This window comes from Antechinus flavipes, chromosome 1 (assembly GCF_016432865.1).
Source record: "Antechinus flavipes isolate AdamAnt ecotype Samford, QLD, Australia chromosome 1, AdamAnt_v2, whole genome shotgun sequence".
Classification (NCBI taxonomy): Eukaryota; Metazoa; Chordata; class Mammalia; order Dasyuromorphia; family Dasyuridae; genus Antechinus; species Antechinus flavipes.
Window position 1 is genome coordinate 253,386,987 of NC_067398.1, and position 288,358 is coordinate 253,675,344.

At 39.6% G+C, this 288,358-nt stretch overlaps 1 protein-coding gene across 3 annotated transcripts; it reads right to left on the reverse strand.

The window, feature by feature from the left end:
- Window positions 1–7,877: 7,877 nt before the first annotated feature.
- Window positions 7,878–209,897, reverse strand: ELFN1 (extracellular leucine rich repeat and fibronectin type III domain containing 1). 3 transcript variants are annotated; one of them, XM_052000170.1, is made up of 6 exons: window positions 209,442–209,897; window positions 202,649–202,896; window positions 192,104–192,177; window positions 127,383–127,445; window positions 95,472–95,637; window positions 7,878–11,689 (listed from the first exon to the last, which is right to left on the reverse strand). In XM_052000170.1, exon 6 carries the CDS (start codon window positions 11,256–11,258, stop codon window positions 8,859–8,861), a length of 2,400 nt encoding a protein of 799 aa, XP_051856130.1. In that variant the 5' UTR covers window positions 11,259–11,689; window positions 95,472–95,637; window positions 127,383–127,445; window positions 192,104–192,177; window positions 202,649–202,896; window positions 209,442–209,897; the 3' UTR covers window positions 7,878–8,858. The 3 variants fall into 3 exon arrangements, with proteins under 3 accessions (XP_051856130.1, XP_051856138.1, XP_051856148.1); XM_052000178.1 differs by lacking the exon at window positions 209,442–209,897 and adding an exon at window positions 203,351–203,527; XM_052000188.1 differs by lacking the exon at window positions 127,383–127,445.
- Between the last annotated feature and the right edge of the window lie 78,461 nt (window positions 209,898–288,358).

Below are 288,358 nucleotides of genomic sequence, written 5' to 3' on the forward strand. Positions count from 1 at the left end.
TGGCCTGGACCAGCCCAGGGCTTGAAGCCAAGAATGCTGCTTTCTCTCTATTCTGTGTTGCGGAAGAAAGAAGAGGAGGGGTGGGAATGGGGAAATAATCTGGGCTGGGAGACTTGATCCTCTTGGCTGCTCTCCCCCAAGACTCACCCTGTTTACCCCCTCTAGATTAAGGGACTCCTACTCTGGGTAGGCAGTGGTAGAGAATAGAGAGTAGAGTCAGGAAGATTTGTGCTCCTGAGTCAAATCTAGTCCTGGACAAGTCACTTTATTCTGTTTGCCTCTGTTTCCTCATCTGTAAAATGAGCTGAAGAAAGAAATGATAAACTGCTCCAGTATCTCTGCCAATAAAACCTTAAATGAAAGTCTGATATAACTGAAAAATTACTTAGCACCCCTACCTCTGGATTTATTTACCCTTCAGGAGTGGGCAGGAGAATAATATAGGAAATGAAAACTAGTTCTGTCTTGTAAGGAGAATAACATCATTCCATTTCCTATTGAGAGAACTTCAACATTTCAATTTAAAAAAAAAATGCACCATCCAAGTAGAGTGCTTGGTTAGATATCATTTCTTTTGAAAAAGAATCTTTCCATCTTAGTCAATCACAAGTAAGATTGTCATGACTGGACAAATATGATCAGCATAATAGGATGATGCACCAGAAGAATCAGTCCAATCTCGGGCTACGTTAATAGTACTGTCTTAGTCAAAAGGAGGGATAGTCTACCATGCTGTTCTCAGTCCTTATCAGTTTTTATTCGGGGTATAATGTTCAGTTCAGTTTTAGGCAACACATTTTAAGAGAAACATCAATGGGCAGAGGAAGACAAATCTTAGTGAGGGATCTTGAAACTGTATCATATAAGAAATGAGTGAAAGAGTGAGCCTGGAAAAGGGAAGATTAGAGTGAAGGATATGAAACTTGTTTTCATCTATTTGAAGAACTGCTATGAGAAAGAAGGATTAGACTTAGCTGTTTTTGCCCCAGAGGACAAGATTAGGATCAATGGGGTATTACAGTTGCAAGGAATCAGATTTTGGATCAATAAAAGGAATTAAGCCCTAAAAATAAGAGCTAGGTAGCACATTGAGCCAGAAGTCAGAAAGATATGAGTTTGAATTTTACCTCAAATGCTTAACTAGGTGGGTCTCTGAGTAAGTCATTTAACCTTCTCTCCATCTCAGTTTCCTCTTCTGTAAATGTGGATAATAGTACACCCCCCGCCCCCCAAATTGCTGTGAGGGTCAAATGAAATAAATATTTGTACAGTACTGTAAAAGTATTAAAGCTCTTTAGGGATGCTATTATTATTAAGCTGTCAATGCTATCCTCAACTGTAAAATGGGGATAATGACGGCACCAACCCTCCCAGGTTGTGGTAAGGATAACATATTTGTAAGATGCTTTGCAAGCATCAAAGTGCTATATGTAAACTGGTTATTATTATCAGAGCTGTTGATATTGGGCTACTCAAGAAAGAGTGTTCCCTGTTACTAGGAAGGTCCAAAATCCAGATATGTGCCTCAGAGGACATAGCTCAGAGAATGGATTTTTGCACTTGGGGGGAAGATCAGATAATATGGTTTCTCACACCCCTTTAAAAAACACATAGCTAACATTATATGACATTTTAAGATTTACCACACAATTTATATCTCTTCCTTCACTTTAAGTCTAGAATGCTTTGAAGTAACATGAAACAAGGCTTAGACTAGTATTGGGAAGCTGGACATACATATTCCTCTCTCTATAAGAAAGTTCATTCCAAGGTGATCAGATTAAACTTCCTAAAACAATTCTTTCTCCATATCCTCTCCCTGTTCAAGAACTTACAAAAACAGCTACTTTTAGTATCATCCTGATTCCTCTACTTGTCATTCAAAACTCTAATAATGGAGACCCCACCTACCTATCTTAATTTTATCTCTTGTTACTCCCCAATACAAACTTCATTCAAAGTCAATAGGACTATATACATTTGTTTGAATCATTTTTTCCCCCATCTCCAGATTTTTGTTTATGTTATTCCCTCTGCTGGGAATGCCTTCCCTCACTTCTCCCACCTATTCAAAACTTCCCCATCCTTCAGATTTACTTCGTCCCATAATCTTTCTCTGGTTCCCTAGGCCTGTAAATCTATCATTTATCTGCTGTCTTAGAAACTGCTAAGGCATCATTTGTCTTGTACTTTGTGACTTGGTGGAGCCTGCCAGAGATTGCTGTGTCCTCCTGGCATGGCCTTCAATGATAGCTAACATTTATACACTGCCATTATTTATTTATATTTATATAGCTAACATTTATATGCCAGACACTGTGATAAGCCAATTATTAGCTCATTGATCCTCACAACAACCCTGGAAAGGTTTTAGAGATAAGGAAACAGAGGTAAACACAGGTTAAATGACTTATCCGGAATCACATGGTTAGGAAATATCTGAGACTGAATCTGAAGTTGGGTCTTTCTGATTCTGTGCACAGGATGCACCATCTAGAAGATCATCTCATTAGAGTAAAGCATCAGAGGAGGACTCCAGTGGAGGAATATGTATAATGAAGTTGGCTACTTGTCCAATGTGTTAATACAAGAGTTATTGCCTGCAACAGAGAACTTCTGAGTTCCCTCCCAATTCTGAGATTCTGCAGTGTTTTCTGTCTTGCTCCCTTGTCTTTCCAGCTGGACTGCAAACTCCCCAGGGGAAGCAACCATCCCTTGTGCTTCTCCTCCTGCCCACATTGCCTTTCCACAGAGTAAGTGTTTAGGATCATAAGAGAAAAACTTATAGGCACATAGGAATATAATGGGATCAGAGATTTCGAGTTGGAAGGGACCTTAGAGGCCATCCGGTCCAACTTTTCTTTTTTATCAATGATAAAACTGAGACCTGGAGGGCGATTGTCATCCAAGTTCACACAGGGACCTGACTGGTTGAACAGCTTTACAGGCAAGTGACAGGGCCAAAAGGGACACAGGGGAAAGGGCATTGGTTCTCAAGTCAGAGGATGTGACTATTTAATACCTGTGTGAAATGAATCGAGCTGGTTAACCTTCCTGGGTCAGACTAGTTCCAATTCTAATCTATGATTCTATGACCTGTGGTAGCTGGTACATGAAATGTCTTTCCCAGAGAAGGAGGGCTTTCATATCATCTTCCAAAATATTTCCCTGACTTTTCTCCTGGGAGGGGATTTATTCATTTTGCTGTGCCAGTGACTGATAATAAGGCTTGATGGAGAGAACAGGAGGGTGCAAAGCATCTTAGTGTTTCACTCCATGCTTCCCCTCACTTGGAGAGAGGGAGATAGAAACAGCCTCATCACTGTTAATTCTGGCTTTTCCTCCTTCTTATTCAAGCACTCCATAGCCCCTCCAACTTCTTTCCAAATCACTTTTTCTCTATAGAGAAAAAGTGTTCGATATTCTGGACATTCTAGTTCTAATTAATAATTTAGTTATCCACCGGATAGCATAAGGAGGTGTGGGCAGGGGTGGAAGGGTAGCGATGGGCATATATTTTGGGGAATCAATCTGGGAAATAAGTGCCACTCTAACCTTTTCCCATAAGAAGCTATTCATAAGCTAGCTGTTCATTTGCTGAACTTAGAGTCCATAAAACTTGGATTCAAATCTGACCTCAGAAACCACCATGTGATTCTGGGCAAGGCTCTTTCTTTACACCTCTGATTCCCAGAGGCATGGAAATTGGGGATTCTGAGGAAGGGCTTTCCCTGAAGTATTTCCTTTGGAGAAACTCTCTTGGGCTCCAAGCCATGGGGAGGTGCGAGGAGAGGGTTTACTTGGTGCTGATCTAAGTTATAATGTATTTAGATATTGATGTTGTTTGTCATGCCCAACTCTTCATGATTTCCATTTGGGGTTTTCTTGGCAAAGATAATGGAGCAGTTTGTCATTTCCTTCTTCAGGTCATTTGACAGATGAGGAAACTGAGGCATACAGGGTTATGTGACTTGCCCAGGATCATACAGCTAGTAAATGTCTGAGACCAGATTTGAACTCAGGTCCTGAATTAGTATAGAAAATATCATCCAGAGAGTTCTCCATATCAATGAAATCACAGGTCTAGTCTCTATCTGTATAATATGTATAATGTGTTTGTATACCAACACATAGCACATATAGACATGCAAGTATGCATCTATACATACATATGCATTCTTTTCTATCATCTATGTGTCTTTTTTAATACAATAAATTATCTAATTCTGATAAAATATTTCTTTCTTGTAGAATACTTCCCAGGTGGCACAGTAGGACAAAGAGTCTGGAAGACTGAGTTCAAATATGACCCAGATACCGGCTGGCTGTGTGACATGGGGTAAGTCATTTGATTTTTATTTACCTCAGTTTCTTAGTCTGGAAAATGGGGATACAAGTTCATACTTCCCAGGGTCGTGGTGAGGATGAATCGATATGATAAATGATTAGGTGTTTTGCAAATCTTAAAGTGCTAGGTATACAAATGCTAACTATTGTCTGTCTGTAGAGTGCTTTCCTCCACTGTCTTTTGCCTCTGCTACCTATTACCCGTAGCAAGTCATTGCTATTTTTGAGCAAATCATTTTCTCCTCCTCTGATCACATTTGATCTTCAGGGCTCTTTCCAGCTCTAAATTGTGTGATCCTTTCCCCTCTGCAACCACGTTGCTTGTTGCCGTTTTATGATTTGTGTTGTGTAGGAGGATTTCAGCTGGCTAGTTACTGTAGCGTGTGAAGGAGAGAAGCTACATTGTAGGAATTAGTTTGATATCCTGGGTCTAGAGTTAGCAGATCCAGGTCTAAAACATACCCCGATGCTTTCTATCCCGGAGATCTGGGGCAAAGCATAACTTCCCTGGGCTTCGTTTCCTCATCTGTAAAAGGAGGGAACTGGCCTTTCCAGCTCGAGATCTGGTAATCTATGACGAGCTTCAGACTCCAGCAGAGAGAGGATACACATAGGATAGATTTGAGGAAACTGTGGGGGAGGGGAAGGAAGGATGGATAGGGGTGGTAGTTACCAGCTGGAGCCTGCTCATACCTGCAGATTGACTCACTAAATTTTCAGTATGAGCATTTACACCTCTGTCAGCAAACACTACAAATCGGGGGTTGATTTATTATTTCATTGATTTTTTTAAACTTAAGAAAGTGATGGGAAAAGTGTTAATGATGTGAATTAAACTTAAAAGCTTGTCATAAATACTGTTGTCATCTGCCCTCTTATTCCCTCTGCCCAACCTGCTTGTTAAACAAAAGAGACCCTGGGAAGAAAGGTAACCAAGTTCCTGATCTTTAAGGAGATTTGAGGGTGAAAGACTGTGGCTAAATATTTCAGCAGCTCAACTTTCTCCAGCTTGAGGCCCCTTGATAAGGAGTGAGAAGAGAATTGGACTTCAAGTGGCTTCTTAGATCATCTGCACTAGTTGCCCAGGCAGCTGGGGGTCCCTGGGGATGCTAGCTGCTAGCATAGTGGTTGGGAAGATTGCAAGGAATGATTTTCCATTACTACTTCTACCTAAACCCTTATCTCCTGGAGTCCTGTCCTGAAATAAATCCATCTCTTTTACATAGATACATATGTGGATGTTGCCTCCCCTGGATGTAAACTTCTTGAAAGCAGAGACTGTTTCACTCATCTTTATATTCCCAGTCCTAGGTCTGGCAGGTATACAGGTGGTACTTAATACTTATTTATTGCATAGGACTCTCCCTTTCCTCTCCCCCACCATTTTCTCCATTCTCAATACCTTCTGCTAATTCACATCTTCCTACTGGCCATGGGGCCACCGGCAGAAGTTTGGCTTCTCAGTGTCTATATGTGGATGGATACTGAAGAGGGTCATGTTAATGCTAATTTGTAGATTGAGTCAGCTGGGAGATCTTTTTCCTTTTGGAGGCTAAGACCTGGTGGATCCCTTCCAAACCCCGAACACATCCTGTGTTTGTGCTTGCCTCCACTGGTTGGACTCAAAGTTCTGAATCCTGAAGGACCAGACACCCGAGTGTGTTTCTCCAAGGGATCTAGGTATTCTGCAGATCTTTTAGATGACATCTTCCAATGAGGATAATGCTACACTGAAGGGCCTGATACCTTCTACTAGTGAGGTGAGCCAAAGAGACTCAGAAGAGGAGCTTTTTTTATCTTTTCCTTTTCACCTCCTCTTCCTTTTGAGTTAGGCTGATGATTCTTTGTGTATTGTCATATAATAGTTTTGGACTTTGAAGGAGAAGACCAAGGTTTACATTCTTTCTCTGGAGTATGCAGACCTGGAAGACAAATATTCATCTTGTTGCCCACTTTTCCCTTTCTGCATAGTGTTGCCCCCGTTATAATTTCCTCCTTGAGAGCAGGGATGGTCTTTTGTGAGTGTATTTGTCTGAGTGCTTAGTATGGTGCATGGCTCACAACAAATATTTATCTGTCTCAAACAGACACACATGACCCTGCTTGACCTTGTACCCAGAGATATTCAGGGAAGCTCTTCAGGTCTATCCTTCTAAAATGCCTTCGGGGTAGTGTTACCTGGAGGTGGGAGAATGGATAGCTTAGATGATAGCTAACAGATCAAAACTAAGAGAGGAGTCTTGGTGAAAGTAATGCAAATTAAGCAAGGCTCCAGCTCCTTCTAGGGCTCCTTGCAATACCTTCCTTAGCAGAACAGATTCAGGTTCCAACAGGACTCAGAAATCTGGATTCAAATCTTATTTCCACCTCTGTGTGATTTTTGCAGCCCCAAAATAAATAAAATGGTGTTTTGGAAAATGGAGTTTTCTTATTGGTAATAGATTAGATAGACCAGGGCTTCTTAAAACTCTTCCCACTCATAACCCCTTTTCTCCCAAGAAATTTTTACATGACCCTGGGTGTACAGGTATATAAAGTTGATACACAAATCAAACATTTATTGATAATCATAACTTCACGGCCCCACATTCAGTTACAAGATGTACATGGGGTCACGAATCACAGTTTAAGAAGCTGACAGTAGATGACCTCTAATGTCTCTTGCAGTCCAAAGTGATCTTTAAAGTGCTATTGGAGCGAGTCAGGGTGGAGATGGGGATACAGTAAGCTGCCATCCCGCTCTCCCCTTCCTCTTCCCTGTCACCAGAGCTGTTATCAGCTTGGGGCATCTGGAGGTGCTGCCTCCTTGGGAAATGCCCAAACCTTACATGGGGCTTCCAATTGACCCCCTGCTCATTTCTAGGGCCTCATCAGAACAGAATTTTCTGCTGGTCACTCCCCTGATCTTTGCTATCATCATCCAAGTTAGGCAGGTTCTAGAGGTGAGGAGACTGTAGCCAGTGAGGGATTCCCAGGCATTTTTAGGGGTAGAGATGAAGGTAAGGCAGGGTTCTTAACTGATTAACACTCCTTCCCTCTGGCATTGGCCTAGCTTAGGCTCTTTCAGTCCAGAGGTAAAGAATTCTGGCAAGGGCCAGCATATCAGCCCCTCCTCCAATTGCCCATTCTCTGACACGCCCTCCCCCAACAGACTCCTTTCTCTCTGGCTTTCACACCCATTCCTTCTCACACCAGTCCTCGCCCACCACATTCACACTCATGCCTTCACTTACTTTCCATCTCACATCTCTAGACCTCACACTCACTCACATTCTGAAGTATATTCTCTCAAAAATCACACGGACATTCTCCTGCCTGATTTTCCCTGCTCTTACCCCACATCATACATTTCCTCACCCACACACAGATTCTCTCACGTTCCCTAAAACGAAAAGGAAGAAAACTCTGGCTCATTTCCATTTCCCATCACCAACCTCACCCCCAAATAATGAACCCCCACCCTTTCCCCAACAAATAGGAAAAAAAAGACCTTTTTCTAAAATCCATGATTAAAACCTGGTACAAACAGGTAGGTTTTCTGTGTGTTTTTTTTTTTTTTAAGTAGATGTACTTTTTCTCTTTCATGTTTTACAGCAAACATTGCAAATATAGAAATTTTTTTTCTCTGTACAATAGAACAACTACAGATTACAATGTGGGGTAGGGTTAGGCCAAACAGGAGCTAGGGCTGGCTTCTAGCCACAAGCTCTTGGCCCTGGCCATGCCCTCCTCCCTCCCCCAAAATGCCAACAGATGCTACTTCTCAGCTGACCTCAGAGTCCCACCTGAAAGATTCCCTACCCCCTTCACTTGAGGCCCTCCCCAAACATCTGCTGCTATGCCAGGCTTCCCATCCTCCTTTCCTATTTGTTTTTCCCATTTGGTTGACTCTGGGAGAGGGAGGAGGAGAACAATGGAGACAGACTGGACACAGAGAATCCACAAAAAAACCACAGACTGAGAAATCATGCGATGCAACAGCAGACTGGCCAGATCGTGAACCTCTCCCCCTCGCACTCACTATTTTTATATCTTTTTTAAAGTACTTTTTTTTTCTTTAAAAAAAAAGAGAAAATGAAAGCTTCCCACCCACCCCACCCCTGAGCCACAGTTTTCTGAAGTCCCTTGTGTATGTGTGTATGTATGTCATGTGTGTGCATGTTCAGGTTCGGTGCGATACTCCCAAGGTGAGATCATCTCTGGATATATTATGTTACCATCCATCATATTTTCTTTATTTTGTTGTTCTTGCTGTCTCAATCACCCCTCCCCTCCCTTCTCCTACCACCCGTTGGGGATCAGGGTGTTGGGGGAAATGAGGGGGCATGATCCTTTTTTTAAAATTGTGTGTATGTGTGTATGTGTTTTGTTTTTAAAGACAGTCTCTGGGTTAAAAATAGCTGCTGTGGATTTCGGTTCCTTTTGGTCCAATGAGCATCACGAGTTTTAGAAGGCAGAGGGGAGGCTAGAGGAAGGGGAAAGGGAGGAGTGTGGGGAGGACAGAGGAGGCCTCAGGACTTGTGCTGTGCGGACACACCCTTCCAGTAGTCTAAGATGTCATGGAGATCCTCATCTTTGGCAAACTGGACCTTTTTGCGCAGGGCGTGGCCGGCCGCCATGTATTCCTCCTCATCTTTATGGCGCTTACGGTTCAGTTTGAAGCGCTCCCAGATGCTCTGAGAGGGTTTGCAGGTGTACTCGGGGCTGGAGGAGTAACTCAGGTTGTGGTACTGGGGAGAGAGCTGGGAGTAGGCCAGGTCCCGGGGACGGGGTCTGGTCAGAGGTTCCAGGATGGAAGGCTTGCGGCCGCCCAGGCTGTCGTGGGGAGGCGCTTGCTCCCCCTGGTGAGAGCCCGGGTACGAGTGGCGATGCTCGCCGTACTGCCGGATCTTCTCGGCCTCGGCCCGGAGGATGGCGGCCGCCGGTGTCACAGTGAGGATGGTGTCGGCGGTGGGCGATGTCTTCTCGATGTACTTCGCCTCCGACTTGTGGGCGGCGGAGCCCTCGGAGCGGAAGGAGCGGGGGCTGCGGACGGAGCCGCTGGATGATGTGCTGGAGCGCTTGGGGGGGCCCTCCATGCTGTGGTGCCTCTGCAGGGGGTGGCTGTAGCTGTCCTTGTACACGGGGGACAGGAATCCATGCTTGCTGGGAATCTGTTCCGACAGGAGAACTAACTGGGGCTCAGCCGTGGACACCGCTCCAGACTTGACTCCCTGGAAGGAGGTAGACTCGGACTTGAGGGCATCGATGCAGTTGTTGATGATCTGGTTGACCTTGTCCACCTCCTTGGCGATGGTGGAGATCTCAGCCACCGAACTCTGACTGTCCGGCGCCAGGGCCAGCTCACAGTCTCGCCTCTCCTGCTGCTCTCCCGTCCGAACTTCCATGTAGTTGCCCTTAGTGGTCTTGGGGGTCTCGCTGCTTTCTATGAGCTTGTACTGCTCCACCTCTCCCGCAGAGGGAAGGTAGGGAATGCGTGTCACGGCCTCGCCCCCGAGCATGGGCCCCTGGGACAGCTGGGCAATGCCCGGCGTCTCCAGCTCGGGCCCATACTTGAGCTCGATGATGGTCTTCTTCATGCCCCCTGCTGTCTTCTTGTGCTTCTCCTCCTGCTGCCTCCGCTTCCGCAGGCAGTAGTAGACGGCTCCGAGAACGATCACCATGCCGAAGAGGCAGCCGAGGATGGTCATGATGTAGTGGGTGGCGGTGGAGGAGCTGGGCACGGGCCCCGGCGAGGGCGGGGGCTTCGTGGGGCAGATGGTGAGGCAGGTGTGGTTGTAGCGCAGCGGGTGCCCCAGGGAGACCACGCAGTAGGTGTAGTTGGTGTGGGTGATGAGGTTGGACAGCTCGATCTCCTCCCTCTCTTTGTGCAGGTTGGTGATGTCCGAGGAGAAGCCGTTTTCAAACTGCGCCAGGACGTACATCTTCCTGAAGGGGGAGGGCAGCTGCACGCCGAGCGTGGCCGAGTTGTGGGTCAGGTGCTTGACCCAGATGTTGGGCCGCATCTCGGACTTGGTGGCGGGGGTGTGGAAGGCCACCAGGGGCGTGGTGCCGTCGCCCGAGAAGCAGTCGTCCTCGGCGCAGGGGCCCTCCGGGGGCGGGGTCGTGGGCGGGTAGCGGGCGGGGACGAAGCGGGACCCCACGGTGTAGGAGCCGTCGGTGCAGAGGCTGGACAGCATGCTCAGCGCGTTCCGGTAGCTGGTCCGGCCTTGGCCCAGCAGGAAGTAGCCGGAGTAGTCGGGCGGCGACTCGCACTGCATCCGGTCGTAGGTGCGTGTCATGTTGGTGAAGTCCGCCAGCCATTTCAGGAAGCCCAGCAGCTCGCAGGAGCAGTAGAAGGGGTTGCTGTAGAGCTCGCAGATGGAGAGCTTGGTCAGCCCCGTGAAGGTGCCGCTGTCCAGTCGCTGGATGCGGTTCATGGACAAGTCAATGTTCATGATGTTAGGGCACTCCCAGAAGGCAGTGGGGGTGACCGTCTCGATGAGATTGGCCTGGAGGTAGAGGTACTCCAGCTTGCTCAGGCCACGCAGAATGCCCTCGGTGAGGTTCCGCAGGCGGTTGTAGCCCAGCTGTAGCACCTGCAGGTTGAACTGACCCGAGAAGGCCCCGTCCTCGATGTAGGTGATTTCATTCTTGGTCAAATTGAGGTACGTCAGGTTCCCAAATCGGCTGAGGGAGGCGTACTGAACGCTCTTGATCTTGTTCTCGTTGAGCCTCAGGTCCACTATGGTGTTGTTGATCTGCTGGGGGATGGATTCGTAAGGGGGCTGGTTCTGGCTACAGATGGCCAGCCACACGAAGCCCTTGTCGCCTTCGATGAGCCAGCAGTCGGCCTGCACCAGCCCACCGGCGTACAGGAGGGACGCGGCCGCCACACACACGCACAGCACCCCCCACCTGCAACCTGCCATCTGGAAGCGCCACCCCCAGGCCGATTCCCAGTGAGGCTGCTAGAAAGAGGGAAGAGCTGGGGAGGGGGGGTCCGCAGCTGGGAGGAGCTCTGAATTTAAATGGCCACGTCCTGCATGGTCCCAAGGCGGACAAGGCGTGGTAAGGGGCAAGAGAAGTGTGGCTCTCTGTCCAACCTGTGGGAACAGGGGGTGGGCAGAAGCCAGGGGAGGGGGGAGAGGTGGGAAGCTCAGGGATGTCCTGTCCCTTCGGGCATGGTCTCAGACTGGGCTGAGGACGGCAGGGCTCGGTGGGGAAGGAAGTCTTCAGTTATTTTGTACCACTTCTTGTCTTCCTGCTGATGCCCATGTTCAACTCAGCTTGAACTTCTTCCTCCATCTGCCTAGCTTCCTGGCTCTCCCCCCTCAGCTCTTCTTTGTGTCAGTTGCTTCTCCTGAAATAGAGAATAGGCAGAATTACACGTCTGTTAATCAGCCGTCCGATGAGTATTTTTTTTTTCTTTGAATGTCTACTGAGAACTCAGTTCTGTGTTAAGTGCTGGTAGGTAGACAGATAAACAATGGTCACATTCCCTACCCTCAAAAGGATCACAGAATTAAAAGTAGAAGAAATCTTAGAGGCCGCCAGATTTACAGAGGAGGAAACTGAGGCAGAGATTAAGAACTTTGCCCAGAGTCACACAGCTACTAAATATGTGAGGCAGAATTTGACTCACTTTGTATCCCCCAATTACAGATCCAATGCCTTACCCACTGGGGAGAAAAGTCATACATAAATAGAAAACACATCATAGTGTAAGTTGTTTTGTAATGTTAAATGAGTGTGGTATGGATAGAAAGTGTTGTAAAGTTAGAAGACAGAGGGATCATTTTGAGGTGAAGCAGTCAAGGAAGGGGACTTGAAAGAGGCAAAAGGCACAGAGAGGGATTGAGGTGGGTATCAGGGTGCAGAGATCTGTAGGAGCCTTTGGTCCTCGTCATGTTGGAGCAAAAGCTCCCCGGGAGGGTGAGGAAGGTGTGTTCCAACATGTAAGATGCAGAGAACTTGCCCCACAGATGACCACCACCAAGGGTCTGGAGTGGGGAGTATGGGGTTTTGTCACAAGCTTTGGGGCCTATGTGATCTTGGGCCAATCTCAGGGATTCAGTTTCTTGCTACATCCATGACCTTGTCTGCCATGATCATGAGGCTGAGTGAGGCAGATGCAGTTTGTGGTAGGATTGTTGAGGTCTCTGATCTATCCTTCAAGACAATCAAATGCAATCCAATTCAGCATGCATTTATTAAATGGCCACTGTATACAGACTACCAGAGAGACAAAGGTAAAATGTAAACCAGCCCCTACCCTCAAGGAATTTACATTCCATAGGGAGCTGTGACCCCAAAGCATGCTTCCCCCAAACCAAAACCCACTCTCTTCACTAGAGAATGCTTGTTGTCCCAATGGCCATCATCCTTCTACCATGATCCTAATATAGGTTACATGGCCCAAAGCAGAGATTTCAACCTATCTACAAGAGGAGCAGTGGAGCAGGTTGGTGGGCTCATAAATTTTACAACAGATTTATAGAACTGTAACAATATGCCCTTATGAGAAGGTGTGGGCCTTGTTTGATGAGTGCCTCATTATCCAAATGATTGCACACTTAGGAACCACCTTGAGACAGGTCCATCACCACAAGTAATATTCCTTAACAGTATCATTGCCTTCATATGATAAGATCGCTACCTTTGTCACTGACTACTTCAAGGTTTCCATTGTTTCCATCACTATCATCATTGCTACTGCTGCTACTACTGACAATAATAATAATAATAAATAGTACTTGCCAACCATCATCTTTACCAAAACCATTCCTATCACTACCTAATAGCAATACCTTCACTATTACTGGCACCATGATGGTCTTCACCATTGTCATTCCTATTGCCATCAGTCACTCATGAAATGAGCCATTTCAAAATGACCAAAAATGATGAAAGACTTTTTTGACTAGATAAAAATTTCTATGGGAAAGATCAGAGCAGGAACTCAATTTGTAAGCAAGTCATATCCTAGACTGTTAACAGATTTTCATATTATTAGTATTATCATGTTAACTTCATCAATAATAATAATATTGAGGCCACATTTATAAACAACTTTACTTTTACCATTTATTGATAAACTACAATGCAACCACAAGAGGGCGTGGTAAAAAGATTGGAGACCAGGCCACTGGAGGGCTGGTTAAAGGTTCTTAGAACTTAAGCTTAAAGAAAGAGAAGATTTAGAGGAAAGTCAGTGTTGTCTTCAAGTACTGTAGCAATGTCATGTAGAAGAAGGATTGGTTTTATTCAGCAATGGTCCATGAGGGCTGAACAAAGAAAACAATGGGTGAAAATTGTAGAGTGCTAAGAATAATAGCACATTTATATAGCTTTTTAATATTCGTGAAGTACTTTGTAAATATTTCCTCACTCGAGCTTTGATAATATATTATTTGCTCCATTTTACACTTGAGGAAGCTGAGGCAGACAGAGGTTAAGTGATTTGCCCAGGGTCACATAGCTAGGGAAGTTGGATTTAAATTTTAGTCTTCCTGAATCCAAATCCAGACATATTCACTGTATGATCCTAGCTCCTTGTACAAAAGAAGGGGCTTAATAAACATCTATTGAGCTGAACTACTCATGAAATACAGAACAAAAGGATCCAAGAGAAGGAAGGGATGATATCTGTTGTAAAGCATGTCACGAAGCCCAGAACAGTGAAAGGACCGATTGTAGAGTGCTGGGAGAGAATATAATAGGTGGTGGTGGGAAAAGGGTAGGAGGAGCCTCTTATTGCTTTATTCAACTGGACGGGCACAACAACTATCAATTCTTTACATCATTAGTTATCTTCTGATGCAGGGAAAACATCACTATTATACAGATGAGTAAGTATAGACCCTGAGAGGCTGAATGTACAAGTGTATCCATTGTATGGTAGATGGAATGTTGGACCTGAAATTAGAAAAAAGTCTTAAGTTCAAATCCCATTTCCAGCATTTACTACCTGTTTGACTTCAAATAATTAATTTTAAACTGGAAAAGGAAGAAAGACTATTGCTTATGTCTCCACTAAGCTTCTTGCCATAGAAGACAGCTACAATATAGAAAGAGAAAATAATAGAGACGCTCAGAAATTCATAGGATTCAAAACCTAGGAAAGGGGAAAGCATTTATTAATAGTCCACTCTTTGCCAGGCATTCTGCTAAGCATTTTGCAATAATTATTTCATTTAAATCTCACAGCAACCCTGGGAAGATAGATGCTATTGTTACCCTCATCTTACAGACAAGGAAACTGAAACAGACAGAGCTTACATGACTTTGCAGGTAACACAGCTAATAAATCCTGAAGCTGGATTTGAACTCAGGTCTTCTTTACTTCAGATAGAGCCTTCTATCTATTTCATCATCTAGTTACTTGAAAGGAACCATCAATAAAACAAATGGACTCAGATATCTATGAACAAAGCATGATTAATAAGCAAGAGAACCTAGAAATTCTAATGCAAGGTAAAAAAATCAGACTGAGTCTTCATCTTGGGGATTCAATAGCATAAAATCCAGACCTGGACTAGGACTCTGGTAGGGTAAACTCTGGATAAAAGAAACAGGATGGGTTGAGCAAAAGGGGGATGGAGATAGAGAAAAATATTGTATATTAAAAAGATAAGTTTGGGGAAATGCAGTAATAGGAGGAGAGGGTAAACATGGCAGGAAGCATTTGGGTGAAAATCAACAGAGGAACAAACAGAAGTAATATTGGGGGGGCGGAATTTATAAGTCTAATTTTTTTCATCTGTAAAATTGTTATAATCCTAATTGTAATCATTACAAGGTTATTATGAAGATCAAATAATATGCTGTATGGAAAATGCTTTTTAAATTTAAAATTTCTATATCAATATCTCATAATAATCCATAACAAAACTGGGATTAGACTTTAGTGTCTGTCTCCCCAACAGTTGTTGAATTTATTGGATCCTTGTATATAACCAATCAAGTGAGATATGTCATGTGATTTCTATCCTGAAGAAAATAATTATGGAAGGAATGCTACTTAGGAGGATGATTTCTTACACCATATACCCCAATTAGTTCCAAGTGAATAAATCACTTAAGTAAAAAAGATCATGTAATTTTTTTTTAATTTTGAAAAAAAGGAAATACCTCTCACTACTATAACTAAGGGCAGAACTTTTAAACAGAAGAGACCCTGATCAGAAAATAGACTATTTATATTAAATGGGAAAATTTTTGCATGAACAAAGTCAATGCAGCCAGCAGAAGAAAGAAGAATTTGATTGGAAAAATGTTTGTATCAGATAGTTTGAATAAGGATCTGATGTCCAAGATATATGAGGAATTCACATAAATAAGACTAAGAGTCAAATATACAAGATCAAGGGATAAATGATCAATTCTCAAAAGAATGAAAAAAACTATTATCAATTATATAACGATGTCTCCACATCACTAATAATAAAAAGAAATGCAATTTGAAACAACTTTGAGGTTTCACTTTATACATATAAAATTGACAAACATGATAAAACCAGAAATAATTCATATACAGAGGCTGTGTAAAAAGAAGTGTTCTGAGGAATGGTGGAGCTGTGAATTGATCCAGGCATTATTGAAAAGAATTTATACTTATGTGAAAAAAAAATTACTGAACTGCACATACCTTTAGGACATGTGCCTATCCCTATCACATTCCCCTATTAGGCATATTTTCCAAAGAACTGATGAATCAAAAAGCATTTTTAACCACTTACTATGGGTAGGAGATTAAAGAGATAAAAGTCCCCCATATGTCAAAATATTTATAGTAAAATTTTTTTCTTGTGGTAGCAAATAACTGGAAACAATGTAAATGTATGGCTCATCATCTGTAGGACATATCACTATGGTACATGAATATTATTGCACTATAAGAAACAATGAATGTAAGGAGTTCAGAGAAACATGGTAACATTTAAACAAACTGATATGGAGTGAAGTATGCAGGGAAGGGAGAGGGATAAATATTTATATTGCATCTACTATATGCCAGCTATGTGAAGTCAATAACAGGAAACAACATACAAATGCAGAAACAAACAAACAAACAAATAAAAAAAAAACCCTAACCTTAATTGTTGTATAATTATAAATGAGCAAGCTTGTCCTCTGAGAAGAAACAAGTAAATTGGTTTTTCCAGTTTTGTTGAAGAGGTTGGGTATTATGGAAACAGAATGCCAGATGGAATGATGCATTGGTTGGCTTTGTTGAGCTATTTTTTATTAAACAACATTGATAAGGAGAAACTTTGGGGGTAGATGAAAAATGTTATATCTAGAAATTTATGTAATGTAAAAGCATAAAGCATCAATAAGACTTAAAAATAGAAGCCCGAGGTTCATGAATGTGTGATAGGGTCCTTATATTCTTTAGTTTTATCAGAGTCTGAAACAGGCTTCAAGGTCATCTAACCCATCCTTCTGTTCTCAGGAATGAATTACATTAAGCCATCTCCTTAGAGATGAATTCAGGTGTACCTTGCCTAATGTCATTAATTGAATCTGTAAAAATAGGAAATTTGACAAAATAACATAGGGGAAAGTAAGATCTGTGGGAACAAGATCACAAATATCATAAATGTTAAGGTCACAATAAAGATACTGTAAAACAAAATATATCAATTTTTTAAAAAGCAAATATAAAGTGAGATTTGGCTAATATCACACAGTAACATTTGTCAGATAAATATTAGTATTTTAATTTTGTAAGAATGCTATAAATATGGATCTTGTTACTATGTTAATCTCCCTCAGTGCCTATCATGTACTAGCTGTTAAATATCTAATGATAGGGAAAAATAGGATAGGAAGGAACATTATGGGGATGCATGTACTCCTTCACTTAAGGATCTGAAGAGGAAAAGATCCTACACCCCTTTGACTTATTTGATATTTTTAGTTAATGACTTGGACAAAGACTCAAATCTTTCCCTTGATTTGAAAGTTCCCCTAGGTTATATAAATTGTGATCCATTCATACCTCTTTTGAATGACTCTTGTCCCTTTCGTCCCATAAATTTGCCACCTTCATGTCATCCTTAACTCTTCACTATCTCTTGCCCCTCCATATTCAAGCTGTTGCCAAGACTTGTTGATTTTACCTTTGCAACATCACCCCTTTTCTCTCCTGTGATATTGCCATTACTCTAGTGCCCAGCTTCTTAAATGGTGGTTTGTGACCCCATATGGATCTCATAACTGAAGGTGGGGGGTTGCAACACTGGGATTTATTATTACTATAGTAATAGTAATATTACTATTTATATAGTAAATGTTTGATTTCTATACTTATCTACCAATACACCTAGGTCATGTAAAAAATTCCTTGGTTGAAAAGGGGTAGCAAGTAGAAAAAGTTTAAGAAGCCCTGGTTTGGTCCAATTTGGACTCTGCATTGGGTCTTCCATCAATGGGGAACACACATCTATCTCCCTGTTTTATGTCTCACCTGATGTTCACAATCATAGGTTGTTTAATATGGTTATTTTTATTGTTATATCTTTCAAAGACTCTTGAATGATTTTGATGTATGCATGGGAGACATCTTGCTGAAAAAAAAGGGCTTTAAAGTAGTATTTTGATTTACTGAATCAAATGATCTTTTTGGTTGCAAACAAAAAATAAATACCAAGGAATCTTATATTCCTCATCCATTGTTCAGTGTCATTTCTATTAATCTCCCTAAATCAAGGATGCTTTAAATCGACCTATTGATAATATTCAAAGATTTGATATAGATGGAAAGTCAAATATCTTTCCCTCTGAAAGATATTACACACACACACACACACACACAACACACACACACACACACATCTTCTTTTAATGTCCTTACAATTGGTTACCTCCAACATGAATCTCCGCACATACATATCATTCAATATGGTTGATTTTCCCATTTTTGTACTGTTATTATCATTTTTACCTCAACTCTAAGTGCTGGGCAGTAGGGTCCAAGTGTGACCCTATCACACTTGGTGATAGTTTCATTATGGAGAAAAATTTATCATGTTTACAGATCTTTTCTGTTTTCTACTATTTGTTGGCCTCTTTCATCCTCTTTTCATTTTCATTCATTAAATGCCCTTTCTAATGACTGCTTAGTTGGATATCTTGCAAGTTTTCTTCAAATTTGTTTTTATCCCCTACTGCTTTTCTCTGCTTTAGGGGATAGTGATTCTTGAAATTATCTATCCCTCTTCTTTATAAGATTTTACAAATGAGTCTATATTATAGTTTGGTGATGTCTTTGGCAACAATCTTTTTTCCATTTGTCAAGCAAGTCAGATATTTGCTAACTAAAGTCCTTTTTAAAATTTCCTTATTATGGAAAATCATTTACATTAGGTAAACTCTGCATAAAATTGGTAATAATTGATGTCATTGTCATTTGTTTTTCAGTTCCCATTTTTGATGGTCAATTACTTAAATAGTTCAAGACTTAGTTGTTAACAGTTTTGTATAGTATCTTTTTGTTATTATTCTTGCTTTTTACTAATTCTGATGTTAGCTCTGACAAGTTGATGATCTGACTTTACACAGATAGCTGATCCAAGGATAATTCCCACATCAACAACAACACATTTTTCCTGTCTGTTAAAATATAGTTTACTTAGTTTTGTATACTATTATTTTGGTTCTTGTCATGCCTCTCAATTCCTTTTTCAAAGTGTTCCTAAAATACAGATTCTGTGTAATCTATAAACCTTTGGTCTCTCAGATGTGTATATTATGTAAAACTGGTAGAAATGGCTGGCATTTTGGAATGACAAGAGAAAGGATCCCAAAAGATCTCCATGGACTAGAATTATGGGTTTTGTCTAATAAGGTGAAATTGAATAGTGTAAATGTAAAGTGTTAAAGTTGGGGTCAAAAAATCAATTTCACAAGAAAAAGATAACAGAGGCATGTTCAAATAGCAGTTTTCTGAAAAAGATCTTAGGGTTTTTAATGGACTTGCAAGCCCAGTATTATCTAACAATGTGGTGTGATAATTAAAAAAGTTAATGTCATTTTAGACTGAATTAAAAGTGGCACAGTGTTCAGAACATTATCATTAAGAGAGGCATGGTGTCTGGAACTCATTATCTTTCTGCCTACTCTTCCTGATTTCCCTATATCTGTCCAGGGCACCATCATTTTTCCATTGACCTTAGTTTACAATCTCAGTGTTATGCTCAACATTTCATTCTTACTTACCTTTCTATATAAGTCTTGTTGATTCTATCTCCTCCCAATTTCTCACCTCTATCTCATTCTCTATAGCAACATCCCAAACACCTTATTTCAGGCCTTCATCCACTCTTGCTTAGACTACTGCAATAGCCTGCTAATTAGTCTCCCTGTTTCCAATATGTTACCCTTTCCAATCCATCTTCCACACAATTGAGACATTCATAGTTCCAATCTACAGTTCTGACCATTCTATTCTCCTATGAAAGAAGTTCCAAGTACCTTCTTATTGACTGTAAAATAAAAAATACAAACTCTTCCATTTGTCATTTAAAGACTTTTGCAATCTGGCTTCAGCCTGCCTTTCCTGATTACACATTACTCCCCCTCATTTCTACTATATTCCAACTGAACTAGCTTATTTGCAACTCCTGGTTTCACAAAATTACATAGTCTATCTCTAGACCTTTGCATAAACTGTCCCTCCTTACTTGGAATGGGATGCCCAAGACCCTCTGAAAATCAGCTCAAGTGTCACCTACTTTCTTCAAAACACCTTTCTTGAGTGACTTTGTATTTATTTTGTAAATATTTATTCGTAAAAATGCTAAATCTTCCCAGTAGAAATGTAAACTTCTTAAAGGAAGGGAATGTCTCATTTTGTGTGTAAAAGTCTAGTGCCTATTATGGTTCCTTGCACATAGGCACTTTAGAAATGTTTATTAGTTATGATTGATTATGATTGATTGAAAATGAGAAGTAAGAATACCATATTCTGTGATAGTAAGAAAACAAGTGAAATACAGTGTTGAATTCTACTCAATGCATTTTATAGGGGCATCACTAAGGTGGCTGAACATACTATGGCATATAAGTATGCTCTAAGAATGTATAAGAATAAGTACTGTCATGCTGTAAGAGATCTGGGAAAACTTGTATGATCTGATATAAAGTGAAATGAACAGAACCAGGGAAATAATGTATACAATGACAATATTATAAAAACAAACAACTTTGAAAGCTGTAGGTCAAAGCACTGAACAATCAGCATTCCAAAAGACCTGTGCTAGAGAATGCTACTCACTTCCTTACAGAGAGGAGGACATGGATTTTAGATGTAGAATGAGACACATTTTTGCATATAGGATAATGTGAGAATTTTTTTCAGTTGGCCATGAATATTTGTTACAAGGATTTTGGTTTTCTTTTTCAGTGCAGGAGAGGTGGGAGGGAGAAAAAAATAGATGCTTGTTAATTTGAAAAAAATTATTTTTTTATGATGAAGAGCATTCAAATGAGGATGACTCAGATGATGAAAGGCTAGGACATATCCCCTGTGTAAGACATAGAACATTATTTTCTATAGCACTTGGAGAGAAGAGAGTACCTCCCAGAGAACTCTGTGTGAGCTTACAAGGCAGTATAGATACAAGGCAGACTGTATAAGACAGCAAATTTAAACAGCAGTGTTGTGGGAGCTGAGGGGATGAGTGAATGGAAGTGTTAAGAAGTGGAACTGGAGCCAGATGTAGAGTTAGAGAAAACAAAACGTGGGATGACTCTCATTGTGTCTTGAACCTTGTTGACCCATCTCAGCCCTTACAATAACAACAGAACTGAAGCAAACACTTTAAACTGCTCTAAGGAAGTTGAAAGAAAGCTCTTAGTAGACCAGACCCACAATTTTATCAGCCTAGGGAATTCCCCCTCTTCCTTCCCCAATTGAGATCCATCCCTGCTCTCTAGCTTACACTCATTAAAAATTTGCCTTGATCAGTAATGTTAAAGTTAAGGGGCACTAAAACATACGTATGGATTGCTGCAGGCCACATATTGACTTAGAAAATCCATATATTTATTTTTTTATTAATTTATTTTGTTAAATATTTCCCAATTACATTTTAAACTGGTTAAGGCTACACTTGAAGTATTGTGGGCCTCATGTAGCCCATGGACTGTATAGCTGGCAACTTTGCCTACAGTACTGACAGGTTAAATTATTCTCCAGAGCCACACAGCTATAATAATAATGATGATGATAGCTAACATTTAGATAATGCTTCCTATGTGTCAGATATAGTGCTAAGGGTTTTACAATTATCATCTCATTTGATCCTCACTATAACTTTGGGAGATGGGTATTATTATTATGCCCATACGAGCATATTATACCCACAGATAAGGAAACTGAGGCAAATATGTAAAGAGATTTGTTCAAGGTGCCAAAGGCAGCATGTGTATGAGAGAGGACTTGTTCCCATGTCTTCCTTGCTTTAAGGCTGGTTCTCTATCCACGTCAACATTTTTTCTTAGTCACAATCATCATCACCATTACAAGCAGCTCCAAGTCTTGAATCAGGAAGACCCAAGTTCAAATCCTGTCTCTGACACTTACTAGCTGTGTGACCCTGGGCAAGTCACTTAATCCTGTTTACTTCAATTTTCTCATCTGTTATATGGAAATAACCACTCAGGAATATGGTGAGGATTCAATGAGATAATAATTATAAATTGTTTAGCACAGTATCTAGCACATAGTAAGTGCTATATAAATGTTGCCTATTCCTACTACTACTATTAGTAGTAGTAGTAGTAATATTAAAAATGGGACTAGAGGAAAAGGAGGAGGAAGGAAAAAGAGAAAGGAAAAGAAAAAGAGAAGGGAGGAAGAGGAATTGAACTGATGATTTCAAGTATAAGAAACTCCTGGAAGAGGGAACTTGCTCTGCCAATGAAGAAGTGCCCTTTCTCCACAACTCAGTTTTAGAGGCACCTAGTGCCTAAGAGGCACTTAGAGATACAACTTAGGACAGTGATGTCAAACTCTAATAGAAGGAGAGCCTGCTAACCTGTACATAAAGATCCCTGCAAGCCACATATTAACTTTATTTATTTTGTTAACTATTTCCCAATTATATTTTAATCTAGTTCTTGTCTCAGAGATGTTGCCAGTGGTTGTCTATTTGACTACCTCTAGCCTAGTTAGAATTGGGTCACATAACTACTATGTATCTAAAAGCAATATTTGAACCCAGGTCTTCTTGGACCCATTGCAGCTTTTCCCCTGATGATGATGATAAAAATAACAACAATTATGTTTATGGACAAGGAAGAACAAAGAATGGGCTTGTTGTATAGAATTAAACAAGTCTGCTGCTCCCTCCCTTTTCACATTCCATTTTCCTCCACTGCTACACATGCTGCATATGTTAGTTGATTTCTTTCCAGCAGGCAAAAGTTTAAAAAAAAATGCCTCTTATCAAGAGCCAGGTTTAATTCCAGCTCATTAAAGCCAGCAATTTGCCAGATATTTGCTTTTGTAAAATATGAAGCAGAAGTTTGTGTGAAGGGGACAGTAGAATCCAGGGCCAAGGGGCTCATGCTCCTTATAAGGATGGGAGAAGAAAGATCCTTCCAGGGTCTTGAATAAGGGGCAGGGGAGAGAGAGAGACAGAGGAACTAATCTCATGGATCTGGGAAGAATGGGGAGAGTGTGGAAGATAAAAAGAGTAGTTGGGAGTTGCTGTAACAGGACCAGTGTTGTGATGATAAGAGTAGAGAAGAGGGGAGAGACACAAGAGATCCTAAACAAATGAAAATTAAGTCCAAAGATAAAAGGGGGGGAAGGAAAGAGGAAAGGAGGGAGAGAGAGACAGAGAGAAACAGAGACAGATAGACACACAGACACATCCTTGATCTGGTTTCCCTCAAGCCCCAAATGTCTTCTAGTGATCAGAGGGACAAAGACTCTCAGGACAGGCAAATAAGACTGAATTTAATAGGAGGAAATGAATAATAAGCAGTCCTTCCCTGAAGCTGCTGGAAGTGGATTATAAATCAAGAACAGGACTAGAAAAGTGAGAATCCTCCCAGAGAATTGGTCTCTCACCAGTTTGGCTTCTCCCTGTCTCTCTTCTCTTGCCTCCTCTTCTTTCATTACTGCCCCTATCCTTAACAAGTGGTTCTCAAAGGGTCTGCTTTCTGCCCTTCCTTTTCCTTCTTTAAATGTCCTCTTATGGTGATCTCATCCACTCCCATGGCTTCAATTATCACCTTTATGCAGATGACTTCCAAATCTATAGATTGAGTGCAGTCTCTCTGCTGAGTTCTTGTCTTGAATTGACAACTGCCTGCTGGACAGCTCCCCCTAGATGTTCCACTCACACCTCAAATCCAACATGTCCTAAACTGAACTCATCAATTCCTCACTTCCTTATCTGTACTGATAGCATCATCATCCTTGAGTCACTTAGCTTATAACCTTGGACACATTTTTTACTCTTCTCTAACTCCTCACATCCAGTTGTCAAGACCTGTTGAGTCTACCATCATCATATTTTTCACATTCATTCTCTTCTCTCTATTCTAATAGTACAGTTGTAATTCAGACCTTCATCTTTCACCTGGACAGTGTGATAAGTTGGTCTTCTTGGTCTTGGCAAAGATACTGGAATGGTTTGCCATTTCCTTCTCCAGCTTATTTTACAGATGAGAAAACTGAGGCAAACAGTGTGATATGGCATGCCCAGGGTCACTCACTAGTAAACATCTGAGACTGTATTTGAACTCAGGTCTTCCTAACTCCAGGATCAGAGCCCTGTCTACTGCATCCCCAGCTAACTCTATCCTTACTAAAACTGAGGTTAGATTCAAGGATCTTACAGTTGTTCTTGTCTTCTTTATAACCCTCCCACCATCTCTACTACCCTGAGCATGGCACATAGCAGGGGTTCTTTATAGAGGTTCACTGGAGGAAGACACAATTGTGGTATAATGGAGACAATACTGACTGGGAAAGCAGGAAGACCTGCCATTGCTTGCTCTTTGAGCTTATGCCTCCATCTCTGGATCTCAATATTATCTTCCAAAATGGGGGTAGGGAGTGGGGGCTTAGACCAATTGATCTAAGGTCCTTCCCAATTCTAATATTTTATGCCAAAAAGTTTGGGTTCTACATCCACACAGGTGGAATTTTATTGAGAACAGACATTGGTCTCTGCTAGGAAGAATTCTTTGCAAATACATAGATGGCATTTCCATTGGACAGAAGGGAGTTGGATCATCATTTTTACCATCATTTCCAGCCCATCATTTTTACAGATGACAAAAACAAAGACCTACAAAAAGTTAAAAAAGAAAAAAAGTTCTTCAAAATCATATAGCTAGTTAATGGCAGAGCTGGGGCTTGAACCCAGGAACTTTTACTTTCCCAATAATAATAACTTTAGATAATAAGATTGTACCTTTTAACTATTCTTTAAATCAGGAGTTCTCACAAGAATGGATTTTAAAATCCATTGGGATGGGGGAGAAATGACATCTGTTTCAATAATTATGACTGCTATCCTTTGTAATCCTATGTATTTATACATAGTATAAACATTCTTCTGAGAAGGGGTCCCTGAGCTTCACTAAACTGCCAAAGGAGTCTATGACATTAAAAAACAAGCAAACCATGAAGAACTGCTTAAAGTATAATCTATGCCTATGAAGGGGGAATTTGTTTGAAAAATCAATTGAATAATGGGAAGGGAGATTATGGAAACACATCCATAAAATCATAGATTTGAAGGTGGCAGGGACCTTTGAGGCTAATCTAGTTCATTTTATAAATGAGGCAACTGAGGCTGAGGAAGCTGTGTTTTTTCCAGGGTTGCCTAGCTAATGAATGTCAGGTAGGATTTGAACTTGAGTGCCTGACACTGCTTCAAGTCAGAGGCAAGATTTGCTTTTTCTATTAGGTTCCAGTAATAAATGCCATACCATCATTTCTCCTGTCTTTTCCCCTTAAATTACAATGTCTTCCTTTTTTTTTTTTTTTTTTCTTATTAACTCATCCTTCTATATGCTGCCACTCAGGTTATTTCCTTCCCTCCCCCCCCTTCCCTTTTTATCTGTATCCATTTCTCCACAGAGTTCTGTCTCTCCCTCCTCCCCAAGTCTTCCCTGTTTTCCCCCATGAGGCACCTTAGTAAGTGATGGAATAACAAGGAGAGGTCAGTTATAAACCCTTACTTGGTGAGATAAGTTTAATCAGGCAGAGGAAGAAGTTGGGGAAGGGAGAGAAAAATGAGCTAAGAGGCACCCAGTGTGAAAATCCAGCTGGGCTATTTGTTTTCTGTAAATAATCTGAAAAGACAGCACCAAAATGGTCAGTAAATGCTTAGTAATGCTGAAGTCTTCCCTATGGCTTGGCAACTCATCTCTTTTACGGAGGCAGATCTGATAGATAGAGCCAGTCCTATTTGAAAGATAAGGAAACTGAGGTTCACCGATGCTAAGCTCACCCAAGGCACCTATTTTGGTTGGTAGTTTGAGACCTTCTAGTCCAGGCCCATAGTTTTCCTTATAAGGAAACTGAGGTACAAGCCTCAGTCCTCAGCTATAGTTTCTTCTTCCTGTATCTTTCCACTAGGTGGTGTAATGCTGGATATGGAGTGAATAATTTTGCCTCAGACCATTAATAGCTGGGTGACCCTGAGCAAATGATCTAACCTCTTTCAGCCTCAGTTTCCTAATCTATAAAACAGAGGTAATTATCACATGTACTTTTTTCAGAGCTGTTGTGAAATGCAGGCGAGAGATTGCATCAAATGATCTGCATATCTCAAAATGCTATACCAACTACTGTAAGCATTACTAGTCTGGACTGCCTGAAGGCTGGACTGACCTCCCAGGAGGTCATCTGGGGCTGTCACACCCACCCAGAAGGAGCCCTCCTTGTGACTCACTCCTAGGTGCCAGGGTCCCCCTCCCTTCGCTGGAGCTTCCCAGGAGGCTAGAAAAGATGTCCAGGCAGTAGGACTCAGGCAATGGGACATTAACACTAATGCTGATCACTAATTAGTTGGAGACAAGGTCAACTCAGATTGGGAAGGGGGTGGGTGGAATTCAGGATTGACAGAGGAAGCAAAGTCAAGGCTAAGAACCTTCCTCAGAAGAAGAAGACATGGTTATTAATAATCTTTCCCAGCAGTGCTGTTTTCCCTTTTATCTGAACACATTTTTTTTTTGTTGCTTCAATTTCCTTTATCTGGTCTGTATGTAAATAAGTCTGTGAAGAATCTCCAGGCTTCTGCTAGAATTCCTCAGAGGCCCTTCCCCTTCCTCCACCTTTCCCTTCAGGCTCAGAAATATGGCAATTCAATATTGATCTCTCAAGAGCAAAGCCTGCTGAAAAACCAAAATCCAGTATAAATAATAATAATCTTGGTGTAAATAATATCAATGCTAATAACCACTTAAATTTCTAAAGCAATTTAAGTTTGTCAAAAGCTTTCCTTAAAGAAACCCTGGGGAGAGCCAGAGTGTAACTATTATTAATATCATTTTATGGAAACGGAAACTGAGGCTTAGAAAATTATTTGCTAAAGTTCAAGAGCTAGTTATCTGATAGGGTGGGAACATCCTTCCATGAAAAACAATTGCAGTCCTAAAATGCCTCAAAAATCAGTTGCTGAGGTTCATGGAAGTAAATTGAGTCAGTGGTTTCTCAAAGGTTAGAGGTAGTTTCCAAACCCAAGGCTTCTTCAGAAACAAATCTAACACTCTAGCCATTATACCAAACTCTTTCCTAATGCTACTAGAAAGTGTCAGTATCAAGATTAGAATTCAGGACTTCTAAAACTAGAGCTCTTTGCATTTTGCCAAGGCGATAAATGGTCTCAATCACTTAAACCTTCTTTAGACTTTCTCCTGGTAAATTCTGGGTTAATAATTTACTAATGAATCATCTATGTACACACACACACACACACACACACACACCCCTATCCATTCCCACCTACCCCCCACTTCTTCCCTTCCTCCCTACATTTTCCTACCTACTTATCTATCCTCAAATTTTGGTACAGATCTGTGATTCCATTGATATATATATGGATAAACAAACTCTGTCCACAGAGCGGCAAATTTATTTGTAATTTTTAGTCTTTGAGACTTGCCTGAGATATCAAGGGGTGAAGATCAGGGTCACATAGCTAATAGGTAGCAGAGTCAGGACTTAAACCTAAGTTTTCCTGTTTCTGAGACTAGTTTGTTATATGCTAATCAATTGATATTATTCATCAATATAATTTTAGCATGGGCTTTGGTGACTAGGTGATACAGTGGACAGAGCATCAAACTAGAATCAGGAAGGATTGAGTTTAAGACTTAACCTCTGCCTGTTTCAGTCTCCTCAACTATAAAATGGGAATAATAATAATAGCATCTAGCTTCCATGGTTGTTATGAGGATAAAAGGAGTTAATATTTATAAGGCAGCACAATGACTGGAATATATTAAGTGCTTAATAAATTCTTGTTTCCTTCCTTCTCTCTCTTTTTCTCTCCTTCTTTCTTTCTTTCTTTCTTTTTTCCTTCCTTCCTTCCTTCCTCTCCCTATGGAATTACAGAATATTTCAAAATGATGGCAAGCATCTTCTTTGAAGGACAGATGAGTGAGAATGAAGGCAATGAGAAATAACTTTAGTGATGTTAAGGGATTTTTTCCAAGATCACACAACAAATTATTAGTAAAACAGAGGCATCTCAGCATCAAAAATGAAGTTAAACAGGTGTGCTTCTTCTGTATTTGAAAATGATACTCTCATAGAAAATGCCATCCACATCCAGGGAGAAAACTATAGAGATTGGATATGGGTCCAATTTTTTGGGGGGGAGGGTTGTTTTCTTTCTCATGGTTTTTCCCATTTGGTCTGATTTTTCTTGCACAATATGACAAATATGGAAAATTGTTTAAAAGAATTGCACATATTTAACTTATATCAGATTACTTGCTGTCTTGGGGAGGAAAGGGACAAAGATTTGGAACACAAAGTCTTCAAAAATGAATGTCGAAAACTAATTTTTACATGTATTTGGAGAAATAAACTACTATTGAAAAATTTTAAAAAGAAAATTTTTTTCATTGACCTTCATTAGAGGAAAAAAAAAGTGGTACCTTCTGTATGTACATGTGCTTTGAAGGCTTTGAGACCTTACCCCAACACATGGGACTTAACGAATCACACAATAATGTCATGGAGATCAAAATTTTCTGTCATTTAAAAAATCTGGCATTTAACGAAAATCAAAAGGCATTTCTTATTGTGTCTATCATATCTGGGTAGCAGCCACTCTGCTTAACCCCTAATAGCGGGCTTTGGTGAAGAGAATTGAATTAAAACACTTCACCTAATTTAAAATTTAGTAAACAACACCATTCAATCATTCATTTTCATTTAATTATTGTCCACATCTTCAGCTTTGTAATAACTTGGTATGATAACTAAGTGCAATAAGGGAAGCAAAGGTACAGAGTACCTGTTCCCTAGCCCGTCACAGTTTTTTAAGTGATAATACCATACACACACACAGATACACACACAGCATGCATAAACACTTATTATATATCAAGTAAGGTGCTGGTGCTAGGAACATAGATGTAAAAAACAAGACAGATCCTGCCCTCAAAGAGGTTCTATTCTAATAGGAATAGACAGTACAAGTAGGGAGGATGATACTTGGAGTCATTTGGCAATAAATTATTATGTCTTTTCAAGGAACAGCATTTTTTTTTTATTAAAGCTTTTTATTTACAAAGCATATGCATGGGTAAGTTTTCCAATATTGACCCTTGCAAAACCTTTTGTTCCAAACTTTCCCTTCCTTCCCCCTACCCTCTCCCCTAGCTGGCAGATAGTCTAATACATGTTAAATATGTTAAAATACATGTTGAATCCAATATATGTATACATATTTATACAGTTATCTTGCTGCACAAGAAAAATCAGATCAAGAAGGAAGGAAAAAAAAAACTGAGAAGGAAAACAAAATGCAAGCAAATAACAACAGAGAGAGTGAGAATTCTATGTTGTGTTCCACACTCAGTTCCCACAGTCCTCTCTCTGGTATAGATGGCTCTCTTCATCACTCAACAAGTGGAACTGGTTTGAATAATCTCATTGTTGAAGAGAGCCATGAAGGAATAGCATTGTTAATGTGATTATTCTTCTCTGAGGTAGGGAAGAGAAGGTGGAGAAGGATAGAGTGGAATGACATGAAGGTAGTCAGGGAACAGCAGAGTGGGTCTGGTTGTGGGCTCTATAAGGTGAATACCTATCAGTCAGAAGAGTCAAGGATAGACTACCCATTTGGAGATGGAGGCTAGAGCACATGCTTGGAGCATGTTGGCATGTTGCTAACTCCTAGTCCATAATTACCTCCTAATTTTATTTTTTCCAAGGTATCTGGGGAGCACAATGGCTGGAGAATTGGTTTTGGAGTCAGGAATGCCTAAGTTCAAATCCAGACTCAGATACTTAACTAGTGTTGTGATCCTGGGCAAGTCACTTGACTTTCAATTTCCTCATCTATAAAATGAGAATAACAACATTACCATCAATCTATCTCACAGGATTGTTGGGAGAATCAAATGAAATAAATTTGTAAAGCATTTTGCAAACTTTAAAGAGCTCTATAGGTGCTTATTAATTTTATAATGATAAATAATTATAGCAGAAGGGAAGTAAAATAATAGATGGAGTGGAAGTTGGAGTTAGGGAGACCTAGATTCAAATCCTGCCATTGACCCCATAGTAGTTGTGTGACCCCAAATAAGTCACTTAAATGTTCAATCCCCCAAGCAACAAATTTAGAAGTTGTAGAGAACATGGCCATCTGGGAAGAGTTCCTTATGCCAATGAAACTGTGAATCTGGATTTTAGAAGAAGAAAAAAATGGTCAATTTTTTTTTTCAACAAGATAGCACATGATTAAGTATAAAACAGAGGAGCACAGTGCCATGGGATTTACAAGGAGGGTGGGATCACTCCTGGATAAAAAGCAAGGATGGTTTTCCTGGATGAAGTGTCATTTGAGCTGTGTTTAAGGATTAGGTCAGATTTCAATAAGGAAAGATGAGGAGAGAACATTCCAGGCAGAGGGAGGGATGTGAACTCAGACAGAGAAGTAATGGATGATAAGAAACATAAAGAACAAATGAGGGGAGAGTGGTTTGGCTGAAGTGCTGGGCTCATCTTGAATGATATGGGTGATAGTTCTATTCCATCTGCCAAGTATCTTACAGAGGCAAGCTATATATTTGGTTCAGACCAAAGAGTGTGCATCTTTTCTCCCATATATTTCTTTCCCCAGGACCAACATAATGGATGTGTGTCTGCTTGTTAACATTTGGATTTACTGTTGGTGATTGTGGAGGTCCCAATAACACTCCCTGGTATGGCAGAAGGCCAGCTGAGTTTATATCAAGAATATTGACGTTTGCAACTCATTTGCCCTGAGATGGTTTAAATTAGGAGGAAAAAGAAATAATGATTTGGAATAGATTTTTTTCCCCTCTGGAAACTTCATAAAAAACAGTTTTGATCTGGGAGCTGGGTATGTCTGTCTCTGTTTTAAAGAGATAGGGCAGTTGAGGAAAATCAGAGGAAGATTGTATCCTATGCTGAGCATCTAGGGTCCAGGACCTCTTGAGGTTCCAGTCTGGGAATCCAGCCCTGATCCTGGTTCCAATTTGTTGTGTGACCTTGGCAAATTGCTTAACCTCATTTGGCCTCAGACACAAATAACAAAGAGTCACTGAGATGATAATCATGGATAGGACCAAGAAAGACCCTGCATATAATGCTTGGGGAAACCTACATGATGAGGGGCAGTGGGCTAGGGATTATTCCAATTTGATTAGAGTGCCCATAAATATAAACTCACAACTTGATTGTGATATTTAGAAAATGATTTGAGTAATTGTGCACGAATATTGAAACACCTGCTTTCAAATGACACTAGATACTCTCTAAGAAAACCTCAAAACTGAATAGTAGGAAGAGACCAAGAGGCACCATTATTGTTTTTCAGGCTGGCTTTTTTTTTTTTTTTCTCTTCCTGAATCTGCTTCTAACTTTCTGGACTTTATCATCATGTCTTTGCTGCAGTTTTCCCTTGGAACCTTCCTCAGCACCTGGGGTCTCCTCATTTTAAAATACCCATCTGTTAAATGAAATTCTCCCATTGGTGAGCTGGGCGGGAGCGGGTCATGTTGGCCAGGCCAGACAAGCTTCATTCCCCTCCCACTTGTGTTCCGACTTTTCAGATTTCAACACATACTTCAGACTTCTCAGCTTCCTTTTTAAAAAATTGTATATTGTCTTCCCCAAAAGAATAAAAAACACTCTGGGCAAGGCTTACTGTCTTTTTGCTTATATTTGTATACCTGACACACTCTATGTGCTAAATAAGTGCTCGTTTCCTTTCCCTACTCAATTCTTGATAGGAGTGCCCAAGCTAAAAATCCTAAAAAGGGGTTTGATTATGGCACTCCTCAGCTCATAAGTTTATGGTGGCTTCACTGGCCAATGCCTCAGATCCAAACTTCTCAGCTTCTTATTCAGGATCCCTCATTGCCCAACTCCCGTGCATCCATCTTGGTGCATCTTTCACCTACCTTGCTAATCCTTTCTTCCTCTGTGGGTGCTTGACTCTCACTCTTTGTTTCTTGGGTTCTCCTCAATCCATCTCCTGCCAAACCAGAACCCCCTCTTTCCTTCATTTCATCCTGAAGGACAGCCTCAGCCTTCAGGGATCTCTCCTTCTTCTGAAGTGCTACAACACTTAATTAACAATAATACTTTAGAAATGTTGGCTCCCTTATATTGCATCATAGTTTGTATCAGATTTAGGGTTGGAAAAGACCTTCAGGATCATATAGTTCAACCATCTCATGGTACAAATGAGGAAAGATGAAAAAGAGAGATTGAGTGACAGAGACAGGAATCTTTCTGTTCAGAATTGTCAGGATCTTTTGGGTGGGGATAATGCTTAATGTGTCTCTGAATCCTCTTGTCCCCTCCACTAGTAGCACAACAGAATATGGCCTGGAGTGAGGAAAACTGGAATTCAAATCCACCCTCTGACATGTACTAGCTGTGTGATTCTGGGCAAGTCATTTAACCCCTGTCTGCCTCAATTTCCTCAACTGAAAATCCCTTCTCTCCCAGAGTTGTTGTGAGGATTAAATGGTGTAATAATTGCAAAGTACTTAGCATGGTGTCTGGTACAAAGTAAGTGCTATGTAAATATTAACTGTTGTTATTACCTGGTATATAATAGGTACTTAATAAATGTTGTTTCCTTCCTTGATTCCCCTGTCCTCCTACATAATCCAGCACAGGGCTGGACACTCAGAAGGTAGTTCATGAACATGAATGAATGACCATAATAAACAAGGGTCATTGGATGATATCCCCATTTCTCCTTGGGACTCCCTAGACCTCCCTTTCTCTCTGTCTCTATGACTTGATAATAGCAATTGTGGACTTTGGTGGGTTACTGTCCTGAGCTGTAGAAGGAAAAAGTAGTAAGGAGGTAGGCTTTCTCCTGCATGAGCCCAGTTGACCCAGGCTTGGTTGGCTATTCTTGGGCACTCTCCTGAGACTGGCTGCCAGCAGGAGGTGCCAGAGAATTAATTTCGATCCACATTCTCTACTCCTTAAGGAATCAGGAACATCATACCACTAATTTACCAAGTGACGTTAGGAAAATTATTTCCTCTTTCTGGTCCTCAGTTTCCCCAGTCTGCAAAGTAAGGAGGGTATATTAGATGATGGTGGAAGGTTGCCATATTGGACAGAGTCTGGCCTACCTAATTATTCCCTGTGTGACCTTACGTATGTCAACTCACTTCCCTGGACCTCAGCTTCCCCATCTGTAAACTAAAGGATTTAGACTTAGCCTCTCAAGTTCCCTCCTCAGATCAGAAAGCCTGGGTTCAAAGCATGGCTCTGTCACTGAGTGGTAGCTGTGTTAATAACATTAGACAATCTCTTCCCTGAGCCTCAGTTTCCTCATCTGCAAAATGGAAGAGTTAGACTAAATGATTTTTGGAGTCAAAGTTGTAGTTCTCTACAATCTACAAATGTCCCTTCCCCTAGGAGGAAGGGTGGAATTGTCCTGGAAGTTTTTAAGTGGCCACATCTTTCCATAAAATTCAAGGTCAGATAGGCAGGTTCCCTGAACACCCACAAATCCTAAGAATGAGCACTGGCTATTTGGAAGTCTGGGGCTTGAGAGAGTCATTGAACCAAGAGGAAAGAAAAATAAATTTCTATTATTAATTGTACTATTGCTATGATTAGATGGAATAATACGTATGTCCTTTGCAAGACCTAAAATGACAGACAGCAACATCAGAACTATCCTAAATTTGGCTATTGGCAAATAAAACACAAGAATTGGGAAGGAAATAAAATAGGCTTTTGAGCAGCTTAACAGACTTCACAAAGCCCATAAATTAACAAGAAGCAGCTATGTAGTACAGAGGATAGAATGTTGGGCTTGAAATCATATGACTGGAGTTCAAATTTGGCCTCAAACATGTTCTACCATTTGTTCATCTCAGTTTCCTCAGTTTTTAAATGGAGACAATAATAGCACCTACCTCTCCTGGTTATGAGAATCAAATGTATTTGTATAATGCTTAGCACAGAACCTGGCACATAATAGGTGCTTAATAAATGCTTCTTTCAAGATATGCACTTTATTCACAAGAGTCTTAAAGGGCTTTAACTGATTCTGTTTACTCTTACTTTACGAATAGTTGTAAGAAGCTTGATTATTTATTTTTCTAGTTCATTTAAAAGTAGAAATAAAAGTTCTATAGGCAGATATGCTAATAGCACAGAGAAGTAACTGGTAAAAACCTGGCATCAAAAGAAGGCACAGGAAGACTATAAAAAGCAGATGAAGAAATAAAAAAGCCATTTAGGGCTCTTTAGTGTGAAGGCAAACAGCCCCCTCTCACCTCATTCACTGTGGATATAAAAGTACAGTCACTTGAGATTCTTAATGATCTCCCTAAGACACTTACTAAACTTCAGCATACTATTATTAGTATACTAATGATCATATGCCTTTACTATATGAATATTAACTATATTAATAATTTTGTTGTTCAGTCATTTCAGTTATTTGACTCTTCATGACCTTATTTGCAATTTTCTTGGCAAAGATACTAGAGTTATCCAACTTATTTTCAGATAAGGAAACTAAAGTAAACAAGGTTAAGTGACTTGTCCACAGTCACATAGTGACCTGAGTGAAATGTCTGAGGTCAGGTTTTCCTGACTCCAGATCTGGTGTCCTATCCACTGTGCCACTTCACTGTCCTAATTAATATTAATGATATATTATATTACATATTATGTTAATTGCACTCCTGATATCAATCTTTTGAGGGGAGCAATGTCGAATGGTGAGAAGAATTTTGGACTGGGAGGTCAAAAAACCTGGGTTTGAATAAAGTTCCTTTCCCAATCTGGGCCTTATTTAAAAAATATTTTAATAATATTTTATTTTTTAAATACATGCAAAGGTAGTTCAACATTTACCTTTGCAAAACCTTGTGTTCCAAATTTTTCTCTCTCTCTTCTTCTTCCTCCTCTCCAAGACAGCAAGCAATCCAATATAGATTAAACATGTGAAATCCTTCTAAACATATTTCCACATTTGTCATGATGGCACAAGAAAAATCAGATCAAAAGAGGAAAAAACACGAGAAAGAAAAAAAAACAAGCAAACAAACAATAACAACAAAAATGTGAAAATAATATGTTTTGATCCACATTCAGTCTCCATAGTTCTCTCATCCCAAGCCTATTGGAATCATCTGGGTCTTATTCTGAAAGATGGTGAGGTCATTCAGTGACACAGTATCCTGCTTAGGGGATTTTAAGTTTTGTCAGACACACTTAACTAAATGACTCTAGGAAATCACTTACATTTTCTTTACCTCAGTCAGGCTCTTCAAATGTAAAATGAGGGAGCTACACTCACTGGTCTCTAAACCTATGATCCTTTGAATAATCACTTATGTCTATATACTACTTCCTCCATTCTAACATGTTATTATTACAGGCATTATCTCATATGAGCTTCATAACAGCTCTGTTGAATGAATCAATCAAATCATTCTGACTAAGATCAAATGTTTCCATTTTACAGAAGAAGAAAAAGTCTTACAGTATTAAAGTGACAATATTATATATAACACAGGAACCAAAGGAGTGGAAGTCAGGAAACTTGAGTTCAAATCCTGCCATTGTGACTTACTTATCTGATTGCAGACAAGTTCATCTCTTTCTCTGGGGCTCAGTTTCTTTATTTGTAAAATAAAAAAGTTGGATTTGATCACCTCTAAATGTTATGAACTCTGGTCTTGCCCATAGCTATTTGGTTTGTCAGCGTAGGAAGAGAGCAAGAACCTAAGTATCCAGAATCCAGTCGAGCATGATTTCACTGCAGGGTCTCAGTAGGAAAACTGATACATTTCAGTTTATTTTTATAAGCTTTGAAAAACAGAATAACATGGAGTCAACACCCAGCTAGAAAGCCAGTCTCAAAATCAGTAAAAGCTCATTTCAAATGCTTCTTCTAATCCACAGTGGGCAAGTCACTTGAATCTGGAAGGCCTGAGTTCAAATCTTAGAAACTGTCCCTAAGACAAAAATTACAGGCAGAAATAGATCTGCATTGGTTGAGAGAGTTTTCCTGACATTCTCTTAGCAACAAAATCACAGGCCCTTTTCTTTTTCCCTCCCCCAAATTTTCTTGCTCCTTTTTGTCTTTACAACAGAATAATTCCTAAAATATATATTCTCCGTCGCCCATATAATCCAAAGCATACAACACAGAGATTGACTGGGTCTGACAATATGTACAATATTCTATCCAACTGTCCCTCACAGTTATAGTGAGAGGAGGGAAGTTAGGGTTTTTAAAAATTTATTTTTTCAAAGACCATAACTGGGTTTTAAATTTGTAATATATTTTACAATGGTACATCTTTTTTTTTTTTTTTAAGAGCTAGAGCTTAAAAGGGTAAGCCTTCTGAAAATCGTAATGGCTGATATTTGTGTTAAAATATTTGATGTGTATTATCTCATTTGATTCTTACAGCAATCCTGTGAAGTAGAAGGTTACTATTCTAATTTTCTAGATACTGAAGCTGAGGCTTAGACAGGTGATCTGCCCAGGGTCAACCAGCTAGCTAAATGCTTAAGGTGAGATTCTGACCCTATTCTTTCTGATTCCATGTCCTACACTCCACCCATGATATCACACAAACTTATCCTGGGTTTTATCATTTAAGAGAAGGGCAGCTTAGGGCATGCTAAGCAAAGACATCAGGAAAAAAAATAACTGAGAAGCAAAGGCAGTTAAAAAACCCAATTCATTTGCAGCTCTTTGCTGATGGTCTTGGTTGGTCACTTTTGATCAGCACTTTTCTGGAGACCAGAATGTAACCTCTACTAATCTATTTTATTTCATCTCTTAATACCCAAAGCCTATACTTTTCTCCCCAAAGTGATTTTATTTCCCTTTCACCTCATAGTATCAAAAACAGAAAAGTATTTCCAGTTTCCCATTCAACTTGACATATTAAGAAATTGAGGTCTGGAAAGGGGAAATTACTTTGGTCAAGGTCACACATGAGTTCCCAAACCCAATTCCAGTCATGAATGAACTGATCTAGAAGTTCTTCCAAGTTGGGGAAGCCCAGAAGATAAGTGATCAATAGAAGAGGCTCAATAACCTCATCTCTTCTTCCTCTGCTGCCCCTCACCTCAGGCCTAAGATTTAAGGAAACAGGGCTCCTTAGGAGTGAGTCTACTATTTGTGAGGAAAAATCCCTCAAAGTCTAAATAAACAAGAAAGAAGATAATCTTAATCTCTTGTTGAAATGCAAATTAAAGCAACTCTGAGGTACCACCTTACACCTATCAGATCGACAAATATGACAAAAAAGGAAAATGTTGGATGTTGGAGGGGATGTGGGACAATTGGGACAATGAGGCACTACTGATGGAGTTGTGAACTGATCCAATTATTCTGGAGAGCAATTTGAAATTATGTCCAAAGGGTAACCAAATTGTACAAATCCCTTGATCCAGTAATCCCATTGCTAAGTCTGTATCCCAAAGAGATTTTTTTTAAAGGAAAAGAAACTATTTGTACAAAAATATGGAGAGAAGCTCTTTTTGTGGTGGCAAAGAACAAGAAAATGAAGGGATGCTCATCAATTGAAGACTGACTAAACCCAAGCCATGGTATATGACTGAAATGGAATATTATTGTGATATAAGAAATGACAAGCAGGATGATTTCAGAAAAACTTGGAAACATTTACAACAATTGATGCATGGTGAAGTGAACAGAACAAGAAGAATATAATACACAGTAATAGCAACAATGTTTGATAAAGAACTATGAATGACTTAGCTATCTTGGGCATGATGATATCAAAAGACTAATAATGAAGCATACTATCCATCTCCAGAGAATGAACTGGTATTGTTTGAATATAGACTGAATCGTGATATTTTTTCACTTTCTTTTTATCTTTCATTTTTTTCTTTTACTCAAATATTCTTGTACAAAATGACTAAAATCGAAATGTTTTGCATAACTGTATATATATAATCTATTTCTGATTGCTCACCATTTCAGGGAGGGAGGAATAGAATTTGAAACTCAAAACTTTAAACAAAAATGTTAATAAAAAAATAAACTCTTGTCCACCTCCCCCCTGGAGGAGTTGAGTTTATTGTTAATAATCTGCTGCTAAAAGGGTAACATCTGCTTTGGACAAACAGTAATGAGATTGAAACCCCAGGTGGAGGGAGACTCTGCAGTAATAAATGACTCGCTGGATGTCTAAATAGTTTTAATTTTTTTGTTGGCAGAAACGGCGTGCTCCCACCTCGGGCAGCCCTTTGCTGGCTCTCTTTGTTTAATGACCGCTATTCATTTCCAGACTGGCAGATGGACTTGGGGCCAGCATAAGGAAGAGGCAATGAGCAGCCAATGAAGATGCTGGGGAGGTGGGGGAGGGCCCAGGACATAGACATAATAAGGTGAGGTTGCTGGTCTCTGAGGGAGCCCCTGGGCGAGCGATGGACTGTCCCAGGAGTGCCAGAACCCAGGAAAGAGGTACTGCCCAGGCTAGGAGCCACAGAAGCACTGGGATCCAATATGGGGATGATGAACACTAAGGAGGGAGAAAAATGGTTTGGGGAAGGGGGAGGCCTCTATAAGAATCCAGTATGTTCAGCTTATGCCTGTGGCACTCCCCTACTCAATAAAATCCAATGACACCTTATTGTTTCTAAGTTATAAAATATAGCTTGGTTGGGTCTTAAAGGCCCTCATAGGCTAGATAGTCCTTACAGGTTCCAAAAATATTGGTACATTAAAACTACACAAAGACTTTTGGGACACCTGTACATTGCTTTCCCTCTCACACTCTATAATAGTGATTGTCAAACTTAAGGAACTATCTAAAGAGTTTTTGTTTATATGGGTTATACTTAGAGATATTTGCCATATTAGAAATAAAAACTAATTTTGAATTAGTAGACCTTCAGAGACTCCTAGGATTTCTCTGGATGAACTTCACTTTTAAGAAACATTTTTCTACATTCAGTCAAACTGCTCATTTTTCTATTCTTCACACACACAGTACTGTATCACCTATCATCAACCATGGAAGGGGAAGCCAGCTAGTGCAAAAATAATGGTATCAAAATAACACCTTTGTAATAACAACAAATATGTATCCTTTGGTATCAAAGGAAGCTGGTTCAAATCAGCTTTACCACTTAATACTTGTTTGATCTTTAAAAAAATCTCTTAAGTCTTAGTTTCCTCATCTAAAAGATAAAAAGATTAATTTTTTCCTTAGAGAAGAGGAAAGGTACCTCTCCTTTTGGTTGGAAGGATGAATTATAGGCAAGTAGGGGTGAGGGACTGAATATTGTATTGTATACTATTAGATATAATCACTTAGGTGAATTGTTTTGCTGAACTGATTTTCTTTGTTATAAAGGAAAACACTTTTTTTGGGGGGAAACATGAATGAGATTGTGATGTCGAAACAAAAGGCTTCAATAAAACTTTAAAAAAAAAAAAGGAGGGAATGAGGATTTTGGACTAGATGCCAACTAAGGTTCAGCCTTAGAGTTATGAAACCATAAGATGTGACTTGGGTAGGAGAGGGGTATACAGATAGTATACTTAGGAAATCATTCTCCTTAATGAAGTTACTCAGTGCATTTCTGCACTAGACTCAGGGAGCTCTCATGAAGTAGAGAAATAGGCATATCTACAGCGAAGGGACTGATTGGTACCTTGTCTTCAGTTCCATACATTCCCCACCCACCAATGCTCTGTGTCCTCCTATACATATCTATGCATTTGGTTTAACTTTTCTTGTGGGTGGTGAATAAGAAGTCATTTAATGCCCCCAGAGCAGAAACTTAGGCCCAGGAACCTGGAACTCCCTCCTCTTCCTGCCAGAGACTCCATACCCAGCTCAAGTATAGTCATTATCTCCCATTGCTCCCATTTCTTTATCTGTAAGAGAGGCATATCATGCCAGTGCTGCCCTCTCTTCTTCAGGCAAGAAACTTTAAGAACATGATCTATAGTCAGAGGTCTTGGTATCTAAGGCAGATTTTATTACTATTTATGTGATCTTGTAGAAATCACACTTTTCAGGTACTTCTACATAAGAAGATATAGGAAGGGGTTAGACAGAGCATCTCTTAAAAGCCCTTTCAGTTTAGATTCTCCCCAGCCAAACAGGGAGGGGGAAAGTGCCTCTGCAGCTCATCAGCTCCTCTCCACTACCTCAACTTGGGTACAATATTTGGCTCATCCCAATGAGGGAGAATGGGCTTTTGGGGGAAGAGGAGAGAAGGCAGGAAATAACTAGAAAGTTGGAGTCTAGGGTGATACAGATAATAATCTCTTCTAATCTCTTGCTCAAAATAACCCAAAGTCAAGTAAAGAAGGGATTACAGGGCCTAAAGTACTGTTATCAGAGGCTGCTTCAGACTTGGGCTATTGGGGAGGGGGAGACATGAGAGCTCCTTGAGAATGCCTTGTCTCCAAGACTAGAGTACATCCTTTCTTCCTTCCTTTTCCTTCCCTGTCCCTTCCTATTCTTGGATGAGGCAGTGGCTAGCTCTCTTAGAGACCCCTTCTTTCCTCCTTGTACCAATATGGGAACAAGTATTATGAGTCTGTCTGGCACACAATCAGAGTATGGCACAGAATCTGGACAACAACATATTCAAGGTCTGATTTCATCAGTGTATGCTGGTGTGGAGATGTAAATGTGCTTGCTCATAAATGTAGGTGGATCTCAGCATATGTATACATGCTCATATATGCAAGTCTGCATGTGTAAGCATATAAAATAGCGAAAGTGCAAATATTAACATATATAGTCCATAATTATATGTTTGTAGATGCAAAGGATCCCATTTCCCCTTAACTTACTTGCTTGTTCTTTATTATGCTCCTTACCTTTCCCTTGTGGCAATCTAGGAATATATTCTTATGATGTCTGCAATCTTGTGCCAGGTAGGCTCACCAACCTGGTCCCTTCATTAGGATAGGCAGACGGAAGGGGAGGCAGCTCTAGGAACCGAAGGATGAGAAGACAGGAGCAGGGACAGGAATGGGAGCAGGATCATTCACTTTAATGGATTGGCCCCTAATTCTACTGCTGAGGGAGACCTTGCCAGTTTAATAAGCTCTGGCTCATGGGTTCTATCAAAGACCTGGCAGCCTCCCCATCCCCTAGATGAAGCTACTAAAGAGGATTCCAACTCTTCACCTTTGTTTTCCATCTATTTCCAATAACCCAAGGTGACTTAGTAATTGCATTGAGAAGAAGGATCCAAGAAACCACAGTAGGAGGAAAGGAAGAGGACATAATCCCCATTCTCCAGTGGGCCACCTTGCCCTCCCCAGAGGCGGGATCCAGAAGGGAAGGGGCAGCTCTCTAGTTTTTCCTGGAAGCAGACATTCTTCACTGGCTATTCATCTAGTACTCACTGTTAGAGGCCTAGAATGGCAGTTTCAGTCTTGTATATGGTTGAACCTGCTGAGAATCTGGGCATGTGGCCATAGCAATCACGAGTGCTGTCCTGATTCTGACACCCTAATGTGGACCTGTCTAGGAGAAGAACAGTATGTGCTTATGGTGAAAGGAAACAGTGCACATGCCCCTCATCCAGGTGAGTCCTCCTCCTTCTCCTCCTCCTCATAGAGCTATAACATGTTTGTGCTAGAAGGGATTCAGAGAAGAGAAATAATTGGCTCCAAGGTCACAGAGAGTTAGTAGCAGAACCAGGACTATAACTTAGACCTCTTGACTCACAGGCTGGTGACAATTCCGTGCTTGCCTTTAATACTTCTGGACCTGTGCAGGCTAACTTCAAAGATGGTATGAGTGAAAACACTGTGATTACCTGGAATGATTGAATTTTGAATTCCAGCTTCTTTGCTTCCAAGTCTATTAGAATTGGTTTCATCACTTGCCACAATAAAAGTTTTCAAAGCTCAGCTCAAACAGTACATCCTAAAGGAACCTTTCTCTGATCATTCCAGCTGGAGCTCATGTCTACCTCCTCTGAGCTTTCTGAGCACTATCTGGGGGATGGTGAGGAGAGAAAAACTAGTGGTGGTGGTACAACAGAAACAGAACTGGTTCTATAGCCAATGATCATGGGTTCCTATCTAATTTCTGATGCTTTCTAGCCCTGTTGACCTTGTCACCGAGACTGCCTGCACCCCATTTTCCTGATTTGTGAAATGAGAGATTGAACTAAATGAGAGATTTTTAACCTAATTAGGATTGAGTAGCTCCACATGGGTCAAACAAGTTACACAGAACTCTTATCTCACATGAATTTGACTTTGATGAGTAGAGAATTACATCTTTCCTTCGATATAGTTTCTATAATAATCTACATATTTTATTTTGTGCTTTTAAAAATACTATTCCTAGAAGAAGTCTGTATATTTATGACCCACACAACTACTAAAAGGGTTTGTGACACAAAAGGGTTGTCCCTTTGGATTGGATTGGATAATCCCTGACATCCTTTCTAGCTCAAGTTCTCTAAACATATGAATTAATGAATGACTGAGTGGAGTTCACTGAGTGGTGCTGAATGGACAGCTCCCCTACCCAGTAGGTATTCCTAAACCTCCTCACTATACAGTGGGGGAAATCATACTTTTACTATCTAAAGTATAGGGTTGCTGTGAGAAAAATGCTTCCTAAAACCTAAAGTAGTATACAAATGTCAGTTATCAATATTGTCCTCCAAGACACCTCAGTTTTAGGATGGGCCAAACATAATGTTCTGCGTGGAAGTATCACGTGCCAGTTTGTTCTGGGGTCTTACTTTATTCACTCTTTGTATAAGCATCTCATCACCACAGTAGACAGTTACAGAAGGGCCAAGATTTTATCTTACCTAAACTTTGTATCTCCTTCATTGCCAGTGCTCTGCATACAGCAAAAAATAAAGGCTTAAGAAACGCCTCTTTTATTAATGGAAAGATTTCTTTCTCCTGAGCCCAAAGGGCTATCAAACTATGTATTCACACAGTTCTGATTCAGCAGTGTCTCTACTGGATGTGTATCAAAGAGATCACTAAAAAGGAAAAAGAACATGTGCAAAAATATTTGTAGAAGGCCTTTTTGCAGTGGCAAGGAACTGGAAACTGAGCCCATCAGTTAGAGAATGGCTGAATAAATTATGATGTATGAATGTTATGGAATATTATTGTTCAATAAGAAATTATCAGTAGGATGATTTCGGAAAGGCCTGGAGACTTACATGAACTGATGCTAAGTGAGGAAAGTAGAACCAAGAGAACATTGTACACAGCAACAAGAAGATTATGTGATGATCAATTCTGATGGACGTGACTTTTTTCAACAATGAGGTGATTCAGGGCAATTCCAATAGCTTTGTGATGGAGAGAGCCATTTGCCTCCAGAAAGAGGACTGTGGACACTGAGTATAGATCACAACAGAGTATTTTCACCTTTTTGTTGTTTGCTTTTTTTGTTTTTCCTTTTTGATCTGAATTTCCTAGTTCAGCATGATAAATGTGGAAATATGTATAGAAGAATTACACATTTACCATATATTAGATTACTTGCTGTCTAAGGGATGGGTAGAGGGGAGGAGGAAGGAGAAGGGAGGGAGAAAAAATTTGGAAAACAAGGTTTGGCAAGGATGAATATTAAAAATTATCTTTACACATATATTGAAAATAAAAAGGTATAATTACAAATTTTTAAAGATCAATCCTTTTAAGTTTTTCATATTTATTCCCACCTCTACTTCTGGTCCTTTTGCATAAAATGCCCTCCCTACACTCAATCCCAACTTCTTAATCTTGCACATCCTTCAAGATCAAGATCCAGCCCCATATCCTTTAGGAAGTCTTCTTTATTGTCTTTAGAATACTGTATATTGAGTTTCTATAGCTTTGAACAATTGTAACATTCAAATCATCACATTATACTACTGCCTAGTATTTAAATTTAATGTTTTATGTCTGCTCATTTTCCCTCTCCAGTTGGATTGTAGTATTCTTCAGAGCATCATGAAGGAGGGGACATATTATACTATTTCTGTAATCCCTAAAGTATACTTCCTTCCTGAACTTGTAGAAGTAGGGGACTATGGATGTGTAAGATTGCTTATATGGTTAGGCTTGCTTGTTGGATTTGTTTTATTCTCTTAATTTTTTTAAAACAAGGAATCATTCTGTGGAGGAAATAGGGGAGGTGCATAATTTAAAATAAAGGTAATATAAAAAGAAAATATACCCATAAATTCCTTCTTACAATCCCTGACATGCAAGGCACAGAATTTGGCACATAGTAGATGCTCAGTACTTGATAAATTAAGAGGGTAGATCAGTAGGTGCTCCCAAGTGAAATGTATTGAATCTGAAAGTTTGCTGTCATTTCTTAGATTCTATATTCGCTTTCATTTAATCCTAGAATGTTAGACCTTGAAGGGACTTCAAAAATTATTTAGCCTACGGGTGCAGGTAGTATGAGTTAAAAGTGATTTTTACAATTTTAAAATATAATCAAAATTTATTTAAACATGCAAAAATCATTCTTAGCTCATGGGCTGAGGCTGATTTGACTCTTGAAACAGTTTGCCCTATAGCCCTATGGGCTATTGTTAGATCTAGTCCAATCCCTTACTTTATAGGTAAAGAAATTAAAGTTCAGAGAAGGTCATAGGATCATAGGTTTAGTATGGGAAGGGACCTTAGAGATTATATAGTGCAATTCTATCAGATGTTCATTTAACACTGAGGCCTTGAGATGTTAAGTGGTCCAATATCACATGAATAAGAAATAGGAAATCCAGTATGTGAGTATAGTTTCTTTGATTTCAAATCCAAGCTTCTTAAGGGTCAGAGGTTGGCCCAGGACCACATGGCTACTTAGTGGCAGATTTCTGTTCATTTTTAAAAATAATTTTTAACATCTAAACTCTAGCTCCAGTCCTTTCTTCTCTATAAACATCACTCTAGTTTGGCTCCTAGTCATTTTTTCACTTGAATTATTACAATTGTCTCTTAATGGGTCTTTAGGTTCCAGTCTCTTTCCTCTAATCCATTCTCCAAATAGCTATCAAAATAATCCTCAGTTTACTCAAACTGTAAGATAAGTGGATTGGATTTGATGGAATCTAAAGTTTGTTTTGGATAGCCAGGTGCCACAGTAGATGGAGGATTAGGGCCTGGAGTCAGGAAAACCTAAGTTCAAATCCAGTTTCAGACACTTATTAGCTATGTGACTCTGGGCAAATAACTTAACCCTGTTTGCTTCAGTTTCCTCTTCTGTGAAGTGAACTGAAAAAGGAAATAGCAATCACTCCAGTATTTTTGCCAAGAAAACCCCAAATTGGGCCATGAACAATCAGACCTGACTGAAAATGAACAACAAAAATTCCCTTCCAACTATGATTCTATGAAAAGAAGCTTTTTGCAAATTAATAATCCACTGTACCCTCACAAATCATCTTTTGAATAAATACATTTTCATAGATTTAATTTTCTTAGAGAAGGCTATATCTTTAATGGTAGGTAGATGCCAAAATAGTCTGCCTGTTGTTGGGAAGATCCTGGGCAGGAGTAGGGATTGGGGGGATGATAGGAACTGCAAAAGTATACTAGGAGGAAGAGGGGAATCAGGATTTCTGTCTCCAGAAAGGCAGCTGTATTATAAATACTGCTATTGTTATCAATATTTTAAGGTTTAGGGAATGGATGTTGGGATTTCATTGATACAGGGAACTCCTGGATAAGGTACCTGCTCTACAGTTTCTAGGTTTAGAGTTGCTAGATCACACAGGTAATATATATATCAAAGATGGGACTTGAATCTAGGTCTTTTGGGCTTCAAGGCTAACTGCCTATCATTCTCATGTGGCTTTTCATTGTGATTATTAAGAACAACATTTTTATCTGCTAAATATGCTTTAGCATGTTTCAGGTGGTAAAGGGATTATTGTGGCTTCTTTAAATCAAAGTCCTAGAATGAAAACTCTGTCAGGTACTACCTCACTGGAAAGGTTTTGAATAATGAATCAAAGTTGCCCCAGAACTGCCCCAGACAGTTGGAAAAGTTTATCTAATATAAGATCATAGATCTAACACTCTCATTTGACAGATAAGGAAACTGAGACTCACTGGGGTGGTTGCCCAAGCTGACATGGTTAGTAAGTGGAAAAACTGGTATTCAAACCAATATCCTCTAATACCAAATCCAATTCTCTTTCCACAATATCAAAGTGCCTCAACATCCATTTATTTAGTGTTCCTTTTGTGCAAGGCATTTGCTAGAAATACAAAATACAAAACAAAAAATAATATCTGGCCTCAGTGAGCATATATTGTGGGGAGATGGTGAATTAATTTTTTTTTTGGCAAGAGCAACTCTCAAAAGTTTGCCTATCTAATCACAAAGGGGTTGCAATCTATATCAGTAGTAATAAGACTCAAATTGATAACAAACACTGGATTTTGGATGTATTAAAGTCATAATAACATCTTACATTTACCCAATACTTTTAACTTTTCAAGATGTTCCTATGACTGTGATCTCATTTGATATTGTACAGACCCTTAAGAGAAATACACAGCCACTAGAGATTCTTCAGCCCAACAAGCTGCACAAGAAAAAAAAACCAAATAAATGGATGGAGAATGCCAGCTGTACAGAGTCTGATATTACACTTGGTTGGGCAGCCCATTGGGCTGGTCCATCAGTTCTTATATCTTGGACAGACACTATAAATGTGTAAGGAGTGGGTTCCAGAATTGAATGGGAGGAAAAGGATGAATTTCATTTGTGAAGTTATGCTGGGTTTTCAACCATACTGATCTCTCTGAAACAAAAGCTCATGCCTTTTAAAAAACAATCACCAATATTTTTCCAGCAACATTATATGATTATGAATCATGGAATACCACATCTACAGAGGAATAAAAGCAAATCACTCAAAGAGTAATGGAGAGATGCATGCTGAGTATAAATAGCTTGCAAGGTATTAATGCAACAATGATGAACTGCACATAAGAAATAGTGTAAAAATATATGCATGCATGTGTGTGGAGGGGAAGGAAGGGCAGGACAGGTAGCTGTGTATTAAGAGTAAGAAATCATAGATGGAAAGGTTGACCTTGTGCACAGGGGAACCCAGACATTATTTTCTGGGGCTTTTAAAAAAATTCATGTAATATTAAAAGACCTCAAGTGGGGGCTCTTAAGCTGGGGGCCATGAATTTAAATATACATCTATATCTACATATAAACAGACAGAGACAATTATATTTCACTGCAATTGATTTCCCTTACAACCTATGTATTTTATTTTATGTACTTGAACACATTCTTCTGAGAAGGGGTTTGTCCCTAAGTTTTACCAAAAGACTGCCAAGGTTTCTATGCTACAAAAAGATTAACTCTTGACATAGAAGAAAGCTACCAAGAGGCTGGCTGAAGCATGGATCCCCTCAGAAGGATTTATTGGAGTGCATGGACAAAAGGCATGCAAAAAGAGAAGTCCTGAGAGTTTTAGGGTTGCACCATTGCAAGAGGTACCCAAATCAATGTGTGCAAAGATTGGCTATCTTCTGTATTTGTATACCCAGAACCATCTCAATACCTGCCACCTGGTAGCTTTTTTGGTGACTGATTTTTTCATTGATGAAATCACTGATTCATTAAAATATTGAAATAAGATTTCATTTGATTCTCACAGCAGCACCACAATGTAGGCTGCGCAGGTACATGATCTCATTTTTCAGATGAGGAAGCTGAGGCTCCAGAGAAGTGACCTGATCAGAGTCTTAAAGTATTCTCTACCAGAACCCAGGTTATTTCAAACCTACTCTGAGGACTATTCTGATCCCCTTTCCATGTCTTTTCAGAGCCAGTTCTCATATTTCCTATTCCAGGCTTTCCTTATCTTTCTTCTCATAGCATTCTTCTGTGGGTTTTAATTACTTCAATGGTTAAATAAGGGGATTGGACTATATGACCTCGAAGGTCTTTTACAATTCTGGAAATTTGACAATACTATGACCTCCAGGATCTTGGCAGCCTGATTACTTTTTGAACAGCTGTCATTAATGTTCCCTCCATTTTGCCTCCCCACCCCAATGCCTGGATCACTGAGCTTCCCCAGGACAATGAAGGCATCAGTGTTTGTGTCCTGAAACTGGCTTCATTCTGTCACATTAACTTTCCAGCTTGCGTCGCTCTTAATGAAATAAAGAAATATGACGGTTCCAGACTTTTAAACTTCTTATGACCTAATTTGCATAATAGGCATTGCTGCTCTGAGGTGGAGGAGGATCTGTCTAAAAATATTGTTTCTCTCCTCAATCACTCAGCCCTAACGGGAGGCACCGATTGGCCCTGAGGCCAGGGGCCGGGCTGGGGTTTTTGCTGATGGAATGAACTTTACCAAGCATCATCACACAGCCAGAGGGAGAGAATTAGGCTGCAAGCCAATATTATTTGGATGGGGGAATTGGTTAAAAGTTATAGATCAATAACTTTTTTTTTTCTGTTTCAATGTTTTGCCAATAGATCATGTTTACTGCTAATGTTTCTGTGTTTTCTCCAGGGGCCTGCCTACACCCCTGTGGTGAATTCAGCAGTGGATCCTGAAATGGAGACATACTAGAAAGGGCCAGGAGCCATAAAAAACAAGTGGCAAGTGTAGCAAGGGAAGACAGAGAAGAGACCCACTGATTCTCAATAGCATCCCTCTGCGACAGAGCAGCAGAGAACAAAGCAGACAAGTGGGAGTGAAGTCCTGTGTTTGAGAACCTGTTTTATTAGGTACTCATTGAGACCTCTGGAGGTATCAGTTTACTCATTTGTCAAAAGAGTATAAGGAAGCAAAAGGACTATAAAATTCAGAGTTTGAAGAACCAGATTTGAATCTTGGCTAATGGCTATGAGACCTTAGATAAAATAATTGACCTCTCTGAGGTCCTTTTCTCATTTAGCTGGACTAAATTATTTCTAGGGTTCCTTCCAACCCAACATCTTGCATATCACATTCCTATGTGAGGGTCTTATGAGGATGAAATGTTGTGTAAAAAGCAGTATGTAAATGTCAAGTGAAATGCTACCCTCCCCATAAAGCCTTCTCGAAGCCTCCAAGTCAGAAATCAGCTCTCATTTCTTAAAATTCTCTCTACTTCTCTAAAGTATTTATCACATGCTATAGAGAGTATGGTATTGTGAGCAGAATGCTTGAGTTGACATCAGGAGATTTTTGTTTAAATCTTGATCCTCTCTGAGAAGAAGGGACAAACATCAGTCATTAGTACTTATAAGTAGTAGGGCCACAGGCAAGTTAACCTCAATGGGAACAGTGATGGATTTAGAGTAAGAGAGCCTCTCTTCAAATCCTGGCCATTTATTAGCTATATGATGTTAGGTAAGTCACCTAACCTTTTTGGATATGAGTTTTGTTCATCTGGAAAATGGAGCCAATATGAACTGAGATTTAAAAAAACATTTTGAGAATCTTAAAGCTCTATCTAGTATTATGATTATTATTTCTATAAATCATCTTGGAAAGTTATGATTAGAAAAGGAGGTGTGCCCCAGAGAGAGATGTGCACGAGAGGAACAATGCCAGAGGTAAAAGATCATAGCAAAACATGTTTAACCTATATCGGATTGCTTGCTATCATGGAGAGGGGGGAGAGAAAGAAAAAAATTTGGAACATAAAGTTTTTTTGTTTTTGCAAAGATGAATGCTGAAAACTATCTTTGCATGTATTTGGAAAAATAAAATACTATTTTTAAAAAGATCATGCAAGATAAGCAGAAGGTAGCCACTGGAATATTGGGTAGATATTCTGTGGAGTGAAGACAAGATCCTGGATCACTGAGCTTCCCCAGGACAATGAAGGCATCAGTGTTTGTGTCCTGAAACTGGCTTCATTCTGTCACATTAACTTTCCAGCTTGCGTCGCTCTTAATGAAATAAAGAAATATGACGGTTCCAGACTTTTAAACTTCTTATGACCTAATTTGCATAATAGGCATTGCTGCTCTGAGGTGGAGGAGGATCTGTCTAAAAATATTGTTTCTCTCCTCAATCACTCAGCCCTAACGGGAGGCACCGATTGGCCCTGAGGCCAGGGGGCCGGGCTGGGGTTTTTGCTGATGGAATGAACTTTACCAAGCATCATCACACAGCCAGAGGGAGAGAATTAGGCTGCAAGCCAATATTATTTGGATGGGGGAATTGGTTAAAAGTTATAGATCAATAACTTTTTTTTTTCTGTTTCAATGTTTTGCCAATAGATCATGTTTACTGCTAATGTTTCTGTGTTTTCTCCAGGGGCCTGCCTACACCCCTGTGGTGAATTCAGCAGTGGATCCTGAAATGGAGACATACTAGAAAGGGCCAGGAGTCATAAAAAACAAGTGGCAAGTGTAGCAAGGGAAGACAGAGAAGAGACCCACTGATTCTCAATAGCATCCCTCTGCGACAGAGCAGCAGAGAACAAAGCAGACAAGTGGGAGTGAAGTCCTGTGTTTGAGAATCTGTTTTATTAGGTACTCATTGAGACCTCTGGAGGTATCAGTTTACTCATTTGTCAAAAGAGTATAAGGAAGCAAAAGAACTATAAAATTCAGAGTTTGAAGAACCAGATTTGAATCTTGGCTAATGGCTATGAGACCTTAGATAAAATAATTGACCTCTCTGAGGTCCTTTTCTCATTTAGCTGGACTAAATTATTTCTAGGGTTCCTTCCAACCCAACATCTTGCGTATCACATTCCTATGTGAGGGTCTTATGAGGATGAAATGTTGTGTAAAAAGCAGTATGTAAATGTCAAGTGAAATGCTACCCTCCCCATAAAGCCTTCTCGAAGCCTCCAAGTCAGAAATCAGCTCTCATTTCTTAAAATTCTCTCTACTTCTCTAAAGTATTTATCACATGCTAGAGAGAGTATGGTATTGTGAGCAGAATGCTTGAGTTGACATCAGGAGATTTTTGTTTAAATCTTGATCCTCTCTGAGAAGGAGGGACAAACATCAGTCATTAGTACTTATAAGTAGTAGGGCCACAGGCAAGTTAACCTCAATGGGAACAGTGATGGATTTAGAGTAAGAGAGCCTCTCTTCAAATCCTGGCCATTTATTAGATATATAATGTTAGGTAAGTCACCTAACCTTTTTGGATATGAGTTTTGTTCATCTGGAAAATGGAGCCAATATGAACTGAGATTTAAAAAAACATTTTGAGAATCTTAAAGCTCTATCTAGTATTATGATTATTATTTCTATAAATCATCTTGGAAAGTTATGATTAGAAAAGGAGGTGTGCCCCAGAGAGAGATGTGCACGAGAGGAACAATGCCAGAGGTAAAAGATCATAGCAAAACATGTTTAACCTATATCGGATTGCTTGCTATCATGGAGAGGGGGGAGAGAAAGAAAAAAATTTGGAACATAAAGTTTTTTTGTTTTTGCAAAGATGAATGCTGAAAACTATCTTTGCATGTATTTGGAAAAATAAAATACTATTTTTAAAAAGATCATGCAAGATAAACAGAAGGTAGCCACTGGAATATTGGGTAGATATTCTGTGGAGTGAAGACAAGATCAAGAACTACAGGAAAGGAAGGATTGTAATCAGCACTGGTAGGGTGAGAACTTATTACCAATGACATCATACTATCTAAGTAAATCTCTCCATACAAGACTATAAACTTCTCGAGGGGAGCATGGGACTATATATTTTTTGTGTCCCTAGGTACAGAATCATTATAGGTACTAGATGGTAAATAAATGCTTAAGTAGAATCAGTAAGTGCTTTCTGAATGAACTATTCCCAGATTTTGGCTCTTGGATTCAAGACTTATTTGGATTTAGCCCAACTATAAAATGTAGCCTGAATACTGCTTCAATAGCCCTAACCCTCTGCCCTTCTTCTGGGCCTTAATAGGATGATGTTCTCCAGACAATTAGCACTGTTCTCAAAAGATGCAGGGGATGGAAGCATTTTGTGGCATGGTAGATAGAATGCTGAGCCTGGAGTCCAGGAAGTTCTGAGTTCAAACTCAGTCTGACACTCACTTAAATTAGAAATTGATAGCATCTCCCCCACAGAGTTGTTGTGAAGACAAAATGACCTATTTTGTAAAAGCTTCTATATAAATGTTTATTATTTCCCCTTTCCTTCCCCTGGACCAGAGTTGGAGTCTTGAATCTCAGCTCCAACACCTTGATTAAAAACAAGCCACTTAATCTATTTTTAGCCTCTTTTCCCTTATCTGGAAAGTGGGTATAATACTACTGATACTATCTACTTATAGGTTCATGAGGAACATTCTTTTTAAATTTTAAAACTGATAGCATTGTTATTATAGTAATCAGCATGGGCTGATATCAGCCAGACAACTGGGACTATCAGAGAATCTCCATCAGCTATTCTTTTCTCTTTGCCAAGTTCCAAGCCCCCAGAAACACTCCATCTCCCAGAGGGACTCTCTCTAAGGATGATGAGCAATCTTTAAAATGTTTGATCCCATATCCCCTGGGTTGGGAACTGAGACTCAGGGGAGATTGTCTCTCAGGCTCTGGGCACTGCTCTCGGCTGAAAGGAAGAAAGAGGTGGGAGGGGCTCAAAGCCCTGAGCTCCCTGCTGCCGGCTCCCAAAGCAATCCATCACCCCCCCTCCCCTAGCTGCCTCTCCCTCTTCATATTTATCCATAAAACCTTGGCTCGGTGCTCCCAGCAAGCCAGAGGGGTTGGCACACTGGGCAGTGCTGACTCGGCAGAAAGGGCCTAGAAGGGCTGCCTGGGTCCTTCTCTGTGATCCAGGCGCCAGGGGGCCGGGGAGGGCCACGAATACTGACCTCGGCTGGCACTGATCTTACCTTCTGGGACTGGCAGGAGAACAGGGGGGGCCGGGAGGTGGCCAGATGGAGAAGGGGTAGAGGAAAAGCTGGGCAGATGGAGGATCCCCAGGGAGGGGGGGGGATGACCTCACGGGGAGGACATGTTTCCACTGCCACCTCCCCCCACCAATCCCAAGTGATTAGAGGTTCCCCTACCTCTCAGTCAGGATCATGAGAGAAAGGGGAGGGACTTGTGGTCTGCTACCACTGCTACCCAGAGGGGGACTGTGTGTATAGTGGAAATCAAATGGGAATTAGTCATGGATTCCAACTCTGTTGGTCTGGCTGTTTGATCTTCCTCACAACCATTTTATGGAGGAAAACTAAAATTCTGTCCCAAATCACTAGTTTCCAAGCCCTCTTCTTTACTCTTGATATAGCTGGTCTTTCCAAATTTCCTTACCCCGACACCCCCTGTCCCATGCCCACTCCCTAACCAGAGTCTGGGAAGGATGTCCAGATAGTGGTCCTCAGGGGTTCCAGGGTTGGGAAGAAGGCCCTGTGATGCTATAAATCAATGGGGCAGAGATGGACCTCAGCTGGCTTCAGGATAACAATCTTGCCCCTTCCTCCCTTGTCTTTTCCTTTACAATCACTGGGTGAATGACCTGGGATCTATCCTTTCCATTGTGGCAACACACATAGACTGTGGACCTGTGGACTAGCACACTTGGGTTCTAGAACCAGCTCCTCCACCAATCTTGTATTGGGAGAATGGGGAAGCTACAGTTCAGAAACTATCTTCTGAGGGTTGCTGTTGGGTCCACTACAGTTTCTAAAATCTCCTTATTTTATTGGTGGATATTTATTGGAGGATTGAATTTTATTTATCAAAGAAGATAAGAAATCTTCCAGACCTAGGGCCAAAGTTCCTTCCATCCATAGAGCTCTGGGGCCCAGCTTTGCTGTTAATTATGGACCAAAATATTTAATAGCCTGTTCTACTTCCATGGGGCATCTTTTTTAAATTAAAAAATATGATCTATGTTTTCTGTTTCAGAGAGAAATCATTCTGCAATGGCTTCTGGCCCAGGCATTGGCAGGGGGATATGGCAGGGTCAGAGAAGAGTATAACTTTGTGTAGCTGGGGAAGTGGTTGTGGTGGTGCTGCTGGTGGACAGAATCAAAGAGGCTTTGGGAAGGCTTTGAGCTCATCTCATCCATCCCTAGTGCCTAGGCCGGAGAACATACTTTAAACATACCGGACCTTAAGGAGCGGGAGGGGACTAATAACAGGACATGGGAAAGAAGGGAGGTAGGAAGAGTTATGAGTTTGGGAAGTGTATTCTTTCCCCAAAATCTTTGTTTGTTTGTCTTTTCTGTTGGGGAAGCTCCCACTCTCCATTACAGTTTAATGGAAGGAGCCTTAGCTCCTTTAGAAAACCAAATTGAATTTTGGGTTGGCTCTGGTTCCTTTGTTATCTGGGCAGATTACATAACTTTTTGAGGTCTCAATTTCTCTATAAATATATAGATTTATATTGTTTAAATCACAGCAGATAATATCTAGGATAACTCCTACTTCTACTAGTACATGAGCCTAGGAAAGGGGTTTTTTAAACAGAGTCTGTGACTTTTTCTTTTTTAAAAATGTTAACTATTTCAATATAATTGGCTTTCTTTATAATTTTATGTATTTTATTTTGGAATTTCTAAATATTATTCTATTATTCTAGGTGTGAAGTTGACCCTTTCCTAGACAGTAATTAATCCCATACCTGGGGACTGAGCTCTAAATCTTGGCTGGCATTATAGTTTCTGTCAGCTAGGATGAACAGGGATTTACTTGGTGAATTGGATGCCCAGCCCTCCTGCACCTGGACTCTTCATCCAATGTTCTCTAACTGCCCATTTTTGGATTTAGGGTGATCATTATATACAATCTAGGGGTCCTTTGAAAGCTAAGAGTGTGTCATTTCCTTCTTTTCTACTCAATGCTTTTTGCCCTGGCCTGCATGGGATTAAACACCCATCATTAGCTCACAATGATGTTGATGATTTAAGGTCACGTTTGAATGGGTTGCATTGGGGGTTCTGGCCTCCAAGCCCCAATGATGAGTAATGGTCCTAACCTTTGCACAAGGTCTCTGAATCCCGGACATACACTCAGCCCAGATTTATCATGCTGACATTTACAGAGATCTTTTGACTGTGAGCTTTTTTGGAAGAGGACTCTGCTTTCTCCAGTGTTTGCCGAGCACCTGGGGCTTGAAGGAGAGAAAAGGCAATGTGTTTGGGGGCTAATGAATGAATATGGAGGGCAATTGAAAAGCGTGTTTCATGGCATACTGGTAAGAAAACCTGGATTCTAAAACTGGCTCTCCCACTAAACCTGCTGTGTGATGTTAGGTAAATCACGTTATTCTGGGATTCAATTTCATCATCTGTTCCATGATGGAAGTTTTCCTAGATGGTCTGTAAGGTTATTTCTTGCTCTAACATTTTAGGATTCTACAAGAACAGAGTTTCAAAGAACTTACACCATATAAAAATAACAGAGAGATAAGGACTGTGATATTGAAAGGGGCCTTTAAAGAAATAAAACTCCCTTTACCAATATAGACCTGCCCTAATTTTGTAACTTAGTTGTCTAGAACCCAACTTCTTAAACTGTGGTTGTAATGGGCTGAGGCTTGAGTTGATGCATTGAGGTCCCAAGCACATGAGGCTAAATAGTAATTGGACCATAATCTATTAATATATAAGCTTGGAGAAAGAATGGCCCCCGCCCACTCTTTGTGCAAGTCCTGATGTGTTGTATAGGAAAAGACGATTTTGGTGGGTGGAGGCAGGGGAGTGAAAAAGGAAGGGGAAGGAGAGACTTTTGGCATTGCTATTGCGACGGTTTGCTCAGGTCAGATCTCTCTCTGTTAGCTGGCTTCCTGTTGCAACTGCCCATATTGCTATCGCAATCTTTCTTACCTATATTTGCTATCACAATCCTTATTCATCTCTTCACTTCAATAAATATTGAAGATTTTTCCCTTAACCTGAATTCCTGACTCCAGCTGATTTTAAATACGCGGTCATTACAGTGGGTCATGAGGTTTCATGACTGAATGTGGGGGGTTATAAAATTATGATTTGTTATCAGTAAATGTTTGATTTATATACATATTTCATATACCTATATTTCTAAAGTCATGTAAAAATTTCATGGACAAAAATAGGTTGCAAGTGAAAAAAGTTAAAAAAAAAATATCAAAACCCTTGGTCAAAAGCACTGAAAAGTAATATGGATTGTACTGGCGAAAACAATTAACATGTGTCTCAGATGGAACTTGAACCCAGGTCTTCATGTCTTTAATACTAGTTCTCAATTCACTATGCCTTATTATCTCTCATAGGAATGACAAATATCATTATTATATTAGATGCTGTGCCATAGCTATGATGAATTATACTAATAGGAATAATTTTCTTGCTAAGATCACATATCAGAAATTAGCCTTCAAATTTAGATTCATAAACGAATTAACAGAACATTTTAAGCACACACCTAAGGCTAGTTTAGAAATTAGTCATAAGAGATGTACTGGGATAGAACCATAATAACTGACCAAATCCTGACCAACACACCAGTCATTTGCTAAAAACCAATACTAAAGTAGTAAAAACATCCCCCAAATCTACGCATATAAACCCACACATACATATGTGTGTGTCAGCAGGTGCTGGGAAGAAGGGAGAACATATATGTGGGTTATCATCTTAGCTATTGGGGTTTCCATTAAAACCCAACATATGAGAGAGATCTTGGAAAACTATCTGGTTTGGGTAACAATTACAAAGTGGGATTTTATATCACCAAAAGATAGATTCTCCTCATACCTCTCTGAGGTAGCATGGTACAGTGGGAAAGCACTAAATTTGGAATCAAGAGAACCTGTTATTGAATTCTGTCTTTGCCAATCATGAACTACCATATCATTGGAAACAATCCACACGTATTTATTAAATACTAATTATGTGTTAGGCATTGGGTTAGGTATTAATGGCATAATGACATGGCATAAAACAAAGCTCTTCTTGGCCTAACAAAGCAAACATTTATCAGATGAAGTAATAGGTACACAGAGAAAGAGAGGAGGAGGAGGAAGAGGGGAAAAAGAGAGGGAGAAGAAAGAGATGGGAGGAGAGAAAGAATGGGGAGAGAGATAGAAAAGAGAGGGATAAGGAGGAGAGAGAGAAAATTGGGAGACATTAGCAACTTGGCTCTCAGAAAAGTCCTTATGTTGGACTCTGAGTTTTGAAGGGAACTGAAGTCTACTAGAGGTCAAAGTGAGGAGAGCATACAGGTACAACTTATGAAAAGTCATGGAAATGGAAGATGGAATATTGTATAGGATGATTTAACTAGAATACAGAATTTAAGAAAGAAAATGTTGTACAAGTCTTCAAAGGTATAGTGGAGTCAGGCTGTGAAGGGTACCAAATGTTAAAGGAAAGTTTGTATATTATCTTAGAGATGATGGAGAACTATTGGAACTTTTTGAGCATGGGAGTGATGTGGTCAGATTTTCTGTGCTCTACTATGTATTCATCACTTTGGCAGCTATGTGGAAGATGGATTGGAGAGGGAAGAAAGTGGAGTTGGGAAAACCAGTTAGGAGGCTCACAATAACCCAGGTGAGAGGAAATGAGTGCTTGAGTAAGAGTACTGTTTTGTGAGGGGAGAGAGTGAGATGGAGCTTGGGATGATCCTAAGGAAGTAGAATCAATAAGACTTGGTAACTGATTGGATTTGAGTTTGAAAGAAAGTGAAGATGACTCTGAGGACATTGAGTCCAACAGTCTCATTTTATAGATGACCAAACTAAGGGACAGAATAATTAAGTAACTTATCTAAGGAACTATAACTAGTAAATATCTGAGGAAGGTTATGAACCCAAATCTAAAAACTCCTGATCCACCATGTTATCCACTAAGCTGCCTAAATTTTGGTTACACTACCAGGAGATTTCTAGTCCATTAAAATATTTCTTAATAGGTCCTAAATAGTAATGAATTTCTCTGGGATATGAAGATGAAACAATAATACCAATAAGGATTTTATAACTTCATAAGACAGTTTTTTCCTAGGACTCATAGAATTCAGAAGTTCTTCGTTTGTGTGAATCATTGTTTCTTCCTCCATCCTTATCTACCACCAAGGAAATTAGATTTATCCTGGCCATTTAAGAGGAGGAAAAAACATCTTGCAAAAGTCTATTACTCACAGTCAATGCTGCAGGCAAGTACAGAATTCAGATCTCCAGTCCTGAGCTCTCTTTGCTGGGGCAGTGATTCCCAACTTGGTGGGAAGCATCACGTCTGATAGTGATTTGTTTCCTTTTATGACAACCTTTACCCCTTAAAGTGCTATACAAGTATGAGTTATTATAATAATAAAAATTATTATTTTTGGGTTTTGTTGATGGTGTTTTTGTTATTATTATTCCTGCCCTCCACAGAAATACTGGTCAGGAAGTAGATTACCTTATTAGATGTGTTCAAGCTGTGTATAGATGGTTGTAGTGAATTGCTTCATAAAACAAAAGATGCTTTTGTAAATCCCAAGTTAACCTTTAAGTGAATCCAGATTTTCAACATATTGAGTCTTCTTTAAGTGGGTTGGGACTGCAACACACAGTTGGCAATAAAGAATCACTGAAGAAGATAGATTACAGCAAATTGGACAGTATTTTCTTTGGTGAATTCTAGGATGGCCTCTGTCATGAGCAGAGACATCAGAGATGGAGATGAGGATTGGGAAAGTATACAGGGGTCTCTGGCTTTGGTCCTCTGGAGAACATGGCTGCCATAAACGTCCAGATAGAATTGAATTATAATGGATTTAACAATGGTTGGGCTTACCCTTAAACTGGAGTCCCAAATATCCTTGATTTCCTACCTCAAACTAAACCTCTCCTCTTCTCCTGATACCTGGAATTCTCTTCCTCCTTACATCCATCTCTTAGCTTTCTTCCCACTTCAGCTTAAGTCCCACTTTCTGATGCTGTTCCCAATCTTCTTTCATATTATTGCCCTTTTCTGAGAGTACCTTCAAGTTATCCTGTTGATATCTCGCTTTATACACAGTTGTTTTCTGGTGTCTCCCCCAATAGACTGTGAACTTTTTGAAATTGGGGTTTGTCTTTTGCCTTTCTCTATATTCCCATCTCTTAGCACAGAGCCTGGTGCAGAGAGATGCTTAATAAATACTAGTTGCCTATCACACACACTGCCCTATTCAGTGTTGTTCTGATATCTACTTTTCAAATACCAATTAAATATTGGGACAGCTAGGTGACTTAGTAGATAGAGTACTAGGCCTGAAGTTGAAAAGATTTATCTTCCTGAGTTCAAGTCTGGCCTCAAACACTTATTAACTGTGTGACAAGTAATTTCACCTTATTTGCCTCCGTTTCCTCATTTGTAAAATGAGCTGGAGAAGGAAATGGTAAGAACAATATCTTTACCAAGAAAACCCCAAATGAGGTCATGAAGAGTCAGATACAACTGAAAACAACTGAATGACAGCACAAAATCCATGTCCTGCTGTTCTTTCCCTATTACACTACATGCTTTATGTAGAAGAGAGTCATTCTTGGGAGCTCTGTATGCAACTGAGGGATTGAGATATACACTCACAATTGCCATGGAATGAGGGATCTATGTGCCACCATAGGCAATCAATACTGTAGGAATTCAGAAGGAAGAGAGGGATCAGTATGAATGGGGCACTCAGAGAAGGCTTTGTGCAAGACGTGGCATTGGGGTTGGTCTTAAGAGATGAATAGGAGTTGGATTAAAAAGGGAAGGTACTCTGAGAACGGGTAATGGTGTAAGCAAAATAGTGATTAGGAGTTCATAGATTTAAAGCTGGAAAGGATCTTTAAGACCACTGAATCCAATTCCTTCATTTTACAGATGACAAAATTGAGGCAAAGAGGAGAAAAGTGATTCATTCATAGTCATACAGCTAGTAAGGAACTAGAATGAAATTTGAACCCATGCTTGAACATGGGAATATACAAAACATGTCGGTGGGATATAACCAACATAGCTTTGGTTGCAGTCATGGGTACCCTGAGGGGAATAGTGAGAGATGCAGTTGGAAAGGTAGGCTGAGGCCAAATTGTATGAGCCTTTGAATGTCAGGCTTTTCTGCATCTTACAGTCTCAGCAGCTGTGCCTGCCCTTCCCTACCCCCCTCCCAACTCTATAAATTCTCTTCATCTTTCAGAGTACATAAAAAAATCAATCTAATTACACAGCAAACATTAATTATAGCTGAAAGACCATTGAATGGGATTGATCTGGAAGAGAGTGCTACTCCCTAGTTAGTCACTGAGACTGGTTGAATACCATGGGGCCAGGGAGGGAAAAACAGCAGGGAAGGGAGGAAAGAGCTTTCTCAATTTGAATTGAAGGCCCGGGCACCTTAGCCTAGGAGCTGTGGGTGACTGCCTGAAGAGTATAGGAGGCAGGCCAAGAGGCAGATGGGGGTGAGGTGGGAGAGGGGTGGGAGGGAAGCTGAATGGGAGTGGGTGGAAGCAGAGGCTGCTTTTTTATTTTAAACCTAACTGATTTTTTCTGGAGTCAGAACCATTTTTTTGAGATAAAGCCTGTCCTTGGCAATACCAAGAAATCAGTGAAGAGTGTCTTTGATTGCACTGGTTCCTCCAATTTTAGAAGTCTTATCCCTTGCCTTGAAGCCCCTAAATTTTTAATGTTCCCTTAAAGAATGACTAGAGATGCCCCCTAATCAGACCTGGTTTTGTCCATGGCCAAGATTTTGTCTTCTGGATCTGTCATCCTATATCATTCAAATTTGGGGATCTTAACTTTGTGTGTGTGTGTGTGTGTAAAGAACCTCTTTGACAAACTGGTGCAGCCTATGAATCCTTTTGCAGAATGATTTTTCTAAAAATCACAACTGACCATCCCAAATGTTCATACAGACAATTTGTGTCCGACCAGTGGCAGAGCATTTCAAGCTCATATTGGTCTGATTGGCAATCATTACACACACTAACTTGACTCTAACAAAGTGGTATCATTTTGGCTCTCTTTGAGAACAAAGGAAGACAACAAAAACAAAACCTTATAAATAGAAGGGAAAGAGGTACATCTCAATTCCTCTTTGGGGCTCAGCTTGATCATATAGTAATATAGTTTTCAATTTCAATTTGTTGTTTTTTTCTATTTACATGTCATTGTCTACATTATTTTCTTTATTTTATTTACTTTTCTTTGTTTCAGTTCATATTAGCCCATGATTCGGTTTTCTTTATAGCTATCTTTTCATGTGGTGTGACGATATTCCATTGCATTAATGAGTTATGATTTATTTAGGTTTTACTTACTCTATTCTATTTCCAGTTCTTTACTACAGTGAAAAGTACTACTATCAATACCACTATATATGGCCTTCTGTTCTAAAAATAAATTAATTGCAGTTGAAGAGTTATAAAATTGTGAAGACTCTTTGATCCAGCAATATGACTATTAGATCTGTTTCCCAACAAGACCAGGGAAAAAGAAAAAGAACCTATGTGTTCTAAAATATTTATAGCAGCTCTATTTGTTTTGGCAAAGAACTAGAAGTTGAGAGGGTGCCCATTAATTGGGGAATGGCTAAACAAGTTGTGGTATATAATTGTGATGGAATACTGCTGTGCTATAAGAAATGATGAGCAGGTTGATTTTAGAAAAACATGGAAAGACTTGCATGAAATAGAGTAAAATGAGCAGAATCAAGAGAAAATTGCATATAGTAACAGCAATATTATATATAGAGTAACTGTGGATGGCTAAGCTATTCTAAGTTATATGAATATTTAGACCAACTACAAAGGACCTATAAAGGAAGATGTTATTCACCTCCAGAGAAAGAACAGATATATGGAAGTATGTATTGTATCTATATCTCTATTTATAGCTTTATCAAATGTTGCCCTTCTCTAGTGTGGGGTTAGGAAGGAGACCACTCAGAAATCAAAATGTAACTTCCAAAAACTAAAGTTTTTTAAAGTTTTAAAAAGCAGGTGCTGTCTCTGTCCCTCATACATAAATAGCTTTAAAAAGTCATAATTGAATCAAATGCTAAATCTGAATTACAGGTAAGTGAAAATAAAAAGGTAATTTTTCAAAATTCACGGACCTCCTGAAATTTTTCTATGGACATTCTTGATCAATGGACCTCAGATTAAGAATCTTTTTTTTAAACCGTTAGCAAAATGCTATAATGGAAAAGGCATTGAAGCTGTGTAACCTTTAGTAAATCACATTCACTTTCTCATTTGGAAAATAAGGAGTTCAGACAAGATGATTTCTAAGTTTCCCCCCAGCTCTAAATCGTATGAAAACTCATTTCCCAAGAAAGGAGCTGATGCTTTCAATTCACATTGAGGTGCTAACGACTGAGAACAGCTTCTGCCTCAGCCCTTCTTGGGTAAATTTCAGCAGAGAATGACTTTTTATTTGAAACGAATGAAGCTTTAATAGTAGGAATTTTAAGTATTAGTGACAGACTAATGGGGAGATATTTAGGGACTTACTAAGGCCTTTCAAGTTGTGTCTACTTTTCCAGGCTATAGGGACACTGTGATTCAATCCAGCCAGTTGTCTTAATGTATCTTCTCCTGCCAAAGCTATATATTTACCCTCTTCTCTGGATTCCATGTTCATAAGAAGGAATGATAGAGACTATGAAATCAAATCTAATTTTACTAATAAGAAAACTGAGATTCAGAGGAGTCAAGTGATTGGTCTAAAATTATTGAGGTAGTAATTATCAGAGGCTATGAAGAAGTCAATCTAGAGAGGCTAAGAGATGTGAGTGAGATTACACAGCAGAGTGACTGGGTATCAGTCATTCACACTTTAGTGTGAATTGGGCAGAACAGATACTTTCCAAGGGAACAAAGTTCTCCCAGACCCAGTTTCCTAAGACAGAAAGAGTAAGTGGGATATAAAATAAGATTCAAACAAGGAAACTAAAAGAAGTATTTATAAGATCATGGATTGAGTGCTAGAAGGGACCTCAAAGTACATCTAGTCCAACCCCCCTTACTTCAATGATGAGGAAACTGAGGCCAGAGAGATTAATTAATTTTGCCTGAAGCTCAATTATTAAATAGATTTTAATCCAGGTAGAGCTGATTCTTTTTTTACTGTACTATGCAGCTGTTTCCTGCCTTGTCAGACCACTTCCCCACCCCAATCCTTCTGGGGGTCAGGAGAAAAATCAAACTTAGTCCCTCAATTTCTCAACTCTGCCTCCAAAGGCTCTTCACAACTCAACTGTGCTGAGACAAGGGGGAGTTCAACCCCACTTGGCATGCACTTTTAAGTCAAAGGAGCTTGTGAATAAATAATAATTCCCTATTCCCAGAACTACAATCTATATTTAATTAAGGAAGGAATAAAAATAAGCAAGTTGGAGAGAAGAGAAATAGAGATATTAGAAGATAGGGCACAATACATGCTGAGAGTGCAGCCCCTGAAGCATGGCTCCACAGTGATACTAAGAACTTCAGGGTGGTAGCTAGGGAAAGGTAGGAAAGTCCATATGTACCCCAGGGCAAAGATTTTAAGGACTTGCATACTTTGACTTCATTCTGCCTCAAAGAGGTGAATAATTTAGGTAGCATTCACCCAGTTTTAGAAAAATGTCTGTCCTTGGAAGAATCTTACACTATATAATTATTCCATAAGAACAATAGTCCTTTTCCTTTTCAAGAAGTTGGACATTTTTAGGGTTCAGCTTGTGGCACTATCTTGACATCTTGGCAACCAAGTTATTCTGAGAGAAGGCAGAAACAGTTCTCTTCAATGGTGAAATTGATGAAATAGATTCTAAATCAGGACCCTGGAGAGTTCCACAGTAATCTACTGTACTTTATTCTTGCTCCCTCTAGACCAGTGGTTCTCAAACCTTTGTTCTCAGTATCTTCATGTTGTTAAAAAAAAACTATCAAGGATCTGTTCAAAGAGTTTTTGTTCACATGAGTTATATTTATAGCTATTTACTATATTAGAAATAAAAAATAATTTTGAATTTGTAGACCCTCTAAAAAGGTTTCAGAGACCCCCAACAATTCTTTGGACTACACTTTGAGGATCACTGCATCTAGATGCTCAGCATTTGCCCTTTTGTTCTCTATTTGGCTAGGCTAGCCTTCTAAAGCAATTGGGTGGTCCAGTGAGTGGAATAAAGCTTAAAGTCAGAAAGACTAATCTTCCTCTGCTTAAAATCAGCCTCAGACTTATATGAACTGATGCTAAGTGAAATGAGCAGAACCAAGAGATCATTATATACCTCAACAACAATACTGTTTGAGGATGTATTCTGATGGAAGTGGATCTTTTCAATAAAAAGAGCTAATTCAGTTTCAATTGATCAAGGATGGACAGAAGCAGCTACACCCAAAGAAAGAACACTGGGAAATGAATATAAACTGCTTGCATTTTTGTTTTTCTTCCCGGGTTATTTATACCTCCTGAATCCAATTCTCCCTGTGCAACAAGAGAACTGTTCAGTTCTGCACACATATATGGTATCTAGGATATACTGAAACCTATTTAACATGTAAAGGACTGCTTGCTATCTGGGGGAGGGGTTGGAGGGAGGGAGGGGAAAAATCGAAACAGAAGTGAGTGCAAGGGATAATGTAAAAAATTATCCTGGCATGGGTTCTGTCAATAAAAAGCTATTATTAAAAAATCAGCCTCAGTCATTTGCTAGTTATGTGACCCTGGGCAAATCTCTTAATTTTGCCTCAGTTTCCTCTTCTGTAAAATGAGCTACAGAAGGAAATGGCAAACCCCTCCAGTATCTTTGCCAAGAGAATCCCAAAATGTGGGTCTTATAAGGTTTGACAGAATTGAAAAATGAGTGAACAACAAGCCATCCAGCCTGTCTTCAACCAAGATCAGTTTTCCCCCTCTAAGTAAAATGGCTCAATTTCCCTTGGCTGATAGTTCTTTCTTTTGGGGAGACAGGCAAGAGGTAAAAGGGATGGGGAGAGTAACAAATGAGTTGTGAAAATGACATTTGTCAAACTTCTGTTCCAAGGGCCTGTTACCCCTCTATCCCAGAGAGAAAACCCAACAATTCTCCCTTCTCTTAAAGAGTGTGGGGTAGGGTAAGAAAGGCTCTGATTGTGGGATATAACTCTGGCTCCTGATGATTATTGCTTTCTTGGTTGCTTCATACATTGGCTCTGCATCCTAAGCAGACTCTGTAGATAATTCCCTATGGAGCCTGGAAGTTCCTTCTCTTTGGATGCCCAATGATTTGGGATAGGTTAGCCACCTTTCTGCTAGGAGGAGGATAGTAGAGTAGTCCTTTAGAGAACCTCTCCAATCTACAATCACTATTTCTCTTGGCTTGAAAGGCAGAAGACTGGGACTCTCAAGTACCAAAAAGGGAATCAGTGCCAAATGCTTTTGAAAAGGTTAAAGGGCTTATAAGGCTTGTGTAAACCTATTGATGTACTTGGGTTTGAGATCAGCTTCTTTTGCCATCCTGGGTGGGGCTCTATGAGTGCCTTATACTGAATGTTATCATGGTGCATTAGAAAGAATTCTGGACTAGCAGTCAGGAGACTAGGGGCCAAATTGTGTTTAGGATACCTGCTGACTGTGCTTTCTCATCTATAAAATTGGGATAATAATACCTCAGCTCTCTATTTTCCCAAGGTTGTTGTGCTTTGTAAATCTGAAATTGCTATATAAATGCAATTTATTATTTTTACATGTTACAGGTTTGAGAAAGAAAAAAATCCCTCAGTCCATATGCTATATGTTATAAATAGAACTTCTAGTTTTAGGCTTAAAAAGGCCAACTTGGGAGAAATGGCATGTGAGCTCAGCCACAGACTTATTTTGATGTTTGTCATGGCTTCAGAGGCCTGGCACTAATCAGCCCCATCTCTGCCCTATTTCCCCCTTCCCTTCCCTCCCCTCCCCATCCCTGAAACTTGGAGAAGAAGGCAGGTCCAAGGAGAGAAACAGAGATTATTAAGAAGCATGGAAAAAAGACCAGGACTGATTGCAAAGAGGTATGGAGAGTGAGATTTATTAAATCCCAACCCCCTCCCCATTTAAGGAGCTCTTGCTAACCTCTAATCACTAACAATACAAGCCATCTGTCCACCTATGCTCCCTCTCTAGCCTCAATTAACACACATGCACTCCTTCTCATTCAACCCAGAGCATACATACTGTATGTGTGTGTTTGATACAGTTAATATTTGGAACCAGGCTAATATCCAACAATAGACTGAGGGACTGGATTCTGTTCAATTGCCAATGTAAATTAAGACACCCAATTAGGGTGTGAAAACACTTTCTATTTCATGATTGTATCTTTTGTGATTGACTTAGTAAATTAAACTCTTCACATCTGAAGAGGGAGGATATTCTTGTGTTTTGGTTGACACTGATTGCACCAACCCCTACCAATTTCCCTCCTCTGAACTCCAAAAGCACTTAGGTCTATCCCACACAATTTAACACATACTGTTTAGGATGGTTAGCTGCTATTTTACGTGTATTTTGTCTCCCCAACTAGATTATGAGCTTCTTCAGAGTAAGGTCAGTGTCTATTGGATATACTTTGTATCTCCCACAATACTAAATATACATCAGATATGCAGGAAAAACTTGGTTTAAATAAAAAGAATTAACTGAATATTGAGCACATGTCCTGGCCATTGGGGATTACTGAATATTAGCCTGCTTTGAACATAAGGTACAGTAGAGAGAGTGGTAAGCTTGGGAGTCAGGAAGATCTGAGTTCAAATGTATTTATACATGTAGTAGCTGTGTGATCTTGAGCAAGTCATTTAACCTGTTTGCCCAAGTTTACTCATCTGTAAAATGGGAATAAGAGCATTTACCTCTTAAGGTTATTGTTAGGTTCAAAGAAGATAAAATTTGTAAAGTCCTTAGCACATAGCCTGGGTTATATAAATATTAGTTGTTGTTCTTGGGCATCTAAAAGGCATAGTGGGTTGAATGCCAATTCTATAGTCAGCAAGACCCAGCTTCAAGAGTTCAAATCCGGCTGTAAACATTTGCTGAATGTGTGACCCCTCCCCTCCCTAGCAAGTCACTTAACCCTGTTTGCCTTAGTTTCCTCATCTGTAAAATGAGCTGGAGAAAGAAATGGCACATCACTTCAGTATCTTTGCCAAGAAAACCTCAAATGGGATCATGCAGAGTCAGACCCTACTGAAAGACTCTCTTTTACAGTTCCACAGTTATAATCATCAACACTAACCCCCCTCAGGGGAAAAAAGATTGGCCAAGTGATATGAGGGAGTCCAGGAAGCCTCAATGTGTCCAAGAATGATGATATCCTGGTTACATAACATTTCATTTTAGGGTTCAGATTCAGGGCTGACTCAGTGGCTTGCACTGATTGGAAGTAACAGGGAAGAAGGATCTAGGGTGTAGTTCAGTAAGATATTGGTAGTCTTATTTACACAGACATAGAAAAGTTCTAGAAGGAAAGGGGATGAGTTTTGTTTTAAGTTAATTTCTTAATGTCATCTCATACCATATTCCTCAGGTGAATGCTTGATCCATTTCTATTGGTGGTAAGATGGTGGATCTAGATTTGTAGGATGCTATCTGCTCTCTTCTTTCTTTTTGGGAGCTTTATCTATTATTACTTATATCTATCAGCAACTATGAACCTAATAGCCTGTTTTCTTACCCTACCTATAACCATAACAGTCAACTTTCAAATATGCCTTCAATAGTTAATTTCTCCTATTTCAACTAATGGCACCATTGTTCTCCTATTTACCCAGACTTGAAATCTTAGTCAAATATGATTTTTTTCATTTCCTCCACATCTATTCAGATGCTAAGACATGGCCATTCTCCCCTACCTCTTTTTTATTTGGTGCTATAACTACTTTAGATGCTCATTCCTAGCCTACACTTCTCCCAGACTGGTCCCTGCCTTCTATTTCGGTACAGATTAGATTCAAAGCCATTTAATGCAACCTTCTTACTTTACAAAAAAATAAATATGTAGAAGATGAAGTAATCTCCTGAATTCATACATTATTGTTGTTCATCATTCTTGAAGAGAATCAGTGACATCATGGGGTGATATCTTGACTTGTGCATGAACTGGATTTAAGTGAGAGAGAATTGCACAAAATCATCAATCTCACTCTCTTTTAAGTCAACAAAGTCAAGTTACAAAACAAAAGTCAGGATGACTGGCAATGGCCCCGTATGCAGTGGAAGATCTTAACATCTTCAAGTGTGACCAAGCTCTAAGGACTTCCCAGTGCTTGCTTCAGCCACCTTCACGAACAAATTGTTCTTAACCACCGATTCCACTGAGGGAAATCTTCATCTGCTTGGGAAAGACATCCCCCAACTCACCAATGAGTTTGAGTCTTGTCAGTATCTGATTTAGCCCATTTTCTGAGATGGTTTTATGGGATATGGTTGTTGTGCGTGCTATAGCTTCTTGGAGCCACAGGTGAGAGTTGAGCGTCAAGTCGACCACAAAGGTGGATGAGGACTGGATAAGCCCTCTCACCTGAGGTGCTACTCTTCTTTAAACATTCTATACATCCCATATAAGTCACACATATAAGCACCAGAAGTGAGATTTGAACCTACATCCTCTGTCTCCAGGGTTAGTGGTATTTCCACAGATTAATCCAATTTACAAAACAGTAGTAAGAGTAGTAACTCTGGCCATGATTTCCCCTTCTGAAACTCTAATGGTTCCTGGTTACTTGTTGAATAAAGTCTTGGCTCTCTGGCTTGGCATTCAGAGTTGTTCCCAATCAGAGTTGAGTCTATCTTTCTAATCTTATCTTTCATTGTGCCCATTCACAAACTCTATGTTCCAGCTGAATAGGTCTGTCCACATAATGTACCCCTAACAGATTTTGGGTATTTATTCTCTAAATCTTTGTTCAAACCTTGAATGCCCTCATTCCCTAATTCTACCTGTCAAAATTCTTCCTATCTTCAAAGGCCTGGCTCAAGTACATATTCCATGAAGTTTTCTTTGATTTCTTCCCATACCAATAGGATGTGAATTCTTCATTCCTTTGAGTTTTCATAGCACTTTTGGGGTTCATCTTCAATGGCGTTTATGTTCTATCATTTATCTATTTGTCTTATCTTCTCTTTTAAATTATAAAAGTAGTTGAGAAAAAGGACCATTTCTTGCTTCTCTTTTACATCCACCATAGTACATAGATTGCCCAGAAAACAAATGCAATAAAAGTTTGTTGAGTGAATGAATAATTTCTCTCTTGCCAATCTTCAGTCTAATGGGGACATGTAGAAAGATTCAGGAAAACCATCCTTGGACAACAGGATGGTTGGAACAGCAGAGGAAAGAAAAGCAAGTCCTCCAAGGCTCTGGGAATGTAGCTTCTGTGCTACATCATCATCAAAATAATGAGATCACAAGGGATGGACCCCAGCCTTTTCCCTAGGTCACTGCTATATATGGTGATGAAGGCAGGGAGGGAAATAAGAGATCAGAGACATCATTCTCCTCCTCCCCACTTCCGTGTAATAATGAATACATTATGTAGGCCTGGCAGGGTTTCTGGGACCTGGCTTGAGTCCATTTCCATAAATCTTGGGAAAGAGATGGCTTCAGTGTTTGCAATGAGCAATATAAATTTCCCCTCTCCATTCCCATCCACTGGACAAATATCTCCAATACATATCCAGTACCTGAAAGTTCCTGGTCAGATGGCAAAGGCTCCCTGCCCCCTCTTAGGACTTAGAGAAACGGCTTGAGTGAGGATGGGGGTTAATTGAGAGAGTTATCTGGGAAGGGCTCCAGGTTGGCTGGTGGCTCACATGGGGAAATCTTCAGATATGTCAGCTGAGATTTATTTCTGTATGGAGATGGCCAAGTGGCAGAAGGAATCCAGGGACATCCAGGGAAAGGAGCAAAGGAATGGTGTTTGGGAATTGATGACCATCCATATGTCCCCTTTTAAGAGTTCAGAGGCTCCTCAATTTAAAACACTTCTATTGCTTATCATAGTGCTTGGAATTCCACCATTAGAGACTGGGTTTTAAAGAATTTAGGTTTCCCAGAGTTCCCTGCTCTCATTTTTATGCTTCAAATAGTTTATGTATTAACCTTTAAAAGGTTTACAACAGCCTTAAAAAGTAGGAAATCTGAATATCATGTCCATTTTACAGGTTAGAAAACTGAGACTTCATTGAAATGAAATGGACTGTCCCGGATCATACTTACTAGTAAGTAAGATAAGAGCTGGGATTCAAAGTCAGGTCTTCAGACTCTAAAATTAAGAAATGTCCCTTTCTTTCTCTAGTCTCAGTATTTCTCCTGGTAGACCAGTTGGGTAAGGTTTCCCTTGAGAGCTCATGTTCAGGTTCAAGACTAAATGGCTTGTACTGAGTGCTAATGAAGGGAGGCAGAGAGGGAGAAGGTATTTAACCTGGTGGAAATAGAAGATGGACTAGACACTGGGAGGACTAAAAGATCAAACCCCTCCCCCCGAGAAAACTGATCTTTTCTCCATGATTGGGTTACACTTTGTTGGAAATGCCCGCAGAGATATGAGCAGATAGTTTAGGGATTCCTGCCTAGAAGACTCATATCCATGCTTAGGGAGAAAAAGAGTTTATCCCATTTTCTTCCACTTGACAAGGCTCTCAGTGATCATACTATGAGAGAGAACTTTTTATACAAGATTGTATAGATTTAGAGCCTTAAGGCAACTTAGAGGACATCAAGTCCAACCCTCTCATTTGATAGTTAAGGAAACTGAGGCACAGACTTTAAATGATGTTTCTAGGGCCATATGACTGGTAGGTTTTGAAGCCAAGGCTTACTGATTCCAAGTCCATGCTCTATGCCATACTTGACTCTCCAGGAAAATGCATGAAGTTCTACAAAATGTGAATTATTATTGCTATCATAATCATAATCATCTTCCCACACTTATTTTTATCTCTGGGTCTTGGTTCATGCCATGCACAACCACCATGCCCCTTGTAATAACCTCCCCTACATTCCATTTCCCCACATTTGTCCTTCTAGGTCCAGCTCAACAAGAAATTCCAAAGACTTCAGCTTAAGGTGTACTCTGAAACCTCTTGCGTGAATTTCCAGCATTCATATAGATTTTATCTTCTATCATTATCTTTAGAATGTTATCATACTGTTGCTTCACTCAGCACCTAGACTATAAATTCTCCAAGGACAGGGTCAATATCTTTCTGGAAAATACTATCTACATAGTGCTTAGGATCTTAGAAGTTCCAACCTAAAAGAGATTTTTGAAATCATCTGGTCCAACCCATACCTGAAGGAGTGCTCTTCATAATATCCCAACACATGGCCCTCCATGTATTGTATTTCTATTTTTTCAGGTGAGAAAACAGATCCAGAGGAAGAAAGGGGCTTACCCCAAGGTCACATAATAAGTATGACCTCGATTCTCTTTCTTACTTTGAAGTTTGAAAACATCCAGTGAGGTGGGAAGGAAGTCTACTACACCAGGCAACCCATTCCACCTTTTATTTGCTTATTGAAGAAATGTTATTTACCTTTCTTGTACTCATTTCCAGGACCCCAAATCCAAAGTGTCAAACTGGTTAATCTGAGATGCTAATTCCCGCTAATGTGCTAATGACATTTTAACTGAGGCTCAGGGGGAAGGGCAGGAAGGCTAGGAAAGCTTTGCCATCTGACCGGAGGCTTTTCCCTGTGCATATTGGAGATGTTTGTTCAATGGGGAAGGGAAGAATAGGACATTTTTACTGCTCATAAAATTACATTCAGATATCTAGTTACCTACAAGAAATCTAAGAGACAGTGGATATGATAGAGTATGCGAAACAATAACATCAATAATAATAATTTATATTTCTACTGTACTTTTAAATATTTTCCTGGAGAAGCTATAGAATAAGGGACTAGACTTCAAAGTAAGAAAGAGAATCGAGGTCATACTTATTATGTGACCTTGGGGTAAGCCCCTTTCTTCCTCTGGATCTGTTTTCTCACCTGAGAAAATATAAATTTTCTGTATGTTACTGGATTCCATTAGCAGCAGGTGCAACCTATGAACCCCTTCTAACAATATGATTTTTAATCTTATTTCAGAATTAGATTTTTAAAATAATTAAATAAATAATGGAAGGAAATGTTAAATTTCAATTAAAATTGAGTGAAAATTAAAATGCAATTTTTCTCCATCCAAGTTCAAAGACCCCCTGAAATCTATTATAGACTTCCTCAGGTAAAGAATGTCTACATTAGATGAATTCTATAATATAGTGGGCAGTATATCTAAATTACCTTTCCATTAATTCATTCATGTAACAACCATTTGTTATTATTATTATTGTTGTTGTTAAGCTCCCACCATGCACTATAGACACAAAGGAGAAAAGAAATAGTTCCTTCTCTCAAAAAACTTAAATTCTACTGAAGGGAAGAATAATATGCACACAGATAAGTCAACATAAAAACCACTATTACACACACACACACACACCACACACACAATGCAGTGTGTCCTAAAAGTCTTAGAGTAGTTTTAAGCTTTTAACTTTAGAAGTATAAATGGCTACAAATTTCTAATAAAAAAATCATTTGCTAATTTAATTATTAACCTTTCTTTACTTTTTAAATTCTGTGAGTTTTCAAGAATAAATTTTCCATTTCTATTTGAACAACAAGGAGCACCCTGTCATTATGCATTGCCTGAGTGTCAGTTTTCTGGATGATGTTTTCTCAGATTGGTGGAGCCATACAGGCAGTTCTCAGTCTGCTGATCGCTCACTGTCAGATTTTTTCTTGTGGGATCATGTCAAAACTGGTGTGTTTGCATCAAACCCTTGTTCTTTAGATGATCTGAAGGATAGGATTACAAATGCAATCCTTTCTTTCAGGCACTGAGTAGCGGCTGATGAAAGTATTTATGAAGTTCAAAAATTGCCTAAACATATGAATATTTTAAAATTTTAAATAATTAACCTTTGAAATGATGGAGTTTGGTTTTGTTTTTTGGTAAGTTTGTAGCAGCTAAGTGCTACAGCGGATAAAAGCACTGAGCCTGACATCAGGACGTCCTGAATTCAAATCTGGTCACTTAGTAACTGTATAATTCTGGGCAAGACATTTAACCTCTATTTGTCTCAGTTCCTCATCTGTAAAATGGAGACACATTAGAGAAGAAAATGGCAAGTATGTTTGCCAAGAAAACCCCATGAACAAAAGTCCATGGAGTCTCATAGAATCGGGCATAACTAAACAACATACTTCTTAAGTTATTAAAGCTTAAAACTACCCTAAGCCTTTGGGAACTTTCTACACACACACACATACACACACACACACACACACAAACTATGCATGTGTGTGCACACACATGACACACCCACATATCTAACTATGCATGTATGCACATACGACACTGACATATATATATATATATATATATATATATATATATATATATATATATATATATATATATATATATATATATATATATATATATATATGTAGAGACACATGTAAAGCATGCAATACACACAGGAATCTGACTATATATATATATATATATAAAAACCCCCCATATATATGTATGTTCATATTTTATGTGTGTATATATAGTGTTCTTACATAAAAGTATGAGCAAGCAGGTGTATATGTACGTGAGTAAATGCACATATATGAAGGAGGAGGGAGAAAGAAGAAATATCCATTTGCATCAGATAATTTATTAACAATGGGGAGGGGGAGGGGGAGAAAGATATCAAGAAAATTTCTCTTTAGGTTTCATGTTTTTCCTGATTATACTGACTACAGCTGTGGAGGCCAAGCCTCAGGGAGGTTCAGTTCCCTGCTGCTCCTTCCTCTGTTTTCTAAAATTCATAAACTGTCCTCCCTTTGGCACAAAGTGGGCAGGCTCCTAATGGCTCTCTCAAGATGGGAGGGTGGGGTGGCAGTGGCGGTCTCTCTATTAATCACAGAATTTAAGAACTCAAAGGCACCTTGGGGCTTGTTTCCTTCAATTCCTTCGTTTTATAGAGGACACAGACCTGAGGAAGTAAAATGATTTCCCCCAAGTTTCACTACTAGTGAGGGGAAAGACTAGGACCAAAACCCAGGTCTTTTGGCCGCAGTCAGTTTCCCTATGTGGGAATGATTTCCAAGTTTCTACCCCTTGTCCTTCACCATTCAAGGTCTGCGCTGGGGCCCAGGGACAGGACCACCTTCTTGTCATGTATATTAGAAGACCAGGAACTTTATTGCATCTAAACAGAATCATCAGAAAGAAACCTAAGCTTTTAAATGTTCTTCCCAGAGGCTGTGTTTCTCCTCCCCAGCCCTTTCCCCCTTCTCTCCTTTCTTCTCTGTTCCTCTTCCCTGCCCTCCCTTAGGTCCCCCAATTCAGCTGCCAATCAATCTGTTTTTGGCTTCTTGCCTCCCCTTCCAGGGCCCTCTCCCTCCTTCCAGCCTCTCTGACCCACTTTAGTTTTAGAATTTATAGTGACAGCTATAGCTTACCCGGGTGGGGGTGGGGAGAAGGATCGGAGGAATGGACTCACCCAGGAACAGAACCACGTCAAAATGGGGAGGGGGCAAGAGGGTTGTGTAACTGTGAGACATGGAGATGTGAGGGGACAAACTTGTAAGTGGGATATCCAGGAAAGAAAAGAAAGAGGAATCCTATAAGGAAAGGGAAAGAGAAGGAAATCCTGGGCAATCAAGAAGAGCAAGAAGGCATCAAATATATTGATACTAAGATCAATGAGAGGGAGCAGACAACATGGCCAGAGAGGGGGAAACTAAGGGTGGGGGCATGGAACAGTTATTAATTAGTAGGCAAAGATAGGAAAGATAGCCATGCAATATTCATAGTACCACAGATTTAGAACTAGAAGAGATCATTAAATCGAACGACATTATTTTACAAAGGAAGAAACTAAAGTTTCGAGATAAAGAGATTTGTTCACCAATCACAGAGCCTTGAGGTATCAGAAGTAGAGTTGAAAATAAGGTTTTCTGATATTTCCCTTTCTACCAATTGTCATCCTGATCTCTCACAGAATAAGAGAATTCTGGAGTTGAAAGAAACTTCAGATAGATTTCTCATTTTACAAAGAAGGAAACTAAGGTTCAGAGAAAAAAAAATCACCTTCCTCAAGGCAATTCAGGTACTTACAGTTATAAAGGTTGAAAAGTGAGCTAGTTAGTGGGCTTGGGGAATAGGAGGAAGAAGATGTTGGGGGAGTACAGTTGATCTTCCTTCATTAAAGTTTTCTTAGCTCTTCTGAAAGAGGCTGAAAAATAGGTGGGACCTGGTCTGATTTATAGAGATATAACTCACAGTAGAATAAGGAGAAGAGACAAGAGGCTGAGGAAGGGAGAGGAGAAAGGGAAGGGAGAAAGAGAAGGAAAAAGCAAACAAACTTGAAGACCCAGGAAAAAAAGTTTCACTATCAAAGTCATCATTAAATAGTTTAAAATCAATTAACATGTATTAAGTGGCTACTATGTGCCAGGCGTCGTGCTAAGCATTGGGGGGGCACTATAAGAAATTGATATAATTTTAAAGGGAAATTACATTAAAGAAGGGACATTATCATCTACCTTGCTACTGCACTCTAAAAACCAGGGGACCTTTCCATCTGAATTGTAGCTGAAACTTTTCATTACCTGTTTTCTCTTCTATTAGAATGTGGGCTTCTTGAAAGTAGTAACTCACTTTACTCTTAAATTCCCAGAATTTACATGATAGGCACTTAATAAATGCTTTTTTCTTCTTCTCTTTGGTCTTTTACCATTTCTTCTTGTTTAAGTCCTTAGAGATGTGATGTTAAAATTCAGGACAAAATGACAACCCCAATTCATAGAATAATAGATGCAGAGAAAAAGAGATTTTAAAGGTCATTTAGTCTAGGTCCCTCATTTTACAGATGAACAAATGGAGATCCAATAGATTAAGTAACAGTCACAGCTCATCAAGGTCACTCAAGTAAGTAAACATCCAAAGTGAGGTTCAATCTCTAATTTTCTGGCTCTGGAGTCAGTGTTCTCTTCACTGGACCATAATACTTCCAGATTGTCAAATTCAGGAGGTGGAAAGAGATCACCAGCCATAGCCACTAGTCACAAGGACTAAGTCAGGGAAGACAAATACCTTTTAGGCAGGCTACAGTTCAGTCCAGGTCACCTGGGCCCTGCCAAGAATAGCACCTGACTTTTGTAGGGAAAACTTACTGAGACAGAACCGAACATGATAGTGATTGCTTGTCCTGATGGGGAAGGTTAGAAAGGTTATGGGAAAAAGAGGAATTATTGGCTCTCCATCATCACTTAGATTCTCTCACCCTAGGATCCAGTACTGGAAGACAGGAGCCGTGTCCTCTCCAGTTCAACCTATAGCTCTATTGTCTCTGGGCCCGGGAGATATGGAAGTCCTGAACCAATGCTAGCCTTTGCAAATACAAATAACTCACACCACTCACAACCTGAAGGAGGTTTGTCCTACCCCTGCCATCCAATCCTGCTCTTTGTAGCCTAGAGTGTGAAATCAATTTGCTATACCTCAAAGAGATAAAAGAAAAGGGGGGGAGAGACCAAAAATATTTATAGCAGCTCTTTCAGGGGAAGGCAAAGAAGTGAAAACTAAAAGGGTACCCCTCAATTGGAAAATGGCTGGACAAATTACGGTATATGAAAGTAATAGAACATTATTGAACCATAAGAAATGGCCAAAAGATTAGGTTTTAGAGAAACCTAGGAAAACTTGCCTGAATTGATGTTGAACAAAGTGAGCAGAACCAGGAAAAGAGTGTATATAAGAATAACAACACTGCAAAAACAAACAACTTGGAAAACCTTAAGAATTTGGACCAACATAATGACTATAACCATATTTTCATAGTACTAATGAGAACTTTCCTGACAGAAAGATGATGGACTTAAATGCAAAATAAGACCTACATTTCTGGACATAACCAATGTGGGAATTTGTTTTGCTGGACTATGCATATTTGTTACAAGAATTTTATTTTTCTTTTCTCAGTAGTGGAAAGAGATAGGAAGAAGAGAAAATTAAAAAAAAATTTAATTAAAAAAACCCTAATTCACACTGTAATATTGAAACATTTGCTATCCTTATTTAAAGTTATCAGCTGCACATTCCATAATGGAAACAGACTGCCCTGAGCCAGCCACACACTCTCTTTGACACAAACATTTATGAGTTGTTTGACATTAAGGTTGGATTTCGCTATGACCATGACACAATAACAAGAATCCAGGCCCATAAGAGAATCACATCCCTCACATCTATGACCCTTGCCTTCATTAGCACCAAGCTCTAACTCTTAAGCTAACCTTCCACTGATTATCACAATTAGCCAGGTTCATTCTCACCCGAGTGACAGACGCAAAATAAGACAAGAAGCATTGGACCTCAGTTAACATCTCTGCAAAATGAGGAAATTGAACTCAATAACCTCTAAGGTTCCCTCGGTTTCTGGTCCTATGACTGCCTAAATAGGTCCCAGAGGTTAGGAGGTAGGAGAATTGAAGCTAAGGAAGGTAACTGTGGTACCCTTCAATGTGAGGAGCTCGGGAGGAGGAGGGGGAGACTGTTGTACGGGGTTCTGCCTCCGACCTGTTGGGTCACTGCTCACTTTGAAGCCATTCTAGTAACTAAGACGCTAATTCAAAGCAGCCTGAGCCAGGCACACACATGCACACAGCCTGCTATGTGAAGGAAGACTTCAAAAGGTCTGGGGCTCCAGGAGCCCAGCAGTAACCTTTCGCTAATTAGCCAGGGCTGTTTTTTCCCTGTGCTGACAGCTTATTTTTGGATTGCTTGAAACGCTACCATGACTGAAATGTCACTGAGGACTAATAAATAACACATTTCCTCAAAAAGCATAGCTGTGTATAGGCACTGAGAAGGGTCTAATTTGGGGGTAAGATGGAGGGATGATGGGGGCAATGCGGTATGTTCTGGATACAGGGCTTTGGCAGGAAGGACAGGAGATCATTGTTACTAAACTGTATGCATCATGAGGGCAGGGAGACCTTGGATTTAGAAACCCTGGACAGGAGTCCCGGATCAATTCAATTAAACAAGCATTTATTAAGCACCTATCGTATGGCATGAACTAGGTGACAGAGATACAAAGAGGAGGTACAAAGATAACATTTAAAATTGCCTTCTCACCCTGCTTTTTGTCTGGAGAAATGCTCCCTAGTTTGGACCAATATTTCATGAGATGCCTTACTTTACCCAGATTTCATTGGCCAGGTATATATCTACAGCCATTGCTTTTCAGCTCCTGATCATGCTATCTCCCCCTATAAGAGTGTAAGGTCTTTTGAGGGAAGAAACTGTCTTTTGGGGAGCAAGGGGATGTTATTTTTATCTATACTGCTTGGCCCATATAGTAAGTACCTAATAAATGTCCCACCCATCCATCCGTACATTCCTGTCTCCTAGGAGCCAACATTTTATTGGCTTTTCTATTTATTAATTATATACTCTAGATATAATAAATTTCATCCTTCTGAATCTTAGTTTGCTCATTAATAAAATGGAGATGATAATATGCATTTTCACAGACTCACTGAGAGGAAAGTGTTTTATACCCAAATTGTTACTGCTATATTGAGCAGAATGATTAAGTACTTCCCTTTATCTCTATCCTGCTTGCCTCCCTTAAAACTTCCTCTTGTCTTGCTTAAGTCACTAGAAGTGATTGGGGTTCCCAATATGCTCACAGAGTAGAATCATATATCATCCCAGTCCTAGAAAGTGTCTTAGAGATCACCTTGTCCACTTCTCTCATTTTGCAGATGAGAAAACTGAGGCCCAGAAAAATGAAATATCTTGCCCAAGGTCATACTACTAATTTGGTGGCAGAGCCAAAGATGGCTGAGGTCTCTTGATTCCCAGCTCGGGGTTCCTTCAACTACATCTTCATGCTCTTTGAGAGAATAATCCCTTATGCTCTAATGCACTGCCCGTATCAAGGGGATATTGAGCCTCTAATTTTTTTCTCCCTATTCCAGTGGGTAGGATTGAAGATTTTGTTGTGGTTAAGTCATTTCAGTCTAATGTGATTCTTTGTGACCCCCTTTGGGTTTTCGTGGGGTTTACTGGAATGATTTGCTATTTTCTTCTCCAGCCCATTTTACAGATGGGGAAAAATGAGACAAACAGGGTGAAGTAACTTGTCCAGGCTCACTCAGCCAGACTTGAACTTAGGAAGATGAGTCTTCCTGGCTTCAGGCCCAATACGCTATTCAGTGCGACACTCTAGTGTACTTACTTCACAGAGAAAGCACTGAAACCAAAAAAAGCACATTTACTAGAGGAGGTAAAGGTGGAGAGAATAATAGAACATCCAATCTCAAGCTAAAGGAATTAATTTCTAAAGGTGAGAATTTCATGTCTCAATAGTACATTTAGAGGAATGAGGCAAAAAAAAAAAAAATTAAAAAAAATTTTTTTTACGGTAGAGGACTCCATTTCATGTTGGAGAAAGCTTACTCTTTTCCAAGGGCAGGAAAAATTCTACCTACATGTAAGGTGAATCCTGTCCTGAGCAAGCAAAACCCTGGGTAAACCACAGAATTAAATGATCCCAGGGAGGAAAAGACAAAAGCTAAAGGCCTGGAGAGAGAGGAGGAGATCAGGTTAAGAGAAAGGAAGAAGCTGAGGTGGCTGAAGTCTCAGGGCAGTGAAGGGTTAAGCCCTTTTCATTATCAGCAGCTTATAGGGGCTATTCTTAGAGAAGCTCCACTCCCAATATTAGCCCCTGTCTCAGGCTGGACGATTAAAAGACACATTATCTCTTAGGATTTGTTATATGAAGAGTCCAATTACTGCAGCAGGGCTGGGGCTAGGGCTGGGTTAGGCTGAGGGAATTGGAAGCTGACTGCAGAGTAAGTACCAGGAATGGATTAATGTTCCCTTCCCCTTCTTTATAAGGGAATAAAAGCAAGAGACAAAGAAAGGGAGGGTAGTATCTCGTCTCAAAGTCAGCCCGATACAATGGGAAGAGCTGGCCACTAATTTGTTGGCAAATCACTCCCCTTTCTGAAGCTCTAGTTTTCTCATCTATAAAACTGGAATAATGTCTGCTTCTAAGATCATTGTGAGAAATGTAATGATCTAGGTAGTGTAATGAGTGCTAGGACCTGCATTCAAATCTGGCCTCAGACACATACTAGCTGTGTGACCCTGGACAAGTCACTTAACGCTGTTTGCATCAGTTTTTTTTAGCTGTAAAATGAGCTGAAGAAGGAAAGAGTAAATCACTCTAGTATCTTTGCCAAAAACAGACTCCAAACTGGGGTGTTAAAGAATCTGATGTGAGCAATTAGCTAATCAACAACAATATAACAGAAACAACTTCACATATGTGAAGGTTATGTGAAAAATGAAAAGCATTCTACAAGTGTGAATTTTTGGTATTTTTTTTTTACATTAAAAACCTTCAACTGCCTTCAGCTGAAAAAAGTCCTAGTCCGGGTAGGAAGTCATCCAATAGGATGAAAAGGAGTCTCAACATGCTTCAGTTGCAGGAGGCAGTGGTAACACTAATTTGTGTGACCATGGGCAAATCACATTAATCTCGCTCAACCTCAGTTTCCTCATCTGTAAAATTGGGAAAATTACAAGTGCACTAGCCACTCCCCTATGGAGAAGCATGAGGAAAGCGCTTTATAAAAATGTTTTTTATATGTATATGTATTATTTTCACCTTTTTTTCTTTTGGATTGCTTTCCTTTCTCATAGTTTTTTCCTTTTGTTCTGATTTTTCTTTCACAACATGACTAATATAGGAATATGTTTAAAATGATTGTACATGTATAACCTATATCAGATTGCTTGCTGTCTTGGGGAGGGGGGAGGTAAGGGAGAGAAGGAGAAAAGCAATGTGGAACTCAAAATCTTACAAAAATGAATGTTGAAGACTCTTTATTTACATGTAATTAGAGAAATAAAATACTATTGGAATTTTTAAAAAATGCTATATAAATGTGAATTATTCTTATTATTATTAGTATTCCTATTTTAAACATTTTTATTATTTTTATATCAACTTCATTTCCCAACATATATAACCCTCCTTCCTTTATAACAAAGAATAAAAAAGAAACAGAGGGGAAAAGCTCATCTGTAAAGCTAACCAACATAACAAGCAAGTACAAGAGAGTATATAATTCATCAGTTAGTCCCCTAGCCTCAGAAAGAAAGAAAAAGGGAGGGAATGCATTTTTATATGTCCTCTGGAGGGCCAAGTTTGGTCATTACAATTATGACCGTATTAATAATAATGATGATGACAGTAAAATGAAGCCAGGGTCTGAATGATCTTATTCCTGCTGGGTGCATGGGGAAGAAGGAGCATTGTTTTTGAGTTAATTGGTTTTTTGGTACAAAAATTAATGCAACAACAACAACAAATTTCTACAGAGCTTTAAGCATTATCTTCACAACTATTGTTAAATAGATAAGACTATTAATACTGGTCAAAAAGGAGTCTAGAGTATCATTAGAGAAAAACTGATTGTGGGAATGTTTCATCATGAACAAGGTGTGAGATCTTCTAGGAGCCACATTCAGATTCCTTAGTGACTAAAGATAATATACAAACACCTTAACTTTTAAGACTCTCCAAAATCTGCCTCCAGATTGTCTTTCGAGTTGAGCACCTTTCATACAAACTGAGCTGTTGTTGAGCCCATCTTGCCTTTCCTTACTGTTGCATTCATGCAAGCTTCCCCCAAGGACTGGGACAGATTCCTTCCACATTTCCACTGATAAAATTCCTTTGTTCAAAGCCTGGCTTAAGAGTCACTGTACCCCGCCCCCGGGAAGCCTTCTTGGATCTAATCCACCTCATATCAACTGAAAGTGACTACATTTTCCTAGTCTTTTATCTGAATTGTTAATCTCAGTATACATTTTACTTAGATACATATGTCTATAATAGACATATAATGTATATATTATACATATATACATATTTAATAGGTAGAATACAACATACAAAATGAATAAATTTTATACACATGTACATACATACACACAAAACCATATATATGTTGTGCATGGTGTGTTGTATCCTACCTATTATAAATTGGGTGGCACAGTGGATAGAATACTGAGTCTGGAGTCAGGAAAACTCATCTTCCAGAGTTCAAATCTGGCTCAGACACTTACTAGCACTGTGATCCTAGGCAAGTTACTTAACTCTGCCTGCCTCAGTTTCCTGATCTGTAATGATCTGGAAAAGGAAAAGAAAATTCATTCTAGATCTTTGTCAACCCCCCCAAAAAACAAACAAACAAAAAAAAAAAAACCCCAACAACCCTAAATGGGATTACAAAAAGTCAGGCACAACAGCAATAAATACCTATTAGAAACCTGTAAGTTTCTTGAGGCTAGGAACTATATTGTATTGTCTTTCCTAGACCAAGGTGTGATACATTGAGTACTGAAAAAATGTTCCTTAATATGTATAGAAGAATTGCACATGTTTAACATATATTGGATTACTTCTAATGGAAGGAGAAAAAAAAAATGGAAAACTAAGGTTTTTCAAGAGTGAATGTTGAAAACTATCTATGCATATGCTTTGAAAATAAAAAGTTTTTTTAAAAAATAAATAAGTGTTCCTTGAATAAATGAATGACTCTTTAGATATTGCTTCCTCTTCACTTGGCCACTATGGAGAAGCTTCTGCCCTCATTCTTTCCAGATTGTAGGCTCCCTCCTTATTTCAGTAGGGAGTCCAGCCTTGCTCTACCTCAATCACACCTTGATTCTGTCCAGATCACCTCCGTCCTCCTAATGCTTTTCCTCCTTTTCCTCCTCTTAGCCTGCTGTGTTGGCTCGGGTATATTCCCTCTCTTTTCCACTTTCTAGCTCAACTGTAACTTCTCCCACTTAAATGCAGTAAACACCTTTATGTTAAAGACTCTCTTGTTTGCTTGTTCTTAATAAGTATTCAAATGAATACTCACTCCATTCATCTCATCTGTCTATTTATGTATTGAATCTGACTTTGTCCATCCATCCATCTATATATCTGCCTGTCCATCCATCCATCCATCCATCCATGAATGTATATGGTACTCCTGGTGAGCAGAGAAAGATCTACAGGGGAAAATCATGACTGCCAGGCTGCTGGGGAGAAAAAAATAGTCTCGTGCTCACAGAAGTGAGTTTCCAAAAGCTGTCTTCTCAAGTGGCTGCCCACTATCTGCCCTTTTGGTTGGGGCATGGGACAGGCTTGACATTTGCTGAGGGCCACAGATTCCGGGGCACACTTGGGAAGAGAGGTGGTCAGGGAAAAACTGCATTCTCTCAGAGGCAGCAGGAAGAAAGAAAGATAACTTGGCCCATTTGGCACAGGGCAGCTCTAGTGTTGGCCCCTAGGGAGTGTGTGTTCAAGGGATGCTAAGGGGAATCCAGGGCTGAGAATACCATCACTCCCTCACACAAGTCATACTACAAAACACGTCTGAGGAAGCTCTTAGTCTAGCTGGTCCAGAGACAAAGATGTGACAAATGCAAACATTCCTGGTTTTGTGATTCTAGAGAAGAAGTCAGGCTTGGAGTTAGGGAACAGGTTTGAGCCCTGATACTTAACAGGAGTGAATCAGTGGACCCTTACAAGTCTCAATTTCTTCACCTGTTTTTAAAACATTTCTCTACCCACCTTTGTGGACTATGCTTTCCAGCTCAGTCATTTTTCAGTCATGTCTGACTTTTCATGCCTCCTTTTGGGATTTTCTAGGCAGAGATATTGGAATGCTCTGCCATTTCCTTCTCCAGCTCATTTTACAGATGAGGAAACTGAGGCTAACATAGTTAAGTGACTTGCCCAGGATTACACAGCTAGTATGTAAGACAGCATTTGAACTCAGGTCTTCCTATCTCCAGGCTCAGCATTCTCTCCACTTTTCCACCTAAAGTATAATTGTGAATTTTCATTATATGTGCCAGGCTTTTGGGTTTACCTTGGATCCTGGTCAGAGAAGTAGTTCAGCATGATTCTAATGACTTGGGTTCAAATCTTGGCACTTCCAATTATTTTTTAAATATGGGTATATTTATATTTATTTTATATTATATATTTATATTTATTTTATATGGGTAATTTACCCATTAGAAAGGGATCTTTGGGAGAGTCTGAGACTCAATGGGAAAAGGATTGAAATTAGAGTCCCAAGTCCCAAGTTAAAATCCCCACCTACTTACCTGTGCAACTTTGAGAAAGCTACTTGACTCTCAGGGATTTAATCCCTTCATCTGTAAAATGAAAGACTAAAAGGTCTCTTCAGATGTCTTCTGTCTTTAGATCAATAATCATACTGCTAAATGAACCCAAGATTGATTACTGGTCAAAATATATCATTCTAAGTACAAGACCAAGAAAAGGGGTAGGGGCTGCTTTCTGAGCAGGGAACCAACCTGGACCTGAAGCCAGTGACACCGAGGTTAGTCTGTGTTCAGGCAGGTCAGACTTCCCCAATGGGCAAAAACTCTCCTATGCCATGTGGTCTTATTCCCAGGGCCTAGCTGCCTCCATTTCAGACCCTTTACTCTGTAAGCATCAGGACAGCAGAAGGCTCATATTTTTCCTTCTAAAAATTGTTTTTGCAACATATTTGGAGCTGTGTTTTTAAAATACAGAAAAGGAACTTCAAAAAGCCAAATGGTGTAGTGGTGATAGACCTGGAATTAGGAAAAATCATCTTCCTGAGTTCAAATCTGGATTCAAACACTTACTAGCTATATGACTCTGGGCAAGTCACTTCATCTTGTCTGCCTCAATTTCTTTATCTGTAAAGTGAATTGAAGAAATGGTAAACCACTCCAAAAAACTCCATATGAGATCATGGAGAGTTGGACATAACTGAAAACAACTAAAAAATAAAAATCTGAATTAAGGCATTCTCACTGCTTTTTCCCCATTTTATATACAGTTAGTTATTCTTTAAAAATTGATCACTTTCTAGAATTCAATCTTTTGTTGAGCCAAGAAAATAATAAAAAAAAAGGATGGGAAACAATATAGGTCCTTTTCACTTGACCTCAAAAAATATGTCCTATGATATTTAAAAAAATTTTTTTTCTTTCCAAATAAAGATGTTTTCTCTCTACTTTTTTCCCATCCCACATAGAGGAAACAAAAATCAAAAACCAAAAACCAAAATCCCCATTACCAATACATATTCCCACATTGGCCATATATAAAAATTTGTCTCAATTTGTACTTTGAGTCCATTACCTACCAAGAAATAGATACTGTGTTTCCTTATGAGTCCTCTGGAATCCTGCATGGATACTGACTCATATTATTCATCTCTATACACTACCTGGTATTGAGCATGAAGAATCCCTATCAAAGCCTGAGATAAGTGAGGGCTAGAGCCTCATGGGGATAGAAATAAGGGAAAGTGACTGAGAAGCATGATTGGACTTGGAAATCATGATTCCCAGAGCTAGGAGAAATTAAACACCTAGTAAACCTAGAGGGCAGGGATGGGAAGTAAAAACAGCCTGAAGCTGTTAGAACCCATTCAAGGAATAATGCTGCTACAGCCTTCTTTTTAGATGGACAGTATTAAAGTTGAAAGTAGTGGCAAAGCAGCATGACAAATATGGAAATATGTTTAGAAGAACTGCACATGTTTTAACCTATATTGGACTGCTTTCTGTCTTGGGGAAGGGGGAAGTAAGGAGGGAGGAAGAAAAATTTGGAACTCAAAATTTTGCAAAGGTGAATGTTGAAAACTATATATGTATTTGGAAAAATGATAATTTTTTTTAAAAAAAGAAAGTAGTGGCAAACATATTTAAGATATATCAGATTGCTTTTTTGGGAAGGGTGAAGATAAGGGAGGGAGGGAGAAAAATTTGGAACTCAGTTTTACAAAAATGAATGTTGAAAACTATATATGTATTTGTAAAAATAAAATCCTATTTAAAAAAAAGATGGCAAGTAGTGGCAGAAATGAAACACAATAAAACAAGTTAGGAGACTCTAAAATACTTAGACATAGGAACTCTTCCACCTCCACTCATCCCTTCCTAACAGAGCCTTTGGCTATCCTCAACTGCTCCTTCCTCACAGCCTCCTGAGAAATGCAAAAATGGAATAAGATTATCATTGATCTCTCTCCTTCCTGATTGCTCACTGTCTGAATCAGAGATTCCCCTGCTTAATTGCCCTTGCTGGAATAAGTAGTGTCATGTAGCAGGATCGATTTGATTCCTGTCTGATTGTTTCACTTATATATATAGGGAGCTATTAAGTGGCACCTTGGGAGTGCTAGACTGGGACTGGAGAAGTTCTGAATTCAAATCCTGCCTCAGATACTAGCTGTGTACTCCTAGGCAAATTACTAAATATCACTGAACCTCAATTTTTTAATCTGTAAAATGGCAATGATAATAATAATAAGAGCACCTACCTCACAGGATTACTGTAAGAACATAAGATAACATGTAGAATGTTTTGCAAATTATATAACTCTATATATATGTGCTATCACCCCCTCATTATCATTATGTCTTGCCACTATAAAATATTATTGCCTCTTGAAGGAAAGAAATACAATTTAGACTTATCTAAGCTACGCTAGGTTTTTGTTATTGTTATAGTATAAGTGTGTCCAATTCTTTATGACCCCATTGGGGTTTTCTGGTCAAAGATCCTATAATTGTTTGCCATTTCCTTTTTCAGCTCATTTTACAGATAAGGAAACTGAGGCAGACAGGATGAATTGATTTGCTTAGGTCAGACAGCTACAATGTGTCTGGGACTAATTTTGAACTCAGGTCTTCTTACCTCATGTCTTGGAACTACTTAGCACCCAATATTAGGAAAGAAATCTAATAATTATGCAAAGCAATAGATTAGAATGAAATGAAATAGATTAAAATATTCTAATATATTCAAAGAATCCTGGATTGTTATTGTTAGGAAGGGACCTTAAAAATCAGGGACTATATAGATTTAGACCTCAACCTTACAGGCTCAACCCCCTCATTTATCAAACCAAGAATGAGAGAGGCTAAGTTACATGGCTAACATGTATGTATAAAGCAGGATTTGAATTCTATTTACAAAGGTTGAGACTGAGGGACAGAGAGGAAAAATAACTTTATATGCTATTGTATATCTACCTACTTGTGACTTATAATTAATATTACTTTTTAGTTTATACTTAAGTTTTTTTTCCCTTTCCGCAAGACTTCATTTCTGGGAGTATTCTATATTCAGGAGATGGCCTACTTTTGGACAATTATGGTAGGGTTGGAGCAAAAACCCAGGTGGAACCATCTGTGAACTGAATGGCCAACATGTTTCATTCATATTCCTGGGATGCATTGCCAATGGAAGCACACATCTCTCATTAATGATAGGGTAATGTTCAAGGCTTATATTTATCTACGTGTTAGACTAGATTATAGTGGAATAGATTACTTGAGATTGAATAGAACAGAATGGTCCATTTTATCATTTTTATCCCCTAGCCACATGCTGTCAACCTGGTCCAAGGCCAAGAAGCCAATAATAGGCTTTCTCCTTTGCCTGTTATAAGAGGAGGTGGGGAAGGTTTGATGGTGGAAACATAAGAAATGAGGAAGTCCTACATCCATTCGTTCTTGCTATCCATCCATCCATCCATCCATCCATCCATCCATCCATCCTTCTTTCCTTCCTTTCTTGCTTCCTTCCATTTATCCATCCATGACCAAAATGGTACCTAGGTATTCCTCAGGCAGGACATTGTCTCATTTCCTCTTTACACTTTGATCCATTCACTTTCTGGGTTCAGAATCATTGTGAATGACTTGTTTATTGACCTCTCTGGAGTTCAGAGAAAAAACCCTTCTGACAACTTTAAGAGCTTCCAGGACAGGACTTTCCCCCCAAATCCTCCCACACTCTTCCCTGTGCTCAATCTGAGTGGTGACCGCACTGGCCGTGCCCCCAGAATGATCCTGTATGTGGAAGGGGCATTTTAAAAACCAGAAGACATTGCTTCTCAAAATTGGGAAATAGTTGCTTGGCCCTTTGAGGATGGGGTCCATGGAATTGGCCGTAAATGACCTGTTTCTAGGTGGCTGGAAGTGGGGATAACTGAACTGGGGTGCCAATCTTTCCCACTCAGCTTCCTTTGTCCTCTCACCAAGCTCATTAGGACTGCTGAAATGAGTGACTCTCGCCTACTGCTGAATCGGTTGCCGTAGATACCCAGTTGACACTGGAGAGCCCAGCAGTAAGGATGCAACAGCCCTTGTGGACAATGGAAGGCTAATTAGGCGTGTGCTGTCAGCCTGTAGCTGCTGCTACTAGGGGTTGAGAGGGGCATTACTGGTTGAGCTTGCCCTGCGTCCTGGTCCTCAGTGTTTGGAACCATCAGCTACCTTTTTGAGTTTTCCCCATCTCTTGTTATATTCTCCTTTTGTACCATGTCATGTGTCTGTGTATCTCTGTCTCCCTCCTTCTGGCCAGCTCAGCATCTTTCCTTGGATTGTTTGCTCTGCAGATTTCCATTGAAATGAAGACTATTCAGGGAGATTCCAGATAGAGCCACTGCCAGCTCCTTTGCCCTGTCCCATGCCCTGCTCCCTTGGCTTACCTGCCATTTTACCCACCTCTTAAGATTGGGGACACTCCCCTTCCTCATCCCCAGAGCTGACCTGAAACAGAACCACTTCATGCTATGAATTCTCACAGGGCTTGAGGTTTCTGGCATACCTGAAACCTTAGGGTTGCCCAGATATGAGCCAGTCTTCCTGAGGACCCTAGTCCAGATGGGCACTAAGGAGTGGGTTGGGCTTTCCCCAAATACACTCGTGGCACAAAATATATCAGGAGATGGGCAGAGGAGAAGGAAAGAAAGATAAGACAAGATTCCCCCGTTGGGATGGGAAGTGACAGACAGAAGGACATAAGAGTGGGCAGGGAATTGTAGCCAATGAGTCATAGAAGATGAGACCAACTCAAAACAGAATCCAAGACCCTAATTCCATTGGGGTAAAAGGCACACATGATGTATCATGCTCCAATGGAAAGAACTCTAAATGTACTTACTTGCAGAGATGGGGGACTATGACAATATATGCCATGTTTCTCACCCAATCTCAGTTAATGTGTTGGTTAGTTTCACTGAACTGCTTTCCCGTCTTTCTCTTTTTATTCTTTGTTAAAAGAAGTAGCTCCCTAGGGCAAGGGAGAGATGGACTGAAGGTAATATAAAAATGAAAAATAAAAACATTAATAAAAACTAAAATATTTTAAATAGTTTTTAAAGGAGGCTCCTGGTCTCAGCTAAACCATTAAAGTGCGATGTAACTTTAATTACGTCACTTTTTTCTGAGGCTATTTTCCTTCTTTGTCATATAAAAAGGTTGGACTATGATTGCTAAGATTTAATAGTTTATTTTTTCCCCACTTACATATAAAAATAATTTAGCTTCCCCTCCCAAAATTTTGAGTTCTAAGTCCTCTAAATTAACAGAAAAGGCAAGTGGATGAGAAGCAGAAGGGGCTAGCTGGAGAACTTCCAACTAGGAGGTTAATCAAGTACTAAGTAGACTTTGGGAAAAAAAGCCGACAATAAGGCAGCCCATGCGGAGCAAATTGCTCCCCTCCAGGGTCTCTTTGAGTGTGTGTGACCCAGATGGCAGCACTACTGTGTTTGGAAAGCTTTGACCACTCTCTGGGCTGGGAGGGAGGAGAGAGGGACTTGAGGCTGGCCAGGAATGGGGCCAAGAGGTTCTTGAGGGCCTCCTTAGGACTGAAAAGTACCAGGGAGGGAGGAGGGCATGAAGGCTCTCAGGCATCCTCCAGTTCTAAAGTGAAAAAGGGCAAATGGTTCAGGGAAAGAGTGTCCCTGAATCCTCACTGAGGTATCATTTTTGAGGGGTTGTAAGCATCAATCAGCTCTGGGCCCCAGAAATGCAGCTCTTCCCCAGGGTCAACTTGGTTTTCATGGCAAATTACCTTCCCAGATCTCTTTCTCTCTGGCTTTCTGGCAATTGCCCAGAAAGAAAGTGTAGTGCTGAAGTAATCGTACTTGAATCAGAGGTAAGAGATGTGGGCTCTGAGCTCAGTTTTTCCATTAGAAATACTCCTCTTTCCTGGGTTTCAGAATTTTTTTTTAATCTGCAAAAATGGGGGAGTAGTTTATACCTGTCCTCAGATCATAAAGTCATTGGGAGAATCAAATGACATAATATATGGGAAAGGCTTTTGGAAAATATGTATATGAAAATGTGTTTTGCATGACTACACATATATAACCAAATTGCTTGCCTTCTCAATGGGGAAGGAGAGAATTTAGAACTCAAAATTTGGGGGGAAAAAAGAGTTAAATTCTTTTTATATGTAATTAGGAAAAAATAAACTATTTAATTTAGAATAAAAAATAAAAATATGTTTAAAGTTCTATATAGATATAAGATGGTATGAGTTTTTATAAGGATCTTTGGGGCAGCTAGTGGATAAGGCACTCGGTCTGCAGTTAGGAAGACCTAAGTTCAAATTTAGCTTGGGACACATATTAGCCATATGCTCCTGAGCAAGTCACTTAACCCTGTTTGACTTAGTTTCTACATCTGTAAAATGAGCTAGAAAAGGTAATGGCGAACCACTCTGGTATTTCTGCCAGGAAAATTCCCAAAGGGGTCATGAAGAATTAGTCACAACTGAAATGATTCAACAACACAGAAAGGCTAGATTCTGGAGGCTGAACTACTGGATTAAATTTTGTTATTTCCCAAGTGACTTTGGCTAGCCAGTTCCATTCTCCTGACCTTAGCTTCCTATTAATTGATTCAATAGGACTATGTGATCCCCTAAGGCCTCTTCTATCCCTAAAGTGATGATCTTAGGATCCTTATCAAATATATAAAGGCAAGATGCTGTATTTTGAGTTGAATGAAAATAAGAGCTACCTGCCCTATGTCCACATGGCGGGAGAGGGAACTTCTGGTTGAGTAGATATAGGTCCCTACAGCAAAATGGGGAGCTTGGTCTGTCTTGATGCCAGGGGCCTCCCCCAGAGCTGGCAACCATTCTCTTTAACACAATGGACTTACCTTTCTTTGGGTTTTTTTTTAACTGGCCAATTCTCTTTTAACACTAAGGAGAGTGCTATATAGAGCCAGGTCACCTTGAAAACCTGAGCCCCGTGAGGTCTGGGCCTGTGTCCACCTGCCAGATCTCTCCTCTGGACCTTTCCCAACATTATTTGGAGGATGGGAAGCTCTGCCTCCTAGAGAAGGCTTCTCCAAGAAGAGAATCTCTATCTGTTGGGAGACAGACTGGAACTGGGCCACTGCAGTGGTGCAGGTAGCTCCAAACAGAAGATTCCTCTTTGACCTAGCACCCCTTCTCTTTGCTGTATATCTCACTCCTCCCCTATTATCACCTCAGCAGGCTATCAGAGACAGAACTAGAGTTTTGAGTAGCCAAGTTTGCCTTGTATTACAACAACAATCACCACCACTCTTATATTATGATTTATAAACTGCTTTTTCTCATCACAGTCCTATGAAGAAGATAGGGCAGGAATTGTATTGCACTCTTACTTTTACAAATGGATAAACTGAATCTCAAAGAAGTGAAATAACTTGCTCAGAATCACATAGCAAATTAATGAGAAAGAGCAAGGATTGGATCCCAGACCTTCTGAATTTTTTGCCTAATGCTCTTTCCTTGTCCTTGATCTTCTGGGAGCAGTACTACTAGCTTATCTAACAATCTAAGGGAGCCCTGGAAGAAGGGGCCATAATTGGCCCAGTGCACAAGATTAAGTTGAGGCACTCTCTCCATCTGATTCCTTGTGCTCTTAAAGGAGAAAACCAGCCCCTCCATGAAAGTTCTTTAGTAGTCCCTTGATCTAGTTTAGGACTGAATGGATTGAGGAAGGGCATGATATCAAATGGTGAATTTGAATTTTTTTCCTACTGTGCTCTTGGTGATAGATTCTTAGGATTGAGAGCTGGAAAATATCTTAAGCTTAGAGATATAGTCTCATCCCCTGGATTTTAACTCTGATTTTGCTGAAGAAGATACTGAGGTCAAAGATCCTTTTTGGTTTATAGATGAGTTGTTTTCAGTTGGGGTTTTCTTAACAAAATGGTTTGCCATTTCTTTTTCCAGCTCATTTTACAGATGAGGAAACTGAGACAAACAGGGTTAAGTGACTTGCCCAGGGTCATATAGTGACAGTAAGGTCTAAGGCCAGATAAGTGTCTGAGGTACCACCTCACTGGCTAAGATGGCAGAAAAAGATAATGATAAATGTTGGAGAGATTGTGAGAAAACTGGATTGTTGATGGAGTTGTGAACTGATCTAGCCATAGAAGACCAATTTGGAACTATGTCCAAAGGGCTAGGAAACTATGACCCAACAGTGTCTCTATTGGGTCTCTATCCCAAAGAGATCATAAAAGAGGGGAAAGGACCCATATGAGTAAAAATGTTTGCAGAAGTGGTGATAAGGGTTTGGAAATTGAATGAATGACTATCAACCGGTGAATGAGTTATGGTATATGAATGTAATGGAATATTATTGCTCTATAAGAAATGATCAGCAGGGCGATTTCAGAAATACCGGAGAGATTTATATGAACTGATGTTCATATAAATGATGATGAAATAAGCAGAATCAGAACACTGTACACAGCAACAACAAGATTATGTGATTATCAACTATGAGAGATGTACCTCTTCTCAGCAATGCAATAATTCAAGACAATTCCAAGATTCTTGGGATGAAAAATGTCATCTACATCCAGAGAGAAAACTATGGAGACTGAATGCAGATCAAAGCATACTACCTTCACCTTTATTTTGTTTATTTCCTTTTTTTTCTTGTGGTTTTCCCCTTTTGTTTCTGATTTTTCTTTTACAAAAGACTAATCTGGAAATATATTAAAAATGATTGTTCATGTAAAACCTATCTCAGGTTGCTTGCTCTTTGGGGTGGGAGGAGAAGTAAGAGAAGGAGGGAGAAAAATTTGGAACTCAGATCTTATAGATGTTAATGGTGAAAACTATCTTTACATGTAATTGGAAAATTAAAATACTACTGAGGAAGATGAGTATTCTTATCTCCAAACCTGGTGCTCTAGCCACTGTGCTACCTAGTTGCACAATACAATGTCTTTAACTTAAGGGATATTTGGAGTGAAGGGCATATGTTAGATAGTAGCAACTGTCAGCAGAGGTTGATGTAACAAACTAGTTATGGCAGATATTATAAATGATGCTAAGTGTAAACAATAATTACATAAGCTCTCAGAGGGCAAGGACTGTTTTGTTTTTTGTCCCTGCATACCAGTGCCTTGTACAGTGCCTGGCACAAAGTAAGTGCTTACTATTTTACTTGTTTGTTTCTTATTTATTTTTTAACATTCCTTTTTAACAAATGAGTTCTATAAATGCTTGTTGGTCAATGGATTGATTTATATAGCACTTTGTAGTACACCACGTGATCCACATATGTGAATGTATTGGAGTTTGGGAAAGTAGGTAGTACAAGAATTATCATCCCCATTTTACAGATTATAAAAACATTTTAAAAAGCAGAGGTTCGGGAACTTGTTCAAAGTTAAAGTGTCAAAGACAGGATTTGAACACAGATTTTCTAACTCTAAGATTTAGTTTTCATTCTGCTTTTTCACAGTTGTATTCTTTTTTCCTCCAAGTAAGAAGATTATCACAGCTAAATGCCAGGAGAGCCTTAGGTAGGGAGAAAGTTTGTGGGGTACACAACAGTTATCCTTAAGTTTTTTTGGTCTCAGGATCTTTTATACTCTTAAAAAAATGATCTCCACAAAAAAGCTTTTGTGTACGTGGCTTGTATCAATAAATATTTACCATATTACAAATGAAAATAACTTGGTATTTTTCTGATAACAGTTTTGACCTCAAGGATCCCCTGAAAGGATCTTCTGAATGTATTATTGAGGATTGTTGGTCTAGAAGAAACTCAAAGACAAATGACCCTTTCCATCTGAAGTGTTCCCTTATGATCTGTGGCAGTTCTTGGTAATAACTCTCAGATATATTGTGAATAAGGCCTGCATTGCCAGGGCCAGTTCATCAGCTGCCAGAAGACCAAGAGATATACCAGGGACCAAAAGAGCAAGGGAAAGGTCAACTAAGCTACCAATTCATAGGAAATAGTGTAGGAAATGGGCCCCCAAGGCATCCTAAGAGATAGAAAAGTAGGTAGAAGAATGGATGAATGATTGGATAGGTGAATGGATTGATGGATAGATGGGTGGACGGATGGCTGGCTGGGTGGATGGATGGCTGGCTGGGTGGATGGATGGCTGGCTGGGTGGATGGATGGATAAATGAATAAATGGGTGGGTGGATGAATGGGTAGATAAATGGTTGGCGAGGTAGATGAACAAATGGTTGAATGAATGGGTGAAAGAAGAGAGAGATGACTAGGTCTACATAATCCAAAGGCAACACAACCAAAAATAGAATTAAAAATTAGGGATGGAGAGTAATAAAGTTCAACTGCTGATTTCTTTCTGTCTGGGGACCTTTATTTTGCTGTATCTAAACAGCTGCAAAATGTACAGCTCCCACTAGGTACAATACTGCTGGTATAGAAGTGTCTGGAAGGCCATTAGGATGATACCTTTAAACTCCTTCTTTACCCCAGTTCTTAATTTAGTCACTTGGGAGGTATTATTCCCTTCATGGAAGCATTTAATTTTGTAACAGAACCCACCAGAATTATGATTCATTTTATATATACTTGCTTTAAAATGAGATCTGGAACATGCATGTTCCTTAAAAAAAATAAAAAGAAGAAGGGAAACAAGAATTTATTAAGCACCTACTATATGTCAGGCACTGTACTAAGCACTTTTAAAATATCATTTCATTTGCTCTTCACATCAACTATATGAGATACATGTTGCTATTAGCCCCATTTTACAGTTGAGGAAGCTGAGGTGCCCAGAGTCACACAGCCAATAAGATTTGAACTTAGCTCTTCCTGATTCCAGTCTCATTCATTATGTCACTCATTATACTGCCTCGCTGCCTAGAAGAGAGTTATTTTTCACCCAAATTAATCCGCCCCCCCCCCATGATCAGTTTCATTTTATGTCTTGACTTCCTGGGGGAGAGAAATGGGCTTAGACAACAGATTCTCTCTCTCTGAAACCTTTTCAAAGTCCCCCAATGCTTCTCCAGTCAGGATTTCAGGATGGAATCTTCACGTCCTCCTCCTTCTGCCTTTGTCCATTCCTACCTGTTTTCAGGGATTTCCCTTTAAAATGACCTCACTTTGGTCATGGGCATGAACCCCATCTGACCATTTATTCAACAAATGATAGGCTTTTTATCTGTCACTTGCCCCCAAATGCAAACTCCTTCAGCTCTAGTCGAGGTGTCTATCCTGTTTCCCTCTTGACTTGTTGCACATCTGTACCACATCAGCTTGTGGACTGACCACTTCTTTGAGAGGCAGCTTCTCCTCTTCCTTTCTGAGAGAAAACACAACTGATCAAATAAATTATCCCTTACCTTGAAGCCGGGGGCTGCCTGATGATTTGGAGCATCTGAAATGAGCAGTCTGGTGGATATTTTTCCTCTGACGTCATGAAGAGTGTCTACTCATCTCTCACTGTTGACAGACACAGTGGTTTCAGGATTTGTGGGGAAAGATGAGACACAGGGACCAATGCTCGATCTGCAGAGAAATTGAAATGATGTTCTGTAAGGAAGATGGGAAGAAAACAATGCAGATAACAGCTCAATCTTCCAAGAGGGACCCTGGTTATCAAAACAGACCATCCTTTGGGTTGATAGGGAGATCAGTTTTGAAAGGAAGAGACAGAAAACAGGACACAGCTCCCAAATAGATCCAATCACCTGCTGGAATTAATCAATTGAAAATCCCATCCATCAGTGGAGTAAGGTGGAATCAGAGAAAGACCCTGCAGGCAAGAAAAGCAGGAGATATGGCACTGGGAACGTTGGGATAGAGCTTTACTGATTTTTTCCTTTCTGCAAACTCCTTCAAAGCCATTCATTTTTTAATTACCATCTCTTGTCTATGACATTCATTCTTTTTTCATGGGTATAACAAACTAGATTGTAGATCCCTTGTTGTTGAGTTGTTTTAGTTGTATCCAACTCTTTATGACTCTACTTGTGGCTTTCTTGGCAAAAACACTAGTGTAATTTATTATTTCCTTCTTCAGCTCATTTTACAGATGAGGAAACTGAGGCAAACAGGGTTAAATGACTTGCTCAGTAAGTGTCTGGGGCCAGATTTGAACTTAGAATGATGAGTCTTTCCGACTCCAGGTCAGCTTTGTGCACTATAGTGCCACCTAGCTGCCCAGGAGCCTTTGGAGACAGGACTTTTTGTGCATTGTACTCTATCTTCCATAGCACAGAGCACATGAGGGCAATATGTTATAGTAGAAAGAATACAGACTTTTAGATGCAGATCTGGAAGCTACTACTTTCTGGGTAAATGAGGATCTCAGTTTCCTTTTCTATAAATTTGGGATGATAATACTCATGTGCTACTTACCTCAGAAGTGTTCTGAGGAGAATGCTTTATAAATCACAAAATATTATATAAATATGATCTATACTAATAATGACTAGAGTAAACGTTTGCTGATTTATTGATAAATGTCAATTACAAAGGCACATATGCTAAATGTTGCAGGTCAAGGAGAGATTGGTCTTGCTACTTAGAAGTTAATGACAGATGAGAAACAGGGGTATATGTGGAGAGAATCTGTCCCTCCTGCTCCTTCTCCCACAGAATCTTCTTTTTCAGCTTTCCAGACAGGGAAACTGACTGGGAGTTTCTAGAGACGCAGGAATAGTATTTTGGTCCTTGTTCAAGAAGAATGAACTATATGCAAAAGACTATGCTTATCCTTGGACATAGGATAGAAAAGCAAAACAGTCCTCCGGCTTCACAAAGAAATCATTTAATAGAAAGACAGCATCTCCAGATAAGATGGGATAAACAAGTCTCTCCTTCCTCCCATACCACTATGACACAGAAAGGGACACCCAAGGCTTCCTGGGCACAAGGAACAAACTTGGGTATAAAGGAAAAACATCTGTCTAGAACTAATAACAGATCCCAAAGATCAGCTAGAAAATCAGAAGCATCTATTCCCTTTGTAACAACAGGCCTGTCTAGGGAGAGCTTGCACCCAGCAGTGAGGAAGAGCGGGGAAGGCAGCGGCGTGCGGTAAAGTCTCTTCACCAGAATGATTGATGGGGTGCCAGGCCGGAGGCTGAGATGCACTTGCAGGGGTGGGGGGAACTGCAGCACACGGGGAACAACCCAGTCAGGCAGAAGAGATGGGGGCGATGCACAACGTGGGGACAGGAGTCAGACGGAGGGGCAGGCACAGAAGAGACACTCATGATTCTTCTTTCCAATCTGCTCTTGGTGAGGGATGTGTTTGGCGCTCAATAACGTATCACGGTTTTTAAGTGAACAATCGCACCCTTTGATTTATACGTGGGTCGGGTGCACATTTGGGGAAGGCAGACATCACTGTTAATGATGGGCTCCTCGACAAGATCCAGGAAAATCTCCTCCATCTCCCAGTGACTTATCACTGGGAAAAACAAACACAGATACAACCTACAGCTGGCAGAGGCCATACACACAGACACACACACATCCCTCCCTCTCTGTCTCTGTCTGTCTCTCTCTCTCATACACACAGACATATACACACACCCTTTTCCCTCCCTCCCTCCTCTCTCTCTCCCCCCCCTCTGTCTCTCACATACACAGACATATCACACACACCCTCTTCCCTCCCTCCCTCCTCTCTCTCTCCCTTCTCTGTCTCTCTCTTTCTCTCCTCCCTCTCTGTCTGTCTGTCTCTCTCCCCCATCTTTGTCTTTGTCTCTTTCTCTCCCCCCTCTGTCTCTGTCTCTCTCTTTCTCTCCCCCTTTCTGTTTCTCTCCCCCTCTCCTCCCCTTCTCTCTCTCTCTTCCCCCTCTCTGTCTCTCTCTCTCACACACACAGACATACACATACACACCCTTCCCTTTTTTCCTCTCCCTTCCTCCCCCCGCTGTGACTCTGTTTCTCTCTTTCTCTCTCTTTCTCTCACACGCACACACACTCAGATACATTCACATGGCAGGCAGTTGTGCACAGGCATATACACAAATGTAGTCATGCAGACACAAATCACATCAGATGCATATCTCAGTACTCAATATTCTGAGTTTATATAGATTAGGTTCTCCCAAATCATATCTCTTTGGCTTGTTTTGCCCTACCCAGAGCTTCCTACAGGGAACTCAAAATGGAATTTGTGTCTAATTTTCCACATATATGAGTAAAGGAGTCCCTATGCAAGCATTCAAAGTAACAATACATATCTGGTATAGGACAGTATTTATTTAACTCCATAGAAATTATAAAGCAACATAAAATACTCATGGCAACAAGATACAATTGATACTATCTTCTTATTTCTAATATTAGTTTTTATTATGAGAGTCACTTTTTCCCTCAATAACCTATAAAGAATCTTAGCTCTAGAGTATTACTCCAAATGCTTAGATTCTCCTCTTAATAGAAATGAGCTGGGGGGTTGCTAAAAGGGCCCCTTGGAATGATACTATGCAAATATACATATAATATCAGGGAGAATACAAAGCCCAATTTTTCTTTTTCTATACTGTAGCTTAATCACTTCTAGATTTTTCAGTTCAGAAACTTTTTGACAGTCCTACCAGATAGGTAGGGTTAAAGAAATCTTACCACCCAAACTCTGTTCCTTACTCCCCATGGCTGCAATCTCTTGGACTAAAAAGTCATAACACTGACTCTCCAAGGCTGAAACCAGAAGCTCTGCCATCTCCCTCTGGAAAAGAATGTTATGTCCTCTCCTGGGACCATATAATTGACAAAACCCACTGCTGCCTCTTGCTACCATTTCTCAAGCCAAGTAAGTGAGAACTTATATAAGTAGGAGCATAGATCTAGAACTGGAAGAGACCTCAGAAACCATTTAGTCCAAATCTTTCATTTTATAAATGAAGAAACTGGACAGCTAGATGGAACAGTGAATAGAGCATTAGCCCTGGAGTGAGGAGAACCTGAGTTCAAATCTGGGCTCAGATGCTTAACATTTCCTAGCAAGTCACTTAACCCCTACTGCCTTGCCAAAATAAATAAATGAAAATAAACCAAGATGGAGAAAAGTAAAGCAACATGACTATGATCACACAGATAATTAATGTCTCTTAGAAATAAATCTCTACCCAAAGCTACAAAAGATTAGAAAATGTGGAGAGTCTATGCATAAAAAAGACTTCTCCCCTCACAATACTCCATCTTACAACATTGGCTGACTCTTAAGTAAGAAGGAAATCAACATTTACTAAGCAACTACTATGTACCAAATTTTTAATTTGCTAAATTAAATAGCTAAATATTTTACAAATATTTACAAATTTTAATTTCACAGTTTTAATTAAATGATTACAAACCATTTGATCCTCTCTCTTTCTCCATCACTCCCCACTCCTCTCTAATGAGATAGATGAAAATCTATAAGATCCCCTTTAAAAACTCAGAACAAAAAGATGACTAATTCACAGAAGCCTGAACCAAATAAATCTTCCTTAGGGCAGCTAAATGGCACAATGGATAGAGCACCAGCCCTGAAGCCAGGAGGTCTTGAGTTCAAATCTGCCCTCAGATACTTAACACTTCCTGGCTGTGTGACCCTGAGCAAGTCACTTAACCCAAACTGCCTCAGCAAAAATATAAAATAAATAAATCTTCCTCAAACACTACGATTTTATCATTCATCCTCAATGAGATCTGAATAGATCAAAATTTCCCACAAGACATTCTCCATCTTCCCAGTGAGATAACCCATTTTCACACCTATATCCTTCACAGGAAAATATCATCAAAATCCCCCCCAAAAGGGTTTACCTCCCTACAAATTCATCAAGTTGATCTGGAAACACTGATAGATACACAAAGAGAGCTGTCCACAATGACACATAAACATAGATACAGACACAGACACATGCATTCACACAGAGTTAAAAATCACATGGAGAGAGATGCCTTGCCCCTTTAAAGGACAAGACCACTTTCTTCTAAGCAGCAACACTTGGGAACTCCAAATTACAGTGTATTTCTTTCCTTTCAACCCTCCCTTCCAAATCCTTGAGATTAACTGAGATAACGCCCTATGTCTCTGCAATTAGAAAACTGCCACAAAGAGTGACAATATCCCATGAGTTCTGACTTGTCGAGGCAAAAATGGGAAAGCCATTCCAAGTGTAAAGCTGAAACCTCATTCCTGCCCATGTTAATCTATTTAGAGAAAGGGAAGAGCAGTAGAGAGAATATTTGATAAGGAATCAAGAAGACCTGGGTTGATATAGAGAAGATTATGACAACTGAGTGTGGATCACAACATAATATTTTTACTCTTTTTGTTGCTATTTGCTTGCATCTTGTTTTCTTTCTCATTTTTCCCCTTTTTGATCTGATATTTCCTGTGCAGCATGATAACTGTGGAAATATGTATAGAAGAATTACAAATGTTTAACATATATTGGATTATTTGCCAACTAGAAGAGGGAGTGGTGAATGGGAGGGAAAAATTTGGAACTCAAAGTTTTGCAAGGATGAATGTTAAAAAGTATCCCCATATATGTTTTGAAAATAAAAGGCTTTAATTAAAAAGTTCTGTTAAAAAAAAAGGACTAAGTTGAAATCCCACCTTGAAAACTATGTTCTCTTGGCAATTGCCTTAACCACTCATGCCTCAGTTTCCTCATTTGTAAAATAAAAGGGTTGGGTTGGATTGGACAAGCTCAAAGTTTCATTTATGGTCTATATCTGTGTTCTATGATCCGTTCACTCAACACATCTGTGCTGATCATCTGTGCATCCAGTCCTGTGTGAAGAAGAAGAGAGGATACCTGCTCTCTGACTAGGGATGTGAGTCTTGAATGTACAAGGTCCTAATCCTACTTAGACTAAGGACCAGAATAGAAAGCACCAGAAAGATTCTGAGATGAATAAAGTCAACCAGGGCTGGAGTAGGCAAGGAGGGCTTCAAGAAGTCTGACATTCTATCTGCCATTGAAGGAAAGGTATCTTTGAGCCTTTACCATTGAATAGCTTAGTACAGCAGAGTGATGGACTTGGGACTGTGATGTCCTTAGTAGTAATCTGTCCTTGGGCAAATTGACTCAAAGTCTCAGCCCTCAGGAAGTGGTTGGATTTGATTTCATTCCAAATATGTTCTAAATCTAAATCCTGTGAGTACTGACATGGTTTCTTAGCTGCCTATTAAATGCCATGGAACCCCCTCAAGGGAGTAGATCAAACAGAGCTCAATTATATCAACAACTTTTTATGTTTGTATAGATAGTTAAGAGTATGTAAAAGCATTTTTACAATGCAAAGGCATCACTGGATTTAGAATCCTAGAATTTCAGAGTGGATAAGACCTCAGAAACCATGGAATCCAACCCAAACACCAAAAGTACCAAAGGACCAGAATTTAAATACCAACTCTGATCCTTAGTATCTAAGTGACCTGAGGCAGATCACTAGCTGCTCTGGGCTTCAATTTCCTTATTTTTAAACCAAGAGGACTGGAAAATACTTGAAATCTAATACTATGAAATTACAATGATCAAGATAGAAAAAGGCATCTCCTTCAATTCCTTGCAAAGATGGGGAACTATTGAATATGGCATATTACATTAGTGTTTTTTTTTTGTATCTGTATTACTCAGTTATAAGGAATGGCTCTCAGTATTGGAGAGGATGTGAGAAAATTAGGACACTAATACATTATTGGTGGAGTTGTGAACTGGACACTAATACATTGTTGGTGGAGTTGTGAACTGATCCAACCTTTCTGGAGAGCCATTTGAAACTTTGTCCGAAGGACACACATCCTTTGATCCAGCAACACTATTAAATTTACCAAAGAGATCATAAAAAAGGAAAAAAGAACCCATATGTGCAACAATATTTATAACAGCTCTTTTTGTGGTGGCAAAAAAATTGGAAATTGAAGGAGATGCCCATCAATTGGGGAATGTCTGAACAAGCTGTGGCATATGACTGTAATGTAATACATTGTGCAATAAGAAAGGATGTGCAGGCAGATTTCAGAAAAACTTGGAAAGATTTAAATGAACTGATGAAAAATTGAATGAGCAGAACCAGGAGAAAATTGTCCATAGTAACAGCAACATTATGTGATGATTTATTATGAATGACTTAGCTCTTCTCAGTAATATAATGATCTAAGACAATTCCAAAGGACTCATGATAGAAAATGCTATCCACATCCAAAGACAGAACTGATGGACTCAGCAGATCAAAGCATACTATTTTCACTTACTTTATTTTTTTCATAGTTTGTTCCTTTTGATCTGTTTCTTCTTTCACAACCATGACTAATATAGAAATATGTTTTACATGACTGCATATATATATAACCTATATCAAACTGCTCTCTACTTTAGAAAGAGAGGAGGGAAAGGAAGGAGAAAAATTTGGAACTTTTTTGGTAAAAATGAATGTTAAACATTGGAAAATAATAATTGGAATAATTGTTAATAATTGGAAAAAATAAAATACTATTAAAAGATGAATGGCTCTCTGTGAAGGAGGAGAGAAATATATTGGGAAATATAAGTGATAATTTTTTTAAATAAATGAGGTAGATTAGATTATCTTTGAAGTCCATTCTTAATCTAAGTCTTGACCATACAATCTTATAATCTCATTTGATCTTCGCAATGGTCTTGTGGAGTAGACAGATGAAGATTATGCCCTTTCTATACAGGAACTTTACAACTACAGAGTATAAGAACTAGGAAGGACCTTAGAAATCATTTAGCTATGATTGAGAACAAGAGAAGTGACTTCTCAAGTTTTATGCAGAGTTGAAACAAGAAATCAAGTCTCTGGACTTAATTCAGAATTCTTCCCAAAATACCATGCTACCATAGGATGTCAGTTTATCTGCTGTTAAGTACAGTGGGAGGCTAATGACGGTGGTGGGAGAAACGAATAAAAAGATTTAGAACCTTTTCTAGAAGGAAAAAGGGGTCAGTAAGGGATGGAAGGGTCTAATTCTGCTTACATACCATGAAACTAGGGGAGGTGACATTGGTTCTCTATGAATGAGCTTGGTTGGGGAGAAGTAAGACAGGATGCCCATTATTTATTTTTTCTTTTTAAGACTAGAAATATCCTCATCTCATCCAAGTTGGAAGTGAATGAACCTGACACTGACTGATACAGGAACTCTGATCTGCTCATTTTCCAATCTAGACTGGGTTGCCCCTTCTGGGTACCAGGTCCTCACTCATATTAATGCCCAACTTAGTGCAGATGGTTGATTGGCATATCTGTTGGAATTCCCAAGTGAAATTACACATATAAAATGGAAGTGATATAACTAGCCAACAGTTCACATGACAAAGTTCTGGCAGTTTTTGTGGGTTCAAAGTTATAAGTTCTATGTGACGTGATATTGCAGCACAAAAAATTAATGTTATTCCAAGGCAGCCTTAATAATAGTACAATATCCAAAACATGGGAAGTGATCATTCTGTTAAATTCTACTGTGATCAGATCATACCTGAGTCTTTTGTTGACTTCTGGGAACCATAGTTTGGAAAGAACAAAGATAAGCCAGAAAAAAATTCTGATAAGGATAATTAAGATGGTAAGAGAGCCAGAGACCAAGCCATAAGTTTAATGAAAGGAACTGGGGGAAAAGGACCTGGAGAAAAGATAATCTTCTGAGCACATAATGACTTCCTTCATTGTAAAAAACAAAACAAAAAAGATTCAGTGTTGTTCTGCTTGGCTCCAGAGACCAGAAATAGAAGTAAAGAGGTTGATGAGAGGCAAAGGTAAGAGTGATGTAAGGAAAAATTTACTAGTAATTATGGCTTTCTCAAAGTGAAATGTGATCCCTTGAGAGATAGTTGGCTCTCCTTAACAGTAGGTCTAGCAAAAGTTTGTTTGGTCATATGTAACTAAGGTATATTGTAGATGAGATCCTGATTCAGGTATTGATGACCTCTGAGGTCCCTGCCAAGTATGAGATTCTATGATTCTATGATCCTAACTTATCTTCTTCCCCAGGAAACTCTCATATAGGTACAGCCCAAGAGACTAGGATTTTCTAGCATTAAAATGTTTATTAACTAAAATTTACTAACTGATAATATTAATTATTAATGTTATTAAATTAAGATGTTATTAAAAATAACTGCAAACTTAGAGTCTAGAGACTATTTTTACCTTTCTTTATAGCAAGGCTTCTTAAATTTGTTCTAATCACAACCCTTTTTGCCTGAGAAATTTTTATGCCTCGGGGATATATATTAAAGAGTATACAGATCAAACATTTACAGTAAACAAATCATGATTTCATGACCCCCACATTCAGTTATGCGATTCCATATGGGGCATTTTGAACATCTCTGTGCCTCAGTTTCCCCAATGATAAAATGGGAATAATAACATCTCCCAATGGTGTTTTGAAGATTGAATATAATAATGAATATGAAGATATTTTGAAAAGTGGCATAGTGGATAGAGATAAAACACTCAGAATGAGGAAAATCTGGGTTTAAGTCTCAACTCTATCCCACCCTGAATGTGTGATATGGGAAATTGAATTTAGACCCAATCTCTAAACTTTAGACTCTAAAAGCTCAATTTAAATGCTACCTTTTCCAGACAGTCTTCTCTGATCTCATCTGCTTAGGATAACTTCCCCTCAGATCTCCCATATACTTCTTATCTCTTTCTCTTTTTGATTTTGAGAGTAGGGCTCCCTACCGTGCTTAGACTAGCAGTACAGCAGCCAATCATGGGTGAATCCCTCCCCCCCCAAAAAAAACAACTTTAATCTGCATCACTATACACCTCTTAGAGTGGCTAAGATGACAATAAAAGATAATGATGAATGTTGGAAGGGATGTGGGAAAACTGGGACACTAATACATTGTTGGTAGAGTTGTGAATGGATCCGGCCATTCTGGAGAGCAAAAACTATGTTCAAAAAATTATCAAATCATGCATACTCTTTGATCCAGCAGTGTTACTACTGAGCTTATATCCCAAAGAGATTTTAAAGGAAAGAAAGGGACCTGTATATGCAAGAATGTTTGTGGCAGCCCTTTTTGTAGTGGCCAGAAACTGGAAACTGAATGCATGCCCGTCAATTGGAGAATGGCTGAATAAATTATGGTATATGGATGTTATGGAATATTGTTCTATAAGAAACAATCAGCAGGATGATTTCAGAAAGGCCTGGCTTGCCATTTAGGGCAGGGGATGGAGGAAAGGAGGGGAAAATCTGAAACACAAGGCTACGCAAGGGTCAATGTTAAAAAAATTATCTGTGCACATTTTTTGAAAATAAAAAGCTTTAAAACAAAAACAAAAACTTCAATCTGCTTGGTTTTTTCCAATATGAGTTGGTTCAACCCTTTTTTGGGCATGTTGGTAGCCCCCAATTCCTGGATTCAATACACTAGTGTGGAACTTTTGGACAATCTGAAAATCCAGGGGTCTTGGATCCAAATCCATATATTTGGTACCTATTCATTGAAGTTTGGGGTTTATAAATATGGAAGCCAACAGATCTCTATGGTGGCTCTCTTCCTTGAATAATAGATTTGTCCTAAATTTCTATACACAAGTAAAGTAAATGAGGAATCCCCCTCTCCCTCTCATTGCATTGTTTATGTTGAAATAAAATTTGTGAATATTCTTAGCATATCCTAGATTTCCAAAGGAAAAAAATAAACTTATGTAATTTTGATACTATGAAATAATTTCGATAAGTATTTTTTTAAAGGTGCTTAATGTAGCTATTAAAAACAAATTTCTCTGTTCGGTATTGCTTTCCAGTGGGAATTCCAAACCAGCCCACTCTCTGGCTATTTCTTCTGTATGCCTGAGTTAGGGCAATTCTTTGAGTTTGCTTCCAATTTGTGAACATAGCTCAGATTTACATAGTTTAAAATTTTTAGTGTTTGACATATATTATTTTCTTTGATTCTCTCTCACACACACAATTCTGTGAGGTAAGTGTTATCTTCACTTTGTATACTGGGAAACTGAGGTTGAAAGATTATGGGGCTTGCCTAGAGCAACAAAGTTAGGAGATATCTGAGGTAGAATTCATATTCAGATCTCCTCTACTGCAAATCAAGTACTCAGTTCCTTGTGTTGTCTAATTGTCTTTCCACCCACTCCTGTCTCTCCCATCAACCTCCTTACATTAGTCATAACTTCCTGGAATTCCTCAGCTACCATGTATCTTCCTGCCTTTCTTTAGAAGCCCACCTCTTCCCAGCATGCTTCTTTGATTAAGGGAGAGGTGGATGATAGAAAAAAAAATTGTTAATGGTCTGTGTTCATTCATCTTATCTATTTTATCCGAAGATAATAATAATCCCTTATATTGGCATAGTGCTTTGTTCTTTTTCAAAGCATGTTCACATCTCTTATCTCACTTGATTCTCACAATAATCCAGGGAGACCTGACATTATTGTTGCTATTTGATAGATTTTTTTTTTAATGAAGAATATAAAGGTGAGGGGAGTTACTGAAGGTCACACAACAACTAATTAGTTTTGTAAAACTTGAACAAAAATCTTGATTTCCTGAGTCTCAGGGCTCTTTCTACAAGTCTGGTGGTCAGAAACATGTTGCATTAGTAGTTTTGATGAAGAGTACAGGGATCACTGCTGAAGTCCTAGAAGAGCCAGTAGTGAAGGTAAGGGAATAATCATTATTAAGCATCTACTATGTTGTAGGCACTTAATTTTTGGATAAATATTATCTCATTTAATGCTCACATCATCCCTGGGAATTATGTACTATAATAATAATTGTATAATACATATAGTATAGTAACATTATATTATTAATAATGTTATTAACATGTTATTATTAATATTGTTATATAGTATTATATACTACTGTTATTATTATACAGATAATAAAACTGAGACAGCCAGAAGTTGACTTGCCTAGGGACACACAGTTACTAAGTGTCAAAGACCAGATTTAAATTCAGATCTTCCTGACTCCATCACTAAGCAGAGATAAGGTAGGATCCTTGAACTTGATAGGGGTGGGGATTGGGAGACCATTATCCCAGCAAGAACTTGAGCAGCTGTAACACAGGTCCTACTCTCATGGATTTCCTCCCAGATTTGCCCTTGCTACTGTTCCTCAAATAAAAATAGCTGATATTTATATCAAACTTTACCAAGAAAGCATTTTAGATATGCTATTTAATTTGACCCTCACATGAGATGTCAGCCATGTGCATAATAATTAATTATCAGATCATAGATTTAGAGCTGGAAAGGAAATTTGAGGCCATTGAGTATAATGTACTTCATTTTATAGATGAGGCAATTTAGTTCTAGAGTAACTTGCATAGTGTCACCTGACAAGCACTTCAGAACAGGATTTGAATCCAGAACTTCGGATTCTAAGTTCAGTGTCCTATACTCTAGGTGACATTGCCTCTTGCATAATAAAGAAGAGAACATGTCTTCTCCACAACTACCCCCCAGAAACTAGGCAGTGTAGTTACATCCAGTACTCATAAGTTAAGAGAATTGCAGAGTATTCAGATGGTACTTGGACAGCTAGGTTATTCCGGGCTCCTTCCACAATGACACTGCTACTTCCATCCTGAAAAAAGAGACGCTGAAAGTAACGGTAGCAAACGAACCTGCCAGTGTGAACAAGTGTGTGCAAATAGACTAAATGAGTGACACATAATTATCTAAAATTGTTAGTTAGCAGTGGATGGTAAATAACCAAAAAATATGTAGAGAAGGGGGGAAGATGTTAATAAATTAGAGTTAATTACTTAACAGCTAATTGAAATAATAATGGGTCCAATTTGAATATGCTAATACCATTGAACCTGCGATGAAAAGGTAATTGAAATAAAAATAGGGCGAACTTAAATGGTGCCTTGAACCTGTCAAAGGCAAGTGAGGAGGCGGAGAGGCGGAGGAAGAGCTCCGTATTATCTTCCTGAATGGAAACCTCCTTTGCCTGGCTTCCATAGGCTGGAGGGCTGTAAGCCTCCGGGAAAGGCTGAGCGTCAAGCCAATCAAATGAGAGCACTTGGATCTGAAGCTGATTTGCAGACGGGAGAAGGGATGCTACGTGCCTAGCTTGGGAAATCTGCACCTTCTCAGGAAGGAATAGAGAAAGGCTCCCTGGGCGAAAGGGTTCGCTAGGAGATGGATTGCAACCTTTCCTTTTTCCAAGATCCTCCACTCCATTCTGGCCGGTCAGCTCAATGACCTCCTTTGCCTACCATGTTCATGTTCATTTCTTTAATAAATGAACATGTCTTTATTAAGTGCCTAATAATAATGGTAGCTAGGATTTATATAGCGTTTTAAGGTTTGCAAAATATTTTACATAAGCTATCTCCTTAGGCTCTGAGCTAGGCACTGGAGATACAAATAAAAGAAGGTAACAATTTCTAATCTCAAGGATGAATGAAAGAATGAAAAGTTTTTTTTAAAGACGATAGACATTAGGCTAAGCATTGGAAGTACAAATGAAAGAATGGAAAAATTCCTAGTCTCTAGGATGAATGAATGAATGAACAGAAAAGCACTTAAGGTGACAGTCACTAGGTTAGGCAGTAGAAGTATGAATAAAAGAATGAACAGAAAAGCACTTAAGATGACAATCACTGGGCTGGGCACCAGAAGTATAAATAATAGAATGGCACAATTCCTAGTCTCTAAGGCGAATGAACAGAAAAGCACTTAAGGTGATAGTCACTGGACTAAGCACTGGAAGTACAAATAAAAGAATGAACAGAAAAGCACTTAAGGTGACAGGTACTGGGCTAGATTCTGGAGGTATAGATAAAAGAATGAACAAATTGCTAGTCTCTAGGCTGAATGAATGAATGAATGAATGAACAGAAAGCTCTTTAGATGATTGGCAACAGACTAAGCACAAATAAAAAGATTAAATAGAAAAGCACTTAAGGCACTGGGCTAGGCACTGGAAGTACAAATTAAAAAGTGCAACAATTTCTAGTCTCTAGGATGAATAAATGAATGAACAGAAAAGCACTTAAGGTGACAGGGACAAGGCTAGGCACCAGAAATATAAATAAAAGAATGAAACAATCACTAGTCCCTAGGTTGAGCGAATGAATGAACAGAAAAGCATGTTAGATGACAGGTACTGGACTAAACACTGGAAGTACAAATAAAAAATTGGAACAATTCCTAGTCTGTAGGATGAATGAATGAATGAATAGAAAAACACTTGACAGTCACTGGGCTAGGCACTGGAAGTACAAATAAAAGAATGAACAGAAAAGCACTTAAGGTGACAGCCACTGTGCTAGGCACTGGAAGTACAAATAAAAGAATGAACAGAAAAGCACTTAAAGTGACAGCCACTGTGCTAGGCACTGGAAGTACAAATAAAAGAATGAAACAATTCTTAGTCTCAAGGATGAATGAATGAATGAAAAAACACTTAAGGTGACAAGTCATGGGCTAGGCACTAAAGTACAAATACAAAAGTAAAATAGTTCTTGCTCTCAAACAGCTTCCATTCTAATACAATCCTAATTCTTGTTGTTCAGTCATGTCTGACTCTTTATGACCCCATTTGGGGTTTTCTGAGCAGAGATTACTGAAGTAATTTGCCATTTCACAACTCATTTTTTTTAAAGAGATGCAAACACTGGGAAAAATGACTTGCCTGGGGTCATATAGCTAGTAAGTAGTGTCTGAGACCTTATTTGAAGAAGTCTTTCTGCCTTCAGGCCTGGAATAGCTTCTCTAATATAGTCCTAAGCTTTTCTGACTCTTGGTTCCCTTAGTGGGAAGATTTTCCCTGTCCTCCCCCTTCTTTTTTATTAAGGCAAGGGGTTTTAAAAAGAGGAAGGGTCAAGATTTGATTGTTGGGAACTGAAGAAATTTCAACTTGGGTCTCAAAGACATCTTTCTCCAACCCTCCTCCACCTCTGAGTCTCAATTTTCTCATCCATAAAATGGAATGAGTAATGGTTTTTCACAGTGACCTGACAAGATTCTCCAAAATATGCCTTGATTTGAGAGAGGAAGAAAGCAAAGAGTTCAAAGAATTAGAAGCCCCTAGGGAGAAATGAAAGACAGGAATCAGGTAAAGGGGTGGGGGTGGGGGTGTGTGTGCAAAAGAGAACAAATCAATGAAATGAAAAAGAGGAAGGGACAAAGAAAACAGGAAGGAAAAAAGAAGAGTACCAGAAAGCTGGAATGATGGTAGCAGAGAGGGGATAGATGGATGTGGCGCAGGAAGAAAAGAGAGAGAGGGAGAGCTTACAGGCTTGACAAACCCCCAGTGGTTGCAATTACATGAGTCTGCTGGGCTAGAAAATCTGCTTCAGGTCATCAGATTCATGTCGGTCCAATTAAGATAAGAGCCATCTCTCCCTTCCCACCCAGGGGCTGGATCCTATATAAGACAGGCAGGGGGTGATACAGCATCCTGGACTGGTGTCAGCCAGGGTTCAAAATGCCCCTTGTAGGAGAAGCTGGGAGTGGGAGGGAGAATCAAAGGCAGCTCTCCATCCCTGGAAGCCACGTCTGCTCTTAAGACCACTCTGGATTGGAGTGCCAGAAGGGGAGAGGTGAGGAAGGGTCAAAGAGCAAAGCAAGGGACCTTCCTTTCCCTCTGTGCCAGTGATGGTCCTGGGGCACAAAGCTGGCACGAGGGGCCTTTGTTCAGAGAATGCCTTCTCTCCCTCATTCCAACAAAGCTCACGGAGATGAGCCGCAGGGCTGGATGGAATACAGAAGCTCTTGGCTCCTCAGGCCCTGGCTTGCAATGTTGCTGCTCATATTTCATTTTCACCAACTACGTCTGTGATCCTCTTAGTCTTGCTGTACTGGGCACTATGTCCTTAACTGGATACCTGCCCTCCAGAACTTTCCAGTCCTGACGGCACCAGAGAAACAGAAAATCTGCCATCGTTAACATTACCCGCAGCCACTCCATGAACATATTTTTAAAGGAGCTAAATTTCTTTTGTTGTGATTCATAGAATCATAGATTTAGAGATGAAAACCATCCAATCCTACTCCCTCATTTTATTGTGCAGGAAGCTAAGGTCTAGAGAGGTTAAATGACCACCTAGAAAGCCCTAGAGTCTGGATTTGAACTCAGGGTCCCTGACTCCAAAGCCAACACTTTTTCCACCATGCCATGGTGTGACTATCTGGACAGGTTCACATTGGCCAAAACCAGTCCGGAGATAGGGGGAGAATAAATTCTGGGGTTTGAGGGAAGGTTAAGCCCTGGCCCTGGCCCTGGCCCACTGAGTAGGAGAAGACTCCTTGGAAGATGAGGGATTTCCTTATGCTGGAAAGCTCTTGAATCATCCCAATAATGCCCTCCCTGGAAAGTGGGGTCAAAGAGCCTGCCACTCTGACCTACTATGGAAATCCCTTTGATCTAAGCATGAGACACACAATGTACTATTCTGATTATACAAGCCAAGATGTTTCTTGACTTGCTCTGTAATTTTTTTTTTAAAGAATTTCTCATTTCTCACTAGAATAAGAGAGAAGGGATTTTCCTGGTTTTGCTGGAATTCCTTTGCAAGGCTTTGGATAGCTTAAGTTAGTCCCTCTGTGTTTACAGGGAGCTTTTTTTTTTTTTTTAATCAATTTAACCCTATCCATAAGAAAGTTCCTGATGATAAATACAGATATATATAGAGCTCATAAATCAAATACTCTTTGGGAGTTGGCTTAGGGGAATTCATGGGAGAGGGAATGAGACAGGGCCTCTTGATGCCTGATTTTCCATTTAATCAGTGAAAAAAGATATTGCTAAGAGGAAGTTCTGACCATAACTTTGTCCAACGTCCTGGAAGAGAGACAATAAGCATTTATAAAGCACCCACTCTGTGCCAGGAACCATGTTAAATGCTTTACAAATAGTATTCTATTTGATTCTTACAACATCCCTTCAAGGTAGATAGTTATCACACCCCCCCCCCCCCTTTACTGTTATTGAAACTGAGACTTCATTTAAACTCAGATTTTCCTGAGTCAGTTAGGTAACTCAGTAGATAGAGTGCTGGACCTGGAGTCATGAAGATTCATCTGGTCTCAGACACTGAGCAAGTCACTGTACTCTGCCTCAGTTTCCTCCTCTGTCAAAAGACTGGGAAAGAAAATGGCAAACCACACTAATGTCTTTATCAAGAAACCCCAAAATGGAGTCACTGAAAAATGACTGAACAACTTCCTGACTCCAGGTCCAGCACTTAATACACCATACCACCAGCTATCTCCTTTCCTAGGAAAAGACCCTGCTCTGTAGAAAAGATTCAGATTCTGCCAATTTACCAAGTGCAGTGACCTTGGAAAAGACCCACGATCCATATGAGCCTGCTTCTCCATTAACTAAATGCTGATCCTAATACCCACACTACCTACCCCACAGGGTGGATGGAATAATGGATGTGAAAACGCTTTGGAAAATATAAAGTGCTACCCACGTATGAGTTATTATTAGAGTTATGATCTCGCCTGTAAACTAATCCTCTGCAACACAGAAACCAGAAGACAGGCCCTATGTGATCTGAGCTATAGTCTAAGTGCAGAAGAGACAAAGAATAATCCCTGGGATGGGGAAGAAGTCTTTAGCCAATCAGTTGGGAAATATTTATAAAACACACCTACTATGTACCAGGCACTATATTAAGTGTGATCTGAGCTATAGTCTAAGTGCAGAGGAGACAAAGAATAAGCCCTGGGATGGGGAAGAAGTCTTTAGTCAATCAGTTGGGAAATATTTATAAAGCACCTACTATGCACCAGGCACTGTACTAAGTGTGAGCTATAGTCTAAGTGCAGAGGGGACAAAGAATAATCCCTGGGATAGGGAAGAAGTCTTTAGTCAGTCAGTTGGGAAATATTTATAAAGCACCTACTATGTACCAGGTACTATAGTAAGTGTGATTTGAGCTATAGTCTAAGTATAGAGGAGACAAAGAATAATCCCCGGGAATGGGAAAGAGGACTTTAATAAGTTAGTAGAGAAATATTTATAAAGCACCTACTATGCTCTACTTAGAACTGGGAATTCAAAAAGAAGCAAAAGGCAGTCTCGGGACCTTATAATCTAATTGGGGAGACAACAAATATAAACAAATAAGCAATATTCAGGATAAATAGGAAATAGTTAAGAGAGGAAAGACTGGAATTAAGAGGAATTGGGAAAAGCTTCCAACAGAAATGAGATTTAGCTGATACTAGAAGGCAGCCAGTAAGCAGACATGAGGAGGGAAAGCATTCTAGATATGGGGAACACTCAGAGAAAATGCATGGAATAGGGAGAAGGGATTAAAAAAAGAGGCAAATAGATTTACCCTGTAGTTTTACCCCCTCACCTTACAAAAGAATAAAACTGAGTCTCAGAATGGTGGAAGGATTTGCACATATGTAAATGGGCAGTCAGAACTCGGACCTAGACCTTTCAATCTAGTGCTCTTAAAGGGTTAGGGAAAAGAATAAGGAGATGTGATGGAGTAAAAAAATCTGAGTTCTAATTTGACCTAACTTCTTTCCTCAGTTTCCCCATCTATAGAATAAGAGTTAGGCTAGTTAACCTGAATGCCTTTCCAGCTTTAAAGCTGTGATTTTATGAAGGAAATTGTTGCATTAGTATAATGGAAAGAGTACCAGAACTAGAGTCAAAGGTGGTGATTATTCACTCATTTTAGTTGTGCCCAACTTTTCATGACCCCATTTGGGGTTTTCTTGGCAAAGATACTAGCATGGTTTGCCATTTCCTTCTCTAGCTCATTTTACAGATCAGGAACACAGGGTGAAGTGACTTGCCCAGGGACATACAGCTAACAAGTGTCTGAAGCTAGATTTGAACTCATGAAAATGAGTCTTTCTGACTCCAGACTTGGTGCTCTATGGTCTATAACGCCATCTAACCACCCTACAAAGTCAGAAGAGCTGAGTTCAAATCCCAGTTTTGCTAAATAGTAGTTGTGTGATTTCAGGCAAGTCAACCTTCCCTAACTCTCTAGTCCTGCATTCCCTCCCTAACTTGTGAAATGAGAGGGTTGTACTAGGTCTCCTCCAAATCCAAATCTATGATTTGTATGGGAGAAGTAACTAGGAAGCACTATAGTGTACAGAGTACTGGGCCTGCAGTCAGAAAGATTCATTTTCATGAGTTCAAATTTGGTCTCAGACACTTAGTGGCTGTGTGACCCTGGGCAAGTCACTTTACTCTATTTTCCTCAGTTTCCTGATCTGTAAAATAACCTAGAGAAGGAAATGGCAATCCACTCCAATATTTTTGCCAAGAAAAGCCCAAATGGAGTTATGAAGAATCATACAGGATTGAAAAGAATTAAACAACAAAAATGTATGAGAAAATTAAACTAGATGTCTCTAAGATCCCTTGTTCTTCACCTAGGATCCCCTGAAATTTCTTCTGTATCATGTTGCACTCCACCAAAGGTATTTTAAATACCTCCATTCTCTGATGTAGAAATAGGGTTTAAGAGTGAGGGGCAGCCTATGGACAATGGGAGAGGGCCAAGAATGCAGATGAAAAGGAAAATGCAAGTGTACAATTCTACCTTTAACTTGGTAAAACAAGACCTTGTCTCAGAAACAAGGCACTGATCAATAGGCACTTAGAAGATGCAGAGACCAGCCTAAATCTTGGTGGTTTTTTTTTTTTTTTTTAAGAGCTCTTAATCTAATCCTCTGAAATCCTAATCCTAGCATTTAGTAGTTTGGTGATCCTGGTTAAATTATTTAAGTCTTTAGAATCTCAGTTTCCTTATCTGTAAAATGAGAATAATAAAGCTTGCTTTACTTACTTTACAAGATCTTATGAGGAAACCAATATAAAAACTTGAAGAATCACATTTTTATCAGTTGGGTGGTGGTGGGGGCCGGTGGTATGTGTGTGTGTCACTGTGTATTACACTTCAACTGCCTTTCTTTGATATGAGAGGGCTCTATGGGGCTTCCCCCATAGTTTGATATTAGAAAATGACTAGAATACAAAACCAAAAAAATAACAAGACATTTAAAAACTCCTAAAATGTTACAGAAATATGGCTTCTTGATTAAAAAAAATATTATCAGGGCAGCTAGAAGACCAGGTGCTTAGAGCACTAGCCCTGGAGCCAGGAGAATCTGGTCTCGGATATTTAACACCCTCCTAGATGTATAAATCTGGACAAGTCACTATTATTGCCAGACCAATAATAGAAATATTGTTATTATTATTATCTCAAGAGACAATGAAGACTCACATACTGAGTGCCTCTTTCTGGCACCACCACCATCCCAAATCCCAGAGCCCACGAGTCAAAGAAAATGAAAAGGCTCGTGGATAAAAATCACAGGCTCAAGAACGATGAACATAGATTATCAGTTTGTTTTTTAACTTTCCAGAGTCCTTTAGCATCCATAATGTCACCTTGCAGAAGCTTCTTGGTTTAGAAAGTAAAGCAATAGGCTGAAAGTCCCAGAACTTAGGTTTCAATCCTAGTTCTAGTTATAAGATCCTGAACAAGTCATTTTCCTCTTTCTGATCTTCTGGTTTCTCTTTCTAAAAATAAAAGGGGCAGACTAAATAATATCTAGGATCTCTTCCAGCCCTAATACACTGTGATTCTAAGGAAGACTGATATGTTTTTGATGAGAAAACTGGGGGGTGGGGATGGGAATGAAAACCAGAGTTCAAATATCTCAGAAACTGGGAATAGGGAGCATTTTCTCAGACCTTTTTCCTCATAGTGAGACCATAGGAATCTCCTCTGAAAACCTTGTCGCAGAGATAATGGCAAGGGAGATTCAGGCTTGAAATGACCTACCCGGGTCACACAGCTAGGAGGGGGAGGGGGGCTGACCCCGTATCCCAGCTCAGCGCTTGGCCCCCAGCCTCAGCCACCCGTGACTTGTTTTGGGCTGAAGGAGACTCCCTCCCTCCCCCAGTGGCAGACACCTCCCCAGCAGGCGAGCCAGGGAGCGAGCCTGGCTTTTGTTTTCCAGCCGGGGAAGCAATTAGTCGTGCCTTCCCACTCAGGTTGGCCGCGGCGGGCGGCAGCGCTGAGTTACGGTGAGTAATCCTGCCCAGTCATCATTCAGCCCTGGCAGAGGAGGGGGCAGCTTGGGGAGGGGGAGGGCCGGGAGAGGGAGACAGAGAAGCATCCCCCTTCTCCCCCATCCCTCTCTTCTTCCCGGCCAGAGGAACTCATCGAATTGCAAATGCCCAGGCAAAAAGGGGGAAAGAGACCAAACTTGACATTTGCATTTCAAACACTTATATCAGCAAAACAAATAACAGTAATTATACCATTTGCATATTTTGTTAAATGATTGTTTAGCGAGGTGGGGAGAGGGTGTGCGAGCCCAAGGAAAGCGCTGATGCCAGCAACCCAGCTAGGCGGAACAGCTGTTCCCCGGCTCCCCAGGTCTGGCGGTGCTTTCGCAAAAAATGGTGTTGATTCTAAATTGTTGGGGGTGGAGTGGAGGGGAAAGTGAAATGGAAGAAGTAACATCGGCTGCCTCTCTGGGGCAAAGGAATGGAGTCTGACCACATATCTAGAGGTGGTGGGGGTCTTGGAGAGCCAACTCCCTCATTATTCTTTTTAAGAAATGAGTCAACTGAGTCCCGGTTTGGTGACTTGGCTAAGGTCACACAAGATGAAGGAGCTGGGATTCGATCTCAGGTCCTAAGGACTCCCACAATATCAGAGTTGGAAATGACCTTAGAGATCACCTAGTCCAATCTCATTTTTCCAGGAAAAAATTTTCCCCCAGAGGGAAATTGATTAGGCTAGGGTAAATTGTAGAAATAGGATTTGAATCCAGTTTCCCACTAGACCTTCCTCCACTCCCACCCTCAATGATGTTGATTTCCTTACCTGTGACAAAGAAAAACTAAAGCCAAGGCAAAAGGAGGCGCTTTATTGTGACAGAATATGCACCATTCTGTCCATCAAGATAATTGTATAAATGTTTACACATATTAGATTTAACATATATTTTAACATGTATAACATATATTGGAAAATATATTGTCATCTAGAGGAAGGAGTGAGAGGAAGAGGGGAAATTGAGAACACAAGGATTTTCAAGGGTCAATGTTGAAAAATTATCCATGCATATGTTTTGAAAACAAAAAGCTTTGTTAAAAAAAAAAAAAAAAAAGCATTTGCACCATTCTGTCGCATCTCCTCTCACCCCCCAACCACCCTGTTCTTTCCCATCAGAAAGAGGCCTTTGCATCTCTATCTACCAGCTGTCTCTACTTGGTTCTATTTCCAGAGGACGTTGTATTCAACTGGCAAATCTATGCCCCACTCCCCTGAAGATATTCCTCTCCAAAAAGGTTCAAAGTATTAGAAGAACTGGAACTTTAGTAGGGAGGAGACCCTGAATATTGCTTTGGACCAAGAGAAACTATAGAATTGATCCCTGAGGGAAGCAGGGAGAAGATCACTTTAGCTCCTGGGTCCCACCCTTTGGGGAAGTGGTCCAATCTGAAATCCAAGTTATGTCAAACTCCTACAGAGGTCTGGAACAGCCACAACTTGCCATGCCCTAACAAGAATCCTAGTCACGTCCCTGAGGTTACATTTTCCCTATAAAATACACTTATGGGCCATCCATGGCAGTTAGCCCACCACAGAACTCTGCCTCGAGTGTCTTTCTCCTTACCCTACCCCATGCCAAGTGATATCTCCCCTAACTCCATTATGCTTCTCAACCTCAACTGCTCCTTACAGCTAACTATCTCTTTTAGAGCGCTGGATCCCTTTCAGGATTTAGTCTGCCAGCCAAGGGCATGCTCCAACCTCATGGGGTACTCCCTTTCTACTAGGTTCCACTGAAGAACTTTCATATGCTCTCTCACTTTATTTCCTATTTACCATTCCCAGTATCTAATGTATCTCTTCATTTTGTCTGTAACCTATTCCCCTAAATAAACTTCCCTTTTGCCAAAGAGAATGGCCATGGTGAATTCTTCACGTGCTCAAACCCCAGTTTTGGGGGTCTGTCATCATTTGGTGACAAACCCCACATCACAGATCACATCAGTAGGAAACATTCCCTGCAAACAGGAATGGTTTCATTCTCTGTACTTTTATCTCAAGCACATACCTGGCTCACAGTAGGTGTTTAATAAATACTTGTTGATTGACATAAGAGAAAAAAAGCCATTAAGAGCCAAAGAATTGAATTTCTAATGGAAAAGTTTGTGACTCCCTGCAAAGGAGATCTGAATCAACATCCTGTGAATTATTTTCCTGAAGCCAGCAGCATCCAGTCTGCGTGTTGTATATGTCGAGGGCTCACTATAACACAGAAGCTACCCATTTTCTTTTTAAGAAAACTCAGATTATCAGGAAGTTTTAAAATTGAGCTGAAACCTTCCTAGAAAAATCTACCTATTGCTCCAACTTATGATTTATGGAGCCAAACAAAGCAAGTGTAATAATCCCTCTTCCATGAAATAGCTTTTCACTTAGGATTTGAAAGGTGGAAGGAACATGTCTCCTGGGGTAGCTAGAACCATTCTGGAATCAGGAAGACACATTTTGCCTAGTTCAAATCTAACTTCACACACTCACTAGCTGTGTGACACTGGAGAAGTCACTCAGCTCTGTTTGCCTCCATTTCCTCATCTTTATGAGCTGGAGAAGGAAATGGCAAACCACTCTAGCTTCTCTGCCCAAAAAACCCCCAAAGAATTGAGCATGACTGAAAATGACTAAACAACGACAAAAAATGTGGCCAAGACCAAAGACCAAAAAAAATTAATTCCTGTCATGAAGCGGCTTACATGGGAGGATGGGAAAGGTGGTATCCTGTAATCAACATTTTCAAAGATAAATACACACAAAATACAGAGTACATGCAAAGTAATTCTCTGTGTGGATATGTGTAAGTATTAATAATGGGGAGGAAGGGAAGGTTCAGGAAAGGCCTCCAGAAGAAGGTACCTGAGTTGTGCCACAGAGGAAGCTAAAGAGTCTAATGACAGAGAGGCAGCTCAATGGATAGAGTAATGAGCTAATAATGACTCAAGAAATCCTGAGTTCAATTCCAGCCTGGGTAAGTCACTTAACTGCTGTTTGTTTCAGTTTTCTCATCTGCAAAATGGGGATAATATAGTACCTACTTCTTCCAACATTGATTAAAGAGCTTTGCAAACCTTAAAACATTACGCAACTACTGTTATGCCACAGTTCTCTTTTATTGTCCTGACTCAGTTTCCTTCATTGTTCTGCTCAGTCCTGCAAAACCTCCCCTCCCTCTTAATCAGAATATTTGATAAGAATAAAAGATCTTATATTTTAGAATATCAGAATGCCTCTCCCCATCCCAAGCTATCAGAATATCAGATACTATCTTATCAAGATGTCTCTCCTCATCTCCAGGGTTCCTCCCTCCATTAGGTCATCCCTTCTCCGGAGGCTCACCTTACCCTGCCAGAATCCCGTTCTCTCTCAACTGCCTCAGTCTACCCCCTGAGTCTGATTGATATATATATATATATATGTATGTCATTGAGAACTCACATTGTGTACTGGATTCTTGGAGACGATAGTCTCCTGGGACCAAACCATGGATCCATTTAGTCCCAGTAAATCTCTCCCTTTTAATTATTAAATACTCTCTAATCTCTATCTTGCCTCAGTTTCTCTGGCATTACCCTACGAGCTATTATTATTATTGTTATTCTATTTCAGCTTCTCAAGTACCATTCCTACAGTGAAGTCACATATGGATTTTGTAAGACACCCTAGTAGCCAGGGGAAGATCCTCTTCCCACCCTCCAAATCCTAAGGTTACTTGGGTACACTAATGCCTAAGATGGCTCTGGAAGGTGAGTAATAGAAGGTAGAGAAGACCTGATCATGGGTTCTGTTGATGGATCTCTCTAACTTTTGGAAGAAAAGTCTGTCCAGGAAGATGAACAGGATGAGACTTTCCCAGAGCTCAGTTGAGGAGGAGAGCCTAGATGACACCTGTCTGGGAAGCTACAGAGGAAATGGCACCACTAAAGAGCATAGAATTTCAGAAATTTGTAGAATTCTGTTGCTTACCACTCATCTGCAAAGTGAGGAGATTTAAATGAAATGACCCCTGAAGTTCCTCCCAGTTCTCTATAGCCAGCATTTCTATAGCACTTACAGTGTTTTTAAGAATATCATTGATCCTCACAACAATCCTGTGAAGTAGATGCCATTATTATTTCCATTTTACAGATGAGGAAAGTGAGGCTTCAAGCCCTGAAAGAAAGAGAATGGTCAATAACTGGGGAAGCCTGCACTTCAATCCCATCCAGGACTTCCTTTTTCTGGAGATATGCCAGGGAATTTCTTTGTCCTAAATCTTCTCTCTAAATCTTCCAAGCCTGGAGCTCAGTGACAGGTCTGGGCAGCAGGTAGCCAGGGAAGAGGGGGTGTGAAAACCCAAGCCAGAAATGACTGGGAATCCCTGTCCCATCCCTGCCTCCGAGGGAAAAGACAACATTTCTCCACTTCCAGCGGAGGATCTGAACCAGTGCCAAGGGCAGACTTTTCTGTGATAATCAGAACAAAGGACCTGACTGAGTTTCTCCAGGACTTAACTCCCAAAGCCTCAGGCAGCACCTTTTCAGAGAACAGAGGAGATTTTTGCCTCTAGGTGACACACTGGGGAAATCAGGCAAGAAGAGCCAGCAGGGAAAAGGAGGGCCAGAAGACAGACCACTCAAGGAGGGGGCACCATGCCAGTTACATTACCTACAGGGCCAGAGAATCCTGGGACCTTGGACCAGTACAAGGGAAAGACCCACTCCCCTCCTGGTTGTTAAGAGTACTTTTGTATGAGACTAGTGTGCACAAGTATACGTTTATAGAGGGTATTAGCTTTAGCACCCCCTGCGACCTTTCTCCCTCTATTCTCTCTCCTAGAGACTTCCCCAGCTATCCCTCAAGTGCATTATAACAGGGGCCTTCTGAAGACCCGACATCTTAACACAAAGGAGTGACTCTCATGTTGGAATTATAGATATTGTGCTGGACCTAAAGGATCAAAAATGGGGTGGGGCACTTTTCAAATCCATGTAGAAAATAGCCAAGCAAAAACAATGAGTCAGTCAATAAACATTTATTAATTACCTATTGAGCCAGACACTGTTAGATGCTGGAACTACAAAGACAAAACAAAAAGAGTCACTGTTCCCAGGAAGCTTACTTTTAATTGGAGGTAAAATCCATAATAAGTTCAAATCTGGCCTCAGATATTTACTAGCTGTGTCATTCACTGGGTTTGCCTCAGTTTCCTTATCTATAAAATGAGTTGGAGAAGAAAATGGCAAACTACCCCAGTATCTTTCCCAAGAAAACTGCAAATGGGATCACAAAGTGTCAGAAATGATTGAAAAATGACTGAAAACACATGCACGTATCTGTGTAAGCTTGGGAAAATCACAGCCTCTCTGGGCCTCAATTTGCTCATCTGTAAAATGAATGGGTTAAATTAAGTGGAGTCTAAAGTTCCTTCCAGTTCTAGACTTACGATTCTGTGAAATAGATATTAAATATACACAAAATAAATAGAGACAGGAGTATTCATTTTTAAATTTAATCTGTACTATTAACATTTTCTTCATCAGTTTCTTAAGTCTAGACAATCAACAAAGCAATAAATCAAGCCCTGAATTGTAATATTTGCCAATTTCTGAGGTGTAAATGTAAGGTGGAATTTTGATAATACAAATTTGAGCTAAATTCAGCATACTCCTATATAGATATAGATATGCTAAATAGAATATAATTTGGGGGAGGGAGAGTGTTTTCAAGGAAAGCCTAGTAGAAGAGGCAATATGAGCTGGACTTTTGAATGGAACTAAAGATTCTAAAAGATGTGGGAAGGGAGTGAGTGCATTCCAGGCAAGAATGAAACCTATACAAAAAGATGATGAAGGGAAATGAATTAGGATATACAGGGAAAAACAAAATGACCAGTTCAGATGGAGGGTCAAATAAATGCATTTTGTTTCATTTTGTTTGTTCTTAAAGGACGTAGCAGAACCCGGCATGTTTGTAGATAGCAGAGGAGTTAGGAGATAAAAAGATTCAAGATTAGAGAAAGGGAGAAGGGGATGATTGACGGAACTGTCTGCCAAAGGTAATGATATCATGATCCAAGGAATAAGAAGAGTTCACCTTGGAAAGGAAGAAAATCACCTACATCATTATCAAAGATTGGAGTAAAAGTGAAGAAAATGGTGGATGGAGTGTGATAGCAAGGGCTTTTGAGATATTGAAGAAGGGAGAAGAGGAAGTCCTTGGTAATCACATTCTATTTTCTTAGTAAAGTATGAAGCAAAGTCACCTGCTGGGGGACCAATTTACAGAGCAATGGTTCTTAAGATGCTTTCAAAGGTCTATAAAGTCAAAATTATTTTCATAATATAACTAAGGCATTTTAATTTATAATCTGCTAAATATTAATAGAGATAATCCACATAAACAAAAGCTCTTTGGGAAGTCCTCAATAATTTTAAAGAACATAAAGGCATCCATATTGAGACCTTAAGAAAGTAGGGGGTTCAGGTCCTATCTCTGACACATAAGGACTGTGTGACTCTGGGCAAATTATTTTACCTCTCAGTACTTTAAGCAAATCTCTGAGACTAAGTTTCAGAGAAGGTGCTGACCTGGATAGGGACAGGGAATCTTGCCATTTCTGAAGTCTATCTATGAAATTAGACGTAAATCTTGTTCCTATCTCTCTCTGCTCAAAACATTCCAAGGGACTGATTTCGACTTCATAGGTAGTTGTACAACAGTGTGCTCTTGGCTTTAAGCAGAACTTGTGTCCATGATTAAAATATTAGATTCTTCTAGTCTCCTAGGGGCATGGAAAAGTCTGTGAGCATCCTGGCACCCACAAAGCTAGCAGGTGAGGTGACCTAACTCAGAGGGGCTTTCTAAAGTCCTGTATACCTGGGTGTCCTTTATCAAGGTTTCTATAGGAAATTGGGAATTTGGAAAGTGGGGAAATTGGGAGGACTCTTCCTTAGGAATGGACAGAAACTGGGGATGGTGAGGAGAGATTGGTATTATAGGATTACAACAGCACTCCTAATACCCTATGGCCTACACTTTAGCTTCTTTGCATCTTAAGAACTGTACTTTCTGGTCAGCCAATCCTTTCCTGAACAGAAAACAATTCAAGGCTACGGACAAGACTATGGAATAGAACAGAGGATGCTGCTGTTGTATATGTTTAAAGGGCTGTCACCAAGATAAGAAGTGAGCCCAGAAAATTTAGAGCATGAAGCAGACTTATATTCTTTTAAATGTTTATCTACAAAAGCTACCTCAAATAGTTTTCCTTCCCAACGAGGGGAAGAATTTGAAACCCCAAATTTAAAAATGAATGTTTACAATTGTTTTTATATGTAATTGAGAAAAAACAAAATACTAAATAAATAATTTAAATGCTTACTCACAAATGCTCAGCACTGGTCTCAATCCTCGGGGCTGCTAGCATTTAGAAACCTTACTGAGCCATGAAAACTCATAGGATCATAAAACAAGAAAAGACTTCAGAGTTCAGCTAGTGCCCATCTTCTAAAACTGTGGGTCATGACCCCATATGGCATCTCACAACTGAATGTGGGAGTTGCAAAATTATGATATCTTGTTAATTAATGTTTGATTTGCAGACCTATTTTACATCCCTATATGCCTGGGGGTCACATAAAAATTTCATGGGTGAAAAGGGGTCATGAATGGAAAAAGTTTAAGAAGTGCTGATCTAGTTCAACCCCAAAGATCTACAGATGAGAAATTTGAGCTCTAAGGAAATTGTGATTTGCTCAAGATCACACAGCTATTAAGTAGCAGAGTCAGAATTCAAATTCAGGTCACAAGATCGATCATGGACCTATACCTAGAAGAGAATTCAAAATCTATCTAGTTGAACTCAGGAAGTTCACAATTCAAGATCATATAGTTAGTAAGCATCACAGGGAAGATTTGAGCCCAAATCTTTTGACTCCTAATTCAGCTTTTTTTAATTGTCCTTAATTCTTAAAAAGGAACATGATATGGGGAAGTGATGCTATGACTTGCAAGCAAATTGGATTTAAGTGAGGGAGGGTTGTGCAAAGTCATCTGCCTCACTTTCCCCTCCAGAGCCTTTGGGTCCAGTGGCCAGATAGAGATCAAGACAAAAAAGAGATAGAGGGAGAGTTAAGAAAAAAATTACTTTTGTGTGAATATGAAAAGACCTTAGTTATAGGGACACCACCTAGCCACACCCTAGCTTAGTCTATTTGGGGTGGCCACACCTTCTAATCGACCTGTTCCAGGACTTTCTTGAGCTGGTTTTGGGGGACCTCACCTACCCACACCCCAGCTTACTTTATTGTGGTGGCCACACCTTCCTCAAGTCATTTCCCTGGAACTGGTTTGAAATTTCCAAGTTTCATGGTTTGGCTCTATTTCTGGCTCTTTGCCAGATCACAAGAGCCCATTCCTGCTTTTACAGAGAAGTCTCCTGCAGCCCTCATCTGCCTCTAAGATCATCAGTGATTCAGTGTTCCTGGGCTCCAGTGGCCAAAGTTAACCACCTCCTGTTACTACATGAGCTATGAATCATAAGAACATTGATCTCAAGCTGGAAAAGCACCTCAGAGGCCACCTAGTTCAACCCTCTCATTTCACAGATGAGGAAGCTGGGGATAAAATGACTTGCCCATGTTTATATGGGTAGGAAGCCTCACAAGGAGTCTTCTAATGCTCTTTCCACTGTTGTTCAGTCATGTCTGACTCTTCATGGCCCCATTTGGGGTCCTCTTAGAAAAGACTCTGGAGTGATTTGCCAGTTCCTTCGGTATATTTTAAAGATGAGGAAACTGAGGCAAAAATGACTTGTTCAGGGTCACACAGCTAGTAAGATTTGAGGCTGGACTCCAGGAGCAGTGCTCTATCCACTGGACCACCTAGTCACCTCCTTAACACTGTACCATGGGCCAAATAGCCTTTGCAGGCTGCCTCAGGGAAGAAGGAAAGTCAGCAAGGGAGGTGAATTACACCAAGGTGTAAGCTACCCAGTGAACAATTGGGATTTCAGAGGTATGTTATTTTTAATCATCACCCACCTAAAATCTTGCTGCTTTTCCCATCAACTTTTATCTATGTTATATAAATGATTAGGGGCCTTTTTTTCTGCAGGCAATAATTCAGTAGAACATAAGCTCCTCATGAGCAGGCATTATTACTTTTTAAAAAATCTCTAGTACCTAGCAAAATGTTGCATGTTAATATTTGTTGAATTGAAATCATGCCTCAATAGGCTTCTTGAAATTAGCATAATGGGTAAATGAATCTCATGTGTCTATTATGTCTTTCTGGTAAGTTCAGGAGCTTCCTGAAGATATTATTATTATTAACAATAACAACTAGTATTTATATAGCACCTAATATGTGCCAGGCACTGTGACAAGTACTTTGCAGATATTATCTCATTTGTTCCTCATAATAGCCCTTGGAGGCAGATGCTAATTATTATTATTATTATTACAGTTGAGGAAACTGAGGCATACAGAAGTTAAATGACTTGCCCACATGGCATGAAAGTGTCAGAAATTACATTTGCATTCAGATCTTCAGGACTCCAGACCCAACATTCTATCCATATCACCACTCAACTTCCTTTTGTTTCTGCTAATGGTACTATATTTATCATTGGTTTGAAATCTAAATATTGTCTTTCACTCTTCCTCATATTCCCCTTTCTATCCAGGTTGTTCCACAGTTCTGTCCATTCTACCTCTATAATCTCTCATATCTTGCCCTCTTTTCCAGTTTTACTATTATAGCTATAGATGAAGTTCTTAACATCTCTCATCTGAACAAGCTCAGTGGCTTCCTAAAAGGTCTTCCTATCTTTAGTCTGTCAATCTCTAATCCAATCCAAAAAACTACCAGATTAAACTCCCTAAATACCAGTGCTAACTATGTCATGGAACTGATTAAAAACACCACCACCACCCTGAATATTCTCCCACTTTCTTCTGCATTAAGCCCAAATTCTTTAGTGTGGCATTCCAGGTCTTTCACAACTTGGCTCCAACCTTCCTTTTAGTCACATCTCCCACTGCCTTTCTTCAATTCATTGTATATCCTGAACAAGTTAAACTATTCACTATTTCCTGAACTCAGCCTTCAAATTACGATCCTATTTCCTTGCTTTATTTTTCTCCCATTCATCTCTATCCTGTAGCTCTTCACTGTAATTTCCAAAATACAAGGTTGAACATAGAAGAGGTACCTGATGATGGAACTGAATTGAAGAAGAGGCAACAGAAGGAAATAAGTAGAAAAAAACAAAAACAAAAACAACAACAACATAATAGGCAGGGGGAAATTAGGGAGATATAAAGAAAAAAAATTGGCTGTCCTTTCGCCCTCCCTCTTCTCCCTTTAATTCTCACTTAACACAGAATCTTACACATTCATAAACTTCATACTTTCATACTGTGTCCTTTACACTCTTTTCAAATGCCCTGTCCTACAGTCTTACACAGTGTGACACAATGACACCCCAGATCTTCAAGGCTGCAGGCAACAAGAACTCAAAGTCATTGGTGATGTATTATACCTTTATACATGGGATGGCTAGGTGGCACAATGAACAGAATATTAGCCCTGGCTGGAGTTGGAAAGACTCATCTTCCTGAGTTCAAATATAGCCTCAGAAATTTACTAGCTTTCTGACCCTAGACAAGTCACTTAACCCTGTTTACCTCAGTTTTCTCATCTGTAAAATGAAGTGGAAGAGGAAATGGCAAACCACTCTAATATCTTTGCCAAGAAAACCCCAAATGAGGTCACAAATTCAAATTTGGACACAACGGAAATAAAACAATGAACAATAAACAACAACCTTTATACATACCCCATTCAGCTATATCATACCTTATCCCCATAGCTAACCACATGACCACACCCTTTCTCTGCTGTGATTTCTGTCCTCCTAACTCCTAGCATACATTTCTGGAGAAGCAGTTGGTATACTTTGTACCTGATGGGATCATTTTGTGGTGAGTGCTGCTTCTCTGCCCGGACCACCAGAGAAGAGATATTTGGGTAAGAAGGTTAAAGAAGCAAGCAGGAAAAAAACCCAGGGTGCTGGTAATGCAAAAATTGTATCTGAACAGTAGTAGCTCCAGGTGGGGATTACAGGAGAGATGTCCTGACTAGCTAGGATATATTGGGTAGTACCACCTTCCTTCCTGCTCCTAACTTTCTGGACTTCAAAATTATGCCTTTACTCATACTTCCACCTACCTCAAATCAAGGTCTTCCTGATTCCAAGGCCAATTCTTTATTCACCAGGTTATTGCCTCCCACCTATAAAAGAGATAATAATAATAATACTTGAATTATCTAACCTTATAGTTCATTTCCCTATCTCATTTCTTTCCCACTACAGTTCATCCTGTGCATAACTATCAAAGTGAACTTCCTGATGTTCAGTTCTGACCAGGTCACAACTCTCCTCCCAATTCAATAAACTGTCATGTGGTTTCCTATTACCTCCAGAATTAAGCCTCCTTGTTTTATAGATATGAAAGTTAAAGTCCAGAGAGAATGACTGCTTTACCAGCTTAGAACCTAATTCAGCAGCAACTCCTCAGTTCGATTTTAAAAGTCCTTCATAACATGAGCCCTTCCCAATTTTCCAAGCTTGTACACCTTACTTACCTCTTCTTCAATCTAATGACACTGGTGTCCTTTTTATTCCTCAGACAAGGTCCTCCTCTTAGCTAAATATTTTCACTGTTTGTTCCTCATGCCTGGAATTTACTCCCTCCTCATTTCTGCCTCCTGGCTTCCCTTTCTGCCTTCAAGTCTTGGCCAAAATCCCATCTCTGCAAGAAGCCAACACTGACATCATCCTCCCCACTTAAAGCTAGTGCCTCCCCTCTGTCTATTAACTCCAATTTATTCTGTCTATAGTTTGTCAGTATATAATTGTTTGCCTGTTGTCTCTCCCATTAGAATGTAAGTTTCTTCAGGGGAGGGCTTCCCTTTGCATTTTGTGTTCTCAGTACAATGCTTGGAAAGGAGTAGACACTTACCAAACGCTTACTGACTCAACTTGATCCTTCAAGGTTGTGAGAAAATCCCATAGAAGTCTTAAAATGCTAAAGAAATGTGTTATTAAATTAAGACTATTTTTTTTTTAGGATGATCAGGTCTGACTCTTAGAACTTGAGGTTGGAAGGGACTCTGAAAGCACTCCTATATAACCCCTGATTTACAGAGCAGGAAACTGAAGCCCAAGAGAGTAAAAGGTCTTGTTGAGAGTCACACACATATAACATAGATGGGATTTAAATTCAGGCATTCTGACTCTAAATCCAATTCAATTCAATAATCCCAGAAAATTAGATTTAGGAGGGATCTTAGAAATGATTCCTTACTACCTCCTCATTTTACAGATGAAGAATTTACCACTCAGAAAGAGGAATTACTGAAGTCATGGTTACTAAGTGTCAGAATTGAGACTAAAAGCCAGTTCTTCTGATTGTCCAGGGCGTCTGCTATGTTCAAGGTGCTGGCTAGGCACTAAATCTATATTTAATGTGGTAATTACTATATATCTTTATGATGCCTATGGGGGAATTAGTATGTATCTCCAAAATCTAGGGAGGGGAACTTTCAGTTTGGAGATCTTTCAATCCATCATCCCCATGCATGCACGCATGTCCCAGTCAGCACAGCTGCTTGCAGGGAACTTCCTGAACAGAATGTACCTCATTCAAGTACCCTGTCCAGTGCCCAGGCCACAGCAGGCTTCTTTCTTTCCTAAAAGTTAGTCAAGCCAGCCTGGAGCAGGCTCAGTCAAGCCTGGGAGCTCTCTCTGGGCCACCTGAATAGTCAGCATGTGGAAGACAATATCAGTCAGATTTCACTTACCTAACTTGGGAAGGTGAGGGGAAGGATATAATAGCAATGGTAGAAGAAGTGATAGTAATGATAAAAATTCATAACCACCCATCTGGGCATAGGTTGTTAGGAAACTCACCCCCCCAGATTGAATTATAACATCTGAAAACTGGAAGAAACTTTAAATACTATCCAGACTAAGCCTCCTTGTTTTATAGAGTTTTGTTTTATTAGTCTAGATTGTCCAGCAAATCAGAGGCAGAATTGAACCTAGAATCTAAGACCCCCATTTCCCAGCCTTAGAACATAAACTTGATGAGAGCAAAGGTTGGTTTATTTGTCTTTATTTGTATCCTCAGTAGTTAGGATTATCTGGACACATAGGAAGTACTGAATAAATGCTATAATAACAATTGTAATAATTTATGTGGTGCTTTAAGGTATGTTGGGGCAGCTAGATGGTACAGTTGATAGAGTACTGGATCTGAAATCAGGGAAAATCCTATTCCTGACTTCAAATATGGCCACAAACATCTGGCAAGATACTTCTGTTTGCCTCATTTTTCTCATCTATAAAATGAATGGAGAGGAAAATGGCAAACCAGTTTGCCAAGAAAACTCCAAATGGGACCATGAAGACTGAATAACAAACAATGACATTAAGGTGTACAAAGTACTTTGCATATGTTAACTCTATGAATACTCACAAGAAACCTGTGAGGTGGGTATTTCTATTATCCCCATTCTACAAATGAATCATGAAGGAAGCCAGACAAGTGAGGGTGAGTAAAAAAAGCATTCCAGAAATTGGGGACAGTTTGCTCAAAGGCAGGAATATAAGACTTAGATCTTTCAATTTCCTTCTTATTGGAATACGAACATCCTCTTTTAAACTTCAAATAGCCCTAGGGAAAGGCAACCCATTAAACTACCAAGACATATCTTTCTGTGAATTTATTTGGCAGGGATGAGCAAAACTTGATACTTAGACCATGAGAGAATAGGACCCTGAACCACCCCTCCAAAAAAAAAATAGATATGAAGCTGAAGCTGAAGCAGCCAGCTGGTAAATCACAATGGACAGTTTGGGGCATAGAAGGAGAGAACTTAGGCTTACTCTTGACACTGGATTCTAAAAGACAAACTATCTACTTTGCAATGTTAAGTGTGTGTGTGTGGTCTTCTAGCTATATGGTATAATAGATAAAAGTACAGAGCCTGAAATCAGGAAGAACTGAATTCAAATGTGGCCTCAGACACTTACTAGCTATGTGATCCTAGAGAAGTCAGTTACCCCTATCTGCCTCAGTTTCCTCATCTGTAAAATGACCTGGAGAAGGAAATGGCAAAGAACTCTAATATCTTTGCCCCAACTGGGGTCATGAAGAGTCAGGCACGACTGAATAACAACTGAATAAAACAACAAACAGCTGCTTGGAGGCCTGTGTATTCTTGTGTCTTGAATATATATTCAACTGTGGGTGTGTGTATGTTGTGAGCCCATCTGTGTGGGCAAAGCTGTTCCAGATTCTCTGGATAAGGAGCCAATTCAGATGGAATATCAGCTGTTAAGGGGAAGGGCCAGGTGCCCAGAGCATTGGGGAGGAGCAGGTATAGATATAGTCTGGATAGAAGGAGCATGGAAGAGGGAAGGAAAAGCACTGTTCTCATGGAAGAGTTCCAGGATTTATAGAAAGAAGAAAAGTTGGGATACCTGGAGTGGGGTGTGGGCATGAGACAATGGTATGATATAGGATGGGAAAGGAGCTAGAACAAAGAACTATTGTTTGGGATACATATGACCTGGCATGGGGATTGTGGTATGGAAAAATGGTGAGCCAAGGTGTGTTGGATTGATTCAGTTACTACAAAAGAATTCACATCTGTTCTCTCAATCCACTCTACCAGCACAAATATTCATTCTCACCTATTGTTAGGTGAAGCAGTAGACAGAGTATTGGGTCTGAAGTCAGAAGACTCATTTTTATGAATTCAAATCCAGCCTAAGACACTTCCTAACTGTGTAACTCTGGGCAAGTCACTTCATCCTGTTTGCCTTGGTTTCCTCATTTGTAAATTGAGCTGGAGAAGGAAATGGAAAAACACTTCAATATCTCTGTCCAGAAGATGCCAAATGGATTCATGAGGCGTCAGACTGAAAAATGACTGAACAACACTTAAACTATTCCATTAGTCCCTAATAGGGTTTTTTGGTGCCTTCATTACCACTTCTCCAATCTATCCTCCACTACCAGATCAATCTGCTGGGTACAAAGATGGATCCTGTCATTTCCCTGCTCAAAAAATTCATCAGTGGCTCCCTCTCCCTTGTGCTTCAATCTTGCATCAATAACTGCCTCCTAGTTTATTTCAGACTAGATGTCCCAAACACATCTGAAACTCAGTATGTCCAACACACAATTCATTATCTTTCCCCCAGACCCTCTTCTCTTTCAAACTTCACTATTTCTGTCAAAGGTATGACAATTTTTCCAGTGTTTCAAGTTTGTAATCTCAGCATTAACCTCAACTCCTCATTCTTACTCATTCCACATATCCAATTAATTGCCAAATCTTGCCATTTCTACCTTTCTAACATCTGTCTCCTTCTTTCTACTCACCTAGTCACCTTCTTAGTTCAGGCCCTCATCACCTCTCTTCGAGATTATTTCAAAAGCCTCCTAATTGGTCTCTCTGCCTCAAGTATCTTGCCACTCCAGTCCGTCTCACACACCGCTGACAAAGTAATTTTCCTTAAGCACGGATCTGACCATGTGACCCTTACTCAACCAACTCCAGTGGCATCCTATTGCCTCTAGGATAAAGTATAAACTTCTGTTTATCTTTTAAAGCCCTACAGAATCTGGCCCCAATTTATCTTCTCAGCTTTATTGGACATTGCTTTTTCCTTCTCTTGCACTGTGATACAACTATACTGACCCTCTGTTTCTTATCCAAAATAACCTATCTCATATCTTTATGCCTGGCCCCCATGCTTGGAATACAATTCCTTCTTACCTCCACCTCCCAGAAATCCTCACATCAGTTTATTTTTTTATTTTTTATTTTATGATTTTCTCATTTAACTTTTTTCTTTTTGCAATGTGACTAATGTATGATTTTGTATGATTTTATACATATCATTTGCTTGCTTTTTCATTTATTTATTTATTTTCCAGGTAAGTGGGGGTTAAGTGAGTTGCCCAGGCTCACACAGCTAGTAAGTGTTAAGTATCTGAGGATAGATTTGAACTCAGGTTCTCCTAATTCCAGGGCTGGTGCTCTAAACACTGTGCTATCTAGCTGCTCCCTCTCATAAGTTTCGGTGCTGACATCTATATAAAATCTTTCCTTCTTCATCCTACTCCACAAGTGCTAATACCTTTCCTCATAAACTACTGTGTATTTAACTACTTTGTAAATTGTTTCATGTCTGTGGACCATATCATGCCAATTCTGTCCCCCTGTTTTCTTAACAAAGACACTGAAATGATTTGCTATTTTCTTCTCCGTAGATTAAGCTAAGTTAAGTTTGAGTAACTTGCCCAGCATAACATAGCCAGTAAGTATCTGAGGCCAGATTTCACTGATACTAGGTCCAGTACAGCTATCTAGCTGTCTCCATATTTGTATTTACTTATATTTATTACCTTTATGGTTATGATGTATACTTTTTTGCACTGAATCAAAATTTTATTTATTTTTTTCTGTTGAAACATTTTAAATAGTATTTTATTTTTCCACATATATGCCTAGATTGTTTCAACATTCACCTTTGCAAAATCTTGTGATCCAAATTTTTCTCCCTTCCTTTCCTCCTCCCTCTTCAAGACAGCAAGCAGCCTGATATAGGTTAAATATATGCAGTTCTTTTCTTCTATGCTTATTTCCATATTTGTCATGCTGTGCAAGAAAAATCAGATCAAAAGAGAAAAGACACGAGAAAGGGAAAAAACTAAGCAAACAAACAAACAACAACAAAAAGGGTGAAAATACTATGCTTTGATCCACATTCAGTTTCTATAGTTCCCTCTCAGAATGCAGATGGCACTTTCCAACACACCTTGGCTCACCATTTTTCCATACCACAATCCCCATCCCAGGTTATATGTATCCAAAGTCCATTGGAATTGCCTGGAATCACCTTATTATTGGAAAGAACAAAATGATCATCACATAATCTTGTTCTTACTGTGTACAGTATTTTCTTGGTCCTGTTCACTTCACTTAGCATCATGTGAGTCTTTGCAGGCTTTTTTGAAATATGGTATATATTTTTACATTTTCATCACTCCTATTAGAATGCAAATAAAGACTGTTTCAATCTTATATCCTCATCAGTATCATACTGCCTGTCTGGCCCACAGTGGGCAACTGAGTCTTGTTTCACAGAAGGAGAACATATCTTATGTAATCTATACTTCCCCTCTCTTCTCTTCATTTGCTGAATTCTGCTCAGCCTTTAGAGCTCAACTCTAATGCTACCTCTCTTACAGGAATCTTTCAATCAGGATCAGCCTTGTGCCCCACCCTCCCAGACCTTAAAAAGGTATCTTGTTTTTATATATCTCAAATGCACTCATCTTTATTTTGTCTTAGATATTTGGCTTCTTTTTGGAGGCAACTGGGGTTAAGTGACTTGCCCAGAGTCACACATAGCTAGTGAATGTCTGAGGTCAATTTTGAACTCAGGTCCTTCTTGACTCCAAGGCCAGGATTTTATCCACTGAGCTAGTTACCTGCTTCTAGATACTTTAACGATATTCTTGTAACTCTTGAATAGGATACTATTTGCCATGGACACATACTGTATCCTATTAGGAAAAGATACAATAGCAAAAATGAAAATTCCTGCTCTCAAAGAGTTTACAATCTATCAGGAGAGACAGTGTATATGCATGTATGTATGTATGTACACACACACACACACACACATATATGTAAAGGGACCAGAACTGTGATTTTATTGGTATACAGAACTCCCAGGTAAGGAGACTCTCTCTATCAATGTATGTTAGCACCTCCTCTGCAACTTAAGAGTCTTAGAAGGCAGCTAGATAGTTCAGTAGAAAGAAAGTTAGTTTGAGAGTCAAGAAAAATTGAGATCAAATCTTGCCGCAGACCCTTACTAGCTTTGATACCCTTAATCTTGCTAAGCCTCAGTTTCTTTATCTGTAAAAATGAAGATAATAATAGCACAGATGTCAAGGGGTTATTATGAAGCTTAAATAAAATAATATGTAAAATTTTTGGCAAACTACAAAGTGCCATAGAAATGTTCTCTATTATTATTAAAGAAGCATATTGAGGAAGTTAGGTGGTACAATGTATAGAGCACTGATTCTAGAGTCAGGAGGACCTGAGTTCAAATCCAGTTTAGACACTTGACGCTGACTACTGTATGACCCTCCCTAAGTCACTTAACCCTGATTTTCTTGCAAAGGAAAAAAAAAGAACTGTGTAAAACAGTAGTAAGTTAAATGACTTGTTCAAAAATTGCTTTCCCAGTAGGTATCAAAGAGGGGCTCAAATTTAGATCTTCCTGGCTACCAAGTTAGCTCTCTATCCACTATGGTAGGCTGCCTCTCGTGTACATATATGTATGTCTCTGTACAGTGTGTATATATACATATTTATGTATGATATGTGTGGTCATGTTATATATATTGCACATGGATGTGTATCTACATACATATATCATAGTATATATACATACATATATAGTATACATGTATGTTTATATATGGTTGTAAAGAACTTTAAAAATATAACCAAAAGAGATTATCCTAAAGGCAATAGGTAACCAAAGGAGTTTACTAAGCACTGCAGTGATATGGTCAGACTTCCACTCTAGGAAGTCATTTTGGCAGCTCTATAATAGATGATTTGGAAAAGAGAGAATTTCTTTCTTTCTTTTTTTTTTTTAATGAGGCAGTTGGGGTTAAATGACTTGACCAATGTCTCACAGCTAGTAAGTGTAAAGTGTCTGAGATAAAATTTGAACTCAGGTCCTCTTGACTCCAGAACAGGTGTTCTATCCACTGCACCATTCAGCTGCCCCGAGAAGAGAAAATCTTGAGGCAAAGATATAATGCAGTTGTTTAGTCCAGAGGTGATAAGAACTTGAAGGAGGGTGGTAGTCATGAGAAGAGAGAGAAAAGGGAAAGAAGAGAAGAGAGAGAAGAGGAAAAGATAAGAAGGGAGGGCAGCTAGATAGCTTAGTGGATAGAATATGTGACTGGGAGTCAGAAAAACTCACCTTCCTGAATTCAAATCTGTCCTCAGATACTAGTAATGTGACTCTGAACAAGTCATTTAACTCTGTTTACTTCAGCTTCTTCTGAAAAATGGTAATAATAACCTTCCCAGGGTGTGGCACCGTGTATAGAGTGCTGGGTCTGGAGTCAAGAAGACTAATCTTCTTGAATTTAAATGCAGTCTCAGACACAGCTAGTCTGGATTCTGGACACATTACTTAACTGTGATTACCTCCATTTCCTCATCTTGTAAAATGAACGAGGAAAGAATAATAAAAAGAAATCACACACACACACATACACACACACACACACACACACACACACACACACACCCCAGATGTTGGTAAAGCAGTGGGACTGTGTTGCAGAAGAGATATTGAAAACTGATTGGATTTGGAGTCCAAGGATCCTCGTTCAAATCCTCCCTCAATCACTTTACTAGAGACAGCTAAATGGTACAATAGATAGAACACTGACCCTGGAGTCAGGACGACCTGAGTTAAATCCAGCTTCAAACATTTAACACTTCCTAGCTGTGTGAACTCATGCAAGTCACTTAACACTACTTGCTTCACAAAACAAAACAAAAAAACCCCAAATCTCCTTACTACCTGCATGATCTTGAGCAAGTCACTTCTTTTAGGACTTTGGTTTCCTCATCTATAAAGTGAGAGGTTTGAACTAAGATGAACTCTAAAGTCCTTCTAGTTCTAAATATAAGATCCAGTGATCCATCCACAGGAAGCCTTTCCCAATCCCCTTGAATTCTAATGCCTTACTTTTGTTGATTATCGCCAATTTATGCATGTAGCTCGTTAGAATTTAGTTGTTTGCCTGTTGTCTCCTCCATTAGTCTGAGCACCTTGAGAGCAGGGGCTGTCTTTGCCTTTCTTTATAAATATTTAATACAAAATAAATAGATGAGTGCATTTGAGATATATAAAAACAAGGTACTTTTTGAGGTCTAGGGGGTACAAAGCTGATACAGACTGAGATTCTGGGAGGAGCTGGCATTGGAACTGAGCTCTAAATGCTGTGTGGGAATTCAGCAAATAGAGACCCTCCTAAGTTGCCTCCTAAGGCAACGTCCAGTTGCTGGATAGGCGCTGTGCTAGGTGCTGGGGATACAAGACTGCAGTAATCTCTACTTGCATTCTTATAGGGATGACAAAAGATGGCCTAATTTCATCATTAAATCAGCAAACTAAAGCCTGGGAAAGACCTTAACTTAGAAAGGCCAAGGTCATCCATTGCATACTGGGCCATGGCCAGCCCTCTTGACTTTTGTCCTGCCATTGACCTCAATGACTCTGGAAGAAAGGATAAAACTGATGATTTTACTCCACTTTGCCTCCCTTAAATCCAATTCATGTGCAAGCCAAGACATCATCCTGTGATGTCACTGTTCCTCCTCAAGAACTAAGAACAAACAACCATAATAACAGTAACAACAATAACACTCCTTGCACTTACCATGGTGTCTGACACATAGTGAATGCTTAATAAATGTTTGTGGACTGACTGACCAAAGGGATACAGGGGCAAAAAGGTATCCAAGGCTTTGAAATGAATGAGCCAAACTGAGTTATTCGCTTCTTGGAAGCTAATGTGCAAATATCAGACAATCGGTCTTTCTATGGGGCCATGCCCCTCCTTGCCAGGCTCCGGGGGAGGCTATAGGAACTTTGGTTTCAAGCCAGGGAAGGGGGGAGGGCAGATGGGATTGTTGAGGAGGGTAGGGTGTGGAGAGAGCAGAGGCCCTTAGGGAGAGTTAGGTGGTGGAAATCCTCACGGTGAGAGGGAAGAGATTGTTTTTGTCACCCACACCCTAATTTTTCCACCTCTTAACTGGCCCTAGAATCTCTCACATGCTCCACAGTTGGGAACAGGATATCATCAAAGTACTACAAGCTTTGACCCCCAATGAAGTCTGTGTGGGGAACTGAGGGATAAACAATGGGACTCAAGGACTTCTGAAATCCTTCCATCTATCCTTCCTTCTCTGAGTCTGATAGGAATATCTGGCTATGTGGGCATGAGAAGCTTTGGAGCACTTTGCTTTCTGAGGACTCCAGGAGAAACTATAAGCTCTTAAAAGGAAATGTTTTTTTATTTTTATTTTTGTAACCACAGTGCTTAGCAGAGTGAAGTATATACAGTATATGATTAGGAGATATGAATTATTAATAAATTGATAAATGTTGATTTACAAAGAAACTTCCAAATATATATGGGAAGTAACTAGCACAAGTTATTGTTATTATTACACTTTCACTAATGGGGAAACTGAGGTTACAAGAGGTTGTTGTCATATAGCTGGAAGTTTTTGGAGCCATGACTTTGGATCCAGCCTTTTCACTCTAATCCTAGTATTCTTTCCTTTGCATTATTCACTCACTCATTCATTTACTGAACAAACATACAGTAAACAATTACACATGTAAGGGATGAATATTGCTGATGTCTGGCAAGGCATCAAAGGATTCAGTTTGACACAGACCATTCCCTTCATCCTACCTACCAGCGCCAAAGGAAGAGATGAGGATTGTCAGGGTTTTCTCTGGGTCCCCATTTTCCTCCCCAACAGATAAGTAGAATTCCTAAACTAGAAAAATCCCTTGAGGTAATCAAAACCATCTCCTTGCTTCCAGTCGATTCCCCTTTCATCCATTCAATACCAGTGAGAACTTGTCTCATTGGAAGAGATCTGATTCTCAGACATTTTGCCCCTTTCTTTTGGGATCACTGAATTATTTCTGGTGTCTGACAAATAATGTAGCATTTCACTAGCCAAAAGAAGCATCACAACATCCACTTGAGACCTAGAGCTGGCAACGTTTCAGTGATCCCAATATTCTCTTCCTTAGCTAGATTTATATACAAGGATATAAAATGAGAAATCCTACAATAATAAGCATTTATTAAGCATCTTTACTGATTCCTTCCCATTTGCTACTGAATTCTCCTCCCTCCCCCCCCAAAATTATATACTGTTTAGTATTCAGGTAGCTGTTTAGTATATCCTTATATGTACATATTATCTCTCTGGAGAGAATTTTAGCTTCTGGAAGTTGTCATTTCTTTTTTTTTTTTTTTTTTTGTCTTTTTATCCTCAAAGCTTTGACAATGCCATTATAGATGCTTCATAACTGCTGAGTGATTCTACTGGGTCTCTATCCCAAAGAGATCATAAACGAGGGGAAAGGACCCACATGTGCAAAAATGTTTGTAGCAGTTCTTTTTGTGGGAGTAAGGAATTGGAAATTGAATAGATACCCATCAATTAAAGAAAGGCTGAATAAGTTATGCTATACAAATGTAATGGAATATTATTGCTCTTTAAGAGATGGAGCAGGCTGATTTCAGAAAAGCCTGGAAAGACTTACATGAATTGATACTGAGTGAAGTGAGCAAAGCCAGGAGAACACTGTACACAACAACAAGATTATGTGATGATCAATTGTGATGGATTTGGCTCTTCTCAGCAATGTAGTGATTCAAGATAATTCCAATAGACTTGGGTTGGAAAATGCCATCTACATCCAGAGAGAGAACTATGGAGACTGAATGTGGATGAAAGCATACTATTTTCACCTTTTAAAATTTGTTTGATTTTTCTTTTTTGTGATTTCCCCCTTTTGTTGTGATTTTTCTTTCACAACATGACTAATATGGAAAAATGTTTATAAAATGATTATACATGTATAACCTATATCAGATTGCTTGCTATCTTGGAGAGGAGGGTATAAGAGAGGAAGGAAGAAAAGAAAATTTGGAATTCAAAATCTTAGAAAAATGAATATGGAAAGCTAACTTTACATGTTATTGGAAAAATAAAATACTCTTAAAATAGTTCAGTAAACAATCCAATTTAATGTTAATAAATAAATACTGAGTCATTTATTGATCTAGTACATGCAGAGCATTTTGGGGGATATCAATATAAAAGCAAATAGTTCTACTCTGGGAGCTTCTGTTCTATTGGTGATATATATAACATAACTAGCATTTTCAAAGTATTTAAAGGTTTACAAAGCACTTTACAAATGTTACATCATTTGATCCTTACAATAAGCCTGTGAGACAGGGACTATTAGCATCCCCATTTTACAGATAACTATATTAAGATTGACCAAAGTTACATTGATTAGTTCATGGTCACAGAATTAATTGTTATTTGAAGAAGGATCTGAGGTCAGGTCTTTTTAAATCCAAATTCACCAAAATATTCGTCTTGCCATCTAGCTATCTCAACATGTATGCCGGCAGATAAATGTAGTGTAATACACTGTAACACAAAGGCATTTCAAGAGGTATTGTTAGCTTGGTAGTTGGGGAGAGATCAGGAAAGGTTTTTAAGGAGGAGATGGCACCTGACTTGCATCATCAAATCCAACACCCTCATTTTACAGATGAACAAACTGAGTAACATTCCATAGGTTCTAAAATCCCACATTTCTGTGATTCAAGAGAGCCAGGAATAGTTATCTAATTTAAGAAAAAAAAGTTAATTCACTGTGTATGAGCAAAGTGGTAGGGCTGGATGCAAGAAGCTTTTTTTCCTGCTCTGAAGTCTTGATAAAGAGAAGAATGAATTAATGGAGGTTGACAATCTCCCAGCCCATTGCTCCAGCTTTTAAAGATCCCCTGGTGAGCTGGTGACTAAGAGCCCAAGGCAGCAAAGCATGTCCAAATCATTGCTTTGAGCAGGAGGGTCTGGGTTCAAGCTGGGAAAATGGAGAGGGCCTTGCAATAAGAAGCACTTTCTTTAGAGGGGGTCCATATTGCCATTACTCAAATTTGGTAAAGAACTGAGCTGTAAGCAAAGGTTTTCCCTGAGTCACCCCTAGATCAATCAGACAGGGGCATGGGGAAATCTGCTCTGTTGGCAACTTTGGGGCAGGAAGAAGGCAATGCTTCAGTGCTCTGAACCCGTGGAAACTCTGCTTGGTTATTTGGTATCCTGTGCACTGGCTTACCCAACTGGTGGAGACTACCTTGTCCCCTACTCCATGACACATATTCTCGAGTCAACCTAGACATTCTCATCTCTTAGCCTAAGTGAACTAAGGACTCCTAAATGAACCCAAAATGGAATAAGGAAGGGCAGGGCATGGGGGTTTTATTTTGGTAGTCTCACTGAGTCCTAGGTTGCTTTTACATCTCAATACAATAAATGTGAGCTTCCTGATTTAGTGTAGCAGAATGGTAACATTCAGGGTTGGAAGGGACCTGAGAGAGCATCTGGTCCAGCTCATACCTGAACAGAATTATCTCTGTACAACGTTCCTGACAAATAGCCACTTAAACATCTTCAATACCAAGGAACTCACTACCTCCCAAGTCAACCCATTCCATTTGGACATCTCTAAATGTTGAGAAGTTTTCTCTTATATTCAGCCAAAAGCTGAAGCCAAAAGTCCATTTTTAGTTTCAGCCTATTATTCCTAGTTCTGCCTTCTGAGGCCAATCATAATCAATCTATTTATCAAGTGCTTATCATATACAAGGTACAGTGTTTGGTGTTTAGGATATAAATTCCAAGAATGAAACAATCCCTATCTTCAAGGAGGATGGATGAATGGATATATGCGTGTAAAAGTTTTACTTTGTTCAAATATATTTATATTTATATATATATATTATATATATAACATAATTATAAAGTGAATAAATGGAATATGAACCAAGTAGTAAAATACATAGTAGTATGTTGGGGAGATACTCAGTTGGGGAGGGAGTAGAAAAGGCTTCATGAAAAAGATGGTGCCCATATTACATCTTAAAGGAAGAAAAGGACTCTGTAAGGTGGAGGTAAGAGAGTACTTTCCAGACACTGGACACAGCCAGTGCAAACACCTGGAGATGAAAAATGAAGATTCATGTTTGAGAAACTGAGAGAATAAATCTGAATTCTCTTCTCTGTAATAATCATCCAAATATTTGAAAACACCTGTTTCTCAAACCCAAATCTTCTCTTCTCCAGGCTCAATATCCCAAATTCCTTCAATCAATCTTTACATGAATTCAAGGCTCTGCATCATATGTGTTGCCTGCTTTTGACTGTGCTCAGCTTGTCAGAAATGTATAAAATGCTTAGGCCAGTATTCTTTTTTCCTTTCTCTTTACTTTTCTTTATTAATTTATTTTTAATCCATATTGTTTTATGACTCATGTTGGGAGAGAAAAATCAGAACAAAAGGGAAAAATCATGGGAGAGATAAAAAAAACAGAAAAAAATAAGTAAACATAGCGTGTGTTGAAGGTCAGTGTTTTTAACTAGGATTTCAGACACCCAAGGGGTTCTGAGGTTAGGCTTCAGGAAAGGCCGATGAACTTGGATAGGAAAAAAAAATCTTTATTTCAATATCATTGGTTTCTTTCATAATCATACATATTTTATTTTGTTTTAGCATTAGTCTGAAAAGAGGTCCATAAGGCTTCCCCAGACTACCAAAAAAAAAAAAGTTAAGAATCTTCGATCAGGGAAGAATACAAAAAGATCAGCCCCAAACAGAGAAAAATTCTCAGTTAAAAACCTGATTGTGTTGAACATCTGTCCCAAGCAGAAAAAGAAAGTGGTGGGTTGCAGGGGATGAGGGAGGGGATGGGGAGGGGGAACATTCCCTGTTCTCCTGGGGACCACTTCTTCCTGTTTACCCAATAGATGAGGCAACTCAACTCTCCTGGTCAATTTCAATGGTTGAGTGACTCCTCTACACTTAGCTTGATGGGGTGGGTTGTGCTTCCCTCTTCCCATAATTTATTTTTAACCAAACTGGTAGTTTAAGCTGAATAAACACACAGAAATTACCGGTAAGCTATAGGAGCCCAAACAGTTCCTCTAAGCAAAGAGAGGCCTCCCTTTCTATTTTAAGGTGAGTCCCAGGGTCTTTTATTCAGACTTTCCCCTCAGATTTCATTCCCTCCTCTAGTGACAGGAAAGGAGAATTACCCTAATATATTCTTATTAAGTTGCTCTACCTGTCTAGGTCATCATGTCCCTTTGCTTCTGAGAGGCCTCTGGAATAGAAGGCAAGAAATAGGTCTAGGTAGAAAAACACTGGTACCTGAGAAGGACAGATGCCAGGGTAGGGTCCTCAGCCAAGGATCCTGGGACACATTTCATGTGCAGAGATGTTTCATGCTCATATTTGCCTGAAATCCTCTCATGCTTTAAAAATTTCTGGCTCATTTATGAATTCTCTGGAATTTACTGGGAAGCTCTCTTACTGTCCAAATATCCAGAAGTCCAGCCATACCTTGAAACCTAGCATGCTTTACTCTTTTCTCTCCTCCTTTTGTCCTTCTCTCTCCCTCCTTCTCTCTCTCCCCTTCTCCTCTGTCTCTTTCCTCCCTTCTTTCCCTCCTCCTCTTTCTTTTTTTTCTCTTGCACCCTTTCCCTCTTTCTCTCTAAGTCTCTCTCTTTCTCCTTCCTTTCCTCCCTCCCTCCTTCTCTCTCTCTTACATACAACTGGGAATTGGGAAGTCCTAGGTTCACATCCTATCTCTGACATTTATTGGTTGTGCAAATTGAAACAAATCATTCCACCTCTAAGCTTCCTTACCTGTAAATATAAGAACTGGCTCAGATCTGGGCCCAACATTCTATAATTTCATGACATAAGTGATCCAACTCAACCTCCCCATCTAAAATTACACTGTATTTTGTATATTCTTTTATATAGTATGTATATTCTATGAATGCATATATTACATATATTCTTCCCAACAGAATGTATACTCCTTAAGGGCAGAGATTACTTCATTTCTGTCTTTGTGCTCCTAAATATCAATTCCTATTGGTTGATTAATTAGATTAATCCTTCCTCCACCACAGCCAAACTTAGCACCTGTTCATTGTTCTACTTTATCTTCAGTTATTTAATTGAAGAAACTCAAAATGCTTAATGTGAAGAAGACAAAAAATGGGGATTACAGGATGGTCAATTTAGACCTGGAAAGAACCTTAGAAATAATTTAACCCAATCCTTCATTTTACCAGTAAGAAAACTGAATCCCAAAGAGGTTACATAATTTTCCCCAAGTCATTATGGTGGCAAATAATATTGAAGTTGACCTGCATTCCAACAGGTTTTCCACTAGACCATTTTGAGGACATGAAACCTGTCTTCAAGTGTTTGAATGACTGTTACATTGGAAGAGAAATAAGCCTTTGTCTGGTTAGCCTTAAAGGACAAAATGAAAATCACTGAGTAAGAGTTATATAGGAATAGATTTCAGTTTGAAGATTTCCTTAATTAAAAATTTCCAAAAGTGTCTCAGAAGTTAATAATATCCTCAGTTGGACAAATTTCGTTCTTATTTTTGGAGAGGCAATTGAGCTTTTGCCCAGGGTCACACAACTAATTAGTGTTAAGTGTATCAGGCTAGATTTGAACTTGGGTCCTCCATCCACTGCACCATCTAGCTTCCCCTGGATAAGTATTATTATTTTCCAGACTAAGGACAGGAGGAAAGGCAAAATGAATTCCTTTTCTCAAAGAGCTGACATTCTATTGGAGAAAGGTATAGTAGGTACATACCAGACATCTTCATAGTCAATGGAAGGCATTCTTAGAGAGGGCAGTAGCAGCTATGGGAACTGGGAAAGGTCTCCTTAAGAAGCTTTAAGCTGAGTCTTGAAGAAAGAGAGGAGATGGTGAAAGGGGAAAACTATTCCAGATATGGGAAGTAGCTAACACAAAGGCATGGAGAAAGGAGATAAGAATGTCATTTTGAAAGAACTGTCAAGTAGGTCTGTGTTACACTGAATCACAGAGGAGATGGAGGGTAGTAAAAAGAGGGAAGTAAATTAGAATAAGGCTGGAAAGGTAGGAAGGGGCTGAGTTATGATGAGCTTTATTGCCAAACAGAGGTATTAATATTTGATTCTGAGGTAATAGGGACTCATTAGATCAAATCAACTGGACAAAGGGATGATATGGTGAGACCTATTTAGAAAAAAAAAATCATCTAAACAGTTGAGTAAGGATAGATGAGAGTGGGGAAAGACATGAGACAGAAGGACCAGTTAGAAAGATAATGCAATAGACCTCCATCTGAAGTGAGTGTTCTGCTCAGATAGTTCATTTCTCACCTGGCTGCATTACTTTAGGAGCTTTCTGATTGATTTCTCCACTTATACCTTACTCCCTTTTCAGCTTCCTTTTGTTTGTTCTCCTTCATTAGATTAGAAGCACCAAGAGAGGGAAGAGTTGTCTTTCTTTTTTTCATATTTATATCCTCAGCACTTGGCACAATGCCTGGCACATTGTAGGTGCTTAAATAGATATTTACTGACTAAATGAGAGGTGATAAGGAGAGTGATTGAAGTAAATAATCTGTGAGATCCCTTTCAATTCCAAAAAGTTGAGGTCTATGGTCTCTGTGCCTCTAATAATGCTGCTTAGACTTCCAAGTGCACCCCATAGAACAGAGAGATCAGGAGGTAAGGTTCTGCCAATGGCGCTGTGGATGAAGCCATAGGGCCCTCCTGTCTTTGGGAATCTAGACAGAATACCAGGGTCTTGCTTTCACTTGCCACCACATGCTCCCATTCACCAGATGGCCACATCTGCATCCCTTCCCTGGTTCACACTGGGAACAGCAGCTGAGAGCCACGTGATACCCAGCTCCATTCCAGCTGGGCTCTTGCTTTCCTCCAACATGGGACTGGAGGTACAGACGGTCTTTCAATTACCAGACCCTCTTGCTCCCCGATCTTGCACTACTTGTTTGCCAATATGGAGCTTAAATATCATTTGCTTAATTTCCACCCTGTGCACACAAGCAGGCTCGATTTCTTGTTAACAAAGGGCCTGGATTCCTTGAGGTGGCTCTGACCTCCTAGCCCTCAGGCTCTGCAGTGCTCCCCATGAAATATTTACATACTTGTCAAAGCCTAGTAATGATTTCCACCCCTGGCCTTCTTTTTCTCCCCTTGGGTTATTTAATTTTTTGGACTCCTTCCATTAATTCTATATCTGAAGACAAATGCCAGGATTTGCTGATTGACTTCTGTTTTGGGGTCCAGTTTACAAAGCTTTAAGCTGGAAGAAGGAGGCTATAAGAGAGGGATCGTGGAAAGGCTTGTTCCAAAATACCAAAAGAATTTGAGAATTATTTTCTTCAAGGAAAAGAAATGTGTCACGTATGTGTGTGAATTAGTGTAGGGAGGAAGAGGGGAGGAGAAATGTACTATCATTGGGAGTGTTGTAGAAGGAGTACAAGTCTGTAGTCAAGAGTCCTGGCTGGCTCAACCAATGGCTCACTGTGTGTCTCTGGCCAAATCCTTTGACATCTCTGGATCTCAGTTTCCTCATTTGTAAAATGAGGGTAAAAAAAAATTACCTGCACCCTACCTACTTCATTGGGCTATAGTAAGGAATGAGCAAAATAATGGATGGGAAAATGCTTTGAAAAGCATAAAGCCCTATAAAGATATGAGGCACTGCTATTATTATTTTTATGTTTGTGAAGGGATGCCATACAGTTCTCCATTGCCAAAATGAAATGAGCTTCAGCAGTCGCAGTAGAAATGACTTAGGTGAGACATAAAGAATGTCTTGGCCCAGGCTCATGAGGTACTGGGACAATTTACTGATGAAGGCTGTGAAATCTCTGTCCCCAGAGACAGAAAAATAGGAGAAGGAAAGAAAAGAAAAGAAAGAATCATGAAGAAAAAAAGAAAAATCTTATCTACATCCTCAAAGTTCTGGGAGTAATCTTGGCTTGGAGACAGGGGATGGACTATATGACCTCCAGAGGTCCTTCCATTTTGATGATTTTCATGACTGTGTAGGAAGTGGTTCACATGCTGGCTCCTCTCTGCCCTGCGGCTCAGATGGGGCTCTGCAGACCTAGCGATAAAGAGTTCTTATTAAATTTATTCCCACCTTAAAAGCTTTAAAACAGCAAGCCATGATTCTCTTATGTGCTCTCCAGCCCTGGGGGAGGCAGCCGCCGGATGAAGGAGCTAGCCCATGTGGGTCTGGATTTCTCACCACAATGGAGCTCACCCTCTCTGGGGAGGAGAGGTATGCTAGTGGCCAGGTGCGAATGCCATTTAAGGTTCAATAGTTCTTCATGCTGCATGACCTGTGTTCTCCAATCATTTGAAGAAAAGCTCTTCACTTCCATGGCTCCCCTTTACAGGGATCTTTTTAAGGTGGGGAGATGGAATAGAATTAGCATCACAGAGTCATGGAAGGGTTCTTAGAAAACAAATTCAAACCTCTCCCATTAAAGTAGAAAAACTGAAGCCCAGGGAAAGGTAGTTAGTGGCTAACTCAAGATTAAAAGGTTGGTCAATGACATAGGGAAGTCTCTAAGTTCCCATTTCAAAGAAGGAAGATTATGACAACTTGATAGATTAGAGCAGCTTTTTTTCAGGCAAACAAAGCCAATCTCTTCAGGGCCAGGCCATGGGACAGTTTCTAAAGTTTCTAGGCTCAACCTTGTTGTTTTTTTTTTTTTATTTCAGTTAGAAATGGGAACACCAGACTTGAAAGGCAGAAAGCTATACATGAAAGGCAAAAGAGGCATATAGCTGTATTAGTAGCTGCCCCCTACACTATAAAGTGATCAAGATGTTAAGTTGGCAATTAGGGCAGTAGGTGTTAGGTGGCAAGTCACTGGATATTTATGACGGATTGTGGAGCAACTATTGAGTTCATGCAGAGAACTAGGAGAATTTTATTGTGCAGATTGAAGAGGAGAGATAGTTACTGGGGATGAGTAAGAGCTCTATGGAAGCTGAGATAATGTAAGTTTGGTTGAAGCTGGAGTCACTGTTATCATTATTCCCGACCCTAACAACCATCCTGTTCCCCAGAGCTTGGGTGAATATAGCCCAATAGCTATTTATTCCAACATTATTCCATTGCCCAGGGACACTCATGGCAACCAAAGAGCTTTCCCTTCCTCACTCATTTACCTCATTTGTAAAATGAGGATTAAAAAGATACCTGTACCCTACCTACTTCAGTGAATTGTAATGAGACCTACCAATATTGTAAGGCTCAGCTGAGGTCTTATCTCCTCCAACAAGTCTTTCTTGAAAATCCCATTTTGTGGTAATCTCTCTTTGCTCCAAATTGCTGACCCAAGTACTTATTGACTGGATCTTCCTTTTGGTATCTCAACAATTCACTTAAATTTAATGAATAATTCCACTATTTTCAAGAGTCTATGCTGGCTACAAGAAATACAAAATACATATAACCCAAATGTTGTTCTCAGAAAGTTTACCGTATAATAAGAAAGATTGCTGCCTTTTCTTTCTTTTAATTTCCTTTCTTCTTTCTTTGTCTTCCTTCCTCCCTTCCTCCTTCCTTTCTTATTCCCTCCCCCCCCTTTTTTTTCTTTTATCATGGACCCTTTGGCAGTCTGGTATGGATCCTTTCTCAGAATAATGTTTATAAAGGCATAAAATTTAAAGGATTTCAAAGGAAATCAGTTCTAATGGTTATCGCTTTTTTTCTTAAGAAACAAGTTCACAGATGCCAGATTTAGAACTCCTGATCTAATACGCAGAAAAACACATGTATAAAGGAGGACAAATAAAAGTGAGGTAAAGATATATGGAAAATGGGAGACGAAATTTGAGGACATAAAACCTTTAGCTGAGAATATGGGAGAGGTAATCAGAAGATTTCATAAAGTAGCAAAGCAGTTGGGCCTTGAAGGAAAAAGGCACACTAAGTGAAGATGGGGGATTCCATTTCAACTAAAAAGTGGTAAGAAAAATAGTCCGGTTTGTTTGAAATCTAGAGATGCCTAGAAAGGTGGGTTGGAAGCAAAGAAGAGACCTGAACGTCAAAGTCAGAAGTTTCTACTTTATTTCAAAAGACAGTCACTGAAAGAAAGCACATTAGGAAAACTACTCGGGCAACAGCATCACTGTTGGATTATTCAGTGGAGGCAGGAAGAATTGTTAGGAGGATATTCAATTCAACAAACATTTATTAAGTGCCTATGATGCATAATATTACAATAGTCTAGACAAGAAGAAATGAGAATTGGATGGAGTTGTGCGCATAGAAAGTGGGAAATGAATATAAGAGATATTGTAGAAGTAGAATCAGTAAGAACTTGCAAACTCCATCGTGATGAAAGAGAAGCTCAAAGATGATTTTAAGATTATACCTAGAAATAAAGGATTTAGGGCTGGAAACAGTATCCATCATTTTGTTCTTAGGGTTTTTTTTTGTCAAGTTGTTAAAAATATGTATGTATGTCTTGTGTCTCCAATCCCATTACAAAGTCTTTGTGGGGCCTAGGACCTTATGCTATATCTCTTCTGTGTGATTCTATATCAATACAATCTTTTCCTTACACAGTCCAAAAGAGAGAAATGGGTATATTTTTCTTGATGGGCAGCGAGGTGCTATAGTAAATATAGTGCTGGGCATACAAAGGGGAAGACTAATTTTCCTGAGTTTAAATCTGATCTCAGGTCCTTACTAGCTGTGTGATCCTGGACAAGTCACTTGACCCTGTTTGCCTCGGTTCCTTCATTTGTAAAATGAGCTGGAGAAGGAAATGGCAAATCACTCCAATATCTTTGCTAAGAAAATTCATATGGGCTTAAGAAGAATTAGAAATGACTAAAAATGAATAAGCAACAACAATATTTTTGTTGATTCATAAGAGCAACAATCTACAGCTAAAGGGCCTTCAGAGGCCAATTAGTAAAGATACTCTCATTTTAAACATGACAAAACTGAGACTCAGACAGTTTAAGGGATTTGCCAGGGATTTGTCTGATTCCACACAAGTAGCAAATAGCAGAGGCAGAATTGAACTCAGATCCTCCAACTCCCAAGCCAATGCTCCTTCCTATGTCATTATACTTTCCATTACTATACTACTGCATTACATCATGATTTGGTTGCTGCTTATGGTTTGCCTTCTGGTAACTCAAGATTTCACACATCCCTGCAGACTCTGTTTCCATAATCTCCATTTAGTGAACTGTCTTCATGGAAAAGTGGAACTAGCCAACCACACTGAGGAGCATCAAGGACCATGGGTGAGAAAGGGATTTTTAAAAGGTCAACTTAAAGGTTAACTTTCAAGAGGTCAAACATTCCAATCTCTCAGCCAGCTTTCCCTAAACCACCTAATACAGAAGTACTTGGAATTGATTTTTAGAGCTCTATATAATTTTCCTCCTCTCTAATACCTCTTCTCCTAACTGCTTTAATGATGAGTTGCTGTTGTTCAATCATTTCAGTCAGGTCTGACTGTCATGACCCCATTTTGGGTTTTCTTGGCAGACATACTAGAACTTCTTCCAGTTCATTTTACATTAAGACCTGAGGCAAATAGGGATAAGTGACTTACTTAGGGTCACACAGCTATTACATGTCTAGGGTCAGATTCAAACCCAGAAAAATGATTTTCCCTGACTTCAGTATCAGCGCTCTATCCACTGTGCCATCTAGCTGCCCTAAATGATGAATTAGGGAGTGTCAATTAAAATGAAAGCCAAATATAAGTTTGGTTTGATTCACAACCATGGAATTAGACCTTAAGAGAGAGACAGGTCTCTGTTTTTTGGCCAAAATTCCACATCAAAGCTTCCAGACTGAAGACCAGAACATGCTCTCAAGTGTCTCTGAAAAAGTTAAATGATCAGATAGAACAGAGCTATGTATGTATTTTTCAGCATACTAAACTTAACATTGCTGTTTTTTGGGAGGAATAGGGTGAGAAACAACCATCAGAAAAATATATCAAATTACCCTGGCATGGATCCTGTCAATATAAAGTTATTATTAAAAATAATAATAATAAAAATAAATTTAAAAAAAGAATTGTTTAAGGAAAAATATATATATCAAACTACTGATGGGCATCTACATTAGTGAGGTAAAAAAAACAGTTCTAAAAGTCACGCCAATATATATGTCACATAGTAAGTAACTTTTCTTCCTCGGAAGGTTAGAATTGGCTTAGAATTCTATGGAACTTGCAGTATGGCTCTAGATGCATATAGTAGAATAGGAAGCAACATGAGAGGTCCTTGTCTGAGGAACTTGCAAATACAGTTTCATTGACCAAGAGAGTTCAAGGGTATTATTGGCATCCGGACATTGGATTTGAACAGAAACTGAACTGCCAACAAGGAAGATTGTGTGAGCTGGGAAATGTAAAGATAATAATAACTGACATTTATACAGTGTTTTAAACTTTGCAAAACATTTTTCTTTCATTATCATTCACTTTCCAGCCAATTCTAAGTCATTAAGTTTGCATTCTGGCCATCATCTCTACCCTATCCCAGCCAGAAAATTGTGATCTACCTCATAACCACCCTGGACTTTGATAAGTTAGCTCTGGCCTTATCTTGCCAAAATCCAGACCTTGACAACACTTCTGGGACATCTCTAGCCAAGATATCCATGTATTTATTCCCTTTCCCTTTTCTAGCTTTCCTTGAGCATTATCTTTTCTCATGAGAATATAAGCTATTTGTGGGCATTTTCTCTTGATTACTTATATTTGTATCCCCAGCACTTAGCACAGTATCTAAGCCTTTTTTTGTTTGTTTTTGTTCACATCTTATTCTGTGTGACTCCATGGACATGATCCATTGAGTTTGTTTTTTAGCAAAGATACTGGAATAGTTTGCTATTTCTTTCTCCAGTATGGCCCCATTTTACAGATAAGGAACTGAGGCATAGTAGGGGTTGCCCAAGGTCATACAACTAATAAGTGTATTGAGACATTATTTAAAGTTGTATGGAAGGGAAATTGGAAGAGTTCAGGGGTGTCCTTTCCTTTTCTTCACCATCTTGGCTTTACCTTATCCCCAATTAAGAGTGTGGGGTTGAATTTCAGCTTTCTGACTCCAGGCTCAGTGCTTTAGCCACTTAACCACCTAGTTGCCCTTCTTATACACAATAACTTTATATTTATTTTTTATTATAGCTTTTTATTTACAAGATATATGCATGAGTAATTTTTCAGCACTGACCCTTGCAAAACCTTTTGTTCCAACTTTTCCCCTCCTTCCCCCCCACCTTCTCCCCCAGATGGCAGGTAGATCAATATATGTTAAATATGTTAAAGTATATGTTAAATACAATATATTACACAATAACTCTAATAAATGAACTACCTATCTTTTCATCCCTCCATCTATCTCATTTGAACCTCAAAACAATACTTTGGGGTAGGTGAGGTAGTTTTTATTATCTCCATTTCACAGATGAGGAAACTGAGGCTTAGAAAAAGGTTAAAATGACTTAAAATCATGGATTTAGAGTTAGAAGGGACCTTAAATGTCATCAAATTCAACATCTTACTTTACAAATGAGGAAACTGATTTGTCTATGATCACTCAGCCACTAAGTGTCAGAAACTGGATTTAAACTGAGTTCTTTTCTGCCCCCAACTTCAGCACTCTATCAACGTCACCAGATTAATTTCGGAATTTTTGTTGTACAATTGGTTCGTTCATGTCCAATTTTTCATGATCCCATTTTGGAATTTTCTTGGCAAAAAAAAAAAAATGGAATGACTTTTTTTCTTCAGCTCATTTTGCAGATGAGGAAGCAAAGGCAAACAGATTTAAGTCTCTGGATCATATAGCTAGTAAGCCTGAGGTTGAATTTGAACTCGGGAAGATGAGTCCTTCTGACTTCAGAGAGTCACTGATTAATCTTGATTGTAGAGACTTAAAACTATCTATTCCTGGCAAGAGAACCAGCCCTTGAGAAAGAGGGATCTGAGTTCAAATATGCCCTTAGATGTCACTTGACTTCTACTGAAAAAAAAAAAAAAGACCATCTGGTCCAATCCCCTCATTTTGTAGATTAAAAAATTAAGAGTTAAGAAAAATGAGATCCTGTGTCACCCTGGGATCAAGTTGAATACTTTTTTGCTAAGCTCCTAAACTTCATATCTTGTCAAGCAAAGTTACACCATAAACTTCTTAAAAGGAACGATTGTATCTCATATTTGGAATTATAGATCCAGAGCTGGAAGGGAATTTTAAGAGTTCAATCTGATTCATCTCCCCATTTAATAGATGAGAAAACTGAAGCCCAAATAGGCAAGAATGACTTGCTTAAAATTATATTGGTAATAAGTGGCAAAGCCACTTAGTCTTTCTTTTATAAACCCAGCACAGTGCTGGGCACCTAATAAATGCTCAGTAAAGACTTGTCGAACAATCTTGGAATACTTCCCCCATTGATCCTTCCTTATGTTTTCGTAAAGTCAGTTGTGAAACCAAAGCTTTCCACTACCCCCATTTCATCTCCCTCCCCCCACAACTCCCCACCCCATTTTAATCCTCCCTTTGTGACATCATAGCCCGTTACCATGGGAACCCTGCCAGCTGAGCCCATTGACTATGCTGAAGGATTAAGGTGGGAAAGGCCTGGGTCCGCCTGGGTTTCACCGCAAATGTCTTTGATAATTAGCCAAAATGGCAAAGAAAATGAGGAAAACCACAAGACAGAAGAGCACAAATCCATTTCAGACAAATGATATTTCCACCTGTTCCCCAGGGTGAAAGCCAATCTGTACAGAACTCTTCTTTTCCTTGAGTGTAAACTAAAGAATCAAAGAATTAAAAGTTGGGAGTCGGAAGTGCTTTGTTTTTTCAGAGGCTGACTATGCTATAATCTTTCTGGGTGTTGTGTTTTGTTTTGTTTTTATAGTAGAGCAGAATGAGAGGAGATGGATCAGAGGGCATAAGAATATGAGTAATTAATGCATGGCACCCCAACAAGGTTAGTTTATTTTTAGTTCATCTTTTTTAGTGGATTAACATGAGCTTGCTATGAAAAAGGTATCGGGTCTCAGTGTGTCCATCTGGAAAAATGGGAACGGAATGATGCATCATGGGAGAAGGGAGACAAGTTTTGGCCCTTTGTGACCCAAGGTCTGAGTCAATTTCAGTACCCAATGCACCATTTATGCCCCAATCCTGGTTTCTGCATATATGCCCCCCAAAAGAAACCTCTCAACAGGATAATTGAGTCATGGCTCAGAATCATGGATCTCCCCATGAGTCATGGCTTAGAAAAGCTCTGAATAGCAGATAATCCAGAGCCACTTAACATCTGATTGTGGAATGTACTATTTGATTTCTTTTAAACAGAAGATTTAACTTGCCCTTATTATATATTTTTTTCCTTAGGTGCCTCCAAAACTACATTTCTTAAGCACATAGCAATCCCAGAGCAGTGGGGAGTCGGCATGGAAACCAACTGGATGGCAGAGGTAAGTCAGCCTTTGCCATGGAGAATCCACATGTGAATAATCAGGAGTTGACTATGCTGGGAAGGCCATCTTCTTTTTACTAATCCACTGGTGCTTCTCACTTAACCCAGCTCAGAGGGGGAGAGCCATACAGAACTCATGAACAGTATATAGCGTACGCTCCTATTATGACTCCCCACCTTCACTCCCTTTCCCAAACCACATACCTAAATATTCACACAATCAAATATCCGGCTCCTTTCTACAGCACTGCAGGGAGGGGGAGGCGAGAGAATAGCAATCCATCATTTTTCTCTAAACACACAGACCTAGTTGCTGAAAAGGTGTGGGGGAGGCTATGGCGGGAGGAGCCCACGCCCAAGCCAAAGAGCCATCACTTCCCCAAAAGGACAACAAAAGGTATGAGAATCCCAGGTAGACACAGAAATATGTGGGTACACACATGCATGCAAATCAATAGGTATGTCCAAACAATTACATATGTATATATAGCATATATATACACACATATATATGCTATATATATATACAGCTGAATATGAATGTGAATGGAAAGGCATAAGAAAAAAGATATTGATTTCCTCTTCAGGTTTGTCTGACCCTAGGATCCTTTTCTAATTTCATTTACTCCTTTCCTCTTGCTCCAGTGATGTCCTTCTTAATTTTACAGCCCTCTACGAATTCCTTTGAAAGAAAGCTGTCCTGTTACTTCTTGGGAATTGAAAGGAGAAGAAAAGATTGTGGAGGAATCAGCTTGCTGGGGCTTCCAAGGTCTAGGGCTCCCCTGTGGAAAAATGGCAGGATGACTTGTATGGTGCTTCTCTAAAAAGATGATGAGGAGATGACTCAATAGATTCTAGCCTGGGAAGCTCTGAAGTCTAGAAGGCATTTTTCCTTCCTTCCCCTTCCCCCTATCCAACCAAAAAAAGCTCTAACTCTGGCAAGGGGGTCATTGGCCCTATGAATTTCCTGTTTATGACTGTATCTCATCTATACAATGAGAAACAGAAGAATCTAATGTAATGCAATTTTCCATGTTTAGTGCATTATTACAGTGGCTGCCCCTGCTGATTGCTTCCTATTTTTCTTTGCTGTCTCTCTCTATGAGCCTTGCTCTACAGCACAGGGCTGGGGGAGCGCTGCAGAGAGCCCATGGTATAGGCCTCAGGGCCCCCTTCCCTCCCCAACTCTCTGACATCTTGGACGCCCACCCACCTCCCTTTAAGCATCTTCAGGGGCAGGGATGTGTTGGGGGGAGGGAAGGAACCCAAGGATGAAGAGAGACAGCATTAAGAATCACTGTGGCAGGGGCAGGGAGGTGTAGGTGATAACAGAGATGGTCTAGATTTAATGAGTTCTCATGTCCAGCCGGGGGATGGAGTCTGCTGAACATTGAGGTCTTTTTGTTTACCTGGCTTGGGACCTAATTGTCAAGCCCTGACCCTGCGGGCAGAGAAAGCTCCCCACCAGTAAACAAGGCTTTGTGACTCTCCCTTGGGATTCATTTCCCTGCCAAGCAGCCCTGTAGGAGCCCTTATTGTCTTAACTTATTACACAGGCAGCAGAGAGAGAGCCTGGTGACAATGATGACGTGGTGGCAACTCGAAGATGCTGAGGAGTGAGGGTGGTGGTGGGGGATCAGAAAAATGATCCTTCCCAATAATACATCCCCAACAATCCTAGACAGCTCCAGAGACTGTTAATTACTATTAATTGAAATACCCCTGAGAGACAGCCTGAGGATGAATGAGAGCTAAAATCTTGGCCAGGGAGTGAGGACAGCCTGGCTCCTGGGATCCTAGCATGCCCTGTTTTTTGAGTTGGGGTGGGGGAAAAGGAAAGGAAGAAGAGCTTTGGAAAAAACTGGGCTATTTTCTCCAAGGCAATGCAAGAGGTTTGTATTCTACAACTGGGGAAGGAACGTGACTGCCCCCCCCCCCTTTTTCCCTCCTAGGGCATTACTTACTTACTTAACTTTCTCACTGTCTCTCTCTCTCTCTGTCTCTCTCTCTCTCTGTCTCTCTCTCTCTCTCTCTCTCTGTCTCTCTCTCTCTCTCTCTCTCTCTCTCTCTCTCTTTCTCTCTCTCTGTTTCTCTCTCTCTCTCTGTCTCTCTCTCTCTCTGTCTCTCTGTCTCTGTGTGTGTGTGTGTGTATGCAGCATCCTCTTTCAGAACTTTCTTCCTCAAAGATGTTCTCCTTGATTTATTTTCCTGTCCATGACAGTACATTTCCTTAATACCTGCCTGGGCACATCTTCATAAGCTACTGAGTCAAGATCTCCTGTCTTTGTTATAAGGTTGGGTCTGCCCACCCTGTTAAAAAGTGCATGCATTCTCTGCCTGGCTGTCCCTCTCAAATTTAGGTGAGGACATAGTGTTCAGGAAGAGGTCTTTTACCTCAGGACCCAGGGACCCATGGTGGGAGAAGACCCAGGACACTTCATGATGGCAAAATAGAGACCCTAAGATATTCATAAGCTGCTGTTAAAAGGGATGCCATTGAAGGGAGGTTTCAGGGTAGGAACTCTCCTGAGATGCCCCTGCTGGGTAGAAAAAGCCTGCCATCTGTTATCTTCTGTTTTAACTAATTACTCTTGCTAACAACAACAACAAAATCTTGCTAACTAGGTGCTAAGTTTAGTTGTTTCTATCTACTGAAAGAGTATTAGTGCTGTCAGTGCTTTCTAAATTTTAGCACCCCAGAGCAGAGCCCCAGTCACCCCTCCCTAGTTTTGGCTCAGCTGTTGCTGGAAGGTCAGATGAAATCAATCATTTTTGGGGTTGTTATTTACTCCAGTCAGGGCAAAGTCAAGAACCTGAGGAAAAAGCCTCAAGATATTTGGTAACCATAGTGAGATGCAAGCCCACTGTACTTTCTCCCCATGTAATTATCCCCCGCCCCCCAAAAAAATGTAAACACCTTGAGATCATAGATCTTTTCTTATTTAAAGTTTATCCCACCCACCCCTTCACACCTACTGCTACACTCTACACAATAAGAGCTTAATCAATGTTTGTTGTAGCCACACATATTGTCACCCACATACACAGACATCTGAGCCACTATAAAGGAAGGTGAGATATAAATCCAAGGTCTCATTATTCCAAACATATGCATGTAGTATTCCTGTAAGAGACACTATTTAGGGTTTGTGCCTAGAAGCTATTTTTTCCCTATTTAAAGGCCAAGTCCTGTCTGTCTTATTCTTCAGTTTACATGTGCGGAACATGCTCAGTGCTAAGCTTCAACAGGAGCAGGAATACAGAATTGGAGTTTAAATATCTCATTGATTTCATACCTTCACCCCCCTCCTTTTCCCCCAAACACCCTAGAGGCACCAGTCCGCACCCAGGGCTAATGGTCTGTGAAGTTTCATTTTTCAAAGTTAAACATTCTCTATGCTCCCCCATGCTGGCTCTTTAGACACAGCTTGGTAAACCCGAGTCCAGCACTGGGACAGCCCCTCTGGAGATGAAAGGAGCTTAACTGATTTACACAACTCCCTTTATTTCTCCCCAGTATATTATGGCACCATACAAATTGTATGGGCTCTGGTATTTTGTGCAGCAAAGAGCAGCCCACAGTGAGAGTGGTTGGGTACCCCTTGTGGGGAATGAGGATGTGCAGGAACTGATTAAAAGGAGGAGACTAAAACTGGAAATGGTGACAAGAAAGACTGAATAAAGTGAGTATGATTTGTCTTTGGTCCAGCAGCCCCTCCTACCCTTTTAATCCCTTCTACTTAGGGTTCTGCTTCTCCTTTCTTCCTTCTTCTAGCAAACTAAAGGGTCTGCTATCAGTCCTCTACACACTCAAATGAATGTAAGACCCAATGTGGATTCCCTTTCTCAAGATAATTTGCATTTTAAATGTCTCTAACCATGGAATGTGAGGTGTTTGTTTTTTAATTCCTTGTTTAAAAAACATTTCAGAAGCATGGCAGTGAAGTAAAATGTGGTGGGACCAATATCTGACACAGAGATTTGGCTAGTTTTTCCTTTAAAATTATTGAAACCGTGCTTGAGAGTTAATTGTCTCGGGAGACTAAAGCTTTAGCTGGAAACATAACTTCCTGCTGGCCATCACACTAGGAGAAGTCAACAGATCCTCCCTCAGGCTTCTGACCAGAAGACTAGCATGGCCAACACAGAGGCAGAGATAGCGCACTCAACTAAATCACTGCTAGGTTCTTTCCATGTTATGACAAAGTTAATTTTCTTTTGTTAATTGTGATTCATTTGTCCTTATTCAGACTATGAATACCCAAACTATCCAAGGGCAATTCGATGTCCAAGTGTGGCTTGGGTATCTGCAAGATTCATCTTCATGAATTCAAATCCTGCCCTCAGACACTTCCCAGCTATATGACCCTGAGTAAGTCATTGAACCCTGTTTGTCTATAGTTTCCTCATCCTAAAATGAGCTGGAAAAGGAAAGGACAAAGCACTTCAGCATCTTTGTCAAGAAAATCCCAAATGAAGGTCCTGTTTCATGACTGAAAACAGCTGAATAACAACAATCTATCCAAACCAAACCTGTTCTACAAAAAGAGAGGTATAATGGGAGGAGAAAAGCATTTAGGCAAAGTGCCTTCATACAGATTATACTATAATACTATTCTACTTATTCAGAGAACAAGTGGGTTCCCAGTCACAAGTTTTTAAGCAAAGGCCACATATCAGGGACATTGTTCAGGTTCAGATTGGATTAGATAGCATTGAAGTACCTTTTATCTCCTGAGATTCTATTTATTTAAGATGTACTTGATGATTCAGGGAAGAATCTAGGAAACCAAATAGGGATGTGGACTGCAAGAGTAGAAGTGAGCAATCTGAGGGAGTCTGAGTATTTAGGCACCAAGAGCAATGTGTAGGGTATGTTGACCTCCATATTCAAGACACCCTGGTGGTATTGCTACATCTGGTTCCATTCAAAAGAAGAGTCTAAGGAAAAACCACTGTCATTTTCTCCACCACTAATCATATCTATTCAAGCTGCCACAAAGAGAATGCATATGTCACTTTCTTGAAAAAACTCTTTTTACAAACTCCTTCTGCTTTCTCTGAATCTGCCTAAGTGTCAGAGAACTTAGTAGATAGGTATGATTGGGTGATGTGGCATTCTGGGTGCTGTACTAGGAGGGGGTGAAGGGAGGTAGAGTAAAGACCAGAATAGGAAAGCAACAATAGGAAGCCAATGAAGCTGGGAAGTGTCAGAACAGAAAAACCTGTCACTGAGCTTGAAAGGTGTGTAAGGAGAATGGGAAAATCTAGATAAATCCAGATAAATATGAGATGACTTGGCTTAAAAATCAAATTAAACGAGAACCAGATGGGTACCAATAAAAAGAGAAGGGTAAAGGAAAAGGGCCAAATCATTTGAATCAGTGGAGAGACCTTGAAGTCCAACTGAAGCCTTGAGAGGTGAAGTAATTTTTTTAAAGGTTGGTTGGATAGAAGTTATTGGCCAAGATGTAATTATAAACCAAGTCTCCTGACTCCCTGTCCATTGGTCTTTCCTTGCTTATCCATGATGCTTCAGGGTTATTAGTTGTCCTAAGAAACAATGACATTTGAAAATTTGCTCTTGGTCTTGCCTTGGATTACTGTGTGACCCCAAACAAGTCCCTTACCTTTTCTATCCCCTTTTCCTGTAAAATGGACATAGTAGTATGTAAGCTTTGGCACCTACAAGTGATACCTGGCAACAGAAAATGAAGGCATTCTTCTCTCAAAAGGTGGAAAATGGATGGGGAATTCAGAGGATTGAATATAGTCATGAAAATAAAATGGCTTGTTCTTCAAGTTCTGCACTCTGACTCCCACTTAAAGAAAGGGTTGTACTTGTGCAGATGGTGCCTCCTAAGAACATGGGGGAACAGATTTACAACTGAATTCACTGATTACCCTTAGCACAGATGATCTGAACACATGCCCAGCAGTAGCCACTGATTAATCCCCGCTCTTCTCTGTTCCTGACCTTAATCTACCTATATCTTTGTTGTTGTTGTTCAGTCAGTCATATCTGACTCTTCCCAACACCATTTGGCAAAGATACTAGAGTAGTTTGCCATTTCCTTTCTCAGCTCATTTTATAAATGAAATACTAAGGCAAACAGGGTTAAATGACTTATCCAGGTCACAGAACTAGTAAGCAACTGAAGCTGGATTTAAATTCAGATCTTTCTGATTTCAGGCTCATCATTCTCACCATGCCATTCAGCATTTCCTATACCTATACTCACCCAATCATATCATAGTAGAATTTACTAGAACATTAAATGAGAAATCAAATTCAGGGTTCTAGACCCAGGCTTCTAGATTAATTATGCACTTGAGCAAGTTCTTTCTCATCTCTAGACCTCAATTTCCTCATATACAAAGTGGATGAGTAAAAGGAAAATTATACAAGGTTATTGATAAAGTTTATTAAAGCTCTTACATTCCAGTATAGGACATCATTACTTAATAATTATGAGGTATGAGATAAATTAATATGACCTTTATCTTTTCACAAATATCCTGGAACTTCTATGGCTAAATGAGCACTTTTCAAAACAACCCTCTTTGTAGGTCAGGCATTTATTTCAAGAATTCTTTCTTTGCTCAAATCCCTATGTTTAGGGGTCATCCTGGGAATTTGTAATTTGGGAATTGTAACCTTTCTCTGTTACAACTCACACAGGAAAACCAATCTCATTATTTACCAGTCACAAGTAATTTTTGCTCCCAAGTGGAATCCTCCGGCTCGATGACCAAAATCATTCACCAGACTTGGCTTTGAGTGACGTTTATGTTTCCCCAAAACTAAATCATACAGAGAAGACTGACCACTTTAGAGGGCATTTCAAAAAAGGTGCTTCAGTCTCTGAAGTAGTTCCCAGAATAGGGCTCTAAATATCTTAGTCACAGCACTGCTGGAATCTGTATAGCCTCCCAAGGGGACTACTTTGAAGGAGATACTGACTTTGAAGGAGATACTGATTTGGATGGATGAATTTTGTTTTGCTTATAAAAATAACAGGTTACTTTGTAATCCTATCTCAGATACTACATAAAAATACTTATACACATGAATATTTGTGCACAGATACATATCTTCTTTCCTCACATTGTCCCCATTACTCTCTATTCTTTGGAGGCAGACTGACATATCTAAAAAGGAGAGTAGGAAAACTTGGGTCACTTTCATCTTATTTGGTCACAGTACTCACTAGACTGTAAAAGGTTGCCACAAGCCCGCTTCCTGGGGAATCAGTACCATGGATAGTGGTCTCTACTATCCTGTACTTGAGAGGATATCTTGCTTTTAATCTGAACAAGTTTGGTCTAGCATTTCATCAGAGAAGGAAATAAGCTTATGAGTTTCTCTGTGAAACATAAAGGACTTTTGGTATTAGCAAGCCTGGATAGACTCTTGAACTGACTTCGCAACCCCAATTAGCACTTCAATTTCTCCATGTTCATCCTTGTACAAAGAGTGACTCCCTTCCTGCCTCCCATGCTATAGATCTCTTATCTTTTCCTTTGGGTTGTAGCTCAGGGCCTGGCTCCTCTAGAACAGTTTTCTGGGTTCACTACTGCCTCCTCCAAATTTTCTGTTCAATAACCTACCAGCTACAGTTCCTGAACTATCACTTCCCCTCTAGCCATTTGGCCAATGATCATATCTTCATTGTTCATTTTTAAAGATTACATTGCTCCCTTTCATCATTCTCACTAGATAGGCCAAGGACTAATTATTCTTAAATGTGTATCCTAAGTGCCTATGACATTGCGATGTAATCTGAGGGTAGTCAGTACTAGCAGACAATGAAACAATCAACAAATACTATTTAATGAGTAGCTTGTACTAAGATAAGTAAATAGCATGTTAGGGTAGGCAGAGGGTGGAGTGATAGGAAGCTGAAGTTAGCAGAGGGATTTGAGCTCTACTATTTCTATAAGAAAAGAGGCTATTGCTCAGGACTGGGAAGATACATCATTAACAGATTTAGATTTGTGTCTCTGGGCACTGTGTCATCCTAAGGCAACACCTCGTTGAATCCTGACTCACTTATAGCTACTTTGTCAAACTCAATCTTAGCACTACTCAATCACCACCAAGCTTGCTAATGCCACTATTCTCCAGGGCAGAAAGTCTAGGGAAATGTAAGGAAAACTCAGGAAGAGAAAGTAGCTTGGCCACCCTGCAATATGACTGAGATCTCTTCAGTGCCAAGCATCAGTTGTCCATGTTCCATCCAACAAGTTTTCCTTAGGGATGGATGATAACATTGAACTTCTTATATTCTTCACATTCCTACTGACACCCTGGGAAAATTGCCTGACTTGGTAGGTTATAAATTATTTCCCTTTAAAGTCTCATTATGTTCCTGGACAGGTGTATTATGATGTACAGGATACTGTACTACAATGCTGTCAATTATACTACCTTGGGCTGGCGTAAAGGGTTATTTATTATATAATGGTCACTTTAAAAGCCCAATGGATAATCAATAGTATTTAAGGGTCTCAATAGGAGGACTCACCAACAAACTATTCCTGGACAACAGCAACACTTATTTGCAATATTTTATCCTCAGTGACTTGGAGCCAATGTCAGAGAGAGACATAGAGCCTTTCTTCAAAGATTATAACTGGCATGGGGGGGGGGTGGAGGGAGAGTAAAGGAAAAAGCTCATGCTTCTCCTCAGTAGGGCTGATTTTAGTCAGAGACAATGAGGTAGGGGGATAAACTGGAATTGGGGTTAAAAAATCCCTGCTCTGCCATTTGCTAGCCATTCAACTGTGGAAAAATCAAGTGCTCTTCTAGTCTAAATTCATTTACAAATGAGGAAACTGAGGCACAAAACATTTAAGTCAAAGAGACTATCTTTCCAGGAACTAGTGCATGTTTCCCATGTTAAAAGTTATTCTTTTCTTCTCAGTCTTCCTTATCCATAAATCCAACAAACTGCCAATTCTTGTGGCTTCTGTCTCCAGGTTATCCTTTATATCCGTTCCACTCATCTAGTTCAGGCCTTCATTCTCTCTCACTTAGATTATTGGCTATAGAGTCTCCTAATTGGTGTCTCTACATTATCTCTCCCCTTTCTAGGCCATCCTACATAGAACTGCCAAACTGCTATTTCTCAAGCAGACACCTATATCCCTTTTCTGCCCCCAAAATTTCAGTTGTTCCCTATTTTCTGGAGAATCAAAACCAAACTCCTTTCATTGGCATTTAAAGCTCTTCAAACCTGATTTCAACCTAATTTTTCAACTTCATTACATATTGTTTCCCTTCATTCAAAAGTGGCATTCTTATTGTTTTTTCATGTATATGGCACTCCATTGCTAATCTCCTATCTTTGGGAATCTTTACAAAGATTTTTACCACACTGACCCTTTCTGGAATTCCTGAAATGTACTCTCTTCCTATATCTGTCTCTTTATTTCAACTGATGATAAAATTTCAATCCTTTACTTCAACTGATGCAGAGTGAAGTAAGCAGAACCAGGATTACATTATACACAGTAAGGACATTTTGAGGATGATCAAGATTTAGCTACTCTGATCAAGACAAGGATCCAAGGCAATTCCAAAGGACTCCTAAAGAAAATGCTATTCATCTCCAGAGAAGGAACTTATGAATTCTGAATGTAAACTAAAATACTTTTTTTCATTTCACTTTTCTTTATTTTTAATTTTTTGCAACATGGCTTATATGGAAATATGTTTTGCTTGATTACACATGTATAATTAATATAAGCCTGCATTCTCAATGGGAAAAGGAGAGGAGAGAGAGAGGGAAAGAACTTGGAACTCAAATTTTTAAAAAATGCTTAAAAGGAAGAAATAACAAAATTTAAAGAATATTATGGATAAAAATATTTTAAAAATCATTTATTTTATTCAAAGCACAACACAAATGCCATCTCTTACATTATACCTTGCTTGATTACCTCTACATGTTCCTGTCTTCTCCTCCCCCACCTTCCACAAAATAATTTCATTTATTCAGTATATTTTAATATATTCCCTATATGTTTAATATTTACTTAGTCAGTGCATATGTTAAGTCTCCTAAAGAGAATGTGAATAACTTGAGAGCAAGAATGATTTCATTTTTGTTTTGGTATCACCATCACCTAATACAATATTAGTGTCACATAGTAGGCACTAATTGATTGCTGACTTATTAATGCTCAAAGTCACACAGGTACTAAGTGGTAAAACCAGAATCCTAACCCAGATCCTTTGACTCCAAATCCCAATGCTGTTTCCAAAGCATTTCATCTCTCTGTGCCTCAATTTCCTTTATCTGTAAAAATAAGAATACTTGCACTACTTACCTTACAAGGGAAGATCATATTGGATAATTTGTGGAATGCACTATACAAATATATGGCATTACAAACATAAGATAAATCTTCTTATTGATAAGAAGGAATGCCAGAGAAATAATAATGTGGTGAATGCAGAAACTACTCTAGGAGGATTTCTGTAAAGATGAGGGAAACTTTTTTTCCTGAATGTTATGATCTCCTTTACTTTTGTGCCACATTCTTTACCAGTCCTCTCACTAAGTCCAGGTACCAATGGAAGTCCTGTCCTTATTTCTAGATCTTGCTTCCGAAAACAGCTGTGGACTTAATTTTTGGATTTGAGAAAGATAGCCTCGGTGGGTAGGTAAAAAGCGGATAGAATGCTGAGCAGGAAATCAGGGAGACTCATTTTCTTGAATTAAAATCTTAACCTCTGATAGTTAATAGCTGTATGATCCCGAGAAAGTAATTTAATCCTGTTTGCCTCGGTTTTGTCATCTGTAAAATGAGAAGGAATGGCAAACCACTCTAGTGTCTTTGCTAAGAAAACATTAGCTAGGGTCAAAAGTGAGGCTGGTGACTTTGCCCAGCCCTCCCTCACTTAAATCCAATTCATGTCATGGTATCACATCCCTGATGTTATGGTCCTTTGCGTAGGAAGGCCCAACAACAATAATATCAACAATTGGGGTCACAAAGAGACACAGGTGAAAAAAAATGACTGAATAACAACAAAAAATCTGTGGATAGAGTTAAGAAGACCTGAGTTCAACTTTAGCCTCAGCCACTTCCTAGCTATTTGAGCATAGTCAAGTCACTTAATCTCTGCTTCCTCATTTGTAGAATGGAGATAATATCTACTTCCCAAGAGATTGTATGGAGACCAAATTGAGATAGTATTTGAAAAGTACTTTTGAAACCTTTAAGAGCTAAATAAATGCTATCTATTATTAACAGTGATGCTGAAATTCTGGGTACAGGCCAGAACAATTTGATCAATGTGTTCAGAGTTTACAAAGGGTAGATGGTCCAGTTTTACCTTATACCTGGTTCTTATTCTAAGACTGAACTCTGGGTCAGATTTGAAATCATGCCCCTATGAATCTTCTGGGGTAAACATGGTGATTTTTTTTACCTTTACATATTCTGGTTTCTTCTCCCTGGATGTTTCTCAGGGCACAGTGACCTTTTTTTTTTTTAATGGGATGTGTGATTTCATCAGTATAGGAAGTGAGGAACTTTCTCTGCCAATGCAGATCATTACCTGTTTTGCATTTTATAGTCTTGTAGAGCTGACTAAGGGCAATAGGATGATAAATGTCCTAGCCAGAATCACATAACCAGGATGTGTCAGATGGGAGACTTGAATTCAGATCTTTCTGACTTGAAGGTGCATTCTGGATCCACGATGCTATGCTGTCTGACTAAGGACAATACTTAGAAAATTGTGGTCAGAACCAAAGCCCCTGTAAAATGGATAATATTTAGATTCAATTTATTCATAATATAGGGATAAAATTGGATTCAATTCCTCTAACATTAAGCCTGAAATATGCACTTCTGCACATCCTTCCACAAGGCACCATGACTACAAAGTCAAAAATAAAAATAACTTCAAGGAGCTTACTTACATTTGGGGTTAAGGGACCAAGCTACAAACGTCAGTGTCATTTGGATCAAGAAAGAAATCCTGGTTACTAGATTTCATGGTAGGAGTTTCCTTCAATTAGTGGGATCTCCCTAGGTATGGTTTGGCCCATAAATAGAAAAATGTCCTTTTGCAGATATATATACATGTGGACAAATTACCAGACTGTTCCAAAATTTAAGAGAACCTTTTAGAGACCTTCAAAAACCAAGTGAATTTAACTGAAAGAGTATCAGCAATGCCAAGTGTCAAGTTACCTCTGACTTATGATGACTTATGATAAATGCATTCCAAAGTACTTGTGTCACACACACTTTGACAAACTTGATTTGATGACTTTGAAAAAAGGATTGAGGCAGAAAAACTAGTTTCCATTTGGATAAAGGGTTTTATTTTTAATTCTGCTGTATGGAGTAGTAATATAGAGTATGAGGGGTGTCAGAGTGGGATCAGGAAGACTAATCTGAGTTCAATCTGACCCTCACTAGATGTGTGACCCTAGACAAGTCATTTAGCCCTAGTTTCTTTATCTGTAAAAATGAGTTTAAAGCCAGGAATACCTGGGCTCAAGTACCACCCTTGATCTGATGATTCTGGATAAGTTATTAAAATTCCCAGTGCTCTAGGCAACTCTCTATAAGATCATAAATCATCAGCTGTATCTATGGTGACCTGTATTGGTAGAGGGAGATCTTCACTGAGCAGCTCTTTATGGCAATGAAATAACTGGTCTAGTCCCTATTATTCTTTTTCCTTCTGGCCAGGAGTAAAAATCACTCTAAATAGTTCTCTTTGGAATAATAGCCCCAAATGTTCCCTGCATTTAGGACTTGTCCTGTGTGTATTATGGACCTCCAGCCTGAATTCAAGAGGAAAACAAGAAGTCATTCTTTTCTTTCTTTTTAATAGCTTTTTTATTTTGCAAAGTCATTCTTTTCAAACAGCCTAGCAAATCAGAGATTAAAAAGAACTTCTTCAATGATCAGTGATTCCAGTGTATGACAGAAAATCTCTATGTCTTTTTAAAGATATTCAACTAGCTATTACTCATACATTACATTCTATATCCTCAAACCACCTTGTGTTTTTGTCCAGAATATTTCCTATACTTGGATTGCTCTTTTGATTTATATGTCGTAGATTCCTAGTTTCCTTCAAACCTGGGCTCATGATAGGTATGTAGGAGATGCCATTTCCTGTTCTACTCAGCTCCTACAGCTTCTCTCCAAACAACTACATTATTTTCCTCTCTTGAATCCCTAGCTCCTTTGTCATTTCATGATTATGCCCTGATAAGGCTCAGCCGTGGACTATTCTATTTGCTGCCTTCACTGCTAACCCTATACTGCTGAATAAAGACAGAGAAAATCATGTCACCACTCTTGAATCTACAAAAAATTGTTTCACAACCTCCAATTTTAGCCAATCCTTTCATCCATCCTCAAATCTCCCATGGTTATCCCTCCCCCAACTTCTCCGCCAAGAATTCTGTTTCATATTTAATCGTCCTCAATTGGGTCCTCACCGCTGCCAGGCAATTCTTTTCATCCCTCCTCAAATTTTCCCTTGCCTTTCAACCAAGATTTTTCATATTTCATCAACAAAATTGAAGCCATTTATCATGAGTTCTACTGGCTCGTTGCATTCTGCCTACAAATAGGCCCTTGTATCCTTCTACTTCTGCTAATTTTGCCTTGCATCTCTTTTGCTCTTCTTAAACTCAAAAAGACCATCTACAATTGATGGTTCCACTTTCTCTCACTCTCTTCTTTATTCTTTACAACCTTTCCCAATGTTATCATTCCACCAAAACTTCTCTCTCCAAAGTTAACAATATCTTTTAATTGCCAAATCCAATGGCCTTTATTCAGTCCTCACTTTCCTTGATTTCTCATAAGCTTTTGATACCATTGATCACTCCTTCCTCTTAACTCTCTTCTAAGTTATCAGAATACTCTCTTGGGTCATCTCTTGGATCTTCTTCTAGATCATTCCCTCTAACCATACATGTCCCTCAGATTTATGTCCTGCTTACTTTTTTCTTCTCCCTCTGATTATTTCATTTGGTCATCTTATCAGCATCTGTAGATTTAATTATCATCTCTATGCTAAAGATTCTCAAATCTACTAATTCTGCCCCAACCTCTCTACATCTCTAATTGCCTTTCAGACATCCTGAACTAGATGTACAGAAGACATGTCCAAAAGGAAATTTTCCTCCTAAATTCTTCCCCCTGCCCCCTACCTTCCTTATTACTATAGATGGCAACACCATCCTCCTAGTTCTTCAGGCCTGGAACCTAGAAAATATCCTTGATTCCTTAGTATCTCTGAAGCCTCGTATTCAATCTGATGCCAAAGTCTATTGATTTTATTTTTGCAATGTCTCTTGGATACTCCTCCTTCTTTCTTCTAATGCTGCTATCCTTCTGGTACAGACACTCATCTCCTCATGATTGTACTTGCCTGCTGCTGGATCTGTCTGACTCAAGTTTCTTCTCATTCCAATCTATCCTCGATTCAGCCACTATAGTGATTTTCCTTAAGCAAAAGACCATATCACCCTTCTGCTCAATAAACTCCTTTGGCTTCTACTGCTTTCCAGAATCAAATAATCTCCTGGTTGACATCTAGAACCCCCCACAATCTAGCCCTCTCCTACCTTTTCAGTATTCTTATAACTTAATTCCCCAACATGTACTATTCAATCCAGTGATGCTAGCCTCCTTGGCATTCCATAAATAAGACACTCTTCCAACTCTTTGCTCCAAGCATTTTCTCTGATTGTTCCCCATACCTAGATCATTCTCCTTCCTCATCTCTACCTGCTGACTTTTCTAATTTCCTTGAAGTTGCAAGTAAAATAATATATTTTACAGGAAGCCTTTTAATTCTAATGTTATCCCTTTATTAAATATTTCCTATTAGTTTAAATATAGTTTGCTTGAATAGATTGAAAACTCCTTGAAGGCAGGAACTACCTGCCTCTTTTTTTGTAAATCTCATTCTTAGGATAGTGCCTATGATATAAGTGCTTAATAAATGCTTGTTAGTTGATGGAATGATTTTGAGTATAATTTATGTTCAATGACATATACATCCATACATGTATATGTGTGTATTCATGTATGTATATACATTCATACATCTTTCCAATAGAATGTAAATTTCATGAGGAAGGGGATATTTACAGTTTTTGTCTTTTCATCCTTAACACCTAGCATAGTGTTTGGTACATAGTAGACTTTTAATAAATTCTTATTAATTGTTTCATTGGTTTTGACCAAAAATTCATGTTATGGCTACACTGTCCCTCTCAATTTGATTAAGCTCATTCTTGGATAATATTTAGAATTTTTTTAAAAGCTTAGGCAGCTTTTGAGAAACAAGAGTCACCTTTATCCCATGCTGTTGCAACAGAATATGACTTTAGTAGGGGAAAGTCTTACTCTGCTGAAAATGACTTATCAATACATCTGTCCTGCCCTATGAGACGCTATTGGAGGCATATGAATGCCTGCCTGGCCCCTCAGAAAGGGGTGTGTATGTGTGTGTGTGTGTGTGTGTGTGTGTGTGTTTTATGGCTAGAGGAGGTTCTAGAACTGCAGTACATAGTAGGGATACATACTGGAAAATGGTGTACTTTCTGTTCTGCTGTCAGAGAGTTTATGGTTTAATAGGGAGTAGTAAGATGTACTAACAAGCAATAATTTAAAAATTCAGATTTTTACAAACTTAGAATAATGAGCCATGCATTGGGGCAAAGAGGGAGGACATCTGGTTCAAAGAATGGGTCACTGGTTCAGAGAATGGCTTAGCTAGAAAGGTTTCTTGGAAAAGACAGTCCTTATTAAGTACAAGAACAGATTGAGGGTAAAAGATGGTACAGCTTTTGTGGGCACTGTGGACAAAGGCAATAAAGCACAGAGAGAATAAAACAGAAGATCCTTGAGTGAATAAAACCAATGTATTTACACTGTCAGCTCTTATTATTCTAGACACTGGGTTTGACAAGAGGCATGCCATAGAAACAGGTGTGTATTCTGTACTAACAACATTGTAGGATCAAGTCCCATTATGATGTAGTGGACAGAAAGCTGAGCTTTGAGACATGTAGAACTGGCTTCAATCTCTGATACAGAGCAGTTCTGGTGATCCTAGACAGTGCTTTAAATTCCCATCTGTAAAGTGGGGATAACAAATGCACTTATTTCACAGGTCTGATGTAAGTCTCAAATAAAATTTTATACACACACACATACATACACGTGTATGGCTTCACAAACCTTATAGAGTTATGTAAATGCTTGTTGTTCATCTATCTCAATCATGTCTGGGTCTTTGTGACTCCATTTGGAGTTTTCTTAGCAAAGATATTGGAGTGATTTGCCATTTCATTCTGCAGCTCATTTTTACAAATGAGGAAACTGAGGTAAACAAGGGGAAGTAACTTGCCCAAAATCACACAGCTAGTATCTGAGGCCAGATTTGAACTCAGAAAGATGAGTCTCCAGGTATTGTATTCTATCCATTCTATCTAGCTGTCAAAATATAAATGCTATCTGTTATTATTCTAGGAGTACAAGTTAACCTCTCAATTTGCTAAGACTAAAAAAGGAGGGAAGGGGAGAGGAAAAGTATTCACATAACACCTATTATATGCCAAGCACTGAACTTTACAAATCATTTCACTTAATCCTCACAACATTCTTTTGAGGAGATGCTATTATTATGGAAACTAAGGCAGAGGCTGAGTTACTTTCTCAGGGTCATAAAGCTAAATACTGAGGCAATGTTTGAACTCATGTCTTCCTAACTTCAGACTACTAGCTGTCTACGTGCACTGATAGATGTTTCCTTTTCCACTTGTTCCCTAGTTTAGTGTAATGAAGGTCTAGTCCTTATCCCTATCCTAGGATCCTTTCTATCTGGAAGGGACCTTGCAGATTCTTTAGTCTAATCTCCTCTTTCTGCAGAAGAAACCGAGACCCAGGTCAGGGATGTGGTAACTTGCTCACAGAGGATATTTTGGGTAGCAGCTGCAATACTAGACTAAAATATAACAAACAACCCGAGCAATCCCAGCTCACCCTTCTAGAATGGTTTACGTTTTCACAGGCACTTTCCTTCACACTACTGTGAGGCAGGAAGATGAGATAATGACATCAATGATCATTTACTGAGGTTGTCTTTTCTATAACTTATTATAGACAGGAAGCTTGGAGAAATGCCCTAGAGAGGATCCTGGCATCCTATTTATTTATGTGGATTCAAGAGATATTAATAAAACACCCCATGGAGTTAGGTAGAAAGATGAAAGGACACCTTCTGGAGTATTCACCCTGATAAAACCTCTCCTTCCCTAGTCTCCCACCTTTCAATAAAGATAGCACAAATAAAAACCATTATCCCACACAAAGGGAAATCTTCCAGACATAAATTAAATGCAGGCTTTTCTCTTCCTGTTCTGTATCTCCACCTTGCCTTGCTGTATCTTCTGGGGGATTTTGTTTATTTGTTTGTTTTTTGGTGTGATGTGTGTCTGAAAGCAATCAGGGTTGAGTGACCACAAGGTTATGTAGCTAGTAAATATCTGAGGTTAGATTTGAACTCAGATCCTCCTGACTCCAGAGCTAGAACTCTATCCACTGTACTATCTAGCTGTCCCCATGCCATGCAAATGCTGGATTCAAAGGGCTTCTGAGACCCTCCCATAAGTCCCTTTTCCCCCTTAAGTAGGTAAAGGGTCCCCAGCTCCTCTCTGCCTATACGATTTCTAGTTGTATTTATCCAAGAGAAATAATTCACATGAGGCCCCATCAGTGAGACAGACCCTCATCCCCTCTCTGGTATCACAGCCAACAGCAATGCTGAGCCAGAGGAGCTTAACATTGATAAAAATTGACCAGCGAGGTTGGTTTCACAAGTCAGTTGTACTTCTTGGGCTTCAATTTCCTCCCTTGTAAAATGGAAATAGTATTAGCTGATTGACCTACCTCATCAGGTTGTTGTAAGAACCAAAATGAGATCATAGATCTAGAGGGGACTTTATGTACCTAATCCAATTCCCTCATTTTACAGTTGAAGAAACTGAGGTCCACAAAGAGAGAGAGAGGAGCACAGGATCATAGAGTTAGAGCTACAAAGAGAACCTAGAAATCCTATATTTTGATCATCTATTTAAGAGACTGGTAAGAGACTGGGGCAAAGCAAAGATCTGAAATCTGGTCCTCCAACACTAACATTTTCTACGGTGACCAAAGTCACCTAAATAATTATGGACATAAAAGGGCTTTGAAAGGCATAAAGCCAGATAAAAAGTTAATTCTATTCAATAAACATTTATTAAATCCCTACTATATGCTTTTGTTGTTGAGTCCCTTTTCATCCAATCCTTCATAACCCTATTTAGAGTATTCTTGACATAGATAATAGGGTGGTTTAACATTTCCTTCTCCAGCTCATTTTTAGAGACAAAGTAACTGAGGCAAACAGTTAAATGACTTGCTCAGGCTACATGGCTAGTAAGTATCTGAGTTCAGATTGGAACTCATTAAAAATTAAATTTCCTGACTCCACATCCAGTGCTCTATCCACTAAGGCACCTCGCTGCCCACCTTTAGGCTGGGGATAAAGAACTGACCTTGAAATCAGTAAAGTTTGTGTTCATGTCCCATTTATAATATAGACAATCTGTGCCAATGCAGGCAAGTCACTTGACCTCTGTGTCCCAGGCAACTCTCTAAGATTTTTAAGTTGCAAAGCAGATGCTAATCTGGATTGGTGCAGGGATTTTCCTCATCAAAAGCTCCCTACATGGGCACAGCTAGGTGGTGCAGCAGAATGCAGCACCTGCCCTAGCATCAGGAGGTCTTCAATTCAAATATGACTTGCTAGCTGTGTGACTCTGGGAAAATTACTTAACCCACTCTGTCTTTAAAAAGAAAAGGAAAAAAAGCACCCCACATGGATAAAATCAGAGGTACAATCTAAAAACAAATAAGTAAGGCACTATTAATGACTGGAGATATATAACAATCTTCAAGAAGTTTACATTCCGGTTCAATAGTATATGAATGTGATGGAATATTACTGTTTTATAAGAAGTGATGAACTGACTGATTTTAGAAAAGCCTGGAAAGACTTACATGAACTGATACTGAGTGAAGTTACGCAGAATCAACAGAACATTGTATGCAGTAACAATAAGATTATGGAATGAAAAACAGTGATGGATTTGGCTTTTTTCAACAATGTGGTGATTTAAGGCAATTCCAACAGACTTGGGATGGAAAGTTGTATGCTATCCATATCCAGAGAGAGAACTTTGGAGACTGAATGTGCATGAAAACAGTATTTTTACCACTGTTTGTTTGTTTGCTTTTTCTTTATTGCTGTTTTTTCTCCCTTTTGTCTGATTTTTCTTGCATAACACAACAAATATGGAGATATGTTTGAGCAGCCTAACAGAGTACATGCAGAACTAGCCTTAAACACAGAATGACCCACTTCTGATACATACTGATTTTGTGACCATGGGCAAATCACTAAGACTTACCTGGCTTCACTTGCTCTGGCCATTCTACCTCTTTGCCTCTCTACTTGGTTCAGATCTTTCCAATTCCTGAGAGCAATTCTGACCTTGGGCAGAAAGTATGCAGAGAGCTCACAGTGCCTCGGAGTCAATATCCAATTTTATTCTTTATGCTTGTGCTGATAAAGCCAAGATAGTGTTACCTGCATTGGTAAAGGTTCTTTCCTCACCTGGAAGTTCTCTATATCAATTAAATTGCAACTCCAGTCTCTAGACTAGCAGTAGTAGCACAGGTATAGATCTCTGTACCAATTTTAGGATGGTACAGAGGAGGATTGCTGTCCAACTATAAGTTAGTCTGACTCCTAAAGTTAATGACTCAATGATTCCATGAACTTTGCTCTCTCTACCCAACAACCATTAATAACCCTAATCGCAAGCCTTTCCTGATTTGGTTAGAATGGAAACCACCCATCTCCAAATTCCCATTAGCTTTATGAATGAATACACCATTCAGAGGCATAGCTGCCACCCAAGGAGCCCATTTCTTGAATGGTGGTCCATAAAAGAAGAGACTAGAATATAAAAAGTAAGGACATTTCAAAGGCAATGAGCAAAGGAGACCTGGGTTTAATATCGTAAGACTGTATATACTGTTTGCACAACACCCAGCTAATAAGTACATCTCCCACTTGAATGTAACTTTGCAATATAGATGCAAGGGAGAAATTCAGACAAAGGAAAAGGGAGAGAAAAGAATGGCAAAGGAGAGATGAACCAGTAGGAGGGAGATTAACATTAGCTATCCTTAATATCAACCAAAGAGGTCTGGCTCAAGTTAAAACTTGAAAAACAAACAGAAATTTGCAACAGTGTTATCATTCAATTAGCACCACTGATGACCAGCAATTATCAGCACTTCAAGTGTGTAAGCACCCCTCTAGCAGACCAGTTAATGAGCAGCCCCCCTGTTGGGTCTTCCAAAGATTTAATCATTAACCAGACCTCTCCAGCTAGTGCTAAGATTAGCCAATTAATGCTGACATTAGCCAGAGTTTATCCATTAGGCACTAGACTCAATGTCAGAGCTGAAAGTACCTTAGAGATCACCAAATACTTACTGTAAAACAGAAAATTGAGCTTTAGAAAAGTAAAAACTTATTCAGATTTCTACAGATAGTCAATGGCAAATGAAAAGGGTATACTGTTTAAGGTCTAACAGCATTTCATCTTGCAAGTCCATAATAAACTTATACCATAATATTGTACATTACAATTGTTTTATTTATTGTCTTGGCCCCCACTAGACTGTACGCTCCATGAAGTCATTATGTCTTATTTAAGCTCTGTATCTTCCCTGGCACCTAATGTTCTGCATGGAGTGGGTGCTTATTAAGCGTGCACAGAATGAACAGATAAGAGTATTTGTGACAGTATAGTGACAAGGACTGGACCTGTGACTTCATTGATAAAGAGAATGCCCCAGGATGAAATTCTCCAATAAATCTCTGCAAATGTCAGTCTTTCAGAATTGAGGTTAAATGATTTGTTCAAGGGGACATGGTCGAGATAGAACTAAAACTTGTGTTTTCCTGGCTTCCAAGGCCAGAATTGACTACCTACCCCATGTACAACCAGACTGATATCCCAAACTATACATGGGCTATATTGACTGAAACATACCGTCTTTTCAGAAAACTTGGCTTATCAAGATACTGTCACTACTGATAGTAGAGCTAGGCCAAGAAAGGGAATGTGTTTCAGTGGATGGAAAAAATGGTAAGTTTCAGGACCTGCCATTGCAATGACTAGGGCTACAAATGAGTTCACAGTAACAGTGGGAAGTGTTTCCAGAATGAATCATTCCCACTCACATCACGGGGTCGGTGGCTGCTTTGCTACCTGTCCCGTCCCTCCCCCATTCTGGCATGGCCTCCCTGTGTTGGCTCAGACCCTTCCATTCTCTGAGATTAATTCTGGCCTTGGGTAGGAAGTACCCAGGGAGCCTGTGGCTCAAAGAGCCTTTGAGTCAGTGTCAAATTCTATTCTTCATGCTGGTTCAGAGGAAGAATTGGGGCTTGTGGGTCACTTGGGATGATTTATCCTTTTGGGGGGAAAGGAATTTAAATTAAATTATGTTTCTTTTTCTTTAACTGCCTTCCCACCCCCACTGCCCGTTGGTGAAGAAGAAAGAACTGATAACTGGGTCAAAAAGGCAGTAGTCAGTATTTGCATGGGACCATGTGGGTGGAATGCCAGGCAGTTGTGTCTATTCCTGAATTGACAAGATTGTGATACTGATTTTAAAATTAACCTGTACATTCAGACAAGGGAATCTGAAACTGGGTGGATTGCAAAGCCAATTAGGGGTATCATGGAGGAAACAGATGCCATTCTGGTAACTGTGAGAAGCTCCTGAGCCTAAAGAAATAATAGTGAAAGCTATTCGGGATGTGTCAAGACTTGGGGAGAGGCAACAAGCATGGGATGATAGGCAGAATGCTAGACTTGGGGGTCAAGAAGACCTAAGTTCAAATCCTACCTCAGACTTCCTAGCTATGTAGCCTCCAGGTCAACCTTGCTTCTTCATCTGCAAAATGGGGGGGATAATCCTGTATAACTCACAAGTCTGCTGCAAGGAACAAATGAGTTCACATATGTACAAAGTGCTTTGAAAATCTTACAGCATTAAATAAATCTATTAGTTAGCTTAAAGAATAGGTTGAAAGACAGAAGGCTAGAAGGCTGGTCTTGGGGAAACCTTAGGCTGACCCGAGTTCAAGTGTTACCTCTGACAGATATTAACTGAGTAGCCATTGGTAAGTCAAAAGACAATTCTCTTAATACTCTCAATTATATATGAGTTGTTTTGTCATTGAAGGGAATTTCTTTTACCAATAAAGTCAAAGCATTAGGAACACACAGAAAAAGAATGAAATAATTTCCACTCTCAGTTAGTTGGACTCTATGTTTATTGTTCAAGGACTAACCTTGACAAACTCGAGAATTTCATCTACGGTCAGAAAGCTAAATCATATAGGGCTTTGGGATGGATTCATTTCAGCCCCTAGAAATTTATGAGAATAATGTATTGAGGCATGGAGGTATTGGGATTTGCCTCAGTGGATGGAGCATCTACATCAGTGAAACTTCATATTTTGAAGAAGGATAGATTTAGCAAGTTATATAGCTGATCAGAGACTGTTCTGGTCAGAAACTTTCATGTTTCATGACCTTCTGCATCTGCTGAATTATTTATGTATTTATTCTGTCCTTGTAAATGCATTCTTTCCTAGATTCAACCTGTCTCAGCCCTGAGAAAGAATCAGGGGAACAGGAAGAGGGAAGATGGAGACAGAAGCTGAAATCTTTGAATCAGGGGACATTGAACCCCAGCTGAGCATCTAGAATACCCAGGAGGCTAATGATTAAATAGAGAACAGACCTAGCATAGAATTCTTTTTATTTATTAAAGCTTTTTATTTTCAAAACATATGCATGGATAATTTTCAACATTCACCCTTGCAAAACCCTGTGTTCCAATTTTTCCCTCCCTTTCCCTCACTCCCTCCCCTAGACAGTAAGTAATCCAATATATGTTAAACATGTGCAATTCTTTCATACATATTTCCACAATTATCATAGCATAGAATTCTTTATTTGGGACAGAACTTAGGAAAGATTGGAAAATATTTCCTTATAGAACTCCATGCCTATTCTTCAGATTCCTTACCTAGATCTTGACTTCCAATCAAGTCAGTCAACTAGCATTTAAGTGCCTATTATGTGCCAGGCACTGTACTTAGTTCACAGTACTAACTTATCCAGAATTTCTGACTATATCTCTGAATTTTACTTCTCAGGGAGAGGAGCACAGGTCTCCCTGGATATACTTCAGAATTAGCATTTATATAATGCCTACTATGTGCCAGCTCTTATGCTAAGCAATTTAAAAATATTATCTCATGATCAACTGTGATGGAATTGACTCTTTTCAACAATGAGGTGATTCAAGGCAATTCCAATATACTTGTGATGAACCTGAATTGCATCACAACATAATATTTTCACCTTTGCTGCTGCTGTTACTTGCTTGCTTTTTTCTTTCTCATTTTTTCCCTTTTCATCCACTTTTTTTGAGCACCATGATAATGTAGAAATGTGCTCAGAAGAATTATACATGTTTAACCTATATTGGATTGCTTAGTCTGGGGGAGGAGGGAGGGAGAAAAATTTGAAACACAAGGTTTTGCAAGGATAGATGCTGAAAACTATTTTTGCATGTATTTTGAAAAATGAACAATTATTATCCTAAAAAAATAAAAATATTATCTCAGAAGGAGCTAAATGTGCAGTAAATAGAGCACCAGCCCCTGGAGGCAGGAGGATCTAAGTTCAAATCCAGCCTCAGATACTTAACACTTACTAGCTGTATGACTCAACCCCAGTGGCTTCATAAAACAACAACAATAATAATGATGATGATCTCATTTGATCCTCACTACAATAGTTGGAGGTAGAGACTATTTTAGTATTATTGTTGTTAAAACTGAGGAAACTGAGGTATTCGGGGATTAAGTGATTTGCCTGAGGTCACTTAGATAAGTGTCTGGAGCTGGATTTGAAGGCAATGTACCTGACTTTTATTCTATATGACTCAGTATTCTATCTACTGCATCACCCAGCATCCATCTCATCCAGGCTACTCATTTTACAGATGAGGAAAAAGGATATTAATTGCTTTGATTAAAGTCACACAAGTAGTAAACATCAGAGCAGAATTTGAACCTGAGTCCTTTGACACCAGAATCAGGGCTCCTTCCATTGTACTCTCTAGTCTTTGAGCCAAGGATTCTAATCCTGATCCCAGCTATTTAACCTCCTAGATTTGACCCCTGAGCTTCATCAATAAATTAATTTCTCAGTGCTCTAGAATATTCTAATATTCTTTCTGTTTCACTCCCTCTTTCTCTAATTCCTTATTGGCTTGTCCTGTTTTAATTCCATAAAATTCCAAGAGGGATAATGTAAGGACTAGAAATCTGGAGTCACCAACCCAGACTTTCTAGGCTTCAGTTTCCCAATCTAAAAATTGAGATTGACCATATCCAGAGAAAGAACTGATTGTGTCTGAATACAAGACAGAAGCATACTTTTTAAAAACTTTACTTTTCCAGATAATGATAAATGTTTGAGTGAATGTGGGAAAACTGATACATTGTTGGTGGAGTTGTGAACTGATCCAACAATTTTGTAGAACATTTTGAAATTATGCCCAAAGGACTATCAAACTGTGCGTGCCCTCTGATCCAGCAGTGTCTCTATGGGGTCTGTATCCCAAAGAGAGCTTAAAAAAGGGGAAAGGATCTACATGTGCAAAAATATTTGTAGCAATCCTTTTTGTAGTGGCAAGGAATTAGAAAGTTAGTGGATGTCCATCAGGGAATGACTGAATAAATTGTGGTACATGAATGTTATGGAATGTTATTGTTCTATGAGAAAGAATCAGCAGGATGATTTCAGAGAGGCTTGGAGAGATTTATATAAACTGATGCTGAGTTAAATGAGCAGACCCAAGAGAACATTGCATACAGTAAGAACTGTGATGGATATATTGGATAATTTGCTGTCTAGGAGAGAGGGTGGGGAGAAGGAAAGGAGAAAAATTTGAAACACAAGGTTTTTTGTAAGAATGAATGTTGAAAACACTCTTTGCACATATTTTGAAAATAAAAAGCTATTTAAAAAAATGCATATTTCTTAAGGTTTTTTGAGGGGTAGCTATGTTTTCTTTTACAACATGATTTTTATGGAAATATTTTACATAATTTCACATTTGCCTTCTCAATGAGGGGGAAAAGGGGAGGGAGTGAGGAAGGGGGAGAATCTGGAACTCCAAGTTTTAAAAACATATGTAAAAAAAAATCCTATCTAGGCAAGATTGAAAAAAGTAAAATAAAAACTGAGATTGAAATAAATAATCTTTAAAGCCCTTCCCAACTCTTAGGGTCATTTATGCTATGCATCTTTATCAGTCTTTTCCAAAGTAACTTGGCTTCAAAACATTAGGGTTTTAAATATATTTCTAAAGCCCATGAAAGATGGTGCAGGGAACTTATGTTTATGGGGTAACTTCCCAGGATAAAGGAGGACAAGAGAGCTATTACAGAAAAATAAGCTGATTTTCTTATCCCCAAAATTGGTTTATTGGATGCACAATTTAATATTTTTGAGAGATAAATATTGCTTAGTCTATAAATTTTCTCACTGAATTTCTAACCATATATTCACAACAAAAGGGTTAATATTAATAGTTCAATATAAAAGGACTGCAGTAGAGTGTCCCGGGGCTCTGTGCTGGCCCTTGGCACTATTTAACATTTTTATCAATGATTTGGGAAATGGTATAGATAGGACGGATAGTTGGATTACAGTCAAGATCCAAAAAGAACTTGACAGGCTAGAATGCTGGGCTAAATCTAATAAAATGAAATTCAATACTTATACTTGGATTTCAAGAAAAAAAAATTAGCTTCTTTAGCATAAAATTTGGTTTGCCTGACTAGAGAGCAGTTTGGCTGAAAAAGATCTGAGGGTTCCAGTGGATTATAATCAAGGTCAATGCCATCTTTGGCTGCATTACAAGAAGTACAATGTCCAAGAATAAGGAAATGATAATAGTCTCTCCATATGTCTCAAGCACCATAAATGCTTTATTCTTAGCATGGTGCCTGGGGCATACATAGTAGGTGCTTAGTAAATTCTCATTTCCTTCCCTGGATCAGATGATTTCTGAGAATTCTTTTCATCTCAATCTATGATCTCATGAAACTTTCTGGGCTTCAGTTCCTTCATCAATAAAAACGAGATGGACCTATGATCTCATGAATAGTTTTCTGTTTATTCTATCTAAGTCTCTTGAGGAGAATTAACATTTTGTTCTAAGTGGACCCATAAGTGGGAAGATAATCATTGTCCTCCTGCTGAATGGGGTACAGGAAGAGCTTCGAAGGGACTTCACATCCTTATTTTGGGCCAGCCAGCCCCACTGATAGCAATGGAATCAGTTTCAAGTCTGCTCTTCAAGATTTCTAGTGGCAGATATTTGATGACTTCTTAAAACAGCTAATTTTATCGTGAGGCTGTTCTATTAGTCAGGAACATGGAACAAAAAAAAATTATTATACTGAAGTCCAGCCAAATAGCCTAAAGTCTGGGAGAGTTCAAATCTGTCCTCGGCTACTTATTAGCTGTATGAGCCTGGGAAAGTCACTTAGCCTTAGACTCTCAACTATAAAATAGTAAAACCTATCTCACATTGTTGATGCTAAAAATGAGATAATGTTTGTCAAGCACTTCACAGTAGCTGGCCTAGTAGGCACTTAATAAATGCTTGTCCCCTTCCCTAAAAATCGGTTTCTTTATTAACTTCCACCTGTTGTTCCTAGTTTCTTCCCTACAGTACCACATGGAACAATATCTCTTCTCTACAAGATAGTTCTTCAAATATGTGAAGACAGATGTCATGTCTTCATATCCCCGAATCAGACACCAGATGTCATATCCCCTCCCCAACCTAAAACCAGACACCAGATGTCATGCCTTTCCATCTCAAACCAGACACCAGATGTCACATCCCTGTCCCCCATCCCCAATCTGCTATAACTTGAGTGTCCTACTCAGGTTCCAGGAGATGGGGCAGGAAGGATTCTCACCGACTGTAAAGTAAAGCTAGTACTTTACTGACAGACCTCTCTGGGTTCCCTGTCCCAGGACACAATTTACATCAGTCAATCACCAGATCCTAGGAATAGGGTTTGGGACTGAGGTAAGTATCTGCTGAGGCTATAGGGAGCATGGCATGGATACAGGAAGCTAGGTGTCTAGGTCGCCATGGGGACCAAAGAGGTCCCTATGTTGAATTGGGAGTGTGTCAGAGGAAAAGCATTTTCAGCTTTTATTTTTTAAATTGGGGTTAGTCATAAAAAGGTTGGGGGCCAGTGGGTAGAGAATGTTGTATAAAATGCTAGAAGCAGTGCTTTTCTCCATTGGTATTATATGTGTATTTTTCTTTATCATAAGGTTTTTAGGATAGATAGGATCATAGAAAGGACCATGAAATCTATCAGGTTCAATCTGCCCCATTTACAGGGGAGAAAATTGAGACTAAGAGAGATTAAAGCTAGGGTCACAGTGTCCAAGTCAGAGTAGGGTCAGGAGTGCCTGGATTCAAATCCTGCCTTAGACACAAGGCTGTGTGACTCCGTTTCCTCATTTGTAAAATTGGGAGAGAGTTTAAAGATGATGGCTTACAAGGCTGCAAGCTCTAAATCTATGATGCTAGAGAGGATATCTTCTAAATCCTCTCCTATCAAAGGCCTAGAGGCATATCAGAAAATGACAGATAAAAAAAAAAAAACAAAGAACATCAATAAAACTTTAAAAAATAAATGAATATAATCCAGGTAAATCACATAAAAATTGTGAAGGGTGTTTGCTGATTTGACAATTCAGTGACCAGCTACAAGCCTGACTTTCAACTCCAAATATGGATGGGAGCAATAGGGCTTTGTTTTCCTGGTTTGTATTTGACCCACAGATTTGATTTCCAGCTGGTCAGACCTGGGGCTATGAATTAGCACTCAGAATGTCTCCAGAAATCAATGCCAGTGTTCCAAAGAAAATCTTCCCAAGGTCAGAAAGGTCTCCAGAGTCCTCCCTCCCACCCCCTCCTCAAAAATACAATCAACCCAACTCAATCACCAGCTCACAAGGAGGCCATGAGCCAAACATCTATCACTCTCCATAAGTCTGGGGATTTCCTTCAGATCCATCTGGCAAGGAAAACAGTCCATAACAAATAAACAACAGACTTCACAGGATTAGGGGATCAAAAGCCAGAGATCTAGAATTGAAAGGAACCTTAGAGGCAAATGACTTCCAAGCCCCTCATTTTACAGATGAGGAAACTAAGGCATGGGGAGATTTAAGGTGACTTGATCAGAGTCCTCCCAGTAGAAAACAGCAGAGTCAGAATTTGAATTTAGGTGTTATGATTGCAAGTTCAGGGAGTCTGTCATTGTGCCATGTTTTGGGATGGGATTAGAGGAAGAGGAGTCAAAATTAGTCAAATCACTTAAATTTCTATGGCATTCTATAGGAACTCCAAGTATCATGTCCTCAAATATTCAGAATCAGATGGGATTTTGGGGGTCCTATCCACATTAGAATAAGTATACCCAACAAGTGGTCATCTGGCTTCTGTTTTCAGAGGAGAAACCCACTATCTCCCAAGGCAATCTTTTATATCACATAGCTATTTATATTATGTTATATATTACATAGTTTTTATGTAGTTATTTATATAACTTCAATTGTTTGGAAGTTTTTCTTTCTATCAAGCCTACATCTGCTTCCTTTATCCACTGCACCTAGATCTGCCCCCTGGGCTGAAGAAATCCTATCTCTGTTCCAGAAGACAGCCCTTCACAGAGTTATCATGCCATACTATCATCCCTCCTTCCCATCAAGTTTTGTTTTTTCTAAGCTCCTTCAAATGATATGGAATGCTCTCAATACCTCTCATCAACTTGGCTGTCTTCTTTCAGATGCTTTCTAGCGTCTCCTTAATCTCTTTCAGCCTCAGTTTTCTCACCTGTAAAAGGGGCAGATTGAACTTGATGGCTTCCATGGTCTTTTCTATGATCCTATCTGTCCTAAAAAACCTTATGATATATAAAATACATATGCCAGATCAATATAAAAGCACTGTTTCCAGACTCTTATTCCCTACTAACTGGCTCCTCAACCTCTCTATCCTAAAATGTGGTGCTTAAAGCTAAATTCAATATTCCAGATGTGGTTTGGCCAGGGATGGATCTAAACAGATTACCACCTCCTCCTTAGATATGGGCAATAAGATCTCAGAGCAGCCAAATGTTCCATTCTATTTTTTTTTAATTTGCTTCCATCCTATACTATTGACAAACATGGAGCCATCTGGATATATATGGGCAGCTAGGTGGCTCAGTGAGTAGAGCACTGGGCTTGGAGTCACTAAAACTCATCTTCATGAGTTCAAATCTGACTTCAGACACTTACTAAAGGTGTGATCCTGGGCAAGTCATTTAACCTTGTTTGCTTCCATTTCCTCATCTATAAAATGATCAGGAGAAGGAAAAATGGTAAACCACTCCAGTATCTTTGCCAAGAAAATCCCCAAATGGGGTGATGAAGAGTCAGACATGACTGATTTTGGGATACGTCCACCCAAATCCTGAGAATTTTTTCAGATCAACTGGTGACTAACAATACTTTTCCTAATTTGTCAGTGCTTGGCACACAGTAGGTAATAAAGGAATATAAGTTAATTGATTAAAATTAATTTTTGAATCTGTATAAGTCATTACCTTCAATTATTCTTCAAGTTTTATTTTGTCAAATTTGATTCAAGAAACTGGGACTGATACATTGTTGGTGGAATTGTGAACACATACAACTATTCTGGAGAGCAATTTGGAACTATGCTCAAAAAGTTATCAAACTGTGCATACCCTTTGATCCAGCAGTGTTTCTACTGGGCTTATACCCCAAAGAGATACTAAAGAAGGGAAAGGGACCTGTATGTGCCAAAATGTTTATGGCAGTTCTCTTTGTAGTGGCCAGAAACTGGAAACTGAGTAGATGCCCATCAATTGGAGAATGAATAAATTATGATATATGAATGTTATGGAATATTATTGTTCAGTAAGAAACGACCAGCAGGATCATTTCAGAGGCTTGGAGAGACTCACACGAACTGATGCTAAGTGAAGTGAACAGAACCAGGAGATCATTATATACTTCAACAACAATACTATATGATGATCAATTCTGATGGACATGGCCATCCTCAGTAATGAGATGAACCAAATCAGTTCTATTTGTTCGACAATGAAGAGAACCAGCTCTTCTCTTCCAGAGAGAGAACTATGGAAAATGAGTCTGACCACAAGATAGCTTTTCTACTCCTTCTGTTATTGTCCGCTTGAATTTTTGTTGTTCTTCTCAGATTACTTTTACCTTATTTCTAAGTACAACTTTTTTTGTGCAACAAGATAACTGATTATACACATATTGCATTTAAGATACACTTTTAACATATTTAACATGTATGGGTCTACCTGCCATCTAGGGGAAAAGGTGGAGGGAAGGAGGGGAAAAGTTGGAACAGAAGGTTTTGCAAAGGCCAATGCTGAAAAATTACCCATGTATATGTCTTATAAAAAGCTACAATAAAAAAGAAATTTGATTCAAGCATGAAATTATTATTATCGTGGTGAGTTGAGAAATGATTAATTTCCCTACTTTGGGCAGAGAAAGAATTACAGTAAACACTGGGCTAAGAAGCCCCCATTTCTACTCAATAGCAATCTTGTAATTTTTTTTAATAGACTAATCATCTATTTCCTGTTTCTGTCCCAGTGGTTTGTAGTAGTCTCCAAATGACTGTATCCCTTTCTGTTTCTGATTCTACTAAACTACATTCAAATGCTCTCCATAGTGTTTCTCTCATCCCCACCTCATTCCAATTCCTATTTCTCACCTGAGTTTACCTTAATATATGATCTATAATAAACATTTGCCTATCCTGTTACTTTAGAGTAAGGTATATCCTTCTAGAATCATATTCCAGTGTTAGAATCTATCTTACCAAATCTGTTATCCCACATAATATACAGCCCTTCATAGAGTTATCATGCCTTTCTATTATATATATATATAATACATATATATGTGTGTGTGTGTGTGTATATTTTTTTTTTCCTGAGGCAATTGGGGTTAAGTGAATTGCCCAGGGCCACACAGCTAGGAAGTATTAAGTGTTTGAGGCCAGATTTGAACTCAGGTCCTGATGCTCTATCCATTGCACCAACTAGCTGCCCCCACTCCACATTATTTTTAAAGAAACTAAGTGACTTGCCAACGGACACAAAACCAACAAGTGCCAAAAACAGAGTCTAAACACAGGTGTCCTTCCATACACAGATCCATGATCTCTCTCCCTTATGCCTTTGGCCTCTTGCCAAGCAAATATTCCCAAGAAAGGTATTAGGAGTGAGTTACACATGTAAAGGACTGCTTGCCATCTGGGGGAGGGGGTGGAGGAAGGGAGGGAAAAAAATCGGAACAGAAGTGAATGCAAGGGATAATGCTGTAAAAAATTACCCTGGCATGGGTTCTATCAATAAAAAGTTATTAAGAAAAAAAAAGGAATGAGTTACAATTATCAGAAATAAAGGCAGCCCTGAAAAGTGCCTAAAACTTCATAAGCACAAGTAACAGACAGTTGGTACCTTTACAGGTTCATTCTTTACAGCAGAGGTTTTTAGACTTTTTTTAGATTCTATGGGAAGTCAATGGACTCTTCTCAGAAAATTTCAAAATTAATAATTGAATGAGATGCTAAATTTTAGATAGAGGTTAATAAAAATAAGTATGTAATTCTTCTCCCATCTAAGTTCATTAAATCTATCCATGGACTCTAGGTTTAGAACCCCCTGATTTAAAGGGATTTCTAACTCTTGGAAGAAAAGAAATCTGCACAGTCTATGAACTCCTCCTTTTTCTGCCCTAACCCCATATCTATAGCTCCAAGTACACCCCTCTCAGAAATAAATACTGTCAAAGGAAGAGGGATAGAGGAAAATAGTTTACTCTCCCTTCTCCCTGAGGGGAACATGTGACTTGTGGGGTCTTCCCTAACACCTTGTAGCTTCAGTTCCACACTTAACCAGCTAAGTAAGTCACAGGGCCTTCACCCCAATCCTTTAATGAATCAGGTAGTGGGAGAGGAGATCTCTAAATGAGAATCATGGAATGGGAGGGCAGGACAAAGGAGCAGAGGGGTGAATCACTAAATGCTACTGGCTGACAATCCCGTGCTTCACCTCCCCCTTCCCTGTTACTTCAAATCCAGCAGAGTATAAAGCAGAAAATTCTTCTAAAATGGCCTTTTTCTGCTCATACGCAGGCAATTATGGGTGTGTGTAAGCACATTTCTGGCCTCGGTGTTGTTCAGTGTTGCAGCAAACTACTAATTTTGTTACTCGGTCTAAATAATAAAACTATTACTCAAGCTAAATAGCAAACAGTCACTTAGGTTAAATAGAATTGGAGAGCAGGTTAAGTCTCCTCTGGCAATTTTGCATTTCTCTCAAGCCCATTGAGACTTTAATCTCTTAGGGCTGTGCTGTCTGGTGGGAAAAAAATACCTGGAACTTTTATTGGGTAAAACTGGCTATCCCAGGAGGGAACAAGGAATCACTATAGGGGAATGAGCCTGATTTTGAGGTGTTTACCTCCCGCAGGGGACTTGACCCAAATTGCCTCCCCCTTCAGTGCTGTCAGCTGTGGCTTATGCAGGAAGTCTGACAGGGAGATGAGCAGTAACTCTGCTTCCCTAGACACCAGACACCAGTCGGATTGGCAGAAACACCTCCCACATTTGGGATACTTTCCCGGAGAACCCAAGGAGGGATTCCTTTCCTTTCCTTCTTTCTATCCCCAACCTCAGCCCACTCACTCATGTTTCTCTTGATTGCTCCACTCTTTGCCAGTGGCTTTTCTCTAGTACCTTTGGCCTTAGGGGGCTGGGGAAATCATTTAAGGAAAAAAAAGGTTACAGGTTTGTTGAACTTTTTTCATTTGAGACCCTTTTCCTTGAGAAATTTTGCATGACCCTAAGTATATAGGCAAATAAAATAGTTATACAAATAAAACATTTCCTGATGATAAACCATAATCTTGCACCCTCACATTTAGTTATGGAACCTCACAAAGGGCTGCAACCAGCAGTTTAAAAAGCTGGAGGCTAGAGGCTTTCCTCACTCCTGAATGCCAACCCAAAGGCCCCCAAATTCAGTAACAAAACTCTGGGATATTAATTCCAATAGACTTGTGATAGAGAGAGCCATCTGGATCCAGAGAGAGGACTATGGAACCTGAATGTGGATCACAACATAGTGTTTTCATCTTTTTTGTTGCTGTTGTTTGCTTACTTGTTTTTCTTTCTCATTTTTCCCCTTTTGATCTGATTTTTCTTGTGCAGCATAATAAATGTGGAAATATGTTTAGAAGAACTGCATGTTTAACCTACATTAGATTACTGCTTGTTGTCTAGGGAAGAGGAGGAGAAAAATTGGGCACAAGGTTTTGCAAGGGTGAATGTTGCATGTATTTTGAAAGTAAAAAGCTATTTTTAAAAAAGAAATAAATGTGATTTATAACTGGAAAAAAACATACAAAGATAGTTTTCAACATGCACCCTTGCAAAACCTTGTATCCCAATTTTTTCTCCCTTCCTTCTTCCCATCCCCTCCCCTAGACAACAAGTAATCCAATATATGTTAAACATGTGCAATTCTTCTATATGTATTTCCACAATTACTGTGCTGCACAAAAAAATCAGATAAAAAAGAAAAAAAATGAGAAAGAAAACAAAAAGCAAGCAACAAAAACAGAACAACAACAAAAAGTGAAAATACTATGTTGTAATCCACATTCAGCCCCCCACAGTCCTTTTTCTTGGTGCACATGACTCTCTCCATCACAAGTCCATTGGAATTGGCCTGAATCACATCATTGTTGAAAAGAGTCACATCCAATAGAGTCAATCATCACACAATCTTCTTGTTGCTGTGTACAATGTTCTGTCAGTTCACTCAGCATCAGTTCATGTAAGTCTCTCCAGGCCTTTCTGAAATCCTGCTGATTGTTTATTATAGAACAATAATATTCAATAACATTCATATACCACAGTTTATTCATTCTCCAACTTATAGGCCTCTACTCAGTTTCCAGTTCCTTGCTATTACAAAAAGGTTCCTGTATGCATTTTGAAAAATAAAAAGTTATTATTATTTTTTAAAAAACCAAAAAACTCTGGGCTGAGGGGTCCACAGATGTGAGTTTCCATTTTTGGCTCTGCTATTAATGAGATGCATGAGAACAAGATACATAAATCTTTAACTTCTGTGAACTTCAGGTCCTGGTCTGTGAAGATAAAATGCGATATTAAAACTATCTTGCAGACTTTTAAATGCTATAATAAGTCAACTATTTATTTATTCATTCCTTCAGTTCATTGATCCATTGTGGGCAGAATCTATTATTTTATTGGTAGACATAACTTCAAGTTAGGAAACCCCATCTGACCAACATATATCAACATTTTTGCAACTCACCATTTCAGAACTGAAGAACTAAACCTATAGTAGGCTTCCATGATGGTTTGTGAACTTAAATGAGAGAAAATTATACCTTTATTTCCACTAATCTTTGGTTTCCATTTTAATCCCATGTATTTTCATGTATACATTTAAAAATATTCTCCCAGACTTCACTACACTGCCAAAGAGAACCATGAGACAAAAAATAAAGGTTAAAAAGCTCTGTCTTAGAGTATAGCCTCAGACACTGAGGCTGGATCTTGCCCAGGGTCAATCAACTAATGTGTTAGAGATAGGAATTGTACCTGGTCTCAGAGACTGAATGTCCATCTACTATGCCATGAGGGATAAAATAGAAATATTGATCCTTGATCTATGTATTTCATAGCTATTGGGAAAATGAAGTGAAATAATGAACACAAAAGGACTGAATTATTATTATTGTCATGGAGGTGGAATGATAGAGTGGAAATATTTGGAATATAGGGCCTGAGTTCAAATACCAGCTCTACAATTTACTCACTGTATACTTTTGTGTAAACCACTCTTCCCCTTAGTTTCCTTACCTATAAAAATAAAGGAATTAAATTGGATAACTTCTAGGATGCCTTTCAGCTCTTATCCTGCAGTGGTTAAGATCTTTTTCTAATTTTAACTCCTTCAAACTCTGAGAAGAGACAGGGAACTGGGAATTCTCTTCAGAAAGACCAGTATTTTTTTTTGGTGATTATCAATTCAATATAAAAAACTCTACATATCTGGATAAAGGTTCAAATCCCAAAGAAGTCAACTCTACCATGAGGGCTGGCCAAAGTAGCACAATGGAGTCAGAAGACCCAGGTCCAAAAACTATCTCTGATGCTACCTGATCGATCCTGAGTAATCCACATTACTTTCCAAGGTTATAGTTTTTCCATCTATTAAATGAAAGGGTGAGACTCCAGCTTTCTACCTAAGATTGCTTCAGCAGGGGATTTGGAAAAACAAAGAAGGTGAAGAAAATAGAATCACGAAAAGCTGGGAGGATCCTTGAGAGGTAAGCAAGTTCTCTCCCCATCCCCGACATGGTTTTTCCCTTGATTAGCCCACATCTCTTTTTCTTAACTATCTGCATGGAGTAATTCTTGCCATAAAGACTATTTCAGGCCCAAGGCAGAAAATCTCGAGCTCTCAAAACTCTCATTTACAGAACAAGGATAGGAATGCAAAGATGGGTGATAACTGATGATATCCCAGTGCATGGGTGACTGAATTAAATCCTGAGGGCTCAGCTCCAACAGACTGAAATGAGTGCCTTGACTGACTACATAAGTCCTTTTTGGTGCATAGAACATTTGAGATGCCCCTGGGAATGTCAGCAGAGTAACTCTCTTAAGTTTAAACAACATGTTCTCAGCCAGGGAAGCAGTGTGGATTATTCCCAGAGCTTGGAGACCAGGTGTCGGGCTTTGCTGACCCCACTAAAGGCTGGGTCCCTCCCCCAAGGTCTTCACAAGCAAAACCACTGACATATTAATTAGGAATGCCTTTATGGCCCACATTTCTCAGGGCCTCTCTGCTTCTGTGTATGTGTGAAGGGGGGTGACTTTGTATCTATACACATGGGGTTGTCCTGTTTTTGTGTGTGTGTGTTTTCCCACCAGTTTTTTTTTTTTTTCACGCCTGCTGCTGTTTGGCGGAGAAGTTTTCAAGCTTGCAGCCCACTCATGTTTTGATCTCTAACTTTTTTTATTTAAACTCATGTAGCAATATTAGGATTTCTGATGGGTTGTTTTTTTTCTTTGTGAAAAATCTCTCTCTTGTGTAATCACGTTCTCCAGATCTAACACGCTCAGCCTCTCTGAGTACTTCATAATGAGGAAAAATTGAAATAAACACACTGAAAATGAAGGCTTTCTTTTTAGTCTTCTTCCTGCTTCCCCATTTCCCCACCTTACCCCAAGGGAGGAATATCAATTCCAAGAACCAACCCGAAATGAGATCATCTTATTGCATTTAGTGATTTCTCTCCAAGGATTGAAGTGAGTGGCACAGGTGGGGATAATTTCAGGTTCCAGAGCTCAGACTCGAGAAGAACCCCTGAAGTCTTCATGAACATCCCTCATTCTAAGTGATCTTGGTCAAGTTACTTAGTCTCTTTGGGCCTCAATTTCCTCATCTGCAAAATGGACAAGGTGGTTGTTGAGGTCCCTTCCAGATCTGATTCTCTATAACTGGAAACTGTAGCTGGAATTCTGAATTTCCCAAAGTGAAAAAGCCAGCAGGCAATTAATTCACATTACAGAATCTGAATCCTCAAGCCAAAATACAATCATATGTTATACACAGCATCTGATATTGCCACGCAGCTCTATTAGCCTTATTAGATTGAAAAACCCTATTATTTATTTATTCAATTGAGGAGGTTTATAGTTCTATTAGATTGAGAATATCCATAATTACTATTACTATTTATATATTAGGTTGAGAAGCTCTATAGCTCTATTAGATTGAGAAGATCCATAATTACTACTACTATTTATTTATTAGATTGAGAAGCTCTATAGAGCTCTATTAGGTTGACTATCCATAATTACTATTATTATTTATGTATAAATTTGAGAAGCTCTATAGCTCTATTACATTGAGAATATCCATAATTACTATTACTATTTATGTATTAGATTGAGAAACTTTATAGCTCTATTGGGTTGAGGCTATCCATAATTATTACAGTCCTGGAAAAGTGGAAAGGGTAGGAGGTTTTGGAAGGACCACAGAATCTTAACTTAAAAGTGAAAAGGAACCTGAGAGCACTTCTAGTCCAAATCTCTCTTTTGGCAGATGAAGAATCTGAAGACTAAGGGGCCTAAATGAGTTGTCCAACATTATACAAGTAATACATGGAAGAGCTGAACTTTGAACTCAGGTCCTCAATACCCCCACACCCTATTACAGAACCCCATATTAAAGAAAAGATAAAACTCCTAGCCAACATAGCAATGCTCCCAGTACGAGATGTAACCCACCAAAGAGGTTTTGTTTTGTTTTGTTTTTGCATTCCTAACCCTCTGGGTTTTCAAGTCAGTCTTTTCCACACAATTTTTGCTCCCTTCAAAAGAAGGCATCTATGCTTTTATTATGGATATCAACAGGAAAATAGGATTTGTTTTACAGAAATCTACTTATACATGGATGCAGCTAGAATAGACTTATGTAGTGAAGCAATGACAACCCATATTTTAATCCTGAGATATAGGAACAGTCTCTTTGCATCTTCAGAAAGTATCAGCAAAGCTCTGTCTATTATAGGAGCTTCCCCAAACGCCAGTGCTGAGGACCAAGGGGAACAGGGGCCAATGTTCTCAGTGAGAGTCCTCTGGTTTCTTCACTATCCATTAGTTTCATTTACACAATCACATTGCAGAAATGCCATGGGTCTATCTCATGTGACTACCCCTCTGTGCAGAACTAATTCAGCACAGCGTAGAGATACTCATTCAATAAAGATTTGGGTGGTGTTTTTTTTTTTTAACAAAATAAATGAAAAAGGAAGATGGAACTAAGAGGGACTTTAGAAATCAGTCATTTGACTAAAATGGAAACTAGGACCTATAATGGTGAAGAGATTTGCCTAAATTCACACAATTAGTGACAGAAACAGATTAGACCCAAGCAACTCATGATACCATGCACTATTCTAATTGTCTTTGCCTCTAGAAAACTCGCACATGCAGGTATTGTCTCTAGATAGAATAGATAGCCAAAAATATCTCTCACATAAAGTTAGCTAATGCTTTTTAAAGAAAAAAACAAGAAGCTTTTCATTCTGCCTTCAGAGATGACACAAACCAAAAGGTATCTCAGGAGAGGGACCACAGAGACTTGAACTTAGTTATATTAAGGTACAAATGACTGACATAAAATTCTTACCTGGGAGCAGATTTTGATAGAAAGAAGAACAGAACATGAAGGACACTGTTGACTTGAAGATATTAGCAAGGGTCCTGCAAAGGGCAAAAAGAGAAGACTGGGGGCAAATTCTCTGACTTCGCAATCTAGTCAAAGGCTAGTTGTGCAGATATCAACAAATACATAACAATTATATATGAAACCTTCAGGATTACTCTAAGCATCTGTTTCTTCATGCAAATGTATGTTTCTTAAGAATTAACCTTTTACTGTTTTGTTAGGAAACACCCCCACCACTGGAATGTTTTAAGTCAAGCTAAGACCCAGCTTTCAGAATGATGTCTTTAAAAAATGAAATTTAACTTGTTTCTATTAAAAATGTATTGTCTATTTAATGTGTTGATAATAATGTTAATGTATCACAAAAAAATTAGTCTGGAATGAAATTCCATAATGCCTCTTTTCCAACAGGATTTAACAATTCTCACTTGGCAAAAGATTCTCCTTAAAACATAACTTAAAAGTTTTTCATCTCTTGTAAAAGTGGACATTGGTGCAGAATGTGACATACATTATCAGTTATGGAAAATGATTTCTCAAAACAGGTTTTATTTATTTGTTAAGCAAATCAACTGTACTTTGTTATAAGGTACTTTGTGTTTTTGGCACAGGGATGAGGAAGTCTTTGAAGAGTGAGAACAATGGTGTTTTTATTTTTTAAGAAATAAAACCTTTTTTATTTAAAAAAAAATCATGATTAAATAAAATGAACCTACTTCATTTTCATGTAATATCAGTAGGGAAAGGGAGGAAGGGAAGGTGTCCAGATTGTTGCACTGATGAATTTTAGGGAGAATGTAGATAAGAATCTCACACAATAGGCAAGTGTGGAGGGGTTGTAATCTATGTTATTAGATGGAAGGCCTCAATCAATGAGATCATAGTTGGGTGACAGAGACCCGTCCTAAAACTCTGATGACACAGTTTAAGCCTGTCCCTCTTCAGAGTGCAGAAAAGCTCATCCTCATGCAGCAAAAAATACAAATGGCACAGTTACTTAAGATTAATAGAATCATAATTTTATAACTAATAGCATCATAATTCATGTTAGATCTGGAAGAGACCCTTATTAATGAACATGAATTAGCAAAAGGGTCCAACCCCTTCATTTTACAGATAAGGCAACTGAGGCCCAGAGTTGGGGAGGGTGAATTCACACAGCCAGTTAGTGGCTAACCTATACATGAACCTCATTCTTCTCTGTAACAACAAAGGTGTGTAGGTCTGTGGGTTGAGAGGAATGGAATCTAGATAATCTCCTTAGCATCCCCACTCTTTCAGTTTTGAAATCCTCAGAAGAGCCAAGAACGAGGATTCACAGGGTAATACGACAAACTCATAGGAAACCACAGCAAAAGCCACATCCAGGAATAAAGACTTAGATTCAATTCTATTTAAATTCAAGCAGTATTAAGTGCTTACTAGGTGCCAGGCACAACAATAAAACTATGCTTGCTCTCAAAAAGCTACCGTTAAGTATGGGGTTTCATGTTCATGGTTCAGTTGTGATGGGAGAGAGAGAGGAAAGGAGGATGATGGACTGAAGTCACTCGAAAGGAAGGAAATCATCTTGAATTCAATTTTAAAACTCTTCCTGGAGAAAGTGGTCTTTAAGGAATCTCTGTTCCACATTGTTATTGCCATGGGTGACATTTGGTTTGTGTGATTAGACTGGTAATTCTTCTTGAAGATAAGAACTCTTCTTCTCGGACAGAATCTGGCCTGAAATGAGCCTGTCTCTCCATCTGTAAAATGGGTACAACACTCCCTACTTCACAGGAATATTGGGAGGGAAGCACAATGTAAACTGGAAAGGACTATATTAAGTGAGCTCTCATCCTCCTCATCATTATTACTACCGAACCATCTATCTAGGGAGTGGGTGGCAGTTGAAGGTGACAGGATTGGCTGAACCCCAGCTCTTAGCTCCCAAGTTTCCAGCTCCCGTCACTGCAGTGACGGGGCATTTCACCATGAGCCAGCACTGAGCCATAGCCTGCAACACTATTTGGCTTTTTTTTTGTTTTGATTGCTCCGGATGATTAAAGATTATAGCTGCTGTGGCGGGCTATGTGATGAATTCCAACTCAGCAGAGTGACATTTTCTCAAAGTGCTGTTCTTGAAAAGTATTCCTTTTGATTAGCCTGGGGAGAGTGACAGGGAGGGAGGGAGGGAGGGAAGCCTTCTTCCTCGGGCCTTGGCCCCTTATAGATGCCTGCTTCCTGGTACATACCTGTGTGTATGTGTATGTGTAAGAAAAGGGGAGAAAAAGAAAGGAGGTAGAGAGAGACAGACAGCGATACAGAGAGGGAAGGGGGGAAGAGAGAGAGAGAAAGAGAGAGAGAGAGAGAGAGACAGAGATACAGAGAGGGAAGGGGGGAAGAGAGAGAGAGAAAGAGAGAGAGAGAGAGAGAGAGAGAGAGAGAGAGAGAGAGAGAGAGAGAGAGAGGAGGGAGGAAAGGAAAGGGAGGAAAAGAGGGAGGGAAAGGGATATAAAGAACATGTTTAATACATTTAACTAGAAGGAGCTAATGACTAAGTGGTTCCTCATTTTGATGCTGCTTGAAATAAAACTAAAAGCTTACTGTAAATATAAGGGAACAGCCTGCCTGACAGTGATTTCCCAGGCACTAACAACTCAGTGGTGCCAGAATTCTGATTTATCTGAACTTTTTCAAAGAGCCTTAAGCAATAGTGGAACTAGGCAATTGTCAAAGGAGCAGCTGCATAGGATCCAAGGCCAGAAGGGGGTTCAGCTTCATGGCTAGGCTTCTACCATGACCCTCCTTTCAGTCCTCAAAGGCCTGATTCCTTAATGGCTTCTGATTCCTTTAAGTGTCCAGTAGAGGTAAAGGCGTGTTGATTGGTAGCACACTTGGTCATTTAGTCTTGAGTTGGGGTGAGAGAGTTATTAGTTTCCCATGGTTTGGTTCTATAAATCCAAGTAGAACAAGGAAGGAGGGAGAAGTTATACTAAATGGGTCTGGACTAGAAAGAATCCGGAGATTGTTTGTTACTTCTTTAAATCTGTAAAGTAAGTGATAGATCCCATTAACTACTGCTGTAAAAGAAATGGTTGGGACTAGACCAGTATTTCCTGGTTTCTGACTCCAAGCAAATTTTTCTTGGTCTGCATGTTATACTTCTACTCCAGGTTCTAACTTCTCAAAATCTTGAAACATAAAAATCTTTATATTTGTTTGCCTTATCCCTAACTCCCTGTTTCTCTCCCATTCCCAAGCCCTGCTCTTTTAATTCTAAAGAGCTATAGAATAGAGGGAGAAAGCATTCATGAAAGAGAATTAAACTATATTCTTAGTATTCAGTATAGTTTAGCTTAAGAAACACTGGACTCCTCATACACATCTTTTGACTTTGTAAGGGCTGTTCCCCCCTCCTAAAATTTTGCATTCTCTCTCATTTATGCTTCTTAAAATCTCTAACTGTTCAAAGTTTGGCTTTAGTCCCATCTGGGAGGCCTTTTCTGACACTTTCAGCTAATCTAACCCTCTCAACTCTGATATATTTCATATTTGTGTCTATATATTCACATAATTTCCCCTAATAAAATGTAAGAATCTGAAAGGCAAGAACTATTTCTCTTTTTTTAACCTTAGTGTCTAACACTCAACTGGCACATAGTGCCATAGTTTCTGGCAAACAGTATATATTTAATAATCGTTTATTAATTAACTGATCTATAAGGAACTTCCCAACCCCTCATTGTTCAAAGTTCATTCTATCACGTTATGGAATATTATTGTTCTGTAAGGAACGACCAGCAGGATGAATACAGAGAGGACTGGCGAGACTTACATGAACTGATGCTGAGTGAAATGAGCAGAACCAGGAGATCATTATGTACCTCAACAACGATACTGTTTGAGGATGTATTCTGATGGAAGTGGACCTCTTTGATAAAGAGAGCCTTAATTGATCAAAGATGGACAGAAGCAGCTACACCCAGAGAAAGAACACTGGAAATGAATATAAACTGCTTGCATTTGTTTTTCCTCCCGGGTTATTTATATCTTCTGAATTCAATTCTCCCTGTACAACAAGAAAACTGTTTGGTTCTGCACACATATATTGTATCTAGGATATACTGCAATCCATTCAACATGTAAAGGACTCTTGCCATCTGGGGGAAGGGGTGGAGGGAGGGGAAAAATCGGAACAGAAATGAATGCAAGGGATAATGCTGTAAAAAATTAGCCTGACACGCGTTCTATCAATAAAAAATTATTTAAAAAAAAAAGTTCATTCTATCTACCCCTTGTCTCCTCTTATTCTCCCTCCTCTACCCATCCATCCACCCATTTATTTATCCATTCATGCATCTATCTATCCATCTACCTATTCATCCATCCATTCATTCATCTATCTATCCATTCATTTTCTCATCTATTCACCCACTCACCTACCCATCCACCTATCCATTCATCCATCTGTCCATTCAATAAATCTTAAGTAGCTATTACATGCAGCATACTCTAGTTCAGCCGCATTGTTTAAAAAATATGGCAAATTGGATTCAAGAAATCAAAAGGATGTCTTACTATGGATAATGTCTTTAACCCTAAGCTCCCTTTTTTCTTTTTCAGTAAGTAAAGGGAGAGAAACTGTGCTCCCTTCCATATCCCCCAGATGTGCCAGGAACCCATGCAGATTTGACCACAGGCCTTTAGAAATTCTTGGAATTCAGTTCTCTTCTGGAGATAAGGGGTCTGGAAAGAACTGATCTATTTGGTCATGGACCTAATTCATTGGTCTGGGGTGGAGTAACAGAAAAAGGAATAGGGGGGACAAGAGATAGAATAAGAAGAGAAGAAAACAGTAAAGCACAAAAGCCTTCCACAATCCTTTTTCTTCTTCCCCAGACACAGCTTCCATCATTCTCTAACAGAGCCATACTGCTCTACCCACTGATCCTCCAAAGTTCAACCTCATCTTGACTCAAGAGTCTTTGATCCCTTAGTTCTCCACTTAGAAAGATCTTCTCATCCCTCCCTTCATTTTAACTTGAACCCTACCCATCCTTTGGCCTAGCTCCAATCTTACCTCCTTCACTACTCCCTGACTATACTAAACATGGTAAATTCTCCCTCCTCTAATTTCTTTTAACATTAATTTATCATTTATTGAAAGCTATTATTCAACTATAAAGCAGCTAGATGGCATAGTGAGTAGGGTACCAGGAAAAACTGATCTTCCTGAGTTTTATCAGCAGTGTGACCCTGGATAAGTCATTTAACCCACTTCCTGAGCTGTAAAATGAGCTGAGAAATAGCAAACTACTCTAGTATCTCTGCCAAGAAAGATATGAAGAGTCACGACTGAAAATGATTGAATAGTTTCTTTAAGCAGCTGGACCATGCTTGATGTTCACAAAGGAAAGGCCCTAGAGTGGAAATTTAAGGGGCAATGAGTATAAAGAAGGGAGCAGGAAAGAGATGGAGGTGGATAATTTCTATAAAAGGAATATAGCAACATCAAATGGCAAACCTTAACTGGCAACCAAGTCTCTGGTTGTGGGAATCCTCCACTTGGAAAACAGAAAGAGGATTCATAAAACAGTGGAGAAAGGTGAAATGAAAGAACTGGGGTGGGTGTGGGTATGAGAGATAGGACTGGAACATTGAAGTTGAAAGGGAGGTAACAGTTTAGGTCAGAAGCTTCAGAGGTAAACCAGTCCACAAGAGTCATATTCCAGCCCCGCACCAATCATTTTGCTTTACAATTTATCCATTACTTTTTCCTGCCTTCCAGGTATGCCAAGTTTAAGAAATGGGTTTCTATCCTTCTAGTAATAGAAGTAGAAGGGCTCTGAAATTCTACAAAGACAGGTTTTCTACAGATTCAAGGTACTGTCACTAGCATAACATTTGGATGTCACATAGCCTGTGTGTTAACTGACAACACAGTCCTCCTTTCCAAAATGACAGGTAGAAAGTAGAAGAAAAAAGGAGACCCTCTTAGGAAATAACCAAAAAGGAACCAATGAAAAGTGGTGAATTTAAGTGGTTTGAATCCTCTGATTTTTCTCTCCTCTAAAGCAGGATGATATAGTGTCCAGCTTCTTAAATTGTGGGTCATGACCCCATTTAGAGTCTCATAAATAAGAGAGTCACAAAATTATGATTTGTCATCAGTAAAGGTTTGACTTGTATACCTATTATATATACCTCTATACCTACGTCACATAAAAATTTCTTGGGCAAAAAAGGATGGTGAGTGAAAAAAAATTTAAGAAGCCCTGTTATTGTGGATAGTGCTAAACTTGGGTTTGAATTCAGACATTTACTAACTGTGTGACCCAGTCGAGTCACTTGAACTCTCTGATCCAATTTCCTAATCTAATAGATTTTGATGATCTCTCTGATTCCTTCTAGTTCTATAGTTTTCTTGTGGTGCCCTTCTGTCTCCAATAAAAGTCCTAGTCATGTGGAGTAACTAGGGAAAAAAAAATTTGGACTGAGTATCTGAGAATATAGTTCTTGTTCTATCACTAACTTCACTGTGTATCTTTGGGAGAATACTTTCCCTGTTTCTTCGTAGGTTGTTGTAAAGATAAGATTTTTTTTACCTCAAAAGGAATCTTTTTTTAAAAAAAAAGTCTTCTAGGATTTCAAGCACTGGTTCTTACAAATATTTTTGTTTTAATTGGCCCAGGATGAAGGTCTTTCCCCTTCTGCCTGTCAAGAAAGGTTCTAGAATTAGTTAAAGATGAAATGGCTCTTCTCATGAGTACAAGTAGAATAAGTGACTATGGAAAATTGTTCAGAGGAAAACAGAGATAGGGTACAAAGAGAGGAGAAATCCAGTGGCAACATACAATGTTATACATTATATTCTTGATGTTACCACTGTGATATTCCATACTTTTCCCCACTGTAGAGATGCCATGTATGGGGCCAGCCACACAGGTATGCATAAGGGTAGATGAACAAAAATAGCACATGGAGAGGACTCTGTCATGGCTCTCTAATTACAGTATCTGCTCTATTCAGCAGAGCCAGCTGGCATCTCACTATTCATAATAATGTCGGACATGATCATGTCCAACACTAGGAACACAGGGACATTCCAGAAGCTCAGCCATTCTATTTATCCAACCAACAGTACAATGGGAAGAGAACTAGATAGTTAGGAGATTTGGAGTCTAGTCCTGCTTTTGACAGGAGGAAAGATTGCTCATTTACAGACTATTGTGAGTCCTTTCATATGTTTTTACATATGGAATAAAGGTTGTCCTACATCTGGTATGTGAATTATTACCTTGTGTGCTTATATAGAACTTGGGATCCTTTTATCCAGATACCTAGAAATTTGCTGTTTTTGAACTGTATGGCGAGATTCTCAAGAGAAAACTTCAGGTGAGAACAAAAAATGAGGGTACAACCATGTTGTCTGAAATTCAGTCTAAATCACCCCAAAATGATGAGGACTTGTCTTGGAAGCAGAAGAGCATCAGAAGATCATACAGAGTTAGAGTTGGGGAGAGAGATCCATCAAAATTAGTCCTTTTCTGTTAAAGATGAAGAAAGAGACCCAAAGAGTTTGAGTGACTTGTTCAGAGTCACACAGCTAATAAGTATATGAGGCAGGATTCAAGAACACAGTGATTTAGAGGAATAGAACCCAAAACTAGACCTAATTCCATTCAGTTCAGAATCTAGGATATTCCTCAGTTTCCTTACCTGTAAAATGAGAGGGCAGCTTTCTTCCAGCTCTTAACATTCTGGGATTCTTTTTCTAGGAATTAGTATTGAACTATCAGAAACTATACCAAACTGCCTCAAATGCAAGATAGCAAATGAGCGAGTCTTTCCTTGGTTGGGAGAAGCATCCATGGAAACCAGCAAGAGAATTCATGAATTAGTGAAAGAAAGTAAAGTGAAATATTTCGGGGAGAACAACATGGTAGTGGTGGTGGGGCTTTGAAAGACACATAATAAAATTTATCCAGTGCTCCCTGGTAACACTACTGACTGTTTCTGGTTCATGCTGTGAAATTTATTACCGTGTCACCTGGACTCTGAGATATATCTGCATGCTTGTCATTCACCAGTATATTTCATTTAACCACTCTAAATTTATACATACATACATACATACATAGTTATATACATCTACTGGTGTATCTACAGGATCTGCCCATCCATTTTCTACAGAGAAATATGGACACAAAGAGTCTATGCAACTATGGTGATAAATTTCCTCCAAGCCAATAACGTCTGTAACAACCCATACAGAAAAACAAAGTCTCCTCTGCTTCCATTCGCTGTTAACCATAGAGACATGGGGAGCACAGTGTCCTGCAGAGGCTCCAGAGCTAAAAAGGAGCTTCGGGATCATCTTCCCCAGTACCCTCTCTCTTGGAGATGAGAAAACTGAGGCCTTGAGGAGGAAAACAAGCAACTTACCTAAGATAACGAATGATTACAGCCAGCCCAGAACCCAGACATAAAGTCAGTGCTATTTCCTCCACATCATGTTGCCTCCCATAGTAGGAACTTAAAATGCTATTGAATTGAAATGTACTTCTGGCATCTATTCCATTCCCTTCACACAGAAGGGTTGGAGGAAAAAAAATTCACCAATAAGAGCTGAGGGATGTGTGTGTGTGTGTGTGTGTGTGTGTGTGTGTGTGTGTGTGTAGCAGGTTACGGGGAGGGGGGAAGTGTTGAACATTGTAACAAGGTACCTAGAATCTGTGTCTGTCACTTTTGTACCTAATTCTTTATTCAATCACTGTTTAGAACTGAGGCAAACCCACTGGGAACATCCAGGGTCCGAAAATTCCATGTTAAAGTGATAAGGGAAAAGCACGTAAGTCAATCAAACCTGTGGGACCATCAGCTCCAGGCTATGAGATCATCTTAGCTAGAGAAGGCATTCTTCTAGGGATTATAAGAACGTCAGTCTGTCCTTTTCTTTTTGCATGTACAGCCTTGAGGAATATTTATAAAAATTACTGGACTTTGTTGTAGAAGTAAGCCTCTTCTTTCTTGCTTCCTACTTTTTGTTCTTCAAGACCGAAGGCCAGCCTATCCTTTCTCCAATTTACTCCACCCTTCTCTCTCCTCCCCTTTCCAACTTCTGCCTTGCTCTATGAGTCTAGAGACTGACTATTTCTGTTGATAGAGATACCTTTTACTTCATGTCCATGCTGAGCTTTTCCAGAGTCACGAATCTCCTTATTCCTTATTCCCAAGCTGCTGTATCATCCTGAATTCTACATTTAGCTGCATTATAAACATGTATATTAAACTTGAAAAGGGTCCTAATTTTGAGTCAGGGTGCCTGGGGGGAGAGATTGATGAGGTGAGTTATAATAGGGCTTTATTGCAATAGCTCTGTCATAAGCTTTCTTGCCTGCCTAAAAGAGCACTGAGGTTTTCATGCTTTCCTAGGTGAACATATATCTTCTTACATAAGAACACTGAGCTGGGAGTAAAGGCACCAGAGTTCTATTATTGGCCTTCCCTCACTACGATAATTTATTCTGTGATCTTAGACCAGTGACTGAACCTTTTCCAGACCCAGTTTCTCCATCTGTCAAATGGAGCACAGATAACATCTCAATAATATTATGAAATTCAAACATGAAACTATTGTGCAGGAAGAGTCAAAAAGCCAATTGTAATCCCCTTTCTGCAGTTTACTACATAAGTCAGGGAATAGTGTATAGATCCTCTGAGGCTCAGTTTCCTTATCTGGAAAATGGAGATAATACTTTCACTAATTGCTTCACATGAGAATTATAAGGAAAGAGCTGGTATTGTTTGTAAAACTAAAACCCCAAAATAAAGAATTAAGAAAGACAACAAAATCACTAATTTTGATCTCTCTATACTCCAGTTGCAAAAGCCCCCAGGCTAGAAATTGGCCTTTTAGGGTGGTCGAGGATGTGCCAGAAAGAAGCTGAAGGAAGGCAAAGATGATTTCTTGGGTACCTACCATTATGCTCCAGAGGTTTCCCAGAGGGTGGTTTCCTCCCCCACAAATCTGAGCTAGCTTCAGCTCCACCGGGCTTGCCCGAGTTAAGCCGAGAACGTTGCCAACACACCCATTCCGAGCTCCCTGGCCCTCAGAGGCCAGAATCTAAAACTAGTTTCCCGGGGTACCGCGCCCCTGCTATCCCTACTATTTTCTCCTCTACCCTAAGGTGCGGGGAGGAAATCTGACGAGCAGCTAATACTCCCTGTCTCTAATGGAAGACCCAAGTTTGGGACAGCATTAGCTCAAAGCAATTGGTTTTAGTTTCCTGGGACTGATTGGAGAACCATAGCCTCCCCCGGCTGGATAGAGCAGGGAGAGAGAGCTTGTCCTTGGCTCCCCAGGCAGAGCCTATACTCTCTACAGCCCCAACCCAACACAGAGTTCGAGGTCAAAGGACACCCATCCAGTCAAGGAACAGAGGAGGTGACGTGGGTAGGGCGCAGATGCCCTCCGACGCAACCCCCAGCCCGGTCCTCTGAAGTGAATGCAAACAAACTTACGCGCAGCACAGCCACCTCTTCTCCTTCCTTCTCCTCTTCTTTCCTAGAGCATTCGTATAGGCTCCGAGTCTAGACAGGTGGGGCGCTCCGGGTCTGGCTCCGGAGTCTCCCCCTGTACCTCGCGGCTGATGGTCACTCAGTCCCCAGTAGGACGACGTGTCCTGCGTTCGCTCACTCGCTCCTTCTCCCTCGGCGCGGGCGAGAAGAGAGCCGCTGCTCAGTCCCAGGGCTCCCACGCGAGTCGGTGACTGTGGATAGCAAACCCGACTGTTTGTTTAGCTGGAGGAGTGGCCATCCCCTCCCACCTCTGCGCTCGGAAACCAAGGGGGCACACAGGGGCTGCAAAGTTCCTCCGAACTTAGTTTTTAGGAATGGTTAAGGGTAGGGGAGCTGGAGAGAGTGGCAGAGCTAGCTTTCCCCCAACCACCGGCAGGAAAAACAGCTGCACGTTGTACCTGATGTCCAGGTGCAACACCTGAAGGCAAAGGGAATGGGGGAGAGAGGTAGAGGGAGTTCAGACTAAGCTATCGGCTTTCTCTTCCTAGGCTTCAGTTCCGAATGCCTCGTCTCTCATTCCCAGCCCCAGCCACTATTCCCATCCCGGTCCTTCTCTCCCATCCCTAACTTCAGCCACCATTCTCGTCTCGGTCCCTGTCCCTCAGCTCTCTAAGGTGCCGGTTCAGCCAGGTTCGATCTCCTTACCTGCGGAGCCCGCTAGCTGCGAGCCGCCACTGCCTCGGCTCCGCCGTCTCTCCTCTCTCCCGTCCTTCAGTCTCTAACTTTGCTCTCGATATTGAAATTCCTCCCCAGCTTCTCCCATCGATCTGAGAGCACGGCCCCTCCCCTCCCCTGTCAGGCAAAGAGAATTCTCATTCTCTCTACTTTCCTCTCCTCTCTTTCTGTCGGTACATCTGTCTTTCCTCTCTTCAATCTATATCCACTGAGCGATCTCCGAGTCCCACAGCTGTGGGGGCGACTACGGGGGGTGGGGTGGGGAGAGGGTTGGGCCTGAAGATCTATTAGCATTAAAAGGAGGATTTCCTCTGGGCTCCAGTCCCCTATCTCCCGCCCCCACTCGTCCCTCCTCGACTGCTTACACTGGAGGAGGGGGGAGGGAGGAAGGAATAGGAAGGGTAAGCAACCAAGTAATCTGTCTTATTGAGCTATTCTCTCAGTTTGTCCCAAGGCAGCTTCTTTAGGGAGGTAATGTGTGAGATGCAGTGGGATTTGGGTGGGTTTGGAGGAGGGTAGGAAGAGGGAACACAAATTAACTGTTTTCGGTTATCGAGAGGTACTAAGAATGGGACTCTGCCGGGGTGTGGTGGGCCTCAATAAATATGGATTGATTGGTCAACTTCTTCCCTTCTCTGATCCAGACTCTCCCCTCCTCCTCCTCCCCCCCACCCCGCCTCTCTCTCCTCTCTCTCTCTCTCTCTCTCTCTCTCTCTCTCTCTCTCTCTCTCTCTCTCTCTCTCTCTCTCTTCTCTCTCTCTCTCCTCTCCCTCTCCCTCTCCCTCTCTCTCCCTCTCCTCTCTCTCTCTTTCTCTCTCTCTCTCTCTCTCTCTCTCTTTCTCTCCAACTCCTCCTCTTTCTTCTTCTTTTCTCTCTCTCCATCTCTTTGTCCCTCCTCTCTGTGTCTCTCTGTGTCTCTCTGTCTCTCTGTCTCTCTCTGTCTCTCTGTCTCTCTCTCTTTCTCTCTCTCTCTCTCTCTCACATACACTTCCCTACCTTCCTCTTCCATGACAGAGCATTTATTAAGCGCTTACTAAATGTCAGGCAGGGGATCCTCGGAGCTTTCCGTCCCTATTGGACTCTTGGGACTACCGGACATTTATAAGTTCGCGATCAGGAGGGTGAGGATTGGGAACGAAGAGGGGAAGTAGGTGTTTTCAGCACAAAGGCCCCCTCACACCTGCTCCCATCCCTGGGCTCCTCCCACTACCACAGGATTTATTCGACGAACTATCTGAGACCTGGAATTCTGTACCAAGTTCAGAGATTCTTGCGGTGGGGGTCGGGGGTAGAGTGCAGAGCGGAAAGGGGCAGAGATAAACAAGACTACCCTATAAGAGTTTACACTCTATGCTTTAGGGCATTTATCTTCCCAATTCCACAACCCTAACCTACCCTAGTTATGGCAGCTAAGGATGCAATTTCCGACCTCTTCTTCTCTGTCCCCTCCCCCCTGCTTGTCTTGGGTCAGCGCTATTTCGCTTTCTTTGTAAGTGTCGCTTTTCTCCCCCACCCCCCTTCCTGTCTTCTTCTATCACCAGCACTGATTCCCCTTTTCCTCTGTACCCACTGCACGCTCTCTTCCTCTTTCTACAAAGCAGCTGGCCAATTCACGCAGCATACAAAAGAGTTGACTCAATTCAAAGGCAGCAAATCAAGATAAATCCTATAGTGTATGAGGAAGAGAGAGAGAATATGAATGAATCCCCCACAAGAAAACTAATTCCTGTATTGACTGGCCCATCCCCAAAACATGGACTGCTCCAGCTCTCTAAATACAGGATGAGATCACCTAATATGATCAGTTCTGGGTTCGGATAGCAGTTGGTCAAGCCTGATTTCCTCCCCCCCCCCCCAACCCGGGGCTAGTTTTTCTAATTTAATGGCCGGTTCCGTTCGGTCTCATAAAATTAATCTTGGAACAGTAATCCCTAGGAGGATTGAGGAAGGGGTAAATCATAGTATCTTTCCTCAGGCTCCCTCCATTTTACCCTGAGGAACTCAGCTTCCAATGAACAGGAAGAATATCCTTAAAATTATAATGAAACCACCAAAAGTCAATATACTGGGGAGCAACGGTGAAAGGGAAGATGGCACAAACCCACCATCTTTTCCCCAGAACCAATGAGAATCTATAAGTTCCTTCAGTTTTTTGTTGTTGTTAAGCATCTGAAGGTGAAAATAACCTCATAGTTTGCCTTCACAACTGACTCCTTGAGCTGTTACTTGATTGCTAGCAAAGGGAAGGGCCCTTGAAGGTAGAGTCCAAAGTCCCCATCCACTGTCAGCAGGTCCTTAAGAATTGTTATAAGGAAAGACCAACTGGCAATCACTGGAAATTCTCTTCTGGGAAACAGGTCTTCTCCCTTGGCTCCAGGGCCTAATAAGTCTCTAAGAGGTTTCATTCTGCTTCCCACCTGACCTAACAAGTCCATCTCAGGAAGAAAGAGAAGGGGAAAACACAAGAAAAAGTAGATATTTCTAGAGAAACTAGCTTTAAAATCCTCTTTTTTTTCCTCCTCTGGGGGTCCAGCCCCATGAGCACTGACTTCCCAGAAGGAGGCAGAACCAAAATTGGGGTAGCTTTAGTCATAATGGGGTGAGGGAGGGCTGAAGGGATGGTGAGTGTTGATAAAGGAATTGAATTTTCTATAACAGTGAACAGCTGACCTTCCTAGTTTTCTTGTCTTCCTGGCTTCCCACTGCAGATTACAAAAGACTCAAAAGAGCTTTTAGAAGTCTTGTGGTTCTCCTCAAGCCTCTACTTCCGCCAAAGAACCCTCAACTCCACCTGCTTTGAACCCTCCCCTCCTTCAAGTTACTGGGTCCTCTCTTTTGCTATTTCTTCTATTTTCCAAAGTAAGCAAAAAAAGTAAGAATAGAATAGAAAGTGATATAGGGTTACTATTTGTCTGGAACATTGGAATAGAATTCTTACTTCTCTTTCCTGTCCCCCTCCCCCAAATTTTGAAGCACTTGGTCAGATCATGTCAGTTCACCCAAGAGTATGTCTTTACCCAGATCATGAAGTTATACTAAGGGTGAGGTCTCAAGGACATCTGAATTTTAGTATTTCACTGGATCTGCATCTTTAGGTGCAAGGAAAGCCTCTCTTTAATTACTGAGCGCCATCTTAGTCTTTAATTTGTATTCCCACTTCAATGGACAGAGCCTTTTGGAGAGCAAGCCAGAGCATTCAGGCCTAGGCTCTAGGTATTGGGCTGAGGTGAAAGGAAAAGCTATCTCTCTAGGAGTCTTGGGGAAAAGAGCCTTATTTTCACTCTACCCTCCCACCTAGAAGCAGGGTAAAGAGCTTCTGAAGGTTATCTCTACCCAGGGAAAAACCACTAGTTTAAGACAGAAAGAAGTTCCAAAAGTCACTGGAAAAAATAAACAGGCTTCTCTGGGCCTATAGAGTCCCTGGAGAAAGAGAAGAGATACTAGCTGATATCAAAGAAAATCAACTAATTATTTGGAATTAACATTATTGGGGAGGGGGAGCCTTACAGGGAAGAGATCCTATTCCAAACTGGGCTACATATGAGGAGAGAGATCTGATTCAGTTCTATTTTTGTAATATCTTCACCAACTACTTTCGGCTGGTCAGTACTCTCCAACCCAAGTGCCCTTCCTCACCCAAAAAATTACAACCTGACCTTCTAAAAAATGTTAATTCTTCAGTTGCCTCTCCTTCCCCCTTTTCCTCTCCTCCCTCAAGCCCCAGCCTCCTAATTGGCATCCTCCATGCTGATCATTAATTCTGTTACAGAGAAGGTGGCGCTATAGCCACATCTGTCAGGCACATTAAAGCAACTATATACACCCCCATACACACACTTCCGTCCCCCTCCTTCCTGCTACTAACTACTAAGATAAACTTAGAGGAGAAAAAATTTGTCCCTCCTCAACTCCGATGACTAGGATGGCGTTGGGATGCTTGGGGAGGGCAGAAAGTGGGGGCACCAGCAACCCACACACTCCTTTAGGCCCCAAGAAATTTCAACATAAGGGATGGGGGGTAGAGAAGATAATTTTTAAAAATGTCGTCCCACAACAGGGGGATATCAGTCTATTGTGTAAAGGGGAGGGGACAGAGCTCTCTAGGGAAGAGGAAGCTTGGGGGGGGGGAGACCGATTGCAGCTCAGACAAGTGAACCACCAACAATACACAGGGGATTTATTTTTAAAAGCTGAGAAAACTGGAATAAATCCCCTAAGGCGCAATGATAGCACCATCCTCCTGAGGGAGACCCAAGGCCTTAGGTCTACTGCAGAGGCTACTGGGTTCTTCTCCCCTCTATTCCCAAAAGCTTCCCTGACAACCCTCCTTCCTAAGAGCTTGTCCTATTCCTTTACTCCCTCTCAATCTCTTCGCTCCCTCATCAACACTCACGATTTTTTTATTCCCCTCTCCGCCCCCCCAGGTCTCCTAAATTCCCAACAGTTTCTCTTCTAATCTGCCCCTCAAACCCTTTGGGTAGCAGGAGTCCAACGGAACAAGAGGTGAGAATGGGTGGGTGGAGGGAACAAGGGACGGGAAGGGGAGGCAGTAATTGGTCCGCGAGAAACTTCCGTCCCCGCTGGTCGGGCAAACAGCTGTAGCGGAGCAGAGAAGTGGCGGCAGCTCCCAATCGGCCACCCCTCTCTTTCACCTAATCCTTCATATCCTGAGTCTCAGTAAACCAAAGACCTGCGTAGGATACCCTGGATAGGGGAGTAGAGTTGAGTAGGCCCAGAGGGTATTGGGACCCCTTCATAGTGGCAGATCCCTGGGCGAGTAATGAAGCACAATTTGATCCAGTTCAGGGCTAGGAAAAGTTTGGGGGTTGGGAGAACGACAGTGAGTTGAAAGGGGGGGATAGCAAGAGGTAAGAAGATGGGGGAAGGGTGAAGAGAGTGAGAGAGTGGGGACTAGTGCAGGGCGGGGGAATAGAGAAGGTTAGAAGGAAGAATTGGTGGGGTAGAGCTAGAGGAATTTGGGAGGGGGTGAGAGAGGAGAGAAAAAGGTGAACATTGAAGGAGCTTGTGGCCACCAGAGCCCGGCTCGGCTTCCCCAAGCAGTCTGAAGGAGCCAGTCAGGTCACAGGCTCCTATTAATAGCCCAGTGCTGGTTTTTCACACTTCGGCGATGCAGCCTTTGGGGCCAACGATGCCCTATACTGGGACTCAAAGCCCCCAAGAGCAGCTAGCTTCTGCATCCCGCAGGAGGCGCCCCCCAATCTGTGCATGGGGATGGGGCGCATCACTTCCCTTCTACCCCCTTCTTTCCATCCCTCCCCCACATCCTTCCCTGTAGTTGGATCCCAAAGCATCTTTGCTTCTCTAAATGAGGGGGGTGGGGGGAGAGAGTTGGTAAGGATATGTATGAGTGTATGTGTGTGTGTGAGCACGAGGGGAGGGTGAGGAGGTGGGAGAGTAGGGAGGAGATAGGTAGCCCGGATTGGTTCGGATTCTCCACAGACGAGACAGAGAACAGGAGATCCGAGACCCTCCAGACCGGTACCGCCTCCTTCTATCACCACTACCACCACCACCCCCGCCCCAGTTCCCCGAGCCCGGGGATCCACAGGACCCTGAAAGTTTGGGAATCTGCTGCTCCCGAGGGTTCCTCGAAGGGTCTAGGGGTACCATGGACTCAGGGGAGAGGTCTCGGGGCGCTGTTGGGGAAAATCGGTCTGATTCGAGTTCGTCAGCCGCCAACTTCGGGTACTCACCCCCCTCAAAGGGAGGGAACCCCGGAGTCGGAGAAGGAGACCGAGAAGGGAAGCGGGCACAGTGAAGGGACAGAGCTGCAGCAACGTGAGAGAAAGAAGGCTGAGCGGAAGCTAAAGCTTTAGGGGACGAAGAGTCAGGGTCCTGAGCGATTGGGGGGCGGTGACGGTAGCGAAGAGGCATCCCCTCAATCTTTCTAGCTCTCCCTTTACGATTCCTATATGAAAGCGATGCTTTCCTCTGAGGTGGGGTCCTGTCGGTCTGCCTCATTGCAGCAAGTGAAGGGACCTCTACACCCTAAAACACTCCCCCCTCCCATCCCGTCCCAGCCCCAGTCCCTCTCGCCTACCTGAACCCGGGGTGTCCTGGGGCGGGCTATGGGAGGGGGTGGGGTGCAGCTCCCGGAGAGCGCGCGCTGAGATCCCCAGCAGCGGGCAGAGGTGGCAGGTGGCGGAGGCTGTGGTGGCTGCTACGGCTTCCCCTCCTTCCTCCTCCTCTTCCTCCTCCCCAAGCTCCGGTGGCAGGTTCCTCCAAGACAAATCTCCCTCCCCCCCCCTCCCCTCCCGGGGCCGGGCTGGGCTTGGCCTGAGACTGGGAGAGGAGAGAGAGGAGAGGAGAGAAGAGAGGAAACCCAGCTGCAGCTCCAGACTGCGTCAAGAGCCAAAGAGAGACCCGGGAAGCCGCGGGGAGGTGGCGGCCACCAAGGCAAACGAGGCGGCTCCCGGTGCGCCGAGAGCCCAGTCCGGCAGCCGTGGAGCCGCCCCGGGCGCGAGCGTTCCAAGAGGCGGCGCCGGCGTTCCAGAGGGGCCCGCGGGTTCCGGCTCAGGCTCGGGCTCCGGCGCGGCGGCAGCGGCGGCGGCAGCGGCAGCGGCAGCGGCAGCGCGGGGATAGTAGCACATTCTTTCTGTGCGTGATCAAAGGTTTAATGTAGGAGCCCGTGCTGGGAGGGGGGAGGGGGGAAGGAGGAATGAGAGGGAGGGGGACGTGGAAGGAGGGGGAGGGGGACGTGGAAGGAGATGGGGGGGGTAGCTTCTCAAACCTCGAGTGGACTTGAGTGCGTCCCACTGGACTTAGGTTTAGGATATTTTTTTAAAGGGTGGGGTTGGAAGATGAAGTTGGAAAAAGGAAGATGGTGAAGTGGCGGGGGGAAGGGAGGAAGGTATAGGGTGGGCTGGGAAGTAGAGAGCTCCTCCCCCTCCCCTTCCCCGACTGTCTCTTCCTCTCAGACACCTCTCTTTCCCCGGACCCCTCTCTTCAACCAAACCGCTGGCGGGAGGGTGAACGACGAGGGGGACACAGGACTCGTTTTAAGTTGGGGGCGCGCACCAGATTCAGTTACTTTGGATATACGAGGGAACTTCGGGAATTGTTGAGAGGAGCAAGGGGACTGGGGCAAAGTAGAAGCCCATTTGCACATATAAGGTTTGTGTGACACAAAAGCAAGACCGAGTATACGCGCACTCGAGGACACATACACACAGACATCCCTTACCCAGAGGAGACACCATAAAAGTTGGCTCGAAGTAAATTCTTTATAACATATATGTCCGTATATGCCTAAGGCAGGTATGTGTCTGTAGACTGGGTTCACCCCACTGAGAAGGTTTTGTTCGAAGGCTTATGAGATTTCTCTTAGTCGTCTAGGATGAAATTTTCTCCAGTATTCCCTTCAGGGAGAATGTTTTTGATTCCCTTCACTGTTAGCAGCTCACGTCTAATACGATACCCTCTCTATATCCAACACGTCGCAGCCCAGATCGAGATAAAAAGCGAGGAAGGGAGCTGGCAGAACACTCCTAGGATTCTTTGCTCCCATGCTAGTGGTAGGGGGGATTTTGTGTGGCATCTGGGCAAATTCTGAGAAAAATCCTGCAAGAGGATCCCTTCTAAAATGCCCTCGCACTCCTTATGCCCAGGCTTGACTGGCTGTTCCAAGGCTAGGGGCCCACTGAGACATAAACCACGAAACAGAAGGACTTTATTCTGAAACCTTCAGTTATCTCAACTGGACGTAGTGATCCAGGCCTCAAACCCCGGGCAAAGACATTTATTTCCCCCTCCTCCTTTCCCCTTCCCCCTCCATTACTTTTTTTTTTTTTTTTTTTTAAATCCAATCCAGGCTCAAGAGCACCCCACCCTGCCCGAGCTCGGTTCTGCAGTTTTTCCACACGCCGGCCGAGGTCCCCTAGCTCAGGGGAAAGACTGGCGCCGCCGTCCCTTTCTTCTCTTTCTCTTTTTTCATTTTTCTTCTCCTGGGCTCTCCTGGGTCCCCTTATTCCCAGGTTCTGCAAGGGAAATCTAGGCCGCGCAAACTTCCCCACCCCAAACCGGGCTTTCCTTTGAGCTGTGCACCGCTGAGGATGGAACCGGCGGGTCCTGGAGCTGCGCTCTGCGCGGGAGTTGGGAGCAGCGATCCCCGATCAGGTGGGGACTGCGGAGCTGGGTGGAAAGGGTGGATAAGGGTTCTCACTCTCCATACCCTTAGAAGATAATTTTTCGGGGATCTAAAATCAGGGGAAGGTGAGAAACAGAGCTGATACTTCCAGTTAGAAGGAACAAGCCAAGGCATTCTTGGCCCATTAACCAGTTCTATAAAATCAGACCCCATCCGCAGCCTATAAACTCCCTCCTAGTCTGCAGCTCCTCTGGGCACTGTCCCTTGGCCCAGCCCCTGATTTCCCCTCCCTTTCCTTTCTCCTCTGCCTCTTTCTTTCCTCTCCTTTTCCCTCTATCTCTGTTCCCATATCTCATTCATTAAACTCAGCCAAACCAACATGTAGAGAAGAAAGGAAAAATTCAGGCTTGGGGTTCTATAGGTGGAGGAAGAGGACCTGAGCAAGAGGGGGAGATTTCTTCCTTCTCTAGAAACCAATGGGCTCATGGGGAAACAGAGGACCAGATATGTAGATAGCACCGTCATTATTGGGAGAATTCATTACTTCAATTAGATGAAATCTTAGTGGTTCTATGACAAACAAACCCCTCTTTCATGGGCAAGCAGCAAAAGATTCACATCAAGGCTGTCTAGAGGAAAGGGAGACCCAGAACACTTGGCAGGAAAGAATGTTTCTTTTCCATTTCTAAAATCTCCAGTAGTCAGATGGGCCTATGAAGGCAAAAGGATATTTATTTAGGTTTCCAGTTTGGGGGGGCAAGGGCAAGACAGGGAAGCTTTCTGCAGTCTAAGAACTTGCTTAGCTTAGCTATAAGCTCTTTTTTTGAATGGGACTCAACTCAAGGAGCCTCACTGGCTGCCTGAAGGAAAGGAAAAAGCAGGGAGAAATGACATTTGTCCTTTAAGGGACCCAAGTGTCCTACAGGAATAGGACAGACACTGCAGTAAGGAATAGCAAGGGTCTGGGATTTCCCAGGACAGTTTGCACTATACTGTACCTGCAGGAGGTGTAGGGTATATAATACTTTAGATATCAGCACTGTTTCTTATTCAATATCATAAGCTGAACAGGAACCTGGAGCGAGTCTACTACTGCTATGCTTTGAAAGGAGGGAAAACCTACTGCTGGCTGCTTCTATAAGTCCTTTATCATTTGGGAAAATTCATGTCCCAGAGGCCATATGCTTTTTTTTTCCCCAGTGGATATCTGAACCTCATTTCCTACTCCAACCTTTAGCTTGACACCAAAAACCTCTGAAAAGCAGGCTTCTCCATTTCTGGAGTACTGAGAAAGGATGCTTTAAGCAGCTCTGGTGAGAATGAGTGGTTGGGTTATAATTGTCTCTCTTAGCTAGGTAAAACAAAGCACACTCTTGATAGCTTCCTCTCCCTCCCTGTGCTGTTTCCCTCCCTCCCTCTGTCTGTCTGTCTCTGTCACTGTCTCTCTCTTTTTCTCTCTCATAGATACACACACTCATCCACTGAGAACTCCTACGCAGGCACACAGGCACCCAAACTCAGGCTCTGTCACAGACACAGGCATATACACAAACACCCACGCCCCACATATACCTTCACACACCCCTCTCTTCTGCAGCCCTAGACCCAACTGTGGAGCCTTCTTTTTACACAGACTAAAGGCACTGGCTGTGATTTGCCAACAACACTGGAATACCAGCTCACTTATAGATAGCAGGATATGGATTCCGAAGTGGTTTTTCTTACCACTCTGTGAGATAGGTATTGTAGTATTATTTCCATTTTACAGATTAAGAAAACAAGCTCTAGGGCAGTTAGGTGGACACTTAATACTTACTAGCTGTGTGACCCTGGGCAAGTCACTTAACCCCAATGCCTCAGTGGGGGGAAAAAAGGAAACAAGCTCTTTGAGGTTAAGGGATTTGATTTGGATTATATGTCAATCAAGCAATCAGGAGATATGTGTTAAGAACCTTCAATGTGCCAAGCTCTATGGTAAGCCCTGGTAATGCAAAGACAAAAATGCAATGATCCCTGTCCTCCTAGAGCTTACATCCTCTCTGGGGAAACAATATCTACAAATAAATGCATCTATAAAATTAATAGGCAGTTATATTTGGAGAAGAGGCAGAAGGCACTAAAGCTTAGTTTGCAGAAAAGCAGTAGAATATAAGAAAAAGAGCACTGGTTTTGTATTCAGAGGATCTGGGTTCAAATCCCATCTTATATACTCAGTAGTGTGTCAATAAGCATTTATTAAGTGTCTACTATGTGAAGGATCTGTGCTAAGTGCTAGGGATATAAAAAGAGGCAAAAGATAATCCCTGCCCTCAAAGAGCTCACAATCAAATCTATTAACTTCGTGATCCTGAGCAAGCTACTAAATTTGATGCCCAAAGGGGCATCAAACTAAATGGCTTTTAAGGTTTCTTCCTATTTTAAATATATAGTGGAGAGTGTATACTGAGTGCCAATCCTAGTGTCATTTTCCTGAGTTCAAATCTGGCCACTTACTAGCTGGTGACCTTGGGCACATTGTTTGCCTTAGTTTCCTCATATGTAAAATGAGCTGGAAAAGGAAATGACAAACCACTCCAGTATCTTTGCCAAGAAAACCCCAAATGGGATCACAAAGAATTGGACATGACCAAAATGACTGAATTTGACTGGACACTGAAAATGTCTGAGCGAGGAAATAAATACAGGAGGCTAAAACCAATAGTAATAGAACTGGAACATCAATTCTGGTGGGAATGAATCTCTGAAAATACTGAGTTTCTTTTCTACGCCAACTCCTTTTTCCTAGAGTTGAGGGAAACTGAGGCTCAAGGAAAGGAAGGGATTTTGTTTAAGGTCACAGAGTCAGTAATTAGAAGCAGCAGGGCTAGAATTCAAGTTTTCTGAATCTTAATCCAGTCAGTACTCTTTCCATTATATAACACTGTCTCATAACCAACTAATTCTGAGCACAAAAGAAAAAGGAAAGAGGAAAAATTGATTATACTAAGTTTATTATTTCTGGTCCAGGGACCAAACTTCTAACTCTCTGACTCTGCACTTTTATTTCATGTCACTAGAATCCCACTTGGGTATACTGAATAAATCTCTTAACATTCTATCTCTATTTTTGTCCATATCTTTTTTGTACACACACACACAAACACACACACAAACACACACACACACACACACACACACACACACACACACACACACACACACTCTTAGGACCAAATGAAGGAAACAGAAAGGGACAGTTATGTTCTAGAGAGAGCTGGGTCACTGTGATTTACATGTTTATAAGAAAAAAAAAAGGAAAGAAACTCAACTTATTCCCTCAGTTCCACTCCCCAATTTCTCCTCATTTCTCCAGGAAAGATGAGCAGAAAGCCGACTTTTGTGGAGGGATCAGAGAACTTCAGGAATATGGACCCACCCCAAAATAGTCTTACCCATTAATCAGGGCAACATCCAGGGCTTCACTTCAGGCTCACTCTGCAAAGAATAGGGCAACTTTATTCCAGAGAGCCCAGGGTCTTTCTGGGGAATTGGATTTAAGAGACAGTGGAAAGCAACATTCCTGGGGTGTGCACAATCACATCCTATGAAGCTCCAGACCCCTACCACAAAGGGCTACATCAGTCCTCATTCTCCCACCAGACTTAGCCTGATCTCTGATTTCTGGGACACTTAGTCTCTCCCAGAAAACTTCTGGTGCAAATGCAAGAAGAAAAAAGTATCCTCCTTTCCTCATCTATTTGAAACTTAGATGAGGATGAGAACATTTAAAGAACAGAGAGGGAAATCCAAGTTGAGCACAATTAGGAACAACAACACAGAGTTGCCACCCATACGGAGCCCTAGAGAGCTCCTGTCTGAAAAGTTCTTTTCCACTTCAGTGGAAAGAATGTTGTATTTGAAGTTAGAAGATCTGGATTCGAATTCCAGCTTTGATACTTTATACATGTGCAGTTTTGAGCAAACCACTTAATTTATTTGACTTTAATTTCTTCATCTGTAAAAGAGGGAGGGCAATGTTTAGAATAGAGGAAAGTAGCTGGTGGTTCAGTGGATAGAGCACTGGACCAGGAGTTGGGAAGACCTGAGTTCAAAAAGTGTCTTAGCTGTGCGACCCTCAGCATGTCACTTAACCTCTGAACGCCTAACAAAATGGATCCACTGGAGAAGGAAATGGCAAAGCACTCCGGTATCTTTGCCAAGAAAACTGAAATGACTGAACAGCAATTAGAATAGATGACCTCTAAGGACCCCTTCAGCTCTAAATCCATGGTTCTGTGCTCTTGCCTTGACCTATCTCTGAGTCACTGGTCTGTAGCAAATTCACATTATTTCCCTTCAAGCACTTTACATTCCAGCCAAATTGACCTGCTTGCTATTCCCCAAACTTGGCATTCACATTCCATTATTTGTGCCTTTGCAGAGAATATCCCACATACCTGGAATGCACTTCCTTTTCACTTTCATCTCTTAGAAGTCTTAGCTTTCTTTAATGTTCAACTAAAGTACCACTTTCTATGGGAAGCTTTCCCTGATCTTTCAACCCACCCCAACTTCAGTTATTAGCACTATTCTCTTTAGATTATATTGTATTGGTTTGTTTTTGCACCTGTGTTTCCACTTACCCGTAACCTAGTTGAATGTAAGTTCTTTGAAGGCAAGGATTATTTCTCATTTTGTTCTTCCATCTCTAGCATCTAGAATAGTGCCTTGGGTATAATGGAAAATAAATGATTCTTGAATTGAATCGGAAGGGACCCCAAGAGACCTATCCATCCTATATGGACCTCATCTTTTTTGCAGAACCTCTTCCTCTAGCATTAGTTACAAATGATCATCCAGCCTTCACATAGTGATAGATAGCTCTCATCACCAAGAAATAATTCCCTTTGTGGAGCTGAGATTTGCTTCTCTGAAGATTTCACTCTTAATTCTGCCCTCCTGGATCAAGAAAACTAAATCTAATCTGTCTTCTCCATGATATCTCTTCAAGCACTTGAAGACAGCTATTTTTATTCTCCCCCAAGTTTTATCTTCTCCTTGCTAAGACCTCCCAGTTCCTTCTACCAATTCTCATATGGCATGGCTTTGTAGCTTCTGGCTTGAAAATATTTCTAGACTTACTTTAGCCCATTGAAAGAACTAGAATAACTGACACTCCCTTGAGTCCAATTAACATTTCACCCTCAAAAGCTGAATGAGGAACTTGGGGTAGATTGAAATGAATGAGCAGGGAGAAAAAGGTTGGTATGAAAAGAATACTTCCCTTATTGACATCACTACAAGGAGAAAGAATGGAGATTAGACAATTGATCTCTAAAGACTTTTCCATAAGAAAACTGAGAAACAAAAACCTAGAATTTAGGAATTCATCAGATCTTTTATCTTTATCATCATTAATAAATTATTATTGAACATCTACTACAGATATAATTTTCCCAGGGATTTTAAGACATTGTAACACCAGCTTCTAAACCCAAAGGGCAAAAGAAAAATAGGCTTTCAGTTTAAGGAATTTAACAACCTAAAGCACAGATAAGAGTAACTGTGGCACTAACCAAGTACACAGAGATAAACATAGATTCTTAATATGTTAATATTGGAAAGGGACTTAGAAATTATTTAATCCAATTCCCTTATTTTACAGATGATTTTCTAAGTTCAAATCTAGTCTCTGATAATTAATAGTTCTCTGATTCTAGTCAAGTAACTTGACCTCTGTATGTTTCAATTTGGTGGGATACATCATTTATTTCTGCCTACTTCCTGATCCAGTGCTGCTCCTCCTTACTTCTTGAATTCTGTCTCATGAATCTGTTGTGACTGATTCTGATATGTAGACCTGGCATAAATTGGTGACAAGTGTTGCTCTGGCATTTGGTTTCCAAAGAAGGAATCTAATAGGCTGTCAAAAATCCAGCTATCCCAAAGAATTGACATAGTTGGGCTACTGCCCCAAACCCTGTGCTTTAGGGATTCCACAATGCTTGCTCTTGGGCAATGACTCAGGGAGGCAGCCAGATGTGAAGAAAAGGAAATAGCTCCAACTTGGTGCTAAAATATCCCTGAAACAAATGATTTCACAGATTTGCAAATTATAAATGACCACATAAAATATGCTCCTTATCTCTTAGAGTAAGTGAAATGCAAAGTAAAGCATCCATGAGGAGGTTTTACTTAATTCCATGCAAATTGATAGATATTTGGTCAATGTTGGAAGGGCTGTGGGTAGACTAGCACACTAATGTTTGTGTAGAGCTGTGAAATGGTCTAACTATTCTAGGTTTTACATATGAATTATGTAAGAAAAGTGATTTGGATTTAGCAATAACCATTCTGGGCATATACTCCAAGGAAGTTAAAAAAAAAGTCTACTCTATACTAAAATATTCATAACAGCACTCAAAGCAAATGTCTATTGATTGCAATATGGCTGAAAAAAGTATAGTCTATGACTGTTATAGAATAAAATTATGCAACAAAAAATGACATATGAAGAAACTTGGGAAGATTTGTATAAACTGATATGAAGGAAAACAGCAGAACCAAGAGAATATAATATACAACTACAACAATGTAAATTAAAAGATAATTGAGGAGAATTTGAGTCCTGGAAAAAAACAAAAATACTTAAGAGATAAAGAAATACATCTTCAAAGCGGAAAGATGCAAGACTACCAGATCAGAATATTACATGAAGTTCCAGAAAAGATTTGTTTCAGATGCCTTAATTAACTGTTTTTCTTTCTTATATGGAATGATCCTGTCTGGGATTTGGGAGGGGGTGAGGTAGTTAATGGTTATAAATGTCATGTAAGAACAAAAAACATGAATAAAATTTTTATTTTTAAGGAAAAAAACAGATTTGAAATTCCTTTCAGTTCATAAGTCTTCTCATTTGACCAGGACACAAGTTCTTGGATTCCATACTCCTTTGCTGACCCTTGCCTCTTAACATCCTTTCACCTTCCAGCCTGCATATGTTTGGTGTTCATTTAAACCTGATGTTCCCAGGATACAAATGTGAAGGAGAGAGGACATTCTCTTCGAGCAGCTTTCTCAGGGGTAACAGTAAGATCAATTGAGAGGACAGAGAGGAGAGAAGGAAGGGAAGAGGGAAGATGGTAATGAGAAGTCACAGTTTTATAAATCTTGGGCACTTTTTTAACCACTTACAAAATACTTTTTTCACAGTAACTCTAAGAAGTCAATAGTATGAATATTGTTATTATTTCCAATTTACAAATAAAGAAGTTAAAGCTCAAAAAAATTTAAATGTAGCAATACAGTGACAAGTAAGTGTCACAGCTTCAACTTGAACTCGTCTTCAAATCAAGTCCAAGGTCCTTTTCATCAGGCTTTAGGAAGTCTAAACTCAGTGTATGTTACAGAAAAGTAGAGACATCTTAACTTTTATTTATTTCTCAGAGAGACTTTATGTACCTTTTCTTGAAAAAACTTTCTAAGGAAAATGGATACCCATGACTAGGAAAATGACTAAACAAATTGTAGTATATGAATGTAATATCACAATGATGAATATGAAGAATAAAGAGAAAGTTGGCAAGTTTCTCATCCATATAAATGGATATGGAACTAAATAAGCAGGAATACAAAACATTACATAATGACCATAAAAATAAAAAGGCACAGGGTGAATAGAGCACCAGGATAATTCATCTTCATGAGTTTAAATCTAGCTTCAGACACTTACTAACTGTGTGACCCTGAGCAAGTCACATAATCCTGTATGGCTGTTTCCTCATACATAAAATAAACTGGAGAAAGAAATGACAAATCACTCCAGTGTCTTTGCCAAGAAAAATCCAAATGGGATCTCAAAGATTAGATAGGACTGAAAGAAAGGAACAACACAGTAAGTTCAGAGGGCTGATGGTGATACATATTTTCCACTTTTTTCTTGAGAGGTAATGGACTACAGGTACAGAATGAAACATGCATTTTCAGATAATGGTTAATTTGTTTTCTTTGCTTGACTTATTACAAGGAAAGGTTGAAAAGTGATAATGATGTTAAGAAAATAAAGTACACTAATAAAACATCTTTTCAAAAAGCAGCTTCTACTATTTTGGATAGTCCCTGGATGCATCTAGATATCATGAGCCCCAACCTTGCAGTCATGCACCCATGCACAGTGGACTTAGAGATAGATTCTAAGAAGAGTCCTTATTTTCAAGCTTTCCCTCTCAACCTCTCTGTTCCAGATCCCTGCAAAGCTCAGCGTTTAATTTCCTGCAGGTTACCCAATGGACACTAATAGCTTAGAACTGCAGTGTCAAACTCAAATAGAAATGTTTCTACTACTCCACATCCCTCAGGCCACATATTAACTTATTTTTAAAATGTAGTGTTATTGTTGTTGTTCAGTAGTTTCGGTACAGTCTGACTCTTCGTGACCCTATTTAGTATTTTCTTAGTAAAGATACTGGAATGACTTGCTATTTCCTTTTCTGGCTCATTTTACAGATGAGGAAACCGAGGCAAGCAGGGTTAATTGAATTGTCTAGGGTCACACAGCTAATAAGTGTCTGATTTGATTTGAACTCCAAGCCCTATGCTCTATTCACTGTAATACATAACTGCTCCCTAAAATGGGATGTTATCTATATTTTATTGTATTTTCATTTATTTTGACACATTTTTTCCCCATGACAATTCTTTGGGAGGGGGAAGATAATTGGGGTTAAGTGACATGCCCAGGGTCACATAGTAAGGGTCAAGTGCCTGAGGCTGGATTTGAACTCAGGTCCTCCTCACTTCAGGACCGATGCTCTTCCACTTAGCTACCCTTCTCGATGATATTTTAATCTGGTTTGGGTTTCACTTAAAAATGCTGCCCAGAGACACAAGGCTACCAGGTCAATGTATGATCTCTGGACTAAACCAAGCCCACATAAGACACAGGTGTCCTAGAAATCCAAAGCTGATCTTTATTATAAAGACAATGGGAAAGAGAGCTCGTAGTGCAATATTTACCTTTTTCTGTTATCTATGCTTAATCTTACTGATAGCTTATTTGCTTACATGTTGTTTTCTGTACATGGCTTATTAGTAGGTAATCCTACTGTTATATTGTGGCTCCAAGTCTTTTTGTTTTGCTTGCTCTGTTATTTGCAGGCAATGGATCCCACATATAATTTTTTTGGCTTTTTTAAAATGAAAGAGGCTGATTCTCATACTCTGTAGGAAATGATTCAAGAAGGGAAAGGTGGTGAATGCTATAATGGCTCAACAGAATGATTTTCCAGAACTTTGGAAAACAAGCTAAAGATAGGGAAGAGAAGAATTACATGGTACCAGCGTCCAACTCTACTGCCTCAGTTCTGTGACCTTAGAAAAGTGACTTGACTGGTCTTTGCCCCAGAAATTCCTCTCAACTGGGAACAGCAACCATGATCCAGAAATCAAACATAGCTCTAGCCACCTCCTCATGGAGCCATCTTCCCAATTAATAGTTGTTTGAGACACTCACCATATATAGGACCATTTCTCCTCCAGACCATTTCACCAGCTGCCTGGTATACCTCTCATACCTTCACAGTTTGGGAACCATGACTAAATCAAGTTTATCACTGCTCTTAGCAAAGTTGTTTCAGTTTCCCTGTTGCTCCAGACTTAGTGTCCTGTGTGTTTACTAGACAAATTAGCCCTCTCTGGTTACTACTCCCCAATTAGTATTACCTGCCCCTAAAAGAATGTAAGCTTTTTGTGAACGGGAACTAATTTGGTTTTCCATTTGCATCCCCAGTACTTAATACCACAGTGAAAGCTTTTTTCCAAATGACTTTTGTTATTTTATCTTTAAAGTATTCCTTTGATGGATCAGCTATGGAGAGCAGTAAATGGAGTGCCAAATGTAAAATCAGGAAGACCTGAGTTCAAATATTGCTTCAAATGCTAATTCCTTGTGTGATCCTAGGCGAGTCAGTTAACCCCATTTGCCTCATTTTCTTCATCTGTAGAATGAGTTGGAGAATAAAATGGAAAGTTTTCCTAGCATCTTTGCCAAGAAAACCCCAAAGGGGGTCACAAAGAGTTGAATGAGACAAAAAATTGGCCAATAATCCCTTTGATAATTTCATTGGTATAGTATTGTAAATTAACTTTGGTAATATTGTCAATTTTTATTATATTGATATAGACTACCCACAAATATTGATTATTTCTCCAGCTACTTAAGTTGTTCTTTGTTTCTTTAAGGAGCATTTTATAACTGAATCTATACAATTATTTTGAGTGCTTTAGGAAACTGATTCCCAGATATATTTTATATTTTATATATTTTAGTTTTATATTTTATAGGGTTTTTTTGGAATGGGATTTCCCTTTTTATTATCATCTCTTAGATTTTGCTATTACTGTATAGAAATGTTACTGATTTTTGATTGCTTAATCTATAACTTGCAACTTTTCTGAAGCTATTATATCAATTAATATTTCTGATTCCCTAAGATTTCCTAAATAAGCCATCATATCAAAAGCAAATAATGATGGTTGTATCTCCCCTTTATTTATCTCTATAGTTTACTTTTTTTGTCTTATGCTATCTATTTTTGGTTATTTTGCCTTTTGATTTATCTTATTACAATTTCTAGAATTTCCAGATATATCAAATAATAATATGGAAATTAGATATCCTTGCCTTACTTCTCTATTTAATGGGAAAGATTCTAGAGTATCCCTATTGCATATGATGCTTGCTTTTGGTTTGAGCAGACACTTTAAAAGATTTTTTAAAAAAAGATTCTTCTATTCCTATACTTTGTAGAATGTTTAAGTGTAAATAAAAGTTGTATTTTGTCAAAGGCTTTTTCTGCATCTATTAAGGTAATTATGGAATTTTGGATTTTTAAAAAATATATGATTAATTATGTTGATTATTTTCCTAATAGTGAACCATCTTTGCATCATTGGTATAAATCTAACTTGGGCATGATGGATGATTTCTTGAATAAATTGCTGCAATCTATTTGACAAGATTTTATTGAAAAATTTTTAATTGAAATTCATTAATGATAATGGTTTATAGTTCTCATTCTATGCTTTATCTCTCCCTAATTTAGATATTAAGGCTATATTTGTGTCATAAAAGTAATCTGGTAACATCAGTTTTTGAGAATGATTTGTAGTGTTGGTTTTAATTTTTCTTTAAAAGTTTGATAGAATTTTCCTGTGGATTTATCAACACCAGGAGCTGTTTTCCTTGAAAGTTCCTTTACAGCTAGCTCAATTTTCTTTTCTGCTGTTGAATTAATTGAGATCTCTATTTGATCTTCTGTCAGTTTTAGTATTTTATATTTCTGGAGATATTCCCTTATTAATTTTATTTTCAATTTTCCCAGCATGTTACTGAGCATATTAAGTTTAAGTTCTCTTTTTTATTTCTTCTGATTTTGTTGTGATTTCATTTTATTTGTTATTTTGTTGATTTTATTTTTTGTCATTTTTAATAAAATTGGCTAAAAGCTTATAAATATTATTATCCTTTTAAAGAATCAACTTTAGGTTTTATTTATATTTCAATATTTTTTATTTCAGTTTATTTTTCTTTTAATCTTTAGTATTTCCTTTTTTCTTTGTTTGTTGGCTTTTTAATTTAAAAAATGCACATTCAGTCCATTGATATCTTCTTTCCTGTTTTGTTTGTGTATATTGTATTGTTAATGTACAATTGATTAAATATACTTTTTCATTCATTCATTCATTCATTCATTCTATTCTAAGAATTAGTTCTCTAATCCATGTGAATAATGTTTATAATCTAATCTGATGAATAATTAATAGTTCCTTTTGGGGGGGGGACCATTTGGAACACAAACTTGTCTAGTGCCCTCTGCTATACATATCTCATCTCCCTGATCCCCTTTAAAGACATTAAAAGAAAATAACACTTAAGCCTCATTCAGGGAAACAGACCCAATTCCTTTGCCCCTTCTATGATCCACTTTGGTACATTCCAACTAAAACTTAGTTTAATTAGAAAGCAAATAAAAAAGATATTCTGCAGTCTTTTAAGTGGACTGGGACCCTGGGGTATTTTTAAATGTTTTTAAACAGCCAGAATATTTAAGTAGTAGAAAAAATATTAAGTCTATTTAAAAATTTTTTAAAAAACAGCACAGAAAGATGGGCCATCTATTGGAGAATTGGTGGGGGAACAAGTTGATTTTGCACTGAAAAACTCTACCAAATGGCACCCCAGAAACTCATGCTCGCTTCCATTCTACTGCACGGAATCCATATTCTTCTAGCCATTGATCCCAGTGATCCCTTCCATGAGATGACACTTGTAAAGCATTTGGTAAACCTCAAAGCAATGGATAAATGCTAGCTGTTTTTACTTCGTGCTCCAGCCTTTCAAACCCCCACTCTGTGGGCACACAATGCCCTCACTATCCCTCTTATGAAACCTTCCCTGTAGACAGAATGGTCTTCCTCTCTTGGATAGCAAAGAGCTCTTTGCTTTGAAACTCTCTAATGCACTTCTCAAGGACAGCTAGGTAACACTATAGTGCCCAGAGTGTCAGCCCTAAAGTCATACTCATCTTCTTGAGTTCAAATCTAACCTCAGACACTTATTAGCCATGTGACCCTAGGCAAGTCACTTAACACTGTTTTTCTCAGTTTCCTTATCTGTAAAATGGACTGGAAAAGGAAATGGCAAAAACAATGGGGAAAAAACTCAGATGGGATCACAAAGTTGAATAGCAATTACCTAAATTCTTATCATTCCCAGTGTCTAGCACAGTAGCGCTTAATAAACATTTCTTGAATGACTGTTAAATGCATTAATTCATCCACATGTAGATATATCTTTCTAAAAGTCCAGATTGCTCAGTGGGAATTAAATGGAAATGCCGCTGTTACTAATGATACCAAGAACTTATACAGTATGTTAAGGTTTATAGGGAACTTTACAAATACAATTATCCCACACTGAGGAGATGAGGGGCAAGGCACCCCAGAAATCTGGAAAATTCATGTAAAATTTATTGGCCCTCCCTTGATAACATAGTAGAAGTCTAAATTATCATGCTATTAAAAATTAAAATGTGCTAATTTTATCAATACTATACAAATATTTTATGCATTTTTGAATTTCTAAATTTGTGTGTATGTGTACTGACTGCTGGCCTCTGTGTATTGTCTGTATCTTCTGCAAAATTCTCCCAAAACTCTCATTTAACTTCTCATGCCAACTTGTAATATATTGAAATCTTGATGGGGAAATTTGTGTTTTGAAAGAGATAACTGTAAAATCTCATTTAATCTTCTCAGCAATTCTGTGAAGTAGGTGCTTTTATTATCCCCATTTTACAGATGAGGAAACAGAGGCTGAGAGTAGTTAAGTAACTTGACCATATAGCTATGTGGAACTCTCATTTTCTTGACTTCAAGTCTGTACCCCTGGCTGCTAATAGTTAGATCCCTGACTGTAGCTGAGACCAGATTCTCGGTCTGATTTTGTACAATCATAAGATTTATCCAAAGAAAAGTATTTTTCCTCCAAACCCCTATAATCATAATCCATTATGTAAGGCTAGTGACCTTACAAATGAACTCTCTCCTTGTCCTAAGAGAGGCTGGTGAGGGATGGACTCTGCAAACTCACTAAGGGAAAAACAGGACATGTCCTAGGTATGGCAGGACAAGCAGGGCAGGTTCAACAATCTCTTCCCAAAATGTTCTCTGCTTTTCCAGGTGCTTTGTTATTACAGAGTGTGGAGAGTCACAGAGTCAATGACAACAAGTGCTTATTAAGAGTTACATCCCTGGCACACTTTAAAGGAATAAAAGGAAAAAAAAACAGAGCTGTTCTCAAGAAGCTCATGTTCTAATAGAGGAGACAATGAGCAAATAACCATGCACGCATAAGATACACAGACCGTGCATTAGAGTGTCAAAAGGAATGGACCAAGCAGCAGAATGGGGTGTGGAGACCTTGGGAAGCCCTCCTAAAAAAGAGAGACTTGAAATAAAGGAGACCAGCAAGCTGAAGGAAAGATGGAAAACATTCCAAGCATGAGGGATAACCAGTCCAAGCACAGAAAATCAGGAAGTTTGGGAAGAACATGGAGAAGGTTAGTGTCATGGAGGGAGTCAAGACTGTCAGAGTAGGGGGCCACGGGGGAAAGGCTTCAAATGCTCAATGGAGATTTGGTCCTTGAGATAATAGGAAGCCACTGAAATTTATTGAGGAGGGGGAAAATATGGTCACAAATGCACATTGAGAAAATTGTCTTTGACAGCTGAGTGGAGGATGGTTTGGAGTGGGATTGGAGAGAATGAAGTACTAGAACAAAATATTTCCCGACTCCCACATTAGCGCTCTTTTCTTCCAAAATCACAGATGGAATGGACTTGCAAGCGATTTAATCTAATGCCTGCAAATGAGGGAACTGAGGAATCTCTGAAACAGATTGAGCTGCTACTTCTGCCCTGTGGAGCAGTTAGTCCACAATCATTTAGCCCACCACTGGGTTTCTACCATGATAATCCTATGGTATTCCTGACCCTTGGAGCCAGACAACCCTAGGCGTTATGCAAACTTTCCAGATGAGAAAGCATAGTTTTCCAATGTTGCACAGTGACTCAGTGGGAAATGCAAAACCAGGTTTTATCTATTTGTATCACTTTTGTATTATCCCCTGATAAAATGTTAGCTTCTGAAGGATTTGTTTCATTTCTGACTTTGAATCTGTAATACCTCAAATAGTGCTAGATTACATAGTAAGCACTTAATAAATGTTTATTAATTGTGTCATAGATTTATATGTAAAGTGCAGTAAAGTAACATTCTCCAGACTTACAGAGTTGAACCTTTCCCCTCAATCCTCTCTCTCCATACTTGGGAGGGAACCCTATTGCAAAGTGGTTAGAACACAGAACTTAGAATCAGGAAGATCTGAGTTGGAATCCTGTTTCAGATACTAGCTATATGGCTTTTTTTTCTTTTTTTTTCTTTTCTTTTCTTTCTTTCTTTTTTTTTCCCCTGAGGTGATTGGGGTTAAGTGACTTACCCTGGGTCACACAGCTAGGAAGTGTTAAGTGTCTGAGGTTAGATTTGAACTCAGATCCTCCTGACTAAAGGGCTGGCACTTTATCCACTGCACCATTTAGTCATTTGCAATGACTCTGGTCATTGCAAACCTGGGCAAATTCTTTAACCTCTGTCTACTTCAATTTCCTCATCTGTAAAAATAAGCCATAGAATCTACTTCTCAGGATCACTGGGAGGATTAAACAAGTTAATATATGTAAACTGCTATATAAATGCTAGCAACTGTATCTGTTTACTCTTCCCCTCCCAATCTGGAAAGTCCCTGAATCTTTTCATCCAACTAGAAATCAGATTACCCCGTGTTGTATTGTCTCCTTTTAATTCATTGACCTTGTCTGTTTAATTGTTGTTAGTGTATTAAAAAAAAAAAACCCTGTATCCCCCTGTATTTGAGTTCAGGTCTAAGCTGAGGAAGTCTGATCTCATTTTGGCATGCAATTGGCATGCAATGTTTAATAAATCAATATGCTCAGAAGATTAAACCTTTGGGTTAAACCATTTCATCTCTTATCCTCCACACTTATTAACCAAGTATGCAAGACTTTTCTTCCTGTCCACTGAGGGCATTTCAGAACTTCTTATGGGAATATAAAATCATAGATTTAGAGCTGAAGAAGGAACTTCAGACATCATCAAATCTAACCTTCTCTCTTCGCAGAGGAGGAAACTGAGATCCAGAGAGATTTTTCTTCTTTTCCCTCTCCCCCAATAGAATGAAACAAAAGTGTACTCTCAGGGAATGGATTGAGTCAGAATAGAGGAGCTCCTCACCTCCTTCCCTACCTGAATATTTCTATCTTGGGCCTGGCATTAACCCTGTTATGTGAGCCAAAGGATTCTTTTAATTGCCCTGCCTTGGGTTCCCAAGTGAAAAGGATTATCTTATGTTTAATTCAATATATCTATTAAGCATTTAGTATGTGAGAGAGACTACTGAACTCAGGCACTAAGGAGAGATACAAAGGCAGAAATGAAACAATTCCTGTCCTTAAGGAACTTACATTCTCTTGATGGAGCCCAATATGTAAGCTAAGTAAATATGGGCTAAGGAGTGAATGGGATAAAGAAGTGATTTAGATAAATGGCTCAGGGAATCTCTAAGGAGGGAGGAGAATACTAATAGCTCCAGGAGATAGAAGCTAGGAGCTAATGGTATTAATAGCATTTGTTTTTTATGTTACCTCTCCAATTCCATTTTTTTCCATCCAATCCTCATAACTTACATGTTTAGAAGGCGACAGAGCAGGTGATATCATGGCATATCATCAGCTGAGAATGACAAAGGACTTCTTCAAAAGCCAAACCTTTCTGATCTTACAGATGAGGAAACTGAGGTTAAGTGATTTGCTTAACGTTGCACAAGAATTATCAGAGAAAAGTTCATTTGTTTTTTGACCCAGGTCATCTGCCATCTCTGAATCCACAGTACAAGCACATATTCAATCCACAATCAGAACACATAGGTTAAATTCTTGGTCTGCTAGAATTTGAGACTTTGGGCAAGGTGGTAGGTTGATAGAGCAAGGGTATCCTTCAGGTGAATGAGCACTATCTTTGGAGCTAAGGGTCTGGAGTTCAAATTCTATTTGCCTGTGTGATATTGGGAAAGTCATTTAACTTCTATAGGTCTCAGTTTTCTCATTTATAAAATTAGTGGACTGTATTATATAGCTTCTGAAGTCCTTTCCAGCTCTAGAGATAAAATTCTTATTTTATAAATGAGGAAATCAAGACTTTGAAAAAGAAAAGGTTTTACCAAAGTCAAACAGTTTAGACAGTTTAGACAACAGAACTGAGATTTAAACAGAGAAATCTGTTGCTTACTGCTCTAATATACATCATGCTTTCTCCCCAGCAGCTGCTTAATTGAGTTCTGTTCACCCACACATCCATAGTGCATGAACACACACACACACACACACACACACACACACACACACACACTGTAGCTTTTAAAGACTCCAGTGAGTAGGGTTTTTTTTTTCACACCTCAATGGTTCCCCTATTTCCATGACCTTCTGTCCCACATATCCAAAGGATATCCCATATAACTTTATTTGGGGTTTTCTTGGCAGAGATACTGGAGCCATTTACTATTTCTCTCTCCAGCTCATTTTACAGATGGGGAAATTGAGATAAGCAGGGTCAAGTGACTTGCTGAGGATCACACAACTAGAAAATGTCTGGGACCAGATTTAAGTCTGATTCCAAGCCCAGCACTCCAGCTTGGAAATATTTCCTTTTATCCTCACAACATTTCTGGGAGGTAAGCGCTATTGTTATCCCCATATTAAAGATGAGGAAACTGAGGCAGACAGGTTAAGTGACTTGCCTAAGGTCACCCATCTAGTAAATGTGTAATGCTTGATTTGAACTTGGCTCTGACTCCAGTTCTTTCACTCTATCCAGTGAACCACCTACCTATCTCTTACAAGTTGGGATCATTTAATTCTTTCTATTAGCATCCCCAGTGCTTAGTACAGGGCTTTAATGAATGCTTGCTCATTGGTTAGGAAAATGAAGGAGTTTATAGGATATCAACTGATAATCTAAAAGGGACTTTAGAAGTCATCTAATTTTTAATCTGAGGTACATGGACTCATTAGAGGTACATGGATAAAATATTACGTTTTTATTTTCACAAGTCTTTATAATCCTCTGTATTTTACATTAAACATTTAAACACACTCTCCTGACAAAGGATCTATTGGTTTTTTCCAGACTGCCTATGACACAAAAGAAAGTTAAGGACCCTTGATCTCTTTATTGTCCTTATTCTACCAATATAGATAAGCTAAGGCCAAGAAGAACAAAATAATCTGTCCAAGATTACACAAATAATAATTGACAATTCCAACCAATTCCAACATAGTATCAGCTTCCATAATATTTTCCAATAAGATCTTTTCTAATACATTGTTTACTTTCTTGAGAAGGGGAAAGGGAAAGGAGGGAGAGAGAAACAAGTAGAACTCAAAATCTTACAAAAAATGGTGGAAATTATCTTTACATTTAATTGGAAAAATACTATTAAGTGTAAAAAAAAAGGTTTTTTTCCTAATTCTAAATTCATGATCCTATGATATAGGAAAACAGTTTCTATTTCTTTAGTTAGAAGCCACCCCACCTCTTTTCCTACATTCTCTTCCACCTCTTCTCTTTCACTTACTTAGTACATGGATTCTACACTAAGGTCTATAAACTTCTTTTTAAAAATTTTTGGATAATTATTTCAATAGAATTGTTTTCCTTTATAATCTAATATATTTTATTTTAATCATTAAAAAAACCAAAATTATTCTGAGAAGGGCTTCATGGGATTCCCCAGACTGCCAGAGGGGTACATGGCAAAAAAAAAAAAAAGGTTAAGAAGCTGTGACTTAATGTTCCTTTGTGACATGAATGGTAAACCAGAGGAAGATATTCAGCCTTAGCTCTAGATTCTCCCAAAAAGTCAGCAGTCCAATAAATGTTTCTCTGTTCTATGGGCCTTCCAGCATCAGTAGCTGCACATAGACACCAAGCTCTGAGCCAGAACAAGCAAAAACCATTTTGTAAATGAAACAGCTCTTCCCAAGGAGCCCCAACTGAGAAAGGAGGATCTATTTTGACAGTGAAGGATGAGCAGACTGTAGACAGTCCTAACATAGATGCCTGAGAGGCTGCCTATTGTTTCTCCTTCATCGCCCCACAATCCCTACCTGAGAAAAAAAGGTCAAAAGTAAAATTTTACATCCTTCCCAGAAAGCAAAACAGAGATGAGTCTTAGGGACTCAATAAGATGGCTATTCTCCAGGAAAGTTTGATGAACCAAGGTTGAGGAGAGCCAGGCAGCATGGCAAATAGAACTCGTTCTCCCTGGATAGAATTGTAAACCAAGGTTTTCTTTAGCCGTTCTCACATTATCTTCACGTTCTACCTCCATATTCAACCCCTACCAGACGTACTCATGAAGAAGGGACTGATTCACCCTCTCCTCATTTGAAGTGAAGGAAACTGAGTTCAAGAAAAGGAAATTTTTTTGCCCAAGGCTATGTAATTAGCTAGTGATCGAGCCTAGACTCTTGGAGACTTGAAAAGTTTCCTCTTTTTCCCTCTGGTATCTGTGGCATTCATTCTCCCTTCCCCACAGGGACCTATCATACTATCATACCTTAGAGATCTCCAAGTTTTATCTGGTGAGGTGATATGACCTCCTCCCCCCAAAATTTTTCCTATCGTAAAAAAAAAGGAAAAGGATCCACATGTACAAAAATATTGATAGCAGCTCTCTTTGTGTGACAAAGAATTGGAAATTGAGGGGATGTCCATCAATAGGGGAATAGGTGAGTAAGTTGTGATACATGATTGTGATGGAATACTATTGTACTATAAGAAATGCAGAGCAGGAAAATTTCAGAAAAACCTGGAAAGACTTACATGAACTGATGCTGAGAGGGTAGAACTCGGAGAACATTGTACATGGTAACAACAACATTGTGTGATCATCAACTACAACTGATTTTGCTCTTCTCAGCAATACAATAATCCAAGACAATTCCCAAAGAATCATGATGGAAAATTCTATCCACATCCAGAGATGTTCTCTAGAGTCTGAATACAGATCGAAACATTCTATTTCCATTTTGGTTTGGGGGTTTTCTGGGTAGATTTTCCTTTTTGTTCTATTTTTTCTTTTACAACATGACTAATGTGGAAATATGTTTACATGATTGCATATGTATAACCTATATCAGATTGTTTCCCTCTTGGAGAAGGGGGAGGGAGAAAAAAGTTGAAACTTAAAATATTATTTTTTTAAAAAATTAATATTGAAATAGGATCATGGCTGTAGATTGTCTTAATAAAGCATTCAGTTCAACAAGACAAATTCAAGATCTATACCTTCTCTCATAAATGGTCATGTCTCTTAAAGAACTCGTGCTAAGGATTTTTTTTTCCTCTGGTATCTGTGGCATTCATTCTCCCTTCCCCACAGGGACCTATCATATTATCATACCTTAGAGATCTCCTAGTTTTATCTGGTGAGGTAATATGACCTCCTCCCCCCAAAATTGAAAAGAATTTGTTCACTGGGTGGGGAAGTTAGCTTGTTAATGCTCATGAACCTTCACACTCCCCTTTGGCTTAGAATGATGTGTCCAAAAGGCAATATCTGGAATTCTGAAAAACAGCCTTGCTTAGAAGTATCTTAACAAATATTCCTTTCAGGCTCTCTTACTAACTCTTTAGAGTTTCTTTATGAGGCATCAGCAGCTTTCTCACCCTGGAAATACACTCTGCCCCCTTAGTCCCCTCCTCTGATTGGTTAATTCCTTCTCAAACCTCCATTTTAAAGAATGTTCCCCAGCCACCCATGTCACCCTTCCTCACTAGGAGCCATTCTTGACTCTATAGACTTTCTCCATGCACCCCTTTTCCTTTTTTAGCTTCATTTTATGGGTTGTTTTCTCCCATCAGAACATAAGCTTTTCAAGGGAAGGGACTATCTATTTTTCTTTTTGCTTATATTTACTTATATTTGTATTTCCAGTATTTAGTATTTACATATACTAGATGCTTAATAAATTCTTGTTGACTAAGTGATATTCAATTCTACCTATAACAAGTGCCCCATATTTAAGGCACTGATAGGGATTCAAGTCAGTGATAGGGATATAACAATGAAAAAGATATACTTCAGCCCTCAAGAAGATTATATTCTTCTACAGTCACCTACAGAATATACACAGATAAGCCAAATACAAGATAGAGAATTTAGGGGCAAAGGACAGACTCAGGCAAAGTATGTTTAGGAAAATCTGAGGAGATGAAGAGAGATAAAGGGAAGGACCCAGCTCTGGGATGGGGGTGGTACCCTAGGTGGACTTGGAAGGAAAATAAGGATTTTAAAAAATTTTAAATGAGGAAATCCATTCAAACACAAATGGTAATCTCTACAAATACATGGAAGTGGGAAATAGGACGTCGAGTCAGAAAACCATCTGGCATTCCAATTTGGCCAGTGTATAGAGCATGTAGAAAAGAGCAATGTAGCATAAAATTGGAAATATAGGATGGAGCCAGATTGTAGAGGGCCCTGGATGCCACGTCAGGGAACTTGTATGTCATCTGAGAGTTTTGTTGTTGTTGTCATCCAAATGCAGGGATTCTTAATTCTATATGTCATAGACCCCTTGGGCAAGCTGGTAAAACTTATGTAAAATGTGTAAAATGAAATACACAAGAAATATATATATATGTACACACACACACACACACACACACACACACACACACACACTGCATTATAAAGTAGATAGAGTACCAGATCTAGAGTCAGGAAGACTCCATTTTCCTGAGTTCATATCTGGTCTCAGACACTTACTGTGTGACCCTGGGCAAGTCATTTAATACTCTTTGCCTCAGTTTGCTCATCACTCCAGTGTCTTTGCCAAGAAAACTCCAGATGGGGTCATGAATAGTTGGAGACAACTTAAAAATGATTGAACAACAATAATCTATACACTCTTCTTCGTATTTTAGTCATTCAATAAGCATTTATTAAGCACCCATTACATATCCAAAAAATTATGTGGTATAACCTTGAGTCCTTGAGTCTTGAAAAAGATATTAGCTGTGGAATGTCTCAATAAATAATTCAGTTCAATAATTATTGTGTCTAAGTTGTGCAAGATCCTGTGGTGGGTAAGGGATATATATTGTTGGCCCTCTAGGAAACTACATTGTACTATTGACAGAATACAGATAAGAAAAGAATTCCATACTGTTTTTTTCTGGAATACAGGTAAAAATAATACAAGGAAGGATATTATTGAAGTATCAACATGTATGTTACATTAAAAGAAAAATTCCTCATATAATGGCTTATTATTATTTCTGGATGCATCAAGGTTAAAAGGTTTGAAGAGTTTAATAGATACAAATCACAAAATTTGGGGGGCCTCAATTTCCTTCTCTATAAAATGGTTGGGATTTGGACCAGATATCTCTGCAGTTCTTTTCTAACTCTAGATTGATGATTCCATCTATGATTATATAACCCTACTTGTAACGATCTTGTTAATTTTCCTAAGTCTCAGTTTCCTCTTCTGAAAAATTATATGTGCAGACTAGGTTTCTTATAAAGTTCCTTTTAATTTAATTTACTTTATCTTAATTATTTTTATTTTTAAACTGTCTCTCTCCTCACCTTGCAGTGGAGACCATCATTTGGCCCCGACACATTGAAAAACCATACTGTACTTACTTCTATTTATTCATTACTTCTCTGGAAGTTGAATTTAAGTATTTATGATACTCAGAAGAACTTGGTTGTTCACAATTGTTCATTGAACAAAATATTACTGTTATTATGTATGATGTTCTTTTGGCTCTATTCATTTAATTTTTCATTTTTTCATGCAAGTTTTTCTATGTTTTTCTAAAGCCAACCAACTCATCATTTCTTACAGCATAGTAATATTCCTTTTAATTTTAAACCCAGGACCTAGCTTATGATTTCTGTCTTTCAAATATTTACAGTCTCATCAAGAAGACAAGGGATAGTGAGAGAAACAAGCATGGAAATGAATTCTAAACTCCTAGTGGGTCAAAGCTGCCCCTCAATAACAGAGAATTACAAAGACAGAGAACTTGGAGGGAATCTTTAAAAAACCATCTAGTCATCAAAAAGGAGGTAAGAGAAGAGATTGGGAGGAAAAGAATTTGAAATTTAAATGATAGAAAATGTTTTTACATATAATTGAAAAAATATAAAAATTAAAAATCAGTAGTCCCAAGAACTCTGATCAACACAATTTTAGAAGATTGATGATGAGGCATGCTGTACTCTTCCTGACAGAAAAATATGACGGACTTGGTGCAGAATGAAACATATGTTTTTGGATATGGCTGATGTAGAAATTTGTTTTGATTTACTATGCATATTTGTTACAAGAGTTTTGATTTTTCCCCCAATGGGAAGATAGGGAATGAGATGAGAGAGAGAGAACAGATTTTTGTTAACTGAAAAAAAAATAAATTTAAGCTTAAAAAAGCAGCTACTCACATCTCATTTTATAGAGGAAGAAACTGAGCACCATAATTCTAGATACTGAACTATTGAGACTGGGTACTAAAATAGAGATGCTTAACCTTTTTCTGTCATGGATTTTTTGGCATTCTGGTGAAACCTAGTGATCCCTCCTCAGAAGAATAAGAAAAGGCATATTAGCAGGGATAGATTAATTTTTAAAATATTTGCTGCTTGAAAAAATGTTAAACAATTAACTTTTTTGGAGGCAACTGGGGTTAAATGACTTATCCAGGGTCATACAGCTAATAAGTGTTAACTGTTTCAGACTGAATTTGAATTCAGGTCCTCCTAACTTCAGGGCTAGTGCTCTATCCACTGAGCCATCTACCTGTCCCTACAATTAATTCTTTTAAAAAATCACAATTGAAGAAAAAACTAAATTTAAGTTAGAAATAGGAGAAAATTAAAATGTGATTCCCCCCCCATCCAAATTCATTAGGTTACAGAGTATGGCACCAACACTGAAGTTTCATGGAACATACAAGTTACAAATTATAAACATCTGCATGCAGTTGTGAGAGGTGATTATAAGATGGTAATGTAAACTGGGGTTCCATTTGGTAGGGTGAACTCCTGAATCTGGGGAGCAAAATGCAGATGACATTCCTGGAATCAGATCTTTTCTAGCCTCATCTTTTATGCTAAAAGCTACTTCTAGTGGACTCTAATGCTTTTGCTTCTGAACAGGTCTCAAGCTACACTTCTCAATAATATAGAATTAGGAGTCTTAATTTACTAACACCCTCCAAGACTTTGCCTTTAATTTTCCCCAGGTCCTGATGAGCCTAAAACCAAAGGTGCTCAAGATTTTTGCCCACTCTAGAGACTTTGTCCAGAAAGGGACCTGACCCAGAATCTGGAAGAAAGCAGGAAGACCTATTAAAAGGCATGTGATGGTTAGGATTTTTGTGGGCTTTTGATTATGCTTCCTTCATCTTGAAAAAGATTGAAGAATTTAATACTATAGATTTCTCTCTCTGTTATATCCCTATTCCTAGATGACAAGATAAAGATAGCTTTAAAGAGACAATAGAAACAATGTACATAATGTGATTCTCTCAGGAAGAAATGTTAAATAGGGGGTAGGATTTTGATATTTGTTTAATAGAACTTTTAAATTTGGGCCAAGCAAACAGCTGCCAAAACAATCTTCCTAATGAATGGATCTGACCTTGTTATCCTTTGCCCCAAAACGTTTGGTGGTTTCTTGTTGCCTCTAGGATAGAGTTTTTAATCTTGGGTCTATGAACTTTAAACGTCCATGTGTATTCAGTTCAGTCTTTTTCCAGTCACACTTGACTCATTTGGGTTTTCTTGGTAAAGATAATGGAGTGAATTGTTATTTCCTTCTCCAGCTCATTTTACAGATGAGGAAACTGAGGCAAACAAGATAAAGTGATTTGCCCAGGATCACAGAGCTAGTGATTGTCAGGTCAAATTTGGACTCAGGAATGCAAGTCTTCCTAACTCAGTGCTTTATCCATTATGCTATCTGGCCTCCCCAGGATACAGATACACAAGGTAAACTGATGAATTTGACCTTGATAGGGATACCTCTTAGCCTTCTGATCTAAGTAGCCATAGAATCTTGGTGTGGCAGGAGCCCAACCTAGACCAGGGATGGGTCTGAAAGAAGTTCCGCAATTAAGTGCCCTCTCCTAACAAACCTCCCTGGAACAGCTCCAGAGCCTCATCTATTTAGATTTGGGAACTTTGCTGGAAGAATAGTCCTCTTAATGCAGCCTGACTCTCTGCCCATTAATTGGGGCTCTCTCACTGCCCCCCATCCACCTTATCCCCCTCTCACCCAACACACGCACAACCGCCCTTATCTCCGAACGCTCCCTAAACCAGCAGTATTCATTAACTTCACACAGGCAGCCGCTCTGCAAGGAGAGGAGGACACGCCTGCTGCACACAATACTGCAATATTATTTTAGGGATGTGGCCAAGTAAACATTAGCAGATGGAGGGAAAGTTGGTACAACAAGATGCATGTTAAGTTGGAAGCCCATGCACAGTCCAGCTAAGAGGGAGGGTAGGGGAATAATGGAGAGCTCAGAAACAGGGTCAGTCTCCCAGGCTGACCATGCAGAAGTATTGAAGCTTGGAAAGAAACTTCAAGGTCATTAAGTCCATTATTTTACAGAACTGGCCATCAAAGCTCAGAGAGGGGGATTGTTGTTCGTCCTTCGTTCTCAAAGAGAACCCATGACATCAGCAAGAAAATGTCCTGACTTACAAGTGAATTGGACTTAAGTGAGATTGGATTGTGCAAAGCCATCAGCCTCATTTTTTTTTCCAGAGCCATCTGGGTTCAGTGGCAAGACATAGGTCAGGACAACTAGATTTTCCCACTCAGAGAGAGGCAGTGATATGCTTAAAGTCACACAGCAAGTTAATGAGGAAGCTAGGATGAGATCCTAGATCTTCCAAATTCTACTGTTATGGTTTTTATAATATCAAAAATTCTAGATTAGAAAGGGTTTTTCATTGTTATTTTGTAGCACTGTTCCCACAACGCCTCCATCAGGTCTTTCCCTTTTTCAACCAATCCCTCATTCAGATGTCAACATGATGTTTCTAAAACAGATATCAATTACCCCTACCTCCCAATCAAAAGACCTGAGTGATTTCTGGTTACCTCCAAGGATCAAATGTCAATCTTTAACTCCAGAATAAAATGTCGAATAATCTATTTGGTTTTCAGACTTTATAAACTGGCCCCTTTCTAGCTTTTCAGTCTTCTTACATCTTCCAAACTCCTAACTTCAAATACCTCCCAAATATCTAGTGATACAATGACAAGACGTCCTTGCTGTTCCTTAAACTCAACACTCCATTACTAGGAATTTTCAGTGGCTATCCACCAGGCCTGGAATGCTATCTGTTCTCATCTCCACCTCCTAGCTTTCCAAGTCCCAGCTAAAGTCTTACTTTCTGCAAAAAGCTTTTCCCAGTCCTCCTTAATCTTAGTGCTTTCCCTCGGAGAACACCCCTAATTTATTCTGTCTCTGTCTTGTTTGTACATAGTTGTTTTTCTCATTAGACTGCTTTTTGCTTTTACTTTTCTCTTCAAGCACTTAGTACATAGTGCTTGGCACTTAGTAGGCACCTAGACTATACAGGTGTCTATAATTGACTTTCTTGGTATCTTCAGCATTTAGCACAGTTCCAGGTACATAATAAGAACATAATAAATGCTAGCTGATGGATAAATAAGATATTTATGAATGACTTTCTTGGTATTTCCAGCACTTAGCACAGTTCTTGGTACGTAATAGGCACTTAAATACTAATTGACTAACTGACAATATAACTAGGTGGCACAGTGGAAAGAAAGAGTGCTAGCCCTGGAGTCTGGAGTCCCTGAGTTCAAATCTGACCTCAGACACTTATTAGTTGTGTGACCCTGGGCACGTCACTTTAGCCCCATTTGCCTCAGTTTCCTCATCTGTAAAATGAGCTGGAGAAGAAAATGACAAACAATTTTGCCAGGAAAACTTCAAATTCAGATGATGAAGAGATGGACACAACTAAAAACAATTGTATAACAACTACTTATTCAATTTCTACTTACCCTGATATCTTAGTATCATCATTATAGTAATAGCATTTTAAAGTTTGCAAAATACTTTCCATTATCTATTTATAATTCATCTCTTGTGAAATGATAAGTGCTATTATTCTTCCCCATTTTGCAAGTGGAGAAATAGGCTTGGAGACTTGGATTAAGGTACCATAATTAGGAAATGCCAGGGGAATTCAGGTCTTCCTGAGTCCAAGTCCAGGATTCTATCTAACTTGATATATAGAATCTTGGTTGGAACATAGAAGAAAGAAGATGGGATGGCACTGAAAGAGCACTTGTTCAGGAGTTCTCCAGCTCCTGGGTTCAAATTTTGCATTTGAGTGAGCCTCAGTAAGCATTTCATCTTAATTTCCTTATCTGTAAAATGAAGGCATGAAATTAGGCCTCCACACTTCCTTCTAGCTCTTAACTTTGAATATATGAGCTTGTCATCTACTCTAATCCATATCCCCTTTATGACATTCCTAAAAAGTGGTCCCATATTTGGAAGAGGTTCTCTGTTCCATTCACCTCTATCTATTGAAGTCTCTCTGTTTTTTCCCCCAAATGCCACCTCTTCCATGAATCTCTTCTTGACTTCTTACAACGAAACAATCTCTCCCCCTTCTGTAATTCTCAGTGTTCTGTATTTTGTAATTCTCAGTGCTTCAGGTGACTCACTAAGACTAGAAAGAACAGAGAAGGTGCTAACCTGAGTCGGGAGAGAAAATTTCTCACTACAAGTCCTGTAAGCTGATTAAATCACAGGTCAGGTCAAACAAAATGTTTTTGTTGTTCAATCATTTTTTTAGATGACATGACCCATAGATACTGGAATGGTTTGCCATTTCCTTCTCCAGTTCATTTTACAGCTGAGGAAACTGAGGCTTAAGGGTTAAACCTTGAGGGTTAAGTGACTTACCCAGACTCATACAACTAGTAAATGTGTAAGGCCAGATTTAAATTCAGGAAGATTATTCTTCCTGACTCCAGGCCCAGGACTCTATCTTCTGCACCATCTACCTGTCCAAAACAAAACATACCAAACAACCAAAGCTCTTTTTATATTTTTTATATCCCTGGCCTTTAACATAGTTTCTGGTACACAGTAAAGGCTTTATGTATGTTTATTGAAGTCCTATTATTGTTTCTATTTAAGGATCTCCAGTAATGTAGAACACACCTACTATGTTCCACTTTTGTACAACCTTAATGATTAGGAAGATTTTCCTTATATCAAGCTCAATGTTTCCTCCTCTAGCTTTTTCCCGATTGCTACTAGTTCTGCCTTTTGGGGCCAAGAAGAACAAATCTAATCCCTCTTCCCATTGACAGAGAAGGTCCTGAGCAAGGTGGAGACAAATGATTTTCCCTCTTAGTTTAGGAGAAACGAGTTTAGAATTTTGCAACAGGGACATTTATTGGGAAATTTTTTTAAAAAGAAAGCAAATACAAAATCCCAGAGAAAGGAGTTGATAGAATGCTAAGTTCTGAACAAAACTTTAACAGTGCTCAACTATCAGATCCTCATAATAATCATAACACAAACAAAGGTTTGCAAAACATTTTATAAATATTATCTCATTTGATCCTTCTGACACTCCTGGGAGGTAGGTGTTATTATTATTCCCATTTCACAGAGAAGGAAACTGAGGCTGAGAGATCAGAAACTTAAACTGAGAGCTACTGGGCAGCTAGGTGACAAAGTCAATAGAATTCAGGGAGGAGAGCCAGGAAAACTCATGTTCATGAGCTCAAACCCAGCTCAGATACTTACTAGCTCTGTGACTGTAGGTAAGCCACTTAACTCTGTTTGCCTCAGTTTCTTCATCTGTAAAATGAGCTAGAGAAGGAAACAGCAAACTATGTCAGTATCTCTATCAAGAAAGCCCCAACTGGGGTCATAAAGAACTGGACATGACTGAAAATGATTGGACAACAACAAAAATTCCAGCTTCAACCCTGTTTGAAGAATGGCATCTCTAACCCTACCTTCTGGAATTACAGGAATGACCCCTTCTCTTTTCACCTCTGTGGTTATCCTCCTGCTCCAGGGGAGAGTCTCGAGCAGCACAGTGTAGTGAGTAGAATGCTGGCCTTAAATCAGGAAGAGCTGAATTCAAGTCTTACTTGAGCTACTTCACTAGCTGTATGATTGGTAAATTACTCAAACTCTCTGGGTCTCAGTTCCTCACCTGCAAAATGAGCTTGATGAATTACTTTTAAAGTCTCATTTAGATCTAAATTGATGATCCTATGCCCCTTCCAGTCCTATCCCCAGTGTGATGGATCAAAGCAAAGCACAGTAGTAAGTTGGATATTAAGACACCTTCACTACTCTTTTCAGTAGATCTATCAAGGCTGACTTCAGGCACTCATTGAGCACTTGCTCCTCAAAATGCCATCGGTCCTACTCAGCTCAAATACCACTTCTTCCTGGAAGTCTTTTCTAACTTATCTCGCTTTAGCACTTTGTTAGTACTTTTTTTTGTTAAACTTTTTAAAAAACTGGATCTGTGATTTCCTTGCTGTGAGCAAAACAAATCTAACAATGGAGATGGAAACTTTCTTTTTTTAAATAAAGAATAGCTTTTTATTTTCAAAATACATGCAAAGATAGTTTTCAGCATTAATCCTTGCAAAATCTTTTATTTCAAATTTTTCTTCCTCTAGACAGCAAGTAATCCAATATTTGTTAAACATGTGCAATTCTTCTATACATATTTCTACATTTATCGTGTTGCACAAGAAAAATCAGAACAAAAAGGAAAAAATGAGAAAGAAAAAAAAGTAAGCAAACAATCATAAAAAAGGTGAAAATGCTATGTTTTGATCCACACTCAATCCCCACAGCCCTCTCTCTGGATGCAGGTATATCACTCTATCACAAGTCTATAGGAATTGGTGCAAATCACCTCACTGTTGAAAAGATTTACATTCTCAGAATTGATCATCACATAATCTTGTTGTTGCTGTATACAATGTCCTCTTGGTTCTACTTGTTTCACTTAGCATCAGTTCACGTAACTCAGAGATGGAAATTTTCTTTACAATTTACAATCTTTGAAAATTACTTATATGTATAAGAGGTTGTTAATTGTCCAAAGTAAGAGCTAAGACAAAGTGACTTTGGGGCCAGCTTTCTCGTCACTACTTCAAGTTGTCTCTAGGCATTGATGAGTCCAATTTGCTTTAGGAGGGATATGTGGTATATGAGAAATGATGTTTGAATTGGGATCAAAAGAATTAGGCAAGGAGCAGCTAGATGCTATAGTGGATAGAATAGTGGGCTTGTCAGGACGACCTGAGTTCAAATCCAGCCTCAGATAATCAATACTTCTTAGCTGTGTGACCCTGGGCAAGTCACTTAACCCTAATTGCCTTAGCAAAAAACAAACAAAAAGTATTAGGCAATCAATACAATCATTTTTAGAGCAATTTGGAATTATGCAAATAAAAACAAAAAATGTTTATACCCTTTGACCCAGATATTCCATTATATTTTACCCCAAGGAGGCCATTGATAAGAATAAAGTCCCTATATACACCAAAATATTTATAGCGGAACTTTTTGTGATGGAAAATCACTTGGGATGTGTGCAGGAAGTAGATGCCCTTTGATTGGGAAGTGGCTAAACAAATTGTGGTACATGAGTGTAACGTGCTCCAAAAAATGATGCATATGATGAATTCAGAGAAGCATGGAAAGAACTGTCTTGATGCAGAATGAAGTAAGCACAGCCAAGAAAAACAACATGCACAGTATGTATGGCTATATAACAACAAAAGACAAAAAAAATAAATTTACAAAAGAAAACCAGACTAGAACACCACCTCCACTGATTAAATTTCTCTGACCCTCAGATTTCACATCAATCAAAATGGAGATAACAGTGTTGTTGTAACCATGAAGATAATGAAATTGTCTGAAAACCTTAAAGCCTCAATCAATATAAGCTGCTGTTTGTGTTCCTGTCTTCTCTCTCCTATTATATTATATGCTCTTGGAGTGTAGGGAGCCTATATTAATGATTTTTGTATTTCTCCTCAGTCTTAACATAGCATAGCACTTAATTTTTGAAGCCATTTTTCAGGCTTGGCCAGCTCTTCATGATCCCATTTGGTGTTTTCTTGGCAAAGATACCAAACTAGTTTGCCATTTCCTTCTCCAGCTCATTTTACAGATGAGGAACTGAGGCAAATAGGGTGAAGTGTGTGGAGGGAAACACAGTTAGGAAATATCTGAGGTCAGATTTGAATTCAAGTCCTCCTGACTCCAAGGCTGGTACTAGATCTACTTTTACCATCTGGTTGCATGCCGGAACTCAGTAGGTTTTTTAATGGTTTTTTTTTTTTTTAAATAAACATTTGTTTAATGAATGATCTGCCTTCCAGCTGGCTGTGATGTGAAACAAATTCAGTTCCCCGAACCCTCCCTCCCATTGATTTTGAATGCAAACCTAAGAGCACATATTCCTATTTATTGGCCACATCTGTCCAGGAGACGGAAATCCAATAGAGCTGCATGAGATTCCTCCGGGCTGTGGTGCCTTGGAGAGCACGAACCCACAAACCAATAAGCAGAGAAGAGATGTGACTAATAGGTTAGACTGGGACTCTGGTCTCCTGGGTCCTATTCTCAACTCTGCCATAGAACTCCTATAGGACCTGAGAGGATTGCTTCCTGTGTACTAGGCCACCCATTAAGTTATGGAGAAATTATCAGGATGGGAGGGTGGGAGATTTAATAAAATGTCTGGGAAATGTTTCATAATCTTCAGAAGTTTGTGGTAGAGGAGAGACATTAGTATTTTAGCCAGAGGCTACATCAGCTCTGGATCAGACAAAGAAATATATAGACAGAGTGAATGAGTACCGGCAAGTCCCCCTGCCTTGAAATATCTCCTCATTAACCAGAAATTCAGTTCCTTGAGAATTTTACCCTTAGAATTATTTCTTTGATTCCAAAAGATTAAAATAGGCTGGGAATTTTTTCTCCCTTCTCTGTATGCGCTACTCGACTTCCATAGTCCTGTTCAATTTCCACATCCTTTCTAAAGTCCCCTTCAAATTTCATTCATTCTGTTCATCCCCAAACTCTCCTTAAGGAGGGCCTATCCCCCTTATATATAGCTCAATGGTATTATTCATCTTTTTATATGTCTACCTTATATCTCTTCAAATTGATTCTAAGTTCCTAAAGATCCTGTGCTTCTGAGAATCTCTCACAGAGATAGTACACGGTCAGACACTTGATAGAGGGCCTGACACATGGTGTTTGCTAAGTGAAAACCTGTTGACTATTTCTTCAAGAACCTCTATCACAATGAAGATTGATTTATCACAGATTGTATTCCTAGAAAATTTTAAGTTTTGCAAAGTACTTTTTTCATAGGATCTCTAGGAAGTAGGTAATGCAAATATTATTGTTTCCCATTTTACAGATGAGAAAACTAAAGCTCCAAGATGACCAGGATCCCATAGCTAGTAAGCAACAGAGGTAAGAACATTCTCTGATCCTCAGAACAGTGTGCTTTCTAGTACTGTATATCACAATACCTATCTTTTCCTGGGAAGAGAGCCATAACTAGTATTTTTTTCTATCTGGGATCGACAGTTGGATAGGAGAAAAAAGGCAGGCTCAGGAAAGGCCCTTAAGGTAGCAGATCATTCCTAGAGGAAGGCAAAACAACATGCAGAGACATGTTAGTGTTAGGAAGTAGGAGGTAGGGATGGTAAGATGCACCATTTCAGGGACTAAGACTACTCCACCTTTTACAAGACTCTCCCCAGCTCAGCACTCTGAAACAAAATCTCTTTCACCTTATTCTGGTTTTAGCTCTTTCTGGGAGGAATAACACCAGATAAGGTCTTGGAAACAGGCTCCACTGATAGATGAGCATTATCCCTAGTGAAGAAGGGGAAAGTAGATAGAAGCCAGAAGTACCAGAAAGAGGAAACCCTTAAAAACAATGTCAAAGATTTTACCATTTTGGTGGGGGAGGGTGTGTGGCCCTGAGTCAGCTTTGTCTCCAGCTCAAAGGACACAGAGTTATGGACATCCAACAGTCCTTCAGCTAATAGCAGTGGTCGAAGATTTGGAGGCAGCCAGACAATCGGTACATTAACACTAAGGACAGTTATTCCATCCCACATGCAGGCGTCTTTCTGATGCAGCCATTCCTCTGGGGGCCCTGAACATTTATAGATTGCTGATTTCAGAACCAGTAAATAAAAGGACACCTCTTCTTGAGTGAATGTTCCTGCATCAAACAGGCAGGCCATCTCTTTTCTTCCTTAAAAAAATCTTCCACGTCAAATAAAAATCTAGCTCAACCCAGTGGGAAAATTTAGAACTGGGGGAGGGGATAACCAAACTGCAGTGGGCCTGACTTCCCACAAGTAACAGGGTCCCTGAAAGCACGAGTTACAGCCCTTCACAAGGTTATTTTCAACCAGCAGTGACAAAGCAGACTCCCTGCGTCAGAGATGACAGAATATAGTAGAAAAGGCCCTGGTTTGGAAATCTGAAGACCCTGATTCTGCCTTTGCTACTAACTGCAGGCAAGTCACTTAGCTTTAGGCTCAGTTTCCCCATCTTTATAATAGGAATAACAATGCCATATCTCTCATGCAAATCAAGTGAAATAATTGCTCACATTTATATTAATGATTTATGAGTGCAAAGTGTTTTATATATAGTTACATACATCATGTTTAATATACATTATTTTTGCTACTAATTTCAATTGTGCTCTTTTTATTTATTTATTTTTATTTTATTATAACTTTTTATTTACAAAACATATGCATGGATAATTTTTCAACATTGACCTTTGCAAAACCTTCTGTTCCAAATTTTCCCCTCCTTCCCCCACCCCCTCCCTTAGATGGCAGGTAGTCCAATACATGTTAAAAATGTTAAAATTCATGTTAAATCCAATATATGTATACACATTTATACAGTTATCTTGCTGCATAAGAAAAAACAGATCTAGAAAGAAAAAAAAAACCTGAGAAGGAAAATAAAAATGCAAGCAAACAATAACATCGCGAAAATGCTATGTTGTGATCCACGTTCATTTCTCACAGTCCTCTCGCTGGGTGTATATGGCTCTCTTCATTACTCTCTGAAGTAACTGGAACTGGTTTGAATCATCTCACTGTTGAAGAGACCCATGTCCATCAAAACTGATTGTTGTATAGTCTCGTTGTTGCAGTGTATAATGATCTCCTGGTTCTGCTCACTTCACTTAATATCAGTTCATGTAAGTCTCTCCAAGCCTCTGAAATCATCTTGCTGATTGTTTCTGAAATCCTCCCGCTGGTCATTTCTTACAGAACAATAATATTCCATAACATTCATATACTACAATTTATTCAGCCATTCTCCAATTAATGGGCATTCACTCAGTTTCCAGTTTCTAACCACTACAAAGAGTAGCTGCCACAAACATTGTGGCACATACAGGTAGGTCCCTTTCCCTTCTTTAAGATCTCTTTGGCATATAAGCCCAGTAGTAACACTATATGCACAGTTTGATAACTTTTTGAGCACAGTTCCAAATTGCTTTCCAGAATGATTAGATCTGTTCACAACTCCACCAACAATGTATCAATGTTCCATTTTCCCACACCCTCTCCAATATTTGTCATTATCTTTTCCTGTCATTTTAGCCAATCTGACAGGTGTGTAGTAGTGGTATCTCACTCAGAGTTGTCTTAATTTTCATTTCTCTGATCAATAGTGGTTTGGAGCACCTTTTCATAGGACTACAAATATCAACTGTGCTCTTAACCATGTGGCTTGGGGCAAATAATTTAAGTTCTCTCAGATTCCTAATGGAGATCATTTTACTTGCCCTATGTCACAGAGTTACTAATTCACAACCACTTTTGATATACTTACCTTGTGCAAAGCACAGGAAAGAGGGAGATAAATAGGACAGAGTCTCTGCCTTTAAGCAAGTTACAATCTCATTGGATGTAAGATGAAGGAATTAGGGGTGGGGGGAAATCAGTATCAATTCTGTAGTGCTGCCTTTAAGTGCCCTAGGAATTCATTCATTCACAGATCCAACGTTACTGAACACCTGATACATGAAGAACCTCAAAGATACAAAAATGAATGAACAATTTTTCAAAAATGGCAAGAATTTAACATCAGATTTCTCCTAGGCAGCTAACAAATTCAATTAAATTCTACCCAGCAAGTGCTTATTAGACACCCATTATTTTCTTGGCTTTGTGTTAGGCTCTGATGTTACTAAAGCAAAAACAAACCCCCAAAAACCAAATACATAAATGAAATAATCCCTGCTCTCAAGGAGTTTATACTCCATTTCCAGGACATATCTGATATCTATGTTGAGAATCATTTCCAAATAAATGGTGCTTAGAGAAAAACAGGTACCATGTAGACAGAGGGGAGTTTGGGAAATTTCCTTGAATGAAAACTGAGTTCAGATAAAAGAGAAGAATCAATTCCAATGAGAAACCACATGTGAATCATTTCATGGTTCTAACCAAATTCCTCTGAACCATATCTGAATATACTTTTCTTCTTGCCTCCAACCTATTACCTATACAACGTTATTTAAATAAAATAATCTCCCAAATTTAAAAGGAACTGATTATAGGGTTTAAATCAAGGTGCCTTCTATCCATCTTTCTGAAAAGTTGAATCTACTCTTTGTCTGACAGACTTTCCTGTGTGGGCTGATCAAAGACCACAGAACTGGGTTTCTGAATCTTTTTGGCTCTGGATCCCCTGGGCAGTCTGGTGAAGGCTGTAGACCCCTTCTCAGAATCATGTTTTCAAATGAATAAAATAAAGTACATAGGATTGCAAAGATGGTTAGTTACATTCAAAAATAGTTACAAAAATTTTAAAACAAAATTACAGACTCAATATTGAAATCCCTGCTGTAAAGCTAGTTATGAGAGGGGAAGAGGATGATATGGTAGGAATAGAGAAGGATATGAACAAAGGTGGGGAGGTAGGAGAGTATGGGGAGCTATAGAGTGATCACTATGGCTGAAGTAAAGGTTACATTATGGGGTGGGGTTAGTGAAATCTTAGTCATGCTGTATCTATCTCTACTCCAGCAGGCTTATTTATTAGATTTCCTCCGAGGACAGTACCCATAGTTCTCTCTCAGCTTGATCCTTCTTAATCTTGCCTAATCCGATTGGCACGGGGCTTGTAAATAAAAGCCTGGGCATCAGCTCATATTCATAGTTGCTTGGATGTGGCACCAGGCTCTGCCAATCTGGTTGTTCTGGTTGCCTTTTTATTGGCATTCAGTGTCTTGGAATGGCAGGGGGTCTAACATCATGGGCTCTTGGCATTTCTAACTATAACCATCCAGGACCTGTGCTGGGAACTGTCTCCAGATTTATCAAGTGTCCAAGAAAATAGCTGCTTGTGTCTGCCAAGTTCATAATCCTATCACTGAGCCCCATAAAACCAACCCTCCGTGCCCATTCACTCTTGCATCATTCATCTTGGGCATTAGCAAGTGTGAGAGGTGGGCCAAGAACCATGAAAATAATAATAACTCACGTATTTATAGCACTTTCCTCTACGGAAGTCCTCTTCTGACACTTCATTAAAGTGTGGAGGTGACCCTGGGTTCTAGAAATTTTTGCCTCAAAAGTGCAGTCTACAGGAGGTCCTACCAAGCTGGAAAGTACCGACCCAAAGACAAACTGCGTTTCTATCGTTTAATGAACAGCTTAATTAAGGCTTGGGGGGCTCTTCATCAGGGGAGTTATAGGTGAATCTTTTTTTTCTGCCACAGCAATTCATGAAGACTGTCTCCTAAGGCACAGAAAAGATGTGATTTGTCTCACTGGAGGGAGAATACTTCCCCCCACAACACACACATATACACATAGTTCCATTCCCACATACAGAGTCAATCAATTAATTAAGTATTTATTCTGGGCATATAAAGATAAAAATAAAGAAGTCTCTGCCCTTAAGGAGGTTATGTTCAACATGCCATCCTTCACCTGAAAGAGGCTGGGGAGCCTGTATGATACCATGCTCTGCTCCCAGATTTGCAATATGCACAGACATTCTGTAATTGGGTTTGGTTCACTAAGAACCTTTTGGATTGGCTGCATTGCCAGAATTGGGGTATATTCGAAAGGTCAGCCAGGGCCAGTCTCTTATCTGAGGCCCTTCACCATCTGGCTGGTGTTGGAGATGAGGAGGGAAGAGAGGCCTCTGGTTTCCTTTCCTCACCCCTACCTACTGATGCCCAAAAGGCATATCTCTGATTTTTCTTCCGACTGTTCATTCTAGGCTTTCCTGCTTTTAACTGAAGGAGATTGGACATGGCTATGACCTTGGAAACTTTGAAAGATTAGAAGAGTGAGCCAACCACCATTAGTCTAGGAGTAGAGATAATTCTGTGATTTTATTCTATGGAAAGTTCCTAGTAAGTGTCTCTCCCTCCCCTTTTTTTTTTAGTCAAAGAATATATGTATCTTCTTTGCAATTTATAATCTTAGAGATTTACTTCAGGTAATAGGAGATTAAGTTGGATTACATGGACTAAGAATTATATATGTGTGTATGGAAGGGAAGCAGGAGGGAAAGGAAGGAAGAAAGTGAGAGAGAGAGATGAGGGAAGATAAGGAGAAAGGGAAGAAGGGAGGGAAAGGAGGAAGGAGGAAAGGGAGAGAAATGGAGGGAAAGGGAAGGAAGGAAGGAAGAAAAGGAAAGAGGGAGGGAAGAAAAGGAGAAAAAGGAAGGGAAAGGGAAGGAAAAAAAGGAAGGAAGGAAGGAGGAAGGAGGAAGGAAGAAAGGAAGGTAGGTAGGAAAAGAAGAAGGAAGGAAAGAAGAAAGGAAGAAGAAAGAAAAGAAAGGGAGAAAAGGGAAAAAAGGAGGAAGGAAGGAAGGAAGAAAAGGAAAGAGGGAGGGAAGAAAAGGAGAAAAAGGAAGGGAAAGGGAAGGAAGGAAAGAAGGAAGGAAGGAAGGAAGGAAAGAAGGAGGGAGGGAGGAAGGGAGGGAAAGAGCACAGGAGGAAGGAAGAAGGGAAGGAAGGAAAAAAAGGAGGGAAGAAAAGAAGGAAGGAAAGAAGGAAAGAAATAAGCATTTATTAAATGCCTACTATGTGCCAAGCACTGTACTAAATATCTTACAAATATTATCTCATTTGATCCTCACAAAAACCCTGGAAAGTATGTGCTATTCTTATCATCCCCTATTACTGAGACAAACACATTAAGTGACTTGCCCTGGGTCATGTAGCTAATAAATAGCTGGATTTGAACTCAGGTCTTCCTGATTTCAGATCCAAGCTTTATCTATACTGTCCCTTTGAGCTAGGCCCTCATTTTGTAAAAATGGGGACAAGCATGTTAACAATTGTCACTGAATGGGGTTGCCTCATAACTGAGACCTGTTGAAGACCTTAGCTAGAAAGGCCAGAGTCTCCCACTGCATCCAGGGCCTTCTTTGGTTCTCCTGATCTACATCTGGCCACTGAACCCAGGTGGCTCTGGAGAGGAAAGTAGAGCAGGTGATCTTGCATAGCCTCTCTCACTTAAATTCAATTCACTTGCATTTCATGGCATCCCCTCCCTGATGTCATGGTCCTTTTTGAGAAGGAAGTACAACCAACAATGGTGGCTGAACCATACCTTGCCCAAACCATATGGGTGGCAGGTTTGATTGAAAATGGATAATGAACAGAGCAGAGAGAGTGCACAGAACGGCCCCACTGAGACTATGGTTGAGTTAGGAGGAAGCATTCCACTCCCAGCCCTTGTCCTTATGGAAGTTTGTGGGAGGAAAGAAGGACCCCAGGAAAGAGATCCATGCAACTGGGACTCTGGAGGTAACACCTGGGAGGTAGTTATGACTCATATCTCTGGAGGTACCTGAGGCAAGGAATCTCAGGTGAGGAAGGAAGGAAGAAAAGGAAAGGGGGAGGGAGGAAAGAAAAGGAGAGAAAGGAAGGAAAAGAAAAGGAAGAAAGGAAGGAAGGAAGGAAAGTAGGAAGGAGGGAGGGAAGAAGGGAAAAAAGGAAGGTAGGAAAAGAAGAAGGAAAGAAGAAAGGAGGAAGGAAGAAAGGAAAGGGAGGAAAAGGAAAAACTGGCACTCAGGTTCACATTTCTCCCCCATGTTAGTAATGACTCTGACAGAGAAATCTTTATGGGGGAGCTAAGATTTTAATAATACACTTCAAATTAAAGATTTCTATAGGAAGAGATGTAAGTGTCAGTGTGACTAAAAGTATGCATGACTCATCTTTAGCTCCTTAGTGTATAAATGACCTTAAGAAGTCATTTTTTATCTGGAGATTGTTAGGTAGCACAGCGGGGATGACAAATGGACTTGGAATTAGAAAGATTTATCTCAGACAACAGCTATGTGACTCTAGGCAAGTCACTTAAACTCTGCCTCAGTTTTCTTTCTGTAAAATAGGGATTTTAATAGCATCTACCTCATAGGCTTATTGTGAAGATCACATGAGCTAACATATTTATAACACTCTGAAAATCTTAAAGTGCTATATAAATATTAGTATTATTATAATTTTCAAATCCCCAGTCTTGACATAAGAATCCATTCCTGTTGAATAAGCATTTTGCTTCCTGAATAAAAAACAAAAACACTGTTCATGCATTCTAGGTGTCTCCCTTTGACTTGCTTGGCAGACTTCCTATATAGTTATTGTGGGTTATAATTGGGTATACAGGTATTATCTAAAGGAGAAGTGTGACATTGGAGGGCGATAGAGACAGGTCCTGAGCCTCCAGGCAGGGTAGGACAGTGGGCTGGGCCAATGTACCAGGAAGAGAGGCCACTGGGTGAATGCTGCTTTGCATACACCATGAAGTGCAAGGTCATTATGTAACTGTAAATTGCAGAACTTCAGAGTTGGTTAGGACTTCAGAGGCCATCCAGTCCAATCCACACTTGAATAAGCATCTCTTTTATGGCACACCAGTCTGGTGACATCTAGGCTCACTTAAAGACTTTTAGATACAGGGAACCCACCACCTTGAAAAACAGATGATTCCACTTCTGAATGGCTCTATTTGTTAGAAAATTTCTTCCTGATGTTTGATTGGAATTGGCCACTTTGCAGCTTATATTGTTCCTAATTCTAACCCTTAGGGTCAGACAAAATGAGTAATCCATCTATATGATAGTCCTTAAGATACTTGAAGATAAGTATCATTTGCCCCCTTCTTTAGGCTAACCAACTCATTCCTTCCACCAATTCTTATACGGTATAAACCAGAGCCTTTCACCATCAGATAATCAACTTCATAGGGTTTCTCAACAACATTTGTGTAGTATGTGCAAAGGCATATGAGAAGAAAGGTCAGGAAGTGGGGGTGGGAGATCTTTCCGGTTTTAAGATCTATAAAAACCTGTGTTTTACAATTTGTATTTTATACTCTTATCCAGAATATTGCTATCACAATGAATCCTTTTTGCTTTAAAAAAAAAAAAAAGCATTGTGCATTTATTCTCTTATTTGAGCCTCACAACAACCTTGGGAAGTAAGTGCTATTTTTAATCAGCATTTTACAGATAAGGAAACTGAGGCAAATATTAGTTAAGTGGCTTGCTCAGGGTCACACAGTTAATAAGTATCTGAAGATAGTATTCAATTTCTGACTCCTTGTCCTGAGTTCTATCCCCCTAACTGCCTCAGGATCCCAGAATGATACATTTAAGAGTTGGAAGGGATTTTGGTTTATTAAATACCTACTGTATACCAAGCTCTATGTGAAGGAGATTTTTGAAAATTGATCCAGAGAATATCCTTTCTGGTTCTCCATCAGAATTCTATTTGTACAAAAAGGCCAAGTGGATGTCCTTAGCCTGAGAAAGTCTTAGAAACCTAAGCTATTAATTATTATTATTTTTTAATTATAGCTTTTTATTTACAAGTTATATGCATGGGTAATTTTACAGCATTGACAATTGTCAAATCTTTTGTTCCAATTTTTCCCCTCCTTCCCCCATTCCCTCCCCCAGATGGCAAGTTGACCAATACATGTTAAATATGTAAAGTATAAATTAAATACAATATTAGTATACATGTCCAAACATGTTATTTTGCTGAACAAAAAGAATTGGACTTTGAAATAGTGTACAATTAGCCTGTGAAGGAAATCAAAAATGCAGGCAGGCAAAAATATAGAGATTGGGAATTCTATGTAATGGTTCTTAGTCATCTCCCAGAGTTCTTTCACTGGGTGTACTGGTTCAATTCATTACTGCTCCATTGGAACTGATGTGGTTCATCTCATTGCTGGAGATATAAGCTATTAATTATTGCAATACCCTCCTCATCTCTTTTTTCCCACCTTCAAACATTAATTACCCATTATGGACCAGGCACAGTGCAAAGTGCAAGGGATACAAAAAGAAGCAAAGGATAGCTCCTGCTTTCAACTAATCTAATAGGAGAGACAAACAAATACATACAAAAATGCTATGCACAATATAAACAGGAAATTATTAGCAGAGGGAAGGCACTAGAGTTAAGAGTAGTCAAGAAAGACTTCTCACAAAAGATGAGATTTTAGTAAGGACTCACTTAAAGGAAACCAAGGAAGTCAGTAGGCAGAGCTGAGGAGAGAGGGTTCCAGACATGGGAGACAGCCGGAGAAAATGACCAAAGTTGGGAGATGGAGGGTCTTATTTGTGGAACAACCAGGAGTTTAATGTCTCTGTATAAAAAGAGTACTAGGCAGGGTATAATGTAGAGAAGACCGGAAAGTAGGAGGAGGCTAACTTATGAAGGACTTCGAATACCAAGAAGAGGAATTTATATATGATTTTGGAGGTGATAGGAAACCACTGAAGTTTCTTAAATTTATTGAAGTTCAACATCATTTAGCAATTAGGATGTCATCTATAAAATGAGGAGGTTGGATTAAATGGCTCTGAATTCAACTTCAAAACTATTACCCTATAGACTTGTCTCTGGAACTCAGTTTCCTTATCTGTAAAATGACGGCATTAGCCTATATGTCTCTTCCAGTTTTAAATTTATGATAATGTAGATCTTACCATCTTGGTTGTGATTTTATAGACAGTTTCTATCTTCTCAATGTCCTTTTAAAAAATTGGCATCCCAAAATTAATACAACATTTCAAATATGTTCTGGCCAGGGCTTTTTAATGTTTCAATGTCCCTTTTAAAAACCAGGGCCTAATTCATCCCTACATCTTCCCGTTTTACACTGTCTGCAGTTTGTTGCTAGTGACATACCTCAAACCCCATTAGTTCCAGAATAATCTTGATTTTTTCTTTTATCACCATCATCATTATTTCTTATAACAAGCATTTTTTTTCTCTCTCTCTCCTACTTCTCCCTCAATTTAAAAGAAAAGAAAAAGAAAATCCTTGTAACAAATATGCAGAGCCAAGCAAAGCAAATTCCCACACTGGCCAAAAAATGTGTGTATACAAAAATATTTATAGCAGCTTGTTTCAGAGTAGCAAAAAACTCTGGAAATTAAAGGGATGCCCATCAAATGGGGAATGGCTAAACAAATTATGGCATATGAATGTAATGGAATATTATTGTGCCATAAGTTATCTTGGTTTAATGGGCTTCCTCTCACAACAAATCAAATTCCCCTGGGAGTGTTAGCCCCTAACTGAGATAACTACACTGGAAAAATTGGAATTTGGATCAGTAGAAAGTCAGATGAAGACAAGTTTGAAGCACAGTGCACTTAAGATGTTAACTTGGGAGGGGACTCCCAGACAAGAGCTTCATTAGCAGCAGAACCCTGGAGATTTAAGTTGGACAGACAAAAAGGAAGGATGACATCAAAAACACACTTTTCTTGTTTTTGTCTAGGGCCTATCCTAGTGTAATGGAGGGAGAAGAAGCACATTTCTTCACTACTCCCTCTCCTCCTCTACCTTCCTTTCCCCTTGTTATCGCTTTCCTTTCCTGGGTGTGAGTTTCAGTCTATTATCACATGTCCCTATTCCCATGACCTCAGCTGGTAATATATTATATAATCAACCATTCAACAAACATTTACTAAATACCTATTGTGTGTTTGTCATGTTAGATGCTGGGGATACACAGACAAAAATGAAAGTCATTGACCTCAAAAAGTTTAGATTCTATTGGAGGAGAAAACTTGTAGACAAGTAAGTATATCTGAGAGTGAGAGATATAGGGGAAATCTAAGTAAAAATAAAACATCAATAAAAACTATTAAAAAAAAAACAAAATAAATGTAAGGTCATTTTGGATAGAGAGATACTAGTTTCTGGGGCAATCAGACAAAACTATATGTTGAAGGTGATGTTTGAGCTAGATGTTGAAGGAAACCATGTACACATTATAATTTAAATAAGTTGTTTATGGGCTAGCCTGAGAACTCAGCTGTTATAAATACTAACATTGTTTCTATGGGAAAACGTATTCAGAGTTCCAAGTGAGCCATTTAAAAATGAACTTTTGGAACATAAACTATTTCTAAATTGTAGGGCTGACCCTACAGCATAAAAGACCTCTGTCATGGACAGATGCAAATATCTGGGTCCAGCTGGTGGAGTCAGCATGTAGGCACTTAAAAAATAAAGATTAGACGTTTCTAGGCTAGCCCTCAGGAAAAACTGTCTGGTTCTCAGAATACAAAGCAATTGATTCACTGTTTGTTAGAGCTGTGAATTGGTCTAAATATCCTAGGAAAAAATTGGAATAATAAGGAAAAAGTTACTAAAATGTTCCTATCCTTTGATACAGTAATCTTATTATTGGATTCATACTCAGTATAATCAAGGGTATTAAAGGAGGTCAAAGACGAAAGAAAGGTCCTATATATACCAAAATATTCACAGAAACACTATTTGTAGTAACAGAAAGCTGGAAACTAACACTGTGCCTTATGATTGGAAAATGGTGGAACAAATTGTCACATATGAACATAATAGAATATTATTGTGCTTACTAAAGAATGGCGAATATTCAATTCAACAAGTACTTATTAAGAGCCCACTATAAACACAATACTCAGCTAGATAATGAGGGTACAAAGATAAAAGAGACAATCTTTTCACACTTATGGATGGGTTTAAATGAAAAACCTATGGCAGATGAGATTGACTCATATTCATACTAAAGTATGGATGACCAACATTAGTCATAAGTTGCTATAGTTAGACCATTATTCTCAAATTACAGAATATAATAGAAGTAAAAGTGAGATGTAGATAAAATGTTCCAGGAAAATTTCTTAGGAAAGAATCAGGGAAAGGCCTGGACAAAACCATGGAAAGAAGAGATGGGATATTGAGCCTAATCTGATTGGAAAATAGACCCCAAGAAGGGTGATCTAGGAATAAGGTTATAAAGTCAGGCTAGAACATGATTAAGGACTGTCAGGTGTAGTGGATAAAGTGCCAGGTTGGGAGTCAGGGAGACCTGAGTTCAAATCCAGCCTTAGATACTTCTTAGCTGTGTGATGCCGGGCAAGTCATTTCACTCTGTTTGCCTCAGTTTCCTCAACTGTAAAATGGACTGCAAAAGGAAATGGCAACCATTTCAGCATTTCTGCCAAGAAAACTGGAGTCACCAAGAGTTGGACAGAACTGAAAACAATTAAACAATAATAGAACCAGATATGGAAGGTCTTAATTCTTAACTGGGGAGTGGGGAGAAAGAGAAAGAGCGAATGAGAGAGAGAGAGAGAGAGAGAGAAACACAGAGAGAGAAACAGAGAGAAGGAAACAGAGACAGACACAGAGAGAGACAAAGCAGTGGCTAAGGGATTCTTATTTTATCCTACAGGAAATTGGGAGCCTTTGAAAGTTGTTGAACTGGAGAATGACAGCCTGGTGAATTAGGAGTATTAATCTGACAAGTGAAGGAGGGGAGACTATAGATAGAGTTCAATTAAGAGGATAACATAATTGAGAGACAGCATACATAGTGAATGGAGAATTAATGAATAGTTGAGTCTAGGTTATAGCCATGTTAGAGAAGAACAGGATTTAGAAAAAAGAAATATTTAAGATGGATTCAAAAAGGTGATTTAACAGAAATGACTTAAATAACAAATCAAATGCTGTTCTGTTCCTTAGCAGAAGATATTCATATGTGTCAGATTTCTCAATTTTCTGTCTAGGATGAACCCTTTTAATAAATATTAATATGTTGTTTTAACACTCCAAATATACAAATTGCCCCCAAAGGTATTTCCTGACAACCATTTACCAGCACACTAAAAAAAATTGTTTACCATCTACTATAACCATATACTTTTGCAATTTGAGGTGGGGGTGGTGCAAGACCTGGGATTCCATTGACATAAGGAATTCTCAGCATGGGGACTCTCTCTATCAGTGCAGAGTAGTACCCATTTTCCAATGCATAGTTTTGGAGAGTTTCCTGTTCACTGCAAGTTAATTAAGTTGTCCAGGGGCACATAGTTGTTCCATATTATAGATGAGACCTGAATTTAAGTCTTTCTTGACCACACAGCAGACTTTTTACCACTATACCATGCTGCCTCTCTTTGTAATTTTGTTGTTCAATCATTTCTAGACATGTCCACTTCTTTGTGACCTTGTTTCAGAGATTTTTCTTGGCAAAGATATTAGAGTAGTTCACCATTTCCTTCTCTAGTTCATTTTACAGATGAAGAAACTGAGGCAATTAAGTGACTTACTCAGGGTCACACAGCTAGGAATTGTCTGAGACTGGATTTACACTCAGCTAGATTAGTATTCTGGGCTTCAGGACTGGAACTTTATCCAATATCCACTTTATCCACTGCTTCATCTAACTCCATTGTCATTATGATGATCCCCATTTTACAGTGAGGAAAGTGAGTTAATCAACTTGGCCAGGATCACACAGAATCTGAGGTTAGATTTCATCTCAAGTCTTCCTGAATCCAATCCTAGAGCTCTGTCCACTGCCCCTCTAGCTGCCTGAAGAAACTTTAAAGAAAGAAAATGACTTGTCCACATATAAACAGCAGCAGACTTGGAATGAGAAATTTGACTGACTAGAAGCACTGCTTGAGAGGGGAAAATTGACCAGCCACTTTAGGCAGGGGTTTCTAACCAGTCAGAAACAATCAAGTAGGAAACAGAGAGCCATTTACTTACCAGAAGAGATTGGGGGGAAGAGGGACAGGCAAAAAGGAATCAGACTCTGTGGCATAGGGATGGACCTCAAAGTATATGGCTTCCTTTGGTGCCTTGGATCCTGTAAGATCCAAGGAAGAAGAAATGTTGTCTCTGGGAGAAGACAGAGTAGAGAGACAGAGGAGAAAGAGATACAAACAGAGACAGAGAGAGGAGAGGAAAGGAGAGGAGAGGAGAAGAGAGGGGAGGAGAGGAGAGGAGAGAAAATGAGAGAGACAAGGACAGAGACAGAGGAGAGAAAAACAGAGAGAGAGAGAGAGAGAGAGAGAGAGAGAGAGAGAGAGAGAGAGAGAGAGAGAGAGAGGTGGAGAGGGGGGGAGTTTCTGTGATACATAGTTACCTTGAATAACTCCAAGGACCAAAAATGAGAGAATTAAGAGCTAGCCAGGGCCCAGCAGAAGGCTATCTAATCTGATCCTGTCACAGGCTGAAATCTAGTGGAGAATCTATGTTACCATCAGTGAATGAATGGATGGATGAATGGAAAAAATGAATGCAATTTAAAAGCATTATTTAAGCAGTTACTATGTACTAAGCACTGAGGATATAACTACTAAAGCAAAGCTTACATATTTTATATAGGGGAAGACACTGGCATTCAGGTAAATGGTAGCCAGGGAGGGATTATTTTAGTTTAGAAAATTACAAGAATGGTGAGTGATGTGAGTCAGGGAGTGTGCTAAGGAACATTTGTCATTCAGAAGTCAAGGCTTTTTGGTACAGCTCAAAGACCTAGCATGGATTTGGACCTTCAAGCTATTAAACATTTGAGTTGATATTAGAAATATGTTAGGAGGAACCAGGACTGGAGGTAGAAAGAGTTTTATTCTAGCTAACTTTCCATATATTTAATAACTCACCATAGGAGGCAGCTTAAGGGCTCACTGAATAGCGCTTTGAGCTGGAATCTAGAAGACCTGTATGGCTTTGGCCCACTCCTGTTTACATGGGAGGCAGCAAGGTGGCTCAGTGGATAGAGCCCTGGGCTCCCAGTCTTAGGAAGGCATGAGTTCAAATCCAGCCTTAGATATTTACTAACTATATGACATCTTTATCCCCTGTTTACCTTTATCCACTGGAGAAAAAAAATGACAAACCATTCCAGTATCTTTGTCAAAAAAAAAAAAAAAAACCCTCCATGACTGAAAACAACAGCATACCATAGCCCCTGGATGAGCAAGTCAACTAGCATTTATTAAGCACCTATTATATGCCAGGCACTGTGCTAAATTCTGGAAATACAAAAAGACTCGGAAGGTATTTGGAGTCATCAAATCCAAACTCCTCATTTTCTAGATATGGAAACTGAGGCTTAAGGAGTCACATAGATAGTAAGCCCAAAAGTGGACTCAGCTCCTTTGTCTCTGTAGCTTTTAGGAAACAGTCATGTACTTCTGTCACTCATTGACTGTGTGACTTTGTGCATTGTGATTTCCTTCTTGGGGCGTCAGTCTGCTCATCTGACAAATAGGAACAGCAATCCCTATCTTAGCTGGCTCCCTGGGTACTGTAAGAATCCATGAGAGTAGAAATCATTTTCTGAAATATTTTAAGCATCCAACAAATATGAGAGACCAATTCCTTCAGTCGTATTCTCACCAACGTGGCTTTATTGGACATAGTCTTGCATGGAGGCAGGGGGTTGGAGATTATGACCTTGCAAGATTTCCCCCAGGACCAACTCTCTTAGATTCAGTAAAATATTAAGTCCATGACAGCCCGTCAGCCACTTACCAAGTGTCTGCTTCTCTCTGCCAATGATCATATTCAATTCTTTTCTTGTTTGGTGTACAGCCTCTTAGTTGGAGAGATAATAGAACATGAAACACAAAATTCCCAGTCAATAAAAAAGAAACCTCAGAGGCTTTTTATATCTTGCTTCTGTCATACCGTGTTGGTGTTTTATCTGCTGACCACTTGACAGCCTGTCATAAAACCTAGGTCCCCACCGCAGACTGAATCACATTAAGTCCCTTTCCCAAGATGCTTCCAGGTTGGTCTTCTGGGCAGTCATGGAGGGGAGGCTGGAGTGAGCAAGACCCCTTTAAAGAGACCCCATGAGTGAGCATCTCCAGAGAGAGGGGGTCCAGGAAGAGCACCACATTGGCAGCAAGACCGAGAAACTGAATGGGACTCGGGAAGCAATAGAATCTAACCTGTTTGACTCACTTTGTGAGTAATTTTCTGTGTAATTGTGGGAAAGTCACTTTATTCTGTTTGCCACAGTTTCCTCATCTGTAAAATGAGCTCTCTCTGGACCTCAGTTTCTTCATCAGTGAAAAAAAAAAGAGCAGAGAAACTTATTTCTAAATTTCCTTCAAGCTCAATATCATATAACTGTACTATTTAGAAATGATAGGATTGGGGGTAGGGAGGGCTCCTGATCCCCTATCAAGTAAAATTTAAACTTATGATTCTGACATTCAGGGCCTTATATTGTCTAACTTTAGCCTACTTGTCCAGTCTCATGAGAAAAATGATAATTTTAGCTAGAATTTATATGGCAGATTAAGATTCCCAAACCACTTTACATAGTACTTCATTTTATTTCATATCATCTAAATACCTCCTTATTTCATATTCTCTAAATTTTGGCCAGCGTGACATAGTAGACAGAGTGATGGAGGCAATAGGGGATAGAAGCTGAGATGCTTTTCAGACTTCAGACTTCTCTATAATATATCCTTGACCCAGGAACTACATCACTGGGAAATCTCATTCCCCTGCAAGATTAAATCAGCTCCGATGCTGACATTTCATCAGTGTCCTCTGTTACTCTGATTAGAGGGCAGAGCCATGAGTTCCAAAACCTCCATTTGAGAGGTGCTTGTCCCCAGCACCTTCCCACTGGGCACCTTTGAGCCCTCCTTCCCTCCTTCCCTCTCCCCCGATTTTCAGCTTTATTACGCGTGTTTCCCCTATTCAACTATACACTTTTTGCGGGTAACAACTACCTTTCTTTTTATTTTTATCCCTGGGACTTAGCCTAATACACAGCAGATATTTAATGATAATAATACCTAATATTTATATAGTGCTTATTATGTGACAGACACTGGGCTAAGCTCTTTATAATTATTGTCACATTTGATTTGTTTGATAAATATTTATCTACTTATCAAATGTATTTATTTACTCACTCATCCATCTATCTGTCTATTGACTGATTTATCTGCAGCTAGATTGGTACAATGGATAGAGTGCCAGGTTGATATCAGGAAGGCTTATCTTCCTGAGTTCAAACCTAGCCTCAGACACTTATTAACTGTGACCCTGGGTAAGTCACTTAACTGTGTTTGTCTCAGTTTCTTTATCTGTGAAATGAACTGGAGAAAGAAATGACAACTACTCCAGTATTACTGGGATATGGAGTCATAAAGAATCAAACATGATGTGACAACTAATTCTCTCTCTCTCTCTCTGTGTGTGTGTGTGTGTGTGTATATGTCTCTCTCTGTCTCTCTGTCTCTCTGTCTCTCTCTCTGTCTTTTTGTCTCTCTGTCTCTATCTTTGTCTCTCTTTCTGTTTCTGTTTGTCTATTTGTCTCTTTCTCTCTCTCAATTGTTCGGTCCTGGAGTCAGGAAGACTATTATGATTCTGAACAAATACGACTTCTCAGGGCTCCAGACATAAAACTTTTACACAACTGTTGAGACCATGTTCCATAAAATGGCATTTCCTTTCTGAGAATTTCTTACACTGAGAACATTTTGCAAACTGGGCTATTGTCCCTCCTGTTTCTCCCTTCTGTTCCCCCTCTGTTCCCTGTGTTTCTCCCCTCTCCCAAGCCTTTACTCGTGCCATACCTGCTGCCTGTGATGCATTAATTCCAGTCTACATTTGTGGAAAAGTTTTTCTTCAAGTCTAACACAAGGGTTTTGAAACCCTTTTTTATAACCCTGGGGGGGGCGGGGGGGGAAGAGGTCTCTTTTGTTGTTTTTTAGTCATTTTCATCATGTCCAACTGTTCACAACTCCATTTGTAGTTTTTTTTTTTCCGCAAAGATATTGGAATGGTTTGTCATTTCCTTTTCTAGCTCATTTTACAGATGAGGAAACTGAGGCAAACAGAAATAAGTAATTTGCCCAGGATCATACAGCTAGTAAGTGTCTGAGGCTGGATTTGAACTAAGGAAGCTAAATCTCCTTGACACTCTGGGCACTATGGCGCCACCTAGCTGCCCCAAGTGGGAGCATTTCTCATGATCTATCCTTTCCTTGTACTGGAGATATTTCTATTCTTGGACTTCCCTCCTCCCTCCCAGCACCCCCATATTTGTATCTTGTACTGACTAATATCTTTTTGCCTTGCACATAAAGTAGATTTTTAATGCCTATTGAATTGAATTATACCTTTTCCTTGAAAGATTCTTTAGAGATTATTTAATCTGATGAGGAAACTGAGTCCCAGAGAAGCTAATTGATTAGTCTAAGGTTGTACAGAGTAAATAGCAGATTCAGTTCCAAATTCCTAATCCCCTGACTCCAAGCCCAGAGCACTTTTCATCCCATTGTGTGGTTCCATATCTGAATTAAATGATAAGAATCAGAGATTTGAAGCTGGAAGAGACTTCAGATATTATTTAACCTAACTTTAATTAATGAGGAAACAGAAGTTGGGGGACCTACCCAAAGTCCCACAAATGAAATTTGAATCCAGTTCCTTTGACTTGAGAGCCAGTTGTTGTTGCTTTTTTCTTCTCCTATTGTATGATTCTGCCTCTAAATGGAATAGAATGAAATGTTATTTAGTGATTTTAGAAATGTGTGATGATAGACTACCCAGAAGATACAGGAGTAAAAGAGCTGAACTCAATTAGAGGAAAAAGTTGAATGAACACCTATTATGTGCCTCTGCTTGGGTTAAAAGAAAAGAGAAGAGATAATAGGAAAAGATAATGTCTACCCTCAAGAAGTTTCCAGTCTCATCAGGGAACCAAGTCAGGAATAAACAAGTGATTGATTATAGAAGACAGAATAAGGATAGCTAGGTAGCACAGTAGATAGAGCACTAGGCTTAGAATCAAGGAGACTCATCTTCCTGTGTTCAAATTTGTCCTCAGACACTTCCTAGTTGTGTAACCCTGGGCAAGTCATTTCACTCTGTTTGCCTCAGTTTCCTTATCTATAAAATGAGCTGGATCTCAGTACCTCTGCCAAGAAAACCCCACATGGGGTTATGAAGAGTTGGACACAACTAACAACAGAAGACAAATTAAGTGCCCATGTTCTTGGTGATTCTGATAAGGGGTGAAAGTGCTGAAAGTTGATTGTTAAATGTTCAGTATGAATATTCGCACCTGGCAATTGGTAACACTACAAATCAGGGCTTGATTTATGGCTTTGTTGGTTGTCTAGATGTAAGAAAGTGGAGAAAATAGTTAATAATTTGGATTAAATTTTAAAATTTATTTTTAAATGTATAGATTTCCCCTCCAAGATGGTTGTTAAACATTTAGCAGTACAGCTCTGGATCAGAGGATCATAGTTTTTTTGTTTGTTTGTTTGTTTTGTTTTGTTTTGCTGAGGCAGTTGGGGTTAAATGACTTGTCCAGGGTCACATAGCCAGGAAGTATTAAGTATCTAAAGCCAGACTCAAGTCCTCCTGACTTGAGGGCCGGTGCTCTATCCACTGCACTACCTAGCTGCCCCAGAGGGTCATACTTTTAAAGATGCGAGAGACTCCAGAAGTTCTCAAGTCCCACGCAATTGCCATTTTGCAGATAAGGATGGTTTTTGAGTCACACTACTACAAGGTACTTGAGATAGGACTCGAACCCACTTCTCCTGGCCTCAAAGCCAGTATGAGGTAGTGGGCTAGTACCATCTTGCCATACTGCTTCTCAAAGGGGAGAAAGGCTCTTTGTGTAGATCCCACCCTCAGCAGGGAGCCCAGCCCAGAACCCAGTACTACTGCCAGTGCTGGTGTAGGGTCATTCTGACATCTGGATTGCTTGGCCACCAAGCCCAGAGGTGAGCTTTTCTATGATTTATCAATCTCCCTATGCATCTGTTAGATAAATATTTCCTTTCTCCTTTCTCCTTCCCTCTCCCAGCCTTCTCCCTCCCAACCCCCACCCTGTCTCTTAGTCCATTACCCAGGAGACTTCATTTAACCAAAACAATCTACCAGCCTCAAAGCGATCTAGGAGGAATGGGATATGCTTAATTAAGGGGACTTTTTTCTTCCCCCTCTTCCTGAATAGCTGAAACTGCTTCTTGTCAGACGAGCCTCCCCCATATGGACCAATCAAAGACTGTAGAGCCGGTAATTAATAAAAATGGGTAATGATAGACCATCTGTCCTTCGTATTTGTTCAGTCGCGGGGCCTCGATTGCAGCCCTCATTAGGCATGCAGGCTCTGCATCCCCACAGATGTTGGAGGTGTCGCTGTCCACACGCATGGGGAAGACAAGGTTGAATGCCAGTCCATCAGAAGGCGCGGAGAGCCACCGAGCCTAGACAGCGGAGAACCTCCAGGGGCTTGTAGCTGGAGGCCCCAATGGCAGGAGAAAGCATTCGCCAGCGAGGTCACCTTCATCTTCTCCTCGGGAAGGTCAGAAATGGAGGCAGGGGAGCGGAGACTGGCCTGGAAGGAAACTGGGATATCCCAAAGGGAAAGGGGAGCCAGTCCGGGATCATCACCATCAGCATTATCATCACCATCATCAAACATTTACCCAAGGTGCACACCACTGAATTTGCATATGAGGAGACAAAGAAGTATAAGCCAGGCAGCTTGGGTAGGGGAAAGAAGCCTGCCATCAGAGGAGCTGAAACTGGGTCCTGGCCCCAGCACTTAATAACTCCACAGCCCTAGATGAGCCATTTCACCATCATCTGCCTCAGTCTCCTCATCTGTCAAATGGGAGTTTTAAACTATATTAGCAAATAAGATCAAAAGTTAAAAAAAATAAAATGGGAAGGGAAATGGTTGCTGGAGAGAAAAAAATATTGTATTAGTATTGTATTTGTGTTATACAAAAATATTGTATTGTATAGCTTACAGGGTCATTAGGGGAAGGAATGAAATGTTTATTAAGCCTATTATGTGTCAAACACTGTGCTAAGCACTTTTACAGCTATCTCACAATCCCACTGTGAAGAAAATGTATTATTTTTACATTTCATATTTAAGGAAACTGAGACGGAAATTAAGTAGCTTTCTGAGTTCATATGACTAGTAAGTATCTAAGACTAGTTTTGAATTCAGCTCTTCCTGCCTACAAGTCCAACACTCTATCCATTGCACCTCTTTGCTGACTCTGCAGAAAGCACTTGGATGAAAGTGCTTTGTGAACCTTGAAGCATTATAGAAAAATGAATCGCTATCATTGGGTTATGGTCGCTAGTATGGCAAAGATGACAAGACAACTTCACGGAAGGTGATAATGAGCAGTGCCAGCTGTTGTTCAGTAGATTTTCAGTCATGTCCAACTCTTTGTGACCCATTTGGGGTTTTCTTGGATGCTGATTTTTTGCCTTCTCCAGCTCATTTTATAGGTGAGGAACCTGAGACAAATGAGACAAATAAAGTGAGAAACCTGAAGTGACTTGCCTGGGGTTACACAGCTAGTAAATGTCTGAGGTTGGATTTGAACTCAGGGAGCCCACTCTTCCTGATGCCAGAACCAGTGTTCTATCCACCAAGTCACCTTGCTGCAGTACTACTAGCATGTTCTAAATGCCAAATGAAGAGTCTGCAAGAATTTTTTAAAAAGAGATTCCTCACTGGGAGCTAGACTGATCAGGAATGGCTTAATTCAATAGGGAAGATCATAAGATCAGAGGATGATAGACCAAGAGCTGGCAAGAACCTTAAGTGTGATCTCATACAACTCTCATTGTTTTTTTAAAAGGAAAAATGAGAAAATCAGAAATGAGAAAACTATAGACAAGATGAAGAAATTCATTTGCTGGCTTGGTCTCTGGGCAAAGCTGTACTTTTTCATACAACTAGTAGATGGCAAAGGTAGCCAAATGATAGGGTGGATAGAGTGGTCTGGGGTCAGAAAGACATGAATTCAAATCCACTCTCAGACACTTTCTAGCTGTATGACCCTGGGCAGGTCACTTAATCTTTTTTGCCTCGGTTTTCTTCTCTGTAAAATGAATTGAAGAAGGAAATAGCATACTACTCCAGCCTCCAACAAAAGACCATGAAGAGTCAGACACAAGTGAAATAGCCAAATAACAATAGCAAAGATAGAATCTGAATACAAATTCTCTGACTTCAAAAACCAACCTTTTTTCCATTATATGTACACCCTCCAACAAAGACTTAAAATAGGTCTTGAAGGATGGAGAGAGTTAGATAATGATGGGGAAGAAACTTCCAGGGATATTGAATAGCATGGGAGAAACAAAAATGTAAGGTTGGGAGCCCTTTCTGCTGGACAGGAGGTTTGTGTTTGGAAAGTAGTGGGTGAAAAAGTTGGGGAAGAATCTAAGGTTACATAGCTTGGCTAAGGTATTTGGACCTAATACTATATGTAGACACCAAGGCTTGAGATTTATAGGATCAATGACTAGATTAGTCAAGTGACTGGCCACTGACCAGATGCTGAAAAACTCTGCTCTTCAGAGGATTTTCTCTGGACAGGGGATGCCCATTCTTATTTTTCATTTGTTTGTTAGTTTATTTATGACAAAATTTGAACAGATTTGTACTTTCACTGGAATAACAACAAAAATGGCCAAGGAGATAGATGCATTCCAGGCACCAAAAAAAATTTGTACCATCAACCTTGGTGTATATTGTGATGCATTATCCAGGATAACCAATTACTAGTGAGTCACTCATGGCCAAGTATAGATGGTGCAATGGACAGAGTACCAGGTCTGGAGGCAGGAAGATATGAGTTCAAATTTAGCTTCAGACACTTACTAGCTGTAAGAAACTAGCAGTTTCTTTAACTTTAACATGTAGATAAAAACAATACCTACCTCTCAGGATTATTGTGAGGATCAGATGAAATAATAATTGTAAAAAGCTTAGCACAGTGACTTGCACATAATAAATTCTATGTAAATGTTAACTATTATCAACATTTTCATTAAATATGATTTTGGATCTAAGTGGGAAAGTCATTTGGCCCCTTTTGCCTCAGTATCCTCATTTGTAAAAGGGGAATAATAACAGCACCTACCTCCCAGAGTTGTTGAGAGATCAAATGAGGTATTAATTGTACAGCACTTAGCATAGTACCTGAAACATAATAAGCTCTATATGAATGCTATTTGGTAGTAGGAATAGTACGAATATTCAGGCCAGATCCATGACTAAGGCAGTGAGCCTTTTCAGGGTTAGAATGCAGAGTTGACCAGCTCCTAGCTTTACCTCATGTGTGCTGTGGAATATCCCAAAATCAGGACAAAGCCTGGGACTCAGGTGACTGTGACAAAAGTACATATGTCCTTGCTGTATCCTTTGTTTGGATATCAATAAATTATGGTTAGGTGAGTTCCCTGAGCATATGAGCCATGTCTTTCTTTCTTGAATTCATAAGCAAACCATTACAATATGCGTTAGTGTAATGCAGTGAGAAGAGAGCCAGGCACAGAATTTGAAAGACTTGGGTTGATGTGCCAGCTTTGCCATTTACAGTGTGACCTTGGACAAGTCACTTCAGTTTCTGATTTTCCTTTTCCTCATATTGTACTAAAATATTAGGAGGTTATTGTGATCTATTATTTGTAGATCCGAAAACACTGAAAGAACAGGAGTTTAGAGTGCTATATAAATGTTTCTCATTGTCCCAGTTTTTTGCTTGATGTTAGGAGGAGTGGGTGGTGTGAAGGAGAAGCAAAGTAATTTCACAGAAGTCTCACCTGGAATCTGTTGGGGGGGGGGAAGTGGGCGAAGGTTATCCTGGGAGACTGGATCTTGGGAAGAGACAGATGGTATGCCAAGGGCATGTGGGCCATGGGGCTCATGGCTAACCAATCAATCTATGTACCAAATGCTGGGGATACATGTACAAAAGTGAGACAGTCCTTGTCTTGAAGATGCTTACACTTTACTATGAGGAGACATTCACAGATAAACAAATATAGGATATGATATATTAGAACATTTAAGTTAGTGTGTGTGTATGTGTGTGTGTACAAATACACACAAACACATGAGAGAAATCCACAGAGAGAGAGATAAAGGAGACAGGAAGGAGAAAAGGAGGGAGGGAGAGAGAGAAAACATAAAGGAATATATGTATACATATATGTATACTGAGTGGGAGAGAAAAAGGGCAATATAGAAAGAGAATAGAGAGTGAGGAATATATATGCAGAGAGACATGAAAAGAGGGGAATATATGCAATGAGAGAATATATACATGTCTATATATAGAGAGAAAGGAATTTAAATGTATACATACAGAGAGAAGAATATAGAAAAAATAGGAGAAAATTATGTAGAAAGAGAATAGGTAGCTATAGAGATGAAGAGAAAGGGGAAGAAAGAGAAGAAAGAAAAGAATATAGAAAGAGAGCATCTATAAAAGAATATGTATGTACATATGTATCTTGAGAGGGAGAGAGAAAAAAGATTATTATCTACATATACATGCTTAGAAAGAAAAAAATATGAATATAAATATAGATAAAGAGGGGAAGAAAGGTGAGATAAAGAGAAAGAGAGAAAGGAAGAGTGAAAGAGGAATATAGAAAGATTATATATATATATATGTATGCATATACATATATATATTTACACAGAGAGAGAGAGAGAGAGAGAGAGAGAGAGAGAGAGGACTATGTATGTATTTAGAATGAAAAAGAGATTCAAATATGGAAAGACAACAGAGGCAGACACACAGAGACAGAGACAGACAGACAAATGAGAAAGACAGACAGAGGAATATATCTACACATGTTTTATATATGTATGTGTATGTATCTATCTTTGTCTCTCTGTCTCTCTCTTTGAAGAGAGAAGGAAAACAAAAAACAGAGAGAAGGAGGGAAAGAGGGGGAGGGGACCCATAAAATGATCCATGTGGGAGTTAGCATTTTTGAGTTGAGTTTTGAAAAGAACTAGGGGTTCTAAGAGACGCAGGTAATGAGGAAGTGTATTCCAGATGTGGGGGCCAGGCTGCAGAGGCCAAGAGTAAAAAGATGGACTGCTATGTGTGGGAACCGCAGGCAGACTGGTTTAGCTGGAGCTCACAGAGGAGTGTATGTAGGAAGATCAATGCCTTTTCCAACTAGAAAGACAGGCTGGGCTCTTACTGTGAGGGGCTTTAATTGCAGAACAAAAGAGTTTGAATTGTAACCTAAAGGCAGCAGGGAACAAACTGAAGCTTCTTAAGCAGAGGAGGCTGAGAACAGAACAATCACTCTTTGTGCATCTCCTCCCTGCACCTAAGCTTGTGGAAAAAGCCTTGGCCCTTTTGGTGCCCTTCCTGCTTGGGGAAGTATAAGACTTGGGTACCAGGCTCTACCACTAACTCCTTGCGAGCTTGGAGATGCTCCTTCCTTTCTCTAGGATTCAGTTTTCCTTTTCTAAATATGAGGGAGTTGGACATCCTGCAAGGTTCTTTCCAGAACTGAATTCTTTGATTCTATGACCCTTCTCTAGGGAACAATGTCTATACTTTCTAATCTACTTTCCTAATTAGCTCTATTGTCTATTCATCAGAGTTTCAGAAGAGAAAACAATGTGCTGAGACTTGGGTTTCCTGGTGTGTATGACAAGTAGTGAATAAAGTTACCCAGATCTCATTTCTTCTCTGGGCGTTCAAGTAATTAGAGAGACAGGTTATCCGGTATCCTTTCCAACCATCAGGACATCAGGTCACAGAAGGTCAGATTGGTCCCTATCTCTCAGTACTTTGGCAATGCTATTGAATCTCTGAGCTTAAATGTCCCAGGACACAAGGACCCTGGCCTGGGCCTGGATTAGGGGGAGTCTAGAAATAGATTAAAGTGTTTCTATCTCAAGAGGAAAGTGGGGCAAGACTGAACAAGACAGACAATCCAGAGAGTTCAGAAGGTTGGTGGTGGAAAGATGTTCATTTGTCCTATAGCTTGAGTTATAGGGGGAATGCTTGGCTCTAGAAATGGAAATTGAGGGGGGTAAGCTCCCCAAAACAATAGGAAGGGCAACAATTCAATTGCAATTAAACCAATTTAAGTTCCATGCTATGTATAAACATAATACCTCGTACTGGGGATACAAAGACACAAATAAAAATGGTTCTTGCCCTTGAGGAGTTTAAATTCTTGGGGAGATTATATGGATTATAATATGCATATTAAGAAGTAAAGTATAAGGTCCTTTGAGCAAGTGGAGAACATTTGCTGTTAATGTCATTTTTTTTCAGTCACATGATTCTCCGTGATCCCTTTTAGAGTTTTCTTGGCAGAGACATTGGAGTGGTTTGCCATTTCCTTCTCCAGCTCATTTTACAAGTGAGGGAAACTGAGGCAAACAAGGTTAAGTAACTTGCCCAGGGTCTGAGGTCCATTTTGAACTTGAGTCCTTCTGACTCCAGGTCTTATACTTTATCCACTGAACCACTTAATTTCCCTTTAGTAGAGCACAAAGAAGGAATGAAGAATAATCTTTCATGTAACAGGTGGCACTTGAGCCAAGCCTTGAAGAAAACCAGGGATTCTAAGAAGAGAAGCTGAGGTTGGAACATATTCCAAGTATAAGGAACAGTCTGTACAAAAATAGAAACAGATGATGGAATGTTGGGTTTGGATAATAGCTAAATGGTTCCATTTGACTGGAATGTAGAGTGTATGAAGAAAAGAACATGAACAATTTGGAGAGGAAGGAGAGAGCCATTTATGGAGGACTTGTAAGGTTCAGTGGAAGAGTCTGCATTTTATCCAGGAGGAAATAGGGAGCCATTGAAGATTTTTGAGCAGGGGAGTATCATGGTTAGTCCTGTGTATTACAACTGAGATAGATATATATATATATATATATATATATATATCCCATTCTGGTTCAGGGAGTAGGAAAGATTTCAAGCTATGGAGCAAGCTGTGTGTGTGTGTGGGGGGGGGGGTGGAACAATCTGTGTTTGAAGGAAAGAGCCTATATTAGGATGCTTTAATGGACCCATAGTATCCAGAAGGAGGGAAGAGATAGTATCATTGAATTCTGCCCATGAACATACATGAAATATCTAATACAAAGTATAGGAGAGGTGAGGTGGGAGTGGGAGTTGAACAGAAATCCCATGACCAGGGATCTAAGACACCTTCTTCCACTAAGGAACCCCATTTCCAGACTCATATAGAGCATATTCAATCCTGACAGGAATTGATCCTTGGAAGAGGGAAATCATCTCTTCCTATACTCTCTTGCTCATTATGTGCCCATTGCAGAACAGATCTCTTTAAACAATATGTCTTTTTTGGTTCATGTGGAGGGTTTTTCCTTGAGGTATTTTTTGTTTTGTTTTGTTTTTTTCTGAGACAATTGGGGTTAAGTGACTTGCCCAGGATCACACAGCCAGGAAGTATTAAGTGTCTGAGGCCAGATTTGAACTCAGGTCCCCCTGACTTCAGGTCTGGTGCTTTATCTACTGCACCATCTAGCTGCTCCTTGTAGGGTTTTTCTTCCTCTTCTTGAAAGGTACTCAATGTACAAATTAGAACAGATATAGGACAGCTATTTATTTCCTCATAAGCATATATTGATAAATACTTAAAACATAATATAATAGTTCTTAACTCCCACACTCTTCTGAGAGAGTATATCAGCATATGAGTATCAACATATACAAAATATTAAGCAATGTAACACATATAATTCCAAAAGACTTGAGATGGAAAATAACATCCACATCCAGAGGAAAAAAAAAAAGGAGATTGAATGAAGATCAAAGCATACTGTTTTCACTTTTTTTCCTTGTGGTTTTTCCTTTTGTTCTGACTTTTCTTTCCCAACATGACTAACATGGAAATATGTTTAAAATGATATATAACCTATATTAAGTTATTTGCTCTATTGGAGTGGGGGGAAGTAAGGGAGAGAGGAAGAAAAAATTGGAACTCAAAATCTTATAAAAATGAATGTTGAAAACCATCTTTACATGTAATTAGGAAAATAAAATACAATTAAGTGAACAAAAAAGAAATGCAATACTTTAGAGGATTGCTGAGGACGCATTTCACCTTTCTACCTCTGCTCTTCAGGGTTTAAGCAAGTCATTCAAAAGACATTTCTTCCAGTGGATCTGTATATGGATGGTTCATTTTTCTATTAGTGGTCATTTCCTCTGAGAATTTGTAGCTGCAGGGAGTCCCTCAGGCAGAGCAAACCAACACTGACTGAGGAACCCAGGAATGCCTGAACTCCCAAATTGGTATTCAGACTTAAAAAATCCATTTCTTATGACTGGTGATCCAACACTTCTGTTCGGGGAAAGAAATACAAAGCAGAAGAGGCAATGAGGGTGTTGAGATCCAATCTCAGACTCAGCTAGATAAACACGTGCAAAAGCAGCTACCATAGCTAATGGACAGCTGAGGATGGGAAGAGTGGAAGAAATTCATTGCTCCTAGTTTTGCCCTCTAGGGCCAAAGAGAGCACGTCTAATCCCATATTGGGCATCAAGGTGGTGCAGTGGATGGAGCATTGGGCCTGGAGTCAGAAAGACTTCAGACACTTATTGTGTGATCCTAGGCAAATTACTTAACCTATGTCTGCCTCGGTTTGCTCAAATGTTAAATAGGAATAATTTAATAAGCATCCTGGGGTTGTTTTAAGGATCAAATGAGATAATTATTGTAAAGTGCTTAGGACAGTACCCTACCATAGTAAGTGTTATGTAAATATTATCTATTATTATAATATTATGTAGTAATTCTATGATATATAATCACATATTCTAGATTATATAGATTAATATTATTATGATAACCCTTCAAATGCTTGAAGATGGCTATCATCTTGCCCCAAGTCTTCTCTTCTGTCGCTTTAATCTTCAAACTCTCTCAGCTTAGCTCTTTCAACTAATCCTCCTATGACAAATGTTCCTTCATCATCCAGCCTCCTCTGGACATTCCCCAGCTTGTCAACATCCTTCCTTAACTATTCTGTCTCGAATAGAACATAATATTCCAGATAAGGAGCAATAATTTTGACTAGGGTGGAGAACAGCATCATTGTCGATTCTTTATTGCTAGAAACCATGCTTTTCTTAAGGCAGCCCAAAACCGCATCAGCTTCCTGGACTGCCCCATCACACTGCTTGCTCCTCTTGAGCTTGAAGTCCATAAAATCCTCTCACTCTTTTTTCTTCAGAACAACTGCTGGCTGGCTAACCCCTATCTTGTCCTGGTGAATTTGATTTTTTTGTACCCAAGTGCAAGACTTTATACATATCCCTATTGAATTTCATCCTATTAGATTCAGCCCAATGCTCTAACCTGTCAAGATTCTCTTCTATCCTGACTCTCATCCAGTGTGTAAGCCATCCTTCCCAGCTTTGTGTCAGGGAGGAGAGAGAAAAACAACTGTCAGGAGATTGAGATATTCCCTGCACAGCTCTCACCACTCCAGAAGTATCTGAGGAAGAAAGCGATTGATTACGCTGGCATTTCTGTGGTGACATTTAGGACTGCTAGAAGTAAGGAGGCTGAAGATACATGGTGAATGGTGATGGATACAGAAACAGGCTGATATCTGGAGGTATAATGTGAATAAAGAGAGAATGCATTTGGTTAGAGGAACAGATCTAGAGATAGTGGGGAGGAGGTGATTTAGAATTCCTTCCCAACATCCTCATTTTACACATGTGGAAAGTAAGGCCCAGAAAGTTTGAATAAACGCCCCAAATCATATGGGTAGCAAGCAGCTGAGCTTGGATTTGAACCCAGATTCTCTGGTTTTAAATCTCTTTTGTCCCATTTGTCTTCTCTCTCTTTAAAAAAAAATTTTTAATAGTATTTTATTTTTTCAAATACATTAAAAGATAGTTTTCAATATTCACCTTTACAAAATCTTGTGTTCCAAAATTTTCTCCCTCTCTCCTCCCCTCTTCCTTTTTTTAAAGACAGCATGCAATCCAATATAGGTTAAACATTTACCATTTTTCTAAACATAGTCCATATTTGTCATGCTGCACAAGAAAAATCTGATCAAAAAGGAAAAAACACAAGAAATGAAAAAAAAACAAGCAAACAAAAACAATAACAAAAAGGGTAAAAATACTAAGCTTTTACTTAGCTGGATGCAGATGGATTTTCCATCCTGAGAATATTAGAATTGCCTTGAATCACCTCGTTGTTGATAATAATGTTGCTACGTATGACGTTCTCTTGGTTCTGCTCACTTCACTTGATATCAGTTCATATAACCCTTTTTAGGCTTTTCTGAAATCAGCCTGCTCATCATTTCTTGTAGAATAATAATATTCCATTTCATTCCTATATCACAACTTATTAAACTTTTTCCCAGCTGATGAGCATCCACGCAATTTCCCGTTTCTTGCCACTACAGAAAGGGTCTACCTTTACATCTACTGCTTTCTCTACTATATCACACTACCTGCATTAGTTATATCTGAGTGGTAGAGAGAAAAAATGTGTGGAGAGAGAGAAACTGGACATGTAGACTAATGGTGTTTATTGTGTGTTGTCTTTGGGTCCTTTCCCACATTATCATCATTGTGATCTGAATGCTAGTCAGTCATTTCTTAGAGAACAATAATATTCCTAACATTCATATACCATAACTTATTCAGCCATTCTCCAATTGATGGGCATCCATTCAGTTTCCAGTTTTGGCCCCTACAAAGAGGACTGCCACAAACATTTTTTCACACCTATTGATCTGCGTTTTCTTGTACAGCATGGTAGTTGTGGAGATATGTGTAGAGGAATTGCACGTTTGACATGTATTGGATTGCTTGCCATCTGAGGGAGGTGGTGGGGAAGATGAGGGAGAAAGAGGTTTTGAACACAGGGTTTTGCAGGGGTGAATGTTGACAATTATCTATGCATTGTTTAAAAAATGGAAAGCTTGGGGGCAGCTAGTGGATAGAGCACCAGCCCTGAAGTCAGGAGGACCTGAGTTCAAATTTTATCTCAGACACTTAACACTTCCTGGCTGTGTGACCCTGGGCAAGTCACTTAATCCCAATTGCCTCAGCAAAATAGAAGAAGAAGAAGAAGAAGAAGAAGAAGAAGAAGAAGAAGAACAAGAAGAAGAAGGAAGAAGAAGAAGAAGAAGAAGAAGAAGAAGGAAGAAGAAAAGAAGAAGAAGAAGAAGGAAGAAGAAGAAGAGAAGAAGGAAGAAGAAGAAGGAAGAAGAAGAAGAAGAAGAAGAAGAAGAAGGAAGAAGAAGAAGAAGAAGGAAGAAGAAGAAGGAGGAGGAAGAAGAAGAAGAAGAAGAAGAAGGAAAGAAGAAGGAAGAAGAAGAAGGAAGAAGGAAGAAGGAAGAAGGAAGAAGAAGAAGAAGGAAGAAGAAGAAGGAAGAAGAAGAAGAAGAAGGAAGAAGAAGAAGAAGAAGAAAAGAAGAAGAAGGAAGAAGAAGAAGAAGAAGAAAAGAAGAAGAAGGAAGAAGAAGAAGAAGAAGAAGAAGGAAGAAGAAGAAGAAGAAGATGAAGATGAAGATGATAGTCCTTGACCTCAAGAAATTTACAATCCAGTGGAGGAATCAAGATGCAAACAAATATATACAAAGCAAAACAACCTGCAAACAAATATACACAGGATAAATAGGAAAGAAGAGAGGGAGAACACTGGAATTAAGAGATGTTAGGAAAGGTTTTCTTAGAATGTGGGGCTTGAGTTGAGCTTAATTGAAACAAGTGGGAGCTAAAGAGGGAGAGCATTCTAGGCATGGAAGGAACAGTCAGAGAAAATGCCTGGAGCCAAGAAATGAGCATGTTTATAGGCTGAGGGAGGAAAAAACTAGTAAATATGGAAAAATTGAAAATGAGAAACAAATGATTGAAAGAATTAGATCCTGGAAGTGATAGGAGACAGGAACAAGGATACTTGGGCAAAGAAGATTTCATCCTCAGAAATTAGAGGGAAGGATAGGATATGATAGGCTTTCTGGGCTAAAGAGGAGAGTTAAGCTCTTGTCTTGGTCAATCTTTTTTCCCATCTGTTTGCATTCTGTTAAGACAATGATGTAAAATGAGAAGTCTCAGGCCTTTCGCATCTGAGTCTGAAATGTGAACTGTGAATATGGCACTAATTTTTGTCTTTGCATTTATTTTTTTCCTATTCTAGGCAAAAGAGTCTTAATATGACTATGAACATATGAGTTTCAAAAAGTCAAGAGAGTAAGACCTCAGGAACTTTGGGAGTGGAGTCAATGCCAGTCCAGCATTGAAGTCCCAAGGCAAAGCTAGGTAGGTTGCCCAATAATGGGCAATTAAAAGGCTGCCCGTACATCCAGCTACATTTGGATATTTACTTGTAGGATAAAGACTATGTGTTAAGTCTGAGCTCCCTCTCCCTATACCAGAGTGGTATAGCAGAGAATGTGCCATAGGTATTGGGAGAAAAGGTTTGTCCCACTGTTCTTGCTATGTCTTCAAAGTAAATACCCTGTGATAAAAGCTAATTGACGTTAACTAGCTAAAAGGAACTGGAGCTGAACTCACTGGAATGAAGGCTTGAGCCAAGTTAGAAAAAGGCAACCTCGACCCCTCAGGGGAACCCCTAGTCTTGAGGCAGGAGCTTAACTGACCATGGTTAAGAAGAGTAAGATCAGAGAGGATCAATACCCTAGCACCATACACTGCACATAGTAGGGGCTTATTGAGTGCTCATTGAATTGAATTAGATTCTTTTAAAAAAAGAAATAAGGCCATGGCTGAGAAGAATAAGGTCAGAGAGGATCAATACCCTAGCACCATACACTGCACATAGTAGGGGCTTACTGAGTGCTCATTGAATTGAATTAGATTCTTTTTAAGAAAGAAAAAAGAGACATTGTCCAGATCGCCTCATTTCCCCCATAAACCGTACGTACTTGACTTGTGGCAGGAGGCAAGCAGGACAGATAGGGCCAGTAAAAGGCCATCATCTTCTGCCTCTTGGGCAGACCTAATGGAAGCGCTGCCAGTCCATCAGTGGAACAGAATCAGCCAGCCCTTCCAGTCCTTAGGGGACCTGGGGGGAACGAAATGCGTTCTCTCCCTACACACGTTTCCGGAAACTGACTCGACAAGGCCCAGGTGTTTGCAGGCTCCAGGCTCACGGAGGGAAGATTAATCAGAGGAGCGGTCTCTCTGTTTGCACCGTGATGAAAAACAGAGCCTCATTAGTGTGTTTAGACACAAGATGGATCAGTCTTCTCCAGGGGTAATTGGCAGGCCTGCAGCGAGGGGAGCTGGGGACTGCTGGGGGCGGGGAGGCAGGGGAATGTCAGGCACTGTGAGAGTGTGGCCCGTTGTGTCTGGGGGGGAAAGCAGGGAGCATCAGAAGGCAAAGGCAAACTGGTGGATGCCTGGCGCTCGGTCCCTCGGGAGACCCTCTCCCTCAGGGAGAGGGAGTGGCTGCAAGTGGGGAAGAAGGACGGCTGCTACTCCCTCATCACTTCACAATTTACAAAGTGGAAGACAACTTATTGCCATAGAGCACGGGAGGCCCTGGATTCGAACTGCAACTGCCCGGTGACTTTGGACTAGTCATTCTTTGAGTTCTGTTTCCTATTCTATAAATGGAGGGGGTTGGACCAGGTGGCCTCCGGGGTCTCCCAGCTCTGAGATGCTATGATTTCAAGGGCTTCCTTCACAATAATCCCAATTTTGCAGGCATCGAAAGTGTTATCCTGTCTCATTCCTGAAGAAACAGTCAGAGAGGCTCAGTCACTTCACCAATCAAAGAACTGGAAAAAGAAGTCGAGGCTCCATCCTAAATCTCAGACTCAGTCTGCTATCAGAAGACCTGCGTCTGATCTACTTGCTAGCTTAGCTGTGGTATTGATCAAGCCACTTGCCTCTCAGTTTTCTCATCTGTGAAATGGAAATAATCATTTATCTCATAGAGACGTTGTATGGGAACAAGTGTGTAAACTGTAACATGAAATGGAAAAGTGAGCTCTAGCTATATTATACTTTCTGTTAGCCTCTCCTGGAGCACCATCACGGGAACATTATGTTAGGTGGGGGGCTTTCAGAACTGTCAGCTTTGAGGGAGGAGTCTGACCAGAAATCCCTGCGGAGCTGGGAAGCACAAAATATAAAATCTAGCACAAAAAGTGACCTCACAGATCTTTTGGTTCAATCTCCTCATTTTATTAAGAGGGAAACTGAGATCCAGACAGTTAAGATAACTTGTGGGAGGTCACATAGCTACTGCTGTTCAGTCTGACTCTTTATGACTATTTGGGATTTTCTTGGCAAGGATACTGGAGTGGTTTACCATTTCCTTCTCCAGCCCATTTTACAGATAGGGAAATTGAGGTAAATAGGGTTAAGTGACTTGTCCAGGCTGGATTTGAACATAGAAACATGAATTTTCCTAACTTCAGTACCCAGTACTCTAGCCATTCTATCACCTAACTGCCCCAAGTCACATAGCTAGTAAGTGGCTGAGCCTAGATTCGAATACAGGTCCCCTGGTTCCAAACAGGGACTCATTCAGGTACGCAGTTATTCTGCCCCTGGTCATCTATGGCTCAATTCCCATGTCTCCTGGTCTGGGTACAGCGGAATTGGCTGTCCCTTCAGTTTCCAGTCTGGGGGAAGGCAGCAGCTAGAGGTAGTAACACCAGTGACCAACCACCACAGAGTCTTGGCTCACTGGTTCTTCTGCCACAGGGAACTTCTCTGTATGGAAGGAAGCACATCTGCTCAAACACAATTTCATCCAAAGCTAGAATGTATTTTTCTCTCATATTCAAATCCCATTTTGAGTCGGCGACAAAGAGTGCACCCAACTCGGTTTATAACAAATCAAATGAGGAGGTTGACATTTAGTGAGGAAGAAAAATAATCATAAATGATGGTTTTTATTAAAAAATATCACCAGGAAATTTTTTTGTTCATTTCAGGAGCCTAAGGAAAAAAAACCGAGAAATGTAATAAGAAGGGAAAAGCGGGAGACGGGGAAAGGCAAATTAAGATCATAGAAATAGGAGGAAGAGAGCTACAAATATCTGGCCTGAATCAATAGCCTTCTGTATTGTTTGGCCTTTGTCATGAATTTCCTGCACTAATGAAAGAAAAGTCCTATTCTTACTCTATAAAGTGAAATGTATTGTTCTGTAATAGACATGGAAAAAATGGTTGTGTGGAAGGAGGAGGGGACAGCTCATTTGTCAGGAATGGAATGATGGATCCCTCCCTTAGTGTCCATGGAGAATGGCCCAGGCTAGAAGGACGAGGTACCCTTCCTGCTAAGAGGGGTAAAAAGATTCCCTTTTTTAGAAAGGCTGTGTGGAGTAGAAAGAGCAATTGATTTAAAGTCAGGAGACCTGGGTTTGAATACTGACAGACACAGTGAATAGTTATGTGGACATGGATAGATTTTACTTTTCTGAGTATTTTCTCAGAAATAAAATGGGGACAATAATAACAGAATATGGATAGGTGCATCTTCCATGGCATGGAGAACTGGGTTCAAGATTTGCCTCTGTGTGACCCTGGACAAAAACACTTAGTGATTATCACAAAAAATTTTTCTTAAAGCAATTCTGCAAGATAAGTTACGTGGATGTGTTTGGTTTTTTATTTGTTATTTATTCTGTTCCAAAATTGTGATTTTATCTAACTGAAGGGATTTCCAGTGTGGAAACTCCTCTATTTTTGCAGTTTAGCAGTTTATCTCTAACAATCTTAGAACATTGCCCAAGATACAGAGACTAGGTTGAAACATGATGTCTTTTTTTTTCTTTCTTTTTTTTTAATTCAAATTTTATTTTATTTAATAATAACTTTGTATTGACAGAATCCATGCCAGGGTAATTTTTTACAACATTATCCCTTGCACTCGCTTAGAAACATGATGTCTTGCAAAGGTGAATGTTGAAAATTATCTATGCTTATGTTTTGAAAATAAAAAGCTTTAATAAAAAAAGAAAGGCTTTTTATAAACATTACAATACTATATAAATGTGAGTCATGATTAGTAAGGTTCTTCTTGCTAGAGCCTTGGGAGGCTGACAATGGTAAAGAGAGAGGCAAGGCTGGATCCCTTTTATCCTTCTCAAATTATTCTTGTTGTCTTGCTTTCAAAGTTCCTGTATCTCCTACTAGTTAAAAATAAGTTAGTAGTTCTCTTCTCCTAATTAGGGGAGAATCATTAAATTAAAAAATGTGAACAGATCTTAGGGAGTTAATCTAATTCTCTCACTTTACAGAAAAGTAAACTGAGGACCAGGAAGAGAGGCAGCTTAAAACAGAAGCATATAACATTTTCCTCCTTGTTGGGCTTCTCATATACCAAATAGAGCTCCCTCCATAGTTATCTTCCTTCTTTTCCCTCTCTTGGTTTCAGTCCTGTAAAGTATTTATGCCAAAGCCAAGTGGCTAGTGAGCTGGTCTCTGGACTTGGAAGCCTTGGATTGGAATCCATATGTGACCCCTCATTAAGTTAGTTACCTTTTCATTGTTTCACTTTCCCTTTACTCCCCCTGGCCCAGGTAACTCTCTAAGGCCATAAGCACATGTTGATCTACATTAGTAGAAAATATTTCTTCACTTGGAATTCCCTAGATTAATGAAATCACAGATTTGGTTCATTTAGAAAATAGCATTTATTCTTCTAACAGTTTGAAGACTGGATTGTTTGTTGTTAACAGTTACCAGACCGGTAGATTAGAAGAGTGATTGGGATTCTTGACCTGGATTGCAACATATTTAACAGTGTCAGATCAAGTTTTTGTGGACAAGGAGGAATTATATGGGCTGTATAGGTTTGAAATTTTCCAACTGTATAATGCTGGACAAGTCACTTAATTATCTGACCTCAGTTTCTTCATCTATAAAATGGGGGAAAGGGTGTTTAGACTAAAGGGAAGGAGAGAAGGACAACAAAAGATTGACTGGGAAAGGGATGGAGAAAAAAGCCTGGAATATGGGTATACTCTGGGAATGCAGAGCCAGGTCCCCAAGTGTGGGGCCAAGTGTGGTTTATGGCACAAAGGTAGGTTAACATTAATTAACTCTGTGGTATTCCCAAGGACCTCACCAGAATTTAAAAGCAAGAAACGACTCTTAACTGTAATCTTTTCTCCTCATTTTCCCCTAGAATACAAATCTTTAAGGGGAACATAGGGGTCTCAGAGACTCTTCCCACCTTTCTCATCCCCTAATAACTTGATTGTTTCTAGGATGCTCTTCAGGATAGAAAGAAAAACCTATCCCCTAATAAGTTAATCAGGGTATTTCTTGATGTTTCAGGGTTGCTCTTTGGGACAGAAGGGAAAAGCCTTCTTGGACTTAGGATGGGGAACTTCCCATGTGTCCATTAGCCCCAGAGGATAAAGGAAAAAAATTTTCCAAGAAGAGAATGGAGGTTAACCAGACCTCTAGATTCAGAATTGAGCTATGGGGCAAAATTGTGAATTCTGATAAGTTTAAATTCAGTGACTCCCCCTCCCTCCAATGCTGTCTCCCTCTTGAAGGACATCATTCTGAGATGTCTGATTCACTGAAGCTATAATTCTATCGCAGAATGTCTGAGCTGGGAGATCTTTAGAGATCAACTAATTTTGTCATGAATTTCAGTAACTTTCCTAAGGCAGCAGCTGGGAGAACTGAACTACCTACAGTGGTCCTCTGTCTCCCAGGCCCAGACTTTTCCCACTCTTTGTGTTTTAGTGTCAGTTAATGGTTAAAATCCATAAGAAGACTGAAGAGAAGGCAGTGTCTCCAAAGGAAATAGTCTCTTAATGGTGGAATTTTAGGCATTCCTGGTGAGCCAGTGAGGAAGATGCTTTTGGGCAGGGATGCCTTTCCAGTGCCCCCCAAATGTGCCCTTTCCAGCCACACACAGGATTTCTCGTGCTCCTGGAAACTGCCCAGAATCCTTTCAGTCTGGGGGAAAAAGTCCACACCAGAATGTACTTTACAAAGTCGTTCAGCGTTTTGCTGCCAAGTCATGTCGACACTATCTCGACAACACCTCTCCCAGTCTCCCCAGCCAGGGGAGTTTCTCTGACCCAGCACGTGGCCTTCACAGAAACAAGAGTATGGCACAGAAGTGAAGGTCAAGAAGGGGGTCGGAGCATCACCTCCACCACTTACTAGCTGTGTGATTTTGGATGAGCCATTTCTAGGCTTTCCTCCCCTGCTTTGTGAAATGAAAGTTGGACTGTTTGTTCCCTAAGAGCCTCCTAGCTCTAATATTCTATGATATTTAAGTTACTAAATGAAATCAAAAGACTCAGGTTGATGGGGAAGAAGTAATACGGTGTGGAAGCCCTGAGGAAGGCAAACCGAGTCAGAAATGATACCTCTGGGTCAGCTCTGAAAGTAACTGTTTGCTGTGAAGAGAACTCATCAAGCTGGGTCCTCTCGGACTGCTGGAAACCCAGGGCAGCCTTTCCTGTGACTTAGGGCTAAACAGGGGGAAGAACAGAAGACACATTTATTAAGTGCTTACTATGTGCTAGGCACTGGGCATTTTACAAATATTTTTTGAGTTTTACAACAATAATAGCAGGTGGTATTATTATTCCCATTTTTTCAGTTAAGAAAATTGAGTCAAACAGGGTTAAGTGACTTGCCCAGGGTCACACTGCTAGTATGTATCCATAGCTGGATTTTAATTTTGATCTTCCTGACTCGATGTCCAGTTCCCTCCAGTTCTTTCCCTACTATGCCATCTAGCTGTTAGCCTAGCTGGCCAAGTGTGGTTTATGGCACAAAGGTAGGTTAAAAGAACGCCATTTTGATCAACAACCTGGCAGGAGGAATGAAGCCGATGAAAATTATCCAAGTCCTTGCCCTTCCCCGGCTCTCCACACCAGCTCCCCTGGGGGAAACCTCCCAGCTTTCTTTGAGTTACAGACTCATAGAATGTTCGAGCTTGACCAGAGAGATTACTTGTGATCCTGTGGGTTTCTAAACTGGAACAATAATTAGCAGCTTCCTAGATCACAAGGAGCCTGTAGGGAATGTGGCGGATTCTTCACCTGAGAATATATTTTACAAAGGACAAAAAAATAGAAACAAGAGCTAAAGGCAAGTGGGAACACGGACTTCAGCTGAATTCCAAGCCTTATTCTTGGATGGAATAGGAGGCCACCCACAAGATTTGGTCGGGGGAGACTTCCAGTTGTCTGATTTTCCTTTCTATTTATCCTTCCACCATTTATGGCCTAAAATTTGCATCATTATAGCCCTGCTTCTGATTTCATTATCAAAGGTAAGAATGCTATTTCCAGAAGGCCTTGTGAAAATACATAGGCTTCTCCAACCCCATCCCTGCCTTGTCACCTTCTTCAAGGTCTGTTCTGACTAGATTTATCATCCGATCCAAATCTTGATAGCAGTTGTCCCCTGGCACTCAGTTCTCCTTTCTCCTAGGGTCCAGCACTTCTTTAGTGAAATGAGAATATTAGGTGATTTTTTCAACCTGAATTTGATGGTTTTATGGGTCTTAGGCAGTAGAGGAGGTTGTGAGGGAGCTGGATTAAGAGAAATGGGCTTCAGGTGACTCAAACAAATTTTGTTGTCATAAAAAAATTTTGCCTGCTTCTCAATTTTGCCCAGGACTTATTCTGGTGGAGGAGATGGTGATGTGCTGATCAACACCATAATGGGTAGATGTACTTTTCTTTGACTTTACTAGGATTTAAAGTTGGAAAGGAAAATGAAGTGAGCAGAACCAAGAAAACATTATACACAGCAACAACAAGATTATGTGATGATCAGCTGTGACAGACTTGGCTCTTTTCAGCAATGAGGTGATTGAAGGCAATTCCAATAGACTTGTGATGGAAAGAGCCATCCATATCCAGAGAGAGAACTATGAACACAGATTGTGGATCAAAGCATAGTATTTTTACTTTGTTGTTGTTGTTTGTTTGTTTGCTTGGTTTTTTCTTTCTCACTTTTTTCCCCTTTTGATCTGATTTTTCTCGCACAGTATGACAAACATGGAAAATATGTAAAAGAACTGTACACATTTAACCTATATTGGGTTGCTTGTTGTGTTGGGGAAGGAAAAGGAGGGAAAGAAGGGAGAAAATTTTGAAACACAAGGTTTTGCAAAGGTGAATGTTGAAAACTATTTTTGCATGTATTTGGAAAAATAAAAAGCTATTATTAAATTTTTTAAAAAAATAAAATTAGATGGGATCTTAGAGATCAACTGGACCAATTCTTCCATTGGACAGAGAAAGAAAGAGAGGCTCAGAGAGGGAAGAAACTGTCTAAGGTTACACAGATAACAGAGTCCAGATCAGTTGACGTCAGGTTGAATATTCTTTCTGCTTTACCATGGTGCTGACCAGAACAACAGCTATACCTTCAATCAAGAACCTCAACATAATGAAAAATGTTACTTAAATTCCCCATTTATACATTATTGTCCCTATCTGTCTTCTTAATAGAGAAAGAAATGGCAAAACACTCCAGTATTTTTGCCAAGAAAACCCCAAACGGGGTCACAAAGAGTCAGATGTGCCTGAAATAATGAACAACAATGTCTTTTTAGTGTCAATTCCTTTTTTTAGTCTGCCACAGTCCTTTCTAGGAAGACGTCAGAGTGAGATCTGTTACTGAGTCAGGTCAAGATCAGATAACAGAAGTCAGAGGATTCAGATCAAAAAATATCTGAAAAGCAATTATTTTGAATAAACCCCTTTCCTAGTTTAACTCACTTTCCTTATTTGCAAAATGGAAATAATAGTTCATGTATTTTTGTGTTCATTATATAGTTATTTCAGATTCTTCATGACACCATTTGAGGTTTTCTTGACTGAGAAAGTGGAGTGACTCATTTTACAGATGAGGAAACTGGGGCAAATAGGATGAAGTGGCTTACTCCCAGGGTCATGCAGCTAGTATCTGAGACTGGATTTGAATTCATAAAGATGCATCTTTCTGATTCCAAGCACAGTATTTTATGTGCTGAACCACCTAGCTGCTCTTTATTTTAACTCTGTTCATGGATTTACTATGAAGAAACCATTTTTTAAACTATAACGTGCTATAGAAATGTGAGTTCATATATTGGATTACTTGCTGTCTGGGGGTGGGGGAAAGGAAGGATGAAAAATTTGGAACACAAGGTTTCCCAAGGGTGAGTGTTGAAAACTATCTTTGCATATATTTTGAAAATAAAAAAGCTACTATTAAAAAAAGAAAAAATAATTTATGAAATGAGAAAGACCTTGCAAAAAACAATTATGGAAGATTTACAGCTGCTTATTTATCAATATATTGATCAACCATGATGTCAGAGTAATGATGAAACATGCTACCCAGCTTCTCATAGAGGGGTGATTATTGATAAATGCATATATATGTATACACACACACATTACGATATATTTACCTAGATCTCTATCTATGTACATGTGACTATATATGTCTGAGTGCATGTATGTGCATATATAGGTTGTATTCATCATGATGTATATTTTATTTTTAGACATGGTCAATGTAGAATTCTTTTTGCTTATCTATATATGTTTGTAAAACATTTATCTTTCTGTTGTTTTTACTGTTGCTGTTGTTTCATTCTTAATTGATAAGGGAGGAGGTAATGAGGGAGAAATGGATTTCTGATAATAAAATTTAATTTAAAAATAAAGGCAATAATTGTAACTTAAAAAAAAAGAAATATGAATTGTTATCATTATTTCTCTGGAGAAATTAATTAGTACAGCTTTGGAGCTCTTTCCTTGGGTCTAAGTTTGGCCCAGAAGACAGGATACCAGACTTGGAGTGGAAAACCTTGGGTTCAGATCGTGCTTCAGACACTCACTAGCTGTGTGATCCTAAACAAGTAATTTAATCTCTCTAGACCTCAGTTTCCTCATTTTTCAAATGAAGAGGTTAGACTTAATGGTCCTTAAGGTCCCTTATAGAACTAAGCCAATGATCCTATGATTGGTGAATAAAAGTACAAACTCAGGGAGCTCATTTTATCTTTCTAATCATGCTTTAGTTCAATGCAGTTATCCAGCAGGCCCCAATCTGCCATCTACTCTGCCTCTTACCCATACATCCCTCTCTTTCTACCTCCTACTCTAGACCCAGTAATTAAATCAATACTAGTATTGATTTTAGGAAGAGTGTATCAATTGACTGACCTATAGGTCAACTCATCATCCCTGTAACTCTCAAAATAAAACTTCCTATCCTTGGTTATCCCTCCCCTACACATATCATCTCCCACATCAGAATGTAAACTCTTTGAAGGAAGAGATGATTTTGTTTTTGTATTTGGATTCCCAATCTAAACACAGGACGTGACACATAATACATGTTTGCTAAATGCTTTTTCTTTCATTCAATCAATTAGCCAGCTTTTATTACATCCCTCCTAAGAACTAGGCACTCTGTTAATTGTACAGGCATTCATTTATGTTCATCTTTGTTCTAGGAACACAAAAAGAAAATGAGACATGATTCCCTTCTCTGAAGGAACATATAATATTGGTGGAGAAAGATTAGACTTAGGCTTAACCTTTTGTGATATTTTTTTCAAACTGACATTGATTATAGGTGGTAGGCCTGATTCTATAAAACAAAATATTAACTTCTCACGTTGTATGGGGTTTTAAAGGCTACAAAATGCTCTCCTCAGAACTATTCTGGGAGGTAGGAAACTCAAGCATTGACATCTTCCTTACACACACACACACACACACACACACACACACACACACACACCCTTTTTCTTGTTTTTTAAAGACTGGGTCTCCCAACTTCAACCAAGGTGAAGGTACGGGGGTTATTCATTGACTCCTGATCATCAGCATGGGAGCTTTAATCTGCTCCATTTTTCCAATTTTTAAGCCTCCTAAAAGAGCCTGATTCTCCCTCACTTCCCACCTGTCCTTAGAAGTTTGTCATTTTGGTGCTAGACTTAGTTTAGACACCTAATTGGCTTTGCCTACGGCAGCTCAGAACCTCAGAACTCAAGTGATCCACCAGCCCCTCAGCCTCCCTGGTAACTGGAAACAGAGGTGTATAAGCCCATATTCAGCAACAAGATTTTTTTCTCCCAAAAGAGAGACCACTGATCAGAGGGACTGGCCTCCAAAAAAAAAAAAAAAAAAAAAAAAAAAAGAGGGACTGGCCTCCAGACCACTGATCAGTTTGGATCTTCTGATTTATCTCACAAAGGTAGAAATTGGTGCCAATGAAGAGCTGTATTTTACTGTATCCCTTTTCCAGAATTCCTCTAGCATTTCTTATTCCTTCTATCAACTCAACATTTATCACATATTGCACTGCCTGGCACTGTTAGCTCAGATGAAATATTTGTATAGCACTTAGCACAGTGACTGGCACAGAGAAGGTTCTTAATAAATGCTTACTCTTTTCCCCATCTGTAGTCTCCTTACAAAAGGCAAACAGCATGAATTTATAGAGTCAGGAGACCTGGTTCAGCTCTGTGTCATTAGGTTAAGTTCTTTCGCCTCCTTAAATCTAATCTTCCACATCTGCAAAATACAAGTAATATAATATATAATATGTTGTTGTTCAGTGATTTCGGTCGTATCTGACTCTTTGTGACCCATTTTGAAGTTTTCTTGGCAAGGATATTAGGGTGGTTTGCCATTTTCTCCTCTGGCTCATCTTACAGATGAAGAAACTGAGGCAAAAGGTGAAGTGACTGCCCAGAGTCATACAGCTAGTAAGTGTCTGAGACTGGATTTGAATTCTGGAAGATGAATCTTCTGGACTCCAAGTCCAGCACTCTACTGCACCATCTAACTACCTTTATAATACATAATATATGGCATAATAGAATTGAAGTGAAGTTCATTTAGTCATTCAACAAGTGCTTATTAAGTGTTAACACCGTGATATATACATTGTCCTGGCTGGTTATGCCTTCTTTATTTCATATTAAGTCTGCCCTTGATTCTTTATCTCCCTTGTTGCTTCTTCCTGAAGGCAAAAGGATTTGCAACATCTCCTCTTCTCCACTTCCTGTTGTTAACATTTCCTTCTGGAATCCCCACCCTCTGAGGGAGCTTGCCAATAGTCACCTATTTCCCAATTAGCATGTCATTAAAATGAACACCTGCACCAGCTCTCACCCTTGACCAAGGCTCCCTGGCCATGTTTTACAGCTTCCCAATAGCATTTTCCTGCTGGAAACCATTCCCCTCCTGTTTCCCTGTGGACCCACCAGATCAATGGGCCAGAAAACACAGCTGGCCAGCAGGGAAGATTGGCCCCCAGCCCAGGTCCCTTAATGTTCTGCAAGGACTAAGTGAGAAATCCACCTTAAAGCAGGGAGGAGTAGAGGAAGAGTGCTACTCTTTGATTGGGCTATACGCACAACTCTATTTGGGAAATAAGCACCAGACCTAGAGTTAGGAAGATGCTCCTGAGTTCAAATGTGACTTAGACATTTCCTAGCTTTGTGACCCTGGATAAATCACTTAACCTTGTTTGCCTCAATTTTCCTCACTTGTAAAATGAACTGGAGAAGGAAATGGCAAACCACTCCAGTATCTTTGCTAAGAAAACCTCAAATGGGATCATGAAGAGTCAGACACAACTGAAATGACTGAATAATAAAAAGTCCTTTTTAGCTCTAAATCTATAATGCTAAGGTCTCAAAAAAAATATATTTGATCCAAAATAGTATTTGAAGCCACATCTTCTTTGCCATCCATTAGACTAAGCCTCCTGAAAATCATGATAATAATAACAATAACAAAACAATAATAAAAAAGTATTATTAATACAGGCCCTTCCTACTTCAAAAGATTGTTGTGAGTTTCTGAAAAAGAACAAGTAAAAGGATTTAGCAAACTATACTAGAGAGATCTAAGGTGTTAGAGTTTATACCTTTATTGCCCAAGATCACTAAGTATCACTGTCAACAGGGGAAGGGACAATAGAAAACAGATAAGAA

What these genes read in the sequence shown, in the direction of transcription:
- ELFN1 (XM_052000188.1), bottom strand. Translation starts at nt 11,258, where the DNA reads ATGGCAGGTTGCAGGTGGGGGGTGCTGTGCGTGTGTGTGGCGGCCGCG.